Source organism: Gymnoscopelus braueri (assembly GCF_963280865.1).
Source record: "Gymnoscopelus braueri genome assembly, chromosome: 23".
Classification (NCBI taxonomy): Eukaryota; Metazoa; Chordata; class Actinopteri; order Myctophiformes; family Myctophidae; genus Gymnoscopelus; species Gymnoscopelus braueri.
This window is the reverse complement of record NC_137625.1, coordinates 7517460-7805817: the sequence shown is the minus strand read 5'-3', so window position 1 is coordinate 7805817 and position 288358 is coordinate 7517460. Positions and strand designations below refer to the sequence as shown.

The 288358-nt window shown below is 41.5% G+C and overlaps 18 protein-coding genes across 22 annotated transcripts; 3 read left to right on the top strand and 15 right to left on the bottom strand.

Annotated features, from left to right (window-relative positions):
- Positions 1–690: 690 nt before the first annotated feature.
- LOC308079857 (uncharacterized protein) lies at positions 691–5757 on the top strand. The gene is made up of 5 exons (XM_080421471.1): positions 691–723; positions 2182–2310; positions 2785–2867; positions 3408–3608; positions 5506–5757. Exons 2-4 carry the CDS (start codon positions 2241–2243, stop codon positions 3588–3590), a joined length of 336 nt encoding a protein of 111 aa, XP_080277597.1. The 5' UTR covers positions 691–723; positions 2182–2240; the 3' UTR covers positions 3591–3608; positions 5506–5757.
- A 16718-nt stretch (positions 5758–22475) lies between these two features.
- sapcd1 (suppressor APC domain containing 1) lies at positions 22476–28467 on the top strand. 2 transcript variants are annotated; one of them, XM_080421006.1, is made up of 4 exons: positions 22476–22737; positions 26731–26901; positions 27586–27741; positions 28242–28467. In XM_080421006.1, exons 2-4 carry the CDS (start codon positions 26731–26733, stop codon positions 28326–28328), a joined length of 414 nt encoding a protein of 137 aa, XP_080277132.1. In that variant the 5' UTR covers positions 22476–22737; the 3' UTR covers positions 28329–28467. The 2 variants fall into 2 exon arrangements, with proteins under 2 accessions (XP_080277132.1, XP_080277131.1); XM_080421005.1 differs by having other exon boundaries at positions 22476–22741.
- Positions 28468–28616: 149 nt separating this feature from the next.
- LOC308079486 (uncharacterized protein) lies at positions 28617–33718 on the bottom strand. Its single transcript, XM_080421004.1, has 2 exons — positions 33446–33718; positions 28617–31135 (listed from the first exon to the last, which is right to left on the bottom strand). The coding sequence occupies exons 1-2, from the start codon at positions 33546–33548 to the stop codon at positions 29787–29789; spliced, it is 1452 nt and encodes a 483-aa protein (XP_080277130.1). The 5' UTR covers positions 33549–33718; the 3' UTR covers positions 28617–29786.
- Positions 33719–50587: 16869 nt separating this feature from the next.
- LOC308079796 (achaete-scute homolog 5-like) lies at positions 50588–52953 on the bottom strand. Of its 2 annotated transcripts, none has more exons than XM_080421393.1 (3): positions 52808–52953; positions 52244–52327; positions 50588–51987 (listed from the first exon to the last, which is right to left on the bottom strand). In XM_080421393.1, the coding sequence occupies exons 1-3, from the start codon at positions 52832–52834 to the stop codon at positions 51433–51435; spliced, it is 666 nt and encodes a 221-aa protein (XP_080277519.1). In that variant the 5' UTR covers positions 52835–52953; the 3' UTR covers positions 50588–51432. The 2 variants fall into 2 exon arrangements, with proteins under 2 accessions (XP_080277519.1, XP_080277518.1); XM_080421392.1 differs by having other exon boundaries at positions 52244–52349; positions 52818–52953.
- Positions 52954–54360: 1407 nt separating this feature from the next.
- On the bottom strand, positions 54361–75104 carry prdm4 (PR domain containing 4). The gene is made up of 17 exons (XM_080421003.1): positions 75063–75104; positions 74018–74072; positions 73025–73140; positions 72408–72596; positions 71651–71820; positions 71130–71230; positions 70412–70488; positions 69285–69508; positions 68484–68667; positions 65712–65861; positions 64016–64134; positions 63149–63234; positions 61881–62008; positions 60371–60548; positions 58915–59273; positions 57840–58008; positions 54361–56617 (listed from the first exon to the last, which is right to left on the bottom strand). The coding sequence occupies exons 3-17, from the start codon at positions 73137–73139 to the stop codon at positions 56233–56235; spliced, it is 2634 nt and encodes an 877-aa protein (XP_080277129.1). The 5' UTR covers position 73140; positions 74018–74072; positions 75063–75104; the 3' UTR covers positions 54361–56232.
- A 2078-nt stretch (positions 75105–77182) lies between these two features.
- Positions 77183–77890, bottom strand: LOC308079234 (ribulose-phosphate 3-epimerase-like; the record flags this gene model as incomplete). The annotated part of the gene is made up of 1 exon (XM_080420610.1): positions 77183–77890. The coding sequence occupies one exon, from the start codon at positions 77888–77890 to the stop codon at positions 77183–77185; it is 708 nt and encodes a 235-aa protein (XP_080276736.1).
- Positions 77891–78337: 447 nt separating this feature from the next.
- On the bottom strand, positions 78338–79738 carry LOC308079233 (inositol-pentakisphosphate 2-kinase-like; the record flags this gene model as incomplete). Its single annotated transcript, XM_080420609.1, has 1 exon — positions 78338–79738. One exon carries the CDS (start codon positions 79736–79738, stop codon positions 78338–78340), a length of 1401 nt encoding a protein of 466 aa, XP_080276735.1.
- A 2002-nt stretch (positions 79739–81740) lies between these two features.
- On the bottom strand, positions 81741–82403 carry LOC308079676 (thioredoxin domain-containing protein 9-like; the record flags this gene model as incomplete). The annotated part of the gene is made up of 1 exon (XM_080421228.1): positions 81741–82403. The coding sequence occupies one exon, from the start codon at positions 82401–82403 to the stop codon at positions 81741–81743; it is 663 nt and encodes a 220-aa protein (XP_080277354.1).
- A 1375-nt stretch (positions 82404–83778) lies between these two features.
- On the top strand, positions 83779–103493 carry tmem209 (transmembrane protein 209). The gene is made up of 15 exons (XM_080421056.1): positions 83779–83840; positions 86112–86263; positions 87736–87794; positions 88334–88465; positions 88974–89197; positions 91628–91832; positions 92665–92840; positions 93841–93912; positions 95467–95563; positions 96103–96228; positions 96837–96934; positions 97150–97264; positions 97642–97739; positions 99147–99220; positions 102055–103493. The coding sequence occupies exons 1-15, from the start codon at positions 83808–83810 to the stop codon at positions 102107–102109; spliced, it is 1716 nt and encodes a 571-aa protein (XP_080277182.1). The 5' UTR covers positions 83779–83807; the 3' UTR covers positions 102110–103493.
- Positions 103494–146559: 43066 nt separating this feature from the next.
- LOC308079232 (hyaluronidase-1-like) lies at positions 146560–156547 on the bottom strand (the record flags this gene model as incomplete). The annotated part of the gene is made up of 12 exons (XM_080420608.1): positions 146560–147443; positions 148710–148799; positions 150226–150390; positions 151540–151758; positions 151946–152114; positions 153043–153209; positions 153676–153829; positions 154038–154114; positions 154289–154670; positions 155517–155621; positions 155799–155850; positions 156520–156547. 12 exons carry the CDS (start codon positions 156545–156547, stop codon positions 147003–147005), a joined length of 2049 nt encoding a protein of 682 aa, XP_080276734.1. The 3' UTR covers positions 146560–147002.
- Positions 156548–161876: 5329 nt separating this feature from the next.
- Positions 161877–169247, bottom strand: LOC308079674 (uncharacterized protein). Of its 2 annotated transcripts, XM_080421226.1 has the most exons (8): positions 169111–169247; positions 167707–167878; positions 166986–167117; positions 166264–166362; positions 165523–165696; positions 164605–164892; positions 164235–164324; positions 161877–163415 (listed from the first exon to the last, which is right to left on the bottom strand). In XM_080421226.1, exons 4-8 carry the CDS (start codon positions 166340–166342, stop codon positions 162715–162717), a joined length of 1332 nt encoding a protein of 443 aa, XP_080277352.1. In that variant the 5' UTR covers positions 166343–166362; positions 166986–167117; positions 167707–167878; positions 169111–169247; the 3' UTR covers positions 161877–162714. The 2 variants fall into 2 exon arrangements, with proteins under 2 accessions (XP_080277352.1, XP_080277351.1); XM_080421225.1 differs by lacking the exon at positions 167707–167878 and having other exon boundaries at positions 169111–169244.
- A 10219-nt stretch (positions 169248–179466) lies between these two features.
- Positions 179467–187917, bottom strand: LOC308079750 (uncharacterized protein). Its single transcript, XM_080421342.1, has 6 exons — positions 187668–187917; positions 185139–185341; positions 184153–184242; positions 183829–183949; positions 182723–182824; positions 179467–181058 (listed from the first exon to the last, which is right to left on the bottom strand). Exons 1-6 carry the CDS (start codon positions 187696–187698, stop codon positions 180268–180270), a joined length of 1338 nt encoding a protein of 445 aa, XP_080277468.1. The 5' UTR covers positions 187699–187917; the 3' UTR covers positions 179467–180267.
- A 1078-nt stretch (positions 187918–188995) lies between these two features.
- LOC308079230 (uncharacterized protein) lies at positions 188996–193737 on the bottom strand (the record flags this gene model as incomplete). Its single annotated transcript, XM_080420606.1, has 3 exons — positions 188996–189952; positions 190278–190379; positions 193671–193737. The coding sequence occupies 3 exons, from the start codon at positions 193735–193737 to the stop codon at positions 189180–189182; spliced, it is 942 nt and encodes a 313-aa protein (XP_080276732.1). The 3' UTR covers positions 188996–189179.
- Positions 193738–196611: 2874 nt separating this feature from the next.
- LOC308080097 (uncharacterized protein) lies at positions 196612–245845 on the bottom strand. Its single transcript, XM_080421839.1, has 31 exons — positions 245659–245845; positions 241965–242036; positions 241715–241824; positions 241488–241596; positions 239329–239631; positions 239084–239239; positions 236820–236891; positions 236569–236678; positions 236180–236447; positions 233303–233505; positions 233102–233200; positions 232765–232885; positions 232345–232647; positions 232111–232266; positions 224280–224351; positions 224029–224138; positions 223640–223907; positions 211663–211865; positions 211459–211560; positions 211123–211228; positions 209636–209857; positions 209466–209546; positions 208375–208718; positions 207074–207179; positions 205750–205893; positions 205012–205088; positions 203144–203288; positions 202939–203022; positions 200147–200499; positions 199703–199826; positions 196612–197584 (listed from the first exon to the last, which is right to left on the bottom strand). The coding sequence occupies exons 1-31, from the start codon at positions 245810–245812 to the stop codon at positions 196896–196898; spliced, it is 5466 nt and encodes a 1821-aa protein (XP_080277965.1). The 5' UTR covers positions 245813–245845; the 3' UTR covers positions 196612–196895.
- Positions 217577–222231, bottom strand: LOC308080099 (uncharacterized protein). The gene is made up of 9 exons (XM_080421841.1): positions 222121–222231; positions 221112–221314; positions 220911–221009; positions 220574–220694; positions 220155–220457; positions 219921–220076; positions 218877–218948; positions 218642–218751; positions 217577–218483 (listed from the first exon to the last, which is right to left on the bottom strand). Exons 1-9 carry the CDS (start codon positions 222149–222151, stop codon positions 218412–218414), a joined length of 1167 nt encoding a protein of 388 aa, XP_080277967.1. The 5' UTR covers positions 222152–222231; the 3' UTR covers positions 217577–218411.
- Positions 245846–250637: 4792 nt separating the features above from the next.
- LOC308079819 (uncharacterized protein) lies at positions 250638–260119 on the bottom strand. Its single transcript, XM_080421425.1, has 7 exons — positions 259986–260119; positions 257850–258061; positions 256735–256824; positions 255513–255605; positions 254565–254675; positions 254066–254180; positions 250638–253714 (listed from the first exon to the last, which is right to left on the bottom strand). The coding sequence occupies exons 1-7, from the start codon at positions 260008–260010 to the stop codon at positions 251973–251975; spliced, it is 2388 nt and encodes a 795-aa protein (XP_080277551.1). The 5' UTR covers positions 260011–260119; the 3' UTR covers positions 250638–251972.
- Positions 260120–264956: 4837 nt separating this feature from the next.
- LOC308079818 (uncharacterized protein) lies at positions 264957–271682 on the bottom strand. The gene is made up of 6 exons (XM_080421424.1): positions 271541–271682; positions 269088–269299; positions 268436–268525; positions 267868–267960; positions 267244–267354; positions 264957–267088 (listed from the first exon to the last, which is right to left on the bottom strand). Exons 1-6 carry the CDS (start codon positions 271563–271565, stop codon positions 265196–265198), a joined length of 2424 nt encoding a protein of 807 aa, XP_080277550.1. The 5' UTR covers positions 271566–271682; the 3' UTR covers positions 264957–265195.
- A 1893-nt stretch (positions 271683–273575) lies between these two features.
- On the bottom strand, positions 273576–287548 carry LOC308079817 (uncharacterized protein). 2 transcript variants are annotated; one of them, XM_080421423.1, is made up of 10 exons: positions 287398–287548; positions 285094–285305; positions 284533–284622; positions 283455–283547; positions 282896–283006; positions 281024–281150; positions 277367–279080; positions 276767–276926; positions 276035–276140; positions 273576–275350 (listed from the first exon to the last, which is right to left on the bottom strand). In XM_080421423.1, exons 1-10 carry the CDS (start codon positions 287420–287422, stop codon positions 275175–275177), a joined length of 2814 nt encoding a protein of 937 aa, XP_080277549.1. In that variant the 5' UTR covers positions 287423–287548; the 3' UTR covers positions 273576–275174. The 2 variants fall into 2 exon arrangements, with proteins under 2 accessions (XP_080277549.1, XP_080277548.1); XM_080421422.1 differs by lacking the exon at positions 287398–287548 and having other exon boundaries at positions 285094–285803.
- Positions 287549–288358: the final 810 nt, after the last annotated feature.

Below are 288358 nucleotides of genomic sequence, written 5' to 3'. Positions count from 1 at the left end.
GCCAATACAAACTAATAGGCGAGTGTGCTCCGGTGCGTAATTTCCGAACGCACCCATGTCTAAAGAGAGTTAGACAAATTGTGTTGCTTTGGATTCATCAAAAGAAGTATAAACCGGCTTCAGAGAAGATAAAAGAAAGAAGAAGAAGCGGCGGACATTTTAGGTGAGTGTTGACACACAAATACTATTTATGTAGGCTTTTTAGCCTAAATAAGTGCGTAGGCTGCATGTCTGGATGTTTTTGAAGTCAATCACAAGTCATCATGAGATTCATGACCCAACTCTATGGTCACGACACATTGTTTAGTTATTTAATTTGTCTTGATAAAGGTATTAAGACAATAATTACAAGAAATGATAGTGGGATATACAATATAATTTATAATATAGGCTACTGTCTGTACTGCTTGCCTATGTGCTGCTCAAAACTAAATTCAGAATCCGACGAGAGAGAGTGAGAGTGAGAGAGAGAGAGAGAGAGAGAGAGTGAGAGTGAGAGTGAGAGGACACACGCTTTCAGTGATGAAGCTACAGAGTGTTTTAATAGCCTATCCCGTGAACTCTGAACAATAATGATTCGCTTATCTCTCTCTGTGTGTGCGTGTGTGTGTGTGTGTGTGTGTGTGTGTGTGCGTGCGTGCGCGCGCGTGCGTGTGTGGCCAAAACGAATGGTTTGCAGCCCTACTACTACCCCTCCCACAAAGAGAAGAAAACAGTTTGAAGGTAAAGTGATATTGTTTTGTTAAATATTAAAGTATCATTCAATCATTGCTTGTTCAGTAAGGGGTCTCCCAGACTCTCCACCTCTTTAGTAAGCCGAAAAAATGCATTTCCAGGAATACCAAAAATTAACCAATCAGAACTCATACAGGATACAGGATACATAAGCGCAATTGGAAGTGATGACACAAAGAAGTGGGCATACAAAATTTGAAACTGAATTGTCTACTTATTAAAGAGATGGAGAGACCCCTGCTTTAACCCATTTAGACCAGGAACGCATCTGTGTAATTTTTTTTTATTTCTTTGGCTAGACCTTTGGCTTCAAAAATAGCAGATCTACAAGCTCATAGCGCGACACCGAGTGGCGCGCTATGAGCTTGTAGATCTGCTATTTTTGAAAATCTTTGAATATATATTTTTTAAAGTGAACATTTGTACCTCAAATCTTTTTCCTTTTATGTTCAAAAAACTTTTAGGATTTAGAGAACATTTTTAGAATCAGCCCCAGGTCTTAATGGGTTAAAGCTGCACTATGTAACTTTCCTCTTCTACCCCGGATTTGAACCCGTTTTCCTGAGCAAGCTTGCTGTAACCTTTTACCATTGAGCTAATAGAGCCTGCCTGCTTGCTCAGGTGATACATTCAGGGTCCCCACGGTCATGAAATTCCTGGAAATATTTTGAAATTGAAAAAATAAAAATCCAGTACTGGAAAAGTTTGGGAATTGATCAAAGGTCCTGGAATTTATCAAGGGTCCTGGAAATATATTTGGCTATGCATTGTTTTTGGCTATTGATTTTGTTAATACAAAACATTTTCATAAACATGTATAACATTACACGAAATATGTAACATAAGTAGTTTTTCGCCGAACGGGCTGTGTGATGGCATATATTATTTAAATAAAATAAGTCATACGGATGCCATAATGAGTCTTCCAGTGAGCTATGCCCTAATTTTGAATGAAATTGTACTATTCTATATAATATGCTTTATTTTTGCTACACTGCCTATCTTTGGGCATTCTACATAGGAGTAAGAGACACATTATTGCGCTGAATGATTGTTATATAGGCCTGGAAATTGGGCTAAATATTCTGGAAAAGTTTTGGAAAAGTTTTGGAAATTCATTGCTAAAAATGTGTGGGGACCCTGTACATTGAATCTTGACCATCAGATCAAAATTCATGTCAGATCCTGTGTCTAGGTGAGACATGACCTTTGACACTATCTAAATGTGTCAATAGAAGAGTAGGGAGATGAAATACAACCACCCCAGTTGTATAAGTTATATAGTATTATTTGTATTAACATACTCTAACATACAGATTGTATAAGTTATATTGTATTAATATACTCTACGATACAGGTTGCATAAAATTACATTTTATTCCACTTTAACTTTCTAACAAAAGACATCTTGTTTTATCCAAAATATATTACTTGCACTACCTTTAGACTCTGACTCGTCTGAATACGGTGGAGATGCTGTTGTTCCCCAAGCTATCCACGACGAAATGTCAAGTACAGTCATACCCAGAAGAAGGCCAAAGAGTTGGAGCTGGACCTACAGCATCTTAAAACTAAGTAAGCAATGACTAATTTTAACGAAACAGTTGCATGAGTTTGCTCTTCTCTTTTTGTATATATCGATATGTTGGTTATTTGTTCTCATGTTCTTTTTTACTTAGATCTTGACCACAAATGTTAAAAAACATTATATAGAAAGCATGTTAAATGGAGTGGACAGATGCTAGGCTCATTATTAAACTGGTATCCTACTAAGGCATACATCAATTCAGTTTTTATTTTTTATTTTTCTGTACCCTGTTCATGCTTTAAGATGCAACAAATTAGAGATTGCAAAACAGAAACTGGAGGAAGGGCCCCAATATAGCTCTGCAGCAAAGCCTGACATCCCTGCTGCAGATAAGCAAACCAGTGACAGCATAGGTGTGTTTAGACAGTGATACTGTTCTACGGAAAATGGTGACAATGTGTACAATATAAGTACTGTGATACTGCCAAAAGGAGCTTAAATATGATTCTCTACATTTTCAGTTGCAACTTCCTCCGTTTCCTCTTCCCCCGAGTCAGACGATTTGGCATCGACACCTGGGATGTTTGACACCAAAGGTGACAAGGTATTGAAGAAACATACTGTGTAGGACAGTGGTTCTTAAAAGTGGGGTTCCACAGTGTCCCCAGCTAAATAAGAAACAGTTATAATTTCAAAAATAGGCAACGTGTCATGATGCATCGTGAGCTTGTAGATCAGCTATGTTTTGCTATTTTTGAACTATTTTTGAACAGTTTTGCCTATGGCATGCACAAAATAGGGATGCCGGGTGGAAAAGGTTAATTTCACTACTATTTTACCAGCTAGAATGTAATCCAATGACAATGTACTGTATAATAATTACTTTAACTCTCCCCACCTACAGTATAGACAGTTGTAGAATTCTGTACTAAATCTAATCCAACAATTAACATCTTCTCTATTGGAGGTCCATGGCACCAACTCTTTTCTAAATGGGTCCACATTTGGGGGTCCTTGAAAATGTAATTTCTTTACAGTAAATTCTGTTTGAAGTGGGCCTGCTTTTGTCAAAAATGAGTCTGGGAAATGTCATGGTAAAATGTTTTTTAATTTCTAAAACATGTGTTGTTTTCTTCTGTTTCAGGTCCACATTGGCTCTGGTGTGTGGCTCGAAAAGGAGATCTGGAAGATGGTGGCAGCAAACACCAAGGACTCCCTGTTCATGAAGGAGCTTGCTGTTGCCATTTGGGGGACAACAACCCTGAAGACCATGCAGGAGCCTTACAAAGAATGCCCCACTAGCAAGGGGGAGGCCAAACCCCCCTGACCGCAGGACTCAGAAGAGGTATGTTTACTGAGGGGTGGGGGGGTTCATTATGACTTGATCTCATAATTCAATCTGCTCTGTGCATGACTGTAGTTCTCTTTTCCAGAAGGTGGAATTCCCGTTAGCGTTACCTGTTCAGTTTTTCATACCTTCATTTGGTTGTCTCAGCAGCATACTGTTTCAACCAGAAACACATATGGAGATGTTGGGTGTTTCCAATTTATATCTGCTGCCGAGCCAATCAAATGAAGCTATGAAAAACTGAACGGGAAACGGGAATGTCACCTTCTGGAAAAGACATTATATTAAGCTTATTAATCAATCATAAAAGAAAATACTCTATTGTAATAAAATAATCGATTTTATGGCTGAAAAAAATGCCGATCTACAAGCTTGCAACTCGTTGGACGTGTTGTGAGCTTGTAGATCAAAAAAGTAATCAATAGAATAATCGCAAGTAGAATAATTGGTAGTGGCAGCCCTACATGCATGTGTGGCAGGGGTAGCTTTTTCCCCCAAATTGTTGTTGTCCATTGTAGCCATCTGGCTTATTGCCTGCCCACTGTCCACCCACCTTTTTCATTCAAATGCATGTTTTCTAACTGAACTGAAACACAGGGTTAAAAAACCACTTCACCCCATTTTCAACTCATCTTCATATAATTGGTCCTCACTAATACACATTTTAAGATGGCACCATTTATGTCTACTCACTCTGTGTTTCGTTGATAGGTCGTGGACAGTTTAGAAACCTGCCTACCTTTGACATCATCGGTAGGCAGGTTTGGTCTTTTAGAACAACTTTATTTGTTCATTATTAATGCAAGAACAATGGCTTCTACTTCTGCATGCAAACATTCCAGGTAGAGACACACTGTAGTTTCTATTAGCTTGGAATCTCCATTGGTGATGTCACTGGTAGGCAGGTTTCTGAACTGTCCACATTCCACCAATGAGTGGCAGAACGAGTAGACAGAAATGGTGCCATTGTATAATGAACATTAGCGAGGATCAGTTAGTTATATGAAGATAAGGTTGAAAATGGGTGAAGTTTAAGTTACTTTAAGTTTTTCTCAAAACATCACAATTCATACAACTCACCCCATGCAGTATAAGCTAATTGTCTCCGCCGAAGGTGGAGAATATGTTTTCGCTTTGTGTGAGCAAACATTGTTAGCCAAGCTAACATTGGGCAAGCTCCACGTGACACGTGTCAATTTGTTGACACCAATGCCTCTGATTGGCTAGAGGGACGCGTGACGAAATAAAATTATATAAATAGGTGTGTCACTTCAAAAAGCCCCTACTTTTTGAAGTGAGGTAAAACAGGATCAATCAGACTTGATTGGAACAGTACCTTCAGTAAGTCCAAGTCACCCGTCTGTGCGTGTGTGTTTCCCTCTGAGAACACCTAACATTGGTCAAGCAAAGGCGCAGAAGGCCAAAGCTAAGAAAGCATACTCATCTACAATTGTAACGTAGAAGAGGACTAGAGTTGAAATGATCCCACAACAAAGCCGAACTCTTAATACGTGTCAATATGTTGACATCAATGTCTCTGATTGGCTAGAGGGACGCATGACGAAATACAATCCTATAATAAAAAGGTGTGTCACTTCAAAAAGCCGTTTACATTTTTGAAGCGAGGTAAGACAGGATCAATCAGTCTTGATTGGAACAGTATCTTCTAGTCCAAATCACCCGTCCGTCCGTGCGTGTGTGTGTCCTCAATCTTCAAAAAATTTTGGATCTCTTTTTTTCATCCTATCTTTTTTTAAACATCTCAACTATCTCATTAGTTATTGCTATGATAATATAATTGCTATAGTCTGCTGGCGGAGACTTGTGCTCCGAGGAGCACATTTTCTAGTTATATTTGTTTTATTGTTGGGGGTTCTTGTTTGTTTTCTTTCAGACTGTTTCCATTGGTGGCTGCAGGGGCAGAACATTCTCACAAAGAGGAAGGCCATGGACCATGGCCAGGACATCAATAGAAAGGACAAGAAATTGTGTGTCTGTGTAGGGGGGGGTTGATATGGGGGTAATGCTTTATAGCGCCACCAGCAGGCCGATTTTTGCAAGACACATTTTTGGCTGCAACTTAACAGATGTTTTCCAAACATCACACAAATCGGTATACAGTATCTCCATAGTCATGTAATCAAGACGGATCTGTCCGATTTTTCATATTCTCTCACTCTTTTCCAGTCATTTGAACACTGTGTGTGTGTGTTAGTGTGTTCCTCAGGTTGAAGTTCATGTATTTATGTGTTTATTTATACATTTATTTGTTATTTAAATATTGTTTTTGAGTTTTTTTAATAAGTGATTAATAAATTATTGTTATGTATGAAATTGATACATGATTATTTATGACTTTGTGGATTTTGCTCACTTTTATATAGGCTACTGTAGGCTACTGTTTTTTTTTAAATATACCACGTGCTGTGGGCACCTGGCTGAAATTCACCATGATCATGCATCCTCTCCAGCAAAGCTGTTCACTGCATACCAGAATACACCTGAATACACATAAATACCAGATAGCAGCTTAAACCATCTTAAACCAGCTGCCAGCTTAAACCAGCTAAACCATCATGAAAACCAGCTACCAGCTTAAACCAGCCTTGACCAGCAAAATCATCATAAATACCAGCTACCAGCTTAAACCAGCTACCAGCTTAAACCAGAAAAACCTACCAGCTTAAGCTGGTCAACCACCAAGACCAGCTAAAAAGTGTCCAAAACACACCTTAAGCTGGTCAACCACCAAGACCAGCTAAAATGTGTCAAAAACACACCTTAAGGTGGTCAACCACCAAGACCAGCTAAAACCAGCTGGTCCAGCTTAGGCTGGTCTAAGCTGTTTTTTTCAGCAGGGAGAGAGAGAGAGAGAGAGAGAGAGAGAGAGAGAGAGAGAAGCACCACAACAATCAAGAGTATAGTAGTATAATATCATATCTCAGAGAGAGAGAGAGAGAGAGAGAGAGAGAGAGAGAGAGAGAGAAGCACCACAACAATCAAGAGTATAGTAGTATAATATATCTCAGAGAGAGAGAGAGAAGCACCACAACAATCAAGAGTATAGTAGTATAATATCATATCTCAGAGAGAGAGAGAGAGAGAGAGACACCTGCATCTGCTATTTTCAAACATTTTAGTACTTTTACTTTTGGTGCTTTAAGTATATTTTGTTTACAATTCTTTTATAGTTTGAACATTTTTGTGAGGCTTTGTCGGTCCCTCTTTCGTCCATATATGGACGAAAACGGTTCAACGTTTTCGTCCATATATGGTGCTTACATGTCCCTCTTTTTGATTGGCCAAGCTTAGCGTGACGTAGTGCTCTGTCGGCCATTAGGGGTCTGGCAGTACCAGGTGTAGCAGAGTCTGAAAAGCGCCGCATCCATGAAGCTGAACTGAAGCGACAGCTCCGCAAAACCAGAGCCAGTTCCTCCCTCTCACCCAGCCATCCTTCAGCCATCATATGCCCTCACTGCAACCGGACATTTCGTGCGAGGATCGGCCTCATCAGCCATCTTCGCACCCACAAGACATCGTGAAGTCAATGGTCATCTTCGCACGCGAAGGATGAACATGACTTAATTCTAATAAAGTTGTTTTCATATTGCGTCTGTAAAGCGACTTTGAGTATATCTAGAGAACACTCTTGAAAACAGCATTGTGGGTTTGCCTACTATACAAGCCGCGAAGGAGGCTGGGACAGGCCAGCCACAAGTCATCTTAATTCACCTTAAATCAAGAGGCAGATGCCACTCGATTAGTTTGCTTCTTTTATCTTTTGCAGAGCTACCACTTCACAGTCATCAAATGTAACAAAGCAAAACTTACTGCCTCTTACGTCAGTCTTGATTGTTATGCGTACAACTGTTCCACACTTCTTAAAGAACTCTTCGAGTTTATCATTCGGCGCATCGTTTGGGATATTTCCGACAAACAGTATGCTTCCGATGTTTTTGTTAGGAATGCTTTTGACAAGCCTTTGGTTGATAAAGCCACTTAACAGGCTGTTAGAAATGCCTCTGTCAATCAGTTGGTAGCAGGTTGGCGTTTCCAAAACCATCCAGTTCCACATCCTTTTGAAAACGTTTGTAGAGATTTCATACGTTTGTTTTCGGTCATAAGTAGGCTTTCCATGAAAGTGTTTGGTAATGAACACCTTGGTAATTTGACCTTTTTTGTATTCAAATATGAGCCGATCCTTATTTGTTTCTATGACTTCAGAATCATAGCGGCTCTGCACCCAGGACCATAAAAGATCACCTTTATTACCGCAGTATTTATGGTTAATGTTTCCTAAAATCAAAGCCTCTTCGACAGGTAAGGAAAATTGTTTGTAATTGTTAACAAATGGGTGTATCCCATAGAGATTAGATCTTACATCGGCCGGGTCAAGGATATTCTCCGTGAGACACATGTTATTCTTCTTATCAAATACAACATTCCGTGAAAGAAAAATGAGCAGCCTGACGGTATGGCTTGGTGGTGGGCCTATGATATTTTGTATCTCGTCCAACCCACGCAGCATTTTTGGAGGTGGAGCCATGTGACAGAGGTTATAGCTCCTAGGTATGGCGGTGGTTCTAGATGATCACTGAGTCCCTCTGATGGTGTCAAGTTAGATTCTATGGTCCAATATTCTGGCTGAACAACGGTCTTCTGATTTAAGCGGAGTTTCCTGAGAATTGCTCCATATGGTATTATGCGACAAAGAAATGCTAGGCTACCACTTTATATTGCATATTATGACATCACGTGAAGCTTGGCGAATCTGATGCCCTAATATAGCATGAGCGTTCTAAAGCTCTGACAGAACGTCCACACAATGTTACATTCTAACATCATTAAACGTTGATATCTGGTTAGTTTTAAGTTGTGTAAAAATAGTTCTAGTCTTAGAGATCTCTGTATCTCTCAGCTTCAGAGCTTTAGAACGTTCACGCTATATTAGGGCATCAGATTGGCCAAGCTTCACGTGATGTCATAATATGCAATTTACAGCAATTTTTGCCAGACCCAAGGGGTCGGCCTACATGAGGCTTTGTACCTGTTTTCTCCATACATGGGCATGCCCCCTTTTCCCTTTACTCTCAGCCATAAAAGTCTGTCCCCCTTTCGTCCATACATGGGCATAGACACAGGCTGACACGTCATGTGAAGTCCGGCTTAGCCATGTTGAGTTCATGGAACATGAAGTACTGTTTTTGGAGTTGTGATTATAATTTAGTTGTATATTTGACTCGGGTTAATAAAAATATAATGTTTGAGTTGACATAATAAATATATTTAATTAAACATGAATAAAAGGTACATGTAGTACTAACTACAATTATTTGAGTAAACAATAATAAAAAATATATTTCACGGTAATCGATTTATAGAAGTACAAGTAAATAAAAAGTTTTAAGTTCTGATAATCAATATATAGATGTACATGTAACTAAAAAGTTCAAGTTCTGAATACATGTGACTTTTGAGTTTGGTAATCCAGAAATATAAGTACAAACTTTAAAATGTCAAGTTCTGCATACTCATCTTTTGATTTTGAAAACTTAAAACTTTTGAGGTAAATGATTGCATCTAAAGTTAGTGTACTTTAAACTTATCACACTGATAAACAGAACAATGGCTGTTTTTGAATTCTGCTTGAAATGTGTCATGTTCACTGCACCATGCCACTTTGTGGGTATTTCCATTTAAAGGGCAAGACCACTTTGGTAGAGGTTTGGGTTGTGCAAGTTACCTTGCCATGATGTAACTCTAAAGGTGGACAAGAAATCATTTTGCTATTTTTATTAAGAAGAAAACCCGGACTGGATCCACGGATCCGGATCCGGATCTTCAAATAGTAAAATCAACAGGAAGTTGACATTTTTATTAAAAAAAAAAACAGTACTGGGTTTGGTGATGTTCTATATTGTCAGAATCAGCTTTGTTTGTGTTCGTTTGTGTGCTAAAAGAGTGACTTTGAGAGCTGTTCTACCGTACAATGTAAGTCAACGAGGAGCATATTTTGAATTATCAATTTCTAAACAATGGAACAATTATTTTTGATTTCTTGTCCACCTTTAGAGTTACATCATGGCAAGGTAACTACACAACCCAAACCTCTACCAAAGTGGTCTTGCCCTTTAAAGTGACTTGCTCAGCCAAATTTACAGGGAAATACAGTACAAAACCTTCACTGCATTTATGACCGGAGCAGCAGTTACTATTAGTTCTGAAGAGAATGTGATGCACCTTCAAGCTTCCAGCCTGTCGACTATAAAAAGGCATTTATCAAAGATAATATACCGGTACCACCACCTAGTGTGTCACATAACTGAATGCTCTCAACATACACATACACAACATGACATACTAGGCATCAGGGTGTGATAAACAACAGAACCTTGTGGCACGTGGGAGCTGTATCCATTGATGGAGAGAAAAAAAAAGAAACGGTTAACTCATTCACTGCAAGGGCGACTTTTAAGACTTTTTTTCCAAAGGCCCCCACTGCCAAGGACGACTCTTAACGACTTTTTGTTTTTTAATTGTTTTATAAAAGATCGCACTGTTCTCTATCAGCCGAGTGATCAGATTCACTTTCCCCTCCGGAGACAACGGAGATTTCCGCCTCCGTCCACTTCCTGTTTAGCTTTTTCATTAAAACGGCTGTTGACTTTTTCCCCCCCGTTTTCGCGAGACATCCTATTTTCAACATGCTGCTGCAAGAGAAGGAACTGTCCCGGTTGGAATACTTTTCTCTGGGCGACACGCACACGTTGCGTGTGTGTTTACAAACAGTCATACATTTTCTGTGACCAGTTGAAAAGGTAAAAAAAAACGTGCATTTTTGGGCGGGACACAATCATACTGGATTTAAATATTCTGTGACCAGTTGAAAGGGTAAGAAAAACGAGAATTGCTGGCAGTGGGTGATTTATTTATGTATTTACTCTGAATGAGTTAATCAATCTGTTGGCAGACAGGAGGGGGTTCATAGAGCTCATGGTTGGAGATGTGATGATGATGCTGTGTTGCTGCTGCTCTGTCCAGGATCTTGCTTCACTAATTTGCATAGTGTTGTCAAAACAGGGCTCCAAATCTAAGATATACAGGGTTTCACCATCATCTTCCTCTTTGGATGATGATGGTGTCGACAGTTCTTCAACCTCTTTGGATGATGATGGTGACGACAGTTCTTCAACCTCTTTGGATGATGGTGGTGCCGACAGTGCTTCAACCTCTTTGGATGATGGTGGTGACGACAGTTCTTCAGCCTCTTTGGATGATGATGGTGACGACAGTTCTTCAACCTCTTTGGATGATGAGGGTGTCGACAGTTCTTCAACCTCTTTGGATGATGGTGGTGCCGACAGTGCTTCAACCTCTTTGGATGATGGTGGTGACGACAGTTCTTCAGCCTCTTTGGATGATAGTGGTGACGACAGTTCTTCAACCTCTTTGGATGATGGTGGTGCCGACAGTTCTTCAGCCTCTTTGGATGATAGTGGATAAGACCACCATGATAGTGGTGTGATGAACAGTTCTTCATCTGACCCGGAGGACAAGCTAGAGGGAGACTCTGGGAAGAGGTGGTGAGGATAAACGAAATCATCATCATAAACTTTATCATCAACATGCTTAACCTCCTTAACCTCCTTAACCCCTCCAAAGAGGATCATACGACCTCCCACCATGCAACAGCCCATCCCCTCTCTCCCATGTGGGCCCTCGCTCTCAGCCCTCTTCCAGGAGGAGGCCTCTGGATTGAATTTCCACAGATCATTGAAGATTTGTTTCTTATGGTCAGGCCAGGCCAGGCCACCAAATATGTACAGCTCTCCGTTGTAGGCAAAGGCTGAATGTTCTGTGCGTGCCGTAGGACCCTCGGATGCTCTTCCAGTGGTTTGCATGCTCTGCCACTGGTTGGTCTCTGTGTCAAACACTTTGATGTCGCTGTAACAGCCTTGTTTATCCTCATACTCCTCGTCAAGCCTTGTCGAGCCCCCAAATACATACATCTTTGTCCCGATGATGGTGGTAGAGTGGCTTAATGAAACAGGTGGTTGATTCCCAGTGGTTTCAATTAAAGTCCAGGCCATTGTGGCGGTGTCCAACTTGTAGATGGTGTTGGTGTTTGGAATGTAATCTAAGTTCGACAGACAGAACATTCCATAGATATACATGACCTTCTCCAGGGCACAGGCAGAATGGCCCCACATCACCTCTGGAGCATACTCACCAGTCTGAGGCTTGAACCATATTTTATTTTTGACATCAAATCCCCACAGCTGTTTGTAGTTGCCAAACGGTGTTTCCTCAATGTATGCCACCCCCCCCCCCCACAGATAGATGGTATTGTCTATGAGCACAGCCGTGTGGTCGATGCGCTTAGAGGGACACTCAATCTGTTTGTCAGGGGTCTCCCAGCGGAAAGGGTCTTCGTCAGTGTGCAAGATGTGCACATCAAGCTTACCCGAGGGCAAGGCTTCATAATGATTTGTCCCTCCAAAGGAGTAGACTTCGTTCCCCACCACCACGACTGCAGGGCTGAATGTCTTTGGCGCTCCTTTTACAAACATTTCACTCACCTTCACCATTGTGGATCAAAGTGATTGGTTGAAACTTGCTCAGTAAAATATCTTATGGTATTCGTTCCTGACAGTTATTATGCCACTGTTACTCCTGTTGCAACCAGACCAATTGTGACCAAAACATTGCTGGGCTACCACTTTATATTGCATATTATGACATCACGTGAAGCTTGGCCAATCTGATGCCCTAATATAGCGTGAACGTTCTAAAGCTCTGAAGCTGACAGATACAGAGATCTCCATATATGGGCATAAAAGGGGCAGACAGAGGGGTACAATGGATACTATGACGGGCACAACAGGTATTGGACAGGTATTGGGAGTAGAGTTACATCATGCCAAGGTACTTCACAACCCAAATTCTCTACCATAGTAGCAGCTATATATAACAAGGTTAAGCCATATATTTTGTGTAACCTTTCTGTATATATTGGCCATGTGGAGGCCTTGCTAAGCACTAAACGTGTCTTCTGTTTCCAGGTCACTGCCGGTGCCCATATGACTTGGCCGTGTAAGTTGTGTTCAGTGTCTTTCACTGTCCGAGCACAATTATTTACACATTATAGGCTGCAGCACAGTCAATTCTCAGGAGTCAGTCCACTGCCATGCCTGTATGGTGATTGCATGTGCACATTTAAGACACTTGGTGCACTGGGAACACATTTGTCTAGGAACCACACTGCTGAAATTAGCAGTAGTACAGGTCAGAGTCAGGAGCTTGTGTCATTCAAGTGTCCTCTGTGCACATTTGAGCAGCCTATTTCCGAATCTGGGGTTCTCTATCACTTGAGAAAGCATTTAGAAAATCATGAGACAGTGGTGTGCCCATACAAAGACTGTAACTACAGTACCAATGTAACAAGTACCTTCAATGGTCATAAAAGTAAAGAACACCAATCAAGTCATGCTTCAGACTTGTGCAGTTACATAATCAGACTTGAACATGTACAGAGTCTACCAGGCACTAGTGAAGTGGTCACTCGTGAACAATCTCCAGGTCACCAGAATACAGAGAAAGAGGATGCTCAGTGTGATACTGACAGACTGAAAGATCAGCTCAAACAACAAAAAGTTGTGGGGGTTCCTGCTTTGTTTCTCTCTCTGTCAGCTAAGGCAGTGGTTCTCAAACAATTTCATGCCAAGGACCCCCAAAATGATATGTATTTGACTGCGGACCCCCATCTAAAAATATTTTGTTCCAGGGACCCCCCAGAAGCAAAGATTTGAGTTACAAATGTTCGCTTTAAAAAAATATATATTCCAAGATTTGCTAAAATTTTTAAGATTTTTCAAAAATAGCAGATCTACAAGCTTGTATATCTGCTATTTTTGAATAGCCAAAGTATAAAAGGTCATAATTATTCTGATGCTATATTTACACATTTTTCTGGGTACCCCCTGCAACACCCTCAAGTACCCCTGGGGGTCCCCGGACCCCACTTTGAGAACCAATGAGCTAAGGGGCCTGAAAAACGTTGAAGACCCCTGAGTGTTTGTTCAGTAACAGGGGTTTCCCGCTCCCGACTCTCCACCTCTTTAGTAGTGGTGGAAAAAGTACTCAAATGCTTTACTTAAGTAAAAGTACCAATACTGCAATACACAAATACTCTGTTATAAGTAAAAATCCAGAATTCTAAATTTACTTGAGTAAAAGTACAGAAGTATTGGCATCAAAATGTACTTAAAGTACCAAAAGTAAAAGTACTAAAATATTTGAAAATAGCAGATCTACAAGCTCACAACGCGTGATGAATGGGTAAATCTCTCCTGATTGGATGAAATTGGCAACCCACCTGATTTTTTTTTTTTTTAAAGCGATCATTTTAAACTCAAATCTTTGCTTCTGGGGGTCCCTGGAACACAATCTTTTGAGATGGGAGTCCGTGGCCAAATACATATACTTTTGGGGGTCCTTGATATGAAAACCGTTAGAGCACCACTGATATAGAAACATAAGTTTTTCAGAAAACTTAGAAGACATTCATAGAATCAACCTCAACTCTGAATGGGTTAAAGGAGAATTCCGGACATTTTAAGTGTTATCTTTGATGTCTCGTTACTCACCTACCGACGTAAAAAGTGGCGTTCTTTTCCTGAGTTCCTGAGAGGCTACCGTTAATGGCGAACTAATTAACACTGGATGCTTGTTTCTTTCCAGAACCTGGCAACTCGGCGTTGCCAGGTTGAGAAACAAGCAACCAGTGTTAAATCGTTCGCCATTAACGGTAGCCTCTCAGGAACTTTCAGCGCATGTTTGACTATCATGAGACTCTACAATGACTAGTAGTAGAGAAAAAAATAACTTTGCATCGGTTATAATAGACGAATTTCCCTAACCCACGCGCTCCCATTATGACAACGGAGGGGGTTTAAAAAATGACGACAGGGGAATCTCTGGAAAAAAAGAACGCCACTTTTTACGTCGGTAGGTGAGTAACGAGACATCAAAGATAACACTTAAAATGTCCGGAATTCTCCTTTAAGTCAGGGGTCTTCAACGTTTTCAGCCCAAGGACCCCCTAGCTGAGAGAGAGAGATGAAGCAGGGACCCCCTACTCTATATTGTACACAATTGTGTTTTAGATTCAACTTTTTTTGTTTACGTTTACTGCTCTTTTTTCCCTCTACACCTATACCTCTTTGCCAAAAAATAGCCGATCTACAAGCTCACAACGCCTCGCAGCGCGAGGCGTTGTAGATCTGCTTGTAGATCTGCTATTTTTGGCTAAAGTTCTCCTCATAAAAGGGATGCTGGGTTCAAGTGATAAAGGTAAAAAAGCGAAAAATCACATCACACAAAGATTTGGCGGACCCCCTGTAGTAACTTTGAGGACCCCCTAGGGGTCCCGGGGTCCCTGTTGAAGACCCCTGGGTTAAGTGATTACAGATGACAGTGCAAATGTATTTTGTGAGTAATCTGAGTACCGGTATGTGGTTTTTGAAGCTATGTACTGTACTGTATGAACATACTTTAACCACTTAAACCCTAGATCCCAAGCATAGACACCTGCGGGAGACCTGGTCCACTAATAGTCTAGGACCTGGCTAATAAATGTATGCGCTTAATTTAGGAAAGAATATCTCATCTGTTCTTGGCTAATATGACCCCAAGGAACATCTTGGGAACTGTGTGTAATTCTCTATTGAAATTCCTGAAAATGACCACACCATAATGAGTAATTCTCTATTGAAATTCCGGAAAATGACCACACCCATATCTGCAACATAGCTGCTCTTCTAAAGCATTTAGAATGTACAGCTTTGTTGGTAGTAGCACACATGGGTATGGTTATTTGAAATAGGGTGTGGTCATTTTCGGTTTTGCCCCGGATTGACCTCGCGTCACCAGTCTTTCCACCTCGGAGGAAAGCCTGGTAGGCGTTACTAAAGACCCATATGATCCGGTCTAGGCCACGCCTACTGGAAAAAAAAATAGAAAATAATCCTCTTTCCGGATTCTGCCCATCCGGTTTTGCGGTGCCGCTTTGTTTTTGTTCCCCAATCCCTATCTAAATGGAATAGAATAGGATAATACAGACGCTAAATAGTCTCCGGATAGTGCACGCACATTTATATTTAAAAAATAAGCTAAACTATGCCGCATCAAGGATTTTATTAGGACAGACCTATTTTGGGGTGAGTCAGGGTGAGGTCTTTCCGGCTCTGCCCATCCGGCCGCTTGATGACGCGGATGACGCGCCTGGTGACGTAGAGTTAGACCGGATCATAGACCCGAAAAGATATGCTGCCCAGGCTACCCCGGATAGTGCATTACTCACAATTCCAAAGTTGTTTACATTAGCCAAGAACAGTTGAGATAGTCTCTCCTACAATACATATGCATACATATCTTAGCCAGGTCCTAGACTAGTTGACCTAATACTTAGTTAAACTAAGTATATTACACTTGACCAGGGTCCCCCAGGGGTTTATGCTCCTTTATTCCCTCTACAACAAATGTTTTTGCCAAAAATGTACAATCTCACAGGCCAAGCTAACTACTACAGCTAGCTACAAATGCAGCGTAGGATTTCATCCCTGCAGTATGGTGCATGTGTGTGAGTGCATGAGTGTTGGGGTGTGTATGTTGAACGTTAAAGTGGTTAGTGAAAGATTTTTTTACAAGTGGTTAAAAATATCAACATATAGATCTATATGTATGTGACAGTATAGGGCAGGCTGTGTGTGTGTGTGTGTGTGTGTGTGTGTGTGTGTGTGTGTGTGTGTGTGTGTGTGTGTGTGTGTGTGTGTGTGTGTGTGTGTGTGTGTGTGTGTGTGTGTGTGTGTGTGTGTGTGTGTGTGTGTGTGTGTGTGTGTGTGTGTGTGTGTGTGTGTGTGTGTGTGTGTGTGTGTGTTGAGAGAGCAGAGAGAGAGAGACAGGAAATAACAAGGGGCCTGTTTTCAGCCACAAACTAGTCGTAGAGCAGTGACCGAGGGAAGTAGGTTATTGGCAGTGGTGGAAAGTAACTAAGTACATTTACTTAAGTACAATTTTGAGGTATTTGTACTTTACGGAAGTATCACCAATTTTCTATACTTACAATATATACAACTATTTGAAAACTTTTTGAATATATATATATATTTTTTTAATTATTATTACAAAACATACATTAACCACTTCAGCCCTCTAAACATTTCGTTCATTTGAAAATAGCCGATCTACAAGCTCACAATGCGTCGCGACGCATTGTGAGCTTGTAGATCTGCTATTTTCAAAAGATTTGAAAACTTGTGAAATGGGACATTCTGCATAATGAGTAGCTATACTTTCTACTTTTGTACTTTAAGTATATTTTGATACCAATACTTTTGGTACTTTTCATTTTCCTTTTTTAATTTTGAGTTTTTCTACATTGCAGTATTGATACTTTTACTTTTAAAACATGTAGTACTTTTTCCACCACTGGTTATTGGCGGGAGTGCGTGTGTGGCATGTTGGAGACACATGCATGTGTGCCAAGTTTGTCAATCTGTGCGTGTCTGTGTGCGTGTGTGCGTGTGTGTGTGTGTATAGTGTACTATTTGTGTCTCAGTTCACTATCAGGGCCAAATACAGACAAGCTCTCAGTTCAGCATCATGTGACTGATTGTAACCTTGTGGTTACATAAGAAGCTACAATGTCAGTGGTTCTCAAAGTGGGCTCCGGGGACCCCCAGGGGTCCTTGAGGGGGTTCCCAGGGGGTCCCCAGCAAAATGAGGCACAGTTTGATTTCATTTCATTCGAATTTAGAAAATGTGTTATAGCTATTCACACCATTGGTTATTATATCAGAAATTCAGACTATTCAGACCATAGGCCTGAATTGCCGATCTAATAATAAGCATACAATCTATCAAGCTCTACAAGCTATTCAGAGCATAGGTTATTATTCCAAAATGTTTAAAAATAGCAGATCTACAAGCTCACAACGTGTCACATCCTTGGCATGAATATGTAAGCATAATGTGGAAACAAAAAATACAATCATGGTTTTCAAACTTTTTCATGTCAAGGACCCCCAAATTGATATATATTTTGCCGCAGACCCCATCTGAAAAGGTTTTGTGCCAGGGAGCCCCAGAAGAGAAGATTTATGTAAAAGAATAATCAAAATTCTTCGGACATTTTTGATATTTTTCTATATTTAAAAAAAAATAGCAGATGTACAAGCTTGCAGCGCGGCACGAAGTGACGTCATTTGCGCCACAAAGTGACATAATTTGTGGCACGAAGTGACATCACTTTGTGGCATTGCGATGCTATATTTTGCTGGTGATGCACATGAGCGGCTGCGTTGTACTGGAAAGCATCATGGGGTCCATGATATAACAGTATAGGTCAGAGGGTCCTCACGTCTCCCCTGATGCTGTTGGAACACTCTGAGTTAATCCCATGTTTTCATCTGGCTTGGTTGGTTCTCAAAACCCCAAACTTTGACTGGCTTCAGTTTTTTGGACCCATGTCCCGCGACATTCTGTCATTCTATCATTCTGGCTATTTTACACAAATGTGTAGTGGCTTATCGTCAAATAATATATTTGTAGAGTCAGTGATATACTCTGCCTATTGCATTGATTGCATTGGTTCTCAAAGTGGGGTCCGGGGACCCCCAGGGGTTCCAGGGGGTCCCCAGCAAAAGTAGTTAACATAGCGTCTCTTCACAGCACTGCAAACTTGTATATCTGCAAAAAAAAAGAATGTTTGAAAAATATCGAAAATGTTTGGAATAAGTTTGATTGAATTTTTTACATAAATCTTCTCTTCTGGGGGTCCCTGGCACAAAACCTTTTCAGATGGGGGTCCGCGGCCAAGATGTTCCCTCTGGCCGTTTTGCAAAAGCTGCATCTTGCTCTAAATTATGTAAGGCATTGGTCCTCAAAGTGGGTTCACGCTTTTTTGTTTGAACTAACTTTCAATGACCTACTACACATTATGCAATGTGTTGAAGACACTCTGGCTTAAGCTACTGCATGTGGTCCTCAAAGTGGGTTCCCCCTTTTTTTTTGCACAAAATTTCAATGAACTACAGTACATTATGCAATGTGTTGTAGACACTCCCTCTGGGTACGCTACTAGCCTGGTAAACCCTCCCTCCGGAAATCTCAATTCCATTTCATTTCAGGAGTGAGTCTGGCATGATCCGCCTGTCTGCAATATTGGCTGTGCTGGAGTTGGGCGTGAGTAATACCGTTGACTGACAACCCCTTCAGCCAATGATATTTTTTCCCCTTCAGCCAATCAGCAGTTCACCAGTCTTAATGTGACGCGACGGGACTTTTGAGACAGCCATACCCAAAATGGGTTGCCTTTTTCGGGTACAATGGTGTCACTGCCCGCCCCTACCGGTTCTCTAATTATTATTTTTTAAATAGGCTTTGTCATGATTAATTGACCACATATATGAAGTTAAACAACTAAATTCTATCCAAACGATATCTTATAAGTAAATTCCGTGCCTCAAAATAGAAGTTAGAGAGCTTTTTGAAGTAAAAAAATAGCGGAGAATTGGCCGCACAAGAAAAAGATGGCTGCCGTTCGTGTTTTGGGCTCACTCGAACTCGCCACCTGATTGGCCAACGTAAGCTGTCAATCACAGAACAATGAGCGACGACGCTGATAGGCGCGGCCGTTTGGCATACAGAGCCAATATTGCAGAGAGGCGGTTCATGCCAGACTCACTCCAGGAATCAAATAGAATTGAGATTTCCGGAGGGAGGGTTTACCAGGCTAGTACGCTACTGCATGTGGTCCTCAAAGTGGGTTCCCTCCTTTTTTTTTTTACAAAATTTCAATGAACTACTGTACATTATGCAATGTGTTGTAGACACTCCCTCTGGCGTAAGCTACTGCATCTTGCTCTAAATTATGTAAGGCATTGGTTCGGTCCGAACCAAAGTGCGGTCCGGGGAACCCCAGGAGTCCTTGGGGCGGTTAGAGGGTGTCCCCCATTTTAACCACTTTATCCATTTATTGGTTGGCTATTCAAAAACAGCAGATCTACAAGCTCACAGAGCTTATATATCTGCTTTTTTAAATGTTTGAAAAATATCAGAAATATTTTTTAGATTTTTTCTTTTTACATAAATCTGCGGCCAAATACATATACATTTGGGGGTCCTTGACTTTAATTTTTTTTGAGAACCACTGATGTAAGGGGCTCTATCATGAGCATAGCAACATGTCAGCCTTGATGTTTCACAGCAATGGCAAGCAGCACCCAGCTTATAGCTCTCTCTAGTGGACGCTACGCAGCACTGCGTCAGTTTCCACCTGGCGGAGATATGCTCTCCGAGGAGCGCCCTTTTCTAGTTACATCATGCATGCAGGAGGGAAGGAGGCCTGACTTCACTCTTCTCCACTGGTTCTCAAAGTGGGGTCCAGGGACCCCAGGGGTCCTTGGGGGGGGATTCCAGCAGGTCCCCAGCTAAATTAATTGATAGTTAGGAGCCAAATGGACCCTTAGGGGCCTGTAACTTCTTTTACAATCTCATGTTTAAACTTCGAAAACAGCAGATTTTTGCAGCTCTACAAGCACAAGCTTGGGGGGTGGGGTCAAATAGGGGTCTGTAGCCCAATGCATATCAAACAAACAAATAAGAAAATCACATTTAACTTAAAAAGGTTCAGAATCACTGCTCTTTTATCTTGTCAGCAGAGTAGGCATTCTGCGAAACAAAAAAGGAAAACAAAAATGTATAGAAATTTGATGTCATGAAAACTCAATTAATTAAAGGTTTCGTGACATCACATTTCTATGTATTTCTTTTTCATTTTTTTCCGGTTTTCTGAACTCGATTACACCAAGCAAAAACCTGTACTTTGAACATTCAGTGGATTTTCTGTGGTCTGGGGTTTTCTGAATAATTAGGCTCAGAAAAGTGCTGTGATTTGCCCGTGGACTTTGATTTCACAGTCCATTAATGTATTGCATGCAACCCTTACCATGTTATAACTACAATAACCATATACATCTCTACAATTACCACTAGTTGTGTATTGATAGTTTTTTAGTCGCCCCCATTGACCAGGCTTTCCTATGCTAGTGGCTATTGACCCAGAGAGTCAGTGATTTTCTGTATCGGCAGTGACCAGTTAATCCGGCTTTGTGTTAATCGTAACGATTTTTGCCTGTCATTGAAACCGTTTGTTTCACACTTTCAGACTTAATTCCCTTAGCGCTCCGCCCGCTATTCAAGCTCTTGCCTTGTTTTCACGTGCAAATAAGTGTATCTCTGAACCTGTAAAACTAGCTTTTTGCTATGTATCTCCGTCCCAAACAGCTGTAAATGAAAGGTACACAGACAGACAACAGAACCCTATGCTCATAGTCAGTGGTGAAATGTCTCATCTCGTTGCCAAAGTTCTGTCACATTCCTGTGAGCGTGTCGGAACAGAACGGACGCATTCTCACCTGAAACCTAAATGCCCACTTAATCTTAGGCGTGCGGCGGTGCCACGCCCCGAAAATATTAGCTCTACAAGGTCCTTGTAGATCTGCTATGTCTTTGCCGCACGACTAAGTGTAAATTGGGCTTTTAAGGGAATAGAAGGGGAGTAGAAATTGAGTATCAGCTCCCCCCCATCAAGAACGAAGTACTTTTTCTCAAGTACAATTTTTAGGTACTTTGACTTTACTCCACTACATCAGAGAGGCAACTATTGTTCTTTTTACTCCACTACAATAATTTAGCAGCTTTACTTGTCACTTTGTAGATTATTATTACAAAACATATATTAACCACTTAAGCCCTGTTTTATACTTAAATAACTATATACTATACTAAACCCTAACCCTATCCTTAGTGATGGATAGAGATGAAGATAATACGTATATAAAGAGTAGGCTACTTTTACTACTTTAAGTACATTTTGAAGCCAATACCTTTTGTACCTTTTACTCGAGTGAAATGCGCACGCAGGACTTTTACTTGTGACAGAATATTTCAACACTGTGGTATTGTATTGATACTTTTACTTAAAGTAACAAGTCTGAGTACTTCTACCACCACTGGGAGAGATGAGGAGTGACACACATGTAAACCTAGGCTATTTGAAAATAGCCGATCTACAAGCCCACAACGCGTCGCGATGCGACGCGTTGTGAGCTTATAGATCTGCTATTTTCAAACATTTTAGTACTTTTACTTTTGGTACTTTAAATACATTTTGATACCAATACTTTTGTACTTTTACTCAAATACATTTTGAATTCCGGACTTTTACTTGTAACGGAGTACTTCTACACTGCAGTATTGATACTTTTACTTAAGTAAAACATTTTAGTACTTTTTCCACCACTGACTACGGCGTCACACAAAAGTTTCCAAAATAGCAGATGGACAAGCTTTAGAAACGCTTTTGATACTTTTTAATTGAATTCTGAAAAGTAACAGTTTTGGACATAATGAGGTTTCCACCTGACAGAGAAGATGTAGAAATCATTGTTGTCTGGCAGGAACCTTGTATATCCATGTTTCAACTTTTAATGTTTTTTTTGTAAATTAAGTTTAATTATTATTATTTTAAAATACTTTTTTTTTTTAAAGGAATGGTTCTGGACGTACAAGGTTTTCCACCTTTACCAGCGACGAAAATGTCGATTAAAAAAAAAACCGCCTCATGACGGTGACATGTGGAATTTTTCATTATCTCGCCCCGGGGGCACCAGGGTGCTCGTCTGTTCCCTAAACCATCCCGCTGCTGCCGCCCTTTTTTTCCACTCCCTCTCCCTCTCTCTCTCTCTCTCTCTCTCTCTCTCTCTCTCTCTCTCTCTCTCTCTCTCTCTCTCTCTCTCTCATTCTCCCTCTCCAGTGTCATTCAGTCAGTCAGCTGGCCCGTTGGGTGTTGTTTCTGCTTTGTATTGTGTTGTGTTGTTTGTTGTTGGCGGTAGCAGTGGCGGTGTGCAGACCGCTGTATGTATGCAGGGGGCCAGTAGTAGCCGTGCTGGTTTGCTGAGTGACGGTGTCTCCTCCCCCCCACCATGGCCTGTCCCTCCTACACCGTGGTCATCATCCCGCTGAGGACCAGCCTCTACAGCCTGGACGCCCTGCGCTTCTACCTGTGGGTAAGGACTGTGTGTGTGTGTGTGTGTGTGTGTGTGTGTGTGTGTGTGTGTGTGTGTGTGTGTGTGTGTGTGTGTGCGTGTGCGTGTGCGTGTGTGTGTGTGTGTGTATAATTATTTTTCCACTGGAATACCATAACATTGCAGGATAAAAAAAACTAACATAAATTGCTGGCATAGGCAGTGGAGAGTCATTCTCACATTGCCCCACTTGTCTTACATATAGCTAACAATGTATGGACTGCAGTGCACTTGTGTGGATGTGTGTAATATTGCATTAATATTGCACAAATGTAGCAAAAGTATCACAATATTCAATATGATCGATACCCTATTTGATATTCACGATTTATCAAATATCGGCCCATGCCTAGTGTTTGTTTACTACACACATGCATTAGTTCAGGAGTGTTATCAGCTAGCCTAATGTACATGGCACGGAGGTAGAACGTAGCTTATAATACTGAGTGCAGTATGAAATGACAGCGTACAGTACAGGCTTGTCTAACAGCAGTTGGCTAAATACCTGACTGATGATGTAATAATTTGTCTCTCAGTGCCTCGAGGCCCGATCAAACGTCAGTGTTTTGCTATTTGCTTTATGTCCACCCTCCAATTTCAAAACGCAAAACATACTGTACCATGTATGTCTTTTAACATTTAATGTATTATTCGTGTAGATGTTTCTGAACTAATGCAGTATCCATTGTCAGAGTACCTGGAAGCCAATTTTCAAAATAATATTCGAGGATTGACTTCCTGCCGCCGGCGTGCACAAGACATTCGAAGCTGATCAATGAAGTAGTTCGCGCACACACACACACACACACACACACACACACACACACACACACACACACACACACACACACACACACACACACACACACACACACACGCACAGGGGTAAAAACATCATCTGCCTTCGGCCTGGCAGAGATAAAGATAACAATAGAGAGGTGATTGACCTTTGACCTACAGACTGGTTCACACAATGCTGTAGTGGCTTTGTATTGAGTGATGCTTTCATTGCAGCCTGCAGTTAGCCTTCACTCATATGGACGTTTACACATGGGATACAGCCGTGTTTCCCCTTTGGGGGCGCGCCAAAGATCACAGGGGGGCGTGAGGCCTTGTCAGTTTGTAGGAAGTAGAACATTTTAAACATGTTGCACAAAACACAAAAAAACAATAGAGGAGGGAGACCACTGTATAATGCAAAAATAGTTTTAATGCCTTCAAACTGCTATTTTTCAACTTTTTTCTTTAGGCTAAAGAACAAACTTTGCTTAAAACATACAGCCTACTCAGCAACACGTTTTGAGTTCGATAACTCCTCCTCGGGCAGCAGTGGTCAAATGGTCAAACATGTTGCATAAAATCATAACTTGCTTTCATCCACTCAATGTGATATCAGTCCAACTTGTCATACAGAAAATATCTCTTCATAAAGTTGCAAAAGTTGCTAGCCTAATCTACAAACTCACTGGTCATTGGTTGACAAAACAATGATGCTACACACTGGATGCTTTTGGACAGACCATGGATGTCAGGTGATGTTGGGCGTTTTACATTGTTGACTAGTTGTACTCTAGGCTTCCCTTAGTCACTCCTTCCATCCTTAAGCCATTAACCCCGGGAACGCATCTCATGTCATTTTAAGATCTCTTTGGCTATTCAAAACTACAGTAGCTGATCTACAAGCTCATACCGCGGCACTGAGTGCCATGCACGCTATGAGCTTGTAGATCTGCTATTTTTTGAAAAATCTTGAAAATGTGTGCAAATCTTTGAATATATATATATATTTTAAAACAAACATTTTTTTCTCAAAACTTTGCTTCGGATTCTACAAATGTCTTCTTACAGTTTTTTTCCCCAAACTTATGTTGCTATAATATCAGTGGTTCTCAAACTTTTTTCATGTCAAGGAACCCCAAAATGATATGTATTTGTCCGCGGACCCCCCCATCTAAAAATATTTTGTTCCAGGGGCCTCCGGAAGCAAAATATGAGTTAAAAATGTTTAAACGCTTAAAATAAATATATATATATTCAAAGATTTGCACACATTTTCAAGATTTCTCAAAAATAGCTGATCTACAAGCCTCGTAGCGCGGCACGAAGTGACGCGCTACGAGGCTTGTAGATCAGCTATTTTTGAATAGGTTAAAGTGGTTACACAGATGCGTTCCCGGTTTGAATGGGTTAATTCAGACCCAAGTGTTGTTTGGGATGTTGGGTAATATAATGAATACCACTCACCCCAATGACACATTCCCTCATGTAGAGCCCTGCTCCTCCTCACAGCTTCCCGTCAAACTCCCTACAGTATGTAGTCAGTATTAATAGCTGATGCTGTTCAAGTGCAAAGTGCAATAACAGACTAGAACCAGTTGACTTTTTTTTAACCGACATCGGTATTGGTAATTATGCAGTCGATGTGTCCTGATTTTTGACCACTTTTGTTCTTGATTGAATACTTTATTCGTCAGAAATGTAAACAGCACATGGTACAGTAAGACATTAAAGCTAAAAGGATAACACAAAAAAAGTCCGGGGGACTTGTTTCCATTGCGGTCCTTTGTATTCAATTCATCAACAGCATACAAAATTAACACAATAATTCATGTCATCAACAAATACAAACACTATGTTGTACTATGTACAAAAGAGATGGGAAAATTACATTTACCTCCTCTTTTGGTCTCCTGATAGATGTTTTTTCACACTTCGGCTGTCCTAATGTGGGATGCCAGCTACTCGCATCACAAAGTTTGCAGTGGTGGGAGTAACTAAGTACATTTACTCAAGTACTGTACTTACTTTTACTGACTTTACCTGCAGTATTAAATTTTTGTAATACTTGAAACTTCTTCTCCACTACATCTCACGCAAATATTGTACTTTTTACACCACTACAATTATTTGACAGTTTATGGTTACTTTGTAGATTTAGATTATATAAATAGAAAACATGCATTAAGCGTTTGTAAGCTTTAGTACTTTTTACAATGCGTCGCTTCGAAAAGAACCACTGAATAGGGCATTCTGCATAATGCATAATGTATTTTAATGCCAATACTTTTCAACTTTTGACTCAAATTGAATTTTGAATACAGGCCTTTTTCTTGTAACTGTAGTAAGTAAAACATCGGAGCACTTCTTCCACCACTGCCAGTTTGCCCTGTCAGTTGATTGTTGACCCTGATTTTATCCCTGTTTGACGTGCTTGGTTTCCCTACTGATGCCCTGACAATGGAGCTGAAATGGCCTCCCGTGGCTCAGTAGATTGATTCTGCTGATAGACAAAGACTTGGGGCCCCCTGGAAGACAACAGACAATGCAACGCTGCCGGCTCTCCTTTGTTTTTCTGTCACTGCCGTCCAGAGCTGTTGACTTGGACTTGTTCGTCGAACCCACCCCCAGAATACACACGTACACACACACACACACACACACACACACACACACACACACACACACACACACACACACACACACACACACCTAAACTGACAGTTTAACGTGTTGTAGTACACATGAGCCTTAAAGGAGTAGTTCATGGGGTGTGGTATTGATAGAAAAGTAATATTTTGGGTGAACTACTCCTTTAAAGGTGCAGTGAGTGATTTTCTTTTGTTAAAATATATATAAATATATATATATATCTGATATGAATAAAAAGGGCAGCAGTGCCAGTGCCCTTCTTTGACAGCAATGACTAGGTACCGTTGAACCCATATCTCCAGCTGGGCTCGCTGTGGTGTGTGGATTATATCGTATCTGTCGGGTGGAAACCTCGTATGTCCTAAACTGTTTCGAGCTTGTCGATCTTCTAATTTGGACTTAGATCAAGTAGGGCGTTCATTTATGGAAATAAACACAAAAAGTTAGAATATGGAGATAAGAGGTTTCTGGCCGACAACAACGTTATCCTGTATGAGAGCCTCTTGGCTTGAAATGTCTGAGGAACCACTGCTCTGTCTCAGATGAAGCGTCTGAAGGACCTGGAGAGGGAGAAGGATTCTCTGTGGTGTGGTGTGGAGGTTCTGGAGCAGGCCCACCTGTGGTACCGGAGACGCCTGGAGGAGAACCGGACCCGGCAGGCCGGTCTGGAGACCCAGCAGGGCTTTGCTGGCGGATCTGAAGGGGCTCTGGAGGTACGGTGACGGTGTGGGGTATAACCTTTAGTCCTGGCTCTCTGCATCTGAGAAAAGTCAGTGTCGTCTCTTTGTAAAGTCATTGTCGTTGTTGGTCTTATTTATGCTCTGTAGTTTAGTCCAGTCAAAGTGGGGTCTGTGGTACCCCAGTGGGTCCTTGGGGGGGGTTCCAGGACCCCAGGGGTCCCCTTACTTTACACTGTACTCGATGAATTGAATACACAGGACCACGATGGAAACAATAAGCCCTTTACTTTTTGTATTATCCTTTTTAGCACCATTCGTACCACGTACTATTTGCAAACTGTTAATAACGTATTCAATCAATCAATCAATCAAAAACCAGTGGTTCTCAAACATATTCATGTCAAGGACCCCCAAATTGATAGGCTACTTGGACCCCCATCTGAAAATGTTTCGTGGCAAAGATTTTTTAGATTTTTCAAAGATAAAAACAAATTGCAGATCTGCTATTTTTTTTAAAGCCAATTTTTAAAATATGGTTAAAAAAAAGTGGTTAAAATGATTACAGTGATGCTATTGATTAATTATCCTGGGGACCCTCTGGGTCCACCCCAAGGACCCCTGGCTGGGGGTCCCTACGTCACGTGTACCCCACTTTGAACCACTGCTTTACACCACTAGGATAGGTCTTTAACCATGTTCCCCCCCTCTGTCCTGCAGGCCAGGTCTTGCCAGCTGAGGTCTCGTATCCAGCGGGTCAACGGCTCTCTGGGCAGCATGATGAGCGAGCCCCAAGTGACCGGTGGCAGCACCCACTCCCTGCCCGATGCTGTGGCAGACAGCGACCTCCGCTGGCACAACTCGGTACTGGCTCAGGTAAAGGAAAGGAGAGAGGCTTATTCACACTGAGTGACTTGACTTACTCACACTGGGTGACTTGACTTATTCACATTGGGTGACTTGACTTATTCACACTGGGTGACTTGACTTATTCACACTGGGTGACTTGACTTTTACGGGATGGCAATTGGAATAGAATCGCGTTGCTATTGAGCCGAAAAGTATTATTTCCATATTTGAACTTTTTGTGTTTTATCATAAATGAATGGCCTAGATCTAGCCCTGGTTCAGAGCGTTAGTGAGTTCCCTCTCACTAACGCTCTGAACCAGGGCTAGCCTAGATCGTACTACAGCATTACAAAAGTATCAAAAATGTATAATATAATAAATAGCAGATCTGCAAGCTCGAATAGTAGAATAGTAAAGAAGATCTGCTATTTTAAAAGTTGCCAATACTTTTGTACTTTCTTGGACTTTTTTAATACAGGCCTTTTATCAATGTGTAACTTTCTTCTTCTTCTTCTTCTTCTTGACAGGAAGTGAGTGAGAAGAATCGACAGATTGCTATTTTGGAAATAGAACGAGAAACTCTCCTTCAGCAACTTGGGGAACTACAGGCATAATGACGGCCTACACACACGCGCACACACACACACACACACGCACACGCACACATGCACACACACATACGTCCAGACAGATATGTGCAAGCAAAAAATATGCACAATCACTTTTACATTTCAGTAAATGTTGTTAAACATTGTTTGAGTTTCTCTAACCACTGTAAATACGCATGTAAAATAACAAAGTCTATGTTGGATGTGATATCAGATTGCGTTTTCTTTTCATCCCTGAGTAATGTTGCTGATGAGTGAAAAAAATTGCAGATCGGCAAGCTCGAAATGCGGTAGATCTGCTACTTTAGCAATTTTTTTATTTTAATCCTGAAATGTAACAGTTTTGGACATAATGAGGTTTCCACCCGATATATTTATTTTATCATCCACATCTGGATGGATAAAGTATCTTAACACAATGGGTGCCAAAACCGTACATATACGGTTTTGCAAAGGGTGCAAAAAGTGACACGGAGCGCCAAAACCGTAATGGTACGGTTTTTGTGTCTTTTTGATTTTGTAGTTTTTTCTCCACACGGGAGGGGCTAGAGCAGCTCTGGGAGTACCCATTGTGATCCTGAGAAGGAAAGGCCAGATGGATCACCGAAAAAAAAAACATGGCTCCCCATCCGCTTCCTGTCTATTTCCTTCTTTAGAACGTCTGTATCTCCAAATCTGTTTCCGGTGGGGAAAACCGGTCATGCGCGATCCCTCCCCTTGTAACTCGCGAGTGAAATGTTATCGTTCCAGGATGTAGCCAGGGTCATCGCGCTCCATGAATGCATGCTTTTTTTTATGTGGATTTGCTCGTCGTGGAGTCTACAGCTTTAAACAGCAAAGCGCAGTCAATGGTGAGATTGCTGGCACCCACGGTATGTAGTTATTAAAAAATTCAGGCACCCAATGTGTTTAAAGGGTTGTAGGATCATTCCTAAGTTGCGTTAGAGCGCCCCTTGTGGATTTTTTTAATTTTTTTAGATATAATATTACGTTTATGGCACTCCACGGGTGGTACTTGAGTACATGTAGGCGTACTTAGTTACTTTACACCACTGCTTTTCCACAACTACACCTGACCTTAACGACCAAAGTTTCATGATCATTATATGATCATGAAATTTCCATGGTAACTTTAATCCACTGCTGTCGCTGAAGTTATGATATAATAAAGAAAAAGGTCATTAAGTGAGTACTTTGGGTGGTAGCCTAGAATTTTCAAGAAATTCCAAGAGATCTTCATTCTTCAGGGGGAAGATATTTTGTGCGTGCGTGTGTGCGTGCAAGCGCGAGTGTGTGTGTGTGTGTGTGTGTGTGTGTGTGTGTGTGTGTGCGCGTGTGTGTGTGTGTGTTGTATCGGTAAGTGTGCACCACTACATTGCCCAAAGTATCTTACAATGTGATGTTGTTTGAGGTGAGACTTTACAGAGAAGCTTTTTACTTTAATCTCCAACTGTCAGTGGTTGGTCAGGTCTTCTCTCCTCTATGAGTTCTCTCATGACGTTTGAGATTACTGTTCGTGCTGAACCTTGTTCCACACTGGTCACAGTGGTAGGGCTTCTGTCCTGTATGAGTTATCTGGTGTATTTTGAGCTCACTGCTCATGATGAACCGTTTCCCACACTGGTCACAGTGATGGGGCTTCTCTCCTGTATGAATTCTCTGGTGACGTTTGAGATTACTGCTCTGGCTGAACCGTTTCCCACACTGGTCACAGCGGTAAGGCTTCTCTCCTGTATGAAATCTCTGGTGATATTTGAGAGTACTGCTCTGGCTGAACCGTTTCCCACACTGGTCACAGCGGTAAGGCTTCTCTCCTGTATGAATTCTCTGGTGATCTTTGAGAGTACTGCTCTGGCTGAACCGTTTCCCACACTGGTCACAGTGGTACGATTTCTCTCCTTTATGAATTCTTTGGTGATCTTTGAGAGTACTGTTCGTGCTGAACCGTTTCCCACACTGGTCACAGTGGTACGGTTTTTCTCCTGTATGAATTCTCTGGTGATCTTTGAGAGTACTGCTCTGGCTGAAACGTTTCCCACACTGGTCACAGGTGTAGGGCTTCTCCCCTGTATGAATTCTCTGGTGACATTTGAGATTACTGCTCTGGCTGAACCGTTTCCCACACTGGTCACAGTGGTAGGGCTTCTCTCCTGTATGAATTTTCTGGTGATATTTGAGATTACCGCTCCGGCTGAACCGTTTCCCACATTGGTCACAGTGGTAGGGCTTCTGTCCTGTATGAGTTATCTGGTGTATTTTTAGCTCACTGCTCGTGCTGAACCGTTTCCCACACTCGTCACAGTGGTAGGGCTTCTCTCCTGTATGAATTCTCTGGTGAAGTTCGAGATGACCGCTCTGGCTGAACCGTTTCCCACACTGTTCACAGTGGTAGGGCTTCTCTCCTTTATGAATTCTCTGGTGTATTTTGAGAGTACTGCTGTGGCTGAACCATTTCCCACACTGGTCACAGTGGTAGGGCTTCAACCCTGTATGAATTCTCTGGTGTTCTTTGAGAGTACGGCTCTGGCTGAACCGTTTCCCACACTGGTCACAGTGGTAGGGCTTCTGTCCTGTATGAATTTTCTGGTGACGTTCGAGATTACCGTTCTGGCTGAACCGTTTTCCACACTGGTCACAGGTGTAGGGCTTCTCTCCTGTATGAATTCTCTGGTGATCTTTGAGATTACTGCTCTGGCTGAACCGTTTCCCACACTGGTCACAGTGGTAGGGCTTCAACCCTGTATGAAATCTCTGCTGATGTTTGAGATGTCTATTTCGGCAGTAGATATGTTTGAGTTGGGCAGGAAAGACATCTGGGAGGGAGAATGAGGAGAGAGAAAAAATATGTTGAAATTGAAATTACATGCAAGCTATGTTGTATTAGTTATTAAGCCTTGTCGAGCCATGAGGCCCATAGGGCAGGAGCCTAGTTCTGTTTCTGTAGCATGAGGCAGCTTGATGTACTGTACAACCAGAAAATGACCGGGCCAATCAGTGACTGCGTTTCAACTGCTGTCCGTACAACAGTGAAAAGCAGCCCCTGATTGGCCCGGTCATTTTCTGATTTCTCATACTCTCTGCCTATGGGCCGAAGTCCTGACTGATACCGTGGAGGAACGTGTGAGTGAATCCACATCATCAGTCTGGCAATGCCAGGCTACAAGTACACCCCCTGGACATGACGCTAGTATGTCGCAGGTACTTCCCCCCAATCCAATACTTGATGCTGAGTGCCAAGCAGGGATGCATTGGGTCCCATTTTATAGTCTTTGGCAGTGTTGGGCAGTAATGAGTTGCTTTTAAAATATTACTGTAATATTATTATTTCACCCAGTAACGAGTAGTGTAATGTATTACTCTGCCAAAACAGTAATATTATACCATTTTACTGATCTAAATAACGCTGCGTTACTCGTTACAATGAAAGTGATTTGTTTTTGTTTCTGACCGAGATAAAAGCGCTCTCTCTGTGGTTGTATTGTCTATGAGCCGGAGACGCGGTGTGTCATTTGGTTGTGACCCACATGCTCCACGTCGCTTTCAGTCCATGCTCTCTGTGTGTGTGTGTGTGTGTGTGTGTGTGTGTGTGTGTGTGTGTGTGTGTGTGTGTGTGTGTGTGTGTGTGTGTGTGTGTGTGTGTGTGTGTGTGTGTGTGTGTGTGTGTGTGTGTGTGTGTGTGTGTGTGTGTGTGTGTGTGTGCGCGTGTAACCTAGCCTACTCCTCCTGTTTGCTCAATTTACTTCATGTTAATTAACTTGCACCGTCAGAATTATAGATGATTATATATAATAATGACAATGAAAAGTTAATCCTACCAGACGTGACTCCACATTGCAATTATTCACGTTGTAGACGCGTCGCAACATTGCCTCGTTAAAAAAAAAGCGTGTCAGCCCAAACAAAGTAGTCCATTGAAGTAGATATAGGCTACTGTAGGAACACTTGTTGTCTACGTAAGCACAACATTTTAGATCTCTTTAGAGAGTTTAAAATGGTCAATTCCACCTGAGTTGTGTGCTAGCAGTTAGCACATAGCAGTGACATAAGGTACTTTTTTGCCTTGCCCTTGAATATAATTGAAAGGCAGAGAGTGACATGGTTTGTTTTTCGCCTAGAAAACAATGAAAGGCAGACAATGTTGCCATACTGTCTGAATGGGAAAAACGTTTTATTTTATGAGGACTCATACAATTTCCCTGGAACCCAAAATTTCCCTGGCTGGGACCCATTCAAATGACCACTTGCGGGTCCTAGACTTAGGATAATTATTGTTCCAAATGTGGAATTTGCAGCAGAAAAAGAGTTCAAAACATGAGAGATTGTTGACTATTTTGTTTTATAGACAATTATTCAGTTGGATTCTGTTCAAAAAGGAGCTGGCTAAACAAATTGTGTTGTCTTTTTTTTTATTATTATTTTTGTTGGGGGGGGGGCAAAAGTAATATGTAATATGATATATTACTCTTGAGTAATAAGTAACAAATGTATTTCTTTTTTAAGGAGTAATACGTAATAAGTAACATTATTTTACCGAGTAATATATTGCCCAACATCGGTCTTTGGTATGACCCAGCTGGGGATCAAACTCCAACTTCCCAATCTCAGGACGGACACTCTAACCACAAGGCCGCTGGGCTGGTGAGCATGCAGTGTTGTATTACCAAATCATACTGTTATAAATTTAGGACGACAACAGCAACTGCCCGGCACTGATTGGCCGTTGGAACATTTAGGCTGATTCCTGGCCTGCCTGATGACTGATTCTTCTTGCAGCTGTCTCTCTCTCTCTCTCACGCTCTCTCTCTCTTGCAGCTGTCTCTCTCTCTCTCTCTCTCTCTCTCTCTCTCTCTCTCTCTCTCTCTCTCTCTCTCTCTCTCTCTCTCGCGCTCTCTCTCTCTTGCAGCTGTCTCTCTCTCTCTCGCGCTCTCTCTCTCGCGCTCTCTCTCTCTCTCTCTCTCTCTCTCTCTCTCTCTCTCTCTCTCTCGCTTATATCTACAGTTGATTTAGTGCTGGAAGGAAGCATTACTCCGTTACTCCACCGAGTACCGACAACATTTCTGTACATCTGCTTTCTATTGAAGATGAAAGAAAAGTGTACAGTGACAAAAAAAACATGCACACACCTATTCTGTGTAACTTTATCACAGGCTGCTTCAGCATGGCTTGCTGGTAGATCTGTCGCTGTTCCTCCTCTGACGCAGCAGCTGAAAAGTTGTTGGACGACATCTCTCTTTTAAAAAGAATAGAAAGAAAGAAAATAGTTCATCTCCTTCGGTCCACTTTGATGGTCGACACATGAGGCCCGGGTTTTACCGTTTGGGATCTGACTGTACTTGCTGACATTTTACGGTCTTGAGGTCAGTAGGACACTGGTAATGACTTGACCCAGTCCTCTGCTCCGCTCCCTGGCTAAACTCTCCCAGATCAACACTGGACAGAACAGAGCTGTCATAACCAGGACCCTCCCACTCTCCACCCACTGCTCCACCCACTCTCCACCCACTGCTCCACCCACTCCCCACCAACTGCTCCAGCACTCACAGAGTCACATATGGGTACATGCACCCAGATCACTGCTGGAAACTAGGTATATTTACTCAAGTACTGTACTTGAGTAACATTTTTAGGTACTTTTACTTTACTTGAATATTTCAGTTTTTGAGCGGTGCCCGCCGCTCCAACAAGTGACTGAGTGTGTTTGTCCGTATGAGCACGACCTCAACAGCCGCAGCTGATTGCAACACAAACATGCAACCAGTTACACTAATTAAACACAAACAAGACAGTGCAACACATGTGCCACTTAAAGACATGCACACACACACACACACACACACACACACACAGAGGCTGGCTCAGCACACTTGCGCGCACACACACAAACACTAAAATGACCGAACTACAATTTGAGTAAAAGTACTTTAAGTACTTAGAGTAACTAAAGTAACTAAAGTGACTAAAAAGTAACTACCGTGGGTAAAAAGTAATAAAAGTGTGTAAAAATACTTAAAAGTACTTAAACTGAGGGCCTGGGGGGCCACTGGTGGGCCATGAGGATATTGCAAGTGGGCCCTCAAATGATTGGCAAAAAACTAAGATTTTTATGATAAAATAACATGAATATTAATATGTATTAATACATTAATAAATGAAACAATAATGTTACAAAAATGTCATGGTATTCTTTCTTTAGAATTTTCATTGTGATACTGAACTGAAAACTGAAAGTATACTATGTTAGTTCCACTGATCCAAGCCCAAACACAATCGATGTATTGATCATTAAAATTAAAATGCACGCGGCCCACACATCTCACCACTTAACACATCTGACCACTTAACACGACTGCCATTCGGCTACCGTGTTAAAGGGTAAGACCACTTTGGTAGAGGTTTGGGTTGTGTAGTTACCTTGCCATGATGTAACTCCAAAGGTGGGCAAGAAATACAAAATAATTGCTCCATTGATTAGAAATTGATAATTCAAAATATGCTCCTCATTGACTTACATTGTACGGTAAAACAGCTCTCAAAGTCACTCTTTTAGCACATAAACGAACGCAAACAAAGTTGATTCAGACAATATAGAACATCACCAAACCCAGTACTGTTTGTTTTTTTAAATAAAAATGTCAACTTCCTGTTGATTTTGCCATTTTTAATAAGTAGAAAACCTGGACTGGATCCACGGATCCGGATCCAGATCTTCAAATAGTAAAATCAACAGGAAGTTGACATTTTTATAAAAAAAACAAACAGTACTGGGTTTGGTGATGCTCTATATTGCCTGAATCAGCTATGTTTGGGTTCATTTATGTGCTAAAAGAGTGACTTTGAGAGCTGTTTTACCGTACAATGTAAGTCAATGAGGAGCATATTTTGAATTATCAATTTCTAATCAATGGAGCAATTATTTTTTATTTCTTGCCCACCTTTGGAGTTACATCATGGCAAGGTAACTACACAACCCAAACCTCTACCAAAGTGGTCTTACCCTTTAAGTGGTCAGATGGGTGGGCCGCGAACACTTTGGTGATTTCCGAGTGGGCTCTGATGCAGAAAAGGTTGAGAACCGCTGTTTCGTCCCTATAGTCTAGAGGAAAAAGGGATGCAACATAAACAGGGAGTGAAACCCATTTTTATTAATAGCTTAAGATATTTACAGAAAATGAAATACTTCATATATACTTCAAATCATATAGGACACACGGAGCAACTCAGGGAAACAAACATAACAGTCCTAAACCTAAGCTTTGAGTTTTAAACACTAACCTGACAAACACAACATAAAGTACAATAAAATCCTACTTATTCTCTATTCTAATTTAATCTAACAAGATATGACTTAATACAAAAAGCTGGCTTCCGTGGCCCAGTGCTTGCACATAATAACACACAACGAAATGACTTAAGGACTCAAATACAGTAACTTAAATACTAATACAAAGAACACTAGGGGGGCGTTCGGATATATGCACCAAGAATGTGCCCAGTTTTCTGAGTGCACGGGCGGTGACGTCATAGAGCGCACTGAGTTCTTCCGATTTACGAACGAAGATTTTTGAATCATCATTGAATCTGTGAACGATGGATTTTCACCGCCTGGAAGCGCTCGAGACTAGACTCACTGGAAAAAACAGCTTCTGAGTTAGGGTCGCTCAGTGTGGGCACTCAGTGCACTGAGGGCGCAGCGCACTCAATTTTCTAACGACACCGCACCAAGTGCACTCAATAACCGAACGCCCAGAGGGAAAACCAGTGTGCTCAGTGCATATATCCGAACGCGCCCTAAGTGTGTGTGGGTGGACAGCACTACTGCAAGTGCTGCCAAAGACCACAGGTGTTCACAGATCTTAAATAGTCTTCTCCAGTCTTCTCAACCCCATCACCAGGAGCTAGGGTGATTGGCAGCCAGCAATCAGGTGATGGTCAGCACCTGGAAGTGAACACTCAAAACTCACACACAATCCCACACATGCACTGACACAAAACCCACACACACACTACCACACAGTCACACAATACTCAAACTCGTAACAACAGCTGTATTAACAGTAACAATTAAGGGCAACTGGGAATTGACAGAAAGACGAAAAGGGGGAAGGTTTAATCTTTATCATCTAGCCTACTTTGTCAGACTGTGCGAGTCGAGTTGAATTGAGTCTACATGTCATATTGCGTGACAATAATCTACAACCTTCGTCAGCCAACGAATGCCATGGGCAATGTTTTACCTCAGCAAAAACAAAAAGGGGGACAGGAGGAAAATGTGGACCCCGGTCTTGAGTGAGCCATTTTTCATGAAACTGTCTGCACACACAGACCAGCAGATAGGGATCGATTCACATTTCACTGTGATTTAACGCATGAAACCTGTCAAATCGCCACAGTAATTTCCCCCGGTGAAAGTAGCGGTTTCTGTTAACCCATTTTGGGCGGGAACCCCTATTTGTAACGATACCTTTCAAGACGGGAACCCCTTTTGGGGTTCTTGTTGCTATGTACAGTATATAGTAACATAAACATTTTTGTAATTTTTTAATACATATTTGAAGTTTTTCAGAAAACATAGGTCAGGATTTAAAAGGCGTTTTTAGAATCGGCCTCAGGTCTAAATGGGTCAAAACACACACACACAAAGAAAATGACCTTCCATTTATTTTGATGTGTTGGTAGCGGTTATATAAACGGTCTCAGTTTGACTAGCCTACAATAGCATGGATGGGCTGGTAGCCATCCTTATCCCTGTCACACTGAACCACCAGAGATGCTTAAGATGAAGGATTTTGTCACATTTACTGTACAGTATATGTCACGGTGTTGAAATGTAGTCTGGGATGATGCAACTTGTATTAAGGTCAGGTGTAGTTGTGGAAAAGCAGTGGTGTAAAGTAACTAAGTACGCCTACATGTACTCAAGTACCACCCGTGGAGTGCCATAAAAAAATCCACAAGGGGCGCTCTAACGCAACTTAGGAATGATCCTACAACCCTTTAAAAGGGAATGGACGGATGTGACGTCATCCCAAAAAAACTGACGCGCATCCGCCCCAATGATGGGATCTTGAGAAAAAGGTCCATATCTCTGAGCGCTTTGGATAAAAGCTCTATATAAATGCACCATTTACCAGGTCTTTTTACAGTGGTCAAAACAAGCCATTTTCGACGGGCGATCTCTCTGCAATGGCGGATGGCGGTAGAAATGTTATTGTTCCAGTCGTTAGACGGGACCCTTGGCCATCGCCCAGACACCTTTAGTTTACATCCAGGTCCTCGTTGTGGCTTCTGCACCTCTAAAAAGATCGCCGGTAAAAAACGCTGGCACTGACTGGCTGTACCCTGTTTTTAAAAACCTCTGGCACTCAATGTGTTAAAATAGGCCTCTTGATCTGTGTATCTGTGCTGTTTTAAATCAAAGTGTGGTATATGAGCTGAGCATTTTTATAAAAAAGTAATTTTCCGGATCCAGATCTTCAAATAGTAAAATCAACAGGAAGTTGACATTTTTATAAAAAAAACAAACAGTACTGGGTTTGGTGATGCTCTATATTGCCTGAATCAGCTATGTTTGGGTTCATTTATGTGCTAAAAGAGTGACTTTGAGAGCTGTTTTACCGTACAATGTAAGTCAATGAGGAGCATATTTTGAATTATCAATTTCTAATCAATGGAGCAATTATTTTTTATTTCTTGCCCACCTTTGGAGTTACATCATGGCAAGGTAACTACACAACCCAAACCTCTACCAAAGTGGTCTTACCCTTTAAGTGGTCAGATGGGTGGGCCGCGAACACTTTGGTGATTTCCGAGTGGGCTCTGATGCAGAAAAGGTTGAGAACCGCTGTTTCGTCCCTATAGTCTAGAGGAAAAAGGGATGCAACATAAACAGGGAGTGAAACCCATTTTTATTAATAGCTTAAGATATTTACAGAAAATGAAATACTTCATATATACTTCAAATCATATAGGACACACGGAGCAACTCAGGGAAACAAACATAACAGTCCTAAACCTAAGCTTTGAGTTTTAAACACTAACCTGACAAACACAACATAAAGTACAATAAAATCCTACTTATTCTCTATTCTAATTTAATCTAACAAGATATGACTTAATACAAAAAGCTGGCTTCCGTGGCCCAGTGCTTGCACATAATAACACACAACGAAATGACTTAAGGACTCAAATACAGTAACTTAAATACTAATACAAAGAACACTAGGGGGGCGTTCGGATATATGCACCAAGAATGTGCCCAGTTTTCTGAGTGCACGGGCGGTGACGTCATAGAGCGCACTGAGTTCTTCCGATTTACGAACGAAGATTTTTGAATCATCATTGAATCTGTGAACGATGGATTTTCACCGCCTGGAAGCGCTCGAGACTAGACTCACTGGAAAAAACAGCTTCTGAGTTAGGGTCGCTCAGTGTGGGCACTCAGTGCACTGAGGGCGCAGCGCACTCAATTTTCTAACGACACCGCACCAAGTGCACTCAATAACCGAACGCCCAGAGGGAAAACCAGTGTGCTCAGTGCATATATCCGAACGCGCCCTAAGTGTTTGTGGGTGGACAGCACTACTGCAAGTGCTGCCAAAGACCACAGGTGTTCACAGATCTTAAATAGTCTTCTCCAGTCTTCTCAACCCCATCACCAGGAGCTAGGGTGATTGGCAGCCAGCAATCAGGTGATGGTCAGCACCTGGAAGTGAACACTCAAAACTCACACACAATCCCACACATGCACTGACACAAAACCCACACACACACTACCACACAGTCACACAATACTCAAACTCGTAACAACAGCTGTATTAACAGTAACAATTAAGGGCAACTGGGAATTGACAGAAAGACGAAAAGGGGGAAGGTTTAATCTTTATCATCTAGCCTACTTTGTCAGACTGTGCGAGTCGAGTTGAATTGAGTCTACATGTCATATTGCGTGACAATAATCTACAACCTTCGTCAGCCAACGAATGCCATGGGCAATGTTTTACCTCAGCAAAAACAAAAAGGGGGACAGGAGGAAAATGTGGACCCCGGTCTTGAGTGAGCCATTTTTCATGAAACTGTCTGCACACACAGACCAGCAGATAGGGATCGATTCACATTTCACTGTGATTTAACGCATGAAACCTGTCAAATCGCCACAGTAATTTCCCCCGGTGAAAGTAGCGGTTTCTGTTAACCCATTTTGGGCGGGAACCCCTATTTGTAACGATACCTTTCAAGACGGGAACCCCTTTTGGGGTTCTTGTTGCTATGTACAGTATATAGTAACATAAACATTTTTGTAATTTTTTAATACATATTTGAAGTTTTTCAGAAAACATAGGTCAGGATTTAAAAGGCGTTTTTAGAATCGGCCTCAGGTCTAAATGGGTCAAAACACACACACACAAAGAAAATGACCTTCCATTTATTTTGATGTGTTGGTAGCGGTTATATAAACGGTCTCAGTTTGACTAGCCTACAATAGCATGGATGGGCTGGTAGCCATCCTTATCCCTGTCACACTGAACCACCAGAGATGCTTAAGATGAAGGATTTTGTCACATTTACTGTACAGTATATGTCACGGTGTTGAAATGTAGTCTGGGATGATGCAACTTGTATTAAGGTCAGGTGTAGTTGTGGAAAAGCAGTGGTGTAAAGTAACTAAGTACGCCTACATGTACTCAAGTACCACCCGTGGAGTGCCATAAAAAAATCCACAAGGGGCGCTCTAACGCAACTTAGGAATGATCCTACAACCCTTTAAAAGGGAATGGACGGATGTGACGTCATCCCAAAAAAACTGACGCGCATCCGCCCCAATGATGGGATCTTGAGAAAAAGGTCCATATCTCTGAGCGCTTTGGATAAAAGCTCTATATAAATGCACCATTTACCAGGTCTTTTTACAGTGGTCAAAACAAGCCATTTTCGACGGGCGATCTCTCTGCAATGGCGGATGGCGGTAGAAATGTTATTGTTCCAGTCGTTAGACGGGACCCTTGGCCATCGCCCAGACACCTTTAGTTTACATCCAGGTCCTCGTTGTGGCTTCTGCACCTCTAAAAAGATCGCCGGTAAAAAACGCTGGCACTGACTGGCTGTACCCTGTTTTTAAAAACCTCTGGCACTCAATGTGTTAAAATAGGCCTCTTGATCTGTGTATCTGTGCTGTTTTAAATCAAAGTGTGGTATATGAGCTGAGCATTTTTATAAAAAAGTAATTTTCCGGATCCAGATCTTCAAATAGTAAAATCAACAGGAAGTTGACATTTTTATAAAAAAAACAAACAGTACTGGGTTTGGTGATGCTCTATATTGCCTGAATCAGCTATGTTTGGGTTCATTTATGTGCTAAAAGAGTGACTTTGAGAGCTGTTTTACCGTACAATGTAAGTCAATGAGGAGCATATTTTGAATTATCAATTTCTAATCAATGGAGCAATTATTTTTTATTTCTTGCCCACCTTTGGAGTTACATCATGGCAAGGTAACTACACAACCCAAACCTCTACCAAAGTGGTCTTACCCTTTAAGTGGTCAGATGGGTGGGCCGCGAACACTTTGGTGATTTCCGAGTGGGCTCTGATGCAGAAAAGGTTGAGAACCGCTGTTTCGTCCCTATAGTCTAGAGGAAAAAGGGATGCAACATAAACAGGGAGTGAAACCCATTTTTATTAATAGCTTAAGATATTTACAGAAAATGAAATACTTCATATATACTTCAAATCATATAGGACACACGGAGCAACTCAGGGAAACAAACATAACAGTCCTAAACCTAAGCTTTGAGTTTTAAACACTAACCTGACAAACACAACATAAAGTACAATAAAATCCTACTTATTCTCTATTCTAATTTAATCTAACAAGATATGACTTAATACAAAAAGCTGGCTTCCGTGGCCCAGTGCTTGCACATAATAACACACAACGAAATGACTTAAGGACTCAAATACAGTAACTTAAATACTAATACAAAGAACACTAGGGGGGCGTTCGGATATATGCACCAAGAATGTGCCCAGTTTTCTGAGTGCACGGGCGGTGACGTCATAGAGCGCACTGAGTTCTTCCGATTTACGAACGAAGATTTTTGAATCATCATTGAATCTGTGAACGATGGATTTTCACCGCCTGGAAGCGCTCGAGACTAGACTCACTGGAAAAAACAGCTTCTGAGTTAGGGTCGCTCAGTGTGGGCACTCAGTGCACTGAGGGCGCAGCGCACTCAATTTTCTAACGACACCGCACCAAGTGCACTCAATAACCGAACGCCCAGAGGGAAAACCAGTGTGCTCAGTGCATATATCCGAACGCGCCCTAAGTGTTTGTGGGTGGACAGCACTACTGCAAGTGCTGCCAAAGACCACAGGTGTTCACAGATCTTAAATAGTCTTCTCCAGTCTTCTCAACCCCATCACCAGGAGCTAGGGTGATTGGCAGCCAGCAATCAGGTGATGGTCAGCACCTGGAAGTGAACACTCAAAACTCACACACAATCCCACACATGCACTGACACAAAACCCACACACACACTACCACACAGTCACACAATACTCAAACTCGTAACAACAGCTGTATTAACAGTAACAATTAAGGGCAACTGGGAATTGACAGAAAGACGAAAAGGGGGAAGGTTTAATCTTTATCATCTAGCCTACTTTGTCAGACTGTGCGAGTCGAGTTGAATTGAGTCTACATGTCATATTGCGTGACAATAATCTACAACCTTCGTCAGCCAACGAATGCCATGGGCAATGTTTTACCTCAGCAAAAACAAAAAGGGGGACAGGAGGAAAATGTGGACCCCGGTCTTGAGTGAGCCATTTTTCATGAAACTGTCTGCACACACAGACCAGCAGATAGGGATCGATTCACATTTCACTGTGATTTAACGCATGAAACCTGTCAAATCGCCACAGTAATTTCCCCCGGTGAAAGTAGCGGTTTCTGTTAACCCATTTTGGGCGGGAACCCCTATTTGTAACGATACCTTTCAAGACGGGAACCCCTTTTGGGGTTCTTGTTGCTATGTACAGTATATAGTAACATAAACATTTTTGTAATTTTTTAATACATATTTGAAGTTTTTCAGAAAACATAGGTCAGGATTTAAAAGGCGTTTTTAGAATCGGCCTCAGGTCTAAATGGGTCAAAACACACACACACAAAGAAAATGACCTTCCATTTATTTTGATGTGTTGGTAGCGGTTATATAAACGGTCTCAGTTTGACTAGCCTACAATAGCATGGATGGGCTGGTAGCCATCCTTATCCCTGTCACACTGAACCACCAGAGATGCTTAAGATGAAGGATTTTGTCACATTTACTGTACAGTATATGTCACGGTGTTGAAATGTAGTCTGGGATGATGCAACTTGTATTAAGGTCAGGTGTAGTTGTGGAAAAGCAGTGGTGTAAAGTAACTAAGTACGCCTACATGTACTCAAGTACCACCCGTGGAGTGCCATAAAAAAATCCACAAGGGGCGCTCTAACGCAACTTAGGAATGATCCTACAACCCTTTAAAAGGGAATGGACGGATGTGACGTCATCCCAAAAAAACTGACGCGCATCCGCCCCAATGATGGGATCTTGAGAAAAAGGTCCATATCTCTGAGCGCTTTGGATAAAAGCTCTATATAAATGCACCATTTACCAGGTCTTTTTACAGTGGTCAAAACAAGCCATTTTCGACGGGCGATCTCTCTGCAATGGCGGATGGCGGTAGAAATGTTATTGTTCCAGTCGTTAGACGGGACCCTTGGCCATCGCCCAGACACCTTTAGTTTACATCCAGGTCCTCGTTGTGGCTTCTGCACCTCTAAAAAGATCGCCGGTAAAAAACGCTGGCACTGACTGGCTGTACCCTGTTTTTAAAAACCTCTGGCACTCAATGTGTTAAAATAGGCCTCTTGATCTGTGTATCTGTGCTGTTTTAAATCAAAGTGTGGTATATGAGCTGAGCATTTTTATAAAAAAGTAATTTTATTTTATTCTGAAGAATATTATGTTTTCATAAGCGCAACCTGTCGGTCTACTCCTGTGGTTCACAACATTTGATCCACTTGCAAATCTGGAAAATGTTCATTCATGGCCCACCCACCTGACCCCTGACCTTAACCCAATAAGACCTGGAACGCATCTGTGTCGCTTTTTGATTTGAGCTAGTGACCGAGTGCCGCGCTACGAGCTTGTAGATCTGCTATTTTTGAAAAATCGTGAAAATGTGTGCAAATCTTTGAATATTATGTATTTTTTAAAGCGAACATTTGTAACTAAAATCGTTGCTTCTGGGGTGTCCCTGGAACAACATATTTTGAGATGGGGGTCCGTGGCCAAATACATATAAATGTTGGGGTCCTTGACATTAAAAAGTTTGAGAACCACTGACATAGAAACATACGTTTTTTTCAAAAAACTGTTAGGATTTAGAAGACATTTTGTTGAATCGGACTAGAATCAATTGTGTTCCAGCTTGGATCAATGGAACCAACGTAGTATACTGTAAGTTCTCATTTATCGGTATCACAATGAAATATCTTTTTTTTAAAGGTTTTATAGAAAAAAATGCCATGACATTTCTTTTACATTCAATTATATTATATTCATTATGAATTGTCAATTGTCAATAAAATGAGTGTTTTGCCAATTATTTGGGGGCCCCAGCCCACAGGCTGGGAATCACTGACCTCACCTGACCTACTAGGCCTACATATAGCTAACCAGTACTAGTAACCACCAGAGGGGGGCAGTGTGGACTTAATTTGAGGTAAGGCGCAACTGTATCAGAGATTGAGAGAAGGACTAGTTATTTCAGTTTTTATATCGTCTCTGTCAGGTGGAAACCTCATATGTCCAAAACGTACTTTTCAGGATTCAAATTCTAAAACATCAAAAGTGTCAGATCGAGATCAAAACGCTGCACACTCAGCGTTTTGAGCTTGTCGATCTGCCCCCAGCAAAATGTGGCTGTTCAAAAATAGCAGATATACAAGCTCATGTATTGCAGATGGGGGGTCCGTGGCCAAATACATATCAATTTGGGGGTCCTTGACATGAAGAAGTTTGAGAACCAATGGTGTCAACAGATCTGCCTGGTGCTCTGCTCTGCATTGTTGTAGGGCGTAGGCTATAGCTCAGAGGCTCCTGGTGTCCAACAGTAGGCCTAATACAAATCATAGAATACAGCTTTTTTTGATTTCCAAACTAGTTCTGTTCTACTACTCTATGGCTATCAAAAAGTGATCTGCCCCTGTTTGATGAGACGTGTGTGTGTGTGTGTGTGTGTGTGTGTGTGTGTGTGTGTGTGTGTGTGTGTGTGTGTGTGTGTGTGTGTGTGTGTGTGTGTGTGTGTGTGTGTGTGTGTGTGTGTGCGTGTGTGTGTGTGTGTGTGTGTGTGTGTGTGTGTGTGAGTGTGAAAACTGGTATTTTATATTTTTTTATAAATGCAATACATTTTTAAAACGATGCGTTCATGATTTGAGGCATTTTGTTCCAAACATGTGTATTGCAAAAATTGACCTGCTGGTGGCGCTATAACAGGGCCTAGTGGGAATGTGTGCAAAATTTCACAGAAATTGCACGGCTGTTTTGATGATTTGAGGAATTTTGTTCAAAACTGACCAATCCTGCAAACTTTGGAAGCTAATCTTAGCCAATCGGGATGGAATATGAAAAATTGGACGGATCCGTCTTGCTCACATAGACACTGTGTATCTCTCTAGTCTATAGCAAAAGTAGCAGATCTCCAAGCTTGAAACACGTCGCTTGTATATCTGCTTTTTTAGATACTTTTGTGACGCTGTAGTATGATCAAGTAGAGGGCATTAATTTACAAAAAAAAACACAAAAGGTTAGAATATGGAGATGTGGAGAATATGGAGGTTTCTGCCCGACAACAATGATTTATTATTAGTGAAGATCTAAGGTGTTCTGTTCTGTGTGCAACCAGATGTTCAATGGTCTCCTGAGTACGTTTTAACAGCGGGCGACTCTCGGCGATCGCCGGGCGACATCGTCCAAAAGATAAAGAAAATCCATCTTTCATCGCCCCCCCGCCCACTTCGCCCTATCGCCAGTAGTCGCCGGCTCTCATAGACATATAATGCACTTCCGGAAAATACTATCCTGATCGCCCGCTGTTAAAGTGTTTCCCAACCTGGGGTCCAGGCTCCCCTTGGGGGCGTGATGCTGTTGTTTGTTTTGGAGGTAGTCCAACATTTTAAACATGTTGCAGAAAATAACTTGTTTCATCCACTTTCAACTTGGAATCCCCTATTTTGGGTCGTATTGTAAAAAAATTACTTTATCAAAAAGTTGTACTAAAAATATCTACGAGCTTGTACATCGGCAGTAAGCAAGGTAAACACATACATACACCAAATGCAGAGTGCCTCAGTAATCTAGGATCATAGGTAAACCAAGAAAACTAGCGTCAGTCTAATCAACATAATACAAAAGAAATACTAATCTGTACATAGAAACTATAGAAAATATAGGATGCCAGGTAAACAAATGAACCTGGCATCTGTCCAAATAACATGCTATCTAAATAACATTTTAACCGTTGCATAAAGACTGCACGGCCGTCAAGGGAACCACTGTTGTGAAGGCTCACACGGGGCCAGCCGATTTGTTGAGGAGTGCAGTCTGCCGAGCAGAGCCTCAAGAAGCCATGCAGCCTCCTATTTCCGTCCCAGTATGTGGGCCCTCTCTGTCTTGACACGTCGCATGCTCTCTCCCTGGTGGTCTGCACTGATGTTGACTCAACTGATAAACCTTATCTCACCTACCCATCACCTCTCTTTCTCTCTCTTTCTCTCTCTCTCTCACATACTGTACAATACACACTCATGTATACACACAAGGTGTTGCACTTGCGGCCTTGCACGCATGCAAACAACAGCACACGTACCATCAAGAAGCTATACTGTACTTTTACGCAACTGAAGAAAGTGCACTTCCACATCAAGCAGAGCTTCATTAAACCACTAAGACCTGAGAACAATTCTATAAATGCCTTCTAAACCAGTAGTTCCAAACCTTTTCATGCCAAGGACCCCCCAAATTGATATATATTTGGCCATGGCCAGTTTTCACTACTTTTACTTCTACTCCACTACATCTCAGAGGCAAATATTGTACTTTTTACTCTAATACAATTATTTGAGAACTTTAGTTACAATTCACTTTGTAGATTTTTATTATTATTACAAAACATACATTAACCACTTCCACCGTATATACTGTACATTTCGCCGATCTGCAAGCTCACAAAGCGTCGCAATGTGACGTGTTTTGTGCTTGTAGATCGGCTATTTTTACTACTTTTGATTTTTAAGTGAATTTTAAGTGAAAGTCAAAGTGGTTTTCCTTTTCCTGAAAAGTAACAGTTTTGGACACACAGTATGAGGTTTCCACCCGACAGATAAGATAAGATGAGAGACGATATTATAATCATATTTATTTCATCATCCACATGGATGGATAGGCTAAAGTATCTTAAAATAGGCCTCTTGATCTGCGTATCTGTGCTGTTTAAATCAAAGTGTGGTATGATCTGAACACTTTTATAAAAGTAATTCCATTTTATTCTGGAGAATATGATCTGTTTTCATAAGCGCAACATTCCTAACCTTTTCTGGATCAGGGCCCACTTGAAAATCGGGAAAGTGTTCGTGGCCCACCCACCTGACCCCTTAACCATACAAGTAAAATACAACTAAATAATGTAAAATAATTAGGGCTGTAAAAATGTGTGCATTCACTCGGGATGATGAATTTGTGGAATCAATGCATAAATCTATTTTAATCAAGTTCTCAATTATTTGTATTTCTTCTCTCCTCTGTGTTCCCAAAGCATAACGCCACATCCCTGCACCGAGGGACACTCCTGCAGAAAATGGCACAGAACCACATGCCTGCAAGGAATCCGCGCACGTCTTCGATTGCAATCTGTGCGTGCGCGTACAAGGGAAAAGAAAACATCCATTATAGCAGAAGCTTTCCTTTAAGTAGCTCAGTTTTCGCTATCTTCACAGAGCCACTGAACCATCAAGGCCAGGGTACCAGCACTTGGCTAATTATTGGGTCTAATTCACGCAGCACACAGCCAAACGCCTTTTGTGAGACGGGACGTCATGCTTGTATGGCAGTGAACGCCGTTCTTCCCTTGAGGCACGGTTCGCTGGCTCTCAACCCTGCTGGTCTCTCAACCCTGCTGGTCTCTCCAGCTCCCCGTCGGGCCTGTACACAATAATAACACGTCCTTTGGTTTTTAATCTGTGGCTTTTTGTTTTGAGAGAATATTGGGAAATAACGTGTCGTTTCCGTGCAGGTCGGCGGAGGCGTGAAACATAAACAAATAGATGGAGAGAGGGGGATTTGGGGAGGAGGCCCGCCGCAGACTTTCCTCTAGCGGGACTGAGGGTTCCCTCATAACCGAATTCCTCAACCTTAAATCTGAGCTCTGAACACGTTCATAAAGTTAAAGACGCATTGATTAACCAGAAGGGCAAGGGTTGCACACCACCCATCCACCCACCATCAGGACCACTGCCCCTCGCAACCTGTTTCAATTAGCCTCCAAGTGAGCTAGGCTAATGTGCTAATGTCGGTCACCTCTGGCTAACAGCAGGCTCAGGTTTCCCCACCAAGTGCCAGGATTTAGATTGATACAGATTGATACTCGGTATCGATACTCATTAGAGTATCGTTTGGTATCAATTCCTCAAAGAAAATATCGATTTTTTTTTCTTTATTGTTGCAACAATGCTGTCAGGTGTAGAAAAAGGTGTAAAAGGTCATGACCAATTGCTGCTTGTACATCTTTTTTTAACATGTTTATTTAACAACATATTTTATATTCCTCTATTTTCATCCCCATACACACAAATGTTTTTTTAAATATGAGCTTGAAGTTCTGATATTTAAAATAGATATTAATTTAACAACACACATCTTCTCTTATGGCACCAAACCTTTTCAGATGGGGGTCCGTGACCAAATAATACATATCAATTTGACATGAAGATGTTTGAGAAACCACTGATTTACAGTAAGTGAGAGCTGGACACTGATAAGAAGCTATTAAAGGGGAATCTGGTGTCAAAATGACAGTGAAGAGAAGCTGATCCACCAAAGAAGCTCGCTCAGCCAAAGGTAAACACGCTCGCTAAGGCGCTGATTTGACCTTTGACTTCCTCTGACATTTTCTAAAGTGTCTGCCTCTCAGCGAGTGCATCGAGTAGACCCAGCTGTCAATTAAGGTCTGGTTATGGTCGCTGGTAAAGTGAAATCCCTTAAGGTTCCATTGCACCCGGGTCCAGTCAACTCCCTGACACTTGCTGTGCTGCCACTGCCTTCAGATTTGTTAAGTATCTGTGTTATTTTACATACATTTATTGTATCCTGATGTTTTCTATTTACCTACAATTAGTCTTAAATATGAAACCCAGTCCAATGCTATGATCATCATTGAAGTAGTAACAGGTGTGACAGTGCAATCACACTAGTAAGTAGCAGGTGTGATACTTTCCACAGCCACATGTAACTGAGTCACACTACTTCAGCCACACAGTTTTGTTCTCCTGCCTACACACTGTTTTTCTGTTCTACATAGAGCCTTGGAAACTATTGTCTTTTTACGGATATAAATCTGACATTCTTCAAGTGAAGTTCAAAAAAAGTTACGCCTTGTCCTCTTTTTTGGAGATGTGGATTTCTCGTTCGCTATCTGTCTAGTACTGTACAGATCCATGGTATAAGGGCAGAATACTTGCTCTGAAGTTTGAAGAACCAAAGAGACCAATTTGGGTGAGTGCATTGGGTGACCCGAACCGGAAAACTGTGTCGATCACAACAATTTTTACATCATTTGTCAAAGATGATTTAGAAAACAAATATTTTCTCAGCATTATATCCTGCTCAATGTAACAGAACCTGCCAAAAGAATAATGTACATCTAGAGATAATGCTAATATTTTATATTTTAATGAGAACACTTTCATTCACTCCAAGTGGATAAAATATTAAACATGTCTAATTTGTATGTTGTTACACCAGTATATTCCAAGCCTCATGTAGCCTCAGTGGCACAGGAGTTGCAGTATGTGTATGATTTGTATGCTGATGTTTCGAAGTTCGCTACCAGTGGTGTGCAGAACATTTTAATTCTGCATCCTATGCACTTAAAGGATGACTTATTTTTATCAATTACACATCCCATGAAGCCTTGAATTCATGGAGATTTCTTGGGTTTTGTCGCATTCCTAAGCCAATAATTTGATGACCGGCTCGACTCAAAGAGTCCCCTACTGAGTCTCCTATTGACCGATGACCTGGTCATCAAAGTATTGGCTCAGGAATGGGACAAAAACTAAAAAAATCTCCATGAATTCAAGGCTTCATGGGGTGTGTAATTGATAGAAAATAAGTAATGTTTTGGGTGAACTACTCCTTAAGTATTTAATTTTCATCAGTCTGTTATTTGTAAGCACTAGGTTCTTAGCTCACTACCAGTGCTTGGAACATTTGTATTATGAAAATGGGAGCTTTTGCATAATGAGTACTTTTACTTTTGGTACTTAAAGTGCATTTTGATGCCAATATGTTTGCCCTTTTCCTCAAGTACATTTTGAATACAGAACTTGTACTTGTAACAGGCTATTTCTACTATAGGGTATTGATACTTTTACTTAAGTAAAGCATGTCTGCGCTTCTTCCATCACTGGTCCTATGAGTTGTCACCAGTGCCTTCCATGCCCCTGTGGCATCAGGACTATGTCAGTGCTTCATCAACTGAAGATGTGTGGTTTGAAACCACACCACTGGGAACAAGTTCACATTGCCTATAAATCCCACAAGGTTAAGCATTGACTTGTCAATAATGGCTTCCATGCCTTTGTAGCTGAGATGTGTCGGGTTTGTAAACAGAAGGTTTGCGGTTCAAGATTGCGGTTTGGACCATTTTCACTGTCCATCAAAATTCTAAAAGGTGTATCTGTGGCACAACAAATATGTCAAGGGTTTATAAACAGAAGGTGCTCGGTTCAAAACTCAACTGCCTCAATACAACAACTAAAATCAACTGAAACTCATGAAGGTGAAACGAGGACAAAACAACTGGTTCATAAATCAAATGCATCATATGTTTTAGTTATTGACATTTCATAACTCTGACAATAGAATAAAACACTGCCAAATAAAGCATCTGTAGGCAAAGTTGGAGAGTGGTGTCATTTACATGACAGATGCCTTGAGTTGTTTGAGAACATTCCTTAAAGTAGTCAATGTTTCAATAACAGGGATTAAACAGTGGTTCTTGTAAGATTAACCAAACACTTGTTTATTTTTGTATCGGTCTTTGACCAACAATATATCTGTCACATGATTGTTGTGTCATCACTGTGTACAGTATCATGACTTTTTGTGTATTTCAGGATGTCCTAAACATTAAACTGATTACTAAATTACTTCGCTAGGCATTACATTTTGGAGACTGAAAATTATTATTTCAAAACTACATATTTATTAATACACATTAATACATTGTACCTTTACAGTTTGGGGGTTATTTCACTGTACAAAAATAAAATAAAATCCTGTAGCACTGTTTCTCAATGTTGCGTCCGGGACCACCAGGGGTCCCAAATGCAACCTTACGGGTCTGTAACTCTGAGAGTGTACACATGGAACCAAATGGACCCTTACAATTTAGGCATTTAGCAGACGCTCTTAATCCAAAGCGATTTACAATAAGCAAGGACAACACAAGGTAATGCATCAAATGCATAGAAATAGTCATCTAGGATCATCGGTAAACCATCATCAGTCTAACAGTAGAATATTAAACAAAATCAATAATCTGTACATTGAACTATACACACTATAGGATGCCAGGTCAACAATGACCTGGCATCTGTCTACATAACATGCTATCTAAATTACATTTGAGTTCTGAAATTATGCCCCAACCAGACCCGACGTTTTCGGGCGCCATGGAAAAAAGATTAAAAAGTTTTATGAACAACTGAACATGTGAAGTTGCCATTACTATTATATGTTCGTTCTCTCACACTGCTATAGTTTGAGCTGTTTCACAGTGTTTTAATAAGCATTTTCTCCACAGTCGCTGAGACTAGTTTTGGACTCTCCATCACTATTGCATTCTGTCCTCTGTGGCACAGGCGTGCGGTTGCGTGCGTCTCCGAGCGACGTCTCCATGGCGCCGGCGGACACGCTCAAGTCCAGCAGGCTCTGGAGGTGTTTGATGTAGTCGATGGCCGCCCGCAGAGTCTCCACCTTGCTGAGCCTCTTGTCCTCCAGCTCCTGCGGGAGGTGCTCTCGGAGACGCGCGTAGCCCTCGTTGACGCAGCGCACCCGGTGGCGCTCCCGCTCGTTCCTCTTCCGAATGAACGCGGGCTCCAAAGAGTAGTCCAGCACGCCCAGGTGTCCGTGGAAGCCGGGGAAGTAGGCCAGGCGGCCCGCGGCGAGCCTCTGGCCGTGGACAGAGTCCAGGTGGCCGTGCGTGGGGTCCAGGTAGGCCGCGTGGAGATGGAAGGACAGCGGGAGTCCGTCGGCGTAGGATACCGTGTCCAGACGTCCCGGTTTGGCCGCGAGCGTCCGGGTTTCGAGCTGGCCGTCCCGAGTCCCAACAAATATCTGTAAAACAATAACAAATCTCCTGGTTTTCAACATTCACAAACACATTGCCCCGGTTCCCACCTCAATTAAAATGATACATCAATGTTTAACATCTTCTGTTGACAGGTGCAGGCACAAGCAAATGTTTTGTCCCCCATCCTGATGAAAATGCCAGACGGAAATAAAAACATTTCAATTCAAAACAATGTAAAAAAAAAACAGTGGCAATAGCAGATCTACAAGTTCATCTTGGTGTTTAAAAAATAATGGTCACCCTAGTGTAGGCGGCTCTGCAGGGATCCATGGAGAGGTCGTCGTAGGCCAGTGGTCGTGCGTATGGCATTCGATCTATTACGTCCTCGTCAAGGTGAGACATCATTCTAAAGATAGAGAAAGTGGTTCATTGATTCATTGGTGAGAAAGTTGAGGGGGGGGGAGTAGGGCTGCAACCATTAATCGAACAAATCCATTTCATTGATTATAAAAAATTATCAATATTCGATCATTTAAGAAAATAATTCATTAATAATTGATCCCTATTTTACACATATCATTAATATGCAAAAAGTTTGAAAATGTTTATTTATTACATTTTTATTTGTGAAAATAGCCACTCTACAAGCCAGCTATTTTCACTATTTTTGCAGGACACCATCGTGCGACGAAGTATAAAATGGCACTTAAGTAGTTCATCAATTTGTTGATATATAAAATATACATGTATATAAAACATGCTTCTCGATTATTCAATTAATTAAAAAAGTAATTGATAGAATAATCCTCAAGAAAATAATCCATATTTGCAGCCCTAAAACAATGTGGCTGATCGTTATTTTACCAAAACGTACCTGTTCACATGCCACATAGCCTCTAATCATCTTGTTTTTCCTCTGTGTATCGGTTTCTCCCCTTAGTTTCCTTTGCTTTATAGCCTTAACATTCCTGACGTGTGTACCTCTCCACAGGTTAACGTTAATCTCAACAACGGCACGTGCAGCTGACTTTGTGTCAGTCGAGCTGAAGTTCAGTGTGGTTATACTGCAGGAGTCGGTGGGTGGGAGATGTGCTGCAGGCTGTAGCCCGGCCCTCTGAGATCCGAGTGCTGATATGATTCTCATAGCCTGTATGCAATCCCTGTCTGCACACACAGCATACTGTGACATACTGTAGCTGTAGGTAGGAACATTGCACATATTCATTTATATTATGAGGTGAAAAAAACAATGTTTAATACTATTATTACACGTTTATTTTATTTCATTATCCAAGTTAATTACTATTATCATTATTACTATAACCATCATTATTGTAATTATGGTGCGTATTATTGTCTGTCCGTTTGTCTGTTTTTTTGTTTTGTTTTATTTTTTGTCTTTACTGTCTTTTTTCTTGTTATGACCTTGGTGGGGGTGGGAGGGTTGGGGAAATAAGATGTCGGTTACAGTACAATGTACATGTATGTTTATTGTCTGTTGAGCTTGTAGATCGGCTATTTTCACAATGCTTGTCTCTTTCTTATGTAATATTTGACAATTTGTTCAATTTGGTATTAAACTATTAAATGTGCAGATACCCTGTAAGTAAACAATGTTGCACATTAAGCTCATTTGGGGACCCCCCAAAATAATTTGGGGACCCCCAGTTTGTAAACCACTGGGGGTCTCACCGGTTGGCCAACTAATTGGCAAAACTCTAAGGTATTAAAGATAACGTTAATATTAATCTTTAAAAATGTCTTTTTTTCTTTACAACTGGGACAATGGGAGTTTTCATTGTGATACCGATAAATAGGAACTTAATGTTAGTTCCATAGATCCAAGCAGGAACACTTCCAATTGATTGATCATTAAAGGGGTAGTTCACCCAAAAATGTACTTATTGTCTATCAATTGCTCCCCTTATGAAGCCCTGAATTCATGGAGATGTTTTGTTTTTGTCGAATTCCTAAGCCAATAATTTGATGACGGGGTCATCGGTCAATAGGAGAATCAGTAGGAGACTCTTTGAGTCCTCCTTTAGAATGAACATCCACCCATCTGACCACCTAACGCGGCAGCCAAATGGATGGTCCGCGAACACTTTTGAGATTTTTAAGAAAAGGTTGAGAGTAAGGGGGTGCCATGCACTTGATTACCTTGTATTGCCAATACAAGGTAATCAAGTGCATGGCACCCCCTTACCTTCAGGACAGGATCCACCCCAACACTTAGATCAGCTAACACAGGGAAGAGTCATTTCTCCCCCCAGGCTCCCAGGCTGTGGAATGACCCCCCCCCCCCCCTTTTTTTTCTTTTTTTTTTTAAAGGCACAAAATATGATTCATGATTAAATACAGGACATATAATTTATTCAATATGTGTAAACAAAACCCCAAAAATCCATATTCTTACTCTGTTAAGAACATGGCAATTATGCCGCTGATTTGCAAATAAATCAATATTGCCAGGCATTCACTCTGCTGTAACAGTGAATAAAGAAAAAAACAATAATTATATAAAGAAGATAGCTTATTTTAACATCAATAACATGACGAGTCTTGTTATTACTGGGTCTTTAAAAAAGACAACTGTATATCAGAACTTAAAGTCATACAGTATACTTACTGTGTAACATTCATTTTAGTAGTGTTTTTGGCGACACTTCTCATAGCTCTGTGTCATTAATGCATTTGTCTATTATGGACAGCTCAAAAAAGAATGCTACAGGTTCCTAGCGCCCGACGACATTTTGTACCGTAACAACAAGTTGTCCGAAACGCTATTTATTAACGTTAAAGACATTTCTGGCACATTTCTAGGCCTATGTCTTTTTGCCGCGAGTGTCTGCCTCAGACAGAATAACAAATACTAATAGTGTTTAGAGGAGTTGTCAAAAACACATTTATGTGGAAAGATTATATATTCTGTAAATATATATGTGTTACAGTACATATGAGAAACCAGTACAAGTGAGAAAAAAGGAACGGGGGCGCCCAGCAGGTCCTGTCGGCCCCAGTTTCCCCAAAACGGGCGCTCCCCGCTCCGTTTTTCTCACTTGTACTGGTTTCCCACATGTATTGTAACATAAGTATATACACAGTATATAAACCTTAAAAATACAAATCTTTAATTTAATTAAAAAAGTTACACTCAGTATGACTTTAAGACCACAATACAGTAGCATATCTATTGGCTTATACAGGAACAATTATCTTAAAAGCATGGAGAGGCTGAAACCTGCTCACACCACCACATCAAGACACACTGAGAGCTTGTAGATCGGCTATTTTTCCAGAACGATTGCCTATTTTCGGGTGGGCTGTTTGGTTATTTTCATCTACTATGACAGGTCCAGAATAGGGATGCTAAGGTTCGGCAACTCACCGAAAATATGTCAAAACCGACATTTAGCAATAACCGGCTTAATCTTGCTCATGTAATGTAGGTTAATGGAATAATCGAGAACCATTTTTTTTTTCTTTTATACTTTTTTGTATTTCTTATATCAACGAATCGATACAAGAATCTGAAGTAGATTTTTTTTATAATCAACTAAATCTATTAGTCCGAAGAACCACTTAACCCTGTATTATGCTTCACTGTATAATGGTGGCGTACAAAAATAGATTAAATAGCCGATCTACAAGCTCGTCGTATCGCGACGCGTCAAGAGCTTGTAGATCTGCAATTTTCACTACATACAGATGTGTTCTAATAATCGTTCACTAATCGCAATCGAGGCAAAAGTAATGAAATAATTGTGAGAATTCATATCGCCCAGCCCTAGTTCATGTGGTTAAAAAAACAAACCAAAAGTGTCAATTGTTCAGATGAATCTTCGTTAATAATAGTTCATTCATTTGGCAATGTAAGTGAAACAAAGGGACAACGCAGTCGTACAAAAGTCAATAAATAAAACCTCTCCAGAGGCACAGTGTGTGTGTGGTCCAGTGGTTCTCAAAGTGGGGTCCAGGGACCCCCAGGGGTCCTTTGAGGGGGTTCCAGGGGGTCCACAGCAAAATTAGTTAAATCACTTTAACCTTATTTCCTACTTAGGTTTTTTTCGAAAATAGCAGACCTACAGGCTCGCAGGTCTGCTAATGTCGGAGAAAAAAGGAACATTTTTTGAATAATTCGGAATAATGTACTAAAATGTACACGCATCTTCTCTTATCTTATGGGGGTACCTGACACAAAATCTTTTCAGATGGGGGTCCGCGGCCAAATGCATATCAATTTGGGGAGGTACTTGACATGAAAATATTTTGAGAACCACTGGTGTAAGTCAATGTGGTGGCGACAGCGACTTTTCAGAACCATATCCCCCCACGTCTAAGCCACAGTCCTCATTGCTGGCCGAATCGACAAGTCCCTCCACCCCTCCGCCTCTTCTGCCATCTTCCTCCTCTTCCTCTTCTTCCTCCTCCTCCTCATCTTCCTCCTCCTCCTCCTCCTCGTCCAGTCCTTTCCGGGACCCCCCCCTCTCCCTCTCGGCCTTGGGGCCCTTGCATATTTTGAGGTGGCGAGTGAGGTGGTACTTGGTGAGGAAGGCCTTGTGGCACTTCTCGCACACGAAGTCTCGGCGGCCCTCGTGAGAGTTTATGTGCTTCTTCAGGTGGTTGGTCTTCAGGAAGAACTTGTCGCACTTGGGGCACTGGATTCGACGCTCGCTGATGGGGGGGAGGGGGTTGAGAAGGGAGAAAAGGAAAAGTTCTTACCATTACAACCAAGATATCGTCGCTGTCGGGTGGAAACCTTGTATGTCCAAAACGTGTTACTTTTCAGGAAGTAGCGAAAATAGCAGATGTATCATGACGCATTGTGAGCTTATAGATTGCCTATTTTGGCTACTAATGCTACACTGTCATACAACAAACCGGCGCTACTTTTGAAAATGTTTGTCGCCTATCAATTTATCGCCTTATATTCACCCCTATTTATTATTTTATAAAAATATGTAATCTTTTATAATAAGTGATTCTTTTGATTAATTGTTGTAGCCCTACTCGAATCCCACTTGTTCGTGTTACCAAAATAAGAAATGTCACACAAGTAGCAAAAATAGCAAATAGCACTGCAACGCGTTGTGAGCTACTTTTGCTATTTTTGCAATGTTTTGAACGTGAAAATGAAAAGTGTTAACAAGCTTGTAACTAAATAATAACTACATCCATTGGAACACAGGTTCTTCTTTCGATTTCCTGAAAAGTACAGTTTTTTGACCAGCTCAGTGGCCTTGTGGTTAAGAGTGTCCACCCTGAAACTGGGAGGTCGGCGTTCGATCACCGGTCGAGTCATACCAAAGACTCTATAAAATGGGACCCAATGCCTCCCTACTTGGTAGTCAGCATCAAGGGTTGGATTGTGGGTGAGTCCCTGCGACATACTAGCGTCATGTCCAGGGGGTGTACTTGTACGTCAAACCTCCTCACGCTACAGAAACAGGAGATGATGGGCCTCATGGCTCGGCAAGGCTACTTACTTACAGTTTTTTTGACATACAGTACTAGGTTTCCACCCGACAGCGACGATTTCACAAGGGCTTGGAGCGCAAAGGACGCAAGTGGAATTTTCAGAATCTTACAGATCTTTTCATCGATTGTGATTATTTAATTAAAAACATACAAACTATTTTTTAAATACATTCCTATAAGCCTAATCTGTATACAAGTATAGATTGCTTAAAAATATTCTAAAAAACGCCTTCTAAATCCTGACCTTAGTTTTCTGAAAAGCGTCCAATATTTATTCAAAAAACAATTCATGTTACTATATACTGTATATAGAAACAACTACACACAGAGGTGTTCCCGGCTTGAAAGGTACAATAACGTATCGGTGTTCCAGGTCAAAATCTTAAATAGATTGACACCGTGAGAGAAACGAACGTACTGCGTGTGAGAGAACATGTGCTGTCTCAGGTCCTGTTTCCTGATGAAGGCCCGGTCGCAGAGGTCGCATTTGAGTTTCTCGGCGCCGGTGTGGATGACCATGTGCGAGGCCACGTGCGATTTCTGGGTGAACGACTTCTCGCAGACCGTGCACCGGTAGTTCTTCAGTCCTGTAAGCAGAAAACATAAGAATGATGTGAAGCATAGCAGTGACCTGTGATATAAATCTTGTGTTTCCCAACCTGGGGTCTGGCGCCAAAGATCAAAGGGGAGGGCGTGATGCCTTGTCTGTTTGGAGGTGGTTGGAGCCAGGTCATTTGAAATAAAATAATGCTGGACTATTTTTTACTATATAATGACCCAAAATTGGTCATTATATAGTAAAAAATAGTCCAAAATGTAGTAATTTTTCAAGATTTTTCAGAAAGTTTCAGAAATAGCGACTCACGATGTGTTGTGATGGGACGCGCTGTGAGCTTATATATCTATATTATCTATTTTATATATATCTGATATTTTCAACACTATTTTCTAGAGTCACACACAATGTTTATTATATCGTCTCTGTCAGGTGGAAACCTCATACAGTATGTTCAAAACTTTTTTCAGGATTAAAATTCTGACATAGCAAAAGTAGCAGATCAACAAGCTCAAAATGCTTTGCGCCGCGGTATGAGCTTGTGGATCTACTACTTTTGATGCTTTTGTGACGCTGTAGTAGGAGTATAGCGTCAATTTACGAAAATATTTTAACCCATTAATACCTGGAACGCATCTGTGTCACTTTAGATTTCTTTGGCTATTCAAAAATAGCAGATATACAAGCTCATAGCGCGGCACCGAGTGCCGCGCTATGAGCTTGTAGATCTGCTATTTTTGAAAAATCGTGAAAAAATATTTTTCTGATTTTTTTTCAAAAATCTGTTAGGATTTAGAAAACATTTTTAAGAATCGCCTCAGGTCTTAAAGGGTTAAAAAAAATTCAAGGTTTCTGCCCAACAGCAACAAAACAGTATATAGCGCATGTATGCATATGATGTAAGTCAGGACAGGCCTAACTGTGCGTCCATCCACACCTGTGTGAATCTTGAGGTGCATCCGGAGGTTGCTGGGGTCGCTGAAGGCCTTGCTGCAGTACTCGCACTTGTGCGGCTTCATGCCCACGTGGCCCATGAAGTGCACGTTGAGCTTGGTGGACGTGCTGAACGCGCGCGAACACATGCTACACTTGAACTTCTTCTCTCTGGCGTGGTGGTGGTGGCCGCCGGAGCCCGGGGCTCTGGAGGTGGTGCCGCCATTAGAGTTGGCGTTCCTTCCGTTACCGCCGCTGTTGCCACCGCCGTTGCCACCGCCGTTGTTGTGGGTGTGGCACGGCCAAGGGGAAGAGGAGGAGCTAGACGTCCCGTTGGTCAGTTTGTCTTCCTGGTGTGTAGGGCTGTCACAAACGATTAAGAGCGAATGTAAATATAAATGCAAATGATTGCGATTAATGATATTCATTGTGTTTTTGGCATTGAACCTTGGAAAATTCTGTTTGGCCTTTTAGGCTTTGTAAACAAAAATGGTAAAAGGCAGACGTGACAAATAACTATTATATACAAAGAAATGGCTGACAACGACCGATACCAATAATCAAAATAAATAATGTGCTATGGCCAGAACAGGCCATGCGTTTAATAAGTGTATACTTAAAGGGCAAGACCACTTTAGTAGAGGTTTGGGTTGTGCAGTTACCTTGCCATGATGTAACTCCAAAGGTGGACAAGAAATCAAAAATAATTGCTCCATCGTTTAGAAATTGATAAATTCAAAATATGCTCCTCATTGACTTACATTGTACGGTAAAACAGCTCTCAAAGTCACTCTTTTAGCACGTAAACAAACACAAACAAAGCTTATTCAGACAATATAGAGCATCACCAAACCCAGTACTGTTTGTTTTTTTAATAAAAATGTCAACTTCCTGTTGATTTTACTATGTGAAGATCCGGATCCGGCTCCGCGGATCCAGTCCGGGTTTTCTTCTTAATAAAAATAGCAAAATCAACAGGAAGTAAACATTTTTATTAAAAAATAAAACAGTACTGGGTTTGATGATGCTCTATAATGTCTGTATCAACATTGTTTGTGTTTGTTTATGTGCTAAAAGAGTGACTTTGAGAGCTGTTTTACCGTACAATGTAAGTCAATGAGGAGCATATTTAGAATTATCAATTTCTAAACAATGGAACAATTATTTTTGATTTCTTGTCCACCTTTAGAGTTACATCATGGCAAGGTAACTACACAACCCAAACCTCTACCAAAGTGGTCTTGCCCTTTAAATTTTTACTATTTAAAATCTTTTTAAATAGTGAAAATAGCTAAGCTACAAGCTCTGTAGATCGGCTATTTCCCGCTATTTTTCCAACAGATTAATTCATACAAATGAATGAAACTGTTCTGACGATTAGGCAAAAAAAAAAACAATTGCGATTATCTCAAATAACTGCGATCAAGCGATTATTATGTAGTAGTTTGTGGCAGGCATACTGGTGTGTGTGTGGCGGTGGTTGATCTTGCTGCTGAGCGTGCTCCTGCTGCTGCGCGGGGCTGTGGCTGCTGTGAGCAGGAGGCGGGTTGTGGCTGCTCAGGTGGGACTTGAGCTCGGCGAAGGAGGAGCACTCTTTGCCACACTGGCATATCTGGCCCTCGGGCACCTGAGGGACGCCTGAGGAGGGCGCGCAAAAGTGACAGGGAGCGGTCAAAATGTCAATTCTAGGGGTGCAAATAGGCAAGCGGGTAATCAAACCACTCGATTATTAACTCATTTCCTGCCAGAATTATTTCAGATTTTTTGCTGTAGACTGCCAGAGATTTTTCTTTGAAAAAAAAAATTCTCAGGAGCCGAGATACAGATTTTTTAAGTTTTAAGTTAACAATGAAGTGGATAGGAGTTTAAATCTTTGATATATCATATCTCCTTGGTCTTTGGGTCTAAAAATAAGAAAAAAACGGGAAAAAAAACAAAACTTTTTTTTTTAAATAGAACGCAGATCTGCGTCTTTGGCAGCCAGGCGAGAAATTAAATAGAACGCAGATATGCGTCTTTGGCAGCCAATGTGTTAAAAAATAAAATAAAATAATAATAATATAATTAATCAATCTATTTATATTTTGGGCATGTCATAAGTGAACATATTATATATATATATATTTATATTAAAAAAATTGCTAGCTCAAAATAACAAGCTGTATTAGCTTGTACATCAGCTATTTTCAACATTTTTGCACGACACCATTGTGCGACAAAGTGAATAATAAGAGCGGTTAATAGATTCATTGATGTATAAAAATATATCGAAGATTCTCGAATATTCGATTCATCGAAAAAGCAATTGATATAATAATCACTAAGAAGTGTAGCCGTGAGGGAACGTTAGCGTCGTCAAATGATGTACATTTGTACTATTATACAGGGAGTTGTACAGGAACTATACAGGTAGTACCATCCAGCTCCTGTAGCTGGTGAAAACAGTAGGGCTGCACAGATGCAACATTTCTGGCCGATATCGATAACCGATGTCAAGTTTGTCATCAACATTGATGTTATGGTCAATAACCGATATTTACCGATGTCGAATATCTGTATAAAACTAGTTCAAATGCTGTCCTTTCTGTAAAAGGCAATGCCTCTTTATTCCAGAAGTTCCAGAACTAGGGATGCACCATGTTGAAATGTTGGCCCATAACCCAACATAAACAGCTTAGTATTTTTTTATGTAAAAATGTTCCAACTTGTTGACCTTTTTGAAAGCTTCCCCAGAAAACACTGGTTGAATCTGCAGCCTTCAGTCATCACAAAAGTCTTTTTCAGCTTCACATTCAAACATAATTATTCTAAAATAATATACTGTATCGGCTAAAACCAATATATTACACCAATATTTGATACCGATCATTCATTTTAAGGCCAACACGATACCGATACAATGATCGATTAATCGTGCATCCCTAGAGAACAGAGATTGTGTGTTCTGTTCAGAGTGTGTGGCAGACGCACCCATCAGGCTGCAGTAGTCTCTGCTATAGTAGAAGACCAGCTCCTGTTCGGGGTGGATCTCTGTGGTGGTGCAGAAGAACAGCTTGCCGTTGGCAGGGTAGGCCACCAGGTTCTGCTCCTCTCGCGTCCTAAACAAACACGAGCAGAAACCTCTTATCTCCATATTTTAACTTTTTGTGGTTTTTGTCGTAAATCAACGCCCCACTTGATCATACTACAGCGTCGCACAAAAGCGTCAAAAGTACCGCCAGCTCTAAACGTGATTTGGAGCTTGACGATCTGCTGCTGTTTTTGAATTTGAATCCTGAAAAGTAACAGCTTTGAACATATGAGGTTTCCACCCGACAGAGACGATATGGCAATCTTCTACAATAAGAACTGAGCAGAACCGTGCCGTGCCATGAAACGTATTATGAAGGTTCTGGATTTGTAAACGCAAATACACACACAAAAACACAATACACTCATGCATAAAAAAAATCACACCCTGTGTGAAGTGGGCGGTGTCTTCCTAGCTAACCACAATACTGAATGGAGTCAACCAATGATGAAACACTCTTTATGATGGACAAAACCATAACTTAAAAAAAAACAATTAATGGTTTTTTTTAAGTTATGGTTGCTTATATAGGGCTATGCACATGTGTCATGTGACACTGGCCAATCACAGTCCTGAATAGATTGTGATTGGCCAATCACAGCGCAGGATAATTGTACAAATTTCCAAACCTCACTTTCAGGGGCGGTTTCACTGCCCAAGATATTTGTAAATTTTTCCAAATCTCACTTATAGGGGCGGTTTCACCGCCCAAAAACACATATTAGTCAATATATACACAAGAGAATAGAAATAATGCTCATATTTAAACAAGGAAAGGCAAAAAAATATTTAAAAAAATCACAGCCGCTCCCCCTGGAAATGTGAGTGACCTACTTTAAAGGAGTAGTTCACCCAAAAAATTACTTATTTTCTATCAATTACACACCCCATGAAGCCTAGTTTTTTTTGCATTCCTAAGCCAATAATTTGATGACTGGCTGAGTCCCCGATAGGAGCCTCCTTGATGACCGCCTCTACCGGTCATCAAATTATTGGCTTAGGAATGCGAAAAAGAAAATAAGAAAATCCATGAATTTAAGGCTTCATGGGGTGTGTAATTGATAGAAAATAAGTAGTTTTTTTGGGTGAACTACTCCTTTAAAGTAGGCCATACCAGCCCTGACACAAAATGTGGTATTTTAAAACAAAATGGTACAATCGTGCTTACCTTGCCCTACGGACGAACATCATCCAATTGCATTCATTCTCGTCGGTGGTCACAATGCAGAACTCCAGCACATTGTTGTGGTACATCTGAAACGGGAAGTACAGGACTTACTGTTTGTTTGTTATTGGGAGGTTTAACTGCAATAATGCAGGGACATGTCCCCCGTGTCCCTCTGCTTCTAACCCCCTTAACCAAACAGACACACGTTGGTCATTGCAGGGATCGAACCAGGGAACGTTTGGTTACACGACATCAGTGGTGGAAAGTAACTAAGTACATTTACTTAAGTACTGTACTTAAGTAACATTTTGAGGTATTTGTACTTTACTTGAGTATTTCCAATTTCCAATACTTTTACTTCTACTCCACTACATCTCAGAGGCAAATATTGTACTTTTACTCCACTACATGCACTTGAAAACTTTAGTTACTAGTTACTTTTCAGATATAAATTATGATATAATGAAACATACACTAACCACTTTAAACCTATTTTAAACCTAGGCTATTTGAAAATAGCAGCTCTACAAGCTCACAACGCGTCGCGATGCGACGCGTTGTGAGCTTGTAGATCGGCTATTTTCAAATATTTAGTACTTTTACTTTTGGTACTTTTGGTACATTTTGATGCCAATACTTTTGTACTTTTACTCAAGTAAATTTTGTATTCTGGACTTTTACTTGTAACAGAGTATTTTTATATTGCAGTATTGGTACTTTTACTTAGTAAAGAATTTGAGTACTTTTTCCACCACTGCACGACATACACTCTGTCCACTAATCATTATTTTCATCTACTGTATATTCTGTCTTACCTGGGCAGATACACAACACGTTGCAGTTTGTACACAAGCCTGTTGGACTAACCTTCCATATCTGCGGCGTGTCTTTCTCTGGCCAATCGGAAAGAACCACGTTGCTACAGTGCTGCCCAACCATTGGTCCGAAGCAGGTCCTAGGAGAAATGATGTCCCGTGCGAACACGCCTGACAAAAAGCATCACAAAGAACACCCAGTTAGACCTCACAAAGCTGAGCTGTTTTTTCTTCTTCAGCCTAGTCATCTAACCCAGGGGTTTTCAACAGATTTTGACCCAGGGACCACCATCCTGACTAAGAGCAACCTGGGGACCACCACTATTGTGCGTGGTGGGTCCATCATAGACCCACCCCACTTTTTTCCCGATATCCAATATTCCGATATTGTCCAACTCCTAATTTCCGATACCGATATCAACCGATACCGATATATGCGGGCTTTTTCACCAAAAGTCAACTAATTGTCAGGAACATCACATATCTAATCAAATAAAATAGCTATAATATCAACATAATATCTAAAAAAAAATACAGTGATTTTGTTTGTTTTCAATGAAGTGAGTCCTGCCTGTGACTCAATGGTGAGTCCAACTAATCTTAGATTAGATGTTGGCCTATTTGACAGTGCAAAAGGCAGCATAATTGCTTTTATGCCTATAACATTAACAAGAGTCAACAAGTGTCAGCTGGACACAGACACACACACCTGCCCTCTGCAGTGCTCAAAATTTCTCGGCAAAAGCCCTTGAATATGATGGAATATGATTAAGGATTACTGTGATTATGGAAAGATCACATTTCATATCACACACACTATACAGTGAGGACTCCTGAAACTTATTAAAAGCAAACCATTTAAAAAAAGTTTTTTTTTAATTTTTATTCTGAATGCATGGCCAGGGACTACCTGCAATACCTCCGCGGACCACCGGTTGAAAACCCCTGATCTAACCGGTCCTACAACCAAACTGACCTAAATTTAAATACAGCATAACGTCTCTGTCGGGTGGAAACCTCATATGTTCAAAACTGCACATTTTCAGGATTAAAATTCTAAAGTAGCAAGAGTAGCAGATCGACAAGCTCAAAATGTGCCTCTTTGCACAGCGTTTCGAGCTTGTAGATCTGCTACTTTTGATGCTTTTGTGTGATGCTGTAGATTAGAACGATCAAGCAGGGCCTTACTAAAAACACAAAAAGTTAACCCATTAAGACCTGGAACTGTGTCATTTTTAGATTTGAGCTAAAAAGCATTATTTTACACTTTGGGCTATTCAAAAATAGCAGATATACAAGCTCATACCGAGTGCCGCGCTACGAGCTTGTAGATCTGCTATTTTTGAAAAATCGTGAAAATGTGTGCAAATCTTTGAATATATATATTTTTAAAGCGAACATTTTGAACTCAAATCTTTGCTTCTGGGGGGTCCCTGGAACAAGATATTTTGACTGGGGTCTGCGGCCAAATACATATAATTTTGGGGGTCCTTGACATGAAAAAGATTGAGCACCACTGATATAGAAACATACGTTTCTCAGAAAACTGTTGGGATTTAGGAGACATGTGGAATCGGCTTCAGGTCTCAATGGGTTAAAATATGGAGCTAGGAGGTTTCTGCCCGACGGCGACAAAGTACTAATCAGGCTCAAGTGGTTCATATAAAGCCCCTCCAGCTCCAATGTATCCTGAATGGTTTGCCACATTATTTCCTATGTGTTTCAGACCTGCTGTGGTGTGGTCTTACCGAGCGGCTCGTCGGCCACTGAGATGCGGAGGCAGAGCAGACGGGGCAGAGAGAGGCGGGCCCGGCTCTGGATGGGCGCGTCGGGGATGAAGGTGACCGGGCCGTGCTCCGGACAGTCTGAGGTATACGAGCGCTCGCACAGAGTGCACCCTGGGGGGGGAAAGAAATCACAGACAGGCACGTCTTGAGTTTAGCTCAGTGTCAAGGAACCCCCGTAAGAGAGGTTTTGATTCTACAAATGCCTTCTAAATAAGTGGTTCTTGAACTTTTTCGTGCGAAGGACCCCCACATTAATATGTATTTGTGCCAGAGGACCCCCACCCCTGAGTTAGTCTGCTCTTACAGATGGCATAGATGAGTTAGTCTACTCTGTCTCTTACAGATGGTATAGATGAGTTAGTCTGTCTCTTACAGATGGCATAGATGAGTTAGTCTACTCTGTCTCTTACAGATGTTATAGATGAGTTAGTCTGTCTCTTACAGATGGCATAGATGAGTTAGTCTACTCTGTCTCTTACAGATGTTATAGATGAGTTAGTCTGTCTCTTACAGATGGTATAGATGAGTTAGTCTACTCTGTCTCTTACAGATGGTATAGATGAGTTAGTCTGTCTCTTACAGATGGTATAGATGAGTTAGTCTGTCTCTTACAGATGGTATAGATGAGTTAGTCTACTCTGTCTCTTACAGATGTTATAGATGAGTTAGTCTGTCTCTTACAGATGGTATAGATGAGTTAGTCTACTCTGTCTCTTACAGATGTTATAGATGAGTTAGTCTGTCTCTTACAGATGGTATAGATGAGTTAGTCTGTCTTACAGATGGTATGGATGAGTTAGTCTGTCTCTTACAGATGGTATAGATGAGTTAGTCTACTCTGTCTCTTACAGATGTTATAGATGAGTTAGTCTGTCTCTTACAGATGGTATAGATGAGTTAGTCTACTCTGTCTCTTACAGATGTTATAGATGAGTTAGTCTGTCTCTTACAGATGGTATAGATGAGTTAGTCTGTCTTACAGATGGTATAGATGAGTTAGTCTGTCTTACAGATGGTATGGATGAGTTAGTCTGTCTCTTACAGATGGTATAGATGAGTTAGTCTGTCTTACAGATGGTATGGATGAGTTAGTCTGTCTCTTACAGATGGTATAGATGAGTTAGTCTGTCTTACAGATGGTATAGATGAGTTAGTCTGTCTCTTACAGATGGTATAGATGAGTTTGTCTGTCTCTTACAGATGGTATAGATGAGTTTGTCTGTCTCTTACAGATAGAGCCATATGAAATCCGTTTTATTTTTTTCCCAATTCCGTTTTATTTTTTCCCAAATTCTGTTTTTTCCATTTTAATATTTCTGAATTCTGTATTTTGCTTTTTATGCTCATTTTTACCATAAAAAAAAGTGTCTGGTAAGTGGAAATGAATAAATGTCCACAATTTAATAAGATATAACAGTCCATACATGTCTTGAGTTAGTCTGTCTCTTACAGATGGTATAGATGAGTTAGTCTGTCTCTTACAGATGGCATAGATGAGTTAGTCTACTCTGTCTCTTACAGATGTTATAGATGAGTTAGTCTGTCTCTTACAGATGGCATAGATGAGTTAGTCTACTCTGTCTCTTACAGATGTTATAGATGAGTTAGTCTGTCTCTTACAGATGGTATAGATGAGTTAGTCTACTCTGTCTCTTACAGATGTTATAGATGAGTTAGTCTGTCTCTTACAGATGTTATAGATGAGTTAGTCTACTCTGTCTCTTACAGATGTTATAGATGAGTTAGTCTACTCTGTCTCTTACAGATGTTATAGATGAGTTAGTCTGTCTCTTACAGATGGTATAGATGAGTTAGTCTGTCTTACAGATGGTATGGATGAGTTAGTCTGTCTCTTACAGATGGTATAGATGAGTTAGTCTGTCTTACAGATGGTATGGATGAGTTAGTCTGTCTCTTACAGATGGTATAGATGAGTTAGTCTGTCTTACAGATGGTATGGATGAGTTAGTCTGTCTCTTACAGATGGTATAGATGAGTTAGTCTGTCTTACAGATGGTATAGATGAGTTAGTCTGTCTCTTACAGATGGTATAGATGAGTTTGTCTGTCTCTTACAGATGGTATAGATGAGTTTGTCTGTCTCTTACAGATAGAGCCATATGAAATCCGTTTTATTTTTTTCCCAATTCCGTTTTATTTTTTCCCAAATTCTGTTTTTTCCATTTTAATATTTCTGAATTCTGTATTTTGCTTTTTATGCTCATTTTTACCATAAAAAAAAGTGTCTGGTAAGTGGAAATGAATAAATGTCCACAATTTAATAAGATATAACAGTCCATACATGTCTCTGAAAGAATACGCAAAAATGTTACCCAAAATAATTCGGTCTGAGCATGCGCAAAATGGCGTCGCCCATGTATTATTATCATTTCTATCGTCTTTTTAAGACGATTTCTACGTGGATTTTATTGTTATAAAGTAGGATGTGGCCATGCATAATGGTGGTGTCCCGTGGATTTGTAAAAATTCGCGGTAAAAAAATATATTTTACCGCGAATATTTTTTATATTCCAAATTCTGCAATATTCCGTTTTTTATTCCAATTCCATTTTTATTGGTAATTTCCGCGATTCCGTCCGCGATTCCGTTAACATGGATTTCATATGGCTCTACTTACAGATGGTATAGATGAGTTAGTCTGTCTCTTACAGATGGTATAGATGAGTTAGTCTGTCTCTTACAGATGGTATAGATGAGTTAGTCTGTCTCTTACAGATGGTATAGGCGGGGACCATGTTCTCCTTGTTGGAGCTGGAGTCCTCTAGCTGCAGGCTGGAGTTGACCAGCACCAGGTTGCTCTCCGGCCCCAGGGACACCTCGGCCGTGATGGGGGACACGTTGACCACCTCCAGGCCCATGCCCGCATGCCCGTGGAGGGACACCGGTTCCAGCTGGCCCTGCATGCGCATAGTAGGGTTGTCACCATGAAGACAGTTGGCTTGACGATTAATTGTCACACAAATTATTTGCGATTAACGATTCAACCCATTAAGACCTGGATCTGTGTCATTTTCAGATTTGAGCTAAAAAGCATTATTTTACACTTTGGCTATTCAAAAATAGCAGATATACAAGCTCATAGCGCGGCACCGAGTGCCGCGCTACGAGCTTGTAGATCTGCTATTTTTGAAAAATCGTGAAAATGTGTGCAAATCTTTGAATATATATATTTTTTTAAAGCGAACATTTTTAACTCAAATCTTTGCTTCTGGGGGTCCCTGGAACAAAATATTTTGATGGGGGTCCGCAGCCAAATACATATCATTTTGGGGGTCCTGGACATGAAAAAGATTGAGCACCACTGATATAGAAACAAACGTTTTTCAGAAAACTGTTGAGATTTAGGAGACATGTAGAATCGGCTTCAGGTCTCACTTAATTGTGTTTCTGGCACTTGTACATCTGCTATTTACGCTATTTTTGAAAATGTTTGAAAATGAATGTAAAATTTTTTCAACAGATAAATGTATACAGATGAATGGAAGCGATTATGTAATAATTGTGAGAGGCCTACCTGCGCGACCATGGAGCCCGTAAGCACCACGCTGACCACGCCCCTGGCAGTGTGGAGCTGCTCCTGCACCGCACCGGGGGCGTTGCCCCGGCCCCCCATGTGCTCCGGCTCCATCACCACGGGCAGCTCCAGGACGGGGGGTCCGCCGTGGAGGGGGGGCATCACGCCGGAGGACGTGCCCACCCCGGCCATGCCCTCGTGGGGCTGGGGGGGCCTCCCTCCGCCTAGGGTTGTCGTGACATTTTAGTTGATGACTAAATTGCCACACAAATAATGATTAACCATTTCAATGTGCTTTTGGCATTGGACTTTTGAACATACTGTATACATTTTTTTTGCTTTGTAAACAATAATTGCACAGGTGAGATGACAAACAACTTAAAGAGGTGGTGCCATGTTTTTGCACTTTTTCTGTTTTTCATGTGTCTATGAGGTTGATAGAACTTCATTAAGCCCCCCGGTGGTGTTTTTATGGTGTTTTATGTCTTCTCTGACTATTTGGAGTTTCTTCCTGGAGGCTGAAACCTTGAGGGTCAAACGTGCCAATAGAGAAACAGCACTTTAGTGACATCACAAAGCCCACACCCTCCCCCTCATTATCATAACACAACAGGTGTGGGCATGAGGAGGAGGAGGGACTAGGACAGGTGGGTGGTGCTAAGGTGGTGGAGGAGGTGCTAAGGTGAGAACCAGGTATACTTAATGCACTGGTGGGTGTGTCTACATACAAACAACATTTTAACACTTACTGTACACTTTTTTTTGTTGAAAAAAATCCTTACATAATAATAATACCTTATGAACAGGTTTTAGGGTTGAAAAATATCATGGCACTCCATCTTTAAATACCAAACAATTACTGACAACGACCGGTACCAACAATCAAAAAGAATAATGTACTATGGTCCAAACAGGCCATATACTCAATAACTAAAAACAAGATAGCGGAAATAGCCGATCAACAAGCTCAACAATGTGTCACATTGCAGGGTGTTGTGAGCTTGTAGATTATGCTATTCTTATTTCTGCTTTTTTTTTTTTTTTTTTGGAACATTTTTCAACAGAAAAAAGATTATCTCCATTAATGGTGATAAGGCGATCATGCAACCATTATGACAAGCCTTTACCTCCGCCCAGCTGCTGTTGGGGGTCGGAGACCGTCACCACACACACGCCTTCCATGTTGGCCAGGTCCTCGCCCATCCTGTCAAGGGGACCAAGGATATTAGAAACCAGTGGTTCTCAAACTTTTAAAAAGGACCCCCATAACCATTGGGGGCCCAAAAAATATCTTAAAACTAAAAAACGTAACAATAAAGCATTTTCACAAAATACTTTTCACTAACCATCCCACTTTAACCCATTGAGACCTGAAGCCGATTCTACACGTCTCCTAAATCTCAACAGTTTTCTGAAAAACCTATGTTTCTATATCAGTGGTGCTCAATCTTTTTCATGTCAAGGACCCCCAGAATGATATGTATTTGGCCGCGGACCCCCATCAAAATATTTTGTTCCAGGGACCCCCCAGAAGCAACGATTTGAGTTAAAAATGTTCGCTTTAAAAATATATATTCAAAGATTTGCACACATTTTCATGATTTTTCAAAAATAGCAGATCTACAAGCTCGTAGCGCGGCACTCGGTGCCGCGCTATGAGCTTGTAGATCTGCTATTTTTGAATAGCCCAAAGTGTAAAATAATGCTTTTTAGCTCAAATCTAAAAATGACACAGTTCCAGGTCTTAATGGGTTAAAAACAAATGTAAACAAATTTAAATGTATAATCGTAATGTCAAAACTAAGTACAAATAAAAAACCAATGAAAATTCTAAACGATAATAACCTGTCAGGGGACATGGGGCTGCTGACGCGGGACTCCATGGCCAGGCCTGCAGGGTCTAGCTCGTGAGCGCCGCCCTGGTGGAGGTCCCCCTGGCTGCTGACCTATGGTAGACCACATGAACCTTATTAGGGGAGCAACAGTTTATTGACATAATCAATATAATCAATTATTTTAAAAATTATAAAAATCTATAAAAAATGTTTGCACAATCATCCGAATGGTTTCCATTCATCTGTATGTAAAAAATTGCAGAAATAATAGATCTACAGGCGTGAGCTTGTAGATCGGCTATCTCCACAATTTATTTTGTGTACATTTGGAAAGTACAAAGTACATTATTATACATCTACAAATACATCTAATCTTGGGGTTCCTTGACATGAAAAAGTTTGAGAACCACCGACATAGAAACATAAGTTTTCCAGAAACTGTTAAGAATTAGAAGACTATTAGAATGGGCCTCAGGTCTTAATGGGTTAATGGTCCAGTAAAATGCCATGATGGTGACAGTGAGCCCCTACCTGTCGAGCGTCCAGGGGCACCAGGCCCTGTTCCAGCGGCCCCCCGGGGCCACTGTAGGGGTCCATGCCTGAGGGGTTGTTGCTCGACACAGACAGGGTGCCGTCCATGTTGAGGCTGCTGGGATGGATGTACTGAGGTGGAGGCCGGTCCGCCAGATAGGACAATATACCTTCCCCGGGACAGAGACAAGAGACACGGCGTGACAAAGAGTAGGATACCGTTTGCTAGGGGGTGCAAATAGTTAACCACTTTAACCGGAGTCCCTCAGGGCTCAATGCTAGTATCTTCTGTTATTGTGGGGAAAGCTTTCGCTGAAAATAGCAGATCGACAAACCCACAACGCGACGTGCTGCGTCGCGTTGTGATGCTGGGGTTTAAGTGGTTAATCAAAATATTATATTTAAAATATATGTAAATAAATAAATAGTTTTAATGAAATAATTGCATCATGAGCTTGTAGATCGGCTATGTTTGGTATTTTTCAATTTCTCAAAAGTCAAAGTAAGCGGTAGATTATTATCGCTAAGAAAATAATCGCTGGTTGCAGCTCTAATAGTTTACTATAAACGCTGTGCTTGTATCATTTGTCTACAAATCTCCAAAAATAGCCCATCTACAAGCCTGATGCTTGTAGATCTACTATTTTCACTATTTTGGAACGTTTTTTAAACGTTCCGCTTATAGTGCCCAAATAACATGCCCAAAGTAGGGATCAAATAGGGACTTCACTTCGATGAAGTGTGGCACTCCCCATACCTGGCAGTATGTGTCTGAAGTAGCTGCTCTCCAGGTGGGGGTATGGAGGTGGGGGCAGGGAGTAGTTCCTCTCCGGCAGACCACACATCACCCCCCTGTCCCCCAGGGGACCCATGGGCAGCATGAGGGACAGCGCTGAGGGCAGAGACCCCAGGGAAGGACCCAGGCCGGGGATGGTCACCGGCATGCCTGCAAAGAGTTGACACCAAGGAATAAATAACACAGTGGGTGGAAAGGGACGAAGTGCATTTACTCAAGTACTGAACGTGAGTACAGTTTTGAGGTAATTAAGGGAATAAGTGGGGTCCGGGGACCCCCATGGGGTGTTCGAGGGGGGAATATAAATGTAATATTTCTGAAACATTTTCTGAAACACAAATTTTGTATGGGCTTCCTGGCACAGAATATTTTCAGATCGGGGTCCACGGCCAAAATACAAAAATACAAATTAATTTGGGGGTCCCTTGACATCAAAAGGATTGAGAACCACTGGCCTGACGCGTGTCAAACTGGGGGGTCCTTGAAATGAAAAAGGGTGGAGAGAACCAGCGTCAGACGGAGCCACGCTGTAAAAAAGGCAAAAGGGCCGACCATGCCAAGATAAGAGCCTTCCTTACCTGGCGTGGGGAGGGGGTTGTGTGTGGGGGAGGTGGGCAGACCCAGGTGGCTGGCGCTCACAGAGGGTACGCTGAGCTGGTCCATGCCCACAGGACTCAGATTCATGTCGTTCATTCTGGAGAGAGAGGAAGGGGTTCAAGGTTTAAAGGGATAGTTCACCCCCCCCAAAAAAAGAAAATCTATCAGGATATTTTTTTGTTTTTTTTCGCATTCCTAAGCCAATAATTTGATGACCAGCGGACTGGTAGGCAGTGGTTCCAGTAGGAGACACAAAGGAGACTCTTTGTGTCTCCTACCGGAACCACTGCCGGTCATCAAATTATTGGCTTAGGAATGCAACAAAAACAAGTCTCCATGGGGTGACTAATCGATAGGAAAAAAAGTCATTTTGGGGGTGAACTATTCCTTTAACTTTATTTGTCAACAATACCAATAACAAAGTAAAAGGCACGTGAAATTCATTGTGCACTAAAAACCAACACAGCAGCTACAGTCTCAAGGGTTCATTAGGTTCCATTTGTACACTCTCAGAGTTACAGACCTGTAAAGGTCTATTTGGAACCCCCTCAAATAAACCAGAGGGTCCCTGGACCTCACTTTGAGAACCACTACAATAATATGTAAGCAATACTGTATGTATGGTTGAATTTGTATTTATAAAATGTTTTAATGAAGCCCAAAATGAAAAAAATAAATATATATAGGAATCGTTAAGGAATCGGACCGTTAAGAGGGAACCGTTAAAAACCCTACTCGCAACATATTTTTCAGGGTGTGACACGACGCAAAACAATGTATAAATCAGGCATAAATGTGATGTAACACAGCCACCTAAATGTATCACTAGTAACTACATTTAACGGGTTAGTTTGGTTATGTCTGTATGCTCTCTCAATTAAATGAATACTGAGAATAGTACAGTGTACCACAGTATCTGTACGGGACAGCTACAAAACATCCTGGAAAAGGAATTTGTGTCCAGCGTGAGGTACCTGGATTCAGCAACCTGTGTCCATCGACGTAAAGGGTGTATTCGAATGGCTCACCCTGCAAATAACAAACACACCTTTATAGCCAAGTACATTTTGTGCACATACAATTAAATTAAAATATTAAATTAGGGGTCCTTGACATGAACATTTGAGAACCACTGGCATAATAGGCTACTATCACCTCTGGGTGCTTCTATAAATGTGTAGCCTTGGATCAAGTCTATCATAGATGTATTTTTATCGAGTCTGACTTTTACTTTCTTATCATCGATATGCGAATGTAAAAATCAATAAAATACATCTTCAGTGGTGGTAAGTAACTAAGCACATTTACTCAAGTACTGTACTTTTGTACAATTTTGAGATATTTTTTACTTAACTGGAGTATTTCCAATTGTCTGTACTTCTACTTCACTACATCTCAGAGACACATATTATACTTTTACTCCACTATAATTATTTGAAAACTTTAGTTACTTTGTAGATCTGTATTATCATTACAAAACACACATTAACCACTTCAGCCCTAATGTACAGTACATTTCGGCCATTTGAAAATAGCAGATCTAAAACCTCACAAGCTTGTAGATCTGCTATTTTCTGCTATTTATATACATATTTTACATTTGAAAAATTGTGAAATGGGACATTCTGCATAATGAGTACTTTCTACTTTTGGTACTTTAAGTCCATTTTGATACCAATACTATTTTACTACTTTATTACTAGTACATTTTTAATTCTGGACTTTTACTAGCAACAGAGTATTTCTACATCGCAGTATTGATACTTTTACTTAAGTAAAATATATGAGTACTGTTTCCACCACTGCTTTAGTCTTGATCCAAGGCTAATACATGTGTATATCAGTCGAAATAGCACACGAATATACAAACAACCTGCAGCTAATGACCAAAACATCAAGCAGAGAGCTACTGACAGCTACACAACACACTGACATTAATGCATTAGCCTGCCTACGAGACGAATATATTCATCATATCCATTTATGAGCAGAAACATACACATGAAAACAATAACATACCAAAACAACAATGCATCTCTGAACGGGGCCATGACGCTAGTGGCTACTGAGCAGCGTTGCCAGATTGTGAGAGAAATAAGCAACCAGGTGTATGAAAACAAGCCCAAAAGAATTAAGCGGCGGGTGGCTATTTTCAAAAATATTTTTGGGGAATTTTGGAATATTCTTTGAAACATTTTTAACAACATATTAATCTGATATGGGGGTCCCTGGCACAAAATATTCTTAGATGGGGGCCCGACGGACAAGTACATATTCATCTGGGGGTCCTTGCCATGAAAATGTTTGAGAACCACTTGTTTAAACAACAATAGGAAACAAGTCCAAATAAGCAACTACGCTTTAGAAACAAGCCCAAAAAACCGCAACCCGCTACCCGCATTTCCGCAACTAACCAATATTTACAAGCCACTTTACAGAAAGACAAGCCCAAGGTCGCTTATAATAAGCGGACATGGCAACACTGCCGTTGTGCCGTGCGTCCGTCGCAAGCGAGAATGGAATCGTGGGAATTGTAGTTTATTTTTCCCCCTCTTGTGGTTCTCAAAGTCGGGACCCGACCAGCGTCCTGTCTTGAGGTGTTACACTTCCAGGGGGCCCCAATGCAGCAAAATGAGTCAATCATAAATCAATTTAACGACTTTAATCCTATTTTACATGATGGCTAATTTTGTGTTGTTATGGTTTGATAGTTGTTATTTTAGGTGGGTTTCAGTGTTTTTGTATTTTGTGTGTTATGTGACATGCTGCGTGCTACGTAATGTATAATTTTATTGTACCATTAATTTGTATTTTGTGTTTCAGGACTACATTGCGTAAGAAGTGTTTTATTACAGTCAGTCTTCTTTTTTTTTAGCAGACGCTTCAAAGCGACTTACAATAAGTGCATTCAACATGGGAACGAAACTACTAATCACCAGAATTCTTAAGTGCATTTTCTGCAAAAACAAGCAACCAAGAGTATACCTAGCACTAAGGTAAAAGTACTCTTTTATGTGTAGCCTATATCCTAGGTTTATATTGTGTTTACTTGTATTTCTTAATACCATGTGTTGTTGTTATGTTTTTTCCAGACTGTCTCTGATTAATGCCTTATCCCTATGGTTTATCCTGTGTGGTTGTGCTCCCTAGTGGACTGCATTCATTCCTGCACAGAAATTCAATTCAATTCAAAGGAGCTTTATTGGCATCGAGGCTTTTGTGTTACTTTTTCCCTCTAGGTCATGGGCCCACACAGTCATTCTCACTCGCTCTGTCATACAAAAATAACCAATCTAAAATGTTACCCCACATCAATGACATTATAACTGCATAAAGAAAAACTGCAAACTCTTAAAGGCTTTGAAAGTCCTATACTTTCTGTGATTCGTATTCCCTATCCTAAATCAGCTTTTAAACTGCTAGGATTTCCAAGTTAAGGCATTATACTGATATAACTTGTATTATAGGGAGGATTTGAGCCTTGTTGACGCTGATTAGATGGTGTTTTTACAAATGTATTGTCCTAACCCACTACCAAAATCAATGTAGCATTCTGGGGTGTGCCAATTCAAAACTGGGCAAGACTTCACAGCATGATGCTGTTTTATTGATGTGTTATTATGCTATGTCTCTGAACTTTGATTTCCAATTTTACATTAGTTTGGATTCTTTGCTGCCAGGGATTACCATGGGTTTGGAATTACTGTCTATGAATGTGACTTGTGAACTGTCACAGTTGAACTGTGAATGCTGTTCTAGAATTGAATCTCTGCATGAGTGACCCTGTTCAATTTTACTAACTGAGTCTGTCCACTTTTTGATCCCTATAATCAGTACTTGAGCTTTAACCACATGAAACCCTGGCAAACCGTACAGTATAGAGGCAAATTTGCACAAAATAAAAATAGAAAAAATGAAAAGATTATTATTATTATTATTGACATTTTAAAAAGTAGTGAAAATACACTCAATACGATATGTTGTGTTGTGAGCTTGTAGATCAGCCTTTTTAGCTATTTGCTGTACAAGTACAACAACGTATAGGGCGTAAGCAGTTTCTTTAAACCCCAGAACTGTCCAGAGACTGTCCCCACGGGCTGGCTAAGGGGCATAGCTACGGGAACACGGCCATGTGGTTATCAGCGCTCTAGCGAGCGTTTCTGAATCGCTTCGGCCACCACGGTGCGAAGAAGAGCAATGACGGCACGAGGGTCATCACTACCAATCACGGCACTGCCCGACACGATCATGTTGGCCCCCGCTTCGGCACACTTGTGAATGGTGTCGGTGCCCACACCTCCATCCACCTCGATGTCCAGCATAGGGAACTGGCTCCTTAGCCAGCTGACCTTGGGCATCATGTCCTCCATGAATGTCTGTCCTCCAAAGCCAGGCTCAACAGTCATAATCAGGGCCATGTCAATCTGATTAGCCCACGGCGCAAGCTCTGCAACTTTAGTATCAGGCTTGATTGCCAATCCTACCTTCATGCCACTCTCTCTGATCTCCTTGATGAGGTTCCCAGGGTTGGTGGTGGCCTCCAAGTGGAAAGTATACTGGTTGGCTCCTGCAGCAGCCATGGGTTTCACCCATTGTTCTGGCCGAGAGACCATCATGTGCACGTCGAAAAATGGATTCTGGCCTACAAACTTTCTTAAGGACTCCACCACGGGATGTCCAAACGTGATGTTGGGGACAAAGTGTCCATCCATGACATCGAGGTGCAGATAGTCGGCGCCGCATTCCATCATTTGCACACACTCGCTACCCAAGCAGGAAAGGTCACTGCTAAGGATGGACGGACCGATCTTTGCATCGTATGCAGTGATGGTGCTGCCTGTCGCCATGTAGTCTCTCCGCTTGACACAGTTTAAAGTCAAACTGAATAAACTGCTGAGCAGGTCACATCCTTATAAACACATGTTATGATGTAACGAAGCTCATTTCGAATCTTCTGTGGCAACAATGGCAACAGCTACAAATTGTTGGGTGGACACCTTATCAAATGTGTATAAAAGGAAGCAGCCAAATGGACACATAAGGGTCAAATGGTACACACTCAATGGATTGGAGTCCCAAGGATAAAAATCACATCAAATTGAGGGTCCTTGAATTGTTCTCAACCACTGCTCTATGATTCCAGGTGCCACTCCAACATGGCTGCCCTCCATGTGTGTGTGCGTGTGTCTGTCTGTCTGTCTGTCTGTCTGTCGTGGGTAGCAGCAGGGGTGGAGGTTCCTCTCACAGGGAGTGGAGCAGCGGAGTGCAGCAGTCTTCTCTCTCTGTACAGAGGATCATTTGTTCTCAAGGTAGGAGGAGACGATCTGGTGGTCCAGGATGAGCTGGCGGGGGACACTGTCGAATGGCTTGGGGTCCAGGTCCACGATGGACACGGAAAAGGAGAAACGAGGAGCAGAAGTCCTTGAGGAGCACAGGAGCTCTCTCGCTTTCATCTGACCCGGCAGACTTTCATCCTCGCCGCAGGGAACCAAGACAACCATGATGGAGCAATCCTTTGCGGTCAAGGAGACCCGGTACTGATGCACCTTGGTTACGGCGTAATCTATAGAGCCATCATCTTCAGCAGGACATTTCTGGATCCTGTCCAAGAAGGCTGCATTGTACGGTCCGTCCAACTGGAGACAACTCCTGTCTTCAGGATAGAGTTTCAGGTGTTGCTCGAGGCGACGGTACAGAGGGTGGAGACCTTCAATGTCTAAACTGTCCAACATCTGAGTGTGAAGGATCCTGGACAGAACGCAATCTCGAGGCAGACCAGGACAACAGTTTCTGATCAGCTCTCTAGTGAGGAGGCTGGCCTCACAGAAGCCTTGCCCCTCTTCTCCTCCTCCTCTCTCCAATCCTCGCTCCTCTCCTCCGTTGTTCAGCAGAGCTTCCACCAACACCTGTATGAGGTCATTAAGGACAGCCTTGTTGGCCAGGTGGCCGTTGAGCCTGGGTGTTCCAGGCAGGAAGTAAGGTCTGAGGTCCTGCAGGAGCGAGTTCAAGTCCTGGAAGTCCTCACTGCCCTTATTTCCTTCATATATACACTGACCACCCTTGAATATTTTAAAGTTATTTTGTGGTTCTTCTATCAAGTGTTTTATGGCAGAGTACATTCTCTGCTTGTTCCCTGAGAACAGGTCTAGAGGACAGTAGAGACTGGATCTCCTCCACTTCCCATTGGCCACCTTGTAGCGTTGATGAGTGCAGAAGCGACAGATCTTGGTCTTGATGTCTCTACTGACATGTCGAGCTGAAGGTAGGAAGCCACATTTAGGCTTTATCTCTATACATAGAGGTGGTGTGTGCGTGGGCAAGTTACATGGAGGTAAGGTCAGGTTTGGAAGGCACAGAGTACAGCCACTGTAGATGTCCATCGCCTTTTTACAGCGCCACTGTGGTCTTTGATGCTGAACTTTGATTGACAGCTGTCTGACAAACTCTAGAGGCAGCTTGATCACTTCACCACTGTGGACGAACCTGTCTCCCAATAGAGGACTCATGATGTTCTTGCTGAAGTCAACAATGTGTCTGTAAGTCTGCTCTGAAGTCTGGGGAGCGTTTTCAGAGTCTTCTGTCGAGATTTTGAGGAACCGTAGAACCCTGAAATGCTGCAGGTGTGAGACCACCAGATTCTTGTTTCCTTCTCCGTGGTATTTCCAGTCGTTCTCGTCCATCTTATCCAGTTCCATAACAACATAGACAGCTGGTTGGAAAAAAATTACTGAATGACTTGTCAGTTTGGCTGTCTGTCTGTCTGTCCGTCCCAAACAAATTTCAGTATTTGTTCCCCTTTTGTTTCTGAATAAATGTTCATTTGGAAACCAACTTTTGAATCTTGGCTGCATCTGTTAAAAAAAGGATAAGGAACAGAGTACAGTATGCGCACACCTCCAAACCAAAAAAAATGATTACGTTAAAGAATTGTAAGAACTTTACTTGAAGTTCTGAACTGACCCATTTTATAACTGCTGACTGCAAGGAGTGGATTTGACCACTGTTAGGGATTCTCTAATATGATGCCATATTGATGCAATATTAACGTCCAAATATGGAGTTCCACACGGCTCCATATTTGGGAAAGACTGAGCAGTGTATAGGTGTGACGGTTAACTTCACAAAATGTGAAGAAAATGACACAAATATGAAAACTATTTGGGGATTGGTCAGTGTATGGTTGGCAAGATGCAAGATACGGACCGACGGTCACACACACACACACACACACTATCAAGCTTGTAGATCAGCTAAGTACAAAATAGGGCTTAAGTAGTTATTACACTTTTGATCTGGTATTAGTAAATAATAATATAAATAAATGTGATAAGAACGATAACAGGTGTTATTAGAGGCTATTTTGCACAGATATGAATACAGGCAATGCCATCAAACAGGACCTCTCTCAGCAGCCTAGCTTCTGTAGTGAATGTCATGAAATAAGGTAACGATTCCCAACCGGTGGGCTGGGGCCCACTGGTGGTCCGTGAGGATATTGCAAGATGGCCCCAAATAATTGGCGAAACACCAAGGTTTAATTGTTAATATAACTTTAATGTTAAAAAAAGAGTGTCATGGTATTTTTTCTTTAAAATCTTGAAAAACGTAAAGTGTACTACGTTAGTTCCATTGATCCACAAAATGCACCCATCTGACCACCGTTGGGTGGACTGGGCCGTGAATGCTTTAGAAACTTTCAAGTGGGCCCTGATCCAGAAAAGATCAGTGCTGGCCTAGAGTGCTGCCCCAATGCCAGTCACTGTAAACAAATATTTGGGGATTTACCTTTCCTTGGCCAAGGAAATAAATCCTGTTCAATCCGTGCACAAGGTTGATTGGTTTGCGAGATTAGCCGCATGTACACACACCCACACACACACACACGCACGCACGCACGCACGCACGCACACACACGCACACACACGCACACGCTCGCATCCCTAGGAGCCATGCCATAAAGAGTATTCACATTTATGTGAAAACTATTAAGGTATGGCTTTCCTTGGCCTACTGGCAGCATGCACAAGAAATGTGGCACTGATCATGGTTTGAGATGTTAGCCATGGTGACAGACACACAGTGCAAAAACATAATCTCCCCCTTTGCCTTCGGCCTGGCGGAGATCATAACTCAGGATAACTGTTGACAGGTTCTGAGTAATGCTTCATTGACACACCAAGCACAAAAGCCAAGAACAGGTGGAAGTGGGATGGCGACGAGTCCAGCAGCTTTATTGAAATACCTTGAGTCTGAGTCTTATATGTTCTGAATCTTTTGGGTGCCCCAATGGATCACCTGAGAGTGTGCAGCATACCATATGAATAAGGCTATACTGTATACTGTATATAGTCCTTCATGCAGCTGACCCCGGGTTTGAATCCGACCCAAGGCACCCTACTGCATATCAATCCCCTCCTTCCTGCCTTTCTTGTCTCTGTTCACTGCAAAGATAAAATTGGAGCAATTGTTGCGCCTATGGCTAGGCAGATCATATCATATTCTCTATCTTTCTGTTGATTAAATAGCATGTATAAAATGTGATTTCTGCACACAAGAGTGTGCAGAAATTAAGAGTCGTTAAGTTGGAAGGATGGAAGACTGATAGTTGAAATACTACGGTAACTCAAACAAGTGGAAAGCAAAGCTTGCTTTCTGGGGCCTGTCTGCAAACTGTTTGCGGAGAATTGGCAGAGCTTTCTAGTCCTCTTCAGAACCTGAATCTGAATCATAGGCTCTCCCTCGGATTGTTTTCTCCACCCTTGTGAATATAGAGACTGGCTTCTGTGTCTGTGATGGAGGCGACAGTCGGTCTCCAGTGTAGTTAATTACATCTGCACGTGCAAGTCTCCATTCCAGCATCTCTGTGGAAAACGTATCTGTATTTCCGAGGTCAGAGAATCCAGCAACATAGTCTGTGGTTTTGCCATCGATCAGCAGGGCCAGGGTAGGAATGGTCTTTAGCCGCAGCCTCTGTGTGAGGAAAGGGGCTTTCTCCGCATTCAGCTTGATGAATTTGGTCTCAATATGCTTCTTTGCCAGGATAGCCAAGTGTTTGTCAAAAACTAGACAACTAGAGGTGGAGCCGTTGTAGAAATGACAGACCATGTTCTTGCTTACCTTGGCCTCGTTGAAAAAGTCTTTCTCGCTAGGGATTTCTCTGTATTCTCCATGGCCTTTAGCCAGCCACTCTTGCTTCTGTTTCTGGGCGTTCTTGAGGGCCTCCAGGCGCCTTTCCCTCAATTTGTCCAATTCCTCTTCACCCAAATTGTCCAGTTCTCTCAAATGAGCGTCCACCTGCTCCTCAACCAACTTTGCAGACTGCTCCAACACCTTAGCTATGATCTGCTGCTGACTTTCCATAATTGTACACTGTGAGAGTTGTCTGGCCACTAAGTGTAACAAAGAAAACAACAGGTTAAGGTCCGCACAGTTGAGGTCCGGAAGAGTGACCTCTTTATAAACACATATATGACGTCATACGACACTCCTTTAATCTTCTCTGATTGGATGACAAGGTGGACAGTATAGGCTACATTGTACTTGAGTACTGTAGTGTACAATATCTCTGCTTTACTTTCTAATAATTTAATTTTTTGGATACTTATGACACTCCACTCCACTATATTTAATTGACTACTCAGAACAACAACAAAATAATGACAGCATAAAAGCCTTTTTCACTAAAAGGTCAAAGCTTCTGTAATCTTCCTCTCCCCTTCATCCACCTTCAAATAAATAAATTGTGTGTGTGTGTGTGTGTGTGTGTGTGTGTGTGTGTGTGTGTGTGTGTGTGTGTGTGTGTGTGTGTGTGTGTGTGTGTGTGTGTGTGTGTGTGTGTGTGTGTGTGTGTGTGTGTGTGTGTGTGTGTGTGTGTGTGTGCAAGCAATCTGAGAACCCATTGCCAAATAAAAAGGAAAAACAGCGCCCTCTGCTGTTTTTTAGCAGAATCTGTTCTTGAGAGATTAGTGTGTGTGAGTGATGAAAATATAAGTCGATGTATTTTCATGTCGTTTCCGAATGACAGCATTAGCATCATCTTATCATCAAGATCAAAATACCCAACGAAAAAAAAGGTCATCACGTATATATTTGTATTCGTTTTTTCCAAAAAAAGACAGACATAAAGGAATTTAAAAAGAGAAAGAAAAAAGAGCATAAACAAAGAAAAAAAAAAAGAAGGAAAAAAAGGAAACAGCGGGCATCATTTCAAAACAATGAAGAGCAGCTTTTTAACCTGAAAGTTGAACTACAAAAATCGTGACGTTTTATTGCCACCGGAAGTATTTTGCTTTCTGCCAGACACTTTCAAGCGTTGCCATGTCCGCTTATTATAAGCGACTTTGGGCTTGATTCTCTGTAATGGTAGTTGCAGGTTGCTTTTTTTGGGGCAGGTTTCTTTGCTTATTTTGAGCTTGCTTCCTCAATGTTGTTTAAAGTTTAAACAAAATTGAGGAAGCAAGCTCAACACTTCAAACTTTAAACCAGTGGTTCTCAAACATTTTCATGTCATGGTCCACCATGGTCCACCAAATTAATAATATGTATGTGTCTGTGGACCCCCATCTGGAAATATTTTATGCCAGGGAAAAGATATTCCACATTTCTTCGACCTTTTTGAAAATAGCCTATTGTGTGTGTGTGTGTGTGTATGTTTAAAAGCGAAGGGCTCGCTTCATTTGGGCTCGCTTTCCTAGACCTGGTTGCTTGTTTCTCTCGCCAAACCTGGCAACACTGACATTTTCCTTCCGGGTGAAGTACAAACCGATGCAGTGCCGCTGTTTCCCTTCTATCAACGCGGTATGAATGATAAACTTAATATTAATAATATATACCAACAGTCATGATAATACTGTACTAATACTATTGTATCCATGTGTTCGTTCAAAACATATCTGTGGCCTCGACTCTGTTTTCCCGGTAACTTCCACTGTGTGTTTTTCATGTGTCAGCTAACGGTGGCTAACCAGCAATGAAACCATGTTAGCCTCACTATACTGAGGCTAACATGCAGTGGGGGAAAAAGTACTCCATTTTTTTTACTTAAGTAAAAGTATCAATACTGCAACGTAGAAATGCTCTGTTACAAGTCAAAGTCCAGAAATCTAAATTGACTTGCGTAAAAGTACAAAAGTATTGGTTTCAAAATGTACTTTAAAGTACCAAAAGTACATGTACTCATTAAGCAGAATGCCCTATTTCACAAGTGTTCAAAAATGTATACAAATCTTTTGAAAGTGGTAGATCTGTGACACATTGTGAGCTTGTAGATCGGCTATTTTCAAATGGCCGAAATGTATATATATAGGGCCGAAGTGGATAATGTATGTTTTGTAATAATAATCTAGATCTACAAAGTAACTAAAGTTTTCAAATAATTGTAGTGAAGTAAAAGTATAATATTTACCTATGAGATGTAGTGGAGTAGAAGTAAAAGTACAGAAATTTGGAAATACTCCAGTAAAGTAACAAAAAAATACCTCAAAATTAAAAGTACAGTACTTGAGTAAATGTAATAGTTACTTTACACCACTGCCATTAATCACAGACAGTCTGGATAAAACAGAACCCAGATGGCTGAATGTTTCTGTTGTCATGATAAGTTGACTGTTCCATCAAAACATGGAAAACAACATTAATTGAGCTTGTAGATCGGCTAATTTTGAATTTTGGTAAAATAAATACAAGCACAATTTAACTTAAACCCAGCATATGCACATAATAACACCGTAATAAAACACTTATTTCTCTAATGTGGTCCTGCAACACAAAATTAAATAAATAGTCCAATAAAATGACATAGTACCAATAAATTACGTAGCACGCAGTACGTCACATGAACTCACAAAATACAAAAGCACTGAAACCCACCTAAAATAAACGCATATCAAACCATAAAAAAACATATTTAGTTACTCTCCACCTCTGATTATGATAGTCTGTGGTTCTCAAACCTTTTCAAATTAATCAGAAAATATATTTTGCCATGGACCCTGGTACAAGTCTAAGACAATTCTTGTGAAAATGTTTCAAAATGTTCCCACATTTATTTCAAGATTTTTTTTTGGGGGGGGAATAGCAGATACAAGCTCACAACGTGGCACGTTGTGAGCTTGTAGATTGGTTATTTTCAACTAAATCTATATAGATGTTGATGCTTTATTAACACATTTTGCTTGGGGACCCCCTGGCACTTGCCCGGACCCCACTTTGAGAACAACTTTATTTTTGATAAACTATGGACACATGCAGGTGATCTGATACTAAAAACCCATAGGAGTTTATATGCAACAACCTGATACCAGATGCCTATATGACCTTTATCCATCTTCATATCAGATACTGTACAGTACTGTACATACATTTCATTACCACCTGATAAAAGTCTACCAAAAGGGATTCCAATAATTCATTTGGATTCAAACATCTATAGCAAAAGTCCAGAACTTGAATGTAGTGATAAATAACAGACACTTTTCTACCAGATATTATTGGATTCATGTTTAAATGCCAGATAAACAGAAGCAGTTTGAAAGGTTTCCTTTGACAGATTTATGCTTGGTCTGGGGATCAGCATTAAGGTGCTGTAACACGTGGTCTTGTTGTTTGGTTAAAACAGAATGTCTTTGTTAAAACGTGAAAGCTCTGTGTTCCCATAGTGATAATCATATAGAGTGTTTGTTCAGTAACACCGTCTCCCCACCTCTTTAATAAACAGAAAATACATTTTCAGGTGGGTTACACATTTCATCCAATCAGGGAAATGAACCCATTTATCAGCTTCAACTTCAATAGTGTTCCATTTGCCATTTTGTCTGCTAATTGTTTGTGTCATCATCATCCCTACCTGGGGAAAAAAAGTATTTTCTGTTTACTAAAGAGCTGGAGAGAGACGGGGGTATGACTGTTACTGAACTAACACTATATAGCAATGATTACTGTCATAGTTATTAGCACTTAACTAAAAACGAATCGCAGCACCTCCTAAGTGTGTGTATAGCAGTGTAAAGTTCATGGTAAAGGCAGGGTCCTGTAAAGCTGGGTGTTTGAAAAGCTCTCTACGTCTTTCAGAGGTTGTGGAGGATGTTTACCCCGCCGAAGGATGGCGTCTCGACGCTCATCGACAGGACCATGAGACTGCGGAGGGAGGAGCAGGCCCGCCAGGTGGTTCTGGCGTGGGCCGTGCTCAACGTCTCCCTGGCCGGAATGATCTACACTGAAATGTAAGCCAGCATCGTCATGTGCAACCTGTGTGTGTTGTAACTCAAATCTTTGCTTCTGGGGATTCTACAAATGTATTCTAAATCTTAACAGTTTTTAGAAAAAAAAACTATTTTATAATATCAGTGTATTTGGCCGTGGACCCCCATATCAAAATGTTTTGTTCCAGGGACCCCCAGAAGTTGTAACGGAGTAAAAAATTATCGCTTTAAAAATGTATATATTCAAAGACTTGCACACATTTTCACAACTTTTCAAAAATAGCAGATCTACAAGCTCATAGCGCGGCACTCGGTGCCGCGCTATGAGCTTGTATATCTGCTATTTTTGAATAGCCAAAGAAATCTAAAAATGACACAGATGCGTTCCCGGTCTTAATGGGTTAAACGTATTAGAATGGGTCAATCTAGTCATAGAATACGTGTTCAAAAGCATTTTCCATAAAACCCTAATGGTCTCGGATATTTCATTTTCAGTGTATTCGACTTGTCGGCTGTATGTACAACAGCGAGAACATGGGTTTAGAATGATAATACAGAAACATCACAGTTCTCCATATCGTGCCAATTGTTTACTTTAGTGTGAGATGGATTCCTTTCATGCCGTTTCACCAATCACAGATTGCAACTTGGGCCTAAACGAAACCTTTGAGTCGTGTGATTTGTTTTTGCTCTAAAGGAGTACTTCACCCCAAAAATTACTTATTTTCTATCAATTACACACCCCATGAAACATTGAATTCATGGAGATTTTTTTGTTATTGTCGCATTCCTAAGCCAATAACTTGATTATAATAATAAAGATGCTAATGTATCCGGTAGGAGACACAAAGGAGACTTTTGTGTCTCCTACCGGATAGACCGCCGGTAATCAAAATTATTGGCTTAGGAATGCGACAAAAACAAAAAAAATCTCCATTCATTCAGTGCTTCATGGGGTGTGTAATTGATAGGAGATAATTCATTTTTTGGGTGAACTACTCCTTTAATCCCTGCACATTGAATCAAGTCCGGTGAAGTAAAAAGGACAGATTTCTTCGTTTTTTCATCGTAGGTCTGACTCGGTGTCGTCGTACCTGCTCTCATCTCTTCCCTCAGCCCACACAGTGACGTCTCTAATGTATGACGTCACTGTTGGGTGTAAACCGATGTCCAAAACCTTACTTTTAACGAAATTGAAACAAAGAAAGAACCTGTGTTCCAGTGGATCCAATGTAGTTATTATTTAGTCGTAAGCTCTTGCCAATACTTTTCATCGGTTAAATTTATAAAACTCACAGACACACTTTATCTTTCTTTTTTTTTTTCATTGAAAATAGGTATTGTGAGCTTCTATATCGACTATTTTTGCAACTTTTGCACGACACTTGACTCTTGTAGGACAAATGATGGCATTTATTTAAACTTGAAATATGGAGATACAAGGTTTCTGCCCAACAGCGTCATTAATATGTTTTTTAAATTGTTTTTCCTAGGTCTGGGAAGCTGCTGAGCCGATATTACAACATCACCTACTGGCCCATCTGGTACATTGGTGAGTGCTTCTCTTCACTTCTGATTGATTTATTGATTTTTATTTGGTGATAAAAGAAACGCCACAATAGCACTTCCAAATACATACACAAAGATATCACAGAGGATAGAAACTCAAGAAAGCCCTATGGCTTATTTCCATTGTGGTCCTCTATATAAATGTAATTTTTGGTGTCTGGAATCCAGTCTACAAGTTTGGACCCCCTCTACTTGGAGTTTGATTCCCCAACCCTGCAATGTGTTGAGCTGTCCCTGAGCGAGTCACTTAACCCCAAACAGCTCCACCCCTGTGCCCCCAGCGCTGCAAGAAGCTGAAAACCGAATTTTCAAATTATTTCTAATTACCATTATTAGTCTAATTATTATTATCTACTGTATATAAGTTAGAATAAAACAACACTTGTCTACACAACGGTGGTTGTTTGTGGATGACCATGTCAAACTAAATGTTCGAGCTGGGTATCAGATTAGATTGTGTCTTATTTGTGCAGTGGCCCATGGGTCATACCGTTTATCTGCTCTCTCCGTCTTGTCCCACAGAACTAGCCCTGGCTGCTGTGTTCAGCCTCAATGCCCTGTTTGACTTTTGGAAGTACTTCCGATACACTATGGCCCCCTCCACCATCGCTGTAACCCCTCAACAGCATGCGCTTCTGGGCCTACGAAACTCAGGTGAGAGCCTCGTAGAATAATGACATTGATCATGCATTTATTGATAGATCACTACGGCTGTCACAGTTATTACAAAATCACCTGATCACAATTAATTTAGATAATCACATTATTATTATTTTTTGCATAATCATCTGAATTATTTCCATTTATCTGTATAATTCATCTGTTGTGAAAAGTTAATACATTTTTAAACATATTAAAAAATAGTGAGCTTGTAGATGAGCTATTTCCACTATTTAATTTAATCTAATCTATCTAATCGTACCAGTCATTGTCAGTCACTCATTTCTTTGTATATTTAAGTTACTTGTCGTATCTGCCTGGGTGGCCCCTGTACCATTTTTGTTTGGGTCCCAAGAGTCCCTTCCTAGAAATGTAGTGGAATCAAAAGTACAATATTTCTATTCAAAATGTGGCGGAGTGAAAGCTTGCAAAAAATAGAAAATAAACCTTAAACAATTCAAGTACAGGATTCCAGTAAATGTACTTTGTTACTGTCCGCCAGGTATCCAGGCCTCCCCTCCCCAGAAACCAGCGAAGGCGGAGACTCCGGCCCCTGCCCTGTCTTCCCCCATGCAAGGGCAGAACGTCCTGAGTTTTAGCCCCTCGCGGCCCCCCACCGCCAGCCCCAAATTCTCCCCCAGCTGTGTCCCTGGGTACAGCCCCCCGCTAGGTAGCCCGTCCACACCAAGCAGCACCGGAGGAGGGGCCTTCTCCCCCTTTGGAAAGGTGGGTTCAAATTACCCTCTAATCGAATATATATATTTTTACACTCAAAGCCCCAGAGTTGATGATTATTTTATTTGACAGCATCAATAGTTACCACTGTGGTAGTTAGTGAGTAGGATAATTACTTGTCACAAACAAATGCTTTTCTCGTATTAACTCATTTAGTGCCACTGGACGTAAAATACGTCCTATGTAATAAGCCCTGTGCCACAGGACGTTAAAACCGTCCAAAAAGAAAAGAAAAAAATATATATATATATAAAAAAAATTCAGAACCCAAGATATGATGATTTGAAAATATTCTGCTCCATTCACTTCTTGTTTAACTTCTTACTGAAAAAGGCTGTATTTCGGCTCATAAGCACTTTTTTTTTACAATGAATTTTGGCTGTGGCACTGAATGGCACTTTTTTACAATGAATTTTGGCCAGTGGCACTGAATGAGTTAACTGGGGTTATGGGGTATCTGTATTTTAGATGTCCAAATACTGCATCCTATCCTTTTCATTTTGTTATAATAATTTATAATACCTTTAAAAGAAAGGAGCATAGCATGATAGCTTGACGTTATCATGACATGCATCCAACAATGATTAAAACTCTTTAACTGCCAGAGTATATACAACTAAATAAGGCCCAGACTGCCAGCGATTTGTCTTACCTTTTCAAGTAGTCACAGAATATTTATCTCCAGTATGATCGATCCCCTGATGTTTGCTAATCACGGAGAGTTTCACTGCTTCCGCAAAAAAAAAAGTCATCACGACCTCCCGTTTGCTTGTTATACGCCGTTAAAAATAGCATGTTTCTGCAAAAATACATAGTAAAACACAGGAGGCGAGATACAGGATTTTTAAGTAATAAGTTAACCAGGAAGTGAATGGAGCAGTAAATCTTGGGCTCACGTTATCTCCTGGTTCTGTGTGAAATAATAATATATATATAATTATAATTATTTTTATTTATTTTCAAAAACATCCAAACTCGTCGTTGAGCACTGGCAGAATTCGACGAGTTAAATCGTCCATGGCAGTCAATGAGTAAAATGACTGTGGCTGGTTGAGATTTCAGTTTTGTATAACTTTTTCAGACATCTCAGCTGGAAAAGTCTTATTTTAAAAATGTCCTTTCTTTGCCATTGCTGTGCAATACATTTTCTATCAGTTTTCAACAACATGCTACACCGCTGCCCTAATATTATTTAGTGGGGTTCACAAAATGTTTAACACATTTTAGAATATATAAAAAGTTCCAAAAGGATTTTTTTTTAAATGTCTCAATTTGTAATTATTCTTTTTGCCGGACCCAGGGGGTCTGGCTTACATGAGGCTTTGTACCTGTTTCGTCCATACATGGGCATGGTCACTTTGTCCTTAGGCCCCAGCCATAAAAGTCATGGGCATGTTTTGTACCTGTTTTCTCCATACATGGGCAAAAAACAGGTTTTGGTCACTTTGTAATTAGTGACTTTATAGCCTAAGTATAAAATAGGACATTAAGACCTCTACAAATGCCTTCTAAATCCTAACAGTTTTATGAAAAACGTATGTTGCTATATATATCATCTGTGTTGGGTGGAAACCTCCAAATCTGTTACTTTTCAGGATTCAAAATTAAAAACGCGGCACGAAGCATTGCGTTTTAACTCATTGAGTGCCATTCACGTGTGTCATGTGTTTTACCGCTATGGTGCAATGTGCCAATCACGTGTTTCACGTGTTTTTGATTTTTTTTTGTTAAAAACCCAAGATATTGTTCAGAACCCAAGATATCATTATCTGAAGATTTGCAGCTCCATCCACTCCTTGTTTAACTTATAACTGGAAAAGGCTGTATCTCGCTTCCTAAGCACTTTTTTTTACTTAATTAATTAATTGATTAAAAAATCGCACTGGCCAGAAATAATTCAGGCACTCAATGAGTTAAGCTTTTAGATCTGCTACTTTTGATGCTTTTGTGTGACGCTGTAGGATGAGTAGGGCGTTAATTCACGAAAAAAAAACACATGTTAGAATACGAAATTATGAACAAGAATATGGAGATAAGAGGTTTCTGTCCGACAGCAACGATATAGCAAAAATCTAAAATGACAAAGATCCTTTCCCGGTTTTAATTTAACCCATTAAAACCTGAGGCCGATGATTTTTTTTTTTCTAAATCCTTACGCTTTAAAAAATACATATATATTCAAAGATTTGCAAAAACAAATCACGATTTTACTAAAATAGCAGATCTACAAGCTCGTAGCGCGGCACTCGGTGCCGCGCTATGAGCTTGTATATCTGCTATTTTTGAATAGTCTAAAGAAATCTAAAAATGACACAGATGCGTTCCCGGTCTTAATGGGTTAATACTGTAATATGTTGTCATTTCAAAGTGTAACATTTTAATATTCCGCACGTGTGTATGTGTGTGGTTTGCTGCTGTCAGGTGTTGAACTACAGCCCGTCTCCCGGGTCCTCGCCATACCCCAGCAGCCTGGGCCCCGCCGAGGGCTCCGGGCTGCGGGCTCGCTACCGCACCTCCCCCTCCGTGTTCAGCTCACCGGGGGGCAAGGAGGACTACATGGAGGACCCCAAAACCCTAGAGAGGTTCCTCCGCGCCGAGGAGGAGAAGAACCACCGGAGCCAGCTAGGTTAGTGACTGTAACCGTTGTAGTGTTTATTTTTTAATTATGACATTTTGCTTGACGATTAATTGCCACTCAAATAATTGCATTTATATTAACGATTTAATTGTGTTTCTGTCATTGAACATTATGAATAAAACATAATTTTGTAAACAAAAGTTGCACTGGGCAGATATGACAAATAACATATTACATATTTAAATACGAATCCAATCAAGGGAGAGAACTCGTGCATGATTCCAGATGAGGAAGTGACACAAATAAATGTGCAGAATTGAAACTGGAACACTATAAAATTGAGGCTGATAAAATGGGTACTCTCTCCTGATTGGCTGAAATTAGCAACCCACAAGAAAATGTATTTTATGTTTATTAACTCATTCACTGCCAGGCTTATTTCAAGCTTGTTGATCCATATGCCAAAGGCATTATGGATCAAACGGAGAAAAAAAATTCTCCGTTTACATTTTAACATTGAAGTGGATGGAGAATTAACTTTTTGAAAATCGTTTTCTCCTAGTTCCTTTGAGATTAAAAAGAAAAAAAAATAACCAAAAAAGAATTTAAAAATTTTTTTTTAGGTGACGTCAAAAGACGTCATTGGCACTAATGGCGCACTGAAAACGGCCGTCAAAAGACGTCATTGGCACTATATGAGTTAAACATTGCAGAGACGGGGAGACCCCTGTTACTGAACAAACACTCTATAGCAACGATTGCTATCAGAATATAGTAACTTTTACTTCAACTTTTTAACCAAAAAAGATCATTTCCAGTACATACCTTTAAATGAGCTCTGAGGATTTTACTGTGTTACATTGTTGTTTCTCCTCTCCAGGAAGTCCAGAGTCCTCGTCGCCGACTCACAGCCCTACCTTCTGGAACTACAACCGCTCTGTGGGCGACTACGCCCAGAGTCTCAGGAAGTTCCAGTACCAGCCGGCCTGCCGCTCACAGGCACCCTCTGCCCTCAAAGATGACACCGACCTGGGCTCCAAACAGGCTGCAGAGGAGGTCAGAGGAGTTGGGTTTTGGGGGGTGCTGTAATCCAGTCGCGGCCCCATTTTTATTGGTTTTATTGGTTATTTTATTTTTCACCAAAAAATAATATTAGTAATAATTCAAAAGACTTTATGAAAGAAAAGAAAAATCGGATTATTTTTTTAATGGAAAAAATACTGTGTGTTCCAGTGGATCCAATGTAGTTATTATTTAGTCAAAAGCTCTTGTTAATACTTTTCATTGATTCAATATTTGTAAAACCCACTTAACCACTTGACTTTCAACCAGACCTTCGTATTTTGGGAATGTCGTCATAGGCAGCAATTTAAAAAAAAAATCTGAATTTTTCCATAATCTTCAAAAATAGCAGAAATAACAGAATAACTCACAATAATCGTATCGCGGAGATTTAAATTTATCGTAAAATTGTCCTCCGTCATGCACTAGGATGAATTAGCTTTTGTTGAGCTGCAAATTCAGTACCAGTTAAACCCTCTATACTTGATAACACAGACCTGCAAAGAGCGCATTTGCTTCGCTCTTATTTCGAGTGACATGTCATTTTCATATCGTCCCATCCATATGTGCAATACCCTTTTGATTTTAATTGATTGATCTTTCTTAATAACAGATTAATTGAAAATGGTTTTACCAGTTACTATCAAAATTGGCGGGTGACTAATGTACATTTTTCATATGGAGTGATTTATTTGATGATTTCATCATCAATTCAAAAAAGAATAAAGAAATGAAACATCACTGCATATGGAGCCAGAGTGTGCAACACTTAGTTTTCCCCCTTCTTTAAGTTTGTTCCCGGGGGTCAGCAGCACCTCAGACCACAGTCTTTGTTGTGCGTTCCCTTCCTTGCTATAATGTTAATTTCCCACCATGGTTAGTAGGTTGTTGACATTATCAGCGGTTTACAAGCGATAAACTGCAGGCAATGCGATTGTTTGACTTGAATGGATTCATGACACTGCCTGTTTTAATGTCCCCGCTTCTTGTGCAGGTGTGGGCCAGAATCACCACCAGTCGACCCGTGGTGGACCGCATCGACAGCTGGACGGCCAAGCTGAGAAACGTGAGTATTCCGTACAGCCTTTCCCGCTAGGCAATCTTTGGGCCGGCCACCATGAAGATTATAATGTAATAAACATCACGTGCGTGTTTGCAGATACATGCATGTGCAGTAAACCACCCAACTGATCATTATACCTCGTTAGCGCTGAGCTTCTTTCCACTTTATCACAGATGCAATCTGTTCCTGTGTTTATAGTTTCCTAAAGCATACCTACTCCACCATGCAGGTGTCTCTTGCCCAAAAGAACAGGATTAAAGTCAGGAAGGGTGGATGAGTGAACTGCTTGTGCGACTCTGTGGTACAAACGGGCTGAATGTTAAGGGCTTACGCAGTAACCTACATCAGCTTTTGTTTGTTTTGTTACTTTTACGTTTAGTTCATGATGATAGCAAGGAAGGTAGTCGACTTGCCTGCTGCAATGTGTCACCCACGTTATTCCTCCACTCTCTCCATTGCAGCCACTGGGTTTGCTTGTAACGACCCATACGAGTTTGGGTCCTTGTTTTATTATCGTCATTTGGGTCCGGGCTGGTTCAGATTCTATTAGGGTCTGTTTATCATGTATAATGCCCGAGCGAACCAAGAAGACCCGTACTCAGCGCCAGCGGCGCTGATCAGGAGCAGAGAAATGCACCTGTGTGCAGCCTGATCTATGCTTCGTCGCATGACTGTGTTGCACAGCGAAAATAGCAGACCTACAAGCTCACAACGCGGTGCATTCTGATGTGTTGCGAGCTTGTACAGTAGGTCTGATATTTTTGACGTGCGACACTGTCATCCGACGAATGGTCTGATCTAGGATCAGATAACTGCAGCACAACTAGACAGCACACTGTCAGGATCAACGTAAGCTCATAAAAGAACTTTGAATATAATTTTAATGGTCGTAAACTATGTATTGCAATGTTATGTGTTACATATCCTAATAATAATGATAATATAATAACAGCACATATCGGTCAATGGCCGATATATACCGGCCAACGGAAACCTTCATTCCGTATATCTGGTATATCGATAAATGATTCAAACATGTACGGTATCTGCCAGAAAATTAGTATCCAAAGATGAGAGAGGAGACATTGGAGCAGATATGCAGCACATACCAAAAAGTGCATTGGCACTTAGTCTACATTAATTGATCTGAATCAGACCGAATGAGTCACAAACATATTATCTGTCCGACAAAACCTTTTAAAACGTAAAAGAACAACAACAATATTCTAGCAGTTATCACTTATCTGTTATCCACTGCCAATCAATTATGTTTTTGCTTGTAATGTTGGTACGGTAGGAAATAGGTTGATTCACTGATACGCCACTCTGGATAAGAGCATTATCCAAATCCTCTCCAAAAAACAAGTAGAACAACATAATAATAATAATGTAATGAAATGGCTCGGTGTGTATTATTACTTAGTTAATGCGGCAGTGTTGACCACTAAAAGTAGCAGATCTGCAAGCTCACGATGAGTTGCAAGCTTGTAGATTATGGAAATGTTTATGTCCTCACAAGTATAGTAACACAAACATGTGTGTGTGTATGTGTCACAGTGGATAAATGACACCATCCTGGTACCTTTGGTGAAGGAGGTAGACTCAGTCAACAGCCAGCTCAGGAGAATAGGCTGTCCAGAGGTCCAGATGGGAGGTAAGTGCATGCCACCTACATTTAATTATCATTTCTCGTACTAATCATTATCTCTGCCAGGCCAGGAGGCAGAGATTGCGTTTTCGCCCCTGCAAAGGCCTATTTAAAGGGATAGTTCACCCCCAAAATGACTTTTTTTTTCTATCGATTAGTCATCCCATGGAGACTTGAATTCATGGACATTTTTTTTTGTTGCATTCCTAAGCCAATAATTTGATGATCGGCAGCGGTTCCAGTAGGAGACACAAAGAGTCTCCTTTGTGTCTCCTACCGGAACCACTGCCTACAGGTCCGCTGGTCATCAAATTATCGGCTTAGGAATGCGACAAAAACTAAAAGATATCCATGAATTCAATGGGGTGATTAATCGATAGAAAAAAAAATGTTTTTTCGGGTGAACTGTCCCTTTAAGCTCGGAGCGACAAGTGTCGACCGACGTGTCACACTAGGCGTCTCTCAACGTTCAGGATAAGTAAAATGTCAGGATCATAACAGCCGAGTTAGTAATGATTATTATTTGTTTCTGTCCAACCCACCAGAGACCAGCATTAGCAGCTTGAAGCAGGCTGCCGTGGTGAAAGCCTCCTCCATCCCCACGATGAACGCCATCGTCCAATACCTGGACATCACCCCCAACCAGGAGTACCTGGTGGACAGGATAAAGGGTCTGTTGACACACCAACGATCCATTGCGTTTTCCATTAGTCTAATAATAGAGTAGCCAAACGTATCGTTTCGGGGTCCTTGACATGAAAACGGTTGAGAACAACTGACCTAAAACACCCGTTGATGTAAAGATAAAGATAAGATGAGACCTTCCCACGAGGGAAATGTAGTCGCCAGAGTCAGCGCAGAAAGTACTGTAGAACAGTGGTTCTCAAACGTCTTTGTGCCAAGGACCCCCAAATTGATATGTATTTGGCCGCGGACCCCCATCTGAAAAGGTTTTGTGCCAAGGGACCCCCAGAACATGTCCAAAAAAAATTCAAAAGTAGAAGATTTACAGATTGTAGATCTGCTATTTTTGAATAGCCAACTTATAAATAGATAAAATGATTGTGATGCTGTATTAATTACTCTTGCTGGGGACCCCCTGGAACCCCCCCAAGAACCCTGGGGATCCCCGGACCCCACTACTGTAGATACAGCAGGGTAAATGTGTCACACACAAAAAAAACGATAGAATAGAACAATATACACCCTCTACTTTATATTGTTATATAATCTATTACATTCTAAAATTTGTGTGTGTGTGTGTGTGTGTGTGTTTCAGAGCTGGCACACAGTGGCTGTATGAGTTCATTCCGTTGGACCAGAGGTGGTGATCTGAAGGGCAGGAAGTGGGACACAGACCTTCCCACAGACTGTGCTGTGAGTCTACACACACGCACGCTGGTTTAGTTCACTTAGAATTCAGAATTATCTTCTGCATCCTTTGTCATGATGAAGTGCTTAAATCCAACCATAACGGCTCAAATGATCATCATCATTTGACCAGAAAAGGGTCCTAGAAAAGCCCCCCCCCCGTTTGTTTCTCTCTCTTCAAAACAGTATTGTTTTCTTATTATTGTTTTGTTCTCATTCAGATCCTCATGCATGTGTTTTGCACCTACCTGGACTCCAGACTGCCTCCACACCCCAAATATCCAGACGGAAAGACCTTCACCTCCCAGCACTACAGCCACACCCCGGACAAACCTGGTAAGACTGGACGATTCAGACCACTGACCAAACATCTTCATACCCAGTCAAGAAATGAACCTCTTGAAATGGAACAGAAGCTGGGCTCAGACTACTGGAGTTTTTATGATCGTTTGTTTACTGTTTAAGTCAGAAAACAATGTTGCACATTAAGCTAATCATCTGGGGATCCCCCCCAAAATAACTTGGGGACCCCCTGGGGGTCCCGACCCACAGGTTGAGAACCACTGCAAGATTAGAGAATAATGTTGCCCGATATTTGCTCCCGATCTAGGCTGGGGTAGACGATGCCTACCTCAAATGCACCTGATTATCCTGTATGTGTGCAACGTACACTATCTCAGCCGCTGTGCGTGTGTGTTGTGTGTTTAACCTAGATGTGAGCAATGAGAACCTGTTCTGCATTCACCAGAGCAGTACCAACCCTCCGCATTACCAACTCATCTACCAGGGACACATCTACAACCTCCCCAAGGTCAGCACCTCACGCACTACCAGTTCTCCTGTCTTACTTTGAACAGTGATTCTCAAACGTTTTCATTTCACGGACCCGCCAGTTTGGTATGCATTAGGCCACGGACCCTCATATGCCCTCAGAATCTACAGATCTGTAAGGGTCCATTTGGTTCCGTTTGTACACTCTCTGTGTTACAGACCTGTAAGGGTCCATTTGGTTCCATCCCTCAGTTATCATTAAGAATGAACTTTATTATTGTCGCATCACAGGTTTGTAGGTGTAAAGAAGTAACTGAAGATTGTTTTTGCTCACGGCACGCTCCATAACAGTTACAGACCTGTAAGGGTCCATTTGTTTCCTCCCCATCAATCATTCTTTGAACCCCACTTTGAGAACAACTGACTTAGAACACACAGATCTCCATATTCTAACTGAAAAGTAACAGTTTTGAACATAAGAGGTTTACACCCGACAGTGACGATATTATACATTTTAATTGGGGCGGCCATAGCTGAGTGGTTAGTGAGCCCGCCTAGGGAGCCAGAGGCCCTGGTTGCCCCAGGTACGATTCCAGGCCAGGCCAGCAAATGTGTCGATGAAATGAAATTTGTCCCTGAGGAAGACTCTTAACCCCTAATTGCTCACAGGCCCTCATTGGAAACAAGACTGCAAGGACTTTCATGAACGGACCTGTTAAAGGAATTATCCTTAATAATTTAAATTCATAAGATTATTGTTCCAGTTTAACCTCTTTCAACCTGGCGTCCCTCGTTTGGGCATGCCGTTATTGTCGACATTTTGCCAAAAACATTTTTTTGCACTCTTGCATGTGTGCTGTTTTATCTACTTGCTGAGAGCTGAAATATTTTCAACTCGGGCGTTTGGAAGCAGTTTTAGACGACGGCCGCATTGGCGTTTTCAGCCGTGAACACGACCCCTAATGCTGCATTCACACTAGCAGCTACAAAGCAACCGGCTACCAGCTTTTGAAACACGCTACAAAATGAAGTTCAGCTGGCTTCAACTCCACACTTGCAGCTACAAAACGACCAAGTGTTGTTTAACCATTTCCACTGACCTTTTTCCACACAATTCCTGCTTGTAATGGGGGAAAAACAAATTATTTTCATCAGTTATTATCAGTGTTTTTCCTTTATATTTTTCTCGCTCGTCAGACGCACGCTTAATGATGTTAATGACCATGTTGCACAACTTCCCAACAACGACTCCGCAACAGATATACTGTGTTGCTTTGTAGTTTTGTATCTTTTTTAGCTGTCAGCCTGAACGCAGCATAACTCTGGTGTTGGTACTCAAAAGGTGCCTTGCTTACTGGTTCTCTGTAAGACGTCACATCATTTTTACGACGTCTCTGGCTACATTTTCATTGCACTGACATACATTTGTTTTGGATTGTTATTACAGGGCAGGAACAATCTGTTCCACACTGTTCTCATGTTCCTCTATGTCATCAAAACCAAGGAGTCAGGGATGCTAGGGTGAGTACTGTGGATCACTATAATACTCTAATATAACACTAATATAATAATCTAATACTATAATCATCCAAATTTACTGTACCAGTAGGGTAAACTGCAGGTCATCATGGCATGAACATTTTTAAAATAATTCAAACGAAATAATGATTTGTAAGCCTTTCACAATTAATAATCGATTTAGATCAATCGCTTCCATTGAATTCACACTTTGTGACACGTTGTAAGCTTGTAGATCAGCTATATCCGCTATTTTTACCCCTTTTTTTGTATAAAATGTGTAATCGTGACTGCCGTAATGATTTGACCAATCTACTGCACCATTCAGTGGATTATAAATGGTTATCAAACATTTGCATGTCAAGGACCCCAAGGTTGATACCTATTAACCCATTAAGACCTGAGGTCGATTCTACAAATGTCCTCTAAATCCTAACAGTTTAATGAAAAACACATGTTGCTATAATCAGTGGTTCTTGTGTGTCATTAATCATAGGTTAACACATCGGGTGCCAAACACGGTCTGAACCGTGTTTGCGCAGAGTAGCGGTCCGGTGCCGAACACGGTCCAGACCGTGAAATATGTCTTTTTGTTTTTTTCGTTTTTCTCCACACGGGCGGGGCTAGAGCAGCTCTGGGAGTACCCATTGTGATCTTGAGAAGGATAGGCCAGATAGATCACCGGAAAAACAAAAACATGGCTGCCATCCACTTCCTGTCTATTTCCTTCTTTAAAACACCTATATCTCCGAATCTGTTTCCGGTGGGGAAAACCGGTCATGCGCGATGCGCGATCCCCCCCCATTGTAACTCGCGAGTGAAATGTTATCGTTCCAGGTTGTAGCCAGGGTCATCGCGCAACATGAATGGATGTTTTTTTTTACATGGATTTGCTCCTCGTGGAGTCTAGAGCTTTAAACAGCAAAGCGCAGTCAATGGGGAGAATGCTGGCACCCAACGTAAGTTGTTATGAAAAAATGCTGGCACCCAATGTGTTAACATTGTAAGTGATAATTTTTGTTCAAACCAAAAGTGTTTAGTTAAAGGTGGGCCACCAATTTCATCCAATCAGGAAAGAGATCCCATTTATCAGCTTCAGTTTTATAGTGTTTCAATTCCAATTTTGTCTGTTCTTTTTATTGTTATTATTTCAGTTGTTAGGCTGTGTCCTGTATGGGTTCTCTCTCATGATTGGATGAAATTGGTATCCTCCTGACATGAACACTCAGCAATGATTGCTATGAGAATATAGAGATATTTAACGCTATTTAATTTTTGATTTAAAACAATTACTTACACTACCCTTAACATGAATAAATTACTATTCAAATTTATGTTGAATATTGATTAATGAATAATCCTCAACTAGGTTATATAAAATGCTTGCTTACATAATCTGGATGTGATTTCATTGCAGAGCTGGAATTGTATTGTATCGCCCTGTTTTCATGCTTTCGGTTATTTTATATTATTACACGGCTTGGTTGAATGCTTGATTCTGATTGGTCAGTCATCAGTCATTATTTCTGGATAATGACCGATGAGCTCTATAACGGACCGCTGTCTAATCAGAGACTCAGAACACCTGCTCATGTCAACCTGCACTGCTTGGTTTTATGCTTTATCCAACATGACAGCCATGTAAACAAACAAACAATGTAATTTACAACTAAACATTGCTCTGAAGAATGTTTTTGAAAACATTTGAAGTGAGAAATAGACGATGCAATAACCGAGAAGTGATTCTATTTGATCCACTACATTTCCTTGTTTATCGTGGCGCAACAACGGGGCAGTACCAAAACGCTCGCCCCAAATCACTGTCGCCCCAGGGCAAATCCGGCGGTATTACAGGCAAATCGGCGGTATATAGAATGGGGGGCGAGTGTGTTTTGGGGCGAGTCTTTCTGTTACCTTATGGAATGCTGTTATTTGTTTTCCGAGGCGAACTTGTCCGCCCAGCTCAATACTTATGGAATACTTTCATTGCCTTAAGCAAGGAAATACTTCGTTTTGTTGTTACATTTGGGTCAATTTATTTATTTATTTATTAAGTAGCCTTGTAATAAGCGGGATAATGCATGGGGAGGTGGTCATTATTGAAATTTAAAGCCCGACAGGGTGATTATGCACCGAGGTGGAGCCGAGGTGCATAATCACCCTGAATCACCCTGAATCACCTCCCCATGCATTATCCCTTGCTTAGTTGGTGTCAGCTCATCATCGATGAACTTCCCTAATTTGACTGCACATGATTCCACTATTTAAATGACCCATCTTTTATAGCTGATAAATTGCTCGCTCAAGTCCTTATTTGACAGTATGAGCAGGAGGCAATTCATCACAGTATAAATTATTTATGAGAATCATTTTATTCAAGAGGGGCATATAAAAAGGTATTATGTAATTCAGTTCAAATAGAATTTTTGCATTTGAGTTTGCCTGTCCGTCACAGAAGAGTGAACTTCTGAAGAATGACATAAACTTAAAAGTAACGTTGGAAAGGGATCTTTTACGTACAGTAAAGTGCTACTCAGTGGAACAGTCTGGATGGATACTAGTGAAATTTTCAACTAATTACAGCTAAAGCTTGGCTATTGGAAAAGGTTCCTTTGTAAAAGGACACATTTTTAAGCTCCGTTTTTAATTTTTGTCACTGTCAAGTTTGTTTTGCATTGTAAATTGGTTTTAATTATTAAATGCATGTGAGAGGACCACAATGGAAATCTAGTCTTATGAACTTGTTTGTGTTTATCCTCGATATTCTGTAACCTGTGTAAATGGTAAGGTTTTCTCATATCAAATCAAACTAAACTTGATTTCTGTGCTTTCCGCAGGAGGGTGAATCTGGGCCTGTCCGGGGTGAACATCTTGTGGATATTCAGAGACTGATGGCAGCTCTGGTCACGATGGTGCGCCTTAAGAATGTGTCAGGACGACGCCAGTGGGGTTTTGAAATAGCCCGCATTGTTGTATAGGGTGATTTACATGCGCTTATACTTGCACGTTTTTGGTGCACAACCGGTGCACAAAAGTGTAAATGGGGCATGATGAGGCTCTCACAGTACCATAAGGTCTCTGTCTTGAGACAAATGCTGGAGGAGACTCACTTCACACTGAAGGACTTGTGGAATTTATTACCCACATTCAACCTGGTGCCCCTGTTTTGGTGCGGTCGTACTGTAGGCGAAGAATCTTCACACATTTTCAAAGGTTTTTTAAAAAACAACAAAAAATTGCCGATCTACAAGCTCACATGCGACACGTTGTGACTTTGTAGATTGGCTCTGCAGGAATCTGTCTAAAATAGTGGCTTAAGTGGTTAAATTGTTTCTCCCAGCAGTCTGGAATAGCACAATGGCATTTTTTGACATGCTCTCAATTGTATTCAGAAAAGAACAGTTTGGAAATGTGTTATTATTGATATTTTAGGGACACCTGTCTCTGTCACACGATAATGTCCTTGTAAAACAATGTATTTTTTTATATATAGTTAGTTCCGTTTGGGATTATTTTGTATACTGAGAATGTACCAGCATGGCAGACTTGTAAATAATCTACAGTACCTTTCTGGTGGGTCACACAAGGGCTCAGAGCACTTCTTGAATGTAAATATGTGTGTAGTTTATTTCTCGTCCTCGAGCTGGAATAAATACATTTGTGTCCGTTTTGAATACACAGAATATGATGTAAAACGTCTTTTGTTTTCTACCGAGGATAAACACCTAATTAAAAGCGTAGTTGAAATTGCTTTTATTTTGGTGCTTATCTTGTATAACACAAGCTATAGTTGCAGATTATGGATATCTTTTTCATTTTTTTTTCCTCCAGTGGAGTGAATGGCACACTCTGGCTACCTTCCACAGGAATAGAATTGGCACACTGTAAAATCCAGTGTTTAACACAGATCCAAAATAAAGCTATAGATTTTACTGTGTACAGGTTACTGATCCAATGCTGGTTTTTGCTTGGTTTTAAATTAGACACGCAAACTCGAGTATTGTGTATTTGCTTTATTGTTAAATGAGACGTTGTGAAAATTTTGCATGGTTTATTTTTTCTATAGTGGACAAACGACTTGCTTTGGAATTGGCAACATTTGAATACCAAATGATTTGTTTCACACTGAAGCCGTCTAAATGCCAAGGGCGGTCAAGCTTTCTTGTGTTTGCATATTTTTTTGAAGGTAATAATTGTGTTTGCTCATTAATGTAATGCCATTTTATTGTGGACTTTTGCTGAGACATGGCATTCATGAAAATAAAAGCAATTAAGAACCTCATTTTATAGCCTCCTTACCGCTTACCACTGTTCTTCTTTGAAGCTTCACCACGTGAAGCCTAGCATCCTTTTTCTGGGCATGTCATAATAGGCAAACTTTCAGGAGGAATAGCAAATCCAAAAGCTCACAATTTTCCGACTGGTCTATCAGACCACAATATATATTTGTTCTTACACAGGGGACACGGGCGCAGTCGGTAGCGCTGTTGCCTCACAGCTAGAAGGTCCTGAGTTCGAAAAGAGTCTTGAGTCAAGACCCCGGCTCCCGGGGAGACATCAAATTTCTCTTTTGGGTCTTGAGTCCCAACACTCAAGACCCAAAAGAGAAATTTGATGTCTCCCTGGGAGCCTGGGTCTTGACTCAAGACCCAAAAGAGAAATTTGATGTCTCCCTGGGAGCCTGGGTCTTGACTCAAGACCCAAAAGAGAAATTTGATGTCTCCCCGGAATCATACGAGTAAGTAAAATGTATTTTCAGGGGAAACCAGCAAAATGAGGAATAATATAATAAAAGACTGTCTTGCTAATAAAGCGTAATGTCTCTCATTTTTGTCTCCGCCGGAGGCGGAGAGTATGTTTTCGCTTCGTCCCGCTGTGTGTTCACCTCCCTCCTAGCCAAGCTAACATTGGTCAAGCTCCACGTGACACGTGTCAATATGTTGACACCAATGCCTTTGATTGGCTAGAGGGACGCATGACGAAATAAAATCCTATAAATAGGTGTGTCACTTCAGAAAGCCATTTATGTTTTTGAAGTGAGGTAAGACGGGATCAATCAGTCTTGATTGGAACAGTACCTTCCAGTACAAATCACCCGTCCGTGCGTGTGTGTGTCCCTCTGAGAACACCTAACATTGGTCAAGCAAAGGCGCAGAAGGCCAAAGCTAAGAAAGCATACTCATCTACAACAGTAACACAGAAGAGGACTATATAGAGTTGAATTGATCCCACAACAAGGCCGAAGTCTTAAAACTGTAACAATTGGCCACCTTGATCAAATACATTATGTAGCACTAGAGAAAACTGACATAGATCAAATACACCAATCAACTGCTGAAACTGTTCAAGACAATGAAGATGAAGAAGAGAGACAAGCATTTGAACAAACCAGTCGATTACGAGGACTCCCAAATGACACATTGCTTCAAGAAGATTTTTTTTTAGATGCAGACACTACATATTCAGTCGCCCCTGCAGAACACCAAAAACCACGCGCATTCTACCAAGACGACCCGTGCTATTAAAATAGCACGGGTCTGCTGGCGGAGACTTGTGCTCCGAGGAGCACATTTTCTAGTTTACAATGTATTTGATATTACCTGTATATTATTTAATAAATTATGCATTTCATCCTCTATATATTGTCCAGCAACCTTTATGATAAAGGCGAAAAAAGATAGTAGACCCGTGGGAGCCAGATAGCTCAGATAGGTCTACCAAGGTTCCTGTGCAGGGATTCGATCAGATGATCTTCTGGTCTGAAGTCAAGAGCCCTTCCGACTGAGCTATGGATAGAGCAGCCGCATTAAGAGCAGAAGTCACACTTTCAACTCCCACCCTCGGCCAGGGTCAAAGATTTATATTTGAAATCCGAATGAATGAATGGGTCAAAAATTTAGAAAGTGCAAACACCAGGTTGAAGTTCATCCATGACGGTCATGACAGATCCAGACTGCACTAGCGATCTGTTTACATTCGACCGCATGGCTCATTTCCATAAGACGTTACCATATTGATTTTATCCCACTGTTGAGGGTTAGGGTTATGTTTTATATATTTTGTTTAAGACTTACAGTAGGCTGCCTTGCCCCACTGGAATACAGTGACTGATATAAATTAATAATATACTGGACCATACGTAAAATGAAGAATACCTTGTGATGTCAGTGACATTTTATTACAAATGAAAATGAAAATAAGAAACAGTGCAGTAACAATACGTTTTCGTATTACAGCAATTTTGCAAGTACAATATAAATATAAATATATTGTCTGTCATTTGGTCAAAGCGGGGATCGAACTAGCGACCTTGGGATCCATACTTCTTAGAAACGCTAGTTTTAACTACTCAGTGCTTTTTGAAAATATTCGGATACATATTGCTTGCAGCAGGATTTTACATGAAGCTGAGTTAGAATTGCATCCATTCCCTTCCCCCAAAATTTCTCTCCTTTTCTTTTCTTTCTTCTCTTTTTCTTCTTGCGCCCTCTCCCCCCTTCTACCCCCTTCTACCCCCCCACCTTACAGTCCAATGTTCCCCAGCTTAATGTGAGAGGGGAGAATGAGAGACTCCAAAAGTAATGAAGACTGCTGTCACTATGCGAGTCAGGAGGGAGTGCAGGACAGAAAGACCAAGGCAGACTAGTTCAGATACAAGGAGTTTTCTTGTTTTTATTATGACAAAAAACAGGGAACACAAGGAGCACGAGAAGGACTGTAGGAGGGCACTTGCAAGTTTCACTTGTAAAAGCACAAGAAGAAAGCCTACATACACCGAAACAAGGAGACTAGATCAAACACTAAGATACTCACAGACAACTACATACAACAAACAGACTGGCAGTGAAGGGCAAACAAAAACACATTGGAGAGGAGACACAGGTGCTTATCTATGGACAATCAACACACGATTGGCTAGGGCTAAACAAGACACAGGTGAACAACATTTGCAAATGACATGGTGAGACAAGACAGGTAGCAGCAAACAGGAAACACTCAGACATCACTACAAAACAAAAGGTACACAAGTGTAAATTAAAACTAGAACTAAGAAGATATATCTCTAAAATATGTAAAGAAACACAACTGTATTGTAAAACACCAAATATAACTAAGAAACAAGGAACACAACAAGAAATCTGTTGGAACATTTTTCTCTGCACCCAGATTTACACTTTCATTGAGAGCAAACAGAGGGATGTTTAATGTCATCAAAATACAAATCCGTTATTGTCATATCTTATAGTCATTAAATAGAGTTGCATCTTCCATATCAGTGTGGCTCAGGAGATATACCAGGGATTTATAAGCTGAAGGTTTCTAATTTTAGTAATTATTACATTCTCAATTCCATCTTCCATGCTAGCATGGCATGTGAGTCAGGAGTACAAACCATGGCTCAAATGATGAATCAAGGGTTTATAAACAGAAAGTTTAAGGACCAAAACTCCAGAAGGAAAAAAAATCACTCTCCGTCTAAATTCTCAAAGATGGGTGAAGTATTACATTCTCAGTTAATCATTACATTCTCAATTGCATGTTGGATGCTAGCATGGCACATGAGTCAGGAGTACAAACCATGGCTCAAATGATAAATCAGGGGTTCATAATCTGAATATTCTGGGTTCAAAACTCCCGAAGAACATTTTTCACTTTCCATCTAAATTGTGAAAAGTGAGTTAATTATTACATTCCCATTCGCATCTCCTCTGTCAGTGTGGCTCAATAGATGAATGAGGGGTTTATAATCCAAAGGTTCTGGGTTCAAAGCTTACAAAGAACATTTTTCACTTTCCATCTAAATTGTGAACGGTGTGTTAAGTATTACATTCCCGATTGCTTTTTCCATGATAGCATGGCTCAAATGATAACACAGGGGTTTCAAATCCGAGGGTTCTGGGTACAAAGCTCCCAAGGAGCATTTTTCACTTTCCATCTAAATTGTGAAAGGTGAGTTAACTAGTACATTCCCGATTACATATCCTATGCCAGCGTGGCTCAATAGAAGAATCAGGGGTATATAATCCAAAGGTTCTGGGTTCAAAACTCCCAAAGAGCATTTTTCACTTTCCATCTAAATTGTAAAAGGTGAGTTAAGTATTACATTCCCAATTGCATCTTCTATGCCAGCGTGGCTCAATAGATGAATCAGTGGTTTATAAACCAAAGGTTCAGGGTTCAAAGCTCAATTAATACAAAAGACCACTCCAATAACTAATACAAAATATCTCAAACAACCAAAACAACAATCAATACAAAACTTCAAAGTACCTCAATAAAAAAACATAAAGCAGTGGTCAAAAAAATAACAAATAAGTCAACTATAACACTAATAATGTCAATGACATACAACACAAATTCCTTTGCTTAGTATGTAAATTTATTAAGCTCCTCCCACTGGAGGTGGGCTTTACCCATGCTCCTCCCCTCCTACCGGAGCTAAAAGAGGGCGTGAGGAGGGAGGTGGGCTGATTCCACGCTCCTCGCCTTAAAAAGAGCAAAGATAGAGATTTACCAGGACCAAGATTCAAACCCCCAACCTTCCACCTGCGAGGCCTCTGCTTTTCTCTTGCGCCACCAGGCTTTTCACACTAATTAGAAACTCGAGGTAATATTTGAGGTTTAAGGGAAAGCTGGCAGGTCAAAAGTTGAAAGTCTACAGCAAACACCTCTCCCCCTGACAGAATGACTGAATCTACTAGATTCACTGATGATCAGGATTCATTATGACACAACTTTTTTGAGTTTTAGGTTATTGTTAAAAACCATCTGTTGAAAAAAAAACATGCAACAGATGGTTGGAGAGCAAACAGAGGGATGTTTAATGTTATCAAAACACATATTTGTTATTGTCATATCTTAAAGTCATTTATCAATTTCAGAAGACCTTTTTTTTCGTTTTAATCAAGAGTGTGAACCTGGCTCAGAGTTCAAACTAAATAAGAGCAATACACTTAAACACAGAATTGATTATGAATATAAAGACAAAGGCTAATTAACTAATTGTTTATGAGTGAGTTAGTCTGCAGAATCTGTAGTGGATGTGTGTAAAGCAGTGGTTTTCAAAGTGGGGTCCAGGGGACCCTCATGGTTTCTTGAGGGGGTTCTGAATGTCCCCTTACATTTCTGTAACCCCCGAGTGTACAAAATGGAACCAAATGGTCCATTTGTACACTCTCAGAGATATGGGGGTCATTGAAATTAAAATGTCTTAGAAGTAAGGAGTTGGATGATGGATGCAAACCAAAAGACAAACAAGCCAAAATGTGAGAGGGGAGAATGAGAGACTCCAAAAGTAATGAAGACTGCTGTCACTATGCGAGTCAGGAGGGAGTGCAGGACAGAAAGACCAAGGCAGACTAGTTCAGATACAAGGAGTTTTCTTGTTTTTATTATGACAAAAAACAGGGAACACAAGGAGCACGAGAAGGACTGTAGGAGGGCACTTGCAAGTTTCACTTGTAAAAGCACAAGAAGAAAGCCTACATACACCGAAACAAGGAGACTAGATCAAACACTAAGATACTCACAGACAACATACAACAAACAGACTGGCAGTGAAGGGCAAACAAAAACACATTGGAGAGGAGACACAGGTGCTTATCTATGGACAATCAACACACGATTGGCTAGGGCTAAACAAGACACAGGTGAACAACATTTGCAAATGACATGGTGAGACAAGACAGGTAGCAGCAAACAGGAAACACTCAGACATCACTACAAAACAAAAGGTACACAAGTGAGTGTAAATTAAAACTAGAACTAAGAAGATATATCTCTAAAATATGTAAAGAAACACAACTGTATTGTAAAACACCAAGTATAACTAAGAAGCAAGGAACACAACAAGAAATCTGTTGGAACATTTTTCTCTGCACTCAGATTTACACTTTCATTGAGAGCAAACAGAGGGATGTTTAATGTCATCAAAATACAAATCCGTTATTGTCATATCTTATAGTCATTAAATAGAGTTGCATCTTCCATATCAGTGTGGCTCAGGAGATATACCAGGGATTTATAAGCTGAAGGTTTCTAATTTTAGTAATTATTACATTCTCAATTCCATCTTCCATGCTAGCATGGCATGTGAGTCAGGAGTACAAACCATGGCTCAAATGATGAATCAAGGGTTTATAAACAGAAAGTTTAAGGACCAAAACTCCAGAAGGAAAAAAAATCACTCTCCGTCTAAATTCTCAAAGATGGGTGAAGTATTACATTCTCAGTTAATCATTACATTCTCAAATGCATGTTGGATGCTAGCATGGCACATGAGTCAGGAGTACAAACCATGGCTCAAATGATAAATCAGGGGTTCATAATCTGAATATTCTGGGTTCAAAACTCCCGAAGAACATTTTTCACTTTCCATCTAAATTGTGAAAAGTGAGTTAATTATTACATTCCCATTCGCATCTCCTCTGTCAGTGTGGCTCAATAGATGAATGAGGGGTTTATAATCCAAAGGTTCTGGGTTCAAAGCTTACAAAGAACATTTTTCACTTTCCATCTAAATTGTGAACGGTGTGTTAAGTATTACATTCCCGATTGCTTTTTCCATGATAGCATGGCTCAAATGATAACACAGGGGTTTCAAATCCGAGGGTTCTGGGTACAAAGCTCCCAAAGAGCATTTTTCACTTTCCATCTAAATTGTGAAAGGTGAGTTAACTAGTACATTCCCGATTACATATCCTATGCCAGCGTGGCTCAATAGAAGAATCAGGGGTATATAATCCAAAGGTTCTGGGTTCAAAACTCCCAAAGAGCATTTTTCACTTTCCATCTAAATTGTAAAAGGTGAGTTAAGTATTACATTCCCAATTGCATCTTCTATGCCAGCGTGGCTCAATAGATGAATCAGTGGTTTATAAACCAAAGGTTCAGGGTTCAAAGCTCAATTAATACAAAAGACCACTCCAATAACTAATACAAAATATCTCAAACAACCAAAACAACAATCAATACAAAACTTCAAAGTACCTCAATAAAAAAACATAAAGCAGTGGTCAAAAAAATAACAAATAAGTCAACTATAACACTAATAATGTCAATGACATACAACACAAATTCCTTTGCTTAGTATGTAAATTTATTAAGCTCCTCCCACTGGAGGTGGGCTTTACCCATGCTCCTCCCCTCCTACCGGAGCTAAAAGAGGGCGTGAGGAGGGAGGTGGGCTGATTCCACGCTCCTCGCCTTAAAAAGAGCAAAGATAGAGATTTACCAGGACCAAGATTCAAACCCCCAACCTTCCACCTGCGAGGCCTCTGCTTTTCTCTTGCGCCACCAGGCTTTTCACACTAATTAGAAACTCGAGGTAATATTTGAGGTTTAAGGGAAAGCTGGCAGGTCAAAAGTTGAAAGTCTACAGCAAACACCTCTCCCCCTGACAGAATGACTGAATCTACTAGATTCACTGATGATCAGGATTCATTATGACACAACTCTTTTGAGTTTTAGGTTATTGTTAAAAACCATCTGTTGAAAAAAAAACATGCAACAGATGGTTGGAGAGCAAACAGAGGGATGTTTAATGTTATCAAAACACATATTTGTTATTGTCATATCTTAAAGTCATTTATCAATTTCAGAAGACCTTTTTTTTCGTTTTAATCAAGAGTGTGAACCTGGCTCAGAGTTCAAACTAAATAAGAGCAATACACTTAAACACAGAATTGATTATGAATATAAAGACAAAGGCTAATTAACTAATTGTTTATGAGTGAGTTAGTCTGCAGAATCTGTAGTGGATGTGTGTAAAGCAGTGGTTTTCAAAGTGGGGTCCAGGGGACCCTCATGGTTTCTTGAGGGGGTTCTGAATGTCCCCTTACATTTCTGTAACCCCCGAGTGTACAAAATGGAACCAAATGGTCCATTTGTACACTCTCAGAGATATGGGGGTCATTGAAATTAAAATGTCTTAGAAGTAAGGAGTTGGATGATGGATGCAAACCAAAAGACAAACAAGCCAAAATGTGAGAGGGGAGAATGAGAGACTCCAAAAGTAATGAAGACTGCTGTCACTATGCGAGTCAGGAGGGAGTGCAGGACAGAAAGACCAAGGCAGACTAGTTCAGATACAAGGAGTTTTCTTGTTTTTATTATGACAAAAAACAGGGAACACAAGGAGCACGAGAAGGACTGTAGGAGGGCACTTGCAAGTTTCACTTGTAAAAGCACAAGAAGAAAGCCTACATACACCGAAACAAGGAGACTAGATCAAACACTAAGATACTCACAGACAACATACAACAAACAGACTGGCAGTGAAGGGCAAACAAAAACACATTGGAGAGGAGACACAGGTGCTTATCTATGGACAATCAACACACGATTGGCTAGGGCTAAACAAGACACAGGTGAACAACATTTGCAAATGACATGGTGAGACAAGACAGGTAGCAGCAAACAGGAAACACTCAGACATCACTACAAAACAAAAGGTACACAAGTGTAAATTAAAACTAGAACTAAGAAGATATATCTCTAAAATATGTAAAGAAACACAACTGTATTGTAAAACACCAAATATAACTAAGAAGCAAGGAACACAACAAGAAATCTGTTGGAACATTTTTCTCTGCACTCAGATTTACACTTTCATTGAGAGCAAACAGAGGGATGTTTAATGTCATCAAAATACAAATCCGTTATTGTCATATCTTATAGTCATTAAATAGAGTTGCATCTTCCATATCAGTGTGGCTCAGGAGATATACCAGGGATTTATAAGCTGAAGGTTTCTAATTTTAGTAATTATTACATTCTCAATTCCATCTTCCATGCTAGCATGGCATGTGAGTCAGGAGTACAAACCATGGCTCAAATGATGAATCAAGGGTTTATAAACAGAAAGTTTAAGGACCAAAACTCCAGAAGGAAAAAAAATCACTCTCCGTCTAAATTCTCAAAGATGGGTGAAGTATTACATTCTCAGTTAATCATTACATTCTCAAATGCATGTTGGATGCTAGCATGGCACATGAGTCAGGAGTACAAACCATGGCTCAAATGATAAATCAGGGGTTCATAATCTGAATATTCTGGGTTCAAAACTCCCGAAGAACATTTTTCACTTTCCATCTAAATTGTGAAAAGTGAGTTAATTATTACATTCCCATTCGCATCTCCTCTGTCAGTGTGGCTCAATAGATGAATGAGGGGTTTATAATCCAAAGGTTCTGGGTTCAAAGCTTACAAAGAACATTTTTCACTTTCCATCTAAATTGTGAACGGTGTGTTAAGTATTACATTCCCGATTGCTTTTTCCATGATAGCATGGCTCAAGTGATAACACAGGGGTTTCAAATCCGAGGGTTCTGGGTACAAAGCTCCCAAAGAGCATTTTTCACTTTCCATCTAAATTGTGAAAGGTGAGTTAACTAGTACATTCCCGATTACATATCCTATGCCAGCGTGGCTCAATAGAAGAATCAGGGGTATATAATCCAAAGGTTCTGGGTTCAAAACTCCCAAAGAGCATTTTTCACTTTCCATCTAAATTGTAAAAGGTGAGTTAAGTATTACATTCCCAATTGCATCTTCTATGCCAGCGTGGCTCAATAGATGAATCAGTGGTTTATAAACCAAAGGTTCAGGGTTCAAAGCTCAATTAATACAAAAGACCACTCCAATAACTAATACAAAATATCTCAAACAAGCAAAACAACAATCAATACAAAACTTCAAAGTACCTCAATAAAAAAACATAAAGCAGTGGTCAAAAAAATAACAAATAAGTCAACTATAACACTAATAATGTCAATGACATACAACACAAATTCCTTTGCTTAGTATGTAAATTTATTAAGCTCCTCCCACTGGAGGTGGGCTTTACCCATGCTCCTCCCCTCCTACCGGAGCTAAAAGAGGGCGTGAGGAGGGAGGTGGGCTGATTCCACGCTCCTCGCCTTAAAAAGAGCAAAGATAGAGATTTACCAGGACCAAGATTCAAACCCCCAACCTTCCACCTGCGAGGCCTCTGCTTTTCTCTTGCGCCACCAGGCTTTTCACACTAATTAGAAACTCGAGGTAATATTTGAGGTTTAAGGGAAAGCTGGCAGGTCAAAAGTTGAAAGTCTACAGCAAACACCTCTCCCCCTGACAGAATGACTGAATCTACTAGATTCACTGATGATCAGGATTCATTATGACACAACTCTTTTGAGTTTTAGGTTATTGTTAAAAACCATCTGTTGAAAAAAAAACATGCAACAGATGGTTGGAGAGCAAACAGAGGGATGTTTAATGTTATCAAAACACATATTTGTTATTGTCATATCTTAAAGTCATTTATCAATTTCAGAAGACCTTTTTTTTCGTTTTAATCAAGAGTGTGAACCTGGCTCAGAGTTCAAACTAAATAAGAGCAATACACTTAAACACAGAATTGATTATGAATATAAAGACAAAGGCTAATTAACTAATTGTTTATGAGTGAGTTAGTCTGCAGAATCTGTAGTGGATGTGTGTAAAGCAGTGGTTTTCAAAGTGGGGTCCAGGGGACCCTCATGGTTTCTTGAGGGGGTTCTGAATGTCCCCTTACATTTCTGTAACCCCCGAGTGTACAAAATGGAACCAAATGGTCCATTTGTACACTCTCAGAGATATGGGGGTCATTGAAATTAAAATGTCTTAGAAGTAAGGAGTTGGATGATGGATGCAAACCAAAAGACAAACAAGCCAAAATGTGAGAGGGGAGAATGAGAGACTCCAAAAGTAATGAAGACTGCTGTCACTATGCGAGTCAGGAGGGAGTGCAGGACAGAAAGACCAAGGCAGACTAGTTCAGATACAAGGAGTTTTCTTGTTTTTATTATGACAAAAAACAGGGAACACAAGGAGCACGAGAAGGACTGTAGGAGGGCACTTGCAAGTTTCACTTGTAAAAGCACAAGAAGAAAGCCTACATACACCGAAACAAGGAGACTAGATCAAACACTAAGATACTCACAGACAACATACAACAAACAGACTGGCAGTGAAGGGCAAACAAAAACACATTGGAGAGGAGACACAGGTGCTTATCTATGGACAATCAACACACGATTGGCTAGGGCTAAACAAGACACAGGTGAACAACATTTGCAAATGACATGGTGAGACAAGACAGGTAGCAGCAAACAGGAAACACTCAGACATCACTACAAAACAAAAGGTACACAAGTGTAAATTAAAACTAGAACTAAGAAGATATATCTCTAAAATATGTAAAGAAACACAACTGTATTGTAAAACACCAAATATAACTAAGAAGCAAGGAACACAACAAGAAATCTGTTGGAACATTTTTCTCTGCACTCAGATTTACACTTTCATTGAGAGCAAACAGAGGGATGTTTAATGTCATCAAAATACAAATCCGTTATTGTCATATCTTATAGTCATTAAATAGAGTTGCATCTTCCATATCAGTGTGGCTCAGGAGATATACCAGGGATTTATAAGCTGAAGGTTTCTAATTTTAGTAATTATTACATTCTCAATTCCATCTTCCATGCTAGCATGGCATGTGAGTCAGGAGTACAAACCATGGCTCAAATGATGAATCAAGGGTTTATAAACAGAAAGTTTAAGGACCAAAACTCCAGAAGGAAAAAAAATCACTCTCCGTCTAAATTCTCAAAGATGGGTGAAGTATTACATTCTCAGTTAATCATTACATTCTCAAATGCATGTTGGATGCTAGCATGGCACATGAGTCAGGAGTACAAACCATGGCTCAAATGATAAATCAGGGGTTCATAATCTGAATATTCTGGGTTCAAAACTCCCGAAGAACATTTTTCACTTTCCATCTAAATTGTGAAAAGTGAGTTAATTATTACATTCCCATTCGCATCTCCTCTGTCAGTGTGGCTCAATAGATGAATGAGGGGTTTATAATCCAAAGGTTCTGGGTTCAAAGCTTACAAAGAACATTTTTCACTTTCCATCTAAATTGTGAACGGTGTGTTAAGTATTACATTCCCGATTGCTTTTTCCATGATAGCATGGCTCAAGTGATAACACAGGGGTTTCAAATCCGAGGGTTCTGGGTACAAAGCTCCCAAAGAGCATTTTTCACTTTCCATCTAAATTGTGAAAGGTGAGTTAACTAGTACATTCCCGATTACATATCCTATGCCAGCGTGGCTCAATAGAAGAATCAGGGGTATATAATCCAAAGGTTCTGGGTTCAAAACTCCCAAAGAGCATTTTTCACTTTCCATCTAAATTGTAAAAGGTGAGTTAAGTATTACATTCCCAATTGCATCTTCTATGCCAGCGTGGCTCAATAGATGAATCAGTGGTTTATAAACCAAAGGTTCAGGGTTCAAAGCTCAATTAATACAAAAGACCACTCCAATAACTAATACAAAATATCTCAAACAAGCAAAACAACAATCAATACAAAACTTCAAAGTACCTCAATAAAAAAACATAAAGCAGTGGTCAAAAAAATAACAAATAAGTCAACTATAACACTAATAATGTCAATGACATACAACACAAATTCCTTTGCTTAGTATGTAAATTTATTAAGCTCCTCCCACTGGAGGTGGGCTTTACCCATGCTCCTCCCCTCCTACCGGAGCTAAAAGAGGGCGTGAGGAGGGAGGTGGGCTGATTCCACGCTCCTCGCCTTAAAAAGAGCAAAGATAGAGATTTACCAGGACCAAGATTCAAACCCCCAACCTTCCACCTGCGAGGCCTCTGCTTTTCTCTTGCGCCACCAGGCTTTTCACACTAATTAGAAACTCGAGGTAATATTTGAGGTTTAAGGGAAAGCTGGCAGGTCAAAAGTTGAAAGTCTACAGCAAACACCTCTCCCCCTGACAGAATGACTGAATCTACTAGATTCACTGATGATCAGGATTCATTATGACACAACTCTTTTGAGTTTTAGGTTATTGTTAAAAACCATCTGTTGAAAAAAAAACATGCAACAGATGGTTGGAGAGCAAACAGAGGGATGTTTAATGTTATCAAAACACATATTTGTTATTGTCATATCTTAAAGTCATTTATCAATTTCAGAAGACCTTTTTTTTCGTTTTAATCAAGAGTGTGAACCTGGCTCAGAGTTCAAACTAAATAAGAGCAATACACTTAAACACAGAATTGATTATGAATATAAAGACAAAGGCTAATTAACTAATTGTTTATGAGTGAGTTAGTCTGCAGAATCTGTAGTGGATGTGTGTAAAGCAGTGGTTTTCAAAGTGGGGTCCAGGGGACCCTCATGGTTTCTTGAGGGGGTTCTGAATGTCCCCTTACATTTCTGTAACCCCCGAGTGTACAAAATGGAACCAAATGGTCCATTTGTACACTCTCAGAGATATGGGGGTCATTGAAATTAAAATGTCTTAGAAGTAAGGAGTTGGATGATGGATGCAAACCAAAAGACAAACAAGCCAAAATGTGAGAGGGGAGAATGAGAGACTCCAAAAGTAATGAAGACTGCTGTCACTATGCGAGTCAGGAGGGAGTGCAGGACAGAAAGACCAAGGCAGACTAGTTCAGATACAAGGAGTTTTCTTGTTTTTATTATGACAAAAAACAGGGAACACAAGGAGCACGAGAAGGACTGTAGGAGGGCACTTGCAAGTTTCACTTGTAAAAGCACAAGAAGAAAGCCTACATACACCGAAACAAGGAGACTAGATCAAACACTAAGATACTCACAGACAACATACAACAAACAGACTGGCAGTGAAGGGCAAACAAAAACACATTGGAGAGGAGACACAGGTGCTTATCTATGGACAATCAACACACGATTGGCTAGGGCTAAACAAGACACAGGTGAACAACATTTGCAAATGACATGGTGAGACAAGACAGGTAGCAGCAAACAGGAAACACTCAGACATCACTACAAAACAAAAGGTACACAAGTGTAAATTAAAACTAGAACTAAGAAGATATATCTCTAAAATATGTAAAGAAACACAACTGTATTGTAAAACACCAAATATAACTAAGAAGCAAGGAACACAACAAGAAATCTGTTGGAACATTTTTCTCTGCACTCAGATTTACACTTTCATTGAGAGCAAACAGAGGGATGTTTAATGTCATCAAAATACAAATCCGTTATTGTCATATCTTATAGTCATTAAATAGAGTTGCATCTTCCATATCAGTGTGGCTCAGGAGATATACCAGGGATTTATAAGCTGAAGGTTTCTAATTTTAGTAATTATTACATTCTCAATTCCATCTTCCATGCTAGCATGGCATGTGAGTCAGGAGTACAAACCATGGCTCAAATGATGAATCAAGGGTTTATAAACAGAAAGTTTAAGGACCAAAACTCCAGAAGGAAAAAAAATCACTCTCCGTCTAAATTCTCAAAGATGGGTGAAGTATTACATTCTCAGTTAATCATTACATTCTCAAATGCATGTTGGATGCTAGCATGGCACATGAGTCAGGAGTACAAACCATGGCTCAAATGATAAATCAGGGGTTCATAATCTGAATATTCTGGGTTCAAAACTCCCGAAGAACATTTTTCACTTTCCATCTAAATTGTGAAAAGTGAGTTAATTATTACATTCCCATTCGCATCTCCTCTGTCAGTGTGGCTCAATAGATGAATGAGGGGTTTATAATCCAAAGGTTCTGGGTTCAAAGCTTACAAAGAACATTTTTCACTTTCCATCTAAATTGTGAACGGTGTGTTAAGTATTACATTCCCGATTGCTTTTTCCATGATAGCATGGCTCAAGTGATAACACAGGGGTTTCAAATCCGAGGGTTCTGGGTACAAAGCTCCCAAAGAGCATTTTTCACTTTCCATCTAAATTGTGAAAGGTGAGTTAACTAGTACATTCCCGATTACATATCCTATGCCAGCGTGGCTCAATAGAAGAATCAGGGGTATATAATCCAAAGGTTCTGGGTTCAAAACTCCCAAAGAGCATTTTTCACTTTCCATCTAAATTGTAAAAGGTGAGTTAAGTATTACATTCCCAATTGCATCTTCTATGCCAGCGTGGCTCAATAGATGAATCAGTGGTTTATAAACCAAAGGTTCAGGGTTCAAAGCTCAATTAATACAAAAGACCACTCCAATAACTAATACAAAATATCTCAAACAAGCAAAACAACAATCAATACAAAACTTCAAAGTACCTCAATAAAAAAACATAAAGCAGTGGTCAAAAAAATAACAAATAAGTCAACTATAACACTAATAATGTCAATGACATACAACACAAATTCCTTTGCTTAGTATGTAAATTTATTAAGCTCCTCCCACTGGAGGTGGGCTTTACCCATGCTCCTCCCCTCCTACCGGAGCTAAAAGAGGGCGTGAGGAGGGAGGTGGGCTGATTCCACGCTCCTCGCCTTAAAAAGAGCAAAGATAGAGATTTACCAGGACCAAGATTCAAACCCCCAACCTTCCACCTGCGAGGCCTCTGCTTTTCTCTTGCGCCACCAGGCTTTTCACACTAATTAGAAACTCGAGGTAATATTTGAGGTTTAAGGGAAAGCTGGCAGGTCAAAAGTTGAAAGTCTACAGCAAACACCTCTCCCCCTGACAGAATGACTGAATCTACTAGATTCACTGATGATCAGGATTCATTATGACACAACTCTTTTGAGTTTTAGGTTATTGTTAAAAACCATCTGTTGAAAAAAAAACATGCAACAGATGGTTGGAGAGCAAACAGAGGGATGTTTAATGTTATCAAAACACATATTTGTTATTGTCATATCTTAAAGTCATTTATCAATTTCAGAAGACCTTTTTTTTCGTTTTAATCAAGAGTGTGAACCTGGCTCAGAGTTCAAACTAAATAAGAGCAATACACTTAAACACAGAATTGATTATGAATATAAAGACAAAGGCTAATTAACTAATTGTTTATGAGTGAGTTAGTCTGCAGAATCTGTAGTGGATGTGTGTAAAGCAGTGGTTTTCAAAGTGGGGTCCAGGGGACCCTCATGGTTTCTTGAGGGGGTTCTGAATGTCCCCTTACATTTCTGTAACCCCCGAGTGTACAAAATGGAACCAAATGGTCCATTTGTACACTCTCAGAGATATGGGGGTCATTGAAATTAAAATGTCTTAGAAGTAAGGAGTTGGATGATGGATGCAAACCAAAAGACAAACAAGCCAAAATGTGAGAGGGGAGAATGAGAGACTCCAAAAGTAATGAAGACTGCTGTCACTATGCGAGTCAGGAGGGAGTGCAGGACAGAAAGACCAAGGCAGACTAGTTCAGATACAAGGAGTTTTCTTGTTTTTATTATGACAAAAAACAGGGAACACAAGGAGCACGAGAAGGACTGTAGGAGGGCACTTGCAAGTTTCACTTGTAAAAGCACAAGAAGAAAGCCTACATACACCGAAACAAGGAGACTAGATCAAACACTAAGATACTCACAGACAACATACAACAAACAGACTGGCAGTGAAGGGCAAACAAAAACACATTGGAGAGGAGACACAGGTGCTTATCTATGGACAATCAACACACGATTGGCTAGGGCTAAACAAGACACAGGTGAACAACATTTGCAAATGACATGGTGAGACAAGACAGGTAGCAGCAAACAGGAAACACTCAGACATCACTACAAAACAAAAGGTACACAAGTGTAAATTAAAACTAGAACTAAGAAGATATATCTCTAAAATATGTAAAGAAACACAACTGTATTGTAAAACACCAAATATAACTAAGAAGCAAGGAACACAACAAGAAATCTGTTGGAACATTTTTCTCTGCACTCAGATTTACACTTTCATTGAGAGCAAACAGAGGGATGTTTAATGTCATCAAAATACAAATCCGTTATTGTCATATCTTATAGTCATTAAATAGAGTTGCATCTTCCATATCAGTGTGGCTCAGGAGATATACCAGGGATTTATAAGCTGAAGGTTTCTAATTTTAGTAATTATTACATTCTCAATTCCATCTTCCATGCTAGCATGGCATGTGAGTCAGGAGTACAAACCATGGCTCAAATGATGAATCAAGGGTTTATAAACAGAAAGTTTAAGGACCAAAACTCCAGAAGGAAAAAAAATCACTCTCCGTCTAAATTCTCAAAGATGGGTGAAGTATTACATTCTCAGTTAATCATTACATTCTCAAATGCATGTTGGATGCTAGCATGGCACATGAGTCAGGAGTACAAACCATGGCTCAAATGATAAATCAGGGGTTCATAATCTGAATATTCTGGGTTCAAAACTCCCGAAGAACATTTTTCACTTTCCATCTAAATTGTGAAAAGTGAGTTAATTATTACATTCCCATTCGCATCTCCTCTGTCAGTGTGGCTCAATAGATGAATGAGGGGTTTATAATCCAAAGGTTCTGGGTTCAAAGCTTACAAAGAACATTTTTCACTTTCCATCTAAATTGTGAACGGTGTGTTAAGTATTACATTCCCGATTGCTTTTTCCATGATAGCATGGCTCAAGTGATAACACAGGGGTTTCAAATCCAAGGGTTCTGGGTACAAAGCTCCCAAAGAGCATTTTTCACTTTCCATCTAAATTGTGAAAGGTGAGTTAACTAGTACATTCCCGATTACATATCCTATGCCAGCGTGGCTCAATAGAAGAATCAGGGGTATATAATCCAAAGGTTCTGGGTTCAAAACTCCCAAAGAGCATTTTTCACTTTCCATCTAAATTGTAAAAGGTGAGTTAAGTATTACATTCCCAATTGCATCTTCTATGCCAGCGTGGCTCAATAGATGAATCAGTGGTTTATAAACCAAAGGTTCAGGGTTCAAAGCTCAATTAATACAAAAGACCACTCCAATAACTAATACAAAATATCTCAAACAAGCAAAACAACAATCAATACAAAACTTCAAAGTACCTCAATAAAAAAACATAAAGCAGTGGTCAAAAAAATAACAAATAAGTCAACTATAACACTAATAATGTCAATGACATACAACACAAATTCCTTTGCTTAGTATGTAAATTTATTAAGCTCCTCCCACTGGAGGTGGGCTTTACCCATGCTCCTCCCCTCCTACCGGAGCTAAAAGAGGGCGTGAGGAGGGAGGTGGGCTGATTCCACGCTCCTCGCCTTAAAAAGAGCAAAGATAGAGATTTACCAGGACCAAGATTCAAACCCCCAACCTTCCACCTGCGAGGCCTCTGCTTTTCTCTTGCGCCACCAGGCTTTTCACACTAATTAGAAACTCGAGGTAATATTTGAGGTTTAAGGGAAAGCTGGCAGGTCAAAAGTTGAAAGTCTACAGCAAACACCTCTCCCCCTGACAGAATGACTGAATCTACTAGATTCACTGATGATCAGGATTCATTATGACACAACTCTTTTGAGTTTTAGGTTATTGTTAAAAACCATCTGTTGAAAAAAAAACATGCAACAGATGGTTGGAGAGCAAACAGAGGGATGTTTAATGTTATCAAAACACATATTTGTTATTGTCATATCTTAAAGTCATTTATCAATTTCAGAAGACCTTTTTTTTCGTTTTAATCAAGAGTGTGAACCTGGCTCAGAGTTCAAACTAAATAAGAGCAATACACTTAAACACAGAATTGATTATGAATATAAAGACAAAGGCTAATTAACTAATTGTTTATGAGTGAGTTAGTCTGCAGAATCTGTAGTGGATGTGTGTAAAGCAGTGGTTTTCAAAGTGGGGTCCAGGGGACCCTCATGGTTTCTTGAGGGGGTTCTGAATGTCCCCTTACATTTCTGTAACCCCCGAGTGTACAAAATGGAACCAAATGGTCCATTTGTACACTCTCAGAGATATGGGGGTCATTGAAATTAAAATGTCTTAGAAGTAAGGAGTTGGATGATGGATGCAAACCAAAAGACAAACAAGCCAAAATGTGAGAGGGGAGAATGAGAGACTCCAAAAGTAATGAAGACTGCTGTCACTATGCGAGTCAGGAGGGAGTGCAGGACAGAAAGACCAAGGCAGACTAGTTCAGATACAAGGAGTTTTCTTGTTTTTATTATGACAAAAAACAGGGAACACAAGGAGCACGAGAAGGACTGTAGGAGGGCACTTGCAAGTTTCACTTGTAAAAGCACAAGAAGAAAGCCTACATACACCGAAACAAGGAGACTAGATCAAACACTAAGATACTCACAGACAACATACAACAAACAGACTGGCAGTGAAGGGCAAACAAAAACACATTGGAGAGGAGACACAGGTGCTTATCTATGGACAATCAACACACGATTGGCTAGGGCTAAACAAGACACAGGTGAACAACATTTGCAAATGACATGGTGAGACAAGACAGGTAGCAGCAAACAGGAAACACTCAGACATCACTACAAAACAAAAGGTACACAAGTGTAAATTAAAACTAGAACTAAGAAGATATATCTCTAAAATATGTAAAGAAACACAACTGTATTGTAAAACACCAAATATAACTAAGAAGCAAGGAACACAACAAGAAATCTGTTGGAACATTTTTCTCTGCACTCAGATTTACACTTTCATTGAGAGCAAACAGAGGGATGTTTAATGTCATCAAAATACAAATCCGTTATTGTCATATCTTATAGTCATTAAATAGAGTTGCATCTTCCATATCAGTGTGGCTCAGGAGATATACCAGGGATTTATAAGCTGAAGGTTTCTAATTTTAGTAATTATTACATTCTCAATTCCATCTTCCATGCTAGCATGGCATGTGAGTCAGGAGTACAAACCATGGCTCAAATGATGAATCAAGGGTTTATAAACAGAAAGTTTAAGGACCAAAACTCCAGAAGGAAAAAAAATCACTCTCCGTCTAAATTCTCAAAGATGGGTGAAGTATTACATTCTCAGTTAATCATTACATTCTCAAATGCATGTTGGATGCTAGCATGGCACATGAGTCAGGAGTACAAACCATGGCTCAAATGATAAATCAGGGGTTCATAATCTGAATATTCTGGGTTCAAAACTCCCGAAGAACATTTTTCACTTTCCATCTAAATTGTGAAAAGTGAGTTAATTATTACATTCCCATTCGCATCTCCTCTGTCAGTGTGGCTCAATAGATGAATGAGGGGTTTATAATCCAAAGGTTCTGGGTTCAAAGCTTACAAAGAACATTTTTCACTTTCCATCTAAATTGTGAACGGTGTGTTAAGTATTACATTCCCGATTGCTTTTTCCATGATAGCATGGCTCAAGTGATAACACAGGGGTTTCAAATCCGAGGGTTCTGGGTACAAAGCTCCCAAAGAGCATTTTTCACTTTCCATCTAAATTGTGAAAGGTGAGTTAACTAGTACATTCCCGATTACATATCCTATGCCAGCGTGGCTCAATAGAAGAATCAGGGGTATATAATCCAAAGGTTCTGGGTTCAAAACTCCCAAAGAGCATTTTTCACTTTCCATCTAAATTGTAAAAGGTGAGTTAAGTATTACATTCCCAATTGCATCTTCTATGCCAGCGTGGCTCAATAGATGAATCAGTGGTTTATAAACCAAAGGTTCAGGGTTCAAAGCTCAATTAATACAAAAGACCACTCCAATAACTAATACAAAATATCTCAAACAAGCAAAACAACAATCAATACAAAACTTCAAAGTACCTCAATAAAAAAACATAAAGCAGTGGTCAAAAAAATAACAAATAAGTCAACTATAACACTAATAATGTCAATGACATACAACACAAATTCCTTTGCTTAGTATGTAAATTTATTAAGCTCCTCCCACTGGAGGTGGGCTTTACCCATGCTCCTCCCCTCCTACCGGAGCTAAAAGAGGGCGTGAGGAGGGAGGTGGGCTGATTCCACGCTCCTCGCCTTAAAAAGAGCAAAGATAGAGATTTACCAGGACCAAGATTCAAACCCCCAACCTTCCACCTGCGAGGCCTCTGCTTTTCTCTTGCGCCACCAGGCTTTTCACACTAATTAGAAACTCGAGGTAATATTTGAGGTTTAAGGGAAAGCTGGCAGGTCAAAAGTTGAAAGTCTACAGCAAACACCTCTCCCCCTGACAGAATGACTGAATCTACTAGATTCACTGATGATCAGGATTCATTATGACACAACTCTTTTGAGTTTTAGGTTATTGTTAAAAACCATCTGTTGAAAAAAAAACATGCAACAGATGGTTGGAGAGCAAACAGAGGGATGTTTAATGTTATCAAAACACATATTTGTTATTGTCATATCTTAAAGTCATTTATCAATTTCAGAAGACCTTTTTTTTCGTTTTAATCAAGAGTGTGAACCTGGCTCAGAGTTCAAACTAAATAAGAGCAATACACTTAAACACAGAATTGATTATGAATATAAAGACAAAGGCTAATTAACTAATTGTTTATGAGTGAGTTAGTCTGCAGAATCTGTAGTGGATGTGTGTAAAGCAGTGGTTTTCAAAGTGGGGTCCAGGGGACCCTCATGGTTTCTTGAGGGGGTTCTGAATGTCCCCTTACATTTCTGTAACCCCCGAGTGTACAAAATGGAACCAAATGGTCCATTTGTACACTCTCAGAGATATGGGGGTCATTGAAATTAAAATGTCTTAGAAGTAAGGAGTTGGATGATGGATGCAAACCAAAAGACAAACAAGCCAAAATGTGAGAGGGGAGAATGAGAGACTCCAAAAGTAATGAAGACTGCTGTCACTATGCGAGTCAGGAGGGAGTGCAGGACAGAAAGACCAAGGCAGACTAGTTCAGATACAAGGAGTTTTCTTGTTTTTATTATGACAAAAAACAGGGAACACAAGGAGCACGAGAAGGACTGTAGGAGGGCACTTGCAAGTTTCACTTGTAAAAGCACAAGAAGAAAGCCTACATACACCGAAACAAGGAGACTAGATCAAACACTAAGATACTCACAGACAACATACAACAAACAGACTGGCAGTGAAGGGCAAACAAAAACACATTGGAGAGGAGACACAGGTGCTTATCTATGGACAATCAACACACGATTGGCTAGGGCTAAACAAGACACAGGTGAACAACATTTGCAAATGACATGGTGAGACAAGACAGGTAGCAGCAAACAGGAAACACTCAGACATCACTACAAAACAAAAGGTACACAAGTGTAAATTAAAACTAGAACTAAGAAGATATATCTCTAAAATATGTAAAGAAACACAACTGTATTGTAAAACCATCCATCCATCCATCTTCAACCGCTTATCCGGAGTCGGGTCGCGGGGGCAACAGTTCCAGCAGAGAGCTCCAGACCTTCCTCTCCTGAGCAACATTAGCAACTTCCTCCTGGGGGATCCCGAGGCGTTCCCAGGCCAGTGTGGAGATGTAATCCGCCCATCTGGTCCTTGGTCTGCCCCGGGGTCTCCTCCCAGTGGGACGTGCAGCGAGGACCTCCCTAGGGAGACGCTCGGGAGGCATCCGTACTAGATGCCCGAACCACCTAAGCTGGCTCCTTTCCAAGCGAAGGAGCAGCGACTCTACTCCGAGTCTCTCCCGGGTGACCGAACTTCTCACCCTATCTCTAAGGGAGATGCCAGCCACCCGTCTGAGAAAACTCATTTCGGCCGCTTGTACCCGCGACCTTATTCTTTCGGTCATGACCCACACTTCATGACCATAGGTGAGAGTAGGAACGAAGATTGCTCGGAAGACCGAGAGCTTTGCCTTCTGGCTCAGCTCTCTTTTCGTCACCACAGTGCGGTACAGCGACTGCAATACCGCTCCTGCTGCTCCGATTCTCCGGCTGATCTCCTGCTCCGTCCTCCCCTCACTCGTGAACAAGACCCCGAGATACTTAAACTCCTTCACCTGGGGCAAAGCCTCATTCCCTACCCGGACTGCACAATCCACCGGTTTCCTGCTGAGAACCATGGCCTCAGATTTGGAGATGCTGATTTTCATCCCAGCCGACGCACACTCGACTGCGAACCGATCCAGTGAGAGCTGAAGGTCCCGGACCGATGGTGCCATCAGGACCACATCATCCGCAAAAAGCAGTGACGCAACCCTTAGCTCACCGAACCGTATACCCTCTCCGCCACGACTTCGCCTCGAGATCCTGTCCATGAAAATCACAAACAGGATAGGTGACAAGGCGCAGCCCTGTCTGAGACCAACCCCCACTGGAAAATAATCCGACTTACTGCCGAGCACACGGACACAGCTCTCGCTTTGGGCGTACAGAGATTGGATGGCCCTCAACAAGGTCCCCCTCACCCCATATTCCCGCAGCACCTCCCACAGAAACTCCCGGGGGACCCGGTCATATGCCTTCTCCAAATCCACAAAACACATGTAGACCGGATATGCATACTCCCAGGCCCTCTCCAGGATCCCTGCCAGAGTAAAGAGTTGGTCAGTTGTTCCACGACCAGGACGGAAACCACATTGCTCCTCTTGAATCTGAGGTTCGACTATCGGCCGGACCCTCCTTTCCAGTACCTTGGCATAAACTTTCCCAGGGAGGCTGAGTAATGTGATACCTCTGTAATTGGCACACAACCTCTGGTCCCCCTTTTTGAAAAGTGGGACCACCACCCCAGTCTGCCACTCCCTCGGTACTGTCCCAGACTTCCACGCGATGTTGCAAAGACGTATCAACCAAGACAGCCCCTCAACACCCAGAGCCTTCAGCATTTCTGGACGAATCTCATCAACCCCCGGAGCTTTGCCACTGTGGAGTTGTTTAACTACCTCAGTGACTTCCTTCCGGGAGATTGACGCCGATCCCCCATCATCCTCAGGCTCTGCTCCTGTCAGGGAGGGTGGGTCTGATGTCATTGGGTTTAGGAGTTCCTCAAAGTGTTCCTTCCACCTCCCTACGACTTCCTCACTTGAAGTCAGCAGAGCCCCATCCTTGCTGTATACAGCTTGGATGGTTCCCCGCTTTCCCCTCCTGAGGTGCCGTATGGTCGTCCAGAACAACTTTGGTGCCGCCCGAAAGTCCTTCTCCATGGATTCCCCGAACTCCTCCCACACCCGCTGCTTAGCCTCCGTCACAGCTGTGGCTGCCGCCCTTCGGGCCTGTCGGTACCTTGCAACTGCCTCTGGAGTCCCCTGGGATATCATACCCCGATAGGCCTCCTTCTTCAGTCGGACGGCTTCCCTGACCACCGCTGTCCACCAGGGTGTTCGAGGGTTACCGCCCCTTGAGGCACCTAAGACCTTCTGACCACAGCTCACAGCCGCAGCTTTAGCAATAGAGGCTTTGAACATTGCCCATTCCTGTTCAATGCCCCCAACCTCCACAGGGATGCCAGAGAAGTCCCGCCGGAGGTGGGAGTTAAATTCCTTCCGAACAGAGGTCTCCTCCAAACGTTCCCAGTTCACCCGCACTACACGCTTGGGTTTGCCAGGTCTGTCTAGAGGCTTCCCTCGCCATCTGAACCAACTCACCACCAGATGGTGATCAGTTGACAGTTCCGCCCCTCTCTTCACCCGAGTGTCCAGAACATAAGGCCTCAGATCAGCTGATACGATTACAAAATCGATCATTGATCTTTGGCCTAGGGTACTCTGGTACCAAGTACACTTATGAGCATCCTTATGTTTGAACATGGTGTTTGTTATTGTCAGTCCATGACTAGCACAGAAATCCAATAACAAGCCACCACTCAGGTTCAGATCAGGGAGACCGTTCCTCCCAATCACGCCAGTCCAAGTATCCCCGTCATTGCCCACGTGTGCGTTGAAGTCCCCCAGCAAGACTATGGAATCCCCCACCGGAGCCCCATGCAGGACCCCATGCAGGGTATCCAAAAAGGCCGAATACTCTGAACTCTTGTTTGGCGCGTACGCACAGACAACAGTCAGAGTTTTCCCCCCATCAACCCTTAGGCGGAGGGAGGCGACTCTCTTGTCCACCGGGGTGAACCCCAACGTGATGGCACTCAACCGGGGGCTTGTGAGTATCCCCACACCCGCCTGAGACCTCACACCCTGAGCAACTCCAGAATAAAACAAGGTCCACCCCTTGTCCAGGAGTTTGGTTCCAGAGTCCTTGCTATGTGTGGAGGCAAGCCCCACCAGGTCTAACCGGTAGCGCTCTGCCTCCCGCACCAGCTCAGGCTCCTTCCCCACCAGCGTAGTTACGTTCCACGTCCCAAAAGTCAGCCTCTGCTGCCCCTGATTGGTCCGTCTGGAACCTCTGCTGTCACTGCCACCCATCTGACAGTGCACCCGACCCCACTGGTTCCGATCGCGGGTGGTGGGCCCACGTGGCGGCGAAGATCTGCCCACGTTCCTTCTTCGGGCTGTGCCCGGCCGGGCTCCGTGGTTAGCCCGGCCACCAGGCGCTCGCTGACGAGCCCTTCCTCCGGGCCTGGCTCCAGAGGAGGGCCCCGGGCTTCCTCCGGGCCGGGTCGCATCACTTCGTCTTGAATTGTCCATGAAGTGTTTGGTGAACCATTCTTAGTCTGGCCCCTCCCCCGAGACCACTTTGCCATGGGAGACCCTACCAGGAGCACTAGGCTCCCGACAACACAGCTCCCAGGTTCATTGGGGCACACAAACCTCTCCACCACGGTAAGGTGATGATTCATTGGAGAGGTATTGTAAAACACCAAATATAACTAAGAAGCAAGGAACACAACAAGAAATCTGTTGGAACATTTTTCTCTGCACTCAGATTTACACTTTCATTGAGAGCAAACAGAGGGATGTTTAATGTCATCAAAATACAAATCCGTTATTGTCATATCTTATAGTCATTAAATAGAGTTGCATCTTCCATATCAGTGTGGCTCAGGAGATATACCAGGGATTTATAAGCTGAAGGTTTCTAATTTTAGTAATTATTACATTCTCAATTCCATCTTCCATGCTAGCATGGCATGTGAGTCAGGAGTACAAACCATGGCTCAAATGATGAATCAAGGGTTTATAAACAGAAAGTTTAAGGACCAAAACTCCAGAAGGAAAAAAAATCACTCTCCGTCTAAATTCTCAAAGATGGGTGAAGTATTACATTCTCAGTTAATCATTACATTCTCAAATGCATGTTGGATGCTAGCATGGCACATGAGTCAGGAGTACAAACCATGGCTCAAATGATAAATCAGGGGTTCATAATCTGAATATTCTGGGTTCAAAACTCCCGAAGAACATTTTTCACTTTCCATCTAAATTGTGAAAAGTGAGTTAATTATTACATTCCCATTCGCATCTCCTCTGTCAGTGTGGCTCAATAGATGAATGAGGGGTTTATAATCCAAAGGTTCTGGGTTCAAAGCTTACAAAGAACATTTTTCACTTTCCATCTAAATTGTGAACGGTGTGTTAAGTATTACATTCCCGATTGCTTTTTCCATGATAGCATGGCTCAAGTGATAACACAGGGGTTTCAAATCCGAGGGTTCTGGGTACAAAGCTCCCAAAGAGCATTTTTCACTTTCCATCTAAATTGTGAAAGGTGAGTTAACTAGTACATTCCCGATTACATATCCTATGCCAGCGTGGCTCAATAGAAGAATCAGGGGTATATAATCCAAAGGTTCTGGGTTCAAAACTCCCAAAGAGCATTTTTCACTTTCCATCTAAATTGTAAAAGGTGAGTTAAGTATTACATTCCCAATTGCATCTTCTATGCCAGCGTGGCTCAATAGATGAATCAGTGGTTTATAAACCAAAGGTTCAGGGTTCAAAGCTCAATTAATACAAAAGACCACTCCAATAACTAATACAAAATATCTCAAACAAGCAAAACAACAATCAATACAAAACTTCAAAGTACCTCAATAAAAAAACATAAAGCAGTGGTCAAAAAAATAACAAATAAGTCAACTATAACACTAATAATGTCAATGACATACAACACAAATTCCTTTGCTTAGTATGTAAATTTATTAAGCTCCTCCCACTGGAGGTGGGCTTTACCCATGCTCCTCCCCTCCTACCGGAGCTAAAAGAGGGCGTGAGGAGGGAGGTGGGCTGATTCCACGCTCCTCGCCTTAAAAAGAGCAAAGATAGAGATTTACCAGGACCAAGATTCAAACCCCCAACCTTCCACCTGCGAGGCCTCTGCTTTTCTCTTGCGCCACCAGGCTTTTCACACTAATTAGAAACTCGAGGTAATATTTGAGGTTTAAGGGAAAGCTGGCAGGTCAAAAGTTGAAAGTCTACAGCAAACACCTCTCCCCCTGACAGAATGACTGAATCTACTAGATTCACTGATGATCAGGATTCATTATGACACAACTCTTTTGAGTTTTAGGTTATTGTTAAAAACCATCTGTTGAAAAAAAAACATGCAACAGATGGTTGGAGAGCAAACAGAGGGATGTTTAATGTTATCAAAACACATATTTGTTATTGTCATATCTTAAAGTCATTTATCAATTTCAGAAGACCTTTTTTTTCGTTTTAATCAAGAGTGTGAACCTGGCTCAGAGTTCAAACTAAATAAGAGCAATACACTTAAACACAGAATTGATTATGAATATAAAGACAAAGGCTAATTAACTAATTGTTTATGAGTGAGTTAGTCTGCAGAATCTGTAGTGGATGTGTGTAAAGCAGTGGTTTTCAAAGTGGGGTCCAGGGGACCCTCATGGTTTCTTGAGGGGGTTCTGAATGTCCCCTTACATTTCTGTAACCCCCGAGTGTACAAAATGGAACCAAATGGTCCATTTGTACACTCTCAGAGATATGGGGGTCATTGAAATTAAAATGTCTTAGAAGTAAGGAGTTGGATGATGGATGCAAACCAAAAGACAAACAAGCCAAAATGTGAGAGGGGAGAATGAGAGACTCCAAAAGTAATGAAGACTGCTGTCACTATGCGAGTCAGGAGGGAGTGCAGGACAGAAAGACCAAGGCAGACTAGTTCAGATACAAGGAGTTTTCTTGTTTTTATTATGACAAAAAACAGGGAACACAAGGAGCACGAGAAGGACTGTAGGAGGGCACTTGCAAGTTTCACTTGTAAAAGCACAAGAAGAAAGCCTACATACACCGAAACAAGGAGACTAGATCAAACACTAAGATACTCACAGACAACATACAACAAACAGACTGGCAGTGAAGGGCAAACAAAAACACATTGGAGAGGAGACACAGGTGCTTATCTATGGACAATCAACACACGATTGGCTAGGGCTAAACAAGACACAGGTGAACAACATTTGCAAATGACATGGTGAGACAAGACAGGTAGCAGCAAACAGGAAACACTCAGACATCACTACAAAACAAAAGGTACACAAGTGTAAATTAAAACTAGAACTAAGAAGATATATCTCTAAAATATGTAAAGAAACACAACTGTATTGTAAAACCATCCATCCATCCATCTTCAACCGCTTATCCGGAGTCGGGTCGCGGGGGCAACAGTTCCAGCAGAGAGCTCCAGACCTTCCTCTCCTGAGCAACATTAGCAACTTCCTCCTGGGGGATCCCGAGGCGTTCCCAGGCCAGTGTGGAGATGTAATCCGCCCATCTGGTCCTTGGTCTGCCCCGGGGTCTCCTCCCAGTGGGACGTGCAGCGAGGACCTCCCTAGGGAGACGCTCGGGAGGCATCCGTACTAGATGCCCGAACCACCTAAGCTGGCTCCTTTCCAAGCGAAGGAGCAGCGACTCTACTCCGAGTCTCTCCCGGGTGACCGAACTTCTCACCCTATCTCTAAGGGAGATGCCAGCCACCCGTCTGAGAAAACTCATTTCGGCCGCTTGTACCCGCGACCTTATTCTTTCGGTCATGACCCACACTTCATGACCATAGGTGAGAGTAGGAACGAAGATTGCTCGGAAGACCGAGAGCTTTGCCTTCTGGCTCAGCTCTCTTTTCGTCACCACAGTGCGGTACAGCGACTGCAATACCGCTCCTGCTGCTCCGATTCTCCGGCTGATCTCCTGCTCCGTCCTCCCCTCACTCGTGAACAAGACCCCGAGATACTTAAACTCCTTCACCTGGGGCAAAGCCTCATTCCCTACCCGGACTGCACAATCCACCGGTTTCCTGCTGAGAACCATGGCCTCAGATTTGGAGATGCTGATTTTCATCCCAGCCGACGCACACTCGACTGCGAACCGATCCAGTGAGAGCTGAAGGTCCCGGACCGATGGTGCCATCAGGACCACATCATCCGCAAAAAGCAGTGACGCAACCCTTAGCTCACCGAACCGTATACCCTCTCCGCCACGACTTCGCCTCGAGATCCTGTCCATGAAAATCACAAACAGGATAGGTGACAAGGCGCAGCCCTGTCTGAGACCAACCCCCACTGGAAAATAATCCGACTTACTGCCGAGCACACGGACACAGCTCTCGCTTTGGGCGTACAGAGATTGGATGGCCCTCAACAAGGTCCCCCTCACCCCATATTCCCGCAGCACCTCCCACAGAAACTCCCGGGGGACCCGGTCATATGCCTTCTCCAAATCCACAAAACACATGTAGACCGGATATGCATACTCCCAGGCCCTCTCCAGGATCCCTGCCAGAGTAAAGAGTTGGTCAGTTGTTCCACGACCAGGACGGAAACCACATTGCTCCTCTTGAATCTGAGGTTCGACTATCGGCCGGACCCTCCTTTCCAGTACCTTGGCATAAACTTTCCCAGGGAGGCTGAGTAATGTGATACCTCTGTAATTGGCACACAACCTCTGGTCCCCCTTTTTGAAAAGTGGGACCACCACCCCAGTCTGCCACTCCCTCGGTACTGTCCCAGACTTCCACGCGATGTTGCAAAGACGTATCAACCAAGACAGCCCCTCAACACCCAGAGCCTTCAGCATTTCTGGACGAATCTCATCAACCCCCGGAGCTTTGCCACTGTGGAGTTGTTTAACTACCTCAGTGACTTCCTTCCGGGAGATTGACGCCGATCCCCCATCATCCTCAGGCTCTGCTCCTGTCAGGGAGGGTGGGTCTGATGTCATTGGGTTTAGGAGTTCCTCAAAGTGTTCCTTCCACCTCCCTACGACTTCCTCACTTGAAGTCAGCAGAGCCCCATCCTTGCTGTATACAGCTTGGATGGTTCCCCGCTTTCCCCTCCTGAGGTGCCGTATGGTCGTCCAGAACAACTTTGGTGCCGCCCGAAAGTCCTTCTCCATGGATTCCCCGAACTCCTCCCACACCCGCTGCTTAGCCTCCGTCACAGCTGTGGCTGCCGCCCTTCGGGCCTGTCGGTACCTTGCAACTGCCTCTGGAGTCCCCTGGGATATCATACCCCGATAGGCCTCCTTCTTCAGTCGGACGGCTTCCCTGACCACCGCTGTCCACCAGGGTGTTCGAGGGTTACCGCCCCTTGAGGCACCTAAGACCTTCTGACCACAGCTCACAGCCGCAGCTTTAGCAATAGAGGCTTTGAACATTGCCCATTCCTGTTCAATGCCCCCAACCTCCACAGGGATGCCAGAGAAGTCCCGCCGGAGGTGGGAGTTAAATTCCTTCCGAACAGAGGTCTCCTCCAAACGTTCCCAGTTCACCCGCACTACACGCTTGGGTTTGCCAGGTCTGTCTAGAGGCTTCCCTCGCCATCTGAACCAACTCACCACCAGATGGTGATCAGTTGACAGTTCCGCCCCTCTCTTCACCCGAGTGTCCAGAACATAAGGCCTCAGATCAGCTGATACGATTACAAAATCGATCATTGATCTTTGGCCTAGGGTACTCTGGTACCAAGTACACTTATGAGCATCCTTATGTTTGAACATGGTGTTTGTTATTGTCAGTCCATGACTAGCACAGAAATCCAATAACAAGCCACCACTCAGGTTCAGATCAGGGAGACCGTTCCTCCCAATCACGCCAGTCCAAGTATCCCCGTCATTGCCCACGTGTGCGTTGAAGTCCCCCAGCAAGACTATGGAATCCCCCACCGGAGCCCCATGCAGGACCCCATGCAGGGTATCCAAAAAGGCCGAATACTCTGAACTCTTGTTTGGCGCGTACGCACAGACAACAGTCAGAGTTTTCCCCCCATCAACCCTTAGGCGGAGGGAGGCGACTCTCTTGTCCACCGGGGTGAACCCCAACGTGATGGCACTCAACCGGGGGCTTGTGAGTATCCCCACACCCGCCTGAGACCTCACACCCTGAGCAACTCCAGAATAAAACAAGGTCCACCCCTTGTCCAGGAGTTTGGTTCCAGAGTCCTTGCTATGTGTGGAGGCAAGCCCCACCAGGTCTAACCGGTAGCGCTCTGCCTCCCGCACCAGCTCAGGCTCCTTCCCCACCAGCGTAGTTACGTTCCACGTCCCAAAAGTCAGCCTCTGCTGCCCCTGATTGGTCCGTCTGGAACCTCTGCTGTCACTGCCACCCATCTGACAGTGCACCCGACCCCACTGGTTCCGATCGCGGGTGGTGGGCCCACGTGGCGGCGAAGATCTGCCCACGTTCCTTCTTCGGGCTGTGCCCGGCCGGGCTCCGTGGTTAGCCCGGCCACCAGGCGCTCGCTGACGAGCCCTTCCTCCGGGCCTGGCTCCAGAGGAGGGCCCCGGGCTTCCTCCGGGCCGGGTCGCATCACTTCGTCTTGAATTGTCCATGAAGTGTTTGGTGAACCATTCTTAGTCTGGCCCCTCCCCCGAGACCACTTTGCCATGGGAGACCCTACCAGGAGCACTAGGCTCCCGACAACACAGCTCCCAGGTTCATTGGGGCACACAAACCTCTCCACCACGGTAAGGTGATGATTCATTGGAGAGGTATTGTAAAACACCAAATATAACTAAGAAGCAAGGAACACAACAAGAAATCTGTTGGAACATTTTTCTCTGCACTCAGATTTACACTTTCATTGAGAGCAAACAGAGGGATGTTTAATGTCATCAAAATACAAATCCGTTATTGTCATATCTTATAGTCATTAAATAGAGTTGCATCTTCCATATCAGTGTGGCTCAGGAGATATACCAGGGATTTATAAGCTGAAGGTTTCTAATTTTAGTAATTATTACATTCTCAATTCCATCTTCCATGCTAGCATGGCATGTGAGTCAGGAGTACAAACCATGGCTCAAATGATGAATCAAGGGTTTATAAACAGAAAGTTTAAGGACCAAAACTCCAGAAGGAAAAAAAATCACTCTCCGTCTAAATTCTCAAAGATGGGTGAAGTATTACATTCTCAGTTAATCATTACATTCTCAAATGCATGTTGGATGCTAGCATGGCACATGAGTCAGGAGTACAAACCATGGCTCAAATGATAAATCAGGGGTTCATAATCTGAATATTCTGGGTTCAAAACTCCCGAAGAACATTTTTCACTTTCCATCTAAATTGTGAAAAGTGAGTTAATTATTACATTCCCATTCGCATCTCCTCTGTCAGTGTGGCTCAATAGATGAATGAGGGGTTTATAATCCAAAGGTTCTGGGTTCAAAGCTTACAAAGAACATTTTTCACTTTCCATCTAAATTGTGAACGGTGTGTTAAGTATTACATTCCCGATTGCTTTTTCCATGATAGCATGGCTCAAGTGATAACACAGGGGTTTCAAATCCGAGGGTTCTGGGTACAAAGCTCCCAAAGAGCATTTTTCACTTTCCATCTAAATTGTGAAAGGTGAGTTAACTAGTACATTCCCGATTACATATCCTATGCCAGCGTGGCTCAATAGAAGAATCAGGGGTATATAATCCAAAGGTTCTGGGTTCAAAACTCCCAAAGAGCATTTTTCACTTTCCATCTAAATTGTAAAAGGTGAGTTAAGTATTACATTCCCAATTGCATCTTCTATGCCAGCGTGGCTCAATAGATGAATCAGTGGTTTATAAACCAAAGGTTCAGGGTTCAAAGCTCAATTAATACAAAAGACCACTCCAATAACTAATACAAAATATCTCAAACAAGCAAAACAACAATCAATACAAAACTTCAAAGTACCTCAATAAAAAAACATAAAGCAGTGGTCAAAAAAATAACAAATAAGTCAACTATAACACTAATAATGTCAATGACATACAACACAAATTCCTTTGCTTAGTATGTAAATTTATTAAGCTCCTCCCACTGGAGGTGGGCTTTACCCATGCTCCTCCCCTCCTACCGGAGCTAAAAGAGGGCGTGAGGAGGGAGGTGGGCTGATTCCACGCTCCTCGCCTTAAAAAGAGCAAAGATAGAGATTTACCAGGACCAAGATTCAAACCCCCAACCTTCCACCTGCGAGGCCTCTGCTTTTCTCTTGCGCCACCAGGCTTTTCACACTAATTAGAAACTCGAGGTAATATTTGAGGTTTAAGGGAAAGCTGGCAGGTCAAAAGTTGAAAGTCTACAGCAAACACCTCTCCCCCTGACAGAATGACTGAATCTACTAGATTCACTGATGATCAGGATTCATTATGACACAACTCTTTTGAGTTTTAGGTTATTGTTAAAAACCATCTGTTGAAAAAAAAACATGCAACAGATGGTTGGAGAGCAAACAGAGGGATGTTTAATGTTATCAAAACACATATTTGTTATTGTCATATCTTAAAGTCATTTATCAATTTCAGAAGACCTTTTTTTTCGTTTTAATCAAGAGTGTGAACCTGGCTCAGAGTTCAAACTAAATAAGAGCAATACACTTAAACACAGAATTGATTATGAATATAAAGACAAAGGCTAATTAACTAATTGTTTATGAGTGAGTTAGTCTGCAGAATCTGTAGTGGATGTGTGTAAAGCAGTGGTTTTCAAAGTGGGGTCCAGGGGACCCTCATGGTTTCTTGAGGGGGTTCTGAATGTCCCCTTACATTTCTGTAACCCCCGAGTGTACAAAATGGAACCAAATGGTCCATTTGTACACTCTCAGAGATATGGGGGTCATTGAAATTAAAATGTCTTAGAAGTAAGGAGTTGGATGATGGATGCAAACCAAAAGACAAACAAGCCAAAATGTGAGAGGGGAGAATGAGAGACTCCAAAAGTAATGAAGACTGCTGTCACTATGCGAGTCAGGAGGGAGTGCAGGACAGAAAGACCAAGGCAGACTAGTTCAGATACAAGGAGTTTTCTTGTTTTTATTATGACAAAAAACAGGGAACACAAGGAGCACGAGAAGGACTGTAGGAGGGCACTTGCAAGTTTCACTTGTAAAAGCACAAGAAGAAAGCCTACATACACCGAAACAAGGAGACTAGATCAAACACTAAGATACTCACAGACAACATACAACAAACAGACTGGCAGTGAAGGGCAAACAAAAACACATTGGAGAGGAGACACAGGTGCTTATCTATGGACAATCAACACACGATTGGCTAGGGCTAAACAAGACACAGGTGAACAACATTTGCAAATGACATGGTGAGACAAGACAGGTAGCAGCAAACAGGAAACACTCAGACATCACTACAAAACAAAAGGTACACAAGTGTAAATTAAAACTAGAACTAAGAAGATATATCTCTAAAATATGTAAAGAAACACAACTGTATTGTAAAACACCAAATATAACTAAGAAGCAAGGAACACAACAAGAAATCTGTTGGAACATTTTTCTCTGCACTCAGATTTACACTTTCATTGAGAGCAAACAGAGGGATGTTTAATGTCATCAAAATACAAATCCGTTATTGTCATATCTTATAGTCATTAAATAGAGTTGCATCTTCCATATCAGTGTGGCTCAGGAGATATACCAGGGATTTATAAGCTGAAGGTTTCTAATTTTAGTAATTATTACATTCTCAATTCCATCTTCCATGCTAGCATGGCATGTGAGTCAGGAGTACAAACCATGGCTCAAATGATGAATCAAGGGTTTATAAACAGAAAGTTTAAGGACCAAAACTCCAGAAGGAAAAAAAATCACTCTCCGTCTAAATTCTCAAAGATGGGTGAAGTATTACATTCTCAGTTAATCATTACATTCTCAAATGCATGTTGGATGCTAGCATGGCACATGAGTCAGGAGTACAAACCATGGCTCAAATGATAAATCAGGGGTTCATAATCTGAATATTCTGGGTTCAAAACTCCCGAAGAACATTTTTCACTTTCCATCTAAATTGTGAAAAGTGAGTTAATTATTACATTCCCATTCGCATCTCCTCTGTCAGTGTGGCTCAATAGATGAATGAGGGGTTTATAATCCAAAGGTTCTGGGTTCAAAGCTTACAAAGAACATTTTTCACTTTCCATCTAAATTGTGAACGGTGTGTTAAGTATTACATTCCCGATTGCTTTTTCCATGATAGCATGGCTCAAGTGATAACACAGGGGTTTCAAATCCGAGGGTTCTGGGTACAAAGCTCCCAAAGAGCATTTTTCACTTTCCATCTAAATTGTGAAAGGTGAGTTAACTAGTACATTCCCGATTACATATCCTATGCCAGCGTGGCTCAATAGAAGAATCAGGGGTATATAATCCAAAGGTTCTGGGTTCAAAACTCCCAAAGAGCATTTTTCACTTTCCATCTAAATTGTAAAAGGTGAGTTAAGTATTACATTCCCAATTGCATCTTCTATGCCAGCGTGGCTCAATAGATGAATCAGTGGTTTATAAACCAAAGGTTCAGGGTTCAAAGCTCAATTAATACAAAAGACCACTCCAATAACTAATACAAAATATCTCAAACAAGCAAAACAACAATCAATACAAAACTTCAAAGTACCTCAATAAAAAAACATAAAGCAGTGGTCAAAAAAATAACAAATAAGTCAACTATAACACTAATAATGTCAATGACATACAACACAAATTCCTTTGCTTAGTATGTAAATTTATTAAGCTCCTCCCACTGGAGGTGGGCTTTACCCATGCTCCTCCCCTCCTACCGGAGCTAAAAGAGGGCGTGAGGAGGGAGGTGGGCTGATTCCACGCTCCTCGCCTTAAAAAGAGCAAAGATAGAGATTTACCAGGACCAAGATTCAAACCCCCAACCTTCCACCTGCGAGGCCTCTGCTTTTCTCTTGCGCCACCAGGCTTTTCACACTAATTAGAAACTCGAGGTAATATTTGAGGTTTAAGGGAAAGCTGGCAGGTCAAAAGTTGAAAGTCTACAGCAAACACCTCTCCCCCTGACAGAATGACTGAATCTACTAGATTCACTGATGATCAGGATTCATTATGACACAACTCTTTTGAGTTTTAGGTTATTGTTAAAAACCATCTGTTGAAAAAAAAACATGCAACAGATGGTTGGAGAGCAAACAGAGGGATGTTTAATGTTATCAAAACACATATTTGTTATTGTCATATCTTAAAGTCATTTATCAATTTCAGAAGACCTTTTTTTTCGTTTTAATCAAGAGTGTGAACCTGGCTCAGAGTTCAAACTAAATAAGAGCAATACACTTAAACACAGAATTGATTATGAATATAAAGACAAAGGCTAATTAACTAATTGTTTATGAGTGAGTTAGTCTGCAGAATCTGTAGTGGATGTGTGTAAAGCAGTGGTTTTCAAAGTGGGGTCCAGGGGACCCTCATGGTTTCTTGAGGGGGTTCTGAATGTCCCCTTACATTTCTGTAACCCCCGAGTGTACAAAATGGAACCAAATGGTCCATTTGTACACTCTCAGAGATATGGGGGTCATTGAAATTAAAATGTCTTAGAAGTAAGGAGTTGGATGATGGATGCAAACCAAAAGACAAACAAGCCAAAATGTGAGAGGGGAGAATGAGAGACTCCAAAAGTAATGAAGACTGCTGTCACTATGCGAGTCAGGAGGGAGTGCAGGACAGAAAGACCAAGGCAGACTAGTTCAGATACAAGGAGTTTTCTTGTTTTTATTATGACAAAAAACAGGGAACACAAGGAGCACGAGAAGGACTGTAGGAGGGCACTTGCAAGTTTCACTTGTAAAAGCACAAGAAGAAAGCCTACATACACCGAAACAAGGAGACTAGATCAAACACTAAGATACTCACAGACAACATACAACAAACAGACTGGCAGTGAAGGGCAAACAAAAACACATTGGAGAGGAGACACAGGTGCTTATCTATGGACAATCAACACACGATTGGCTAGGGCTAAACAAGACACAGGTGAACAACATTTGCAAATGACATGGTGAGACAAGACAGGTAGCAGCAAACAGGAAACACTCAGACATCACTACAAAACAAAAGGTACACAAGTGTAAATTAAAACTAGAACTAAGAAGATATATCTCTAAAATATGTAAAGAAACACAACTGTATTGTAAAACACCAAATATAACTAAGAAGCAAGGAACACAACAAGAAATCTGTTGGAACATTTTTCTCTGCACTCAGATTTACACTTTCATTGAGAGCAAACAGAGGGATGTTTAATGTCATCAAAATACAAATCCGTTATTGTCATATCTTATAGTCATTAAATAGAGTTGCATCTTCCATATCAGTGTGGCTCAGGAGATATACCAGGGATTTATAAGCTGAAGGTTTCTAATTTTAGTAATTATTACATTCTCAATTCCATCTTCCATGCTAGCATGGCATGTGAGTCAGGAGTACAAACCATGGCTCAAATGATGAATCAAGGGTTTATAAACAGAAAGTTTAAGGACCAAAACTCCAGAAGGAAAAAAAATCACTCTCCGTCTAAATTCTCAAAGATGGGTGAAGTATTACATTCTCAGTTAATCATTACATTCTCAAATGCATGTTGGATGCTAGCATGGCACATGAGTCAGGAGTACAAACCATGGCTCAAATGATAAATCAGGGGTTCATAATCTGAATATTCTGGGTTCAAAACTCCCGAAGAACATTTTTCACTTTCCATCTAAATTGTGAAAAGTGAGTTAATTATTACATTCCCATTCGCATCTCCTCTGTCAGTGTGGCTCAATAGATGAATGAGGGGTTTATAATCCAAAGGTTCTGGGTTCAAAGCTTACAAAGAACATTTTTCACTTTCCATCTAAATTGTGAACGGTGTGTTAAGTATTACATTCCCGATTGCTTTTTCCATGATAGCATGGCTCAAGTGATAACACAGGGGTTTCAAATCCGAGGGTTCTGGGTACAAAGCTCCCAAAGAGCATTTTTCACTTTCCATCTAAATTGTGAAAGGTGAGTTAACTAGTACATTCCCGATTACATATCCTATGCCAGCGTGGCTCAATAGAAGAATCAGGGGTATATAATCCAAAGGTTCTGGGTTCAAAACTCCCAAAGAGCATTTTTCACTTTCCATCTAAATTGTAAAAGGTGAGTTAAGTATTACATTCCCAATTGCATCTTCTATGCCAGCGTGGCTCAATAGATGAATCAGTGGTTTATAAACCAAAGGTTCAGGGTTCAAAGCTCAATTAATACAAAAGACCACTCCAATAACTAATACAAAATATCTCAAACAAGCAAAACAACAATCAATACAAAACTTCAAAGTACCTCAATAAAAAAACATAAAGCAGTGGTCAAAAAAATAACAAATAAGTCAACTATAACACTAATAATGTCAATGACATACAACACAAATTCCTTTGCTTAGTATGTAAATTTATTAAGCTCCTCCCACTGGAGGTGGGCTTTACCCATGCTCCTCCCCTCCTACCGGAGCTAAAAGAGGGCGTGAGGAGGGAGGTGGGCTGATTCCACGCTCCTCGCCTTAAAAAGAGCAAAGATAGAGATTTACCAGGACCAAGATTCAAACCCCCAACCTTCCACCTGCGAGGCCTCTGCTTTTCTCTTGCGCCACCAGGCTTTTCACACTAATTAGAAACTCGAGGTAATATTTGAGGTTTAAGGGAAAGCTGGCAGGTCAAAAGTTGAAAGTCTACAGCAAACACCTCTCCCCCTGACAGAATGACTGAATCTACTAGATTCACTGATGATCAGGATTCATTATGACACAACTCTTTTGAGTTTTAGGTTATTGTTAAAAACCATCTGTTGAAAAAAAAACATGCAACAGATGGTTGGAGAGCAAACAGAGGGATGTTTAATGTTATCAAAACACATATTTGTTATTGTCATATCTTAAAGTCATTTATCAATTTCAGAAGACCTTTTTTTTCGTTTTAATCAAGAGTGTGAACCTGGCTCAGAGTTCAAACTAAATAAGAGCAATACACTTAAACACAGAATTGATTATGAATATAAAGACAAAGGCTAATTAACTAATTGTTTATGAGTGAGTTAGTCTGCAGAATCTGTAGTGGATGTGTGTAAAGCAGTGGTTTTCAAAGTGGGGTCCAGGGGACCCTCATGGTTTCTTGAGGGGGTTCTGAATGTCCCCTTACATTTCTGTAACCCCCGAGTGTACAAAATGGAACCAAATGGTCCATTTGTACACTCTCAGAGATATGGGGGTCATTGAAATTAAAATGTCTTAGAAGTAAGGAGTTGGATGATGGATGCAAACCAAAAGACAAACAAGCCAAAATGTGAGAGGGGAGAATGAGAGACTCCAAAAGTAATGAAGACTGCTGTCACTATGCGAGTCAGGAGGGAGTGCAGGACAGAAAGACCAAGGCAGACTAGTTCAGATACAAGGAGTTTTCTTGTTTTTATTATGACAAAAAACAGGGAACACAAGGAGCACGAGAAGGACTGTAGGAGGGCACTTGCAAGTTTCACTTGTAAAAGCACAAGAAGAAAGCCTACATACACCGAAACAAGGAGACTAGATCAAACACTAAGATACTCACAGACAACAAACAGACTGGCAGTGAAGGGCAAACAAAAACACATTGGAGAGGAGACACAGGTGCTTATCTATGGACAATCAACACACGATTGGCTAGGGCTAAACAAGACACAGGTGAACAACATTTGCAAATGACATGGTGAGACAAGACAGGTAGCAGCAAACAGGAAACACTCAGACATCACTACAAAACAAAAGGTACACAAGTGTAAATTAAAACTAGAACTAAGAAGATATATCTCTAAAATATGTAAAGAAACACAATTGTATTGTAAAACACCAAATATAACTAAGAAGCAAGGAACACAACAAGAAATCTGTTGGAACATTTTTCTCTGCACTCAGATTTACACTTTCATTGAGAGCAAACAGAGGGATGTTTAATGTCATCAAAATACAAATCCGTTATTGTCATATCTTATAGTCATTAAATAGAGTTGCATCTTCCATATCAGTGTGGCTCAGGAGATATACCAGGGATTTATAAGCTGAAGGTTTCTAATTTTAGTAATTATTACATTCTCAATTCCATCTTCCATGCTAGCATGGCATGTGAGTCAGGAGTACAAACCATGGCTCAAATGATGAATCAAGGGTTTATAAACAGAAAGTTTAAGGACCAAAACTCCAGAAGGAAAAAAAATCACTCTCCGTCTAAATTCTCAAAGATGGGTGAAGTATTACATTCTCAGTTAATCATTACATTCTCAAATGCATGTTGGATGCTAGCATGGCACATGAGTCAGGAGTACAAACCATGGCTCAAATGATAAATCAGGGGTTCATAATCTGAATATTCTGGGTTCAAAACTCCCGAAGAACATTTTTCACTTTCCATCTAAATTGTGAAAAGTGAGTTAATTATTACATTCCCATTCGCATCTCCTCTGTCAGTGTGGCTCAATAGATGAATGAGGGGTTTATAATCCAAAGGTTCTGGGTTCAAAGCTTACAAAGAACATTTTTCACTTTCCATCTAAATTGTGAACGGTGTGTTAAGTATTACATTCCCGATTGCTTTTTCCATGATAGCATGGCTCAAGTGATAACACAGGGGTTTCAAATCCGAGGGTTCTGGGTACAAAGCTCCCAAAGAGCATTTTTCACTTTCCATCTAAATTGTGAAAGGTGAGTTAACTAGTACATTCCCGATTACATATCCTATGCCAGCGTGGCTCAATAGAAGAATCAGGGGTATATAATCCAAAGGTTCTGGGTTCAAAACTCCCAAAGAGCATTTTTCACTTTCCATCTAAATTGTAAAAGGTGAGTTAAGTATTACATTCCCAATTGCATCTTCTATGCCAGCGTGGCTCAATAGATGAATCAGTGGTTTATAAACCAAAGGTTCAGGGTTCAAAGCTCAATTAATACAAAAGACCACTCCAATAACTAATACAAAATATCTCAAACAACTAAAACAACAATCAATACAAAACTTCAAAGTACCTCAATAAAAAAACATAAAGCAGTGGTCAAAAAAATAACAAATAAGTCAACTATAACACTAATAATGTCAATGACATACAACACAAATTCCTTTGCTTAGTATGTAAATTTATTAAGCTCCTCCCACTGGAGGTGGGCTTTACCCATGCTCCTCCCCTCCTACCGGAGCTAAAAGAGGGCGTGAGGAGGGAGGTGGGCTGATTCCACGCTCCTCGCCTTAAAAAGAGCAAAGATAGAGATTTACCAGGACCAAGATTCAAACCCCCAACCTTCCACCTGCGAGGCCTCTGCTTTTCTCTTGCGCCACCAGGCTTTTCACACTAATTAGAAACTCGAGGTAATATTTGAAGTTTAAGGGAAAGCTGGCAGGTCAAAAGTTGAAAGTCTACAGCAAACACCTCTCCCCCTGACAGAATGACTGAATCTACTAGATTCACTGATGATCAGGATTCATTATGACACAACTCTTTTGAGTTTTAGGTTATTGTTAAAAACCATCTGTTGAAAAAAAAACATGCAACAGATGGTTGGAGAGCAAACAGAGGGATGTTTAATGTTATCAAAACACATATTTGTTATTGTCATATCTTAAAGTCATTTATCAATTTCAGAAGACCTTTTTTTTCGTTTTAATCAAGAGTGTGAACCTGGCTCAGAGTTCAAACTAAATAAGAGCAATACACTTAAACACAGAATTGATTATGAATATAAAGACAAAGGCTAATTAACTAATTGTTTATGAGTGAGTTAGTCTGCAGAATCTGTAGTGGATGTGTGTAAAGCAGTGGTTTTCAAAGTGGGGTCCAGGGGACCCTCATGGTTTCTTGAGGGGGTTCTGAATGTCCCCTTACATTTCTGTAACCCCCGAGTGTACAAAATGGAACCAAATGGTCCATTTGTACACTCTCAGAGATATGGGGGTCATTGAAATTAAAATGTCTTAGAAGTAAGGAGTTGGATGATGGATGCAAACCAAAAGACAAACAAGCCAAAATGTGAGAGGGGAGAATGAGAGACTCCAAAAGTAATGAAGACTGCTGTCACTATGCGAGTCAGGAGGGAGTGCAGGACAGAAAGACCAAGGCAGACTAGTTCAGATACAAGGAGTTTTCTTGTTTTTATTATGACAAAAAACAGGGAACACAAGGAGCACGAGAAGGACTGTAGGAGGGCACTTGCAAGTTTCACTTGTAAAAGCACAAGAAGAAAGCCTACATACACCGAAACAAGGAGACTAGATCAAACACTAAGATACTCACAGACAACATACAACAAACAGACTGGCAGTGAAGGGCAAACAAAAACACATTGGAGAGGAGACACAGGTGCTTATCTATGGACAATCAACACACGATTGGCTAGGGCTAAACAAGACACAGGTGAACAACATTTGCAAATGACATGGTGAGACAAGACAGGTAGCAGCAAACAGGAAACACTCAGACATCACTACAAAACAAAAGGTACACAAGTGTAAATTAAAACTAGAACTAAGAAGATATATTTCTAAAATATGTAAAGAAACACAACTGTATTGTAAAACACCAAGTATAACTAAGAAACAAGGAACACAACAAGAAAACACAACAGTTATTGTTAAAAAACACATCTGTTGGAACATTTTTCTCTGCACCCAGATTTACTCTTTCATTGAGAGCAAACAGAGGGATGTTTAATGTCATCAAAATACAAATCCGTTATTGTCATATCTTATAGTCATTAAATAGAGTTGCATCTTCCATATCAGTGTGGCTCAGGAGATATACCAGGGATTTATAAGCTGAAGGTTTTTAATTTTAGTAATTATTACATTCTCAATTCCATCTTCCATGCTAGCATGGCATGTGAGTCAGGAGTACAAACCATGGCTCAAATGATGAATCAAGGGTTTATAAACAGAAAGTTTAAGGACCAAAACTCCAGAAGGAAAAAAAATCACTCTGTCTAAATTCTCAAAGATGGGTGAATCATTACATTCTCAATTGCATGTTGCATGCTAGCATGGCACATGAGTCAGAAGTACAAACCATGGCTCAAATGATAAATCAGGGGTTCATAATCTGAATATTCGGGGTTCCAAACTCCCGAAGAACATTTTTCACTTTCCATCTAAATTGTGAAAAGTGAGTTAACTATTACATTCCCGTTCGCATCTCCTACAGTACATATTCAGTCAAATGGCATACAAATACCCTGCTGGTAGCCTCGCTTAGCCACGTGATCACAGATCTCCACCTACCTTTGAGGCAGACTGACATGCGTTTGAGGTGTCTCAAGGCTCAGGAAGAGCTTCTATCCGACAGCTGGCCATAAACAAGGACAACAATACAAATCAGACTGACTGATCAGCTGACTGATGTGCTTTCACTACTTTATTATTTTTATATGAAAATACTGTATAATACTTTATTATTACTTTATTATTTTTATATATAAAAATGATGAAGTGTTGAAAGCAGAAGCATAAACCATCCATCACACAGTCCCAGCTCTGTGGAACATCATCCAGGATCCAATAGGAAGAAAACCCGCCATCTCCACTGGACAAGCTGAGGAATTCATGTATTTTTACATGGAAATACCAACGTTCCCGGTTCAATCCCCGGCTCCCTCTGGGCTAGTGTCATGATACAGAAGCATGTTTGTGACCAGCTCTACTGTGAGAATCCTCACATGGGTTTGGAAAAAGCCTCCAGCAGAAATGGTCAACGTTCTCATCTCCCACTACTGCAGTGCCTTTGAGCAAGTCACATAAAACTTCTATTTGCTCTAGTAGAGCCGCTCTGTCGCCAACAGTAGGACGTCGTGTCTCGAGCAGCCCTGTTATAGTATTTTGTTCTAAAGGAGCATTCACACTCACGGTGAGGTTTTACATTAACACAACCGCTCCCAAACCAGACTACACTTTGAAGGTCCTTTTAACGTTCTCTTTAGCAAAACTGGACTGCTCCATTATGGCGTTCAGAGAGGCTTTGTTCAGAGTCTGGGCCTTGCTGTACAGGCCCTGTTTCACACGGAACGCCAGAGCTTTGACCAACTCTCTGTACCTCCTGGGAGCACAGGCGAGGCCCTCGTAGCACTGGCAGGTGAACCGCCGCGTGAACAGCTTCAGGTCGGCCGGGCCGGGCCTGCCCAGCACCAGGAAGCGGCCCCCGACGCGCGCGATCCGGAAGCGTCCGGGGCTCAGATGGAGGTGGTGGTCCGAGTTGTAGTTCTTGCGGACGCAGCGGCCGTTCCCCTGGCACAGGAGGTCGGAGCAGAGCTGGGCGGCCGCCGTCACGTTGACCACGTACGGGTTGAGGGTGGAGGAGAGGTAGGAGGAGAGAGCCTCGCACGAGGTCTGCAGGGAGGGAGAGATGAGGAAAATTACATTTCGTCGCTGTCGGGCAGAAACCTTGTATCTCCATATTTCAATGTGTCATTACGATGTGCCACGATGTGATCTTGTAGATGTGCTACTTTTTTATACTATTTATCATACCAAGAAGTATTGTTGTCGGGCAGAAATCTCCAATCTCCAGGTTTCAACTTGTCATGTTTTTGCATAAATGAAAGACCTACTTCATCATACAAAAGTGTCGCACAAAAGTAGTGAAAAAAGCCAAACTACAAGCTCACAACACCTCGCATTGAGAGCTTGTAGATCGGCTATTTTCACAATTGTAATTTTTTTAATTTAATAATCATGATAATAAAAAAGAAACAGTTTGGACATACAAGGTTTCCACCCGACAGTGACACAAACGGAACCTTGCCTGTAGCAAGCACTAGCATCCATCAACATCCACAGCCACTAAGCTGTTGTCTGTCAGTCAGAGAGTATCTGTCTCTCCACCTGAGTCTTTGTTTAGCGCCCCCTGGTGCTGAGTGACGACACAATGACCTGATCAAATCTTTTTTTGTACGTGTCCCCTGCTAGTAGCCAGTATTACTGTACTGTACATGCTGAATGATCTGTCTGTCATGGAGGGCAGAGCATGGTTTCCTTCCAAACAAACGCTGCACCAGATTCATACAAGACAGCATGACGTCACCTAGTTTGCTCCAAATCCACCAGACTCGTTAAATAAAATCATACCAGGGAAAGAGGAAGCACAACCTTACGGCTTTCGTTCAGGGCGCCATATATTTGTCACTCAAAGCGGTTAACTGAGGCTCTGCGCACTTGTCAGAAAGTTGAGCAAGGAAAGTTGAGTGCAGCACTGTGAGTGAGTGAGGCGTGACTGCTACGGTACATGTGGGCAACAGAGTGTGTGTGTGTGTGTGTGTGTGTGTGTGTGTGTGTGTGTGTGTGTGTGTGTGTGTGTGTGTGTGTGTGTGTGTGTGTGTTTGTGTGTGTGTGTGTGTGTGTGTGTGTTGCTGAAGAGCGAGAAAAATGCAGGTTGACTTTTCCACAAGGCATAGATGAGAAGAGTCAAAGGTGAGCGGGTTTCCGAGGCTACGTTATGGTTTATTTACCATTGACAGTTATTTTGTTAGGCTTAAGCCCGGAAAAAAAAAAAATGAAGAATGAGAAAAAATGAGATCTATAATAATAGACCTGCTATTTTGGGTCCCTGACGCTCTCATATGATGAAGCCTAAGGATGGTCAGTGTGTGGAGCTACCTTGTCGTTATAGTCGGCACTGGCCCCCCACAGCACAGCCCCCGAGGCCCCTACTGCTGCACTCTCCCCTATGGTCCTGACCAGATCCCCCTGGGCAAACACACACACACACACACACAGAGGAGGTAAAAGTGAATAAAGGATAAAGGTTTCTTTCTACGGTGAAGGTTACATCACAGAATCCACAGTGAAACCAAACAAGAAGGAGACACAAAATATCCCTGATTCTCAAGGCTGGGTCCGGGGACCACCAAGGGTCCAAAATGTGGTCCACATGTTGTCCAAAACTCTGTACACATGTGTATACCACATTTGTACACTCTCAGAATCGATACAAGATCGCAACATTTTCGGTTATAATAACACGTGCAAAAATATGGACGCCACTTTCAAAGTGGCGTATTTCACTAGCTAGAAGTTACCCTAATCAGAGAAGAATGTAAAATGATGACAGTTCAGATCATACTGCAGGTTTCTCTCTCCCCAGTCCCCACCAACACTATAGACAATTGTATAATTCTGTACGAAATCTAACAGCAAATATCTTCTCTTATGGGGGGTCCCTGGCACAAACATTTTTCAAATGGGGGTCCGTGGTCTAATACACATCAATTTGTTGGTCCTTGACATGAAAATGTTTGAGAAGCACCATATAGACAATGTTCAGCCACTAGATGGTGCACTAGTACAATCCACATGTCAACACCTCTTGCTGATATGGTCCTTATTTCCCCGAGTTATTATGTCTATTATGTCTATAAGGCAGCACTCATGCAGTTTGAACCATTGTAAAGTGGTGATTGCCTCTAAGCTTCTCTTTAGGGAGAAAGTATTCCGCAATCTCCAAATGCTATAGAGTCTGGAACTACACATCCCGAAAGCCGAGAAAGGAAGCCGTCATCTGATCGGCATTTCCGTTCACGAAAATATATTTTAAAATATCTTAACATTTTATTTCTTAATTTCCATTTTGGATAAGCAGCAAGCTATACATAAAAACAGGAAGCAACATGGATAATGGCAGCCGTTAGCCTCATAGCATAATTGCCTAACTCATATTTGTAAGGTTTTCAGGAGACAAAACAAAAAATAATCACTTTTTGCCTAAGTCACCTAGATGACTACTCTCCTGACACTGCTGATTTATCCTGCCTTATTGCCAATGTTCTGGGCCTATCAGAATGCTTGTAACAAAAAAAAAAAACTTTCTGCCTAAGTCAACAAGTTTTGGTATGTAACTAGCATTCTGATTGGCTTAGGACATAGGCAATAAGGCACAATGATGCAGCAATGTTAAGAGAGTAGAGCTAGGCAATGTCAATTTCAATAAAAAGTGAGTTAAACAATTATGCTATGAGGCTAACGAAATGTAACTCAGACAATAATTGTAGACCTTTCAAAGTACAGATGTAACTCAAGTCCAGTTCAGACTACAGCGGTTTAAGTGGTTTAAGTAACAAAACACTGTTCTAGGTTGCCTAGATCCACCACACACATTCTGCCCTGGTATATCCACCTGGCTGAGGAAGCGTCGGTTCTGGTCGATGAAGACCGGCCGCGCGTAGACGAACACCGGGGCGGCGGCCGTACCGTTGCGCCTGGGCAGAGACGACACCCTCAGAGCCTCCTTGACCCGGTTCCGCACCATCAGCGCCGCCTTGTGGCTGTTTCTCAACGAGGCCTGAAACAACAATATTTAGAAACTTAAAGTTTCTTAATTTAAATTTTTATTGTTTTTACCAATGTTGGCGTTTGTATCTTTATCTTTATCTTTATCTTTATCTGATTCCCATTAGTTCTTTGTTTTTATCATTGAGAATGAGGGTCCACTCCTCAATGTATTTGTGAAAAAAAACTAAAGGTTGAATCAATATTTTGTTGTATGACAGCAAAAGTAGCAGAAAATAGCTGATCTACAAGTTCACAACACGCCGCGATGCGATGCATTATGATCTTGTACTCTGCTATAGACCAAATCATCATGAACAGAAATGTATTTAAGGGTTTACTTGTGTTGGAGCAGCATTATACCTTATTTATTGTGATTGAGAATTGACAAAATTAGACACACTAATGTTAATGCTAATGTTCTGGACACTTTATTTTATGTTGTGTAAATATCCATAGACACTCTACCCGGGAATAACGCCTACACATTTGTTTTACAAAACATTCTGATCTGGCCTTTGTTGGGTATCAGACTAATATCACTCATTATTTATTTTTTAGCTCTGGCAGATTCGTCTGGTTTCCTGGCTAAATAATAGCTATATTGGTCCCAAAAGTTACTTAAAACTAACGGTTTTGGACATACAAGGTTTCCACCCGACAGCAACACTATAAAAATTGCGTGTTGTTGCTGAATGCTATGGGGCCATAAACAGTCTGGTGTGTGAGTGTGTGTGTGTGTGTGTGTGTGTGTGTGTGTGTGTGTGTGTGTGTGTGTGTGTGTGTGTGTGTGTGTGTTGAGGTGAGGTGTAGATCATTGGTTCTCAAAGTGGGGTCCTTGGCGGGATACCAGGGGGTCCCCAGCCAAATTAGTTACTAAAGCATCACAATTGTTTTAACCACTTTATCCATATTTTATACTTTGGCTATTCAAAAATAGCAGATGTCAAGCGGCACCGAGTGCCGCGCTATGAGCTTGTAGATCTGCTATTTCTTTTTAAATCTCGAAAATCTTTTTTTTAAAAGGCGAACATTTTTTACTCAAATCTTTGCTTCTGGGGGTCCCTGGCACAACATATTTTCAGGTGGGGGCCCGCGGCACAAAAAGGTTTGAGAACCACTGGTGTAGACAGTGTATTCTTGAGCACACGGCAGGACGTACCTGCAGGTATATGGAAGGGAAGAGGGCTGTACTGGTCTCCCACAGCCACAGGAGCTTGTCGTTCTGCAGCCGGACCTCCCGGGAACAGCGGCCGTTATAGCCAGGCTCTAGCCAGCCGTAGTTGTAGCAGTTGGGGAACAGGTAGAACCCCCACAGGTAGTTGGGTCTCATGGCTCTGCCCAGAGACAAGGTGGCCGACATGAAACTCCTGGACGCTTTCTGGAAGGAAGGGACGGACAGAGGGACGGGAAGGGACTAAATAATAACTGACGTGAATCCATCGGAACACATGTTTTTTTCTTTCTCAATTTCAAGAAAGGAAGGTTTCCAAACCCGACAGCAACAAATGGTTAAAGCTGTTAACCATTTAACAGCTTTAGCATAAAGGGGATCTGAATGAACAGACCTGGAAGTGGTGTTTAGCCAGCGCCGCGGCCTGCCGGGCAGACAGGAAGGGGTACCTCTGCAGCACCAGGCCTATAGACAGGCTCTGGTAGATCCTCTTAGAACCCCAGTTCCTGTCCCACAGCGGGCGCCATTCCTCCCAGTCCACGACAGCCAGACCTCGACTGGTCCTGGAGGGACGGAGGGAGGGAGGGAGAGGTAGGAGAGATTAGTACTGTCATGATCATGACATTTTACTTGATGATTCATAGTTCATAGTATAATTGCATACTATTATAATTGCAATTAACAATGTAGTTCTGTTTTTGGCATTGAACATTGGAACATATAAATATAAATTTGTAAACAAAAACTGCCCCGGGCAGATAGGACAGATAAGTTGTGTACAAAGAAATGACTGACTATGACCAACAGAGGGAACCCGTCTTGAGAGATTAGACGATGGCCGATACCAATAATCAAAATAAATAATGTACGTAAGTAAGCAGCATTTCATTGTACGGTAAAAGGAGGAAAAAAATAATAGAACGTCCCAATAAGACCGGGAACACATCTGTGTCATTTTTTGATTTCTTTGGCTATTCAAAAAATAGCAGATCTACAAGCTCATAGCGCGGCACCGAGTGCCACACTATGAGCTTGTAGATCTGCTATTTTTTGAAAAATCTTGAACATTTGTGCAAATCTTTGAATATGTATATTTATATAAATCTTTGCTTCTGGGGATTCTACAAATGTCTTCTAAATCTCTAACAGTTTAAAAAAAAAAAGTGCTATAATATCGGGGTTCCCAAATTGTTTCATGTCAAGGATCACCCAAAATGATTGTATTTAATGTGATTGTATGATAAATGTATTTGGCCGTGGACCCCCCCATCTCAAAATATTTAGTTCCAGGGACCCCCAGAAGTTGTAACAGATAAAAAATGTTTAAAAAAAACATATTCAAAGATTGGCACAAATGTTCACGATAGGCACCGAGTGCCGCGCTATGAGCTTGTAGATCTGCTATTTTTTGAATAGCGCAAAGAAATCTTAAAATGACACGTTCCCGGTCTTAAAGGGTTAATCTATGCCCTGAGCTCCTGACTGTCTGACCTGGAGGTGATGTAGTATGTGATGTCTGCTCTGGCCTTGGACATGCTGGCCCTCAGGTTGCCTTGCTGAGGTATTCCACCATTCAGACGTTTCCTGCCGGTGCGATCCACATGGGGGTACAGACCCAGTCTGTCTGTGTAGAACAGAGACAGGAACTGACCGGGAACCTGCGGGGAGATGAGGCTCGTTCAATACATTGTTTGATTGATCATTCAGTCAGGTGAATGGCTGCGTTGCCACAGACCGACGACGAGGCACAGAGAGAGAATCGTGCTTCTGTGCAATGACGATTAAGATGCAGAAATCACGGTTTCCAAGTTATAAGAACCATCTGGGTTTGTATGACTAATAGCGATAATAGCCGATCGACAAGCTCACAACGGTTCATGTTTCGGTGCGTGAGCTTATAGACTGGCAATTCTCACTGTTTAAAAAAAAAAAAGACACATTTTGACAAATTTAGAAAATGTGCCCAAAATAGAGATACCAGGGTTATATGTTATTCTTTTTTTTATTATTCTTACATTGTGATGTTATTTTCCCCCATCCCCAAAGCCAATCAATCAATCAATCAATCAATAAATCAATAAATCAATCAATCAATCAATCAATCAATCAATCAATCCCTCCTACCTTAGCAGGTGTGGCCACTCCTCTGAAGGTGGAGGTGTCCAGGGAGATGTTGTACCTGTTGCACACCAGGTCAGGGATGTTCCACGTGACGATGAATGGCTGACGGTCAAACAACGGACGAGTGGCGGGAGGGAGGCGAGGGGGAGGGGGTGGTCTGGCATGGCGGCGGGGGGGAAGCCTTTTAGAGAGAGGAGATGCGACGGCTCGAGGGCGAGGAGAAGAGGAGGTTTGTGTGGGAAGGGAGGGAGAGGAAATGGGAGAAAAAGGAGTCGAGGTAGTGGAAATGGAAGTGGGGAGATTGCAGGGAGTCTGCGTGGGTCTCGAGGAATGAGGGAGAGCAGTTTCAGACGGAGGTGGAGAACTTGTGGAGAAAGGAAGTATGGAGGTCGTGAGGGAAGGAGGAGGGTTCGAGGGCGGAGATGGCGATGTCAATGATTCGCTGTCAAGTTTAGTGTGAGGAGACTGTGAGCTTTTGGGAAGCGGGGACCTTGAAGGAGGAAGAGAGGGTAAATCTGAACGGGAAGTTGAGGGTAACATGTTGAAAAACTCTCCAAGACGTTTAGCCGGTTTGCCAGTTTTGGGGAACAACAAAAGTAACGTTTTGGAGGTTGACCGTGAAGTTGGGGTTAGGTATGGAGCTGTGACGGAGGTTTCTGGTGAAGAAGTCGGGGACATTGTTGCAACAGAGGTAACCGGGGCATAGGTAGAGCTCTGAGGAGACAAAGAGGTTTCTAACACTGTAGGACTGTAGGTAAGTGTGACAGGGGGAATCGTTGTGTGGGGTATTGACTGTGTGGTTGTGAGGGTGGAAATGGTGGTGGTGGTGGTAGAGACAGCAGGAGTAGACCAGAGAGAGGATGTGAGTGTTGGGAGGACAGAGAATATGAGCGTAGAGAAGAAAGACAGCGTCAGAGACGGGAGGAGACGTCGCCTGAACGACAGAAGTAGCAGTGAACAGCCTCCGCTCTTGTGAGTGATGCAAACCATCCTTACCCCTGAAAGAGAGGAAAAGGAAATACAGTCAAACCTGAATGAGAAGTTAATTATACTAGCTATTTTCCTTTCCGTTGAGGAAGACAAATATTTACTTGGTTGGTACGAGCATTATTTTACACATTAAATAAAGGCTTCACAGTCATGCATTAAAGGAAAGATGATTGGCAACTTTAATGTACTGACTATACACTACTATGTAGTATAGCACCTTATAGAGCACAAAATGTAAGACACATTCAGTACAGCCACAAAGATTGATATTGTACAAAACCTTGATATGAATCCACACATCATGCCAATAAACTCCATACTACCAGCTATACACCCAGGTGTCATTTCTTTCATTTAAACACATGAACCCTAGCGTCAATATTCTGGGCATGTCATAATAAGCGAACATTCAGCAAAACTACAAGCTCACAACACGTCACAACGCAATGCGTTGAGAGCCTGTAGACCAGCTATTTTCAGTGAAGAGATTTGGTGTAGAGGGAAAAGGGAGAGAACCAATATAGACCCCCGGGGAACCCTGTCAACAAAGTATATCGGGTTTAAGTGGTTAATGCTGAGTGAAGACAGGTATTACCATGAATGGCAAACGCTACTAAAGAAAATCTACTCCAACCTCGTCAGGCCTAAAACAGACATCAATCCAACCTGCCAACACCAAAGAGATTCTCCACAGCCAACTCAAACTCACAGTTTCAACCTACTGTCAAGGTCATGGCCAACTCGATCCCACAGGCACACTCCGTCAAGCACTTGGTGACAAGGTAAAGAGCTGCATATTACCTGGACATCCCTTCTAGTGCCACCGCCTCGCCTCCTGATCCCGTTGATGCTACGAGTCTACGACGATGTGTTGTTGGATTAGGAGCAAACTCACAACCTCAGGCAAGGAAAACTGCTCCTCAGAGTGGAGAGGGGCAAGAAAGCAGCCTTCGTCTGTACTGAGGAGGATGAGAGGGAAGACTGAGAGATAGAAAGAGAGCGAGAGAGAGAAAGAGAGAGAGAGAGAGAGAGACTGCATGCAGGGATACATTCTGCTGTCCGAACACATCTAAGAGCGTCTTGTTATGATCGCTTCTGGTGCCAAGTTTGTCTTGGAACGTAGGAGGAAGCCTCACCTGGGTGTGAGGTTAGGGAACGTGCACGTGGAACAGCAGAATGCCTTGGACACTGACGCGGGAACGAGGATCAGACTGTTATTGCAGCACTTGGCGCGCCGTGACCTCCCAGTGTGCCTATGTGGACTGGGATGACGTTTTGACTAGGGGTGCAATCGTTTTTTTTTTTTTTACCATAATTTGTCCCACGGAGGAAATTCAGTTTCAACTTCATGGCTGCTCAGATGGTCACGATGAGTGCTCGGGGAGTCGTGAAGGAGCTGTGGGTTAAGTGTCTTGCTAAGGGGCACTTGTGTGGGCCAGGAGGCGAACCGGCGACCACTGTATTACTCTAATTGGAAGGACATCAAATTTTAGGACAGCAACCTACCTTTGTTTTCCATTTGATATTTTCTGTGGCGTATATGGCTACAAACCGAACCCCCTTACCTGACCACTAAATCCCTAATCCTAACCTGAAATATTTCCTAATTGTATTCTAAAACTCTTAACCATAAAACAACCATTTCACCAGGAAAACTGCCCTCAAATGTCTATTTCTCACATTCTACTATACTTGTAGGGACATTTGGATTTTAGTAATAGAAGTACACACACACACACACACACACACACACACACACACACACACACACACACACACACACACACACACACACACACACACACACACACACACACACACACACACACACACACACACACACACACACACACACACCTGAGAACATCTTGTGCAGCAGTGTCATGATGAATTTCTGAATGCGTTTGCTGTTAATAATTTTGGTGCGATATGCTCATCATAAATGACTCAAAGCCTCTGTAATGCTGAATTTATGCTCTGTTGTACAACAGTGTCACATCAAAAATATTGACCTAACACTGAAGTGCAACAGTCCTGCAAGTAGCCAGGTAAACATTTTTAGGATGTGGTGATGGGGACAGAAATACAAGCAAGAATATGCCTACAATCCCAACAGATTAATGTTGACAGGGTTAGAGTTTTACCACTTTAACACTATTTTATACTTCGGCTTTTTGAAAATGGCCGATCTACAAGCTCACAACGAAGAACGTTTTTAAAATGGGGGGGGGTCCCTGGCGCCCAAATCTTTTCAAATGGGGGTCTGCGGCCAAATGCATATCAATTCGGTTGCATCTCGCATTGAAACGTCTAAATATAGCAGATAACCGTCATGGCTGGTGATGAAGTCCTTAAGCCCCGCCCACATGTTCACAGACTAAAGTTAGGACAGAATGGTTTCACACCCAAGTGACACGAGAGAGGAGCTGCATAATAAGAGTTAGAACTCAAATTCCCCGGTGGGAGTGCATTTATTACATAATGGTTTTAGGCATTTAGCATCCAGCGTAACAGTCGGAGAAGGCAGTGGTTCTCAAACATTTTCGTATCAAGGACCGCCAAATTTGAAAATATTTGGTGCCAGGTTGGACCCCCATAAGAGAAGATGTCTGTTTTTAGATGAATATTAGTACTGCAGTCTATTCTGCAGGTGGGGAGAGTCAAACCTATGATCTGAACAGTCATTCTAATACAGTAAATTAGATTACCTTCTAGCTGGTTATATTATAGTGAAATTAACAACTTTCAACCTGCCGTCCCTATTTTCTGCACAACATAGGCAAAAATGTACCAAAATAGAAAAAAATTGCCTAAACAAATGACGTTGTGAGCTTGTAGATGGGCTATTTTCACTATTTTTGAAATAGTGCTCAAATGGTTAAACCGTACCTCATTTTGCTGGGGAGCCCATGGAACCCCCTCTAGGACAACTGGGGATTCCCGGACCCCCACTTTCAGGAGCACAGGGGACGAGGTTCAGTCCGTTATCCCTGGCGTTCGTTCCTAGAAGTGATACAAGGTCACTGGCTGCCTGCTGCAGCCCCATGTTTTCACTCTGCATTCTCACCAGTCTGTGAACAGTCTGCAATACCACCAAATGGGACAGACGTTTGTCTTTCCATACATACTGTACACTATATACTGTACACACATTCAACATGAACACTGCTACAATGTACACATTCTTAACCACTTGAACCTCAGCAGCCATATTCTGGGGGGAACGTTGGCCAAAAATGGCCGATCTACAAGCTCACAACGTGTCATGTTGTGAACTTGTAGATCGGCTGTTTTTGGCAACTCGGGTCCTGTTTAATAAGTGCCAGGAAACCCGTGCTGCCGGCCATAGCCATGAGACCATGCTGATTATCAATGCTGCCTTTGGCATCGACATGCAAGCCAACAGCCAAGTAGTTATGCTAGGCTCATACCATATGGCCGCACTGACCACAGAGTCCCCGGTTCGATTCCCGGCCCGGCCCGACCATTTACAGCATCTGTCTCCCTGTCTGTACTATCACTGACGAAATAAAGGCTTACGTAAAATAACTAAAATACTTAAAAATAATTAAATACCGCGTTTGAAAAGCAAGAATGACACCTCTCAGCTCTCCTGTTACATGTGCTGTTAGTCACGCTTACAGTGGAAACCAGAATGTCGTGCCTGTGTTTATCCCGTACTTGTGTTTATGTACGTGGTCGGACAAACACGCTGCGCACCATTTGGTGATGACTAGTTCACGGGCTGGCGAGAGCTGTGTGAAGACTGGGATTGTAACCTTTGACCCCAGTGTTTTTGGGTCAAGATGGGATTAGAGTTGCTTGCGAGGCCAAGCTGGGGGGGTTGGAGTATGAGTGTGTGTGTGTGTGTGTGTGTGTTGGGGGGTACAGGTGACCCAGACATGGCCCCATTGCATGCCAATACCTGTGGGAGATGTCACCTCAAACCACAGACATGACACTGCAACCAGCAGGTCAACTTGCTAGTGCAATTGCTGCCGGGTGAAACCCTCGTCCAAAACCGTTCCTTTTCTATCATTATTTTAAATAAGTGAAAATAGCCAACAACGCGTCACAATGCAACACATTGTGAGCTTGTAGATCTGCTATTTTTTCAATTATTTAAGACCAATTACTTTGGTTTTAATTTGGTCAATTTTACAATTGACTGCCAGAGTTTTTTCAGAACAGTCTGTAGCCTCTGCCAGGGTTTTGAACAACCTTTTCGCATAGCCACAGAATATTTTTCTCCAGTATGATTGATCCCCAGATGGTTTCTAATCACAGATAAGATTCAGGTGTGATTTTACAAATGTCAACGAGGTCATTATGGCCTTGTTGTCATGTGTTGTTTGATGTTTGAAAATAGCTCAAAACCAGTGGTTTCAAACCAAAAAACAATGTGAATTGTTTGTCCGTTTGAATTTTAACATTAAAGTGGATGGAGCAGCAAATCTTTGGAAATTGTTATCTCCTTATTCGTTTGGAATATCGAAAAAGTGTCAATACTAAATAATTAGTTTTGCTTTTTATAATAAATCGGTAAAATCAGGCAAAAATAAGAATTAAATAACATAACTATAACCTAACCCTAATCCTAACCCTAAAACCGAAATAAAGAAACCAAAAACTGGGAAAAAAACGAACCGAATCCGCCCAGAACCCCGTGCGCGCGCGGGGTCCTCATGCATGAGGTGCGCATACCGCACCCCTAACCTAAAAGGTCTTCCCGCGGCTATGCGCGGACCACCATCTGAAAATGTTTTGTGCCAGCGACGATGACAAGATTTGTGTTAAAAAAATAAATAATAATAATTCAAATGTCAACAAACTTTCAAGACTCTTTTAAAAATGCTCAAAAATAGCAGATGTACATGCTCGCGCTGCAAGCTTGTATATCTGCTATTTTTGAGAACCACTGTTCTAAACCACAGTTTTCTAAAACACTGATGTTTGCTATATATATATATATATATATATATATATATATATATATATATATATATATATATATACACATAAGAAATTACATCAAAAATTACACCGATGCGTTCCCAGTTTTAATGGGTAAAAAAACATTCAGTTTAAAGGTTTAATGACATTCACTTTTACACCACATTCAAAGTCTTTGTCCTGGTCCTTCAAAAGTGTACAAAAAGTTTTAAGTGAAAATTCCATTCCAGTGATCAATGGCAGGTGTTTTTCTCTCACATTTCTAAAGCCTTTTCAACTGCAATGAAAAAAGAAATCTTTGCCTGCGGGTGTCGCTGGTGAGGGATTTTGCCTGTCAATCATCGCCTCTGCTCCGCCCCCCCCAAAGGAAAGGATAGGGGAGGGGAGGGGCGAGGAGGAGAGTGGGCGGGATTAATCGACAGTGACCTCACTGTCGAAGGGCCAAGCTCAGATTACTTTTCAGCCTAATTATTCAGAAAACCCCAGACCACAGAAAATCCACTGAATGTTCTAAGTTCAGGTTTTTTGGGTGTAATTGAGGTCATAAAACCCCAAATAAAACATTGAAAATAAAAAAAGTGAAAATGAATGTCATGATACCTTTAAGTGGTTAAGTGTGTGTGTGAGTTTCATAAATACTGAACCAATGAAAACTATTAACAAGAGCTTGTGACTAAATGATCCATGATGGGACACGGGTTCTTTTTTTCCACTTCCTTATTTTGATCAACGTTTGCCTGTTATTCTCTCCTAAAAATCGTATCCAACGATAACAAAGCCTTGCAACTGCCATTGGGGATAATGGTTGCAAGAAGTTGCAAGTAGTTGCATGTTGCAATGAGTTGCATTGGTGTGGACTGGCCTTAAATCTCATCAAACTGTGGTCCGTGGCTCAAATGCCCAATAAATAATGGACCTTGATATGAAAAGGGTTGAAAACCACTGCTCTGCATCAAATATCTTGCCCAAAATTACACAGGATTACAGCACAGATGCATGAAGGGAGGCTCCAGGTGTGTGTTGCGTACTCACTACTCACCCAATAATTAACTGCTGTGAGTTGGGGTCAGCTCTCGTCCAATCTGGGAACCCAAATCCAACTGAAAATGAAAAACAGCGACCTCTGCTGTTTGTTCTATGTCTGTTGGCTCTGGGCGGAAGAAAACGTGACACCAGAGCGCAAGGAAACCGGGGTTTAGAGGTCTGCCTTCAGCTTTCACTTCCGGTGGGTGCCACTATGTTTTCATTCCCACTAACAATATTTCTACACGGAACACTAACACCACTTCTCCCAGAGAACATGGATCGTTTTGGTTATAAGCCCACTTGTTTCTATGATGAAAGAGTAAGTTAAAATGTGAATATCTTTCCGTGGTTTTGTCTGCTCCGCGGACGCTATTGTTAAATTAGTTTGGGTTTGTTTCGAGGGAGAAAGATCGACGGACATGTGAATCCCGCCCACAACATTTGATTGGGTAAAGCGCGGCCTGCTTCCTGATCTGAATGCGCACACGTTATGACGAACCTCCCTGACAGATTCCAACGCAGTGCAGAATCTGTTCTTGAGAGATTAGCTCTCGTCATATACAGTGGATCAGGAGGTAGAGCGGTCGTTTCAGAATCCGAGGGTTCCCCGCTCGACACCCGGCTCCCCCTGAGTTTGTCGACCTCAGTGTCCTTGAGCAAGACAGTGAACCCCTAACTGTTCCTGATGAGCAGGCTGGTGCCTTGCATGGTTTCCTCTGCTGTCGGTGTGTGAATGTGTGTGTGAATGGGTGAACGCTATGCACATTGTAATGCACTTTGTATAAAAGGGTGCTACATGTACATAAATGCAGCATTTACCATTTATTTACCATTTGTCATGTCATATGAAATCTATTTGAAAGTTTTGGCAGAAAACATGTATTTAGTCAAATATCTCCACTTTCCTACGAGATTCATACAGAACCACGGTCTGTGTATGTGACGGGTGGCATTCACAGCAGCACTAAACACATGAAAACTTCCTTTAAACCATAGTGACGGCACAGCGGCTGCTGTGTGTCCAATGTGCACAAAAGTGCCGATCATCGATGCATTGTTACTTTATTTGATTCAAATCAATTAGTTTTCATAATTGATTAGTTAGATCACCTGTTGCACCCTAAACACATGAAAACATCCATATCGTCACCTTCTTAAAATAATGGCCTGTGTCCTTTACAGAAAAAACTGAACCAAATACAGAATATATGATATTTCTTAATCATTTATTGACATACAAATAACATTGTCTGTCAATTATGTAACATAAGAGGATTAAATGACTTAGGCCAATTTATGTTTGGCAATTGTAAACCTGACTTGAAATGTTTTGCCTAAGTCACTTTGTCTTTGGCCTACAGGTCACACTCTTGATAGGCCATTATACTGCTGCGGTGGGAACAACATGATCTTTTCAATAAGGCGAGAGAGAGATACAAGCAAATACAAGTAGTAGCAATAATAATAATAAATATAGTGTAAGATAGTATAATATAATGCAGTATAACAATAATGTTAGAGAGAATGGTATAATATGAGAAAATGAAGGTGCAAGGTTCCGATCATTAGGGCTGCAAGCAACTATCGATTTTTTTTAGCTATTATCTGATTAATTGAATAGTCTTATAGCATGTTTTTCTGACATGTTATTTAGTATATATCTAAGAATCAATGAGAACGAAATGTAATAGATTTTTTAAATAATAAATTAAATCGATCAGTTCAATTAACTGTTGCAGCCCTACTGATTATGGCTACAAAATAATAATAATTAATATTATTAGTAGTAGTAGTCTCGCACAGCCCGACTTTCAGAGATTGCTATCTACTGAGAAGTATGGTGCAGTTTTAATTCTGTGGGTCAGAGGTGACAATTCAGATAATAACTCTTTTTAAAAAGGACCAATACGAGGGACGGAGGGCGGTCCTTTGGAATCTGGGCAGAGGCACAACGTTGTTGTGGTAAAGGATCGTATTTGGAATGGAATTAAATGTATCCACACGATTGGTAGGCGGAGAAATGTAGAGATATACGATCGTCTGGCTGTGCAAGACTATAGTAGTATTATAGTGCTAATAGTTTATACATTTACTCGCTAGCATGTGTTTTTTCCAATAGTACGATTCCACAAAACCCTTGTTGCATTTGAAACACTCAAAAGGTTTTTTGTCGTTGTGGGTGAACATGTGTCTTTTGAGGTATTTTCTTGCGGTGAAGGCTTTGGGGCACCGAGTGCAAACGTAAGGTTTTTCCCCTGTGTGAGTCCTCATGTGAACCCTAAGGTCGCAAGTGACAATGAACCCCTTCCCACACAGCTTGCATGTGAACGGCCTTTCACCAGTGTGGGTTCTCGTGTGCAGCGTCAGCTCTCCAGATGCTAAAAATGCCTTCCCGCACTCTGTGCACAAGTAGTTCTTTTCCCCCTTGTGCATGAGCATGTGCCTCTTATGAGAAGACTGATGGATAAACGTCCTCACACAGATGTGGCACGTGTAACACTTTTTGTTCTTGTGCCAGCGCTCATGAGTCTGCAGCGTGTTGTAGAGGCGGAAACCACGGCCACAGTGCGTACAAATGAAGGGATGCTCACCCGTGACATGGGTATGAAGGAGATCGTCCTGTTTGTGTGCCGAGTCGGCTGCAGTGCTTGGCTCTCCGGCGATGTGCTCCTGTCTGATGTGTTGCAGAAGACCGTCTTCTTGACTGTGAGTGAACGAACACAGAGAGCATGTGTGTAGCTCCGGTGGTGTGAGGTGACCAATACCCGAAACACCTGAATACATGACATGAAAAAAATAAGATAAAAGGACGCTGATTATGTGCTGCTGCAGGAATCAAGACCTCTGTGTTAGACCTCTTAGCCTTTAGTCTTAATGGTACCAGAAGTGACAAAGATTACATTAACTATGATGGATGCCTCACTAGTTAAATATCTCCAGTTTTCCACAAGATTCACAGACCACATTCTCTGTATGTGACGGAATGGCATTCACAGCAGCACTAAACACATCAAAACTTCCTTTAATCAATGAACACGTCATAATATGTTATCACAAATGTGATGTGCCAGACCTGATTACAATTACCTTCACCAACATGTCAGGAACATGATTTTGCATGATGTTATTTATTTGCATCATTGTAATATTGAAATAATTAAAAAGCTAAACTGTCCCTATTAAGTAACTTGACATCCTTAATCTCAAACTTTAATGTACTAGTTAGTACAGTAGGTGTACACCAGGTAGCAGCAGAGAAACTATTGGCAAATGTTGTTACTCATTTAACTTAGTTTCATTCCAACCTTGCTCCCCTGTTAACCACTTTCAACCTAGCATCACTATTTGGGGAATTATAGGAGAAAAAGCTCAAAACTATCTATTTCCTTTTTTTTGTCAAAAAGGACAAAAATAGACAATCTGCAAGGTCATAGCGCGTAACATGGCGATGCATTGTATGCCATATGAAAGTGGCTAACTGAGGATAACTAGATAATTTCATGGAGCAATGATTAAACAGTATGCACAAATGTTGGAATGTTCAGCAAAGTGGTATTGTTGAATGGAGAACAAAAAGGGCTGTACGTTATTACCTGATTTGTCAAACTGTAGACAGGAAGGGCTGGCAGGCTGGGATGATTCCACAGGCTTGAACTCTGCATCTGTCTCCACAGAAACATCACCTACAGAAGACCATGTGCTATAAATCCTTTATGTAGACAAACCTGTACATGAGATGTCAAGTATAAAATGTTATTTTAAGAAATAATAAATTCCTTTTTTTAGCAACTTCGTCCAGTGTTACTGTATGCTTTGTAAAATGTATACCTAGTTTTGACAGATATTATTAAGATTTGCATGTTAGATCACACTTTATACACACTTTGATCTATTTATTATGTTTGCATCAAAGCAGTGCAGTTAAATAACATGTAGCCTAGTTTACATTCCAACCTTGCTTACCTGTTGACTGATTTTTAAGCACACTGTCCATGATAACAAAACGATTTTTGTCTCGAGGCTTGGGCCCCCCTTGACTTTTTATTCTTTTATAATCTTCTTTCAGCTTTTTTATTTTCCGCCTGCATTGTTCCGGCGGTTTATCAAAACCCAGGTTAGTGAGCTCAGAGCTTAGCTGGATAAAGATGTGATGATTTCTCGTTGATTTCTGTAATTGCTTCTGAATGTTCTGGCTGGCCCAAAGTTTTAGAAAGGCTTCAACCTCGTCTGGTGACCAGACCCACTGTCTACCTGTGGGCACATGAAATCAGGTTCTGCAGTGAAACGCTTGAAAAGAATCCACACTACCAAATGGGTGCAAATTATTTGATTTCCATTGTTATCTATTTAGCTGACACTGTTATTCCATAGTCACATACTGTATTTACACGGGTGCAGTTTTGTAGAAAATACTTCAATTATCATTATGACAATGGTAGAGATTGGTGAAATATACGCAAACCTACTCTCTCCATTACAATTTTCAGTTCATATATAGATGTTTTCGCTTAAAAAAAAAAAGAGTACTGTACATTTATTTTCCTCAACTAATGACAAAGTAGTATACTAATAACATAATTGAACTAGAAACAACATTTCTAAGACTTTTTAAGTGTGCCTGCCGCTCGTTAAGTGTTTTAACTCCCTTTGATTACTTGCTTACTTGCAGAGAAGTACTTTTACTCAAATACAGTACAGTAATAGTACAACACTGCATCTGGAGCAGCAACAGAATAAATAATAAATACTCAATGTATTTACAGTTAAGTATTTTTGCCGATTATAACAACTTTTAAGTATTTTTTACTCATTTTATAAAATCTGCAGTGTGTAGAGGCGGAACCCACAGCCACAGTGCGTGCAAAATGACAGGCTGCTCACCCGTGACGTGGGTATGAAGGAGATCGTCGTGTTTGTGTGTTGAGTTGGCTGCAGTGCTTGGCTCTCCGGCGATGTGCTCCTGTCTGATGTGTTGCAGAAGACCATCTTCTTGGCTGTGAGTGAACGAACACAGAGAGCATGTGTGCAGCTCCGGTGGTGTGAGGTGACCAATACCTGAAAGACATTACATGAGAAAATAAGATAAAAGGACGCTGATTATGATGTGCTGCAGGAATCAAGTGTTAAGACCTCTTGGCCTTGAGTGGAGGGTTGTGGTTTGAGGTAGGGCAGAGCATTGCTTTGGATGCACTGGAGATCTTGTATTCAGTCCTGAAGGTGATGGGGAGCCAGTGAAGTGAACAGAGGATGGGTGTGATGTGGTCAAAGTTCCGCACACTCATCAGGATCCTAGCAGCGCTGTTTTGAATGTATTGAGCCTCTGCAGTCTCTTGCTAGGGTCCACCCACCCTCTAGGCAATGTTAATATAAGATTACACCAACACAAAACACAAAAATACATAAATGTGCTTGTGATATTGGCACAAGGATACAAAAAGAAAAGCAAAAGACCGTTTAAGATTAATTTTGTGTGATATTTGTTTTGTAATGATGACTCTACAGTAAATATAATATTATCATGCTATTTTTTGCAAGAATAATTGTATTCTCAATTGTTGATAAGATGGCAGCCTTTCAAGAGAACTTATGTAAAGAAGAAGAGAGAAAGAGCATGGAACTTACCGTGGTCCAGGTGGTCTTCAAGTTCAAGTTCAACTTTAGCCTCAGACTCCTGTTTGCTGTCTGGTGCTGGAGAACTCATCTTCACCTGCAGACTGGACTCTGGAATGAAGGAACAAAACTTTAATTTATTATTATTTTTCTTTAAATTTTATTTATATGGTTGTAGATGAAGGCTAAATGTAAAACAGAGGTGTTTATCAAAGACAAATCTGGGAACACATGTGGTTTTTGCCTCTACTCTGGGGGCAAAAACCAAATGTGTGTCTTGTGTATAAACAGAAACTCGGTATGTCTGTCAGCAGTGATGCTGACAGATTCATCTGTCTTGAGAAATTAATCAAAGACAGGGCAGTGATCCCAAGTTTCAAGACATGTTGAACTCTGGTAGAACCTTGGGTTGTATTCAATGCAGGGATTCACATACTTTGTTTGTGACATGCTCATACATATAATGTCAGTGTTATGTTAAGAGTGGCAGAGACTACGCCAGACCGCGGCAACTATGTCAATCCTATATGATGCCATGTAAATACAAGTATAGCATTCTTTTCCTTTTCTTTGAAAAGAGTATCGAAGCCAAGAGATGACATTCTGGTGCTTTGACCAAATTAAATGTAGCGAGCACATGTGACATATTTAAAAATGTCCTTGTTTTAACGGTGAAGCGAACACGAGCACAAGTCTCTCATGAGGGGATCCACTGTCCCCAGTAACCCACTCACCAAACTCAAAGTCCTGGAAATGCTGGGGTAATCGTCTTTGTCTCTTCCCCCGTCCTGGGCACTCTGGACAAACGCTCCTGGCTGGTGCTGGAGAACTTATCTTCACCTGGAGGCTGGACTCCACAGACTGGTCTGGAACGAAGGAATAGAATAAGGACTTTGATTTGACATGGGTTTTGAATGAAGGTTGAATGTAAAACAGAGGGAACAGAGGTTGTAAAGAACTGATTTTCAAAGACTGAGCTGTGACCCAAAATACCGTACATGCCCATGCAAGCTTCAAGCAATCTGCGTGACGCGTGTTAAGGTCTCAGGCTAGGGCCTAAATTCTAGGCCAGTGCAGACTTATAATTGGGTGTAGTTTCCCTTTAAACTGCTTTAACTTCTCTTGCTGTGAGTCTCACATGATTTCACTAAAAATATTGACCATGCTGTTAAGTCAAGTTATAAAGAGAAGTTCACCACACCAGAATAATTATGACTTCTTAAACAAAATGTATGGTATTGACAAAAACAAAGCTAATGAAAGGAGTCACTGAAAGCATATAATATTTGGTAATTCCAATTTGATCAGTACATGTGTACTATCCCAGATGTACTTTAGTAACTATAATCTGGTGTGATGCTAAAGCCTGGACATTCTTCTTGGTGTTCACGTGCCTGTGCCTTATCCTGAAATGGTACCAGGGCTGACACCAAATAATACTGCCACTTTGCCTACCGGAACACCAGCTTCCAGTTGCCCTAATGCACAGGCCTTATCCTGAAGGGGCAAACGTGGCATATTTCCATGGGGGCAGTGTTGATGCTTGGTGCATCATCATCCGTTTTTATGTCTGGAGACTCCTGTTTGGAGGCTTCAGACGCGCCTTCTCAGGACACGTGGCTCAGATCTGAACCCATTTGATTTGGGGGAGCATAAATTCAACAAAGTTGAAGAGAGAGGGAGAGAGGGAGAGAGGGAGGGAGGGAGGGAGGGAGGGGGGGGGGGGCACAACCCACATGGTTAGATGTGTTGCTCATTCCACAAATGCATGATCCTTACAAGTTGTACCAGAATATAAAATACAATTGGTATTATTGAAGGTCAGAAATAATCGACCGAAGAAGTTTCCAAACTTTTGAGGAGTTTGTCCATTAATTGGCATGCAGTCGCCCATAGATCCACCATGCACAACAAACCACTATAGGGACTTTGTAAATATCCATAATCAAACCATTATTGAATTTGAATGTGTATTTTACACGCTAATTTTTTTTTAATAATAAGGTTGCAATTTGCAAACAAAAGAAAAGGAAATGGAGTCTTTTTCGTGCAGGTCTTGCAGTGCTATCACACACACACACACACACGCGCGCACACACACACACACTGGAAACAAGCCCTCAGAGCTTTTTGTGTTATCCCTACAACTGTACAGGACTCCCTCTTTCCTTGGTGTTTCGCCTTGATTGCGCTTAAACCCTAACATTTAACATCACTAAAACTATGCCCCTAACCTAACTTCACAAACACTATGCCTAATCCTAACCTCACAGAAATAATACCTACACCTAACCTTAACCCTAACCTCACAGAAATTATGCCTAAACCTAACATTAACCCTAACCTCACAAACACTATGCCTAATCCTAACCTCACAGAAATAATCCCTAAACCTAACATTAACCCTAACCTCACAAACACTATGACTAACCCTAACCTCACAGAAATAATCCCTAAACCTAACATTAACCCTAACCTCACAAACAATATGACTAACCCTAACCTCACAGAAATAATACCTAAATCTCAAAACCCTGTCCACCTGGGCGAAACACCTGGGAAAGGTAACACATAACGGTGCCTCTGTTAATAAAGTATTCTCACACACTCTCTCTCACACACACACACACACACACACACACACACACACACGCACACACACAGCAATAAGAAGAAGCAACGGCACGAAAACAAACACTAACGTTCATTCAGTCTTAAAGAACATTGTACAATAGATGTAACATCAGCCGTTTGATGTTCATCCCGAACCAAGAAGCCAGGCTAGTCAAGGTTTAGCCGTCGTTAGAATTAGCTTAGCAGACACACACAATGTAGTTGAACAATAGTGTTTATTCATACGCTTGTCCACTTGGCTTCCAGTGACTTCAATGCATTCCATCAAACCACCAAGGCTAGGGCTGTAATAACAAGTATTATTGTCAATAATACTACAGAAGGACTCGAGTCGAGACTTTGGATGTATGTTTGCTTGTGTATCCTACTCTGATCTGTGTTCCGTGAGCAGAAATAACGGAGCAGAAATAAGACTTCCGGTTGACGATCTCTTCAGAATAAGAGTACCCTCTAGAGTAAAAAGAAACCATTGAAAACCATTGAAAAACGGTTCATTTGCACATTAAAACTATAAATTAAGCATTTAAACGAAGCTATATAACACATATTATGTTACTGTGTAACAAAAACGGATTTAAAACATTAATAATTTATCTAAATGGATAAATGCTGTTCAAAGGAGTGCATAGCCTATACAAATTGGACACTGGACAGGAGACGGAGCTTAGTGCCGGAACTTCTGAGGTACGCACGCGTTCGGGGAGACCCCCTCTACACCGCCACACTCTCCGCTAAGCGGCACAGGTGTATTTTGAAAAGTGGCGGGCCGTCCAGTGAGGTCAAGGGTCAGAAAAGGGCCTTTTTCAGTGCATAGCCTATACAAATTGGACACTGGACAGGAGACGGAGCTTAGTGCCGGAACTTGCAAGGTACGCACGCGTTCGGGGAGACCCCCTCTACACCGCCACACTCTCCGCTAAGCGGCACAGGTGTATTTTGAAAAGTGGCGGGCCGTCCAGTGAGGTCAGGGGTCAGAAAAGGGCCTTTTTCAGTGCATAGCCTATACAAATTGGACACTGGACAGGAGACGGAGCTTAGTGCCGGAACTTGCAAGGTACGCACGCGTTCGGGGAGACCCCCTCTACACCGCCACACTCTCCGCTAAGCGGCACAGGTGTATTTTGAAAAGTGGCGGGCCGTCCAGTGAGGTCAAGGGTCAGAAAAGGGCCTTTTTCAGTGCATAGCCTATACAAATTGGACACTGGACAGGAGACGGAGCTTAGTGCCGGAACTTGCAAGGTACGCACGCGTTCGGGGAGACCCCCTCTACACCGCCACACTCTCCACTAAGCGGCACAGGTGTATTTTGAAAAGTGGCGGGCCGTCCAGTGAGGTCAAGGGTCAGAAAAGGGCCTTTTTCAGTGCATAGCCTATACAAATTGGACACTGGACAGGAGACGGAGCTTAGTGCCGGAACTTGCAAGGTACGCACGCGTTCGGGGAGACCCCCTCTACACCGCCACACTCTCCACTAAGCGGCACAGGTGTATTTTGAAAAGTGGCGGGCCGTCCAGTGAGGTCAGGGGTCAGAAAAGGGCCTTTTTCAGTGCATAGCCTATACAAATTGGACACTGGACAGGAGACGGAGCTTAGTGCCGGAACTTCTGAGGTACGCACGTGTTCGGGGAGACCCCCTCTACACCGCCACACTCTCCGCTAAGCGGCACAGGTGTATTTTGAAAAGTGGCGGGCCGTCCAGTGAGGTCAGGGGTCAGAAAAGGGCCTTTTTCAGTGCATAGCCTATACAAATTGGACACTGGACAGGAGACGGAGCTTAGTGCCGGAACTTGCAAGGTACGCACGCGTTCGGGGAGACCCCCTCTACACCGCCACACTCTCCGCTAAGCGGCACAGGTGTATTTTGAAAAGTGGCGGGCCGTCCAGTGAGGTCAAGGGTCAGAAAAGGGCCTTTTTCAGTGCATAGCCTATACAAATTGGACACTGGACAGGAGACGGAGCTTAGTGCCGGAACTTGCAAGGTACGCACGCGTTCGGGGAGACCCCCTCTACACCGCCACACTCTCCGCTAAGCGGCACTAAGGTGTAGAAAAAAGTGGCGGCCGTCCAGTGAGGTCAGGGGTCAGAAACGCAAACGCGGTCATTGGACGCAACCCCACACAACCCCACACAACCACACACAATAAAAGAATACAGACAAGGCTTTGAAAGTTTAAAAAAAAGACCTTTTAATTACTCTTTACTAATAAAACAGTGTACAAATTATCAAAAAAATAAATAAATAAAGTTTCCAATATTTGTTTTTAAACATTGCCAATTGTCTTAAGGTGGACTGAGAGGCTACTTTAGTAGTTTAGTAGTCACAGATTTGATCAATTTACTTTATGTGTGTGTGTGTGTTAATAACAGCACTCATTATTCAAACACAAATCATGCAAAACTGTAAAAATGTGGAAGTTCTAGGAAGTGCAAACCACACTCAAAAGTATAAAATGGTACTGCGTGCAACGTACCTAAATGCAAACATCACTCAAATGTATAATAAACGGGTACAACATGCAATGTACCACGGTGCAAAGCTTTTGGAGCTGGGCTTAAAGTCACAAATCGTACAGATAATAACAAGTTGAAATTATGTGGTGGCAGCAAAGACTTTGCTTTGAAACACAAAAATAGACAGAAAGACGATACGAATTATCTTCCCATTGCTAAAGCAATACACGCAATGCAAAAACAACACACAGACAGAGACAATGTCAGCTTCTGGAGAGATGTTGCAATAGAACTTGGTTGGCCAATTAGTTCACAAAAAAGAGAGATGCTTTCTGTTAAACGTCTCCGTCAAATTTGGCAAGCAAATAGAGGTGATGTGAAAGGCCTTATTAATCTGTTTGATGAGGGAGACCAAAATACTCTTGCTTGTTCAGTTGATATTGGGAACATCCAGGATATGGATGACAATAGTGGATGTCCAGATAGTGGTGATACCTTGACCACAGAGAAGAAACATATTAGTGCATATTCAGATAAAGCTGACAAGATAGCTGCAGAGGTTCTACAAGCTAATACATCTGCTACACCCATGAAAATGCATGTGGGCAAAAGAAATGCCAAACATACACTAGGTGATGAGTGGGTGAGGCCAAAAAACAAACAAAAAAAAACTGTCTATTGCATTTGTGAAAAAACAAATGACCCAGCAAAAGCTATGCTTGAATGTAATCTCTGTGGAGGCTGGTATCATATGGACTGTGTGGGAGTTTCACCGAGTCGAGACTTTGATACTCTCACTTATGCCTGTTTATCCACCACTTGCAATCATGAGGCATTGACACAGGGGATTCTATATACAGAAAGAAATTGCCGTGTTCAGGTGCAGCCTAAGCCATTTGTGCACCATGGAGAGGAGGAAAAGTTGGTAGTGCAAGACAGCCCTGTAGTTGAACAGCCTTTTGTGGAACGTGAAACAGATCACTCCCCTGCACTTCATGAAAGCCCTGTAGACTATGTTTCGGCCCTACAAGAGCCGTTTGTGGAAATAGAACAGTCCTATGCACTTCATGAGTGCCCTGTAGATGAACAGCTTGATCAGTCTGGCAATCAATCTGTGGTGGGTCAGCCTAACATAGGACGTGAGTGTAAATTGAATAGTCTTGAAGAGGATGACATACAAATGCAGACTCTAGATGAAAGTACTGTTCAGAGTGTCATGGGACCTGGTGCAACACTAGGACCCTTCAAACACTGTGCCCTTGAACCTACTAGCTTTACTTTGCAGGCTTCCGAATGGGAACTTTTTCACTCCTACAGAGCCAAAGGAAGTAAGACTTTTAAGAGGTATGAATGGCAAGAGTTATTTGCCAGAAAGCTGAAGGAATCAAATCCTTACTGTATAATACGTTTTGCTAATCACAACTTTTCTATTGCTACCATCAGAAAAACATACAAGCCATGTTTTTGTACCATACGAGCATGTAAGAGTCATCTGATGAAACAGGCAAGTCACATTTGCAAACAACAGTACTTTAATAGAGATTATAGGTTTAAATTGGCTATGTTCATCTTCAGCGCTTTAGTTAATGCCAAAACACTGAAACAAGCAGGTAATATAGTATCTGCTGCTTGTATTGTACTTGGTAGCAAAAGGAACTCCAGCGAGGTGGAAGCTAGTATTGGCCGCATTAAGTATGAAACACAGAAGCTGCCAGGAATTGCAGGAATTATTGATAAAGAGCATGATCGAAAAGACAATTCATATGACACTGCGGTTGATGATATATTTTTTCAAAATCCAGGGCACACATTTCATGCTAAAACAATCCATGGTGTCACTCAAGAATTAGTCAAGAGCATCCCAGCGTTGTCCTTGTCAATGCACAATGACCCACTAGATTTCATGGTCAGATTTCATCACTTAATGCTGGCATCACAATAGAGGACAATTTGGAAGATATTGGCCATGGTGTGGATGTGTTTTTTTGCAATGAAAGACCAAATCACAATATGTTTGAAGCCATACCATTACCAATACTAACATTTCTAAAACAGACATCTGCTTTCCAAAAATGTCACACACGGCTTGCAGCAGCAGCATGAGCAGCAGCAGCAGCAGCAGCGCAGTCCCCAGCATTGTTTAACAAAGCGCTTGAGAAACTCAATGTTGCCAACACTCAGGTGGTGTCATTAGTGTCTCGGCAATTTTCTATGACAGACGTGTGCCACATATTAGACAGCTTTGTGGATGACACACTTGGGGCTCCTTTCCTTGGAAATGACCTGCTTTGCCTTAAAAGTCTTGGTCGCTATATTTGTACTCAATGTGGTGACCAGGCCGTACCATCTAGAAAGAACAAGTCACAACTCATAGTGCAGCCACTTGAAGTGTCACAAAAAGGCATCTTGGATGCAGTTGCAAAAACATTTCCTGCTCAACTTGACCAATGTAAAACATGTAAGCAGGACTTAAGCTTATCAACCTATAAAGTAATTCACAGCCCACAGTCTTTACTTCTCCTGCTAAGATCTGGTGCAGAAATTCCAAAAACGTTCACTCTCTCCTGTCTGTACCACCAAAATGATTATGCTGTGTCCAGTATTTGTGCATTTTTTGATAAGTCACCATATGTGTCATTATACACCTGTAAAGACCAGCAATGGCATATCATGACAAATGCATCCAATGACACAGCAGGCTATACCTTTGAGCTGATGCAAAAAATACTGACCACAGCTAGTTTCTTTGTCGTGTCATACGAAAAAACGAATAGTGTGAAACTAATCAACTTTCCGCAGGTCAAACGAAAACATAAATGCACAGCCAGATGCAAACAACCCAAGCAGACAAGGGATAGAAAAGTGAGACCCATTTCAAAGCCAACTGTGAAGAATAACGGGTGGCTGAGTGATAAGACGATCGATGAGTACCATCAGCTCTTGCTTTCTGGTGTTGAAAAAAAAGCGTATATTTGTCCCAGCACTTTTGTCAGCCAACAGTTACAGAGTACTTGGTGTGATGACATCAGTGTCCTGCCAGATGTACCACGAGCATCAGGCAATTGGTGGAATTATGAGTTGGTGATATTGCCTGTCAACGCAAATAAGTCCCATTGGGGAGCCATCGCGGTAGATTTCTCAAAAAAGACAGTGAAGGGTGATGTTATAGCATTAGATGTTGTGATAATGGATTCACTACGTGTGTATGAGCAAGACCTGGTTAAGGTATTTTTTCCACTGCAAAAGTACTTAGCCTTACAGTACTTTGCATTGTATGGCAGAGGTATGAGTATCACATTTAGATATGAGTGTTATCACAGTTGTCCCAATTTCATAGCACAAGAAGACGGCAGCAGCTGTGGTATTTTCACTTGTTTGTTTTCCAAAGCTATTCTGTTTGATGTGAGCCTCAACACTTTCAAAAGCCAGCGTGAAAAGCGAGATTGTGTTATGTATGAGTTGTCAGGCGGAAAGTTAATTCTCTGAGTACAAAGTTTAAGCATGTACTGTGATGATTTACCTTACCTTGGACAAACTACCTAAAAGGTTCTGTTGTGTCTATGTTGCAGGAGAACATTGCCAATGGAGGAATGCAAAGGACCCGAACTGACATCTTCCCAAGACACCAGGAGGGAATTTCATTTTGGTCTTGCTTTTTTTTCCTTTAGGTTTTGATTTAATCTAATTTTATTTAATTTAATTTTTTAGTCTTTGTGCTTACTGTGATCATCAAAAAACAAACGTTAGAGCACAAGACTATGCAATGTTTGGACTGAGCTGGTTTTGCTTTATATACGTACATCTATCTTTTGATAAATTTGTGGTGTGTGTGTGTGTGTGTGTGTGTGTGTGTTTGCACTTTATGTTTGCTGTGTTGCACTTTTGAGTACATTGCACGTTGTACCCGTTTATAATACATTTGAGTGATCTTTGCACCGTGGTACATTGCATGTTGTACCCGTTTATTATTTATTTATAAATAGACATTTAAAAAAATTGTGTGGGGTACGCAGTTCCAACAGTGATGTTTGCATTTAGGTACGTTGCACGCAGTACCATTTTATACTTTTGAGTGTGGTTTGCACTTCCTAGAACTTCCACATTTTTACAGTTTTGCATGATTTGTGTTTGAATAATGAGTGCTGTTATTAACACACACACACACATAAAGTAAATTGATCAAATCTGTGACTACTAAACTACTAAAGTAGCCTCTCAGTCCACCTTAAGACAATTGGCAATGTTTAAAAACAAATATTGGAAACTTTATTTATTTATTTTTTTGATAATTTGTACACTGTTTTATTAGTAAAGAGTAATTAAAAGGTATTTTTTTTAAACTTTCAAAGCCTTGTCTGTATTCTTTTATTGTGTGTGGTTGTGTGGGGTTGTGTGGGGTTGCGTCCAATGACCGCGTTTGCGTTTCTGACCCCTGACCTCACTGCCTGACCTCACTGGACGGCCCGCCACTTTTTTCTACACCTTAGTGCCGCTTAGCGGAGAGTGTGGCGGTGTAGAGGGGGTCTCCCCGAACGCGTGCGTACCTTGCAAGTTCCGGCACTAAGCTCCGTCTCCTGTCCAGTGTCCAATTTGTATAGGCTATGCACTGAAAAAGGCCCTTTTCTGACCCTTGACCTCACTGGACGGCCCGCCACTTTTCAAAATACACCTGTGCCGCTTAGCGGAGAGTGTGGCGGTGTAGAGGGGGTCTCCCCGAACGCGTGCGTACCTTGCAAGTTCCGGCACTAAGCTCCGTCTCCTGTCCAGTGTCCAATTTGTATAGGCTATGCACTGAAAAAGGCCCTTTTCTGACCCCTGACCTCACTGGACGGCCCGCCACTTTTCAAAATACACCTGTGCCGCTTAGCGGAGAGTGTGGCGGTGTAGAGGGGGTCTCCCCGTACGCGTGCGTACCTTGCAAGTTCCGGCACTAAGCTCCGTCTCCTGTCCAGTGTCCAATTTGTATAGGCTATGCACTGAAAAAGGCCCTTTTCTGACCCCTGACCTCACTGGACGGCCCGCCACTTTTCAAAATACACCTGTGCCGCTTAGCGGAGAGTGTGGCGGTGTAGAGGGGGTTTCCCCGTACGCGTGCGTACCTCAGAAGTTCCGGCACTAAGCTCCGTCTCCTGTCCAGTGTCCAATTTGTATAGGCTATGCACTGAAAAAGGCCCTTTTCTGACCCCTGACCTCACTGGACGGCCCGCCACTTTTCAAAATACACCTGTGCCGCTTAGCGGAGAGTGTGGCGGTGTAGAGGGGGTCTCCCCGTACGCGTGCGTACCTTGCAAGTTCCGGCACTAAGCTCCGTCTCCTGTCCAGTGTCCAATTTGTATAGGCTATGCACTGAAAAAGGCCCTTTTCTGACCCTTGACCTCACTGGACGGCCCGCCACTTTTCAAAATACACCTGTGCCGCTTAGCGGAGAGTGTGGCGGTGTAGAGGGGGTCTCCCCGAACACGTGCGTACCTCAGAAGTTCCGGCACTAAGCTCCGTCTCCTGTCCAGTGTCCAATTTGTATAGGCTATGCACTGAAAAAGGCCCTTTTCTGACCCCTGACCTCACTGGACGGCCCGCCACTTTTCAAAATACACCTGTGCCGCTTAGCGGAGAGTGTGGCGGTGTAGAGGGGGTCTCCCCGAACGCGTGCGTACCTTGCAAGTTCCGGCACTAAGCACCGTCTCCTGTCCAGTGTCCAATTTGTATAGGCTATGCACTGAAAAAGGCCCTTTTCTGACCCCTGACCTCACTGGACGGCCCGCCACTTTTCAAAATACACCTGTGCCGCTTAGCGGAGAGTGTGGCGGTGTAGAGGGGGTCTCCCCGAACGCGTGCGTACCTCGGAAGTTCCGGCACTAAGCACCGTAATTATGTAATTCTAGGCATCTGCTTTAAAATCAGGGTTGGACTGATAACTTAATTATTACCTAACTACAGCAGAATGAAAGGAGAGACATTTAGCAGGGAAAAACGAAAGCAATAATATAAGGTTTTCAGGTTACACTTTACACTTGCAGGACAAACATTAATTAGAGAATGCATGCTTAACCATTCAAAGTGTTTCTAACCTAAATGCAGTGGTTTTCAAACCTTTGAATAAATTCCTGTTACAAATGGCCCATATTTAGGTGTGAAGTGCACATTTGATGGGGGTCAATAGCCTCAATCTGGAACAACCTGGCACTTAGAAGTGATCTAAGCCATTTAAAAAGACATACTGTACATCATAAATGTATTTTTTATATGCAATTGTGTCCTTTTTTTAAACTTGCCACTTGGAAGTGTTTTAGTATGAGCCATTTAAAAGGCATACATCATAATGTATTTTTAAAATAGATTTGTGTCTTTTAAAAAATATAAAAAAATGTAGATCTTATTTTGAAGGCAACCGGAAGCCTTATTTCTGCTAGCTCGAAAACCGGAAGTCCAATTTCTGCTCACGGAACGGAGCTCCAACTCTGTTCCGCCGCGCGTAGCCTGGGATGATGGGAACTGGGAAGCTGATTAGTACCATTTTCGGGTTTCTGATTCCGGTCAGAGCGGAAATAACTTTACGTCATCAGGTGGCCAGAACCAATGACCGGAACCACCGGCACCGTGCATCTCCAAAATGATTCCCCTAAAACTGGTTTAGTTTGGTGGTATAATTTTTTCGTTTCTTTAGGTGTAATATTTATAATCGTTTGGTATGTCCGTTGTCTATTATAACTCGTAGCGCGACTACCGAGACTAAACTAATTGATTCGCATTATGTGGGGAACAAAAACAATGCGACGCCAACCGGAACCGACCACCGGAACCAGGATTCTTGTTTTCACTTTTTCTAAACCGGATCACGCCCTAGTTTTAGAACGAATGCCAGGCTTTCCTCCGCGGTGGCAAGGCTGCGTAGCCTGGTAAACCCCCCTCCCTCCGGAAATCTCATTTGAAACAAAATGTGTGTCGCAAGCTTCTTCCATTTGACGGAGTGAGGTTAAAGGCTGCGCGCCGCGGTGGAAAGCCTGGTAGCCTCAATCTCCAGGCTTTTATTTTTTTTAAAGCCCGGGGAACCCAAACACGCCCCCACGGCTGTTTGATCGATTGATTGATTGATTGATTGATTGAATACTTTATTAGAAGTTTGCAAAAAAAAGCATAGTAAAGTACAGTTCAATACTGGTCTGCTAAGAGGATTTTAAACCCAAGAAAGCCTGGCTTGTTTCCATTGGGGTCCTTTGTACATCGAAACATTTAATGACAGACAAGTATACAATTTGTGCGGGTAGGCATTGACTTTTTACAGGGGCCTGTTTTGAATTGCAGCCACCTGTAAAGTGCTCCTTTAGAGCGGTTTTGATGGAGAGTAGGGATTTACACTCCTTTATGACTGTTGGTAGGGCGTTCCACATTTTTGTGGCATAGCAGGAGAACTAATTTAACCCATTGTTTGAGCCAAATATGGGTTGAACATAGTGGAGCTCCCTCTGGTGTTGTGATTGTGGACGTTATTGACGTTTTGTAAGTAGTTTGACAGGTAAATGGATGTCTTTGTGGTGTAGCGTATCTTGTAGACCAGGCTCATTGCAAGTTGCTGTACTCTGTCCTCTACCCTGAGCCATCCCACCCTAGCATAATGAGCAGGGGTTAGGTGAGTTCTAGGTGTGAGGCCAAGTAGTAACCTGACCAGTTTATTTTTAAACAAACAAAATAGCCAAGAAAAGAGCCAACAAAAACTAGAACAGATCAATAAAATAAACACTGACTGATGTTTATACATGGTGCCCAGGCAGCCTATGGGCTAAGATGACACAGCAGCCAGGATGTCCACATATAGCCTTTAAAGCTGCAATCCAGCGGTGTCGGGGAAACACAGCTCTATTTAAACCATGGTAATGGCACAGTGAAGCTGTGTGTCTGATGTGCACAAAGGTGCAAAGGCACGATCATGAAATACTTGGCGTGTAATAATTAAGTGTAGCATTAATTATTTTTACTTTATTTGATTAATATCTATTATTTTGATTCACATCAAATTGATTAGTTTGACTGTTTTACCCCTAAAACACAAAAACTTCCTTCAATCAATGAGTATATCACTGTAAATTGCCACGCAAGAGCATGATTTTATATGATGTTGTTTATTTGCATCATTGGAATAAGAACGGAGATGAAATTAAGAATAGAATTAGTTTTAAACATAAAACATGTTAAGTATTAAATCCAAGTTATTGCTAAAGGGATCATCTTACAAAAAGTGAACTGCAAGAATGGATGTATGAATTGCAGTGAACGTTTGTAGAACAAAAGGTAATATCGCCAAAGACTCCTCTATTCACTGTCAATCATGGGGTCAGAGGTTATGTAATAATGTCACCACCATATATATATATCTATGGTCACCAAAACTTAACACATGGGTGTTACCCCTGCTGTCCAGTGTGGCACCCTAACCACAGCTACCAGTTTCAACCACCCACACACTAGGTTCTCTATTAAAATTTCAATCGATTACTTATTCCATTAATTGAACAATGTTATACCACATTTTTCTGACACTTTATTGTGTATATACCTAAGAATCGAGAAGATTTATTTTTTCTATAATTGACTAAAGATGATGAAGGTCTAATAGACCGAAACATTGTTATATTCCCATGAAACCTTTTTTTCTTGCATTTGAAAACAGTGTGCAGGTTTTTTTTTCTTTCAATAATTGACTAAATCAATTAGCTTGATCAACCCAAAACATTTAGGCGATGCGCTGTGAGCTCGTAGATTGGCTATTTTCAACAACAACAAAAATTCCCCAACAAAATGAATTGAGATAAAAAAGTTGGTGTAGCTTTGTCACCGGTTGCCTTTGCTGGCTACTTTTTACATGCCCTACTGTGCATTTTCACATAGTACGACATAACTACACAATCCAAACCTCTACCAAAGTGTCCTATTACTTTAACTATCATCATTATCATTAGTAGTTGTAGACTTGCATGTCCGAATGTGAGTTTTCAAATTACACTTTTGAGTGAACCCCTTGCCGCATTTGAAACACTCAAAAGGTTTTTTGTCAAAGTGAATGAACATGTGTCTTTTCAGTTTACTTGATGAGGTGAAGGCTTTGGAGCAGTGAGTGCAACTATAAGGTTTTTCCCGGGTGTGAGTTCTCATGTGAACAGTAAGTGCGCTTGAGTTAGATAACCTCTTCCCACACAGTGTGCACAAGTACGGCTTTTCACCAGTGTGGGATCTTGTGTGCAGCCTGAGCTCTCCGGGCGTCAAAAACGCCTTTCCGCACTCCGTGCACAAGTAGTTCTTTTCCCCTTTGTGCATGAGTGCGTGTCTTTTGTAACCCTGGTGCTGGATAAAAGTCTTTCCACAGATGTGGCACTTGTAACACCATTCGTTTGTGTGCGTGCGCACGTGTTCCTGCATCCTGCTTGAGCAGCGGAACCGACGGCCACAGTACGTGCACAGGAAGGGCCGCTCGGCCGTGTGCAATCGCCGATGCCTTATCAGCTGTGCTTTTCGCTCGTAGCGCTTGTCACAATGGTCGCAGTGGAAGGGCAGAGTGTGGATTCTCATGTGAAGGAGATCGTCGTGTTTGTGTGCTGAGTCGGCTGCAGTGCTAGGCTCTCTGGCGGTGTGCTCCTGTCTGATGTGTTGCAGAAGATTGTCTTCTTGGCTGTGAGAGAACGAACACTGAGTGCATGCGTGCAACCCCGGTGGTGTGTAGAGATCAACGCCTGAAAGACATTACAATGAAAAAGATAAGGAAAAAGAATTGATTGTGACGTGCTGTAGGAAAGTGTTATGCTGTGTTCACACTGGCAGCTACAAAGTTACAGGAGGTTACCATTTATTTTCAGTGGAAACCAGCGACATGAAGATACAAAGCGACGCCCGACATTTGTAGCTGCTAGAAAACCTACAAAGCTGGTTGAATAACCAAGTGTTGTTTCTCTCTTCATACTATTCCTGCTTGTAAAGGGGGAAAACTGATTATTTCCATCTGCCAGTTCTGTGTTCTTTTTAAACACAGGCTTTATATTTTCTGTTATATATATTTTTTTATATAAGTAGATTATGCTTTAGGTCACTGTTTCCCAAACAGTGGGACTCGGGACCCATGTCTGAGTCGTGGAGACATTTTTATGAGCAAGTAAATATTCCCTTTTTTTCATTTCCTATGTTTAAAAATATATTATTTCAATAGATTTAAAAAAGTTTAAATAGAAAAAATCTTTTCATCAATTAAAACCTCTAAAACCTCTAAATCTTCTTTTCAAAAAAACAAAACTTATAGTGCTACAAAATCTAATTATTACCATAAATAAATAAATGTTTAAGAAGTAGTGAAAATAGCAGATCTACAAGCTAACAACGCGGCACTGTATTGAGCTAAAAAGTTCGGGAACCACTGCTTTAGCAACATAAATTATTTTGATGGGTACTCGGTACTGGGCATTTTGGATTTGTTTCTTACTGAATTGCGGTACCCTAGCCTAAGCGGAACCCACGCCCGCTGTGTGTGCATGTGAAGCTTCATTCTGCCAGCAGCGAAAGTAGTGCCTCCATGCGGTACAAACACCTCTACATTCCCTCTCTGAGTGACCATGCATAAACACAACATGTCACAAGAAATGCCAAATGTCCAAGTGTGTCAGACTCTGAGGGAGACCAAGGTGTTAAAACTACCGGTTACAGCGCTGGCTTTACACTGCTAGTGTCTGGAGCGACCGACGGAACGAGCCGTGGTGCTGCTAGGCAGATTCACTGAGCTACGAATGAGGCTTATAAATCTGGATCAGGTGATCCTATCCTGAATTGCTTTGAAAGACTTGGGAGAAAATGTGGCTGGATTGTCTAATCCTGGATCACAAACTTTAAGATTTCAAAATCAGATCCGATCAAATATGGATTCAATGTTATGAACTCTTGGGCCCTGGTGACCTCTAGATTCTGGAGGTCTAGAGTATAGAACATGATTAAATAGTATTTTACTGTAGGTTGGCGGGCTCTGCATCTCTGTCTAAGAACCCAAGTCGTAGAATTCTGGGAGAAAACAAAGTGTCTGCTGGATATTGTAGAACTGTTTAATTCCTTATTATATACTAAAACGTTTTGGCTATTAGCTTAAAATTGCTTGACTATATCCCGGATCTTTTTACTCCTCCTCTGTAGTTGCAGATGCAGTCTCAAGTCTGCATGTATGTTGGGTCAGGGTGTGCTCACTGCGCTATGCAGGATGGAATAAACGTAAGAGATGTGATTTTTATTTTAGCCTATATATTTTATCGGAACGTGGATCGATGATGTGGTGAATTACATACGTATAGGACCCCGTACCTGTACGGATCGCCCCCCCAACTCTAAATATATCCGAAAGTAATGCCTTTCTGAAACATACATTTTTCTTTATCAGCAGTGGTAGGAGCAGCTTGAGAATGTGATGTTGTTTCTGGTTGGGTCATCAATGCAGCTGGGTCAGGCTCAGCTCTGGTAGAAGGAGCTAAACAGACATAAGAGACAATAAGATACAATAAATAATAACCAGAAAACCACTGCCTCATAATACTGACATACTGTATATATCAGCATTGACAGCATACAGCAGACCGTTCGTCTTTGTCCTGTGTGGTGGCAGCAGTTTGGTTTGAGAAGATGCCACTTTGGATGGATGGAATACCCTGTAGTGATGTGCGGGTCAGGTTTTTTCATAACCCGCCCCGCACGGGAGCCCAAACCGCCCCAACCCGCCCCGCAAAAAGTGAATATAAATCATAGAATCAAAAAACACACAAGCAAGTCCATTCAATTGCTTTCCAGAGAGAGAGAGAGAGAGAGAGAGAGAGAGAGAGAGAGAGGGGCACAAATGGAGGGAGAGAGAGAAGGTGTGTTTTTGGTGTTTTTTTTCCCTCCGTGGGTTGACCCGCTTCGCCCGCCCCGCGATAATTGCGTCGTAATCTATAACCCGTCCGCCCGCCCTGCGGTTCACCCCGCGGGACCTGAGGGTTACGGGTCGGCCCGTGCATCACTAGTACCCTGACTCTCAACCCAGGCACCGAGTGCCGCGCTATGAGCTTGTATATCTACTATTTTCTAATAGCCAAAGTATAAAATAATGGTTAACTCTTATTCAAGAGTTAGTCATGAATAAAATACTTGCCGTTTACAGATCATTGCTGTGACTTTTCTTCTAAATCTAAAAAGATTACAATTGCAATCAGAATTTCACTGGCCCATACATTTACACATGCAAGTCGTCGAATATGTACTCTGTTTACAACCGGGCCACCGGAGCTACAGCGAAGGAGGGGCAGGGGAGGTGACACTCGGGTCCCTTTTCGAACCGGTTCCAATTTTCCTCGGTCTGCTTCGGACCAGGTCCAATTATTGCCGTGTTTGTTTTGTTTCCTACTTGGAGCCGAATTGCGGTACCCTAGCCTAAGCGGAACCCACGACAACCAAGTTTAGCATCATGCATTATACATACAGTACAATTTTCCAACATACATTCTTTGGCATTTCCCTGCAGTGCGTGGTGATGTAACAGTGTCTCTAGTTGGGCCGATTGAAACTTCAGTTGTCCACATTCTTCCAGAAGAGAGGGGGCAGCACTGAGCAACTCTGTTGTCTGAAAATGAACAAGGGGAACCCATTTGTATTTACAAATAAAAGTGGTAATACATAAACTCACAACTCTGTGTCCCATAACCGCTGCAGTTTATCTTCCCAAAGTGTCCATGAACAAGACACTGATCTCTTATAATTCACCCTGAACCACAAAGTTAGCTAAATAACTAAGTCAAGTCTACAGTATATTATTCAATATGGTACCTGTTTGATGTCTGGTAAAGGCAGCAGTTTATCCAATCTGGAGATGAATTCCCACACCAGTGTCTGTAAGTCTATTTCTGGGAACAGCTCCTGAGTCACACACACACACACACACACACACACACACACACACACACACACACACACACACACACACACACACACACACACACACACACACACACACACACACACACACACACACACACACACACACACACACACACACACACCATTATGCAAGAAAATATATTATTTTATTCCACTCTGGAACTGTATTGTACAGTCTGGTCTTGAAAGCTTAGACAGATTTGGTCTCCAGTTCAGGTTAAAAACTACAACAGATTAAAAACATGGCAGGCTTAATAGGTACTTCAGATGGAGCAAATACAATTATACAGATACAATTATTAATGGATGTGTTAGATTTAGGTGTGCCCAGAGTAATGGGTTGTTGGTGCCAATGTACAAGCATGGCTCTCACTCTTTTCAGGGTGTTTCGCCTCAAACTGTTGGTCTGTTCGTCCAGGGTGTTCGAGTCGAATACTCTGGACTACCTTAGAAGTAGTCCGACATTTTACATGCTGCGCAAAATCATAAGTTTCATCCACTGTATGTTCTTAAAGTGACACCAGTGCAACTTGTCTAATATCATCTAATATAGAACAGTAATATTGTTAAAATTATCCACTTTCAACCAGGCATCCCTATTTTGGGCATGTCATTATATGTAATTATAGAGCTTTTAAAGATGTTTTTTTCAAAAATAGCTGATCCACAGTACAAGCTCTCTGTGCTTGTAGAAGAGCTATTTTCACTATTTGTCATACAACGAAGTATAAAGGGCATAAGTGTTAAAATGCCTGAAAACCAAGTATGTGTGCTATGTGGATGTGGGGGATCTCAGCTTTTGTCAGATGTAGGGGGGGGGGGGCTCCAAGAAGAAAATGTAGGGAACCACGACCTCCTACTTAAGTCTATCTTACCCTTGCTCTCAGTCCAAGGAGAATGTGAAACTTCTCTCTGTGACTCAGCAGGTGGGGAACCACCTCTGTCACCAACTGCACCAGCTCCTCCACCTTCCCATAATGCATCACGTTACAACGCTGAACCACCTGCCAGGCAAACGCTGACATCAGACGCAAGGTTGGAACCATAAGAGACAAGGTGGAGCAGGTCAGTTGGCCTCCTGTACGTGGGAATGAAGGAAAGGTTGTCAGGGACAACGTGGAACTCTCAACATGATTATTGCAAATATTTTTGGTTCAAATTAGATGGAGACCGAGAGTAAATGTAAATATTCTCTAGTGGATTAAAGGACCATACCGGCGGTTGTCTGGCATGTTTAGCTCATGACATTACTGCCATTTCCTGAAGTATACTGTAGATTGATTTTTGAGGAAGGCTACATTGACAGCAGCAATGAAGATATACAAACTTCAACAATAACCTACTTAAGGGACACACATTGACAGGTGCGTTGCGGTTAATCACACCTGTCAATTTGTGTGCCCCATATGTGCGTTTAATGAAGTAAGTTTACATGTGTCTTTAGTGCTGCAGTGTCAGTGTGTGAGTGTGAGTGTGAGTGTGTGTGTGTGTACGCGCACATGTGTGTACACAGTATGTGTGTACAGTAAAGTGCAGTGTACCGTATGTAGTCTTGACGAAAATGGACATCCATATAGCATAGTAAATATAACAATAAGAGACTAACCCCCAAATAATCCAAGAGCAAAAACACCAGAGTTATGAGACATTAATCCCTGGACAGAGCTAGCCGCAAGCAACTCTCTTAGATCCTATTTTTAATATCTGGAATCTAGAGTTGCAATACCAACCCTTGACAGCCCATACATCCCAACAGAAAAGTACTATCTGATTGTATTAAACAACGTTAAACTCACAAACATTGCAGCTGTACAGAAAGTTTGAATTATTATGTTTGTTCCATAAAAATACACCGTAGACATGTTATGACTTATGAGCTACTTTCTGTCAATACATTCTGTGCAGGTGATAATATTTCTAAGTGTTGGAGTTTGGAAGCGCTCGTTTTCAATAACACAACATGCTGCTGCCTCCTGCATTGTGTCTTTGTGTGCAATTTAGAAACAGGTGGTGCGAAGGACCGTTGAGTGATTTCCAAGAGTGCTTCCAAACTCCAACATTTACAAAAGTTATCACATGCACGGAATTTATTGACAGACTCTAAAAGTAGCTCATAACATGGCTACGGTGGATTGTTATGTAACAAAAACCTTGCAGATAGAAAGAGGATAATCCAAGCTTTCCGTACAGCTACATTACGTCGTTTAATACCATCAGATAGGACTTTTCTGTTTGTATATGGGCTGTCAAGTGTGCAAGGATCTAGAGTTGCTTGCGGATATGTGCCCCATATGTATGCGTTCAATGAAGGACTGCAGCACTAAAAGACACCTAAAAGGGTGTGACACACACACACACACACACACACAGACAGACTGCAGCACTAAAGACACTGTCTTTAGTCCTGTCAGTGTCAGTTGTGGGGTGTGTCGTGTGTGTGCGTGTGTGTCAGCCGGTCGGTGTGTGTGTGTGTGTGTGTGTGTGTGTGTGTGTGTGTGTGTGTGTGTGTGTGTGTGTGTGTGTGTGTGTGTGTGTGTGTGTGTGTGTGTGTGTGTGTGTGTGTGTGTGTGTGTGTGTGTGTGTGTGTGTGTGTGTGTGTGTGTGTCGTGTGTGTGTGTGTGTGTGTTTACATTATGTCTTAGCCCCTACGGAACCTCTCCCTCCGCTAAGTAGCTCCGAGATGAGGTCCCTCGTTGGTTCCTGCCGTTTGCGGTGGACATTGTCGCACATTTTCCACTTTTACACGTTTCTTACCCCTTTCTGCACATCGTATCCAAAAAGCAAAGCAATTGCGCCACTCTCTCAGATGTTTTAAGTTCTAGCGGAACATAACAGCTTCCAACGAGTTGAAGAAAGTATTTAATTTGCCTCGGTTTTCATCCAGTTCCATAATATTTTGTATTGGAAGATGCAATTCAACATTTGACCAGTAGGGTAATCAGTAATGTTATCTCTACGGGCGCAACTCTTGCGCAATGTCTTAAAAACATGTAACCGGATGAAAACCGAGGCAAATTAAATACTTTCTTCAACTCGTTGGAAGCTGTTATGTTCCGCTAGAACTTAAAACATCTGAGAGAGTGGCGCAATTGCTTTGCTTTTTGGATACGATGTGCAGAAAGGGGTAAGAAACATGTAAAGTGGAAAATGTGCGACAATGTCCACCGCAAACGGCAGGAACCAACGAGGGACACTCATCTCGGAGCTACTTAGCGGAGGGAGAGGTTCCGTAGGGGCTAATTATGTCTATGTACAGTAAAGTGCAGTATATGTAGAGTCTTGGAATAAAATGGACAAGAGCAAAAACACCAGTTATGAGACATTAGTCCCTGGACAGAGCAATGCATAATCTCTCACTATGAATAATATCTGCTTATATGTATACTGTTGATGCAGTTTCTTACCAGTAGAATTATTAGAACTTTGTTGATCCATATTCCTCGTTCAAATGACACGTTTTACATTAGTTACAGTAGAAGCTGTTGGTGGAAGTAACAGCAGCTAGTTAGCATGATGCTAATGTCTGTCACACTGAACATTGTCCTGGAGACAACACACATATTGTTTGCGTCTTTGATTAAAAAGGTCATATTTAGTTTGACACGTGGAGGATCAGAACATTCGTTGTTTGTTTACATCTCTATTGGCAGCCAGTAACACTTCCGGGTCTTCTTATTTTTCAAAATAAAGGTCGAGTAGCCTATAAAGAATAAAATCAAGTCCTCAAACAAGGCTTTCATAATCAAAGAGTCAGAATGTACTGCAATTTTACCTGAAGAAATACTAAAATATTGACTTTTTACTTTTGTGGTGATGGGAAAAGAGAACTATTGTATTAGTCTGCTGCAGTTAGCTTATCTTATCCTAATACATTTATTTTCTCTCAAAGCCTTTTACATAATTTCATAGACAGTGAAAACAGGAAAATAGACTGTAAAACAAACAAAATAACCAAGAGCAAACAAAAACTAGAACAGATCCTTAAAATATACATTGTTAACTGGTGTGATTGATGGAGCACCATGTAGCCTATGGTGCCCAGCCTATGGGCTTGTATAAGACACTATAGGTATTAGTCAGCAGCAGCTAGGATGTCCACATGACAAATCATGGATATATATATTATACAATATGCTAACTGCGAAGGAATTTCACTTCAAAACCTCTTGATTTGGTAATTATCAAATTGGGTGTAATACTTTCTATGATTTCTGCCTATTGGCTCATTGTGTTTGAAGCTTACAGCAAAGTGAAATAAATGATCAATATACTTTTTGTTGGAACATCTATTCTAGGTACCTGACTGCAAAGTCTGTGGTGCCCTTGGAAAGCTAGACAGCATTATGTAGCGGGTTCTCTATTAAAATGTCCAGATGTGCACAAAGTTGCAAAATACCAATCATTAGGGCAGCAACTATCTTTAATTTCTTAGCAATTATTCAATTGATTGATACCATTTTTTTCTCGTAGACCTTCATCTTTAGTCAATTATAAAAAAAAAATAAAAAATGTTGATTCTTGTAGATACATACACAATAAAGTGTAAAAAAAATTTGGTATAAGATTATTCAATTAATGGAATAGATTCCATTAAACCTTTTTTTCTTGCATTTGAAGACAGTGTGTGTGAGTTTTTTCTTTCAATAATTGACTAAATCAATTAGTTTGATAACCCCAAAAAAATTAGGTGGTGTGGTGAGCTTGTAGATTGGCTATTTTCGGGGGTATTTTCTATTTCTATTTTTTACATTTGAAATGTCCCAACCAAAATGAATTGGAAAAAAAGTGGTGTAGCTTTGTCACCGATTACCTTCGACTTTCAAATAGTATGACACAACAAGGTAACTACACAATCCAAACCTCTACCAAAGAGTCCTATTGCTTTAACTATAAGTATTAGTAGTAGAAGTATTATACTACTTCTTTTTACCTTTGCATGGCCGAATGTGAATTTTCAAATTCCACTTTTTAGTGAAGCCCTTGCCACATTTTAAACACTCAAAAGGTTTGTTGTCGTAGTGAATAAACGTGTGTCTTTTGAGGTGTTGTGTGGTGGGGAAGGCTTTGAGGCAGAGAGTGCAACGGTAAGGTTTTTCCCCAGTGTGAGTCCTCATGTGAACGGTAAGGTGACAACTGTCACTGAACCCCTTCCCACACAGCTTGCATGTGTACGGCCTTTCACCAGTGTGGCTTCTCATGTGCAGCCTCAGCTCTCCAGATGCTAAAAATGCCTTCCCACACTCCGTGCACAAGTAGTTCTTTTCCCCCTTGTGCATGAGCATGTGTCTCCTGTGACACTGGTGCTGGATAAAAGTCTTCCCACAGATGTGGCACTTGTAACACCGTTCGCCCGTGTGCGTGTGCACGTGATCCCGCAGCGTGCCTGAGGTGCGGAACCCACGGCCACAGTACGTGCACAGGAAGGGCCGCTCGCCTGTGTGCAATCGCCGATGCCTTATCAGATGTGCTTTTCGCTCGTAGCGCTTGTCACAATGGTCGCAGTGGAAGGGCAGAGTGTGGATTCTCATGTGAAGGAGATCGTCGTGTTTGTGTGCTGAGGCGGCTGCAGTGCTAGGCTCTCTGGCGGTGTGCTCCTGTCTGATGTGTTGCAGAAGACCGTCTTCTTGGCTGTGAGAGAACGAACATTGAGAGCATTCGTGCAGCCCCGGTGGTGTGTAGAGATCAACGCCTGAAAGACATCACATGAAAAAAATAAGGAAAAAGAACTGATTATGATGTGCTTTAGGAATCAAGTGTTATGCTGTGTTCACACTGGCACCACTCCTCTGTAGATGCAGATGCAGTGTCAAGGCTGCATGTACGTTGGGTGTGCTCACTGCGCTATGCAGGATGGAATAAACGTCAGAGACAGATTTTTATTTTAGCCTATACCTGTATATTTTAACGGAACGTGGATTGGTGATGTGGTGAATTACGTATGTATAGGACCCCAAACCTGTACGGATCGCCCCCCACTCTAAATATATCATAAATAATGCCTTTCTGAAACATACATTTTTCCTTATCAGAGGCAGTAGGAGCAGCTTGAGAATGTGATGTTGTTTCTGGTTGGGTCATCCATGCAGCTGGGTCAGGCTCAGCTCCAGTAGAAGGAGCTAAACAGACATAAGAGACAATAAGATGGAACATTAAAGAGTTAGTCATGAATAAAATACATGCTCCTGTTTACAGATCATTGCTGTGACTTTACTTCTACATCTAAAAAGATTAAAATTGAAATCAGAATTTCACTGGCTCATACATTTACACATACAAGTCGCCAAAAATGTACTCTGTCTGCAACCGGCCCACCGGAGCTACAGCAAAGGAGGGGTGGGGGAGGTGACACTCAGACGGCCAGTCTCAATATGGTGAAAAAAAGTATATATAATGAAGCCCGTGAATCGGGTCCAGTACAGTTCTAGAGACCCGATCGGGTCCATTTCTGACCGGTTCCAATTTTCCTCGGGTCGGCTTCGGACCAGGTCCAATTATTGCCCTTATCTTACAATAAGTGCACCGAATCTCTGTATGTATGTGTATATGTATGTTTGTACGTCTGTAATCTCGAGAACCGTTCCACCGCCCGCCTTCAAATTCAGCACACACGTCGCGGACGACCCCAGTGAGTGCAGTGCCCGGAGTCAACTCAGTCGGATAGGCGGTTGTCCAGAACCACCAGAAAAGACTCTGGCTGTGGCCCAAATGAGCCAATTGATTGCCATGGCAACCCCAGCCTAAGCTTCAACCCCAGCCAAATTCCCCACACCTGCCCAATTCCCCACACTTGCCATTTGATTGGTTAGTCCACTTCTCACAGTCAGTTTGCACTCTTCAGACATTCTCCACACATTCTCCACAGACGTTTACCACTGCACAAGGACTTTCCACAACTGCCGATCCCCCCCGCAGGCCCATATAGGACCACTTGGTTCCGGCCGATATATTATAACGATAAATTATAACTCTATGGTTCCGGCCACCTGATGACGTAAAGTTATTTCCACTCCAGACCGGATCAGAAACCCGAAAATGGTATTGATCCCAGGCTAAGCCATTCACAAGTTAGTTCAAAACACAAATGTGGTCTTTTTTTTCATATCCCATAAATCTCCCGCTCTCTTATCTAGACCTACCCAATAAATCTCTGAAAAAGAGCCAAATTAGTCCAGTCAGAATAGAGGAATAGAAAAGGTGATAAGAAAAAGCCATGATTGGCTTATATCTTCATCAGGTTTCCTGAGTGAAGCAGGTGTCTGCCTTACTTCACCAAAGAGTCAAAATGTACTGTAATTTACCTGACGAAATACTGAAATATAGTCCTGTAAACATAGCTTAAGTGTAGAAATCCTTTTTCTTTCAACTAAACTTACTAATAAGCTTATCTTATCCTATTCCCAATACATTTATTTTCCGTGCAAAATCCCAAAGCCATTTACACAATTTCGTAGACAACTAAAACAGGAGAATGGACTGGAAAACAAACAAAAATAACCAAAAGCAACAAAAACTAGAACAGATCAATAAAATAAACATTGACTGATGTGATTGAAGGGAACCATGTACTGGCAGCCTATGGGCTAAGAATACACTATAGACAACAGCAGCCAGGACGTCCACATATATAGCCTTTAAAGCTGCAATCCATAAGTTTAATGTCTTACCCGGGACTTGCACTGGTTGCAACCCGTGGTTCTTGCATTCAGTGATAAACCATTCTTGGTTGTAGTCACTTGAGAGATCTTCAAATGGATTGGTGTTAAAGGTAACTGTTTGATGTTTAGGAAACACAGCTCTATTAAAGCATGATAATGGCACAGCGGATGCTGTGTGAAAAATTGTTGCTCCATTCTTTAGAAATGGATCACTCAAAATATGCTCCTCATTGTACAGTGAAGAAGCTCACAAAGTCACTCTTCTAGCCCGTAAATGAATCTAAACTTAGCTGATTCTGACAATATAGAAGGTCAAAAAACCTGATTGATTAGAATAATTATCAATATTCAAATCAATGGAGCAACTATTTTTGATATCTTGCCCACCTTTGGAGTTACATCATAGCAAGGTAACCACACAACCTAAACCTGCCCTTGCCCTTTAATAATAATAATAATAATTATAATTATAATTATTATTAGTAGTATTCGTAGTGGTAACAGGAAAGGTGCAGGGCACCAAAACATTCTGGGCACTAGGGAAAACTGGGCACCTAGGAAGAGTGGGCACTAGGGAAATGTGGGCACCCAGAGGAGTGGCCACTTTGGGGGGAGAAAAGTGGGCAGTAGGAAAATCTGGGCACCAAAACAGAGTGGGCACCGGGAAAACTGGGTACCTCAGAAGAGTGGGCACTAAGGAAATCTGGGCTTTTACTGAGTTTAGGGTAAGGGTTAGGCCTAGCCCCTTTCGGGACCCTGTTTACCTTTTTTGTATTTGGGAAGGCGGTATCCAGGGTCCCTTGTTGGTTAGAACACGCTCTCTCGTACCGGCGGCTACCACTGTCTGGTCTCGGGGCGTACAGCTCGTCGCTTAGAAGTTGCAGAGATTTCTCAAAGGTACCAACAAGAGCAATACTAACACGCGAGAAAGCGGCATCAAAAAGCGGGGATCGGCGATGCCGTTTAACATTTTTAATAATTTAGTAAACCTTAAGCTCCTTTCTCACACTCTGCTCCACTGCCCATGTTCCGCCTCCCCGCGGTGACTGACAAGCTGCGCGTCCTACGTTACTGCCTCTGATTGGCGAGCTCCTACATGCTTGCATGACAATCACAACGCGGGGAGGCGGGACATGGGAAGTGGAGCTGCAGGAGCAGAGTGTGAGAAAGGAGCTTAAGGTTTACTAAATTATTTAAAATGTTAAACGGCATCGCCGATCCCCGCTTTTTGATGCCGCTTTCTCGCGTGTTAGTATTGCTCTTGTTGGTACCTTTGAGAAATCTCTGCAACTTCTAAGCGACGAGCTGTACGCCCGAGACCAGACAGTGGTAGCCGCCGGTACGAGAGAGTGTGTTCTAACCAACAAGGGACCCTGGTATACCGCCTTCCCAAATACAAAAAAGGTAAACAGGGTCCCGAAAGGGGCTAGGGTTAGGCCTAGTTTTACTAAAAGGTGGCCAGTCTGCTTGGTATCCACTCTTCTCTAGTGCCCACTTTTCTCCACCCAAAGTGCCCACGCGTCCAAGTGCCCTCTCTTCTCTAGTGCCCAGTCTTCCCAAAGAAATGGTGCCCAGATTTCCCTGGTGCCCACCTTTCCTGTATTCTCCTTCTTCGTAGTATATTTTACTTTTTACATTTGCCTGTCCGAATGTGCAATTTCAATGGGTATGCTTGCGTGAACCCCTTGCCACATTTAAAACATTCAAAAGGTTTTTTGTCAAAGTGAATGAACATGTGTCTTTTCAGTTTACTTGCGGAGGGGAAGGCTTTGGAGCAGTGAGTGCAACGGTAAGGTTTCTCCCCAGTGTGAGTCCTCATGTGAACGGTAAGGTAACAATTGGCAATGAACCCCTTCCCACACAGCTTGCATGTGTACGGCCTTTCACCAGTGTGATATCTCATGTGCAGCCTCAGCTCTCCAGACGATAAAAATGCCTTCCCACACTCCGTGCACAAGTAGTTCTTTTTGCCAGACCCAAGGGGTCGGGCTTACATGAGGCTTTGTATCTGTTTCGTCCATACAAGGGCAGGGGTCATTTGTCCTCCGGCCCCAGCCAAAAAAGTCTGTCCCCCTTTCGTCCATACATGGGTATCTGTTTCGTCCATACATGGGCAGGGGCCATTTGTCCTCCGGCCCCAGCCAAAAAAGTCTGTCCCCCTTTCGTCCATACATGGGTATACTAGGGCATTCACCGAATAGTCGAATATTCAAATATTCGAATATCAAACCGACTATTCGACTATCAAACCACTATTCGATTGTTGAAAAAAAAAATGAATACTAAAAATCACTATTCGTGAATGCCCTAGGGTATACACAGGCTGACACGTCATGTTAAGTCCGGCTTAGCCGTGACGTAGTGCATGTTTTGTATGGAGGCTTTGTACCATGAGGCTTTGTACCTGTTTCGTCCATACATGGGCAGGGGCCATTTGTCCTCCGGCCCCAGCCAAAAAAAAGTTTGTGACGTCCCCTTTCGTCACAAACTATTCATGACATCATGAACTTCAGTTATAAAGTGGTTTGTAGGTGTGTTACATACTAGGACTTCATTCTGGGTCTGGCAGAACCAGGTCTCCTGGTCTTGTCCCCCTTATGCATGCGCATGTGTCTCGTCAGGTGCTGGATCGACGTCTTCCCACATGTGTGACACGTGTAACACCGTTCACCCGTGTGCGTGCGCACGTGTAACTGCAGCGTATTCGAGCAGTGGAACCCACGCCCGCAGTGCATGCACGTGAAGGGCCGCTCGCCTGTGTGCAAGCGCCGGTGCTTAATCAGCTGTGGTTTTTGCGCGTAGAGCTTGTCACAATGGTCGCAGTGGAAGGGCAGTGTGTGGATTCCCATGTGACGCGTCAGAAGATTACGTTTGGTAAACTCAACGCCACAGTGGCTGCACCTGTGGATTGGCCTCTTGCTCTTCATGGCTGTGATGTGGGAATGTAGGAGATCGTCGGGTCTTCCAGTGTTCCAGACCTTAAATGGAGGGGCTGTATGTACAGTATGAACGCAACTACCGTCTCAGTAGGACTAGGATCGGACAAGCAACAGACTGTGTGCTGGCAGCTCCCTTGTATTAAGTCAGGGTAATGTCCAATTGAGCCCAAAACGGCTCAATGTGTGAATGGACATGGTGATTGTCCGGTGAATTTACATTTAGCAAGTGGACGTGTTGATGGCGTTTCTATTGTTGACGAGTGGAGCCTCCCCTCCTCCGTTCCAAGGTGTTTAGAGGGAGAGCGTTTGACTTTCACTGATCGAACTTCCATGATCATTGGCTCATTTAAGCGAACAAAACATAAACGACTCTAGTAATTATAGATTACGCTACATCTAGGATTCCCTGCGCAGTGCCCAGTACAATGTTATTTTTCCAGCTCGGAGAAAAAAACTTTAAGATTGCAGTCTTTTTGTCAGAAAGCGTCAAATTAAAATAGCATACCCATAGTGTGATTTGAACCCATGACTTTTATTTGGAGTTATCCAATCCACAAGACCTGTTTTTGCATGGTATTTGAACCGTCCTCTCTTTCAGAAAGCACCTTTCTGTCAGAAAGCCATTTTTGCTATTTTTTAAAAAAGTTTTGAAATTTTAATAAAAATTATAATCAATAGTTGTATTACTTTTATAGCCGTTTTCTAAACTATTCATCCTGTGTGTATGGCGACTACCAAACATCTTATTTAGTCACCGAGAGGCTAAGTAAGTTATGTGTATGTGTGTGTGTGTGTGTGTGTGTGTGTGTCACATTGACAGAAAAAGTGTATTTAGTGAAATATCTCCAGTTTTCCATGACATTCACACAGACCACATTCTCTGTATGTGACAGAATGGCATTCAACGCAGCACTAAACACATTAAAACATTTTAATCAAATGAGCACATCGTATGTAATCACAAATGAGACTTGCCAGACATTTTGCATTAGGCTATTTATTTGCATCACTGTAAACTAATAATAATAATATAAATTGGAATACAAATACAAAATCTAAATCCAGAATCTACCAAAATGTACTAACAAAATATAAGTACATATCACATTAGTTTTCGATGCTTACACCACCACCCCCTAAACACACAAAGGTTTGGTGCATCCTCCACAGACCCACAGACAGACAGATGCAGACATTCACGGTTTTGCAAGTTGGTCCAACCGAATTGCCACTTGGCACTGCACACACCCTCTGGGTTCCAAGTTTGAGGTCAATTGGTCACACAGTGTCCGAGTTATCCTCGGTGCAGAGATCATTAACTCTCTCAGTGCCAGACCCCGAGTTATCCCGAGTTTTAGGGTTATACCCTCAGTGCCAGAACGAGAAATCCCAAGTTTTTTTTTTTTTTTTAAGTGTTCAGAACCCAAGATATCATTATCTGAAGATTTGCAGCTCCATCCACTCTTTGTTTAACCTATAACTAAAAAAGGCTGTAGCTCGCTTCCTAAGCACTTTTTTTTTACTTTGAAAAAAAAAAAAAAAAAGTTGGCATGGTTCGCAATAAAAAAATTTTTTCATTGGCACTGAGAGAGTTAAGACCTGGAACTGTGTAATTTTTTGATTTGAGCTAAAAAGCATTATTTTACACTTTGGGCTATTCAAAAATAGCAGATCTACAAGCTCATAGCGCGGCACCGAGTGCCGCGCTACGAGCTTGTAGATCTGCTATTTTTGAAAAATCGTGAAAATGGGCACAAATCTTTGAATATATATACTTTTAAAGCGAAAATTTTTAACTCAAATCTTTGCTTCTGGGGGTCCCTGGAACTAATATTTTGATGGGGTTTCGGGGCCAAATACATATCATTTTGGGGGTCCTTGACATGAAAAAGATTGAGCACCACTGATACAGAAACATAAGTTTTTCAGAATACTGTTGAGATTTAGGAGACATGTAGAATCGGCTTCAGGTCTCAATGGGTTAATTTATAGATAGATAATTATTAGCAGTAGTAGTAGTAGTAGAAGTATTATACTACTACTTTTTACATTTGCCAATCTTAATGTGCATCCTCCATGTGTACCCTTGTGCAAACCCCTTGCCACATTTAGAACACTCAAAAGGTTTTTTGTCGGCGTGAATGTACATGTGTCTGCTGCGTGCGCCGCTGGAGGGGAAGGCTTTGGGACAGAAAGTGCAACCGTAAGGTTTTTCCCGGGTGTGAGTCCTCACATGAATAGTAAGTGAGCCTGACTTAGAGAACCCCTTCCCACACAGCTTGCACGTGTACGGCCTTTCACCAGTGTGGGATCTCGTGTGGCGCAATAGCTCTCCGGACGTAAAAAACGCCCTCCCACACTCGGTGCACAAGTAGTTCTTTTCCCCCTTGTGCATGCGCATGTGTCTCGCCAGGTGCTGGATCGACGTCTTCCCACAGATGTGGCACTTGTAACACCGTCCCCCCGTGTGCGTGTGCACGTGTCCCTGCAGCGTGCCCGAGGTGCGGAACGCACGTCCGCAGTATGTGCATGTGAAGGGCCGCTCGCCCGTGTGCAAGCGCCTGTGCTGGGCCAGCGTGCGTTTGCACGGGCAGCGCTTGTCGCAGAGGTCGCAGGGGAAGGGCCGCGTGTGGATTCCCACGTGACGTGTCATGTCACACCTTCTGCTGAACGTAGCGTCACAGAGGCTGCACCTGTGGATTGGTCTCTCCATGGCGGTGACGTGCGCTGCAAGGAGAAAAGGACTCCGATTAACTTGCTGTAGGAAACAAATGTTAGATCTCCTCTTGGCGTTAAGTCTTAAAGACGTCATGAAGCTTTTTTTTGCAGCCTTTATTGCGAAAATCCATGTCAAACTGAGGCTGCTGGCGTCACAGCCAATCACAGCCTGCCATCCGGGATGTAAAACTACTTGTGTCCGCAGCATGCACACTGCGAGGCAGAGAGAGCGAGAGAGAGGCAGTGCAAAGCATGTTTATGGTACTGCATAGCCTATTACTCACCTCAAATGTTTTCAGATACATATTTTAGTGTAATGTAAACCAAGGATCCAACCAACCAAACCGACAGTGTGGTTTTGGAAAGCATCTGTGGCTACAGTATATGCGGTGTTGGAAGTGAGGTGTCGCTCGCCGACCAAGCAAGCTCAGTCGCTGTCAACCGTCGATAGCAGCAAGGGGGCAGAAAGGGGGTAGAGCTCTCTGGTTGGCTGTTAAGCCTTGCAAGCAGGGGTGGCGGGGGCCCTTTCGCAAATGCAAAGGAGGTGGTACTTAAACGCAAATTAAACGTAGTCTATTTTGTCTGCATAGACCGCATGGTATATCGCTGCATAGTGCTGCATGTTTGCTCAAAATGCAGACGCACGTGCGTGTGTGTGTGTGTGGCTCTCGTTCAAAAAGAATGCATGTAATCAACTCTCAGATGTTCTCTGAGTGTATGCTGTGTATTTCATTTACCAAAATCATAAGCATTTTCTCCTGCTCCAGCAAAAAAAGGTCTGTAAAATACAACTGAAGCAACCGAAGCTACTTGCGGATCTGCAAGTAGCTTGTAGATCTGCACTGAACATATCCAAACAGTGGACATGAGCTGAGACGAGCTGAGATGGCGACGTCATCGAGAACGCTGCTGTTCCAACTGCGGAACTTCTGTCCTCCTATCCTCGGAAGTTTGTATTTGCAAGTCTGAGCTTCTACCCGAAGTTTGAGTATTGAGAAACGGCCTAATAATAGTTAGTGATTGCATTATAAATGTGAACCAAACAAATAAAGAGTGAAGAAATGTTTCCCTTTTTAAAAGGAAAACATTTTGGTAACGCAACTAAACGGCCGTTAAGAGAGGGGGAGTTTTTGGACTTCCAGTTATGGGTGGACAAAATAAAACCTGGAGGTCATAATACTACAAGTTTCACATTGTATTATCACAGTGACTCTTATTACATATCGTTGCTGTCGTGCACTAATCAGCTATCTCCATTTTTCAACTTTTTTATACATCAGTGCTATTGAACATCTGTGTGTGGGTTTTACAAATATTGAACCAATGAAAAGTATTAACACATTGACTGCCAGAGTTTTTCAGAAAGGTCTGTAGCCTCTGCCAGGGTTTTGACCGATTTTGGTACCTTTTCGCATAGCCACAGAATATTTTTCTCTAGTATGATTGATCCCCAGAAAATTTCTAATCACAGATGAGATTCAGGTGTGGTTTCACAAATGTCAACGAGGTCAATTTGACCTTGTTGTCATGTGTTGTTTGATGTTTGAAAATATCTCAAAACCAGTAGTTTCAAACCAAAAAACATTTTGAATTGTTTGTCTGTTTCAATTTTAACATTGAAGTGGATGGAGCAGCAAATCTTTGGAAATTGTTATCTCCTTATTCGTTTGGAATATCGAAAGTGTCAATTATAAATAATTAGAAAATATTTTTAGAATTATTATTTTTTTTTTTCAGGACGTTTTTTAACGTCTTTGGCAGGCAATAGCTGAAGGCCCAAAGACGTTTATAAACGTCTTTGGCAGTTAATGTGTTAAAAAGCGCTTCTGATTAAACCTCCTAACTCTATTGGATCCTCAAACTTTCAATAAAGTATCAAACAGAACTAGTGGAGGTACTTTTGTTGGCAGTATGTACCAAGACATTTGGACACACACACACACACACACACACACACACACACACACACACACACACACACACACACACACACACACACACACACACACACACACACACACACACACACACACACACACACACACACACACACACACACACACACACACACACACACACACACACACACACACACACACACGTGCAGATCTGCGGGAGATTTCTGACCTCTTGTGACTTTGTCTCCCTCAGTCTTGTGTAGTGACGGCTTCCTTCCAGACCTCATGCACCTCTTTCTGGTGGAGTAGTTCTGCTGTGGTTTGCTTTGTGATGATGGAGAGAGATGTTGTTCCTGGAGAATGGAGACAGGTGGTTGAGGGAGTTAATACCTTGTTGAATTATCGGATCAAAGCAATACCCAGGGACTAAAAGCAACATAAAATAAATAAATCTCACTACTGAACATGTTTGTTGCCTATGGGCCTTTGTTACAAGACAAGTGAACAGTTAGTGACTGAAATGTAATCCATTAAAGCAATTCTTTCATTCTGAATGACATAAATATCACACAGCTTGCACTAGATTACTGTATACCGATAATGTAGGTTCACTACTAGGAGGACGCATTCTTTCAATTAGCAAAGATTAGTCTGAATATAATATGACACTTACCATGTCATCATCATTTGGATCATTTGTCACAGTAGATCGCTGAGAAACATATGGTTTCAACCAATCCAGGCGTTGGATGATTGCCAGATCAGCACCTCTCTGCTTCTCCAGAACTTTGTTATGGGCTTTCACGAAACGATCGCGTATGGACCTCCATTTATTCTTACACTGTTTCGCACTTAATTTTAAAGTGCTGGAGATCTCATCCCAGCTGTTCTGGCGAGCGTCGTTTCTGCTGTGCAGTGCCAAATCTGGTGATGTAGCATCTGATGTAGCATCATACAGATGTACATAGTTCCTGACCAACTTGCAGAGCGTATCTTCAAAACTTCTTGCATTGTTGTTCTTGAAAACTGGAAATGATAAAGTTGAGGTTAAAGTTGAGTTGAAGTTGTCTTTCTCATTCTGGCTCTGGGTGCTTCGTGCAGCCCACAGACAGAAATGTACGCCGAGTACGGACAAAGAGTCCCCATCTGTATCGTTTATTCGTATGAATGGGCCTTTAATGCTCATTCATACCCGACATAAAGTATGGATACGGAATACAGACGGGGCCTCTCTCTCCGTACTCTCACATGTATGTCTATCCGTCGACTGCACAAAGCCCTAGAGCTGATGTGTACAAAGCAGTACCAGAGGAAACTGTAGTGGGCAGTAGTGATCCCCTGCATAACAGACACCGTAAATGTTACAGAGGCAAGTATAAATACCAGTGCTATGACTCGGTGACAAAGCGCTGGGTGTGTTTTAAAAGAAAAAGTTGACTTGAAAAAAACAATTCAGCAGATATCTTAGTCATAACAACAGTGAATATTGTTTTCCCTATGTATGGTGTTTAGACAGTTTTGGGAAACTGTGATGTAAGTGGAGCAGTTCTGCTGTGCTTTGGTTTGAGGAGATGACACTGTGGATGGAATGGTACACTGAATCTGAAGCCAGGAACCTGGGAGGATGGAACATTAGAGACTTATTCATAAATACAATAATTTCTCCTGTGTACACATCTTGCTGTGGCTTTCTTATAAATCATTTGCACTAAAACAGATTAGAATTGCAATCAGAATTTCACTGGCACGTACATTTGCACCTCTAAGGAATTTTGACTTGGTGGCTTGCTAACACATTGGCTGCCAAAAACGCAGATCTGCGTTCTATTTTTAATAAATACGTGGGCTGCCAAGAACGCAGATCTGCGTTATTTTTTTTCGTTATTTTTTTTAAATTTGACCCAAAGACCAAGGAGATATGATTGTTCGAAGATTTAGACTCCTATCCACTTCCTTGTTAACTTAAAACTTAAAAATTCTGTATCTCGGCTCCTGAGTACTTTTTTTTTTCAATGAAAAATCTCTGGCAGGCTACAGCTAAAAATCTGAAATAATTCTGGCAGTCAATGTGTTAATTTACGTCACACTAAGCATAGCAAGTAATTGTTAAACTCACATGAAAAACGATCTAGAAGTAAGCATAGTCCAGAGATACATTGTAGTTGAAAGTCAAACGAGCATTTGGTTGGAAGCATTGAAAAGGTATGTGCACTGGTTTATGGGACGTGTAGTTCCTTCACTCTTAAAATGTGTACACAGTACGGTAGCATTACATTTATTGGTTTCTCTTTTTTGATCTGAATCAAATGTTTTAGGGTCATGGTTCATCACATAGCGGGTTGGCTTGTTTCCAGGCTTTTGAACTTGATATAAGAAGTTTCTGAAAAGTCTCCTACCGGATACATTAGCCGGTAGGAGACGGGAATCAAATTATTAGCTTAGGAATGCGACAAAAACTAAAAAAAATCCATGGATTCAAGGCTTCATAGGGTGTGCAATTGATAGAAAATAAGTAATTTTTTGGGTGAACTCCTCCTTTAAGCCGCTCAAAAAGTGGGCGGTCACAGTTGAGCTCTATTTGCAAAGAAACATACATGCATACATAAACACAGACCGTTTCCATATCCTCTTTAATACCGGATCGCTAGGAAAGTACAGAGTGAGTAGCCTCACTAGCCAGAATAAATAAATAACCAAATGACGTTTTAATAGAGATCTGAATATTATATATTATAATAATAATATATATAATATCTGATATTAGCCAATAAACCTTTGAACTTTCGGGGTCAGCCCTTTGAAAATGCCCCCTCCCACCCTACTATAAATTTAAGAAACCTCTGTCTGGTGTGCTAATCCTTGTCTCCTTTTCCCATCAGGCTGGCACACCTGCAACAGATTCCCCAAATCCTAATTGCTGCAGACTACTCCTTTAAAAGCCATCCTGGCCATTGTGTAGACAGGCACAGACACAGCAACAACCTCAAACTGTTAATGATTATTTAAGCCTTTCCTTTTATCTTATTTTAGTTAGTTTGGCCTGGAGATGGCCGGTAGTTCTATCTTTTCGTTTATAGTTTAGTTCAGAGCTTGTTTTGTTTTTTCAGTTAGGGAGGGGGAAGCAGCTTCAATGTCCCTATTCACCTGTTTCCTAGGCTGTGTGTTTTCCACTTCCTGTCGATTTCATTGGATATCATTGGTCATCTGACCAGTTTCATTAGATTTCATTGGATCAAATCGACAGGAAGTGGAAAACACACAGCCTAGGAAACAGGTGAATAGGGGGTGGCTCTTTTTGGTTTCCTGATTTCATTATTTGGTAAAGTATTCATATTCAGTTGTTTTCACTCAATGATTTATGTTTATTCTATGGGAGATGATGACTGAGTATTTAGAAAAGCGCTATATAAATGTATTATTTAAAACGTTTTAGTAAACAAAATAAACGTGCACATTCTCCCTCACCAGCAGTAGCAACTTGAGAATGCGATGATGGTTCTGGTTGGGTCATCAATGCAGCTGGGTCAGGCTCAGCTTGAGTAGAAGAACCTAAGCAGACATAACAGATAATAGGATACAATAAATAATAACCAGAAAACTGTTGCCTTATAATAGTGGCATACTGTAGATCAGCATTGACAAAAAGATGCGGGGGCCCATTCTTCATTACTTTGCTCCTCTTCCTCAATGCTGTGATCAGACCGTCTGTCTTTGTCCTCCTCAGTCCTGTGTGGTGACAGCTTCCTCCTGCGCCTCTTTCTGTCGGAGCAGTTCTGCTGTGGTTTGCTTTGACGAGAAGGACAGAGGTGTTGGTCCTGCATGGAGAAGGGAGACAGGTGGTTGAGGGAGATTCCAATCTCCTTGAACTATCGGATCAAAGCAATACCCAGGGACTAAAGCCAAAGAAAACTATTAAAAAAAAATTTGTTACGCCAAGGCCTAGGTCTTTGTTACAAGCCAAGAGAATGCTATGCTGTTTCTATGGAAACCAAATGGCTGAAAACAGTTGTGGCGACTGTGAAATAGTATCCGTGAAAGCCATTATTTCATTCTATTTCAACTATGACACAGCTTGCACTAGATAACTAGATGAGATGAGTTTGGGTTTACTGCTATAGGAGGACACATTCTGACAAATACCAAAGATGAAGAACCAGAATATAATATGACAGCCAATCAATCACTGCCCCCATGACATTAATTACGACACGCCAAGAAAGAGCCCCGATTCACATAGGAGCGACAGTAAACAAACTTGGAGAACTATGCCTCAAACTATTACCAGCTGAATGCTGTGACTGGATGCGTCCAAGTTCCAATGCACCATGGAATTGGCAAGGGGAAAATGTGGGAAACTGTTCAAGGTGCCAAGAGCAGCCTAAGTTTGCTTGGGGATGTAACAGCAGACATAGAAGCTGTCGTATCCCAAGCAACAAAATTCAATTGTACTTGCTATGTGCAGCAGAAACCCCATGTAAAACCAAGGCATGTGGTCGCGCATCAGCCAGTCTGTCTACCACAATGTTTTGCAAATGTAAAGGGAGATCTGTCTGCAACAATGATAAAACAAAGCAACTCCAAGTCGAATATTCTGATGAGGAAAGAAGTGTCTAACCGTCATGCAAGTTGAACTACAAGTTGCACGCATTAACTAGTGTATGAGCCAAAATATATATTTTGCTTGTTGATCTTATTTTGGTTTGTTTTTTTCCCCCATGCTTTGTTTTGATGTCCCACTCCCTACAGTAATTGATTGATTAGCTCCTGCTGTGTGTCTGCTCATTACCTTTAGTTTATGTCAGGTGTGTGTCTCGGGCAGCCAGTGCATTCAGTGAGAGAAAGGGGGTGAAGTAGTCGCTACAATAGCCTCGGAAACCCATGCTTTTTTTTTTGTTACAAAAGAAAAAAAGCCTGGGGGAGCCATGCAGGAACGATGGTCTTAGGACCTTGTTATCTCCTAACCAATCAGAGTACAGAGGACTAAATTTGGTGACGTCAGCGTGCTCCGTGCACAGGCCGGGGGGGGGGAGGGGAGGGGAGGCGGGGACATAGATTGGTGAAGCAATAGGAAGCCCCGCACGAATCCGGGCGGCTGGGTTTGGATCCGCCCTTCAAGACCATCGATTGAGCTTGTTGCCTCAGGCTATCGCTACAATAACTAGAGAAAGGTTTATTCTCGTATATTAAATCAACACCATCTTTACAAAAACTCAATACGCCACAGCATACCCCACTCGGTCCTGCTGAATGTTCATAGGCCATTCATTGGCCCAAGAAAATTCCAGTGGTGTATTTTTGTAATACAGAGGTATGGTGACATACTGTATAACCCCCTATAAAAACATTGCTCAACGCTGACAGCTGGTCAGCAGGTGGTTTATTCATGAATGTATGTATAGACAATATTTTAGGCCAATAAAAAAAAAAAAAAAAAAACCTAGTTGAAGATGCCACATGTTTTAAAATAAGACATGTTTGCCGCTACCTAGGGCTGCTTCTGTTCTGTCCCCGAAAATGTAACTCCCCGGCCCCACTCACCATGGCTGCTGCAACAACAGCAGAGTGAAGCGAAGCAGGCAGACACCGAGGCTGCTTGGCCAAGTTGCTGTGCCCTCCTAAGTGCAGAATCAGAGTCAGTTGTTATTAATACGTTTCAGATCAATCAATGGATAATAAAGCCATGTCTCTGCCTCCGGTTTGACTAGTCCTGTTGAACTAATCCTTTAAACCAGGGGTCTTCAACAGGGGGTCCGGGACCCCTAGGGGGTCCTCAGAGTTACTACAGGGGGTCCGCCAAATCTTTGTGTGATATGATTTTTTTTTTACATCAACCACTTGAACCCTAGCATCCCTTTTCTGAGGAGAACTTTAGCCAAAAATAGCAGATCTACAAGCTCACAACGCCTCGCGCTGCGAGGCGTTGTGAGCTTGTAGATCAGCTATTTTTGGCAGAGGGGAAAAAGAGCAGACCAAGTAAACAAAAAAAGTATAATCTGAAACAGTTTTATACAATACAGAGGGGGTCCCTGCTTCATCTCTCTCTCACCTAGGGGGTCCTTAGCCTGAAAACGTTGAAGACCCCTGCTTTAAACCGTTCAATAAGCGAGCGGTCACTGTTGAGCACTATTTGCCAACACACATACATACACTGAGACGGTTTCCATATCCTTTTTAAACCAGATCGCTAGCAGAGTGAGTAGCATCACTAGCCAGAATAAATAACCAAATGTCTGGACATTTTAATTGAGATCTGAATGATAACATAAACAAACAAACCGTCTTTGTCCTCCTCAGTCCTGTGTCGTGACAGATTCCTCCCAGACCTCCTGCACCTCTTTCTGTTGGAGCAGTTCTGCTGTGGTTTGCTTTGAGGAGATGATGCTGTGGATGGAATGGTACCCCGACTCTGAACTAAGGAACCTGGGAGGATGGAACATTAAATAATGCATAAATAAAATAGTTCCTCATCTGTACAGATCATTGTTGTGGTTGTCCTCTTCTTCTTCTTAAAAAAATAAAAGATTAGAATTGCAATCAGAATTTCACTGGCCCGTACATTTGCACATACAAGGAATTTTGTCTTGGTAGCTTGCTTACTTTACGTAATACTAAACATATCAAGGGAATTATAAAACTCACATGAGAAACAATGTAACCCAGATGTATTCATTTGGGATGACTAGTATTGTGTTTATTTGTGTGAAGGTCCAATATAATGAAAATGTCCAACACTGATTAGATGTCATTTTACATTATATACTGTATATCACCTAGAATAGTTAAATGTCAGGAAGTAAAGGAGAATTACTTTTTAGCATTGAAATGCAATGAGTCTCATCGTTCTACAATTATGTATGCAATCATAATTGACCATGACCTCTGATTACCAAATTACACTGAATGCCTAAATGAGTTAGAGATAATAATATATTATATGTCTATAGTCTCGTGCTCGATTTGATTATGATACAGTGTATATTGAGTCACTGTAGATCGACAAACAGCCTCATTAAAGTAGTTCTTTAATGAGGCTCCATTTATGAATTATCACATTTTACAGCAATGTCATTTAGTGTAAGTTTGTTATTTCCAGGACCATTTTAGTGGACAAATTATGCAGACTGAGTAGCCTGCCCCAGCGCGTCTGATATCTGGTCTAGAGGGGCGGATTCAAAATCTCCGGTGAAAACCGGTGAAAACAATTGGTTCACTGATCTGTGTGTCCGCCCCCCCGCGCCCCTCCTCCTCCCCAATGTGCAGCATTGAGAGCCCTGACGTCACAACATTTGGAGCGACGCCCACTGCACTCTGTTTGGTTGGGGAAATGAAAGGTTGACACCCACTTCCTATGCCAAGAATGTGAACAGCTTGGTCCAATGGTCCAGGCTCTTATTTTTTAGCAAAACGCGGAAGGAAAATAAAAGCCTGGAGATCGAGGCTACAGACAGGGTGACTCACATACATACACACAGACAGCCTAATTACAATAGTTTCAAATTCACCTCACGGTTCAACTAATGAGTGTAAAAAAAACAACTGCATTTAACATCATGCATTATATACACAGTAGGATTTTACAACATACATTCTTTGGCGTTACCCTGCCGTATGTGATGGTCTAACGGTTTCTTTAGTTGGGCCGGTTCAAACTCCAGTGGTGCACATTCCTCGAGGAGAGAGGGTGAAGCACTGAGCAACGCTGCCGTCTGAAATGAAACAAGGGCAACCTATTTGTAATTACAAATTAAAGTGGTAACACAGTACATCAAATTGTGCTCTATACACAAGCTGAAATATCGAATCAAAGCAATACACAGGGGTTAAAAAGCTAATAATAATAACATCATTTTACATTCTGAATGACATAATATCATACAGAAGAGGAAGGTAGGTTCACTACTAGGAGGTTCCTACCTGAAAGCGCCCATACCCCCCCATTTTACATAGCAAGCAGTTAGCTATTGTCTCGCCACCTTAGATTTTTTCCTTTGGCTATTCAAAAATAGCAGATATACAAGCTCACAGCGCGTCACTTTGTGCTACACTGCGAGCTTGTACATCTGCTATTTTAACCCATTAAGACCTGGAACTGTGTCATTTTTAGATTTTAGCTAAAAAGCATTATTTTGCACTTTGGGCTATTCAAAAATAGCAGATATACAAGCTCATAGCGCGGCACCGAGTGCCGCGCTACGAACTTGTAGATCTGCTATTTTTGAAAAATCGTGAAAATGTGTGCAAATCTTTGAATATATATTTTTTTAAAGCGAACATTTTTGACTCAAATCTATGCTTCTGGGGGGTCCCTGGAACAAGATATTTTGATGGGGGTCCGCGGGCAAATACATATAATTTTGGGGGTCCTTCACATGAAAAAGATTGAGCACCACTGATATAGAAACATACGTTTTTCAGAATACTGGTGACATTTAGGAGACATGTAGAATCGGCTTCAGGTCTCAATGGGTTAAAAAAAAATCATGAAAGTGTGAGAACTACTGATTTAGAAGGCATTTGTAGAATCGGCCTCAGGTCTTAAAGGGTTAAGAACGATGCCCACATCATGTGACCATCTCAGGTCCTTGCTGATGTGAACCAGAGGAACCGGAGGCGGCTCACTTTCCCCCCTACACAGCCCTGCTGATGTGAACGAGGGCATGTGCTCTCTGCAGCTCTCTGTAGATGGTGCATGCATGCAGCAGGGTGTCCCCCTAGTGGCAATAATCGGGATCGTAATTGACATTCTTTTGGTGTATAAATTGTAATAGCCTGTACAAAGGCATACCTATGACCGATATTTGTGCCAAGTTTGGAGGCAAATGAGCAACTGGTGTTTTGAGGGAACCTGAACACAAACAGGGCTCTCCAATTCTAGATGTAAGATAAGATATGACCACTTACCCTGTCATCATCATTTGGAACGTTTGTCACAGTAGATCGGTGAGAAACGTGTGGTTTCAACCACGCCAGGTGTTGGATGATTGCCAGAACACGCGTGGAATCGGCTCCGCTCTGCTTCTCCAGAACTTTGTTGTGGGCTTTCACGAATCGATCGCGTATAACCCTCCATTTATTCTTACACTCTTTTGCACTTAATTTTAAAGTGTTGCCGATCTCGTCCCAGCTGCTCTGGCAAACGTGCGCAGTGTTGCGCAGTGGCGACGTAGCATCATACAGATGTGCATAGTTCCTGACCAACTCACAGAGCGTATCTTCAAAACGTCCTGCCATGTTGTTCTTGGACACTGCGAATGATAAAAGTTAAAAGTTTTGTTTAAATTGTCTCTCTTGTTCATCTGATCGCGCAGCCTGCCCACTGAGCTATATAGTGCCTGTCCTTCGCTGTGTTCTGTTTGCTGTGTCCATCTTTCAATGGATCAATACAACCTCCTACACTTTCCTCTGCTATTTCTACATACAGTACGTATTCCAAAGCTCTGGGGCTTTGTGTACAGCCGATGAATAGAAATGTACACCGAGTACGGACAGAAAGGCCCCATTTGTATCCGTATCCATACTTCATAAATGGGCCTTAAAGACCCATTTGGGCTCTTAGGTGCAGGGGTAAAGCACCTGTCCACCACCACGGAGTCTAGGGCAGGGGTTCCCAAAGTTGGGGTCGCGGGAGACTGGCGGTGCCGAGTGTCAATAGGCGGGCAGGCTGATATTTGTCACTGAAAGTACTCCTACGGGCCGGCACTTGGGGGCACCTCACTGGCAAGTGAACCAGTAGGGTAACACAGAAACCATTTCTACCTGATGTAAAGTACAGAAACGGCTACAGACTGGGTGTCTTCATACTCACTCTGCATACATTTCTATGAGTTGGCTAAACGAAGCCCCAGAGCTTAGAAATACGTATGTACGGAGCAATACCCGAGGAAACTGTAGAGTGGCAGTAGTGAATCCCTGCAAGAAGCATACGGCAATGGTGGCGAGTATGTGAATAAATACACGTGTCATTTGTACAGGTATGCGCAATTGTCCCTCACCAGCAGTAGCAACTTGGGAATGTGATGATGGTTCTGCTTGGGTCATCAATGCAGCTGGGTCAGGCTCAACTTTAATAGGACCTAAACAGACCATAAGTGACAATAAATAATAACCAGAAAACAACTGCCGTATAATACTGGCATACTGTATATCAGCCATGACAGCATACCGCAGCCATTCCGCAGCCATTCCGGAAGCCATTCTTCATCACTTTGCTCCTCTTCCTCAATGCCGTGATCAGACTGTCTGTCTTTGTCCTCCTCAGTCCTGTCTGGTGACAGCTTCCTCACAGACCTCCTGAACCTCTTTCTGTTGGAGCAGTTCTGCTGTGGTTTGCTTTGAGGAGAGGATGCTGTGGATGGAATGGTACCCTGACCCTGAGCCCAGGAACCTAGGAGGATGGAACATTGAAGAGTTATTCATAAATAAAATACTTCCTCCTGTGCACACATCATTGTTCTTGTTGTTTTTCCCAAAATCTACTCCCCCTAGCGTTGTGAGCTTGTAGATCTGCTATTTTCGGCGGGAAAAAAATTTGCACATCTACAAGCTCACAAACGCGTCAAAGCGTGATGCGTTGTGAGCTCGTAGATCATCTAATTTCGGCGAACGTTTGCCCCAGAATTGGTGGCCTCCCTGTGGCAACTCTAAGGACCATAGGGTTCCCGGACGCCCTGTTGACCCAAACTGACCCATGGTCACTCGAACAACACTGTGAAGTGCAACGTGTACAGTACCTGGGGGAACACGTCAAATTGAATGAAGCTTCTAGCGACACAAGGGATTAAACCTGAAAGCGGAGCGATGCAACGTTTAATACTCCGGCGTGCTATGGTGTCGGGCACCGAAAGTAGCCTATCTACAAGCCCACGTGACGTGTTGTGAAATTATAGATCAACATTGTGCATCATACCAAAAGGTTCCTACCTATAAATTCCTAACAGTACTACTACTACCACAGTGGGGAAATTCAGTCGTCATTGTAAAGTAACGTTGATTGCAAGTCTTGTATTTATATAATCATTTTGTGCCTTTTATAATTTATTTTTCATCACTGTTTAGGCGCCGGCAGTCCGGCACTATTTAAAACCAACCCTATGCATTACGGTATAATCCAGTATGATTTTACAACATACATTCTATGCAGTGGTGGAAAAAGTACTCCAATGTTTTACTTAAGTAAAAGTATACTGCAATGTAGAAGTACTCCGTTACAAGTAAAAGTCTGGAATTCAAAATGTACTTGAGTAAAAGTACAAAAGTATTGGTATCAAAATGTACTTAAAGTACCAAAAGTAAAAGTACTAGAATGTTTGAAAATAGCAGATCTACAAGCTCACAACGCGTCGCGATGCGACGCGTTGTGAGCTTGTAGATCGGCTATTTTCAAATAGCCAAGGTATAAAACAGGACTTAAGTGATTAATGTATGTTTTATAATGTAATACTTTATATCTGCAAAGTAACTAGTAACTAAAGTTCTCAAATAATTGTAGTGGAGTAAAAGTACAATATTTGCCTCTGAGATGTAGTGGAGTAGAAGTAAAAGTATTGGAAATTGGAAATACTCAAGTAAAGTACAAATACCTCAAAATTGTACTTAAGTACAGTACTTGTAAATGTACTTAGTTACTTTACACCACTGATATGGCATTACCTTGTTGTGTGTGATGGTCTAACAGCGTCTTTAGTTGGGCTGGTTCAAACTCCAGTTGTCCACATTCTTCCAGAAGAGAGGGGGCAGCACTGAGCAACTCTGCTGTCTGAAATGAACCCAAGGGGAACCCATTTGTATTTACAAATAAAAGTGGTAATACATCAAATTGCATTTTATACACTAGCTCACAACTCTGTGTCCCATAACTGCTGCAGTTTCTATTCCCAGAGTGTCCATGAACAACACACTCATTCTAACAATAATAACATGAACCAAAAGGCTGGTATACACTGTAAGTCAAGTATACAGTCTACAGTATATTTTTCAATAGTGTACCTGTTTGATGTCTGGTAAAGGCAGCAGTTTATCCAATCTGGAGATGAATTCCCACACCAGTGTCTGTAAGTCTGCCTCGTAACAAGGATCACTGGGTGTTGGCTAATGACGTAAGGGGAAAATGGCCACAGTGTGAGTATGGTCGAAAGGAATATGAAGACTTCAACATCTACTAAATCATTTTTAAACAAAAGTCCATCTCACCCTTGCGCTCAGTCCGAGCAGAAGGTCAACCTTCTCTCTGTGACTCAGCAGGTGGGGAACCACCTCTGTCACCAACTGCACCAGCTCCTCCACCTTCCCATAATGCATCACGTTACAACGCTGAACCACCTGCCAGGCAAACGCTGACATCAGACGCAAGGTTGGAACCATAAGAGACAAGGTGGAGCAGGTCAGTTGGCCTCCTGTACGTGGGAATGAAGGAAAGGTTGTCAGGGACAACGTGGAACACACGACATGATTATTGAAAATATTGTTGGTCCAAATTAGATGGAGTGTAATTGTAAATAATTCTATAGTGCAGGCAGGGGTCTTCAACGTTTTTCAGGCCTTAGCTGAAAGATTGATTAAGGAGGGAATAACCACTTCACCTATATTGTGTAAAATTGTGATGTAGATTCAACTTTTTCATAGATTTCATAGATAGCTTCATAGACTATCATCAGTTTTGTGTAAATTCATGTTTGTTTGTTTATTTGTTTGTTTACACATCTTTTGTATTAATATGTTGGATTCATGTTAATTTTCAGATATTAACCATTTTGCCTTAATTAAGACTTACTTAGTAAACTAGACCTTTGGCTCTGTACATGGTCTGCTATTTTGTTCCCTATTGCGTACACCAAACCTCTTCACCAAACCTCTTCACCCAAAATAAACGTTCTACAGGCTCACAGCAAGGAGCAGCACAACACGCTGTGAGCTTGTAGATCTGCTATTTTCAAGCAAATGTTACCCCAGGAATAGGGATGCTAGAGTTCAAGTTGTTAATGTAAAAAAATATATATATATATATATATATATATATATATATATATATATATATATATATATATATATATATATATACACACACACTCTGAGAACCCCTTAGGGGTCCCGGTCCGGACCCCCAATCGAAGACCCATGCTCTGGTGGATTAACTGACCATACTGGTGGTGGTCTGGCATGTTTAGTTCATTAACTATGACTCACAGTCAGTGGTGGAAAAAGTATTCACATTGTTTACTTAGTAAATTATATTTGCCTCTGAGTAAAAGTATCAATACTGCAATGCAGAAATACTCTGTTACAAGTACAAGTCTGGTATTCAGAATTTACTTGAGTAAAAGTACAAAAGTATTGACATCGAAATGTACTTAAAGTACCAAAAGTAAAAGTACACATTATGCAGAAATCTTTTCAAAATGTATAAAATAATTTGAAAATAGCAGATCTACAAGCTCACAACTTGAGCTTGTAGATCAGCTATTTTCAAATAGCCAAAGCCAAAGTCTATATATAGTCTATATATATATAGCCAAAGTCTTTAGGGCTGAAGTGGTTCATGTATGTTTTGTAATCATACTTTAAATCTGCAAAGTAACTAAAGTTGTCCAATAATTGTAGTGGTGTAAAAGTGCTATATTTGCCTGGCTCTGAGATGTAATGGAGTAGAAGTAAAAGTATTGAAAATTGGAAATACTCCAGTAAAAAATACCTCACAATTGTACTTAATTACAGTATTTGAGTACATGTACTTGTCACAGTATACAGTAATCTACTTGACATTACTGCCATTTTCCAAAGCAATGCAGCATACTGTAGAAGTAGATTGTTAGATTTTTTGAGGAAGCCATTGAGCCAATGTTATTGTTGAGCCAATACTTCCAGAAGGCTCAACAGTAAATTATTTTTTGAAAAAAAACACTGACATCACACAAAAAGGTTGGAACCATATTGACAAGGTTGAGGTGAGCTTGTAGATCAGCTATATTCTCACAACACTGTTAAGTATAAGGCTTAAATGGTTAATGGGAAATTAATACTATACAGCAGTTGCAACTTGCAACCCTAGTGCCTTCACTATAGCCTAATATAATAATAATAATAGCCTAATATAATAATAATAATAATATTAATAATAGGCTAATCTAATAATGTATAAATAATACAAATAATACAAATAATAATAATAATAATAGCCTAATAAGCTGCTCTTGACAGATATCCATTATCTTTAGCTTACCATTAAAATCACTGTTGATATTAATTGATGCAGTTTCTTACCAGCAGCATCATTAGACCTTTGTTGATCCATATTCCTCGTTCAAACGACACTTTTTACATTTACAGTACAACTTGTTGGTGGAATTAAAGTAACTGCTGCTAGTTAGCTTGATGCTAATGTCTGTCACACTGAACATTGTCCTGGTGACTGGGTTTAAAGTGACTACACACATAATATTTGATCAACATATTGTTTATATCTTTGATAAAAGGTAATATTTAGTTTGACACGTGGAGGAATCAGAACTCAAACATTCTTGTTTACATCTCCAGCTTAACTGATTTCAGTGTTGCCATATTTTGTGAGAGAAATGAGCAACCAGGTCTAGGAAAACAAGCCCAAAAAGAAGCGACTAAAGGCCACATGAGCATTGGCTATTTGAAAACAGCAGATCTACAAGCTCACAACGCAACGCATAGTTGTAGATCTGCTCATTTCAAAAACTATTGCAATAAAATGTGGAATATTTGATTTGTTTTAAACAAGTTACACAAATGCTCTCTTGTGGCACAAACCATTTATGAAAATATTTGAGAACCACTGGTTTAATTAATAATAAAAAATGTAGGAAACAAGCTTTAATGAATAAGTATACTTTAGAAACAATTAAGGCCCAAAAACCGCAACCCGCAACTACCGGTAACCAATATTTACAAGCAACTTTACAGAAAACTAAGCCCAAAGTCGCTTATAATAAGCCGACATGGCAACCCGGACTGAATTTTAATTTGTCCCTTGAAAACACTTCCGGGTCAAAATAAAGTAAAATCACTTGCGGACACAGACAAAAGTATTATTTATTATTATTATTATTATTATTATTATTATTCATTATATTATTATTACTATATTTAGACCTATTCCAATATCTGAAATAGTGCTAAATAAAGAGAAAGGTCAGGTGACAAAAAAGCCCCCTAGAATAACTGTGATATATTATATACATTGCAGTGGTGGAAATAACTAGTACAGCGAAACCACCCGTTTAAATCGCTTATTTAGTCAGCCTGTGGCCATGTTTCCCATTGTAGCCAAACCGGGAGCAGTACAACCCGGAAAACCCCCCTACGTCCGCTGCCAGTACTGCTCCCGGTTTGGCTACAATGGGAAACATGGCCACAGGCTGACTAAATAAGCGATTTAAACGGGTAGTTTCGCTCCGTTCCTAAAATGTTATGCGCCGAACCAAACTTTAAACATCCGTGCGGCTTGGAATCTACCATTAGTTTTGGGATACGACGTATACAAAAGGGTAAACAGCGGAGCCTTGGCGGACGTTCGACCGATTCTGGAAGAGAACGACATAGAACCTCATCTCGGAGCTGTATAGCGGAGTGAGAGGTTCTTTATGGAGCTAATTGAACTTGTGAATGGGACATTCTGCAGTATGAGTACTTAATACTTTAAGTACATTTTGATGCCAATACCTTTGTACTTTTACTCAAGTAAATTTAGATTACCGGACTTTTACTTGTAACAGATTGTGTCTACATTGCAGTATGGATACTTTTACTTAAGTGCAAAATGTGAGTACTTTTTCCACCACTGCAAGAAATGCATGTATTATCACAGCCTAGTTCTAGGGCCACTAACTTGGTAATGTTCAATCTTATGGCATGTCTGCCCTACTTCACCAAAGAGTCAGAATGTAATTTACCTGAAGAAATACTGAAATATAGTCCCGTAAACAGAGCTTTAGTTTTGGCGCAAATTGTAGGTGTAGGAAAAGAGAAGCCCATTCTTATTTATACATTCCTGTCACATATACCGGTACAGCATTATTAAGGATGCTATGAAACAATAACCAGTTGTATGTAGATATCTAGTACAGTTTTATTGCAAATGGAATTTATTTAAACATATATACACGCTTTATTTATTTGTCAGCATTTGTTTCTGAACAGACAAAAGAAAAACATGAAATACAAAATAAACATGGATCAATAAACAGGTGCTACTAACAAAAGAAGAGTTATAGAAATGATCCAACGAGAATCAAATGTTTCGTTTTTCTTCCTTCTTCTTTTCTTTGTAGTTTGTTCATACCATGTCTCCTCTTGTTTGGTGTACATCCACTCACTTTTTTGTCTTAAGTTTTAGTCCCCATCCATCATTGGAATAACTTTATTTTGTTTCCATTCCATTATATACCGTATTAGCACTATAATTAAAAAAGGAAGTTGCCAACTGAAGAGGGGTGGGGCAGGCAAATAAAATAAATGAGAAAGATTCTCTAAGAAGAATAACATCAACATTATATTCATATAATTGGTCCTCAATAATGTTCATTAAAAGATGGCATCCTTTCCTTCTACTTGATCTGCACATCAAGAGGTGAGCTGTGGACTGTTCAGAAACCTGAGCTGCCTACCAATGATGTTCATTCTGCTTGTATTTAATAAAAGGATCTTTAACTGTAATACAAGCATGGAATACAGAGCAAATCTGTAGTTGGAAATGATGATGATGATGTATAGTATAGCCTTGGAGAGAGAATCATCTGTGTAGGCACTTAACCAGTACACAACACATTCTGTGGACAAAGACGTGAACAAAGACGCTACAGTCCAGTCATCGCTGCATGCAGCTTTAATTATTATTGTTATTAGCAGTTGTATTACAAGTCTGGGTAGCTGAATCGGTAGAGCACTTGACTGGACCAAAAGGTTCTGGGTTTGATCCCGGGCACCACCAACTCAGCGTAGGAAGTGCACAGCCACACCGAACATACTAACTATACTATTATCATCTCCTATATACATTGCATCTGCGAATGTGCACTTTCAAATTGAATGATTGCGCGAACCCCTTGCCACATTTAAAACACTCATAAGGTTTTTTGTCGTAGTGAATTAACATGTGTCTTTTCAGGTGACTTACAGTGCTAAAGGCTTTGGAGCAGAGAGTGCAACTGTAGGGTTTTTCCCCGGTGTGGGACCTCACGTGAACAGTAAGTGCGGATGAACCAACGAACCCCTTCCCACACAGCTTGCATGGGTACGGCCTTTCACCAGTGTGCCTTCTCGTGTGCAGCCTCAGCTCTCCAGACGTTAAAAATTTCTTGCCGCACTCTGTGCACAAGTAGTTCTTTTCCCCCTTGTGCATGAGCATGTGTCTCGCCAGGTGCTGGATCGACGTCTTCCCACAGATGTGGCAAAGGTGACACGGTTCATCTGTGTGCGTGCGCACGTGCATCTGCAGTGTGCTCAAGCGGCGAAACCCACGACTGCAGTGTGTGCATGTGTGCAGCCCCTGTCGTTTGAGGTGACCAACTCCTGAAAGACATTAGAAAAAGTAAGGAAAAAGAACTGTGCTGTAGTTAACCAAGGGTTAAGGCTGCAGCAGGATTTTATGAGGTACAAACCTCTATAATCCCTCTCTGAGCAACTACAAACACAACCAGATGGCAATTTATGGAAAGAAATAGAGATACAAACTGCATCACCTCCATCATCGGTGTGTGAATGGGTGAGTGCAATGCACCTTGTGAAGCTATTTATTTAGGCACTACAGAAATACAGATCATATAGAAATGGAATGATCCTATATCCAAAAAGCATATAATATCACACATACAAAAGTCACGTTATGTAACTACTTATTGCACCTGGAATGTCCACTTTCTCAGGGAAGCCATCTTGTGACATCTCAGGAGGTGTTCCATCCAAATCCACCTCTTGCCGTCCCAGCACAGCATCCATGAGACCAAACCATGTACTTCCTCTGTGTTTGGAGCGCCCATTCGCTTTCTCCCTCCTGTATTTGTGTGTCAGATTATTGACCTTAAAGCGCCACTGGCTGGGGCTTTTGTGGAAACCCAGGTCGGCCAGTTTGCCGCTGAGCAGGGAGTAAATATGTGTGTTTTTGTTAGTGTTGTTGAGCTGCACCTGAATGCTCTCATCACCCCACAGGTCAAGAAGGGCAATGGTTTCCTTTTCGGTCCATGATGACGAGACTCGAGGTGCATCTGGGTAGACAAATGATTTCTTATGAGGCCAACTGTCCCTATTAAGTAACTTGAAATCCTTGATCACAAACTTTAATGTGCTAGTTAGTACAGTAGGTGAACACCAGGTAGCAGCAGAGACAAACTATTGGCAAATGTTGATACTGAAGTAACAACATTTAACTTGGTTTCGTTCCAGCCTTGCTCCCCTGTTAACCTAGCCTCGCGTGGCCAATAGAGATTTCATTTCTCTCCCTCCGAAGTCGTGAGGGACCAATCAGGGCCCAGTATCCAAATGTGGGCGGGCTTATCACCTTATTTGGAGCAATGACGTACAAGGAAGCACTGCTCTGATTGGTTCGTACAATGAAGCACTGCTCTGATTGGTTTAGGTCTAACCAATAGAGTCCGTTTGGATCTTTTTGTAACCGCCCCTTGGGGAAAAAATCTATCGTTGATAGGGACCAGACTAATATCCACGCAGTGTGTCGTGTGATATTGTCTGGCCACGCGAGGCTAGATTTGTCAAACTGTAGACAGGAAGGGCTGGCAGGCTGGGATGATTCCACAAGGCTTGGACTCAGCATCCGTCTCCACAGAAATATCTAAAGGGGATGTTGCAAATGCATTTAAAGGAAGAGTCTACTTTAAAACGCAACAGAGTTTTACAGTGGACTAATACAGTTAGAAGCAGAAGGGGCTGGATTAATGTAGTGGGGTTATTAGGATTTGGGTTTAACTAGAACAGGCAGTAACTTGGTAATGCGATGATGGTTCTGGTTGGGTCATAAATGCAGGCTCACCTTCCTTGAGTAGAAGGACCGCAGACATAAGATACAAAGACAAAATTGAAGACAAATAAGACATACACATTATATGCAGTACATTGTTGGGGGATTTAAAACCCCTCTCCTACACACATGGGGTCTATAAAATAAATGAATCAATAATTATAGCTCAGTTACCTGCGAGCTCAGGTTGGACACACTTGACATGCTTCTAGTGTGGGCCTCAAGGAACTGAAGCCTGTTTAAGACCCACACCTGCCTCCCCGTCAAGTGGGCTGCAGCACTCCCTAATTAAATAGGATACCAGGTAAACGATGAACTTAGCATCTGTTTAAATCACATGCCATCTAAATTACATTGCTAACAATATTGTGATCAAGTAAAACAAGTCTAGGTAAGTCTGAGTCTTCACCTGATTCTGCCTGCTTCTTGTAACGCAAATACTGGGTGCGCAGGGACTCCCATTTCTTCTTAAATTCTTTTTCTGAAAGAAAAAATAAGTGATTTGATTATAATTAGAAAACATACATAACCAATTCCGCCCTATATACATTTCTGCCATTTGAGGATAGCAGCTCTACAAGCTCACAATGCCACACATTGAGAGCTTGTAGATCTGCCATTTTCAAAAGATTTTCATGACCCTATATTTGTAAACATGTTAGGATAAAATAAGAAAGCTCATGATAGCTTGCGCCGTCCTCTCAGTTGCTGTACTCCGTCCTCAACCCTAAACCATCCAATCCTAGCAAAATGAGCAGGGGACAGGGGTTAGATGGGTTTTGTGATTGAGGCCAAGAAGTAGCCTTACTAGTTTGTTTTGGGATGTTTGGAGCCTTGTTTTTAAGGCCTTGGTGGTGTTGTGATACCATGAGGAGCATGCATAATCGTAATAACCTTGTATGAGGGCCCCTGCAAGAATCTTCAAAGTATTCTTACTGACTAGACGGCCAATCCTATACAAAAAGCGTGTTCTTTGGTTGAACTCCCTTTTAATACGGTACAAAACGCACACATGGATAGTTCTGTCCAGCCACAGCAGTGTTGGGCTTTCATACAACCCGTCAATTCGTATGCATATTATTATTTATCGTGATAACCTGTCACTTCTCGAATCATCATGATTTGTGTGCATGCATGGGGATCTCATTTTAAACAAGCTTAGTGCTTTATGAGTCTTCCAGTTTAGTAGACCTTGTTGTCCTTGTATTGTGAATTTTGTCAACGGGGGGATGGGGGGGAGGGGGTTTCAATGTTGTAGCGCTCCGCCGTTTTTCTTTTTTCTTCACTCCGTTTGGTGCCCCCCCAGGTTGGTGCCCTGTGCTTCAGCACCTCAACTCCGTTGGATAAGCCACCACTGGTCCTCATGTCTTACTAAATAAAGTACATCAATCAATCAAAGCCTAGTCCTATAGCAACAGTAGCACTGGATAACAAAACGGCATAGACAGCTTACCTGTGATGGGAACTTCTGCCTCTATCTCCTTCCAGAGCCTCGACTTCACGATTCGGTTGGAATAAGACGTGTCTGTGATATCATACAGTGGTTTCCTCTCCTTCACCAGCTCAATGAAATTCTCCTCCGCCTCCTTAGTCCACGCCAACGCCATTGCTAGACACATAACCATAGCAGATCAACTCCCTGTAGTTTAAAAAACTTTTTTAAAACTACAACGGTGAAGAACCCTACCTGAACGCCTCACAGAAGATGAGTCGCTCATTGGTCGCCCTTTCTTAAAATATGTGGTTTCATTCCTTTTCCTTTTACTGCAGTTCTCCGGAACCCATTCTTCATTGCTCTGCTGCCCCTCAGCACCCTCCTCTTCCTCAATGCTGTGATCAGACTGTCTGTCTTTGTCCTCCTCAGTCCTGTGTGGCGACAGCTTCTTCCCAGACCTCCTGCACCTCTTTCTGTTGGAGCAGTTCTGCTGTGGTTTGCTTTGAGGAGAAGATGCTGTGGATGGAATGGTACCCCGACTCTGAGCCCAGGAACCTAGGAGGATGGAACATTGAAGAGCTATTCACCAATTGACCGCATGCATTCAGTATACACAGAGACAGCATAATTATCATCATGCACTATATACACAGTATGATTTTATAACATACATTTTCTGGCATTTCCCTGCTGTGTGTGGTGATGTAACAGGGTCTTTAGTTGGTCCGGTTCAAACTCCAGTTGTCCACATTCTTTCAGAAGAGAGGGTGAAGCACTGAGCAACTCTGCTGTCTGAAAGGAACAAGGGGAACCCATTTGTATTTACAAATAAAAGTAATGCATCAAATTGTGTTTTATACACTAGCTTACAACTCTGTGTCCCATAACTGCTGCAGTTTTCTTCCCAAAGTGTCCATGAACAAGACACTGACCTTGTATAATTCACCCTGAACCACAAAGTCAGCTAAATAATTAAGTCAAGTCACAGTATATTATTCAATATGGTACCTGTTTGATGTCTGGTAAAGGCAGCAGTTTATCCAATCTGGAGATGAATTCCCACACCAGTGTCTTTAAGTCTTCGTAACAAGGACCACTGGGGGTTGGCTAATTACGTAAGGGGAAAATGGCCACAGTGTGAGTATGGTCGACAGGAATATGAAGACTTCAACATCTACTAAATCATTTTTAAACAAAAGTCCATCTCACCCTTGCGCTCAGTCCGAGCAGAAGGTCAACCTTCTCTCTGTGACTCACCAGGTGGGGAACCACCTCTGTCACCAACTGCACCAGCTCCTCCACCTTCCCATAATGCATCACGTTACAACGCTGAACCACCTGCCAGGCAAACGCTGACATCAGGCGCAAGGTTGGAACCATAAGAGACAAGGTGGAGCAGGTCAGTTGGCCTCCTGTACGTGGGAATGAAGGAAAGGTTGTCAGGGACAACGTGGAACACACAACATGATTATTGCAAATATCGTTGGTCCAAATTAGATGAAGTGTAATTATAAATATTCTACAGTGCAGGCCGGGGTCTTCAACGTTTTTCAGGCCAAGGACACCTTAGCTGAGAGAGTGATGAAGCAGGGAAACCTATATTGTGTAAAACTGTGATGTAGATTCAACTTTCTCCATAGATTTCATAGATAGCTTCATAGACTATCATCAGTTGTGTAAATTCATGTTTATTTGTTAGTTTACGGCTGTACCAGATCTACAAGCTCAAACGCGTCGCGATGCTTGTAGATCAGCTATTTTTCAAATAGCCAAAGTCTATAGGGCTGAAGTGGTTCATGTAGGTTTTGTAATAATATTTAAAATCTACAAAGTAACTAAAGTTGTCCAATAATTGTAGTGGAGTAAAAGTACTATATTTGCCTCTGAGATGTAATGGAGTAAAAGTAAAAGTATTGAAAATTGGAAATACTCCAGTTAAGTAAAAATACCTCACAATTGTACAGTACGTGAGTACATGTACTTAGTTACTTTCCACCACTGCTCACAGTACACAGTAGTCTACTTGACATTACTGCCATTTTCCAAAGCAATGCAGCATACTGTAGAAGTAGATTGTTAGATTTTTGAGGAAGCCATAATAGCCTAATATAATACAAATAATAATAATATTAATAGCCTAATAAGCTGCTCCTGACAGATATTAGTGATTTAACAGTGATTAAAATCACTGTTGATATGAATTGATGCAGTTTCTTACCAGCAGCATCATTAGACCTTTGTTGATCCATATTCCTCGTTCAAATGACACTTTTTACATTAGTATTTACAGTACAACTTGTTGGTGGAACTAAAGTAACTGCAGCTAGTTATATAGTCCAGGCATTTTATGCAAAAATGCGGGTCAACCTCCCATTAATTGCTACAAAACCAAACGCAGCTGATTTTGTATCCTTAATATGTCCAGAATGAAAAAGTTGCAAGGAATTGTATGAAGGGAAAGTTTTGAAAATGGCCTAAATATGACCCTACAAAAAACACTTTTTAGCCCTTTCAGTCTAGGCAGAATTTCAGAAATGTTTATTTATATCATACATGTTTTTTTGGGGTATTAAGGGGTGCTAAATCCAAATCTGCTGTATGCCCATTTAAAAAATGGCTGCCAATGCCTCAAAATTTACCATTTAAAGATGGCGGCCACCATACTGAACTATATTAAAAACATACATTTCTGACTAAACCAGGTAGAATCTTGGTTCGATGTTGCGGTTTTCATATATGGGGAATCCACTGCCATATTCTGATTTGAGATCAAATGTGAGGAAATGGCTTAATATTCATATTTATTGTGACAATTGTCATTATATGGGTCATTACAAAAAACGTGGGACAAATTCCTTAACAAGAAATTTCTCAGTAGCAGAGCGGCTCATGATCACCCTGCGCTTCTTGGCAACAGGTAAGCAACAAACGCCTTTTCTTATTTTTTACCAACTGTAGTTACTGTTGTCTTTTTGTATGTCAGTCCTTACCAGGAGCTTTCATTTATTATTATTTACTAGACCATACCCAGTGAAGTGCGCAGGCGAAAGTAGTTGCAAGCGTGCAAGCTTTTAAACACTTGAGCCCTGGGTTGGGTAAAATATATATATTGCACATTTATCTAACCCAGTTTAGCTATATACAGGTCAGGATGTGTATATGTCACAGGTAAATTGGCATTCCAGGTAAATTGGAAGTGGAGCGATTGTTTTTATGCGCGGGGCTCCCCATCCACTATCACTGGGAGTCTGGGTTTGACTCCCGCTTGGGACATTACTTTTTCAAACAACGCAGACTACTTTTTTTCGCCGATAAAGTATAGTTTTGGACCATGACGGAGGCGCGCCGACTCAGCAGACCTTGAGGCCGAGGAGTCGCGCCCGAGCGCCGATGGTCTGCTAGTCGACTAAAGCGCCGTCCAAGTTTTGTACCGATAGGCACAGAATCGTAAATGATGTTGTGGGGACTGTGTTTGCCCCTCTATGGTTTGCCCCAACTACCACTCACTGCACTAACATAGCCCGCCAGCACCGCCCCCTCGCCCCCTTGTGCTTCAACTGCATGGAATATGGCTGTGTGTGTGTGTGTGTGTGTGTGTGTGTGTGTGTGTGTGTGTGTGGGGGGGGGGGGCGGTGAAAACAAGCGCTTCTTTTCCAATTTACCTGGAATGCCAATTTACCTGTAACATATACACACACAGTCCCCACACATTTTTAGCAATGAATTTCAAAAAGCACCTATGGCAGTGGGTACTTCTGCGAGGGTAGAGTCCTCCAGGGGGACACTGGGCCTCTGATACTGGGCCTCTGGCCTCGCTCGAGGCGTGCTGGTCAGGAACCGGTTGTCGCTCTCTGCAGCTGCGAAACTGTCTGCATCAGGAGTCTGGTCTACTCGGGTCGGAAACCGGTTTACACTCTCTGCAGCCGTGACACCATCTGCTTCCACCCTTGGCATGCTGGTCAGAAACCGATTGTCACTCCCTGCATCTGCATTCTGCATCGATTCCTATAAGAAAAATACATTTAACATACACATTATATGCAGTACATTGTTGGGGATTTAAAACCCCTCTCCTACACACATGGGTTCTATAAAATAAATGAATCAATAATTATAGCTCAGTTACCTGCGAGCTCAGGTTGGACACACTTGACATCCTTCTAGTGTGGGCCTCAAGGAACTGAAGCCTGTTTAAGACCCACGCCTGCCTCCCCGTCAAGTGGGCTGCAGCACTCCCTAATTAAATTGACAATGCATTTATAGGATACCAGGTAAACGATGAACTTAGCATCTGTTTAAAATCACATGCCATCTAAATTACATTGCTAACAATATTGTGATCAAGTTAAACAAGTCTAGGTAAGTCTGAGTCTTCACCTGATTCTGCCTGCTTCTTGTAACGCAAATACTGGGTGCGCAGGGACTCCCATTTCTTCTTAAATTCTTTTTCTGAAAGAAAAAATAAGTGATTTGATTATAATTAGAAAACATACATAACCAATTCCGCCCTATATACATTTCTGCCATTTGAGGATAGCAGCTCTACAAGCTCACAATGCCACACATTGAGAGCTTGTAGATCTGCCATTTTCAAAAGATTTTCATGACCCTATATTTGTAAACATGTTGGGATAAAATAAGAAAGCTCATGATAGCTTGCGCCTGTACTCCGTCCTCTCAGTTGCCTGTACTCAGTTGCTGTACTCCGTCCTCAACCCTAAACCATCCAATCCTAGCAAAATGAGCAGGGGACAGGGGTTAGATGGGTTTTGTGATTGAGGCCAAGAAGTAGCCTTACTAGTTTGTTTTGGGATGTTTGGAGCCTTGTTTTTAAGGCCTTGGTGGTGTTGTGATACCATGAGGAGCATGCATAATCGTAATAACCTTGTATGAGGGCCCCTGCAAGAATCTTCAAAGTATTCTTACTGACTAGACGGCCAATCCTATACAAAAAGCGTGTTCTTTGGTTGAACTTCCTTTTAATACGGTACAAAACGCACCCATGGATAGTTCTGTCCAGCCACAGCAGTGTTGGGCTTTCATACAACCCGTCAATTCGTATGCATATTATTATTTATTGTGATAACCCGTCACTTCTCGAATCATCATGATTTGTGTGCATGGGGATCTCATTTTAAACAAGCTTAGTGCTTTATGAGTCTTCCAGTTAAGTAGACCTTGTTGTCCTTGTATTGTGAATGTTGTCAACGGGGGGGTGGGGGGGTGTAGCGCGGTGCCCCCCGGGACCATTTTGTCAACGGGGGTTGGCGGGAGGGGGGGGGGGTTCAATGTTGTAGCGCTCCGCCGTTTTTATATTTTCCTTCACTCCGTTTGGTGCCCCCCCAGGTTGGTGCCCTGTGCTTCAGTACCTCAAGCCCGTTGGATAAGCCACCACTGGTCCTCATGTCTTACTAAATAAAGTACATCGATCAATCAAAGCCTAGTCCTATAGCAACAGTAGCACTGGATAACAAAACGGCATAGACAGCTTACCTGTGATGGGAACTTCTGCCTCTATCTCCTTCCAGAGCCTCGACTTCACAATTCGGTTGGAATATGACGTGTCATACCTGTATGTGATATCATACAGTGGTTTCCTCTCCTTCACCAGCTCAATGAAATTCTCCTCCACCTCCTTAGTCCACGCCGACGCCATTGCTAGACACATAACCATAGCAGATCAACTCCCTGTAGTTTAAAAAACTTTTTTAAAACTACAACGGTGAAGAACCCTACCTGAACGCCTCACAGAAGATGAGATGTTTGGTCGCCCTTTCTTAAAATATGTGGTTTCATTCCTTTTACTGCAGTTCTCCGGAACCCATTCTTCATTGCTCTGCTGCCCCTCAGCACCCTCCTCTTCCTCAATGCTGTGATCAGACTGTCTGTCTTTGTCCTCCTCAGTCCTGTGTGATGACAGCTTCTTCCCAGACCTCCTGCACCTCTTTCTGTTGGAGCAGTTCTGCTGTGGTTTGCTTTGAGGAGAAGATGCTGTGGATGGAATGGTACCCCGACTCTGAGCCCAGGAACCTAGGAGGATGGAACATTGAAGAGCTATTCATAGATAAAATACTTCCTCCTGTACAGATCATTGTTGTAGCTTTCTTCTAAATCTAAAAATTTGGGGGGACTAGAATCGTGTTTATTTGTATCACCTAGGATACTGTAGTTAATGCAGGGGAGCAAATTCTTTTGAGAAATTGTGAGGTATTTGTAAAAAATACCTCACAATTGTACAGTACTTGAGTACATGTACTTAGTTACTTTCCACCACTGCTCACAGAACACAGTAGTCTACTTGACATTACTGCCATTTTCCAAAGCAATGCAGCATTCTGTAGAAGTAGATTGTTAGATTTTTGAGGAAGCCATTGAGCCAATGTTATTGTTGAGCCAATACTTCCAGAAGGCTCAACAGTAAATTATTTTTAGAAAACAAAAACTGACATCACACCAAAAGGTTGGAACCATATTGACAAGGTTGAGGTGAGCTTGTAGATCAGCTATTTTCTCACAACACTGTTAAGTATAAGGCTTAAATGGTTAATGGGAAATTAATACTATACAGCAGTTGCAACTTGCAACCCTAGTGCCTTCACTATAGCCTAATATAATAATAATACATAATAATAGCCTAATATAATAATAATAATAATAATAATAATAATAATAATAATAATAAGCCAATCTAATAATAATAGCCTAATAAAATAATACAAATAATAATAATAATAATAATAATAATAATAATATTAATAATAGCCTAATAAGCTGCTCTTGACAGATATCCATTATCTTTAGCTTACCATTAAAATCACTGTTTATATTAATTGATGCAGTTTCTTACCAGCAGCATCATTAGACATTTGTTGATCCATATTCCTCGTTCAAACGACACTTTTTAAATGAGTATTTACAGTACAACTTGTTGGTGGAATTTAAGTAACTTCAGCTAGTTAGCCTGATGCTAATGTCTGTCACACTGAACATTGTCCTGGTGACTGGGTTTAAAGTCACACATAATATTTCATCAACATATTGTTTATATCTTTGATAAAAGGTAATATTTAGTAGTTTGACACGTGGAGGAATCAGAACTCAAACATTCATTGTTTACATCTCCAGCTTACTGATTTCAGTGTTGCCATATGTTGTGAGAGAAATGAGCAACCAGGTCTAGGAAAACAAGCCCAAAAAGAAGCGACTAAAGGCCACATGAGCATTGGCTATTTGAAAACAGCAGATCTACAAGCTCACAACGCAACGCATAGTTGTAGAACTGCTAATTTCAAAAACGATTGCAATAAAATGTGTAATATTAGATTTTTTTAAATTTACAGTTACACAAATGCTCCCCTGTGGCACAAACCAAATATGAAAATATTTGAGAACCACTGGTTTAAATAATAATAAAAAATGTAGGAAACAAGCTTTAATGAGCAAGTATACTTTAGAAACAATTAAGGCCCAAAAACCGCAACCCGGCCGCAACTACCGGACCGGTTTACAAGCAACTTTACAAAAAACGAAGCCCAAAGTCGCTTATAATAAGCCGACATGGCAACCCGGACTGACTTTTTTTTTTGCACCTTGAAAACACTTCCGGGTCAAACTAAAAGCGCTGTATACAAAATAAAATCACTTGCGGACACAGACAAAAGTATTATTATTATTCATTATATTATTACTATATTTAGACCTATTCCAATATCTGAAATAGCGCTAAATAAAGAGAAAGGTCAGGTGACAAAAAAAAGCCCCCTAGAATAACTGTGATATATTATGTACATTGCAGTGGTGGAAATAACTAGTACATTTACTCAAGTATTGTACTTAAGTACAATTTTGAGGTATTTTTTACTTTACTGGAGTATTCCCAATTTTCAATACTTTTATTTCTAGTCCTACGGATCTCAGAGGCAAATATTGAACTTTTTACTTATTTAAATGAATACCAAGCAAGGACCCCAACGGAAACAAGTCCGCAAGGACTTTTTTGGATGGACCTTTTAGACAAAAGTATTATAAATGTAACTTGATGTTTTACATTATTTTTGCCTAATCAAAATTTCAATCAATCAATCAATACTAGTTCCTTTGTGGATTTGTATTATTACAAAACATACATTTACCACTTTAGTTTTATACTATTACTTCATGTCGCAGAGACGCGTTGTGAGCTTGAAGATCTGCTATTTTCAAAGGATTTGTATACATATTGAACTTGTGAATGGGACATTCTGCAGTATGACTACTTAATACTTTAAGTACATTTTGATGACAATACCTTTGTACTTTTACTCAAGTAAATTTAGATTACCGGACTTTTACTTGTAACAGATTGTTTCTACATTGCAGTATTGATACTTTTACTTAAGTGCAAAATGCGAGTACTTTTTCCACCACTGCAAGAAATGCATGTATTATCCCAGCCTAGTTCTAGGGCCACTAACTTGGTAATGTTCAATCTTATGCCATGTCTGCCCTACTTCACCAAAGAGTCAGAATGTAATTTACCAGAAAAAATACTGAAATATAGTCCCGTAAACAGAGCTTTAGTTTTGGCACAAATTGTAGGTGTAGGAAAAGAGAAGCCCATTCTTATTTATACATTCCTGTCACATATACCGGTACAGCATTATTAAGGATGCTATGAAACAATAACCAGTCGTATGTAGATATCTAGTACAGTTTTATTGCAAATGGAATTTATTTAAACATATATACACGCTATTTATTTGTCAGCATTTGTTTCTGAACAGACAAAAGAAAAACATGAAATACAAAATAAACATGGATCAATAAACAACAAAAGAAGAGTTATAGAAATGATCCAACGAGAATCAAATGCTTTGTTTTTCTTCCTTGTTCTCTTTTGTCTTTGTAGTTTTGTTCATACCATGTCTCCTCTTGTTTGGTGTCCATCCACTCACTTTTTGTCTTAGTTTTAGTCCCCATCCATCATTGAAATAACTTTATTTTGTTTCCATTCCATTATATACCGTATTAGCACTATAATTAAAAAGGAAGTTGCCAAATGAAGAGGGGTGGGGCAGGCAAATAAAATAAATGAGAAAGATTCTCTAAGAAGAATAACATCAACATTATATTCATATAATTGGTCCTCAATAATGTTCATTAAAAGATGGCATCCTTTCCTTCTACTTGATCTGCACATCAAGAGGTGAGCTGTGGACTGTTCAGAAACCTGAGCTGCCTACCAATGATGTTCATTCTGCTTGTATTTAATAAAAGGATCTTTAACTGTAATACAAGCATGGAATACAGAGCAAATCTGTAGTTGGAAATGATGATGATGATGATGATGTATAGTATAGCCTTGGAGAGAGAATCATCTGTGTAGGCACTTAACCAGTACACAACACATTCTGTGGACAAAGATGTGAACAAAGACGCTACGGTCCAGTCATCGCTGCATGCAGCTTTAATTATTATTGTTATTAGCAGTTGTATTACAAGTCTTGGTAGCTGAATCGGTAGAGCACTTGACTGGACCAAAAGGTTCTGGGTTTGATCCCGGGCACCACCAACTCAGCGTAGGAAGTGCACAGCCACACCGAACATACTAACTATACTATTATCATCTCCTATATACATTGCATCTGCGAATGTGCAATTTCAAATTGAATGATTGCGCAAACCCCTTGCCACATTTAAAACACTCATAAGGTTTTTTGTCGTAGTGAATGAACATGTGTCTTTTCAGGTGACCTATAGTGCTAAAGGCTTTGGAGCAGAGAGTGCAACTGTAGGGTTTTTCCCCGGTGTGGGACCTCACGTGAACAGTAAGTGCCGATTTGGCAACGAACCCCTTCCCACACAGCTTGCATGGGTACGGCCTTTCACCAGTGTGCCTTCTCGTGTGCAGCCTCAGGTCTCCAGACGCTAAAAATGTCTTGCCGCACTCTGTGCACAAGTAGTTCTTTTCCCCCGTGTGCGTGCGCACGTGCATCTTTAGTTGGTGCAAGCGGCGAAACCCACGACTGCAGTGTGTGCATGTGTGCAGCCGCTGTGGTTTGAGGTGACCAACTCCTGAAAGACATTAGAAAAAGTAAGGAAAAAGAACTGTGCTGTAGTTAACCAAGGGTTAAGGCTGCAGCAGGATTTTATGAGGTACAAACCTCTATAATCCCTCTCTGAGCAACTACAAACACAACCAGATGGCAATTTATGGAAAGAAATAGAGATACAAACTGCATCACCTCCATCATCGGTGTGTGAATGGGTGAGTGCAATGCACTTTGTGAAGCTATTTATTTAGGCACTACAGAAATGCAGATCATATAGAAATGGAATGATCCTATATCCAAAAAGCATAAAATATCACAAAAGTCACGTTATGTAACTACTTATTGCACCTGGAATGTCCACTTTCTCAGGGAAGCCATCTTGTGACATCTCAGGAGGTGTTCCATCCAAATCCACCTCTTGCCGTCCCAGCACAGCATCCACGAGACCAAACCATGTACTTCCTCTGTGTTTGGAGCCCCCATTCGCTTTCTCCCTCCTGTAATTTCTGGTCAGATTCTTGACCTTAAAGCGGCACTGGCTGGGGCCTTTGTGGAAACCCAGGTCGGCCAGTTTGCCGCTGAGCAGGGAGTAAATATGTGTGTTTCTCAGAGTGTCGGTGAGCTGCACCTGAATGCTCTCATCACCCCACAGGTCAAGAAGGGCAATGGTTTCCTTTTCGGTCCATGATGACGAGACTCGAGGTGCATCTGGGTAGACAAATGATTTCTTATGAGGCCAACTGTCCCTATTAAGTCACTTGAAATCCTTGATCACAAACTAATGTGCTAGTTAGTACAGTAGGTGAACACCAGGTAGCAGCAGAGACAAACTATTGGCAAATGTTGATACTGAAGTAACAATTTAACTTGGTTTCGTTCCAACCTTGCTCCCCTGTTAACCTAGCCTCGCGTGGCCAATAGAGATTCCATTTCTCTTATCACCTTATTTGGAGCAATGACGTACAAGGAAGCACTGCTCTGATTGGTTCGTACAATGAAGCACTGCTCTGATTGGTTTAGGTCTAACCAATAGAGTCCGTTTGGTTCTTTTTGTAACCGCCCCTTGGAAAAAAATCTATCGTTGATAGGGACCAGACTAATATCCACGCAGTGTGTCGTGTGATATTGTCTGGCCACGCGAGGCTAGATTTGTCAAACTGTAGACAGGAAGGGCTGGCAGGCTGGGATGATTCCACAAGGCTTGGACTCAGCATCTGTCTCCACAGAAATATCTAAAGGGGATGTTGCAAATGCTTTTAAAGTCTACTTTAAAACTCAACAGAGTTTTACAGTGGACTAATACAGTTAGAAGCAGAAGGGGCTGGATTAATGTAGTGGGGTTATTAGGATTTGGGTTTAACTAGAACAGGCAGTAACTTGGTAATGCGATGATGGTTCTGGTTGGGTCATAAATGCAGGCTCACCTTCCTTGAGTAGAAGGACCGCAGACATAAGATACAAAGACAAAATTGAAGACAAATAAGACATACACATTATATGCAGTACATTGTTGGGGGATTTAAACCCCTCTCCTACACACATGGAGTCTATAAAATAAATGAATCAATAATTATAGCTCAGTAAGTTACCTGCGAGCTCAGGTTGGACACACTTGACATCCTTCTAGTGTGAGCCTCAAGGAACTGAAGCCTGTTTAAGACCCACACCTGCCTCCCCGTCAAGTGGGCTGCAGCACTCCCTAATTAAATTGACAATACATTTATAGGATACCAGGTAAACGATGAACTTAGCATCCGTTTAAATCACATGCCATCTAAATTACATTGCTAACAATATTGTGATCAAGTAAAACAAGTCTAGGTAAGTCCGAGTCTTCACCTGATGGAGCCAGCTTCTTGTAACGCAAATACTGGGTGCGCAAGGACTCCCATTTCTTCTTAGATTCTTTTTCTGAAAGAAAAATAAGTGATTTGATTATAATTAGAAAACATACATAACCAATTCCGCCCTATATACATTTCTGCCATTTGAGGATAGCAGTTCAATGTTGTAGCGCTCCGCCGTTTTTCCTCTTCTTTCTGTGCTTCAGCACCTCAAGCCCGTTGGATAAGCCACCACTGGTCTTCATGTCTTACTAAATAAAGTACATCAATCAATCAAAGCCTAGTCGTATAGCAACAGTAGCACTGGATAACAAAACGGCATAGACAGCTTACCTGTGAGGGGAACTTCTGCCTCTATCTCCTTCCAGAGCCTCGACTTCACAATTCGGTTGGAATAAGACGTGTCTGTGATATCATACAGTGGTTTCCTCTCCTTCACCAGCTCAATGAAATTCTCCTCCGCCTCCTTAGTCCACGCCGACGCCATTGCTAGACACATAACCATAGCAGATCAACTCCCTGTAGTTTAAAAAACTTTTTTAAAACTACAACGGTGAAGAACCCTACCTGAACGCCTCACAGAAGATGAGTCGCTCATTGGTCGCCCTTTCTTAAAATATGTGGTTTCATTCCTTTTCCTTTTACTGCAGTTCTCCGGAACCCATTCTTCATTGCTCTGCTGCCCCTCAGCACCCTCCTCTTCCTCAATGCTGTGATCAGACTGTCTGTCTTTGTCCTCCTCAGTCCTGTGTGGCGACAGCTTCTTCCCAGACCTCCTGCACCTCTTTCTGTTGGAGCAGTTCTGCTGTGGTTTGCTTTGAGGAGAAGATGCTGTGGATGGAATGGTACCCCGACTCTGAGCCCAGGAACCTAGGAGGATGGAACATTGAAGAGCTATTCACCAATTGACTCGCATGCATTCAGTATACACAGAGACAGCATAATTAACATCATGCACTATATACACAGTATGATTTTATAACATACATTTTCTGGCATTTCCCTGCTGTGTGTGGTGATGTAACAGGGTCTTTAGTTGGTCCGGTTCAAACTCCAGTTGTCCACATTCTTTCAGAAGAGAGGGTGAAGCACTGAGCAACTCTGCTGTCTGAAAGGAACAAGGGGAACCCATTTGTATTTACAAATAAAAGTAATGCATCAAATTGTGTTTTATACACTAGCTCACAACTCTGTGTCCCATAACTGCTGCAGTTTTCTTCCCAAAGTGTCCATGAACAAGACACTGACCTTGTATAATTCACCCTGAACCACAAAGTCAGCTAAATAAATAAGTCAAGTCACAGTATATTATTCAATATGGTACCTGTTTGATGTCTGGTAAAGGCAGCAGTTTATCCAATCTGGAGATGAATTCCCACACCAGTGTCTTTAAGTCTTCGTAACAAGGATCACTGGGTGTTAGCTAATGACGTAAGGGGAAAATGGCCACAGTGTGAGTATGGTCGACAGGAATATGAAGACTTAAACATCTACTAAATCATTTTTAAACAAAAGTCCATCTCACCCTTGCACTCAGTCCGAGCAGAAGGTCAACCTTCTCTCTGTGACTCACCAGGTGGGGAACCACCTCTGTCACCAACTGCACCAGCTCCTCCACCTTCCCATAATGCATCACGTTACAACGCTGAACCACCTGCCAGGCAAACGCTGACATCAGGCGCAAGGTTGGAACCATAAGAGACAAGGTGGAGCAGGTCAGTTGGCCTCCTGTACGTGGGAATGAAGGAAAGGTTGTCAGGGACAACGTGGAACACACAACATGATTATTGCAAATATCGTTGGTCCAAATTAGATGAAGTGTAATTATAAATATTCTACAGTGCAGGCCGGGGTCTTCAACGTTTTTCAGGCCAAGGACACCTTAGCTGAGAGAGTGATGAAGCAGGGAAACCTATATTGTGTAAAACTGTGATGTAGATTCAACTTTCTCCATAGATTTCATAGATAGCTTCATAGACTATCATCAGTTGTGTAAATTCATGTTTATTTGTTAGTTTACGGCTGTACCAGATCTACAAGCTCAAACGCGTCGCGATGCTTGTAGATCAGCTATTTTTCAAATAGCCAAAGTCTATAGGGCTGAAGTGGTTCATGTAGGTTTTGTAATAATATTTAAAATCTAGAAAGTAACTAAAGTTGTCCAATAATTGTAGTGGAGTAAAAGTACTATATTTGCCTCTGAGATGTAATGGAGTAAAAGTAAAAGTATTGAAAATTGGAAATACTCCAGTTAAGTAAAGATACCTCACAATTGTACAGTACGTGAGTACATGTACTTAGTTACTTTCCACCACTGCTCACAGTACACAGTAGTCTACTTGACATTACTGCCATTTTCCAAAGCAATGCAGCATACTGTAGAAGTAGATTGTTAGATTTTTGAGGAAGCCATTGAGCCAATGTTATTGTTGAGCCAATACTTCCAGAAGGCTCAACAGTAAATTCATTTTCGAAAACAAAAACTGACATCACACAAAAAGGTTGGAACCATATTGACAAGGTTGAGGTGAGCTTGTAGATCAGCTATTTTCTCACAACACTTAAATGGTTAATGGGAAATTAATACTATACAGCAGTTGCAACCCTAGTGCCTTCACTATAGCCTAATATAATAACAATAATAGCCTAATATAATACAAATAATAATAATATTAATAGCCTAATAAGCTGCTCCTGACAGATATTAGTGATTTAACAGTGATTAAAATCACTGTTGATATGAATTGATGCAGTTTCTTACCAGCAGCATCATTAGACCTTTGTTGATCCATATTCCTCGTTCAAATGACACTTTTTACATTAGTATTTACAGTACAACTTGTTGGTGGAACTAAAGTAACTGCAGCTAGTTATATAGTCCAGGCATTTTATGCAAAAATGCGGGTCAACCTCCCATTAATTGCAACAAAACCAAACGCAGCTGATTTTGTATCCTTAATATGTCCTGAATGAAAAAGTTGCAAGGAATTGTATGAAGGGAAAGTTTTGAAAATGGCCTAAATATGACCCTACAAAAAACACTTTTTAGCCCTTTCAGTCTAGGCAGAATTTCAGAAATGTTTATTTATATCATACATGTTTTTTTGGGGTATTAAGGGGTGCTAAATCCAAATCTGCTGTATGCCCATTTAAAAAATGGCTGCCAATGCCTCAAAATTTACCATTTAAAGATGGCGGCCACCATACTGAACTATATTAAAAACATACATTTCTGACTAAACCAGGTAGAATCTTGGTTCGATGTTGCGGTTTTCATATATGGGGAATCCACTGCCATATTCTGATTTGAGATCAAATGTGAGGAAATGGCTTAATATTCATATTTATTGTGACAATTGTCATTATATGGGTCATTACAAAAAACGTGGGACAAATTCCTTAACAAGAAATTTCTCAGTAGCAGAGCGGCTCATGATCACCCTGCGCTTCATGGCAACAAGTAAGCAACCAACGCCTTTTCTTATTTTTTACCAACTGTAGTTACTGTTGTCTTTTTGTATGTCAGTCCTTACCAGGAGCTTTCATTTATTATTATTTACTAGACCATACCCAGTGAAGTGCGCAGGCGAAAGTAGTTGCAAGCGTGCAAGCTTTTAAACACTTGAGCCCTGGGTTGGGTAAAATATATATATTGCACATTTATCTAACCCAGTTTAGCTATATACAGGTCAGGATGTGTATATGTCACAGGTAAATTGGCATTCCAGGTAAATTGGAAGTGGAGCGATTGTTTTTATGCGCGGGGCTGCGAGGCGAGGCTTTGATGCGAGGACGACAACAAAAACATAGCAACCAGGAAATGCAAGCACTAGCCTCAGTGGCGCACTTCGATAATCATTGGACTCCCCATCCACTATCACTGGGAGTCTGGGTTTGACTCCCGCTTGGGACATTACTTTTTCAAACAACGCAGACTACTTTTTTTCGCCGATAAAGTATAGTTTTGGACCATGACGGAGGCGCGCCGACTCAGCAGACCTTGAGGCCGAGGAGTCGCGCCCGAGCGCCGATGGTCTGCTAGTCGACTAAAGCGCCGTCCAAGTTTTGTACCGATAGGCACAGAATCGTAAATGATGTTGTGGGGACTGTGTTTGCCCCTCTATGGTTTGCCCCAACTACCACTCACTGCACTAACATAGCCCGCCAGCACCGCCCCCTCGCCCCCTTGTGCTTCAACTGCATGGAATATGGCTGTGTGTGTGTGTGTGTGTGTGTGTGTGTGTGTGTGTGTGTGTGTGTGTGTGTGTGTGTGTGTGTGTGTGTGGGGGGGGGGGCGGTGAAAACAAGCGCTTCTTTTCCAATTTACCTGGAATGCCAATTTACCTGTAACATATACACACACAGTCCCCACACATTTTTAGCAATGAATTTCAAAAAGCACCTATGGCAGTGGGTACTTCTGCGAGGGTAGAGTCCTCCAGGGGGACACTGGGCCTCTGATACTGGGCCTCTGGCCTCGCTCGAGGCGTGCTGGTCAGGAACCGGTTGTCGCTCTCTGCAGCTGCGAAACTGTCTGCATCAGGAGTCTGGTCTACTCGGGTCGGAAACCGGTTTACACTCTCTGCAGCCGTGACACCATCTGCTTCCACCCTTGGCATGCTGGTCAGAAACCGATTGTCACTCCCTGCATCTGCATTCTGCATCGATTCCTATAAGAAAAATACATTTAACATACACATTATATGCAGTACATTGTTGGGGATTTAAAACCCCTCTCCTACACACATGGGTTCTATAAAATAAATGAATCAATAATTATAGCTCAGTTACCTGCGAGCTCAGGTTGGACACACTTGACATCCTTCTAGTGTGGTCCTCAAGGAACTGAAGCCTGTTTAAGACCCACGCCTGCCTCCCCGTCAAGTGGGCTGCAGCACTCCCTAATTAAATTGACAATGCATTTATAGGATACCAGGTAAACGATGAACTTAGCATCTGTTTAAAATCACATGCCATCTAAATTACATTGCCAACAATATTGTGATCAAGTAAAACAAGTCTGGGTAAGTCTGAGTCTTCACCTGATGAAGCCAGCTTCTTGTAACGCAAATACTGGGTGCGCAGGGACTCCCATTTCTTCATAAATTCTTTTTCTGAAAGAAAAAATAAGTGATTTGATTATAATTAGAAAACATACATAACCAATTCCGCCCTATATACATTTCTGCCATTTGAGGATAGCAGCTCTACAAGCTCACAATGCCACACATTGAGAGCTTGTAGATCTGCCATTTTCCAAAGATTTTCATGACCCTATATTTGTAAACATGTTAGGATAAAATAAGAAAGCTCATGATAGCTTGCGCCTGTACTCTCAGTTGCCTGTACTCAGTTGCTGTACTCCGTCCTCAACCCTAAACCATCCAATCCTAGCAAAATGAGCAGGGGACAGGGGTTAGATGGGTTTTGTGATTGAGGCCAAGAAGTAGCCTTACTAGTTTGTTTTGGGATGTTTGGAGCTTTGTTTTTAAGGCCTTGGTGGTGTTGTGATACCATGAGGAGCATGCATAATCATAAAAACCTTGTATGAGGGCCCCTGCAAGAATCTTCAAAGTATTCTTACTGACTAGACGGCCAATCCTATACAAAAAGCGTGTTCTTTGGTTGAACCCCCTTTTAATACGGTACAAAACGCACCCATGGATAGTTCTGTCCATCCACAGCAGTGTTGGGCTTTCATACAACCCGTCAATTCGTATGCATATTATTATTTATTGTGATAACCCGTCACTTCTCGAATCATCATGATTTGTGTGCATGGGGATCTCATTTTAAACAAGCTTAGTGCTTTATGAGTCTTCCAGTTTAGTAGACCTTGTTTTTTTTTTGTTCAAGGTTTTTTTATTTTATATTTTCACATACAGGTCTATAATAATGAGCATACAAAAAACAGTGAATGTATGTTAGCCCTCCCACCCCCCCAAAGTTCCCGCTCCGAAAGAGCCACAACCCTGGTTTCTCCTTGTACCATTAAAACAAAAGACAATACAGAAAAATAAGACACAATTGCAATGAAAAATGAAAACAAGTCAAAAAATAAATAAAATAAAGTGTACACAGTAGAATATATATATTATTAAAGAAGGATTTTAAATGAAGTAAAAAAAGAAATATATATATATACACACAAAAAATATAATACAAAAACAAATTCAGTGGGGTCAATTTATGGGTCATTAATGTCAGCAGCTTTCAGTCTCTCTATATATGTTAAAAAAGGTTGCCAGATGGTGTAAAATTTCAGAGCACACCCCCTTGTGGAGTAGCGAATTTTCTCCAAAGTCAAATGATGCAGAACATCATTAACCCATGATTTGAAAGTTGGTGGGAGTTTTTCTTTCCATTTAAGCAGTATCAGACGCCTAGCCAAAAGGGATGCAAAGGCTATCATATTTCTTTCTTGATGACTAAGTTGTACATCATCTCTTTCTTGTGGAACAACTCCAAACACTGCAATAGAAGCAGAAGGTTCTATGGGCACTTCTAACACTTCTGAGAAGGTTTTAAATATTAATTGCCAGAATGTGAATAACTTTGGACAAAACCAGAATGCATGTGCAAGGGTGGCTTGATCATGTCTGCAACGATCACATATTAGATCCATGTCAGGCACAAATTTAGCTAGTTTTACTTTGGACCAGTGGAGGCGATGCAGAACCTTAAACTGGATGATAGTATGTCTTAAACAAATTGAAGAGGAGTGTATTCTATCCAAGGCCTCCCTCCAAACATCATTAGAGATCTCCGTCCCCAAGTCTCCCTCCCATTGATTTTTTAATAAGGTTAGTGGTTCCAAATTAAATGAGTTTAATAAAGAGTAAACTGACCCAATCACCCCTTTGGAACACGGGTCAAGTTTTAAAATAGAGTCTAAAAGGGAATCTGGTGGTTGTGATGGGAAATTTGGAAAAGATGACGTTACAAAATTACGAAGCTGCAGAAATCTAAAAAAGTAAGAGCGGGGTATATCAAATTTCAGCCGTAATAGTAGACCTTGTTGTCCTTGTATTGTGAATTTTGTCAACGGGGGGATGGGGGGGTGTAGCGCGGTGCCCCCCCCCCCCATTTTGTCAACGGGGGGGGTTTCAATGTTGTAGCGCTCTGCCGTTTTTCTTCACTCCGTTTGGTGCCCCCCCAGGTTGGTGCCCTGTGCTTCAGCACCTCAAGTCTGTTGGATAAGCCACCACTGGTCCTCATGTCTTACTAAATAAAGTATATCAATCAATCAAAGCCTAGTCGTATAGCAACAGTAGCACTGGATAACAAAACGGCATAGACAGCTTACCTGTGAGGTGAACTTCTGCCTCTATCTCCTTCCAGAGCCTCGACTTCACAATTCGGTTGGAATATAACGTGTCTGTGATATCATACAGTGGTTTCCTCTCCTTCACCAGCTCAATGAAATTCTCCTCCGCCTCCTTAGTCCACGCCGACGCCATTGCTAGATACATAACCATAGCAGATCAACTCCCTGTAGTTTAAAAAACTTTTTAAAAACTTTTTTTAAACTACAACGGTGAAGAACCCTACCTGAACGCCTCACAGAAGATGAGATGTTTGGTCGCCCTTTCTTAAAATATGTGGTTTCATTCCTTTTACTGCAGTTCTCCGGAACCCATTCTTCATCGCTCTGCTCCCCCTCAGCAGCGTCAGCACCCTCCTCTTCCTCAATGCTGTGATCAGACTGTCTGTCTTTGTCCTCCTCAGTCCTGTGTGATGACAGCTTCCTCCCAGACCTCCTGCACCTCTTTCTGTTGGAGCAGTTCTGCTGTGGTTTGCTTTGAGGAGAAGATGCTGTGGATGGAATGGTACCCCGACTCTGAGCCCAGGAACCTAGGAGGATGGAACATTGAAGAGCTTTTCATAGATAAAATACTTCCTCCTGTACAGATCATTGTTGTAGCTTTCTTCTAAATCTAAAAATTTGGGGGGACTAGAATCGTGTTTATTTGTATCACCTAGGATACTGTAGTTAATGCAGGGGAGCAAATTCTTTTGAGAAATTGTGAGGTATTTGTAAAAAATACCTCACAATTGTACAGTACTTGAGTACATGTACTTAGTTACTTTCCACCACTGCTCACAGTATACAGTAGTCTACTTGACATTACTGCCATTTTCCAAAGCAATGCAGCATACTGTAGAAGTAGATTGTTAGATTTTTGAGGAAGCCATTGAGCCAATGTTATTGTTGAGCCAATACTTCCAGAAGGCTCAACAGTAAATTCATTTTAGAAAACAAAAACTGACATCACACAAAAAGGTTGGAACCATATTGACAAGGTTGAGGTGAGCTTGTAGATCAGCTATTTTCTCACAACACTGTTAAGTATAAGGCTTAAATGGTTAATGGGAAATTAATACTATACAGCAGTTGCAACTTAAAACCCTAGTGCCTTCACTATAGCCTAATATAATAACAATAATAGGCTAATATAATAATAGGCCAATATAATAATACAAAATAATAATATTAATAGCCTAATAAGCTGCTCCTGACAGATATTAGTGATTTAACAGTGATTAAAATCACTGTTGATATGAATTGATGCAGTTTCTTACCAGCAGCATCATTAGACCTTTGTTGATCCATATTCCTCGTTCAAATGACACTTTTTACATTAGTATTTACAGTACAACTTGTTGGTGGAACTGAAGTAACTGCAGCTAGTTATAGTCCAGGCATTTTATGCAAAAATGGGGGTCAACCTCCCATTAATTGCAACAAAACCAAACTCAGCTGATTTTGTATCCTTAATATGTCCTGAATGAAAAAGTTGCAAGGAATTGTATGAAGGGAAAGTTTTGAAAATGGCCTAAATATGACCCTACCAAAAACACTTTTTAGCCCTTTCAGTCTAGGCAGAATTTCAGAAATGTTTATTTATATCATACATGTTTTTTTGGGGTATTAAGGGGTGCTGAATCCAAATCTGCTGTATGCCCATTTAAAAAATTGCTGCCAATGCCTCAAAATTGACCATTTAAAGATGGCGGCCACCATACTGAACTATATTAAAAACATACATTTCTGACTAAACAAGGTAGAATCTTGGTTCGATTTTGCGGTTTTCATATATGGGGAATCCACTGCCATATTCTGATTTGAGATCAAATGTGAGGAAATGGCTTAAAATTCATATTTATTGTGACAATTGTCATTATATGGGTCATTACAAAAACGTGGGACAAATTCCTTAACAAGAAATGTCTTTACCAATGCGTTTGAAAAATACAAATTACCGTGACTGGATCTCAGTAGCAGAGCGGCTCATGATCACCCTGCGCTTCTTGACAACAGGCAAGCAACCAACGCCTTTTCTTATTTTTTACCAACTGTAGTTACTGTTGTCTTTTTGTATGTCAGTCCTTACCAGGAGCTTTCATTTATTATTATTTACTAGACCATACCCGGTGAAGTGCGCAGGCGAAAGTAGTTGCAAGCGCGCAAGCTTTTAAACACTTGAGCCCTGGGTTGGGTAAAAGATATATATTGCACATTTATCTAACCCAGTTTAGCTATATACAGTATGCGTATATATATATATATATATATATATATATATATATATATATATATATATATATATATATATATATATATATATATATATATATATATACACACACACACACACACACACACACAGGGTCCCCACACATTTTTAGCAATGAATTTCCAAAAGCACCTATGGCAGTGGGTACTTCTGCGAGGGTAGAGTCCTCCAGGGGGACTGCTTCCACCCTTGGCATGCTGGTCAGAAACCGATTGTCACTCCGTGCATCCTGCAGCGATTCCTATAAGACAATAAAGACATACACATTATATGCAGTACATTGTTGGGGGATTTAAAACCCCTCTCCTACACACATGGGGTCTATAAAATAAATGAATCAATAATTATAGCTCAGTTACCTGCGAGCTCAGGTTGGACACACTTGACATCCTTCTAGTGTGGTCCTCAAGGAACTGAAGCCTGTTTAAGACCCACACCTGCCTCCCCGTCAAGTGGGCTGCAGCACTCCCTAATTAAATTGACAATGCATTTATAAGATACCAGGTAAACGATGAACATAGCATCTGTTTAAATCACATGCCATCTAAATTACATTGCTAACAATATTGTGATCAAGTAAAACAAGTCTAGGTAAGTCTGAGTCTTCACCTGATGGAGCCAGCTTCTTGTAACGCAAATACTGGGTGCGCAGGGACTCCCATTTCTTCTTAAATTCTTTTTCTGAAAGAAAAAATAAGTGATTTGATTATAATTAGAAAACATACATAACCAATTCCGCCCTATATACATTTCTGCCATTTGAGGATAGCAGCTCTACCATGATTTAGAAATGAGATGCAAACTAAGCACAATGCCACACATTGAGAGCTTGTAGATCTGCCATTTTCAAAAGATTTTCATGACCCTATATTTGTAAACATGTTAGGATAAAATAAGAAAGCTCATGATAGTCTTGCGTCTTTAAATGTTTGCTCTCTTGAGCACACCCGTTACAATTCTAGTGATAATTAGTTAATTAGCAATGAAAGCAACTACCCACATAATATAAGCCCTATATCCTGACAATACCCACGTGCGCCCTAAAATTTGTCATTGACAAAAATGCACATGGCCGTATATGTGGACCCATCTGTCAAACTTAGCTAAAGATGGTGAGCGGCTACTCAGCTAGCCAATGATGCTAGACCTATGTGTAGGCTATTTTGATTGACTGATGTATTTTATTTAATAAGACAACAGTACATGGAAGTACAAATTCACAATACAAGGTCTACTAAACTGGAAGACTCGTAAAGCACTTGGCTTGTTTAAAATGAGATCCCCATGCACACAAATCATGATGACATATAAGAGACAGACAGATATACACACAACTATACAGAACGTCATACAATCAGCTTACAGGTTACTGGTATGAAAAATGAAAAATATGTACAAGAGAAGAATAAAATCACACCCTGTGTGAAGTGGGCGGTGTCTTGCTAGCTAATCACAATACTGAATGGAGTCAACCAATCATGTACAAATAATAAATACATTTATTGAAACACTCTTTATGATGGAAGAAACCATAACTTTAAAAAAAAAAGTTATGTTTTTTTTAAAGTTATGGTTTCTTATATAGGGCTATGCACATGTGTCATGTGACACTGGCCAATCACAGTCCTGAATAGACTGATTGGCCAATCACGGTGCAGGGTTAGGCGGGGTACTTTTTGGCCAATCACAGCGCAGGATTTGTTGTACAAATATCCAAACCTCACTTATAGGGGCGGTTTCACCTCCCAAAAAAAAAAAAAACTTTGACAGGGGGCATTTTCGAATTGCAGCCTCCTGAAGGTGTATCTTAAGGGCAATTTTGAAAGTTTTACACTCCTTTAGGTAGGGCATTCCACATTTTTGTTGAATAACAGGAGAACGAGTTCATTCCCTTTGTTAAGCCAAATCTGGGTTGAACTAGCCCTGAAACATGACTGTCATACCATGACAGTCATGGTGCCAAGTCCCCCAGGTCTAAAGTTGTGTTCGATTTTTTCACATTGCCATCTCTCACATAAACATAAACGTTCAGATTTCAAATATAAAGTGGACCGCGATGAGTACCCGTATCTCCCGTATTGTTCAATAAAAAGCATTTTAATCCCATCGCCGGCCATTTTCTTTTTTGTTTTTGTTTTGTTTTGTAATGTATCAGAGTGCAATACACCTCCCAACCATTAGTGTCGCATGGTTGAAAGTATCGGAGACAATTTGGAGAAAATGGCCGGCGATGGGATTAAAATGCTTTTTATTGAACAATACGGGAGATACGGGTACTCATCGCGGTCCGCATCGCCTTGTAACATCCGTGGCTCGGTGGTAAGCACTTTATATTTGAAATCTGAACGTTTATGTTTATGTGAGAGATGGCAATGTGAAAAAATCGAACACAACTTTAGACCAGGGGGACTCGGCACCATGACGCTTGTATACAAGCGTCATGTGAACCATGGCTAGGGTTGAACATGATTTGTGGGGCTGCCTCTGGTGTTATGATCGTGGACTTCATTAACGTTTTGGAAGTATTTTGAAAATACAGGGGGATCCCAATGTTGTGGTGTATCTAGCCCCTTTCGGGACCCTGTTTACCTTTTTTGTATTTGGGAAGGCGGTATTAACATTTTAAATAATTTAGTAAAACTAAAGCTCCTCTCTCACACTCTGCTCCACTGCTCATGTCCCGCCTCCCCGCGTTGTGATTGTCATGCAAGCATGTAGGAGCTCGCCAATCAGAGGCAGTAACGTAGGACGCGCAGCTTGTCAGTCACCGCAGGGAGGCGGGACATGGGCACTGGAGCAGAGTGTGAGAGAGGAGCTTAATTTTACTAAATTATTAAAAATGTTAAACGGCATCGCCGATCCGTGCAGATTAATGCAGCTTTCGGGCGCGCTACTATTGCTTTTCTGGGTACATTTGAGAAATCTCTGCAACTTCTAAGCGACAAGCTATTAGCCCGAGACCAGACAGTGGTAGCCGCAACTACGAGAGAGTGGTTTGAGCGTCAAGGGACCCTGGATACCGCGTTCCCAAATACAAAAAAGGTAAACAGGGTCCCGAAAGGGGCTATGGTGTATCTTGAAGAAGACTAGGCCCATTGTAAGTTGCTGTACTCTGTCCTCAACCCTAAACCATCAATCCTACTACAATGAGCAGGGGTTAGATGGGTTTTGTGATTGAGGCCAAGAAGTAGCCTTACTAGTTTGTTTTGGGATGTTTGGAGCCTTGTGATACCATGAGGAGCATGCATAATCGTAATAACCTTGTATGAGGGCCCCTGCAAGAATATTCAAAGTATTCTTACTGACTAGACGGTCAATCCTATACAAAAAGCGTGTTCTTTGGTTGAACTCCCTTTTAATACGGTACAAAACGCACACATGGATAGTTCTGTCCATCCACAGCAGTGTTGGGCTTTCATACAACCCGTCAATTTGTATGCATATTATTATGTATCGTGATAACCCGTCACTTCTCGAATCATCATGATTTGTGTGCATACATGGGGATCTCATTTTAAACAAGCTTAGTGCTTTATGAGTCTTCCAGTTTAGTAGACGTTGTTGTCCTTTAGCCCTGAAACATGACTGTCATACCATGACAGTCATGGTGCCGAGTCCCCCTGGTCTAAAGTTGTGTTCGATTTTTTCACTCACATAAACATAAACGTTCAGATTTCAAATATAAAGTGCTTACCACCGAGCCACGGATGTTACAAGGCGATGCGGACCGCGATGAGTACCCGTATCTCCCGTATTGTTCAATAAAAAGCATTTTAATCCCATCGCCGGCCATTTTCTTTTTTTGTTTTGTTTTGTTTTGTAATGTATCAGAGTGCAATACACCTCCCAACCATTAGTGTCGCATAGTTGAAAGTATCGGAGACAATTTGGAGAAAATGGCCGGCGATGGGATTAAAATGCTTTTTATTGAACAATACGGGAGATACGGGTACTCATCGCGGTCCGCATCGCCTTGTAACATCCGTGGCTTCGGGCGCGCTACTATTGCTTTTCTGGGTACCTTTGATAAATCTCTGCAACTTCTAAGCGACGAGCTATTAGCCCGAGACCAGACAGTGGTAGCCGCGAGTACGAGAGAGGTTTGGGACCCTGGGGACCCTGGATACCGCCTTCCCAAATACAAAAAAGGTAAACAGGGTCCCGAAAGGGGCTGCCCTGTGCTTCAGCACCTCATACCCGTTGGATAAGCCACCACTGGTTCTCATGTCTTACTAAATAAAGTACATCAATCAATCAATCAAAGCCTAGTCGCCAAACAAACACAACGGCATAGACAGCTTACCTGTGAGGGGAACTTCTGCCTCTATCTCTTTCCAGAGCTTCGACTTCACAATTCGGTCGGAATATAACGCGTCTGTGATATCATACAGTGGTTTCCTCTCCTCCACCAAGTCAATGAAATGCTCCTCCGCCTCATTAGTCCACGCCGACGCCATTGTTAGACACACAACTATAGCAGAGCTCCTGGGTCCCTGTGTTGTGCTTTATTCAGCTGTGTTCAGTGAGCAGAAATAAGACTTCCGGTTGACGATCTCTTCAGAATAAGAGTATCCTCTAGAGTAAAAAGAAGCCATTGAAAACCATTGTAAACGGTTCATTTGCACATTAAAACTATAAATTGAGCATTTAAACGAAGCTATAGAACACATATTATTTTTCTGTGTAACAAAAACGTTTTTCAAAACATAAAAACATTATCTAAATGGATAAATGCTGTTCAAAGGAGTGCATAGCCTATAGAAATTGGACACTGGACCGGAGACGGCTGGGGATGCCAACACTTTTGACATACGCACACGTTCGGTGAGACCCCCTCTACACCGCCACACTCTCCGCTAAGCGGGAGAGGTGTAGAAAAAAGTGTGGCGGACCGTCCAGTGAGGTCAGAGGTCAGAAAAGTGCAGTTTTCAGACAATAGTGGACACTGGACCGGAGACGGCTGGGGATGCCAACACTTGTGATATACGCACGCGTTCGGGGAGACCCCCTCTACATCGCCACACTCCGCTAAGCGGGAGAGGTGTAGAAAAAAGTGTAGCGGACCGTCCAGTGAGGTCAGAGGTCAGAAAAGTGCCGTTTTCAGACAATAGTGGACACTGGACCGGAGACGGCTGGGGATGCCAACACTTGTGACATACGCACGCGTTCGGGGAGACCCCCTCTACACCGCCACACTCTCTGCTAAGCGGGAGAGGTGTAGAAAAAAGTATGGCGGACCGTCCAGTGAGGTCAGAGGTGAGAAAAGTGCCGTTTTCAGACAATAGTGGACACTGGACCGGAGACGGCTGGGGATGCCAACACTTGTGACATACGTACGCGTTCAGGGAGACCCCCTCTACACCGCCACACTCTCCGCTAAGCGGGAGAGGTGTAGAAAAAAGTGTGGCGGACTGTCCAGTGAGGTCAGAGGTCAGAAAAGTGCCGTTTTCAGACAATGGTGGACACTGGACCGGAGACGGCTGGGGATGCCACACTTATTTCTACACCTCTCCCGCTTTTTTGTGAGGTTATTCCCATTGTGGTCCTTTGAGTGCAAATGATGTGTAAACTGAGTTTACATAGACATTCATACAATTTTAACATACTTGATACTTCATACATGAAGTAAAATAGCAAAGAACAACATGTCTATGGCTATGTAAAAGGAACCTATTATAAGCAGTCATTATACGCGAATCCACAGACGCACTGCCTGTAGCTGCCTGTAGGCGGCCATTGCTGCGGTGTCGCGTCCGCGGAGCGTTGACACCGCAGCAATGGCTGCATGTATAGGCAACAACAAAAAAAGATTTTTGAAAATAGTAGATCTACAAGCTCATAATTGCATAATAATTGCAAAAAGCAATGAATATAAATATGGGTATATAAAAGCTGTAAAACATACTACTGTAGGCCTAGGTGTAATTGTAATTATGTAATTCTAGGCGTCTGCTTTAAAATCAGGGTTGGACTGATAACATATAATTATTACCTAACTATAAACCTCTATCACGTTTCAGGAAATAACAGCAGTATGAAAGGAGAGGGTTCATTTCCTGAGACATTTAGCAGGGAAAAACGAAAGCAATAACTTAACGTTTTCAGGGCAAACATTAATTAGAGAATGCATGCTTAGCCATTCAAAGTGTTTTTAACCTATAACGCAGTGGTTCTCAAACCTTTGAATAAAGTCCTGTTACAAATGGACCCATATTTAGGTGTGAAGTGCACATTTAATGGGGGTCAATAGCCAATTTCAATCTGGAACAACCTGGCACTTAGAAGTGATCTAGTATTAAGCCATTTAAAAATACATACTGTACATCATAAATGTATTTTTTAATACAATTGTGTCTTTTTTTTTAAACTTGCCACTTAGAAGTGTTTTAGTATGAGCCATTTAAAAGGCATACATCATAAATGTATTTTTAAAATAGATTTGTGTCTTTTAAAAAACATAAAAAAATGCACGATCTTATTTTGAAGGCAACCGGAAACCTTATTTCTGCTAGCTCGAAAACCAGATGTCCTATTTCTGCTCACGGAACGGAGCTATTTTATTCCCTCTCGTTGCCTCACTTCCGTTTCTCTACTCGTGCTCTGATTTGTCTGACCAAACAAGCTAAACAGCCAATCAGGGTGCTCTACAGAGCCTTCACCCCCCCTCTCTCTCCCCCCCCCCCCCCCCCCCGCTTCACCACCCTTGACCCCACACCTTTACCAGTTGGCCAAAGAACTGAACAAGCACTTTCCGTCTTGCGTCGGCCGAAAAGGTCCGGACGACCACCTGACGGACCCCTAACCGACGGGACGAGGATATCCAACGCTTCCCGACGCCAGGTCGGCTCAAAATCGGTGCGGTGGAAAGCTAAATTAAAAAAATAAAAAAGATAACAGACACTCTCCTGTGAGACAATCTGACAAATTCAATCTGACATATCCCTGTCTGCCTGACACCACCGGGGAACAACTCTACCTATGTCTGTCCATGAGCACCTATCTTGGGCATAGGAGGAAGCAGATCCGTGTGGAGGTCCACATGGGACCAGCGGGACTATCCAGTGAGCTAGACCGACATAGGGACACCCCTGTTGTTCTAATGCATAGCCATGCCCCACATGGAGGTCTTAGAAGTTAGAACCACCAACCACAGCGACTGACTCTCCTCACTCTCTCTAACTGCCTCTCCTCCTTGATGGGACATGTCTTGTCTATGCCAGCTGTTGGAGGGTTTCATGTCAGACATGGGAGAGGGAAGAAGCCCAGGGTGTTCTTGGTCCCCATAACGTGTTGTTCTTCCATGCTCCAAGTGCCCAGGGAGTATCCAGCGACCCACATCCCCCATACTCCCCTCTTACCACCTGAGGGCCATCCTGGGCAAACTCTTAGATTAGACCCCCTCTTACATCCTCACCCACAGGCAGCCCATACTCCCCTCTACCCACCTTTTCATTTGCCTCAATGTTCTGAAAATGTGAAAAATACATTTATCCTGTGTGCATCAATTAGCTCAAGGCACAACAGGTGTGTTCACACATAGTTCTGAGTCCAATTAGACTGACTTGCATCGCACTCTTGCACTGCTTAAATGAGCCATCCCCACACACACTTTTTAAACTGTAGTAGCTATATTTATACTTTTGTCGCATACCTGATGTTTGCCTCAGTAACTCGCTAGTATCGCAATAAAATGTGGAATATTTGGATTTTTTTTAAAACAAGTTACACAAATGCTCCCCTGTGGCACAAACCACTTTTGAAAATATCTGAGAACCACTGGTTTGAATAATAATAAAAGTTTTAGGAAACAAGCTTTAATGAGAAAGTACACTTTAGAAACAAGGCCCAAAAACCGCAACCCACAACTAATCAATATCTACAAGCAACTTGATGATGATCAAAGCATTGGACTGTGTTACATATTTAACCAAATGACCATAAACAGCCACAAGATAGAGTTATCCTTACAGACTCATTGTAGAAAATAGAAAAGAAGAAAACATAAGGCTACAATAAATGTATGCAAAATAACAGATATTAAACAAATCTGAATTTTAGCTATTTTAGCGTAGGAAAGCTGTAGGCAAGCTTCCGCGTGTGTCACAGAAGGGGGCGTTTGGTAGGCCAATCAGAGGCAGGTGGGGGCGGGACAACTAGATTCTGACAAGTCTTAGAAAAGACGCACTGTGATTGGCCAGTAGTCAACGCGCTGTGAGCGCTGTGATTGGCCAGTAGTCACTTTGAGTGTCCGTTTGCCGACGCGAAAATGGCGGCCACGATACGAGTTGCTCCAACGAACTGCAGAGGCGAATGAGGTATCTATCTAGGTTTCTATATCTATGGTTGACTTAACATTGCCCCCCACCAGTATGTCTGCAGCTTCTATGCCACGCCCCTCGTGGTGATGACACATTGGCAAGCACTATAGAGCGTCGCAGTTCCCGCCCACTTCCTGTTTTTTTTGGTGCCGGAAGAAAAAACTCAATGCATTTTTCCATTGACATTTCCAAAAATATTTATATCTATTAATTTAAGCCTCGAATCAAGCCATCACGAGATGACATGAATCATGACCATAAAACGTTTTTTTCTGTGATCTTTTTTTATTTTATATTTAATTATATGATATACTATATTTAATAAATACCCTTTGTTTTGCCGTTTTCAACAAAAAAAAAATCACAGAATCAAACGTTTATGGTCATGATTCATGTCATGTCATGATGGCTTGATTCGAGGCTTAAATTAATAGATATAAATATTTTTGGAAATGTCAATGGAAAAATGCATTGAGTTTTTTCTTCCGGCACCAAAAAAAACAGGAAGTGGGCGGGAACTGCGACGCTCTATAGCTGATGTACAAGCTCACAACACATCACGACGCGTTGTAAGCTTGTAGATCTGCTATTTACAAAGGATTTGGATTTTTGAAGCTCGCAGTTTGTACAGAGCTTGTAGATCTATTGTTTTTGAATATCCAACATATAAATGTATAAAGTGGTTAAAATTATTGTGATGCTATATAAACTACTTTTGCTGGGGACCTCCTGGAACCACCCCAAGGATCCATAATAGACCACAAGGAAGAAGAACATAGGACAGGACTCAGGAGGTGTGACAGTAGCTCAAAAGAAACAAACACCTTCAAAATCAATTGAAGTGAATAACTCTTAAAATGTCAAGTTAAGACATTTTCATGTCTCATGTTATGGGGTATAACTGATTAATTCACTAATTACTAATCACATTGGGTCACTAATTAAAATGTTGCTAAAATTGGGAGACACCAACCTGTATAATGCTGCAGCTTTGCCACAGAACACCGCATTGGGATTTGTCTGGGTTTGTCCACAAACGGCACACATAGTAACACATAGTAACTTACCATTAGTAGCTAAAGATTGGACAGTGAGGCCATGGTGTTACTAAGCTTAGTCATTTTATTTCTTCAGATATCCCATTTCCAACAAACAGTAAATAAAGCGTCAATTGGTTTTGCACTGTATCCATCTAAACTTCAGGTTCTGTCACACTGAATATTGAAAATATTGACTTACTAACAATTCAAAATGAGCTTTCCGTATTTTTTTCCCATCCTTTTTCAAAATACACTAGTTCAAACAATTAATCATTTCCAGATACAGATTGATATTTACATTCATTCTTGGCTGTAACTTATTTTACTGTGCGTTCTTATATCCACATCATAATTAGCCAATATGAGTTATAATTAATCAAAACATAAACAAAGCAGATAGTCCTCATAATTGCCAAATATTTACTATAATGATTTCCAAGTGTGTGAAAGACTGCTGTGTGTAAGACAAAAATCTAACTCCAACAATTGAGTTAAAAATGAAAAATTAGCTTTTTGTATCATTTATACACCGTTCTCATTCAAAATATAAGGAGAGTTCAAACAATACAATTACAAACTACATACATTAAGGAAATCATGATCGTCAATTTGATGTTCATTCTGTCAGACCTTATGCACTGCACTGCAATATGAGAGTGAATGTAATGGATCAAAACAGCTATGGGATTCAAATGGAAAAATACATTTGAATATTAGCACTTTTTTCTTTTTTAACCCTGACCTGTGCTACTGCCTCCTCCTGAGCAACGTGTTACAAGCTACGTTTTAAGGGCTTTTCACACAGGAAGCGACTGACGCGCGTAACAATTAATTTTCAATGAGAGCTCCTCTCGTTGGTAGCTTCTGCTGGTGGCTAATGGCTAGGCTAATCGCAGCAATACACCTAAACAAACCAATAGGTTTTGAATTTCATCTTGGAGGAATTTACAGTCAAGCACAATGACGTACGTAGGGACACTGAGAAGTGCTCCTTGATCAGTTTCATCACATGGACATGTAAACAACGCTACAATGCAACGAACAACACAAGTGTGTGCGTGAACGTATGGGGGGTCTCCGCGTTCATCAGATGTAATAAGGGGTGGCTCCAAGGAAAAAGGGTTGGGAACCAGTAACTTAATGATGCTCTTGACCGGTGACAAGAGGGTCATAGGGTCATAGCAACATGCTGGAGGATGACATGCATGTTGAATAAAACCTAACCCAGATTGAAAAAAGAAAAGCATGTTTTGAGAACATCAATAATCTTCGTTGCCATCGTCATCATACTTCCTTTTCAGAGTGTGCTTCTTATGCTTGCCCTTGTGTCGCTGTTTATTGGGGAAACCGGGAGTGGTCTCCCTGGAGTGCGACAGCATGTGCTTCTTCAGAGTACCAGGGATGGCGAACCCCTTCTCGCAAATGTCACACGTCCAGGGCCGCTCGCTTGTGTGTGACTTCTTATGGGTTGTCAAGTGGGAGGACAGCTTGTAGGTTTTCCCGCAGACGTCACAACTGTAGGGTCGCTCGTTGGTGTGTAGCCTCTTGTGCACCTGCAGGTTCCCGATCTGGCTGAAGGACTTTTCGCAAATATTGCAATGGTAGGGTTTCTCCTGGGTGTGCATCCTCATGTGAATCCTCAGGGAGTATTTGGAGAATGTCTTCTGGCAGATGGGGCATGGCGTCTTGACCTTTGGCGTGTGGTAACGCTGGTGCCTCTTCAAGTCTGACATGTAGACAAAGGTCTTGCCACACTGTGAGCACAGGTACTGCCTCTCACCGATATGGTAGCCCACATGCCTCTTCAGCATGCTGGGCATGAGGAACCTCTTGCCGCAGCGCTCGCACATGTGCGGGCGGTCCCTCGTGTGCCAGCGCTCATGGTTTTCCAGTTTGAACTCTGTTGGGAAAGTCTTATCGCAATGCTTGCAGGCGAAGCTAGTCTGGCTGGTGTGGCACTCCATGTGCCTCCTGAAGTACGAGGACTGCGTGAAGCCCCTGTTGCAGATCTCACAGTAGAAGGGCTTCTGACCGAGATGGATCAGGATGTGCCTCCTGAGGGATGCCATGCTGATGAAACCCCGGGCGCAGTGGCCGCAGCTGAACGGCCGAATGCCACTGTGGAGCTTCTGGTGGTTGGTCAGCAAGCCCTGCGTCCGGAAACTCTTTCCACATGCTGTACACGGGTACGGCTTCTCACCAGTGTGGATGCGCTCGTGGTCTAGCAGCAGAGACTGGTAGGGGAAGCGCTTGGGGCAAGATTCACAATGAAACTTGTCTACTGGAGGCTTGGGTTTCTTTTTAACTTTTTGTCCCCGCTTCTCGGGGCCTGACCTCCCACCTCTCATCTTGAGTGGGGGAATAGGCGGAAGGGCTGGGAGTGACAGGGAGTTGGTAGCGATTTGGGAGACCCACTGCTGCAGCGTGACTCGTTGAGTCTGTAACTTCAGCGGGCTGCTGGTTTCTGTGCTTCCTGCATTCGGCGAGGTAGAAGCATTCTGGATCGACATGTGAGCAGTCTTCAAAGGGATCGACCTTAAAGGAGACTCCTGTAGCTCTGGTGTATCTGGCGGATTTCCGGATGGGGTTGTTGTCTGCAGCTCTTCAGTCTCTTCTCTGTCCTGGATACGCGTGTACTCTTGAGTTCCAGAGACCTCTAGAGTCTTCTCCTGACTTGTGCTGGCTCCCGGTGTGGCTGCTGCAGTGTTCGTCTCAACAGTGTCTTCCTGATCTTTCTGCCCCGCAGGGTCAGTGGATCTAGCATCGCTGCTTCTCGTTCTCCTGTCCGTGGGAGTAGCGGGGGTTTCTGTCACCTGATGGTCGTCCGAATCTCTGGACGTCTCCAAGTTCAAGTCTCCCGCGTCCTCTGTGTCGCTGAAGGAGGTGGGGCTTGCTGCGCTCGCGGCGGCCTCTACCCTTTCTGGTGACTTTGGTGGTTCCACTGCGGCGGGGCAGTAGGTCAGTGAAGAGAGAATGCAGTCGCCCACATTGGATGAGATGGCTGTGGTGCAGAGGGACGCAATAAGTTAACATTCTATGTAATGTCATTTTTAAGAAGTGCATTTGTATTTAATAAAAATACTTGTTATGTTTTATTATTCATTGTAAAGGACCATAATAGTGGCATGTTTGTTTATTGATTATGACTCACAGCATACTTGACATTACTGCAAATATGACATGATTTCACTCCTCTCCTTAATTTTCTAAAATTCTGGCAAGAGTTTAAACTCAGCCTAATGTCCAAGTATTATTAAAATATAATGCAATGTAATAAATTAACTTAATGTACGTAAATTATTCATGTTAAACAAAATATACAAATGTAAATGACACACTGAAATCAAACTACCATATTTCCCCAGCATTGCTTTGGGTTCCTGGTGCTTGAGGAGGGTCTTGAGGTCACTGGGGTCAGGGATGAACTGTGCACATGCCTCCATAGAGGTAGAGATCATGCCACCAAGCTGAGTGATGGAAGGAGACAGAGCAATGAATAATGAGTGTTATGTTAGTTATTACTGTGCTTACAGTGATTCTCAAACGTATTCTAATTTCAAGAGACAAGGACCCCCAGTGTGATATGCCACGGACCCCCATTCCATACCAGTTCTTATCTCTGGGACCCCAATCTACACCTACCTCAGTTTGTTAATTTAACAAATGGAACCAAATGGACCCTACAGGTCCATTTGGTTCCATTTGTACCTTCTCAGAGTTACAGAACCGTAAAGGTTTATTTGGGCCCCTTGTGGTCCCTGGACAAGACATTGAGAACCAGACAGTCCTTTAAAAATGGTGTTAACTAGTAATATGCAATGTATTACATTTTGAAAGTATCTTGTACCTACCTGGGACAGGTTGGGTACAGGCAGCAGTTGTTCCAGTTTACATACCAGGCCTGCTATCAGGGCCTGTAGAGCTGTATCAAACTTAGGACCATACCGCACAGGGAAGACATCCTAAAACAATCAGAAATATCCAGGACAAATTGACAGTGTTATGTACATTAGGTTTAAGTGTGTGTGTGTGTGTGTGTGTGTGTGTGTGTGTGTGTGTGTGTGTGTGTGTGTGTGTGTGTGTGTGTGTGTGTGTGTGTGTGTGTGTGTGTGTGTGTGTGTAGGGCTGTCACGATTACAAATTTAAGTTGACGATTAATTGTCACACTAATAATTGCTAATAATTGCGATTAACGATTTAATTGAGTTTTTGGCATTGAACATTGGAACCAATGGGTAAATAAAATAATTTCGGTTTGCCTTTTAGGCTTCGTAATATTTTTTTTTACAGGGTAGATATGTAAAATGACATTTATTAATTTTATACACAAAAAAGGTTAAAAATAGCGGAAATAGCTGATCTACAAATCTGCTTATTTTATGTATGAACATTTTTAACGTGGAAACGATTGTCGATTATGATAAAATAATACAAAAATAATAATAATGTAGATATCTTACAATATGCCACCTGTAAGAATTTATGCATATTCTACTGTTTTCACTTTGTTTTGCATCATTTAGGTAGGGTAGTACTAGTAGGGAGACAGGAAACTGTGGGCAGAGCGGGGGAAGAACACCACCAGCCGGAACCAACGTTACAATTAAGTTGTTAATGCACTTTCCATCAGCTACCAGCATGCCCCAGGATATTCTGCTGTTGTTTTTATTGTGTCAGTGTGTGCAATATGCCTTGTGTTGTGTATCTAGTCATTACTAAAGACTAGACTAGATAATTAAATATATATTCATTACATGATGATTAGGCGGCTTCCTTCAGATTGACTTTTAACATTTTACCTGGAAGAATTGTTTCCTCTGCGCTGGGTTTTTAAGCAGCATTTGCACCAGAACCATGAAGTTAGTCTGACATTGCTGCACCTCTGTATCCTTCTGCAAAAATACAACGCACAGTGGTATTTTATTAAATAACACAAAAAACATACAGTAGTATTAAATAACACAACAAACATGCAGTAGTATTTTATGATTTAACACTCTGCTTCAATGTCCCCAAAACTACTGGTGCCAACTCAATTTCATACGCAAATGAAATGTTTTTTGATCATGGAACACACATTGGAGTATCAATCAATCTATCCATCCGATTAGGATTTTCAGAGCCGATCACCACATGCCCATATCGTCCGATGCGATCACCGATTATGAAGGAGGTCTATATTTCTATTTAAGGAATGTATTTATCCAAACCCAGTTGCAGCCCTCTACAGTTTAGTACTGTGAATTGTGTGAAGATTATGACTGTGTTGGTAGGGGGAGCTGTAGGGGGTGCTATGGGGGGTCAGCGACCCCTTAGTTATGGCGCTGGCTGGGGGGCTGGGAGCTCCACATGCACGCGCGAGCACGCACCGTCAGCTGCGGTCTTAACACCTTAAAGTTTAAACAATAGCCTCTCAAGGTTCGCGCCGTCAGCGGCGAGCCGTTCTCAATAGCGTCTACCTGGCTGCTTTGCATAACATTAGGCTACTCGAAAAAAGCCATGGACTTGAATTGAATGTGTACATTCCTCTCACAATGAGAGACAACAGTCTCTGCACTGCAGAGTGTGAAGGGGATCGCTTAGAAGAGGACCCAGTTCTCTGAGACAAGACAAAGACAAGTTGTCTGATTATTTTAAGTACTTATGTGTGGATGAGTCTATGTAAAGGGCTTTTATATAAAACTAAAAGGAAAATAAAATAATTAATTAATTGAAACAAAAATAAAAACAACAAATTAACAATGCAACTAAATAATAAGATATCATTACAATAAAAATCACATGTTGAATACAGTATTTCAACTAGCACTGAGCTGATTGGCTATGTGCACATGCGTGCACGTGACGTCAGAAAATATAGCCCCCCTAGTTCAAAAATCCACAGCTCATCACTGGAAGCTACCATATTTGAATGTGTCTAATCGTATGAATGGGATGCAGTGCATTTGTGAAAAAGAGTGTCTATTCTCAATCAACTTTCCCAATTAAGTAAAAAATGCAAACCCATATTCATAATCTTACCTTGGTGCGACAGACGTCGAGCTTGTTGATGAGAGTCTGAATGGTTTTGGGATCAGGGGTAGCCTCTGGTTGGAGCAACTCCAAAATGATCTAGAACACATAGATTTAATGATCCATTTTAATTTCCTGACAAACACGTCAATGTTGGAATGTCACTAAGTTACCCAGGTAATTGAGTTCTGCCCTACTTAGCGTTACTCTGTGTCCTTTGATGATCACAAATTAGAGGAACCAATTCCCCCTTTTGGCTTTTAATTTTAGATGAAGTTCAGGACTTCTAGAGTGCAATTGTTTAAGGATGCCAGTACCCTACCGTTTACATAATGAGTGCAGAACAGTGGCTAGACAAACCCACTTCCTTTTATGTTTGGTGGGACCTCAGCCATATGGCCTTTGAACAAGATAATCTGCCATTTTAGGCTTGTTTTAAATCGAGAGCAAACTGTGCCCAGCCATTATGTTAATGTCCATCCAGCAGCCCTCAAATGAGTTTGCCCATTCCATTGGCGACAACGGTGGTATGCACTTGGACTTAACTCAAGAAGAAAAATTCTGATCAAACAACACTCACACCAGTGTTAATTTTGACAGCAAATTTATATTTAGTTTAGTCATAGTCTTTTGAATAAAATTCATTTAGTTTGTTATATTTTAGTCATCTGAAAAGGTGTAGTTTTAGTCTAGTTTTAGTGGACTAAATATAAGATTTTGGTCGACTAAATCTACAGTTGATTTTGTCAACAGAAAAATATTTTGGCAGGCCTTGACGGCTTGGTTGCACGCTGAAAATAGCCGATCTACAAGCTCACAACAAGTCACAGCGCGACGCATTGAGCTTGTAGATCTGCTATTTTCAGAGCGCAACCAAAATGACTTGTCTTCTAGTTCTACTGGAGCTCTTCTCCACTAGTCCCTCCCTAACATTTTTGTCTAGTTTTTATTTGTTGTCAAAATTGTCAATATATTCAGTCTTAGTTTTAGTCATCATAGCTTAGTTTTTATCAGTGAAAAAAGGTAATCGACGCACATTTTAAGATAGTTTTAGTCGACGAAATTAACACCGACTCACACTGCAGCACATGCATGGCATCACATGCATGGCAAACAGCTCTCACCCGTGCTCTGAGTCCCAGGAGGAGTTGAGCGGCCTGCTTGAAACTCAGAAGCTCTGGAAGGGTCTGTGTCACCGTTGCAACAAACTCCTCCACCCTGCTGTACTGTCTGACGTCTCTCTGCTGGATGACCTGCCAGATGTAGGCATAGGTCAGCTGGAGGGGGGAGGCCAGCAACCTCAGAGAGGCCAGAGGAAGAGGGGCAGCAGACACACCTGTATGGAACATAGTCGACGACAGTTCAAGTTAGTGCCGTGCAGGAAAATAAAGTGGCTGCTGAGGTAAAGTGACAAATTCACTGTGTGTGTGTGTGTGTGTGTGTGTGTGTGTGTGTGTGTGTGTGTGTGTGTGTGTGTGTGTGTATATGTATATGTATATATATGTGTGTGTGTGTGTGTGTGTGTGTGTGTGTGTGTGTGTGTGTGTGTGTGTGTGTGTGTGTGGGGGGGGGGGGGGACATAGGTCATATGGCCCTGGCGATGGGCACATGATCGAAACATTTGTGCAGCACTTCACACGTGTTGCACTAGAGCACTTTTTAACCATGTAAAGAAATGAAGAAAAAGTATATACTTCTAGTCTCCTCCTCAACGGTTTAGTGGTGTGCGAGCCTATTTCCACTCGTTTTCCTCATTGCTTTTGAGACTACCACTGTCTGCACCAGCAACTAAGGAATGTAATGACCCTGGTCTATGTTTCACACTGCCCATATTGATATCAGACCTTAAGAGTAACAGTTCCTATGATTATTTTAAATCTTCCCTAAAGGGATGGTTAAGGTGGAGCAGAGTCCATGGTTTTACTTTCTTTGTCTAGTAGTATTTGTAGTTGTACAATTGTAAACAATTTATATAGTTTTTGTATTGTTTTGCACTGTACACCCTCCCTACCCCTTTTTACACTTGCAAAACTGCTATGTGATATAAACAATACAGTTTAGTTGATAGTTTTCACACTCTACTGTTCCCCCCACCTACAGTATACACAGAATTATGTTACTAATGTAAACCAAAAATCGTATGATGGTCCCTGGCTAGCTGCCTGGCACAATTTCATTTTATTTTTTTAAATCAGTGTCTGTGGCCTAATGTTTTAACAATTTTGGGAGAGAGAGAGAGAGAGAGAGAGAGAGAGAGAGAGAGAGAGAGAGAGACTGACTGACTGGGCAATAGCCTATTCATACCAGAATTACTACTATTATTACTGTGAACGACGCCGTGGTAGCAGAGGACAGGTCATACAACAGAGAAGGATTATTTATGGCTGGGAAACACTAAAGTTAGCTATATTATATAATATAGCATGCATTCAACCTCGTGTTTTAAATCCAAACACAACCCAACACACATTAATAATGGTAATAATATTCTAAACTAATATATATATATATGATTCGAAGATAAACGTGAAGAAGCAGTCATTTTTAAACCCGAGTTGTACTTCGTCGTACGACGGGGTGGGTTTAGCGCAGAAAATAGCAGATGTACAAGCTCACAACGTATAGAATCCGCGACGCGTTGTGAGCGTGTAGATCTGTTGTTTTCTGCGCGCGACACACAGATCTTGACTTTTCACAGGACGGAGCACAAATCCAGGCCCAACGTCAACAAAAGCGATAGCCGACGAGTTAGCAAAGAGGCTAACTAAGTTCCCACGGGTGTCTACATCCCACAGCTCAGAGGGACGGTCGGGCTCTGATTGGCTACTTCGTTGCCATGTAGTTTTATTTATTTTGTTGGCAGTGTTATAATTAAATATTGTGTTTACTTTAATAGATCGTTTTATTAAACATGATTTAACGTTGGGGTTGATAATTACATTTTATAATAATTCATGTAAAAGAGGGGGAAAAAAACTATTTTAGTGTGGTCTCATTATAAATAAAGATAAAATAAACAAACAAGTCAATGTTTTGCATTTGTTTGTTTATGTATTTATAAACCATTTAATTAACTTTTAACATTTTCAAACAGTCTAATTATTTTCCAAAACTAATAATCGAAAAGAGCTATCCATCCACTACAGTCAGTCCGAACGGCCGTCCCTCTGGCGTATGGGATCTAATGCTAGCTCTCCACTGCTCGGCTCGGCAGCATCATGGCTTTGCTATTAAGCTGATTGATCAACTAACTAACTTACCCGTAGTCTTGTGTCGTTTACTCATTTCACCCAGACGATGTGTAACTGAACAGATAAGAACATTAATACACCAACCGTCCAACGAGGTGTATGTTTTAAATCCTTATTTAAACGATACAACACAGTCAAGCCAACCAGCATAAAGTGAAAAAAAATATTGTGGGTAGGAGCATTTTCAAAATAAAGGTCCGAGGCTTTTCCGGTTAGTGTTCTACACAATAAAAGTATAGTTTCCTGTTGTCTAGTAGTTAAAGGGCAAGACCACTTTGGTAGGGGTTTGGGTTGTGTAGTTACCTTGCCATGATGTAACTCCAAAGGTGGACAAGAAATCAAAAATAATTGCTCCACTGATTAGAAATTCATAATTCAAAATATGCTCCTAAGTGACTTACATTGTACGCTGAAACAGCTGAGCTCTCAAAGTCACTCTTTTAGCACGTAAACGAACACAAACAAAGTTGATTCAGACAATCTAGAATATCACCAAACCCAGTACTGTTTTTTTTGTTTTATAAAAATGTTAACTTCCTGTTGATTTGACTATTTGAAGGTTTTCTTCCTAATAATAACAATGGCAAAATCAACAGGACATTTTTATAAAAATAAATAAAACAGTACTGGGTTTGATGATGTTCTATATTGTCTGAATCAACTTTGTTCGCGTTCGTTTATGTGCTAAAAGAGTGACTTTGAGAGCTGTTTCAGCGTACCACACAATGTAACACACAATGAGGAGAATATTTTGAATTATCAATTTGACAATTTCTAATCACTGGAGCAATCTACCAAAGTGGTCTTGCCCTATATGTTAAAAACATAAACAAAGCAGATAGTCCTCATAATTGCCAAATATTTGCCTAATGATTTCCACTTATATGAATAGACTGCTGTGTGCAAGTCCAACAATTGACTTAAAAAAGCTTTTTGTATCAATTATACACTAGTTCAAAATATAAGGACAGTTCAAACAATTCTCTTGTTAAGCCTTGACGTATGCGCCACCGTCAGAACTACTTCCGGGTCCAAGTTTTGTTGTGTTTTGTTCTGATTGATTGATTGAATACTTTATTAGCAGTTTGCAAAAAAAGCACAGGAAAGGACAGTTCAATACAAGGTCTGCTAAGAGGATTTTAAACCCAAGAAAGCCTATGGCTCGTTTCCATTGGGGTCCTTTGTACTGCTGGATTTTTTTCTCTTTCCCATACATATCAAACAAACAAATGACATATCTCAAACAAATTATATTGTTGGAGGGAGTCTGACATTTAAGTTTTTCATTAGCAATAATTGCTTGGCTGTAATTGTTGTGCACAGGACTAATACATTTTTGTATTGAGTATTTGGTCTCTCACACCCCCTTCTTTTTACAAGCATGACAATTTTTACCACAAACAGCAACTCAAGGATGTGCAGTTGGCATTTCCCGAATGGCAAAACTGCTGGGCCATCATGATTTGCATGGAACGAGGGGAAGACTTTCCCAGGCTACCTCAGCTATACACCCAAACCACCCAAACGGAAGAAACAAATGGTCCCTACCAGTGGTGAAGATGAACTACACAATGCTGACATTGCGACTGCAGAGACCCCTAGTAATTCAACAGAGACCCCTAGTACAAAAAACAGTCTTGTGGTGCTCGAGATAGAGAATGACATGTTGAGAAAAGAGAATGATTAATTGAAAAAACAATTGGAGAAACAAAAGCAAACTTTTTTGCCCTCAGACGAGCCCTCCATCGTTGCTTCCAGTCATCCCGATTCTCCATACATCTGGCCAGTTCGTTGGTACTTTGCGCTCCTGCATCATTCTGGAGTACATCCACGTATGTAAATACGTGGATGTACTTCTGACAGAGTACAATATTTCATCGGCTTACCTGATGCTGCTACCATCCTGTTTTTGGAAGCGCTTCTTTCTAAATTTGAGTATCATTCTGATTGGACAGTCCAATTTATGCCCCTAGTCAATCAGTTGCTCCTGACCTTAAAGCTTGGCCACGTAGACCTTGCAACAAGATTTTATTGTAGCACAGCCAGAGTAACCAACATATTTCTCACAATTGTTAGTGCGCTGTATGACATTTTGTATGTCAGTATGCATGAGAACATCATCCCCTCCAGAGCCAAGAATCAGACATCGCTGCCAGACTGTTTCCGGCCCTTTCCTAACTGTAGGATTGTGCTGGATTGCAGAGGTTGCCATCTCTAAGACAGAGAGGCTTGACACACAGTCATTTAAACAGTACAAATCAGATCCATGGCCAAATACATATCAATTTGGGGGTCCTTGACAAAAAGAAATGACAGATGCTTTCTCGGATTGAAGGGTATAAGAAAGAACCCAGGTCTAATTGGGTCAACTTAAAGTACCCAACGATCATTTATAGTGACTAGTACTACCACACTATAATGAGTTGTAATAGTGATTATAATGCAATATCCAAAACATTTTAATGTATTACAACTATGAGCGTTATGATACGCTGGTCACTGAGTGACCAGTAATTATTAAGTATTATGATACATAACCTTATAAGTCAATATAAAAGGCTTTATAATCCATTATGATTGCATTATGAGTATTATAAGCCAAATTCAATGCATTTATACTTGACCTTTATAATTATAATAATTGCTTTATAATGTGTTATTATAATTTATGAGCATGAGTGCGAGTTCTAACTATAATTATACAGTGTTATAGTCAGATTATGATGCACTATAAGTATGATTATAGTGCATTATAGACATGGTATAGTGTCAAAAGTCCTATACTTCTGGTATAATAAGGCAAGATAAATAGTCAACGCTTACAGATCACCAGCCCTCAAGAACAGTCAAAAAACAGTTTGCCTCTGCCACAAGGAACACTTGCGCTTGATTAGCGACCTTGTTAAATACCTAGGCAACTTTGGCCTTGACCAAGCCCTGCAGTGATGTCATCAAATAAGAAACAACAATCATATATATGGCTCTAACACATGGTATGCAATATGCATAGCAAGTGTTACCCTATTTTGGCCTGAGCGTCCACATGAGAAACCTCAAATGTTAACTAGATTAAATTAGAGACAACATTCTGTGTACTTATTCTTCCACATTTATTGTATTGAAAATCACTCCAAATAGACAATTTAGGTAATCTCATTTGATTTTCTTTTATTTAGCTTCATTAAGCACAATGATGTGGTTTGTCTTGGACCTCCTGGGCCAGGCAGAACCATCATGAGGGCCTATTCTGGCCAATGTTACATGTAAAAATTACCTGACTGACCATCTAGTTTCTTTACAAAGTTTAAGAAACTTTGAGGAGTTTAGCATTGTATTGTAAAGCCAGGGAACGTGGCATATACTGTAACATTAAAAGCCAGAATGCTTAAGGTTACCTAGCCATCCTAGCCAACCTGCCTCGACATTGTACATTCACTTTTTCATGGACGCTTGGACTTTACCTTTAATTATACCCCATGGGAGAACACTTACATTAATAACTCTTTTCGAGTTAAAAGCATTAAGACCATTTTTAACCCTCAATGGTTCCATTTAAAAAAAAGGTTATTGTAAAAAGATTCATGGTTTCCGACATTATTGTTCACAAAGGGGAAGCGGATGGCGACAAACGGGCGCACTCCCGTGAAACCGTTGCGTTCATTCTCGTTTCACGCACACACCCGCCTGTGACGAGCTAGATTGTGGTCAACTTCTGGATTTGAAACGGCTGAAGCAGGCGTAGATAAGGGGTGGGACGATATGGGTATCTCACGATACGATATCTGTGGCGATATTAGGCCCTCGATAACGATGATATTCAATATATTGCGATATATCGATATATTGCATGAAATTTCACCAACGATATATCACGATAGTCCTTGTATTCAATTAATAAACACTTAAAATAGCACCAAACAGTTCAAAATCATCATTACACAAATACAGAGTCGGAAAAACAACGCATCACAAAACTACAAAAAAAAAACATTTAATTTTTTTTTATATATAGATTTTTTTCGGCAGTATATCGATTATTTATCGCGGGAGAAAGTATCGCGATATATCGCGATATCGATATATCGTCCCACCCCTAGCGTAGATCGCCTGCCGTTTAAAGAGCAATTGTCTGTCTATGGATTCGGCAACCCCACTCATTCAAGTGAAAACGCAGGCATTGTGTCGCTCCGTCTGTAAAGCCATTTACTCATCCCACATGCCCCCCCCCCCTCCTCTCGTTGGTATGTTCTGCTGGTGGCTAATGGCTAGGCTAATCGCAGCAACACACACAAACAAACCAATACGTTTTGAATTTAATCTTGAGGAATTTACAGTCAAGCACAATGACGTACGGGACAACATGTGTAGGGACACTGAGAAGTGCTCTGTGATCAGTTTCACCACATGGACATGTAATCAACGCTACAATGCATTGAACAACGCAACGTCCAAATGAAAGCTCTGAAGATCAGCCCTAGTCTTCATAATGCCCGACCACTAGTTAAACCACCTTCAAGTGTAGGAATATGCAGCTGTGGGTAAGACCCAAATAAAAGCCTCAACACTTAATGCAGTGGTTCCCAACCTGGGGTCCAGGCCCCCCTTGGGTGGATCTATGATAGATCGTACATTTTTGCTATTCGCGAAATATATGAGAAGTATAGGGCATAGCAGTGGCGGCCATTTTCTGGTTCCACTTCAAAATACTCAATGCATTTTTCCCATTGATATTTCCAAAAATATTTATATCAATTCATTTAAGCCTAGAATCAAGCCATCCAGGGTCCTGGTGAATCATGACCATAAAACGTTTGATTCTGTGAAAAAACTTTTTTTTAAACGGCAAAACAAAGGGTATTTATTAAATATAGTATATCATATAATTAAATATAAAATAAAACACAGAAAAAAATGTTTTATGGTCATGATTCACCAGGACCCTGGATGGCTTGATTCTAGGATTAAATGAATTGATATAAATATTTTTGGAAATGTCAATGGGAAAAATGCATTGAGTATTTTGAAGTGGAACCAGAAAATGGCCGCCACTGCTATGCCCTATAAGGGGTGGCTCCAAGGAAAAAAAGTTGGGAACCAGTGACTTAATGAGGCTCTTGACCGGTGACAAGAAGATCATAGGGTCATAGCAACATGCTGGAGGATGGCATGCAGATAAAATCTAACCCAGATTAAAAAAAGAAAAGCATGTTTTGAGAACATCAATAATCTTCCCTGCCATCGTCATCATACTTCCTTTTCAGGGAGTGTTTCTTATGCTTGCTCTTATGTCGCTGTTTATTGGAGAACCCAGGAACGGTCCCCCTGGAGTGCGACAGCATGTGCTTCTTCAGAGTACCAGAGATGGCGAACCCCTTGTTGCAAATGTCACACGTCCAGGGCCGCTCGCTTGAATGTGACTTCTTATGGGCGCTCAAGTGGGAGGCATGCTTGTAGGTTTTTCCGCAGACGTCACAACTGTAGGGTCGCTCGTTGGAGTGTAGCCTCTTGTGCACCCTCAGGTTCCCGACCGTGTTGAAGGCCTTTTCGCAAATAGGGCAACGGTAGGGTTTCTCCGGGGTGTGCGTCCTCATGTGAAGACTCAGGCTCATTTTGGAGAGCGTCTTCTGGCAGACGGGGCATGACGTCTTGACCTTTGGCAAGTGGTAGAGCTGGTGCCTCTTCAAGTCAAACATGTAGACGAAGGTCTTTCCACAGTGCGAGCACAGGTACGGCTTCTCGCCGATATGGTAGCCCATGTGCCTCTTCAGCATGCTGGGCATGAGGAACCTCTTGCCGCAGCGCTCGCACACGTGCGGGCGGTCTATCGTGTGCCAGCGCTGATGGTTTTCCAGTTTGAACTTTGCTGGGAAAGTCTTATCGCAATGGTTGCAGGCAAAGCTAATCTGGCTGGTGTGGCACTCCATGTGCTTCTTGAAGTAGTTTGACTGCGTGAAGCTCTTGTTACAGATCTCACAGTGGAAGGGCTTCAGACCGGAATGGACCACGAGGTGCCTCCTGAGGGCTCCCTTGCTGATGAAACCCCGGGCGCATTGGTCGCAGCTGTATGGCCGAACACCACTGTGGATATTCTGATGCTTGGTCAGCAAGCCCTTGTTCCTGAAACTCTTTCCGCATACTGTACACAGGAACGACTTCTCACCCGTGTGGATGAGCTTGTGGTCTAGCAGCAGAGACTTGATGGGAAAGTGCTTGTCGCAAGATTCACACGCAAACTTGTCTTCTGAAGGGTTGAGTTTCTTCTTCACTTTTTGTACTGGAGGCTTGGGTTTATTCTTCACTTTTTGTCCCCGCTTCTCAGGGCCTGCCCTCCCAGCTTTCATCTTGAGTGGGGGAATAGGCGGAAGGGATGGGAGTGACAGGGAGTTAGTAGCGATTCGGGAGACCCACTGCTGCAGCGTGACTCGTTGAGTCTGTAACTTCAGCGGGCTGCTGGTTTCTGTGCTTCCTGAATTCGGCGAGGCAGAAGCATTCTGGATCGACATGCGAGCGGTCTTCAAAGGGATCGACCTTAAAGGAGACTCCTGTAGCTCTGGTGTATCTGGCGGATTTCCGGATGGGGTTGTTGTCTGCAGCTCTTCAGTCTCTTCTCTGTCCTGGATACGCGTGTACTCTTGAGTTCCAGAGACCTCTAGAGTCTTCTCCTGACTTGTGCTGGCTCCCGGTGTGGCTTCTGCAGTGTTCGTCTCAACAGTGTCTTCCTGATCTTTCTGCCCCGCAGGGTCAGTGGATCTAGCATCGCTGCTTCTCGTTCTCCTGTCCGTGGGAGTAGCGGGGGTTTCTGTCACCTGATGGTCGTCCGAGTCGGACATCTCCAAGTTGAAGTCTTCCACGTCCTCTGTGTCGCTGAAGGAGGCGGGGCTTGCAGCACTTGTGGTGGCGGTCTCTACCCTTTCTGGTGACTTGGGTGGTTCCACTGAGGCGGGGCAGTAGGTCAGTGAAGAGAGAATGCAGTCGCCCACATTGGATGAGATGGCTGTGGTTTTCCCCAGCATTGCTTTGGATTCCTTGTCCTTGAGGAGGGTCTTAAGGTCACTGGGGTCAGGGATGAACTGTGCACATGCCTCCATAGAGGTAGAGATCATGCCACCAAGCTGAGTGATGGAAGGAGACAGAGCAATGAATAGTGAGTATTAAGTTAGTTATTACTGTGCTTACAGTGATTCTCAAACTTATTCTAATTTCAAGAGACAAGGGCGGTAACTAGTAATATGCAATGTATTACATTTTGAAAGTATCTTGTACCTACCTGGGACAGGTTGGGTACAGGCAGCAGTTGTTCCAGTTTACACACCAGGCCTGCTATCAGGGCCTGTAGAGCTGTATCAAACTTAGGACCATACCGCACAGGGAAGACATCCTAAAACAATCAGAAATATCCAGGACAAATTAACAGTGTTATGTACGGTAGGTTTAAATTAAGTTACAATGAAGTTGTTGATGCACTATCCATCAGCTACCAGCATAGCCTCGATCTCCAGGCTTTTATTGTTTAGTTTTGCTAAAAAATAAAAGCCTGGACCGGCGCGTCGGTGTACCCGGTATAGGAAGTGTTTCATTTCCCCAACCAACCAGAGTGCAGTGGGCGTCGCTCGTAATGTTGTGTTGACGGGGCGGGGGCTGACGGACAGATCGGTGAACCAATGGGATCGGGCGCATTCTCTCCGTGCTGATTTTAAACCCGCCCCTCTATACACGAAAATAGGAAGGCTAGTGCAGCCTACTACCAGCATAACCCAGGATATTCTGCTGTTGTTTTTATTGTGTCAGGGTGCATGTGTGTGCAATATGCCTTGTGTTGTGTATCTAGTCATTACTAAAGACTAGATAATTAAGTATATATTCCTTACATGGATTGACGTTAACATTTTACCTGGAAGAATTGTTTCCTCTGGGCTGAGTTTTTAAGCAGCATTTGCACCAGAACCATGAAGTTAGTCTGACACTGCTGCACCTCTGCATCTTTCTGCAGAAACACAACACACAGTGTTTTTTTATTAAATAAAACAAACATACAGTAGTATTTTATAATTTAACACTCTGCTTCAATGTACCCAAAACTACTGGTGCCAACTCGATTACATACGCAAATGAAATGTTTTTTTTTATCATGGAACACACATTGGAGTATCAATCTATCCAACCATCTGATCAGGATTTTCAGAGCCATTCACCATATGCCCATTTCGTCTGATGCGATCACCGATCATGAAGGAGGTCTGTATTTCTATTTAAAGAATATATTTATCCAAATCCAGTTGCCGCTCTCTATCGTTTAGTAGTGTGAATTGTGTGAAGATTATGACTGTGTTGGGAAGCTACCAGATTTGAATGTGTCTAATCGTATGAATGGGATGCAGTGCATTTCTGAAAAAGAGTGTCTATTCTAAATCAACTTTCACAATTAAGTAAAAAATGTAAACCCATATTCATAATCTTACCTTGGTGCGACAGACGTTGAGCTTGTTGATGAGAGTCTGAATGGTTTTGGGATCAGGGGTAGCCTCTGGTTGGAGCATCTCTAAAATGATCTATAACACAGAGATTTAATGATCCATTTTAATTTCCTGACAAACACGTCAATGTTGGAATGTCACTAAGTTACCCAGGTAATTGAGTTCTGCCCTACTTAGTGTTACTCTGTGTCCTTTGATGATCGCAAATTATAGGAACCAATTCCCCCCTTTGGCTTGAACACATACATTTTTTTAATTTGAGCTGAAGTTGAGGACTTCTATGCCCCACAGTCTCCCACTCACTTTGGGTGCACTTGTTTAACAGTGGCAAGACAAACCCATCTCCTTTTACGTTTGGTGGGACTTCTGCCATATGGCCTTTGAACAAGAGAATCTGCCATTTTAGGCTTGTTTTAAATTGAGATCAAACTATGCCAGGCGGTATGTTAATATATATCCAGCAGCCCATAAATGAGTGTGCCCATTCCATTGATGCAATGGTGGTATGCACTTGGACTTAACTCAAGAAGTAAAAAAAGAGAAAAAAAAAACACTTTCTGTGTAGGACACAGCCTCTAATGCATTCCAACACTCACACTGCAGCACATGCATGGCATGCATGGCAAAGAGCTCTCACCCGTGCTCTGAGTCCCAGGAGGAGTTGAGCGGCCTGCTCGAAACCCAGAAGATCTGGAAGGGTCTGTGTCACCGTTTCAACAAACTCCTCCACCCTGCTGTACTGTCTGACGTCTCTCTGCTGGATGACCTGCCAGATGTAGGCATAGGTCAGCTGGAGGGGGGAGGCCAGCAACCTCAGAGAGGCCAGAGGAAGAGGGGCAGCAGACGCACCTGTATGGAACATAGTCGACGACAGTTCAAATTAGTGCCGTGCAGGAAAATAAAGTGGCTGCTGAGGTAAAGTGACAAATTCATTGTGTGCGTGTGTGTGTGTGTGTGTGTGTGGACATGGTTCATGTGCAGTGTTGCATTGCTGAATTGGAACGTGGTTGCACTCTATCTTAATGACGCGACGTGCCTACACTACAGGTCACACAATGGACAATTGATATGCATCTAGGCTCATTCCTACGTTAATTCACCTGGTGTGAGTCGGGAGCCTTTGAAAACTTTGTTGAGGCGTGAATTTAAAGTTCTTTTAAAGCTATGCATGTGCCTGCGCGTGCTCCTGTTCAAAAAAGGTTGTTGCACGGCGTGTTAGGCCCATGAGCAATGCAACCCTGTTCATGTGACCCTAGCGATGGTCACATGATCGAAACATTTGTCCAGCAATTAACCCGCGTTGCACTAAAGGAATTTTTGAGCATGTAAAGAAAACATATATTCTTAAATATTTTTTTTGTGGTGTGAGAGTCTATCTCCACTTGTTTTCCTCATTGCTGTTGAGACCACCACCGCACCTGCAACCAAGGAATTTAATGACCCTGGACTATGTTTCACACTCACTGCCCATATTGATATCTGATACTGTATCTCTACAGTAGACCTTAACAGTAACAGTACCTATGATTCTTTTAAATCTTCCCTAAAGGGATGGTTAAGGCGGAGCAGAGACTGTGTCTAACTCTAGTCATAGTCTAATATCAAAATGTAATGAAATGCATGGTTTTAGTTTCCTAATGTTTTATCAATTTTGGGGTCACCCCCCCTCCCTGACATGAAAAGGTTTGAGTCTTAAAAGTGGGGGAGGGGGGGGGTGAAGAGAGAAAGAGAGAGAGAGAGAGAGAGAGAGAGAATCACAACCCAACACACATTAATAGTAAACTACACAAAAACATATATGAACGAAGATAAACGTGAAGAAGCAGTCTCAATTTTAAACCCGAGTCATACTTCGTCGTATGTAGGTTGGGCGCAGAAAATAGCAGATGTACAAGATCAAAACGCGTCGCATCCGCGACGCGTTGTGAGCTAGCAGATCTGTTATTTTCTGCGCGCGAGACACAGGTCTTCACACGACGGAGCACACATTCAAGCCTAAACATCAACATAGCCGTTAGCTGACGACGAGTTAGCCAAGAGGCTCAGAGGCTAACAAAGTTTCCACGGGTGTCTACATCCCACAGCTCAGAGGGACGGTCTGGCTCTGATTGGCTACTTGGTTGCTCTGTAGTTTGTATTTATTTTGTTAGCAATGTATTCTTTAAGATTATGTTTGATAGATTGTTTTATTAAACATAATTTGACGTTGGGGGCGGGGCTGATAATACATTTTCAAATAATTTATGTTAAAGAGAATAAAACATTAAAAGAAACAGACTACTGTGGTCTCCTTCAAAATAAATAGCCTTTTAAATAAATGAGTACATGTATTCTATTTGTTTATTTACAATGTATTTACCATTTCCATTAACTTTTAAAAAATATTTAAATAATTTCCACCCAAAGATAATAATCGAAAATAGCTAACCAACCAATCACACAGGATGACCACAGGGCCGTCCCTCTGGCGTATAGGATCTAATGTTAGCTCTCCACTAGCCTTGGTTAACATGACGCTCGTATGTCACAAGCGTCATGGCGCAACTTGTTCTTGGTTTTGGCACTTTCTCCATTTACAACCCGTACATCTACATAAACCTTCAGATTTCAAATATAAAGTACTGACCCCACGGCCATGGATGTAACAAATTGAAACGCTTGGGTCTAAGCACCCGTATCATCTGCATTGTTCAATAAAAAGCATTTTAATCTGATCGGTGATAATTTTCTTGGAATTGTCTCCATATGTTTTCAACTACGCGACCCTAACGGTTGGGAGGTGTATTGCACTCTGGTACATTATGACTATAATAAAATGGCCGCCGATCGGATTAAAATGCTTTTTATTTAACAATACGGAAGATACAGGTACTTAGATCCAAGCGTTTCAACTTGTTACATCCATGTCCGTGGGCTAAGCACTTTATATTTGAACTCTGAACGTTTATGTAGATATACGGGTTGTAATGGAGAAAGTGCCAAAACCAGGAACAAGTTGCGCCAATGCGCCATCATGTTTCAGGGCTAGCTCTCCACTGCTCGGCTCGGCGGCATCATGGCTTTGTTAAGCTGAATGATTAACTAACTTACCCGTAGTCTTGCGTCGTTTATTCATTTCACCCAGATGATATGTAATGTAACTGAACAGATAAGAACATTAATACATCAACCGTCCAACGACGGGACTGTATGTTTTAAATCCTATAAAAAACTATACAACACAGTCAAGCCAACCAGAATAATGTGAACATAAATTGTGTGTTGAGTATTTCCAAAAATAAAGGTTCTAGGCATTTCCGGCTAGTGTTCTACACAATAAAAGTATAATTTCCTGTTGTCTAGTTAGTAGCCTACTGTTTCTCACCACCGGGGGTCAGTATTGTAATTCTGAGGGAATGTACAAAATGGAACCATATTTTGTACAATATTAGAGTTAAAGATTGGGGTCCCATAAGATTATAAGAAAAGGGGCTTTCTTGAAATGAAAAGGTTTGAGAATAGTGCACTCGCACCATTCACACCTGTCAAAAGCTGTCTTCAGCCCGAGAATAAACCATCATGGGATGATATAACCCATCAAGGGATGATTGAAAATTATTTATTTTGATAAAGCCTTGTAAAACATGCTTATTTGTATATGAGATACAGAAATAAACCTTTGAATGAATGAAAATCTTTATTTTGAATGTTAAAATTAGACAACAAAGTCAAGAAATAAAACATAAGTGCAATATTAAAAAAACAAGCCTCACAGGCAACAACAAAATACTATAATTCTACATGTTCAAAAAGGAGTAGGATGAAGTATAAAACTTCTTTAATCCTACCCGTTCGTTCCTCTTACTTCAGGGTCATCGCTTGACATCTATATTTTACATATACCAACATGGTATAAATTTAAATAAACCAAATCTTTCACCACAGACAAATTAAACAGATCATTAAATAATGTAATTCATATATAAAGTTACGAGTACTTATATATTCTATAAATATATTATATTCTATATTCTATCTAAATGTATTATCAACAATCATACTGTGTGTATGTGTGTGTATGTATGTATGTATGTATGTATGTACACATACACCCATACATACACGTACATATGGCATATATATACATACACACAAATACCATTATCTAAAAAGACAATATACACCATACACAGATTATATATAACTCTAGATTGTTAATGTAACTCTTCCTCCCTATATAATAATGCATTCTTTATATCTTTATTTAACTGGATCACTTTTGAACATTGCTTGAGCTCCACATTCATACTGTTCCATAGCTTAACTCCACAGATTGAGATACAGAACAATTTTAATGTCGTCCGAGCACCTCGAGTTTTTAAATGTAACTCCCCCCTTAAGTTAAAGCCCCCCTCTCTATCAGAGAACATCACCTGGATATTTCCATGGAATTGATTGTTCCTTGCTTTATACATTATAAGGGAAGTTTTATATTCTATAATATCCATGAATGTTAAAAGATTTGAATTTAAAAATAGTATATTAGTATGATCTCGATATCTAGCATTATGTATTGTCCTTATAGCTATTTTTTGAAGTATAGTTATTGCATTATTGATTTATATTTATTTCCCCAAACCTCTGAACAGTAATTTTATAAGGGAAAATCAGGGAACAGTAGTGCATACGGAGTAATTTATAGTCCAAAACATGCTTTGCTTTGCTCAGAACAGAACTGAAATACTTCTTGATAGTTTGTTTAGTATGTATATATTTCATATGAGATTTCCAGTTAATTCTATCATTTATTATCACCCCAAGAAATGTCTTTTAATAGCAACACCATCTACCTGTATATTTACTTGATTATTTTATAATTACTAAATATCATGAATTTAGTTTTAGCCAGATTTAATGATAATTTATTTCTGTTAAACCACCTTTTTAACTTACTCAATTCAGAAGTGACCAGGTCCAACAGCTACTGTAGATTTGTTCCAGAACAAAAAATATTTGTCATTTGCAAATGATACCATTTTTTATATTTTAGATACATCACACATTTATATATAAAATGAACAGTTTAGGATCCAATACTGACCCCTGGGGGATTCCACAAGCAATGTTCAAGCATGATGACAGACTCAACCAACTTCACAAATTGTTTCCTGTCACTCAAATAGCTTCTCACCCATTATAATACTATTCCCTTAATCCCATATCTTTCCATTTTATTAATTAATATTTCATGATTAATAGTATCAATACATTGAGATCTATAAATATCCCAGCTACATACTTGTATTCATCTATAGAGTTAGTGATTTCCTCAACTGATTCCATTAATGCCATCGCTGTTGATTTGTTTGTTCTAAATCCATATTGGCTATCGCTGTGTAGACTGTGTTTTTCAATGAATTTATCTAACCTGTTATTATTGAATTTCATTCCTCAGATGTCACAGGATAAGAAATATTTTCAGCCAAGTTTGGTCCCACACTTACAAAGAAATTATTAAAACTATTAACATCCTCCATATTATAATTATTAATATCCTTATCAATAAAATATTGAGGATAATTTATATGCCCAGAGTCATTTCTAATACTATTTAATATATTCCATATTCCCTTAATATTATTTTTTACTGTTATCTAATAGTTTACTATAATAATCCTTCCTCCATCTCCTTAATATATTTGTTAGCTTATTGTAATATTTTTTATATTTATTTTATATTTATTGTCTTTAGTTCTTCGTTTAATAAATTCTCTATACAAAATATTTTAGTTTTTGCATGCATTTTGCAGTCCTTTAGTGATCCACAGTTGGTTCGTATAATTATGTTTTCTACTATATTGTTTTAGTGGACAATTATTATCAAATATCTTTTTGAATATCCTTAAGAATGTATCATATGCACAATAAATATAAATTTCTGTAAATAAAGACTCCAAGTCTTGTGTTAATAAATCATACTTTAGTGCATTAATGGCTTCCTCTGTCCTTACTCTTCTGAATTGGAGTTTGCAGTCTGTCAGATTTCTCTTGCAATTTGTCATAGACAGTAAAAACAGGTAGGTAGATTTTATTAAATGGCAAAGCCTTGTACAGTAGGCACCTACTAACAACAGTGACACAATATATAAGGGATTTCTTTCTTTTTTCAAAATAAGCCACTTGCTGCACTGCAAATTCGGAGCTGGTGTGCATGAGGTCACAGAGAACCATGTGTTCTTTTAAAAAATTATATTGTCCGTTTTTTCCGTGCGAAAAATCGCACCCTGCCTGCAAAGGCCTCAACTTCTAGGCTGTATAGAATACAGGTGGCTTTCAAAATAAGTCTCGTCTATGGGAGAAATTCACCCAGCATAACAAAATGCAGCTTTTTGTACCATATCTCTTCGCCGAAAATAGCCGATCTACGATCTAGCTTAGAACGGCTATTTTCGCCCGACGTTAGCCCCCAGAATGGGGACACTAGTGTTTGTGTGGTTAATGCAGTGGCAAAAGGAACATTTACTGTCTTTCACTGCACAACGCTCTTCGTCGTCTTTGAATTACGCTCATGGGATGGAGTGGAAGTTGCATTCGCACTCACATACCGGTACTTGTCAACCTGTGGGCCAGGGCCAAAATAATTGTCAAAAAAAGATTTTAATGATAACATGACATGATTCAGAATAGGTTGAGAACCACTGCTATAATTCATGTATCGACAAAGAAAAAGCAACGTTTGACAATGTTAATAAACTTTAAACTTTTCAGTTTTCAGGGTCTGTTTCTTGAATTTGCTCCTGTGTTGTCGTTTGCCGGAGCCCCCCGGAGCCTGCTCCCTAGTGTGTGTCAGCATGTGCTTCTTTAGGGTCCCCGGGATGGAGAAGCCCTTCTCGCAAAGGTCACACTTCCAGGGCCGCTCACCTGTGTGGAAGGGTGCAACGGTTAATCAAACTAATCGATGAGAATCGATTGAATAGCGTAAATAGACGATTGACAAGCTCACAACGTGTCACATCACAAAGCATTGTGAGCTTGTCGATGGGCAATAGGGCATAGCAGTGGCGGCCACTTCCTGGTTCCACTTCAAAATACTCAATGCATTTTTCCCATTGACATTTCCAAAAATATTTATATCAATTAATTTAAGTCTAGAGTCAAGCCATCCAGGGTCCTGGTGAATCATGACCATTACATTTTTTTTTTCTGTGATTCTATTTTATTTTATATTTAATTATACGATATACTATATTTAATAAATACCCTTTGTTTTGCCGTTTTCAAAAAGGTTCTTTCACAGAATCAAACGTGTTATGGTCATGATTCACCAGGACCCTGGATGGCTTGATTCTAGGCTTAAAATAATTTATATAAATATTTTTGGAAATGTCAATGGGAAAAATGCATTGAGTATTTTGAAGTGGAACCAGGAAATGGCCGCCACTGCTATGCCCTATTCTTGTGCCGTTGTACAACAAGGTATAAAATATTGATTAAAAAAATGTTCATGTTGATTTGGAAAAAATCGGTGCTTCTCGATTATTCGATTAATTGAATAGGTAATAGACGGAATAATGGTTGACACATAAAGGACACTTGCAGTCCTACCTGTGTGTGACTTCTTGTGGACGTTCAGGTGGGACGACAGCTTGTAGGTTCTTCCACAGACGTCACAACTGTAGGGCCGCTCGTCTGTGTGCAGCCTCTTGTGCACCTGGTGGTGTTGTCAAAAAATATACATTTTAATACATAGACACATTATTTGAAATCAAATACAAATTGACATATTCCACAAATTGCACTAAAGGTAGGGTAAGTGATATTTTTGGGTTAAAACAAAAAGTATTTTGTTAAAAGGTTAAAGCACTATATTCTGATAGTAATCATTGCTATAGAGTGTTTGTTCAGTAACAGGAGTCTCCCTGTCTCTCCAGCTCTTTAATAAACAGAAAATACATTTTCCGGTAGGTGTCAAAATCTCAGCCAATCAGGAGAAAGTACCCATTTTTAAGCTTCATTTTTATAGTGTTCCAGTTCCAATTTTGTCTGCTCATTTCTTAGTGTCATCACTTCCAATTTCACTTGTTTAATCTATATCCTGATTGAGTTCTCTATCCTGATTGGATAAAATTGGAAATGAAACTGAAACGAAAATGCATTTTCTGTTTTATAAAGAGCTGGAGAGACAAGGAGACTCCTTTTACTGAACAAACACTCTATAGCAATGAGTACTATCAGAATATAGAGCTATTTAACACTTATTTTAACCAAAGAAAATCACTTACCCTACCTTTAAGTCCAGTACTTTTGAGTAAAGGTAGTTGCTTTTCCAGCACTGACCTGAAGGTTGCCGATCTGGCTGAAAGCCTTCTTGCAGATGGAGCATTGGTAGGGTTTCTCCTGGGTGTGGGTCCTCATGTGGATCCTCATGGTGTATTTGGTGAACTTCTTGCCGCACATGGGGCATGGCGTCTTGACTATTGGCAGTACGCTGCTCGGCCTGTATGGAGAAAAATTATTATAGTTTACTAAAACCAACAAAATAACTCAAACTAGATTTTAAAAAATAAATAAACAAGGCTTTACACACACAAAACGATAGCTAACTGAAACGGTTGTGTATTTACAAAACTAACTGAAACTAACTAAAATCATAGAAAAATGGCCTTAGTTTTTTTTTTTGATCTAAAAACAAAAATAGGTCACAACCCGTTGCGATGCTTTTTGAGCTGAGTGGAGTCAAAGTGATAGCGTAGCGAGACACCAAAACACCAGCACACCACCTTTCTAAAAGGTCACTCCTTTCACCAGGTTTGTGTGCACCCCACACAGCTTACACTAAACACAGCTGACATTCTAAGATCCCTGGATAGAAAAACAGAAACAACAACAAAAAAAAACAGCTTGAGAACATTATTACAATCGCTATCATCATCTTACTTTGTCTTCAGAGGGTGTTTCCTGTGCTTGCTCCTGTGCTGCCGTTTACTGGAGCCACCCGAAGCCTCCTCCCTGGTGTGTGTCAGCATGTGCTTCTTCAGGCGCCCCGGGATGGGGAACCCCTTCCCACAAATGTCACACGTCCAGGGCCGCTCGCATGTATGCGACTTCTTATGGACGTTCAGGTGGGAGGACAGCTTGTAGGTTCTCCCGCAGACGTCACAACTGTAGGGTCGCTCGTCCGTGTGCAGCCGCTTGTGCACCTGCAGGTTCCCGAACTGGCTGAAGAACTTTTGGCAGATGGGGCACTGGTAGGGTTTCTCCTGGGTGTGGATCCGCATGTGAATCCTCAGGGAGTAATTGTTACTGAATTTCTTCTGGCAGATGGGGCATGGCGTCTTGATCCTCACCGCGTGGTAGCGCTGGTGCTTCTTCATGTCTGACTCGTAGATGAAGGTCTTGCCACACTGCGAGCACAGGTACTGCCTGTTACCATAGTGGTAGCCCATGTGCCTCCTTAGCATGGAAGGCAACGTGAACGTCTTGCCGCAGCGCTCGCACATGTGCGGACGCTCCCTCGTGTGCCAGCGCTCGTGGTTTTCCAGTTTGAACTCTGTTGGGAAAGTCTTTTTGCAATGCTTGCAATCAAAGCTCTTCGTGCTGGTGTGGCACTCCATGTGCTTCCTGAAGTAAGGATGCTGTGTGAAGCCCTTGTTGCAGATTTCACAGTAGAAAGGTTTCTGAGTGACGTGGAACTTTACGTGCCGCTTGAGGGTCGACAATCTCATGAAACCCCGGGCACAGTGGCCGCAGTTGTACGGTCGCTTACCAGTGTGGATCATCTGATGGTATGTCAGCATGCCCTGCGTCCGAAATGTCCTGCTGCATGTTGAGCACGGGTACGGCCTCTCGCCCGTATGGATGCGCTGGTGGTCTTCCAGCTGAGACTGGTTGGGAAATTTCTTTCTGCAAACTTCACAGGTGACCCTAGAGTCTGTTCGGGACTTAGACGCCAACTTAGTCTTTCTTTCCTTCAACTTTACCCCCCGATTCTCGCTGGGCCCTGCGCTCACATCGTCTAACTTGTATGGGATAAGGGGCGGCAGGGCTGGGAGTGACAGGGAGTTAGTAGCGATCTGGGAGACCCATTGCTGCAGCGTGACTCGTTGAGTCTGTAGCTTCTGCAGCCTGCCGGTTTCTGTGCTTCCTGCATTCGGCGAGGCAGAAGCATTGCTTATCGGCATGGGAGTGATCTTCAAAGGGATCAAGTTTATAGGAGACTGCTTTGGCTCTCGTGGCTCTGGCGGCATTCCGAGTAGGGGTGTTTTCTGCAGCTCTTCAGTCTCTACTCTGTCCCGGATACGCGTGTACTCATTAGTTCCAGAGACCTCTTGTCTCTTCTCCTGACTTGTGCTGGCTACCGGTGTTGCTGCTGCAGTGTTCGTCTCAACAGTGTCTTCCTGATTTGTCTCACCCACAGGGTCTGTAGATGTGGTATCGATGCTACTCATTCCTATGTCCATGGGAGTATCAGGGCTTTCCGTCACCTGAGGGTAGTCCAAGTCTCTGGACATCTCTCCCAGGTCTTCTGTGTCACTGAATGCTGCAGGGCTTGCTACACTCAGGGCGACCTCTGGTGACTTTGGTGGTTCCAATGCGGCAGGACAGAAGGAGAGTGCTGAGAGGACGCAGTTGCCCACAGTGGTTGAGATGGCTGCAGCACAAAGGGACCAGAGAGACACAATGGGTTAAGATCAACTGTTCCTTTAAGACTCGGTCTGTTCCATTGGATATTAAGACTATCCTTTAGCTCCCAAAGGCTCTTAAACTGCATTTAATCTATATGCTGTAGTGCTACACCTGGATACCAAGGCTGATCATCAGTTCCTATCCTTCGGCCAAAAATGATTCTGATGTTTAAAAACATCTCTGGACTTCTTTCAAGGGATTTCTATATAAGCCTGCACAGTAAATGAAACATCTAACTTAATAACCTTTCTGTCCATTAAACAGAGCTGATGTGGAACTGACCCCAGCGGAGCTGTACAGAACACATGCAGACATGGGCCATGTTTAGACAACAACGGTCTCTAGAGAAAACGGCAAAGTCCCGTTGCATTCTCACTTTTTATTCTGTGTTTAGACGGAGACGCAGCAGTGATTGAAAACGCTGTAGTTTGCATGCCAGGTGGCTAGGTGGCGGTGACGCACTGCCACATAGACAAGTCACGCATGAATAGAACCACTTCCATTCCACTTCCTATCACAGCTGTTTGTTTACATACACCAATGCAGCGTGGTTCTACGCAGTGTTGCCATGTTGGCTTATTATGAGCGACTTTGGGCTTGTTTTTCTGTAAATATTGGTAGTTGCAGGTTGCGTTTCTTTGGGCTTGTTTCTAACTTGTAGTTGCTTATTTAGGCTTGCTTGCAATTTTATTTATATTTTAAACCAGCGGTTCTCAAATATTTTCATGAAATGTTTTGTGCCAGGGAGCATTTGTGTTGTCAGAATGTTTCAAAAAATATTCCAAATATTCCACATTTTATTGCAAGAGTTTTTGAAAATAGCAGATCTACAAGCTCACAACGCATTTTGACGCGTTGTGAGCTTGTAGATCTGCTATTTTCAAATAGCAGATGCAGGCCTGGGTTTAAATTGCTCATGTGGCCTATAGTTGATTATTTTGGGCTTGTTTTCCTACACCTGGTTGCTTATTTTTCTGACACAATCTGGCAACAGTGGTTCTACGGCTCTGCTCCTAGGCTGGGCAAGACCTGGGATGTTGGTTGTCTAGGAAGTTGACAACCGGAAATTATTGAATTTGGCGGAAGTACCGCCCAAGGATATGACATTGATGCTTTACAAATCTGTTAACATTCTCCGTGAATGAAACAAGTGTTGTGATTGGTCAAAAAATATAATTTCCGGGGGAAACGGAAATCCTGTCCACTCAGGACTTCCTAGACACTCGCTGTTTTAGGTCGTGACCAGGCTCTTCTTTTCGCAGATGAGTGAGGCTGGGACCCGAGGTTACTCTGTTCCAGAGCCGGCGTGAGCCACGTTTTGCGGATTCCCCCATATTGCATGTTTACACGGAGACGTGAGGCGGAGCCTTTTCAAAGATTTACACTCTGGAAGGGGTTTTCACTTTGTTGCGCTTTCAACCCCCGATAGAAATCTAAAAATGAATGACACACATGCTGCGTTCCCAGTCTTAATGGGTTAAAAGGGATTACAGACGAGGAAAAAGGAGGATTATGCAATTATTATATGACATGAAAGAAAACATAGTAAATGATGTTAATTTACTTATAAATTCAAGGAATCTGTCTGTCTGTCAGGAACCGTTAATCCGATTGACTTCAAACTTGGCTGGTGTATAGCCAAGGGAGTGCAATGTAGAGTGTGAAGTCAATCGGATGAGCAGTTCTCAAGAACACTGAAGCAGTCATACTGCTGTTCTCGACAAAGCTGCAAATCCAGGCCGTTCTGAACGGACAGATTACTTAACCCCCTGGAAGTTATCCGAGTTTCAAACAGCCACGCCCGAACGGGCACTGAACTGCACTGCACTAGTAATGTAAATTAAGACAGCAATCATGTTAATTATTAGATAATAAAAAAATACACATGCTCAAATGAAAACTACTGACCACTATTTTGGTTCAGTATTGATCTGGGTTTCTGGTGTTGGAGGAGGGTCTTGAGGTCAGTGGCATCAGGGACGTACTGTCCACATGCCTCCAGGTCTGACGGTGCAGTAGAGATCATGTCACCAAGCTGAGTGGAGATAGGAGACAGAGATAGACAGAGACAGACAGAGAGAGAATAATGAACAGTGAGTATTCCACATATTATTTTATTTGGGATGAACTGAAATTAACAATGAAATTGAAGACTTTATGCCAACTCCAAGCACACTCTGAGCGAGCAAAGATATGGTTTAAAAGCCTTAACTCGACAAAACTAAACTCACCATTAGTCACACATTTTGCTACATACCCTGAAAAGAAGGCTTGTCAATCATATCCTTGCTCATCCAGAGTGTGCTCAGAGTTAGCGTTAGCCTAAGCGCTACCATTGTCTAAATACCTAAATTGTAAATTACATTGAATTCTAAACCGAGAGCACCCGCCACCCTGTCTGCCTTAGTTCTTTGAAAATGAAATTAACCACTTATACCCTATATACTGTTGACTGGGGTCACTCAGGGCTGCATCTGTGACCTCTCCTTTTTTTCCCCTCTGCACCAAATCGTATCTAAAGAGCACAGAGTACGTTTCTGACTGGGCAGCATCGGCTGTCGGTGTGAGAATGTCAACTTAGTGACAGCCTAACTGACTGTGTCTCGGTACGCCATTTGAAAACATTAATGGCAGGTAATCTAAATAGGCATCTATTTATTAATACTGATCAGCATTTAGCCCAGCCCACTGTGTCACTGTCCGCGGTGCTGAAATGGTCAAACCCTGACCCCATCTCTCTCATGCTGTCTTTCTGTATGTATTTGGGTCCCAGTGAAAATATTGCAGGAGCAGGCAGTACTTAGCAGGAATATTTTATTTACTCCACTGCACCCTCACCCCATAAATTACAAATTGACCAGATCTGTAGAGGGCGCAGTGGAGTAAATACAATATTTTCCATCTGGCGGACATATTTTATCTTCTGCCCAGAAAGTGTACTATACAGAGAGGGTGGGGTCCTGAGAGGCTACTCACCCTGGAGAATAGACTTCCTGTGAGTAGCTAAATTGTTTTGTTTGCTTTTACTAAAGACGGAGACCTTGCACGGAAGTGTAATGTTCGGTCTATGAGCAGAGCAGTGCGCCTGGCAGAGCGTTAGAGAGAACTCACTAACGCTCTGGACCAACGCTCTGGACCAGGGCTACGGGGAAGAATACATGATTGCTTTATTTTTGTGTAACTCGAACGCTCACTGGGCACGTCGGCAATGGGTTAAATTAATACACAAAGGTATTCCCTTCATGACGATGTGATTGGTGTCATTCATATAGGTTGCTAGCCTACTTGACAAAGATTGTACCATCACGGAACACATGAAAGACTGCCGTTTCCACATTGTGCCAAAACACTACACAGTTGGGCTTGCGAGTAGGGGCGTGTGTGTGTGTGTGTGTGTGTGTGTGTGTGCGTGTGTGTGTGTGTGTGTGTGTGTAGTCGGACACGGACATGACAGGGAGCGAGGCGGGCAGGGGAAACTCTTTCCTATTGGCTTTCCAGACTTTGTTTGGTCATATTCCGGTTGTTCATGTCGTAAAATCAGGGCGTTTCGAGAATATTTAAGGACGTGTTATTTAAATGACGGTCGGTTTCAGCTGTCAGATTTATCAAAGGACAGACCAAATGTACATTAGGATTGGCTGTATAGGATTGCTTGATAAATCCCATGTGGACTTGGGCGTAAGATCATTCCTGGGTTCGAATTTAAGCTGGTTTGTACACTCCATTGATAAATGAGGGCCAGTATGTTCATAATTCAGGCTGGTGTACCACCGTACCTACCTGGGACAGGTTGGGTACAGGCAGCAGTTGTTCCAGTTTACACACCAGTCCTGCTATCAGGGTCTGGAGAGCTGTATCAAAACTGGGACCGTACTTCACAGGGAAGTCATCCTTAAAAAAAAAAAGAAAAAAAACACAGATAAGGACAAAATGTTATATAACTTTATTTTATCCCATATACATGCAAATCTACCTTTTATCAAATATACAGTAAGTGTTCTCTCAGATGTGTGTGTGTGTGTGTGTGTGTGTGTGTGTGTGTGTGTGTGTGTGTGTGTGTGTGTGTGTGTGTGTGTGTGTGTGTGTGTGTGTGTGTGTGTGTGTGTGTGTGATCCAATTATCCAAGTGGAATCAAACTGTGGACGTTGCAAATATCCAGTCAACTACAGATGATCCTGGTGCATCATATTCTTAGTTATTCTCATTGTGTTTGCTTCTGTTTGTGCATGTTTGCAATATGACATTATGCATCAGTTGTCATTACTGAAGACTAGATCATTAAATATATATTCATTACATAATTAGGCGGCTTCCTTCAGATTGACTTTTAACATTTTACCTGGAAGAATTGTTTCCTCTGCGCTGGGTTTTTAAGCAGCATTTGGGCCACCTCCATGAAGTTAGTCTGACACTGCTGCACCTCTGTATCATTCTGCAAATAAACACAGCAGCACACATGTCAACATCAGAGGTCTGCATTCTCAGCATGGACAATGAAAGACGGAACATTTTGGTTGTACGGTGCAGTGAGTGATTCTCAAACGTTTTAATTTCAAGAACCCCCGATAATTCTCAGAGTTATAAACCTGTAAGAGTCAATTTGAGATCCCCTAAACCTAAAGGAACACGGAGGGTCCCTGTACCCCACTTTGAGAACCACTGGTATGGTGTATGCAGTGGTGTGTTCTAGATTTCTTTTATACCATAACTATTCCCCCCCTAGTTCCTCCCACACGCACGCGCGAATAATTATATAATTAATACATTAATTGTCAAAAGAAATTGCGCGCTCTGTGCGCGTTTCTGCCCCGCACAAACTCGGCCAGGCCCAGTTTCACAGTAACACTGAGTACACTTACAATATGCTTTGTACTGATTTTCTACTGTTTCTAATGTTAATCACCCTGTAACTCAACCACTTCGGAGCTGCTTTTAGCCTTAGATGTATTTATTTTTATTACCATAGAAGTGCAAGGATTGTTATAAATAAATGCTGGTTAGGCTTATCAGACATAATAGCAGTGTTAACAGCGAGCATTCCTGTATCTATTACAAAATAGTATTAACTTGGCATTGAAGACACAAACTGTATTGAAGATTCAAGATTTAGCTTTTGCTGTACAATGACGTGCAATTTGAATACTAATGAAGTACTCAATTCAGTGTCAATTTTCATTGCCATTTGTCTTAATGTTATACTGTAATTGTCCTGTTTTTTGCACTTGTGTAATTATGTTGTACTTGTTGTACGTTGTACTAATTTTAACAACCTGCTCAGGGACTACAGATGAAAATATAAAATGCTAAAAAATAATAATAAAAATGAATAAATGCATGAATGTAATACTGTAGAGAAAGAGCATCTAGTCTCAACCGCATTTCCAAAATCAAGTAAATTCCCATATTCATAATGTTACCGTGGTGACACCGACGTCAAGTTTCTCGATCAGAGCCTGAATGGTCTCGGAGTCGGGGCTATCCTCTGTTTGGAGCAACTCCAAAATCATCTACAACACAGAGAATCAAAAACATGGAATTGGACAAATGTATGACAAATGTATGACAACCAGGTTGTCAGTTCTCACCAATACAGTCACACCCCAACTATGCAGTTTGTTTCGAAGAATGTGTCCAGAATGGAAAAGAGCTTAAAAACAAATACTTAACTTGACAACTACGTTTTGCTCAAGAAACCTGGTTCGACCAAAGCGTTAATGTTGTTGTCGTTGCTTTGCATTTGAAGACGGAATGGCAGTTTTCTTTTCTTACATTGACAGATTGACAGAAAAATACTTAGGTCCTTGCCCTGCTGTAAGCTACAAGAAATATGTCTCTAAAAGTATGCAAGATTAGTTGTGGACAGACAAAGAGACAAACAGACATTTTGAATGCATGACCTGCTATCCATGCGGGATAATAACAACTGACCGACATGCACAATAATCATACAGTATATATGCATGACAAAGAGCTCTCACCCGCGCTCTCAGTCCCAGGAGGAGCTGAGAACTCTGCTTGAATCTCAGGAGATCTTGACGGGTGTCTATCACCGTGGTAACAAACTCCTCCACCTTGTTGTACTGTCGGACGTCTCTCTGCTGGATGACCTGCCAGATGTAGGCATAGGTCAGCTGGAGGGGGGAGGCCAGCAACCTCAGAGAGGCCAGAGGAAGAGGGGCAGCAGACGCACCTGTATGGAAGATATGGAGATAGGTATGCTGGTACTGTGAGGGGGGTTCCAGGGGGTCCCCAGCTAAATGTGTTAATAATAGCATTAAAATGAATTAAACCATTCTAAACCTATATACTGTATCGTCACGATGTGGCGCGTTGTGAGCTTGTACATCTGTTATTTTCCAAAAATCTGAAGAAATCTTTAACAACATCATTCTTGCATGGGAAATGCAAGAAATGAAGAGCTGCAACTTCAAAGTCAGAGTGTTGTCTGCACAGAACAGTTTGCATCGCGCTCTACCGCCCTCAAGGGCCCTTAAGCGAGGCACTGCAATAGAAGCTGCTCTAGATGGCGCTGCACTTCAACTCAGACACTTTAATTTGAGACAATGGTGTGTGTGTGGAGATGTACTGTGTGTGGGCTATTAGGAGAGAAGAGAGGAGGAGACTGTGGTCTGTAGAGAGAAGTAGATAGATCAAGCTTGAGATAGATAATGAATGGACAAAATGTTAATTAATACCAGGATTATAACTAAGGGTTGTTACTAACATTCAATACCCTACGATCAGCAGCCCCGCCAGCATCAATAATGCTGTAATCCAAAACACACTTATCTTATAAACTCGTTTTATGAGGGCAGGTAATGTTGCATAATTAATTCAGATCCATCAGCAGCAGTGATTTGAATACACATGAACCCCAATGGAAATGAGCCATAGGCTTTCTTGGGTTATCCTTTTAGCATCCTTTTGTATAAATCTGTACCTCTGTGCTTTTTTTTGCAAACTTAATAAAGTATTCAATCAATCAATCAATCAATCAAAAAGTGAATAGAAAAGGTAAGAACATTAACCAGCTAAGCCCTTGGGCAACCCCCCCCCCCCCCAAAAACAATCTACGATAATTATAATCTATTATAATTATTATTGTATTTCTTTATTTTATTTGTATATTTTTGCAGATCTACAAGCTCACTGACACTACGCACTGCTATTTTCACTATTTGTCGTACGTAAATAAATGGTCAAGCAGTTAGAATAATGACTAAAAGCATAAAGGCTTTTTAAAAGGCTGACAAAGTTCACACAGCGTCGGATCCCACAGCTCAGAGGGTCGATCGGTTGGGGGAAATAAGACCCCCTTAACAGACGACGTCACACTGATAAGAACCAGTATGCGCGCAACCAGTATGCGCGCAATGAAACCCATTCTGTCAGCTCTCGCTAGGACGCGCCTCACTAGCCAACACACAAGAGGGGGGTGGGGTGTGCTGAAACCAGCGCACCCCGAAACAACAGGTTGAGAATTGATTGCATGAAACAATCACCTGTGGGTCCAGTCTCAATGTTAGTAAACAAATAATTGGTCTAGTAAAGTAACTAAGTACTTTACACCACTTACACTTTACTCCTTTTACCTTAATTATACCTTTACTCCACTATACATGTATATGAAAACTTAGAGGGTCTAAAATTAAATTCAAAGAAAAATGATCTAAATCTTGGCTTTTATTCAACTAGATTTAACGTTGGAGTGAGTTGATAACGTAGCTTTAATTAAAAAAATATATATATATATATTTTAAATAATAATATTATATCAGACCAAAAGAACCCCGTCTCCACTAACAACCAAGTAGCCAACCACGGTGCCACCATCCCTCTGGGCAGTGTTGCCAGGTTGTGTGAAAGAAATAAGCAACCAGGTCTAGAAAACAAGCCACATGAGCACTTTCTTTAAACCTACAGTCTAACAACACAATTCTGATATGTAGCTCCCCTGGCATTAAATATTTTCAGATGGGGGTTAGGAGGACAAATACATATTCATTTGGTGTCCATGACATGAACCTTTTTGAGAGCCACTGGTTAAAATAATAATAAAAATTAATAAATAGAAGCAAGCCCAAATAAGCAACTATGCTTAAGAAACAAGCCCCAAAAACCGCAACTCACAGCTACCAATATTTACAAGCAACTTTACAGAAAAAGAATCCCCAAATCGCTTATAATAAGCATACATGGCAACGATGCCCTCTGGGCTATGGGACGCCGAGGGTAACAACAAGGCTTTTCATTGAAGCTAACTTGCTAACTTAGCAACTTACCTCTAGCCTTATGTCGTTTATTCATTTCACACAGACGGTATATAATAACTTAAGAGATAAGAGCATTAATGGACCAGCTTTGCAACGACGTGTATGTTTTAGCCCTATAAACGCTTTAAACCGCAACAGTGTTTCAGGTCGTCAATCCATAAACGACTTCTGGGGGTAGACTGTTTCCAAAATAAAAGCTCTTCCTGTTGTGTTCATCGTGGGTTCGTTCTACAAAATAAAAGCCTAGGATCCTCTTGGAATCTGGTACACTCATCATCACATCCCCAAACAATCCCACATTCTCAGGCAGTGGTGGAAAAAGTACTCACATTCTTTACTTAAGTAAAAGTATCAATAATGCAATGTAGAAATACTCCAAGTAAAAGTCCTATATATTCATATATTCAATAAAAGTACAAAAGTATTGGTATCAAAATGTACTTAAAGTACCAAAATTAGAAAGTGCTCATTATGTAGAATGTCCCATTTCACAAGTTTTCATATGTATAAAATGTATACAAATCTTTTGAAAATAGCAGATCTACAAGCTCACAATGCGTCACATCGCAACACATTGTGAGCTTGTGGATCGGCAATTTTCAAATGGCCGAAATGTATAGGGCTGAAGTGGTATGTATGTTTTGTAATAATAATCAAAATCTAAAGTAAGTAGTAACTGAAGTTTTCAAATAATGGTAGTGGAGTAAAGTACAATATTTGGCTGAGGCTCTTAGATGAAGTGGAGTAAGTAAAAGTAGGCTACTGAAAACTGGAAATACTCCAAATACCAAAAAAATACAGTACTTGAGTACATGTATTTAGTTACTTTACACCACTGTTGAATGGGACCTTATTGTGCTAATGTTGATTGTAGAAAATCCTCATGTCAATCCTGGAGAGATCCTATCCTAACCTAAACGCAGTGGCGTTTTTTCAGAACAAAATAGGCAGTGGCAAAAATAAGTTACCA

Excerpts from the sequence above, each read along its gene's own strand:
- LOC308079486 (XM_080421004.1), bottom strand. The coding sequence starts at position 33,548 with ATGTCGTCCAACAACTTTTCAGCTGCTGCGTCAGAGGAGGAACAGCGA. Across the intron at positions 31,136-33,445 it reads GATAAAGTTACACAGAATAG|ATGTCTTTCCTGCCCAACTC; the intron begins GTGTGTGCATGT and ends TCTCCCTCCCAG.
- tmem209 (XM_080421056.1), top strand. The coding sequence starts at position 83,808 with ATGCAGTGCCGCTGTTTCCCTTCTATCAACGCG. Across the intron at positions 89,198-91,627 it reads CCTTCTCCCCCTTTGGAAAG|GTGTTGAACTACAGCCCGTC; the intron begins GTGGGTTCAAAT and ends TGCTGCTGTCAG. Across the intron at positions 95,564-96,102 it reads TCCAGAGGTCCAGATGGGAG|AGACCAGCATTAGCAGCTTG; the intron begins GTAAGTGCATGC and ends CCAACCCACCAG.
- LOC308079796 (XM_080421392.1), bottom strand. Across the intron at positions 51,988-52,243 it reads GCAGAGCCGCCTACACTAGG|ATATTTGTTGGGACTCGGGA; the intron begins GTGACCATTATT and ends ATTGTTTTACAG.
- LOC308079819 (XM_080421425.1), bottom strand. The coding sequence starts at position 260,010 with ATGAGTAAACGACACAAGACTACGG. Across the intron at positions 254,676-255,512 it reads AGAGGAAACAATTCTTCCAG|GATGTCTTCCCTGTGCGGTA; the intron begins GTAAAATGTTAA and ends TGATTGTTTTAG. Across the intron at positions 254,181-254,564 it reads CTGTACCCAACCTGTCCCAG|CTTGGTGGCATGATCTCTAC; the intron begins GTAGGTACAAGA and ends TCCATCACTCAG.
- LOC308079674 (XM_080421225.1), bottom strand. The coding sequence starts at position 169,150 with ATGGAATGCATTGAAGTCACTGGAAGCCAAGTGGACAAGC. Across the intron at positions 167,118-169,110 it reads TGGAAGCCAAGTGGACAAGC|ACCAGTCTGTGGAGTCCAGC; the intron begins GTATGAATAAAC and ends CCTTCGTTCCAG. Across the intron at positions 164,325-164,604 it reads GCTTAAAAATCAGTCAACAG|GTGATGTTTCTGTGGAGACA; the intron begins GTAAGCAAGGTT and ends GGTCTTCTGTAG.
- LOC308079818 (XM_080421424.1), bottom strand. The coding sequence starts at position 271,565 with ATGAATAAACGACGCAAGACTACGG. Across the intron at positions 269,300-271,540 it reads TAAACGACGCAAGACTACGG|GTGCGTCTGCTGCCCCTCTT; the intron begins GTAAGTTAGTTA and ends TGTTCCATACAG. Across the intron at positions 267,089-267,243 it reads CTGTACCCAACCTGTCCCAG|CTTGGTGGCATGATCTCTAC; the intron begins GTAGGTACAAGA and ends TCCATCACTCAG.
- LOC308079817 (XM_080421422.1), bottom strand. The coding sequence starts at position 285,390 with ATGCTATTATTAACACATTTAGCTGGGGACCCCCTGGAACCCCCCTCA. Across the intron at positions 276,141-276,766 it reads GCCAGATCGGCAACCTTCAG|GTGCACAAGAGGCTGCACAC; the intron begins GTCAGTGCTGGA and ends CAACACCACCAG. Across the intron at positions 275,351-276,034 it reads CCACAAGAAGTCACACACAG|GTGAGCGGCCCTGGAAGTGT; the intron begins GTAGGACTGCAA and ends CCTTCCACACAG.
- LOC308080097 (XM_080421839.1), bottom strand. The coding sequence starts at position 245,812 with ATGGCGTCGGCGTGGACTAATGAGGCGGAGGAGCATTTCATTGACTTG. Across the intron at positions 242,037-245,658 it reads GGCAGAAGTTCCCCTCACAG|AAAAAGAATTTAAGAAGAAA; the intron begins GTAAGCTGTCTA and ends TTTTTCTTTCAG. Across the intron at positions 209,547-209,635 it reads ATGGCTGCGGAATGGCTGCG|GTCCTATTAAAGTTGAGCCT; the intron begins GTATGCTGTCAT and ends TGGTCTGTTTAG.
- LOC308079750 (XM_080421342.1), bottom strand. The coding sequence starts at position 187,698 with ATGGATCAACAAAGTTCTAATAATTCTACTG. Across the intron at positions 183,950-184,152 it reads CTTTACCAGACATCAAACAG|ACAACAGAGTTGCTCAGTGC; the intron begins GTACCATATTGA and ends GTTCATTTTCAG. Across the intron at positions 182,825-183,828 it reads GCAGGGAAATGCCAAAGAAT|CTCCTTCTACCAGAGCTGAG; the intron begins GTATGTTGGAAA and ends ATGTCTGTTTAG.
- prdm4 (XM_080421003.1), bottom strand. The coding sequence starts at position 73,139 with ATGAACGACATGAATCTGAGTCCTGTGGGCATGGACCAGCTCAGCGTA. Across the intron at positions 63,235-64,015 it reads ACACGCCGCAGATATGGAAG|ATGTACCACAACAATGTGCT; the intron begins GTTAGTCCAACA and ends TTCCCGTTTCAG. Across the intron at positions 62,009-63,148 it reads ATGTTCGTCCGTAGGGCAAG|GACGCGAGAGGAGCAGAACC; the intron begins GTAAGCACGATT and ends GTGTTTGTTTAG.
- LOC308079857 (XM_080421471.1), top strand. The coding sequence starts at position 2,241 with ATGTCAAGTACAGTCATACCCAGAAGAAGGCCAAAGAGTTGGAGCTGG. Across the intron at positions 2,311-2,784 it reads CTACAGCATCTTAAAACTAA|TTGCAACTTCCTCCGTTTCC; the intron begins GTAAGCAATGAC and ends CTACATTTTCAG. Across the intron at positions 2,868-3,407 it reads TTGACACCAAAGGTGACAAG|GTCCACATTGGCTCTGGTGT; the intron begins GTATTGAAGAAA and ends CTTCTGTTTCAG.
- LOC308080099 (XM_080421841.1), bottom strand. The coding sequence starts at position 222,151 with ATGGATCAACAAAGGTCTAATGATGCTGCTG. Across the intron at positions 220,458-220,573 it reads GCAGGGAAATGCCAGAAAAT|GTTCCTGGGCTCAGAGTCGG; the intron begins GTATGTTATAAA and ends CCATCCTCCTAG. Across the intron at positions 218,484-218,641 it reads TGTCCAACCTGAGCTCGCAG|GAAGGTGAGCCTGCATTTAT; the intron begins GTAACTGAGCTA and ends CTTCTACTCAAG.
- sapcd1 (XM_080421005.1), top strand. The coding sequence starts at position 22,658 with ATGGCCTGTCCCTCCTACACCGTGGTCATCATCCCGCTGAGGACCAGC. Across the intron at positions 22,742-26,730 it reads CCCTGCGCTTCTACCTGTGG|ATGAAGCGTCTGAAGGACCT; the intron begins GTAAGGACTGTG and ends GCTCTGTCTCAG. Across the intron at positions 26,902-27,585 it reads GATCTGAAGGGGCTCTGGAG|GCCAGGTCTTGCCAGCTGAG; the intron begins GTACGGTGACGG and ends TCTGTCCTGCAG.